The sequence below is a fragment of the Ovis aries genome, chromosome 13 (genome assembly GCF_016772045.2).
Source record: "Ovis aries strain OAR_USU_Benz2616 breed Rambouillet chromosome 13, ARS-UI_Ramb_v3.0, whole genome shotgun sequence".
Taxonomy (NCBI): Eukaryota; Metazoa; Chordata; class Mammalia; order Artiodactyla; family Bovidae; genus Ovis; species Ovis aries.
In genome coordinates, this window is record NC_056066.1 from 52,597,541 (window position 1) to 52,885,898 (window position 288,358).

Consider the following 288,358-nt stretch of genomic DNA (forward strand, 5'->3'; position numbering starts at 1 on the left):
GAACCTCCATACTGTTCCCCACAGTGGCTATGTGAAAGTCATTCAGTCATGTCTGACTCTTTTTGACCCCATGCTCTGTCCATGGAATTCTGTAGGCAAGAATACTGGAGTGGATTGCCATTCCCTTCTCCAGGGGATTTTCCCAACCCAGGCATTGAACCAGGGTCCTCTGCACTGGCAGACAGATTCTTTACCTTCTGAGCTATCAGGGAAGCTGCAAATGTCTGTTTAGGCCTTCTACTCATTTTTTCATTAGGGAAGTAGTTATACCAATTTACATTCCCACTGACAGTGTAGGAGGGTTCCCTATTCTCCACAATCTCTCCAACATTCGTTATCTGTAGATTTTTAAGTAGTGGCCATTCTGATTGGTATGAAGTGGTACATTATTATAGTTTTGACTTGCATTTCTCTAGTAATTATAGACATTGACCATCTTTTCTTCTGCCTGTTGGCCATCTGTGTGTCTTCCTCAGGGAAATGTCTCTTTAGGTCTTCTACTTGTTTTTTAATTAGGTTGTTTGGTTTTTTGTGGTTGAGTTTTATGAACTATTTGTGTATTTTGGAAATTAAGCTCTTGCTGGTTGTATAATCTGCAAATATTTTCTCCCAGTCCATAGGCTGTCTTTTTGTTGGTGGTTTCTTTTGCTATACCAAAGCTTGTAAGATTTATTAGGTTCCTTTTGTTTGTTTTTGCTTTTATATCTATTGTCTTGGGAGACTGACCTAACCTTGGGAGAATGACCTAAGAAGACATTGATATGAATTATGTAAGGGAATGTTTTGCTTATGTTCTCGCCTAGAAGTTTTATGGTGTCTGGTCTTATATTTAAGTATTTAAGGGCTTGAACTCTTGCTTCATCTTTCCTGTGTACCCTTTTCCTGTGGAACCAGGAACACATTTTAGGGACTGAGTCAGGATTAACTCTCAGCCATGCATTCACTTCCCTCCCTTCTCTGGAATGCCTGACTCTTCACAGGGCTGATCTCTTTTCTGTGGATGTCCCTGACCTTCCCACTGGCTTCCTGTGGGTGACACACATCTTGCTGATTTCCCAGCGTCCACAAAGACAGAGAGGCTCTGAATCCTCATTACACACTGATTACTAAAGCGTGTTCAAAGATTCCTCTCTACAGCCCCACTCACAAACTCTGGCTTGATCATTGTGCCATAGGTCTGTGCATGTCCCAACTTATATGGGTCACAGCTGGGACCCCAGTAGAGGAGAACATATTATTTAGAAAGTTTAACTAAATGGTCTCCAGAATGCCTCAAGCTTACAACCTTACATGTTTAAGCACATTCCCTGCTCCGCAGACATGTAGAATCTTGAAAGTCAATGCTGAGAAGGCTGTTGGAGATCAGCCAGCCTGGCCCATTAATTCTTAGATTGGGAAACCAAGGCCCAGAGAAAGTATGTGATGTGGCAGGACCAGAACTTGAACACAGGTTTCCTGACCCAGATTAATGATTCTTTCATGACACTTTGGCTGCCTTTGGGGATAGCAAATAGCTCTCTGCACCAGGGAATTGAGTAGGAAGGTTCTTAACATTTCTTTCAAATGAACTGCAGAAGCTCATGTGTGCTTTGACTAAAGCTGTTCATGACTATTGTCTAGACAGTCCTGAACAGGAAAATTCTGCAATCACTACAGTTAGAAAGTCATCAAACAGAGATGAGATTGAGCCCCAGCTCTACTACTGATAAGATGACTGACTTTGGACTAGTTGCTTCTGTGAACCTCAGTTCTCTGTCGTGGGCAACTGAGTCATCAGTGGCATGTCACATCAGTGCCACCCAACACAAACCCTGTGGGCCATGCTGGAACTCTCTAACAGCACAGCATTCACCAAGTCCTGCTGAGTCCTACACTGATTTCTTTGTCTCTTCCATTTCTCTCTTTCCCCTGATCCTTTTCTAGTTCAGGCTCCTGTTTCTGCTGCTCTGAATTATGTACATAGCTGACCTCACTTGCAGCTCCAGAACCAGGATGTCTCAGCTGCCATCCAACCACTGAAAACCTTCCCACCCATCTCAGGGTAAATTCAAACTCCATGCTAGGCCCTCTAGGGTCTGCTGTCTGCCTACCTCTCTGGCCCCATTCCTCATCTTCCCAACTCCACCTCCATCCTTCTATCCCACACCTGGTCACTCCAGGCCCTTTTAGTTCCTTTAGGAAATCTTGCCTTCCCAGGGTCTGAGTTAACCCATCTAAGTTAACACTCTGAGCCACTTCTATTATGACCACAGGACACACTTTACCTGACTATCCCCCACAGCAAGTCCCACAGGGGGGACCATCTTGATCATGAGTTTCTATCTCCAGAGCCAAGTATTGTGCCAGGAAATATGTCAGACACTTCATTTCTTTTGAAAAAATGTGAATGGATCTGTAAAATGATATGATATGATAAGAATGTCACACAGAGTAAGTGAAATAAGTCTGCACAGTGTCTGACATGCAGAAGTGACTTTTAATCAGTTTTTTCTCATCCCTGTTTCCCTTTTTAATCTGCTTCTAAAAGGGTAAAAACTTGGAAGGGAGACAACACAACAAAGAAAGTAGAAAAAGACTTGAAAAAATTCTTCATAAAAGATGATATCCAAGTGGCAGAAAAGTGCTCAGTTTCATTAGTCATCAGAAAATACAAATTAAAACCTCAATGTAATACTGCCGCCACCCACCAGAATGGCTAAAATGAAAAGGATAGATAATAACAAATGTTAACAAGGCCGTGTAACAACTAAAACTCTCATACATTGCTGTGGGGTGTGTAAAGCAGAACAATTAGTTTGGAATAATGTTTGGGGGCATCAAGTAAAATGGATGTATTCATACTCCATGACTCAGCAATTCCACTCCCAGATGTGTGCCCAACAGAGCTGCATTCATATGTTCACCAAAGATATGTGTTAGAATGTCCATAGCAAGGACTGGAAACAACCCAGATTTCTATCAACATCAGAATGGATAAACAAACTGCTATTTACTTACACAAGAAGAATATTACAGAATACTCAAAATGAACAACCTATGCACGACCTCATGGTTTAATTTCATATATATCATAATAAGCAAAAAAAAGCTGGACACAAAAGCGCACCTGCTATGTAATTCCATTCATATGAAGTTCAAGAACAAATAGAAAAATTATGGCCTTAGAAGTCATGACAGTGTTTACCCTTGGAGAGATGGAGTAATGATTGGAAGGGGCTACAAGTGCGGCTTTGAGGATTCTGGTAATTTTTTTTTTCCCTCTATTTAGATGGTGGTTACCCAGATGTGTTCACCTTGTGGTAATTATTTTATTCACATTATTTTATGACAATAAGTCTAGAACTTAGATTTGGGGAAGATTTCTGTCATTCCTAATGAAAAGAGTGGCTCACTATTGGTAGGAACCATGGGGTTTATGCTTTCCTTCTGGGAATCTGGAATTTAGTACATGCTTGGCAGAAGGTGCCCTATGTGACCTCCCTCTACTTAAAGATCTAGGCCTCTGAGCTCAGGGAAGCTTCCCTGGTAGGCAAGATTATATACCTGCTGTTGCAATTCATTGTTGAAAGAATTAAGTACTTCCTGCTAGACTCCACTGGGAGAGGACTCTTGGAAGTGGGGTCTGGTTTGCCTCTGGGCTTCACTGCATGCACTTTTTCCCTTCACTGATTTTGCTTCGTATCCTTCCACTGTAAGAAACCTTAGCTGTGAGTACAACTATATGCTGAGTCTTAGGACCTGCTAGTGAATGACTGAGGGCTTCCCTGGTGTCTCGGATGGTAAAGCATCCACCTGCAACGCAGGAGACCCGGGTTCAGTCCCTAGGTGGGGAAGATCCCCTGGAGAAGGGAATGGCTATCCATTCCAGTATTCTTGCCTGGAGAATCTTATGGGCAGAGGAGCCTGGCAGACTGCAGTCTGTGGCGTCACAAAGAGCTGGACGTGACTGAGTGACTAACACGTTCACTTCAGTGGATGACTGAGCCTGAGAGCAGATCCTGGCACAGAGTCAGAAGCGGATTTCCCCAGAAGGAACCTGACTCTGAAATACAGGGAAGGGACTGTTGGGAAAGAAGGAAGGACAAAGGGGCAAGAGATGCTGAATACCTGCTGTCAGGATGGCTTTGGAGATAGGGCTGGAACAAAATAACTGCTAGTTCCTGCCTCTTGTGAGAGGGAAAAGTTACCTATAGCATTCAAAAGCGTGAGTTCTGCTCCAGGAGAACTGGCTTGCAGCTCCCCTGGCTACTTGCTGGCCAGAGTGAGAAGGGAATCCAGACTGAGAGATGCCTTTGGTTTCATCCTCTCTTCCAGAGCCCAGCTCTTCCAAAAGGGGAGCTCGAGGGGGCTAAGGAGGTTGACATTCCAACGTCCTCTCCTCTAAGGGGGAGGGCAAAGTGGTTGCCAGGAGTAAAATTTCGGATAAACTAGGGAAAACCAGAGGAGGCAATGCAGCCAATTCTTCAGGCCCACCTCCCCTTGGCATTCCAACCACAATCTCCTGGCAGCTGTAATGTTAGCCGTGTAAATGCTGAATGCATGGGACTTGTGTAAATATGCAATGAGAAAAAAAGAAAGGGATTTTTGTAATGGCTTTGTATTTTGTGGCTCTATAGAGCATCTGGATGTTTGGTAAAAACTGAAGAAAAGTGCTGGCCATGTAATTTCATAAATGCTAGGGAGATCATCCTAAAGAGGGAAACTGAAAAATTAACAACAACAAAAAGTACTCATGAAATACATCCTTACTGACGATTTTCACTTTGAGTTTTGCCTATTGGAGCCTCTGGCGTGACCAAACCAGGTCTGTTTGCCCGGTGCTCAGCCAGCCAAACTCTGATATGCTGTTTGCAGCGGAGGAAGCATTTATTCACAAGGTGGCCAAGCAAAGAAATGGGAGAACAAGTCTCAAATCTGTCTCCTGGAAGGCGAGGGGCTGGGGGTACTTATGGGACAAAGAAGTAGGGTAGTCTGAGGTGTGGGGACAGATGACTGGAGGTAAGAGACAAGTGAAGTAACTGATGTTCTGTGCAAGCATATCCGTCTTACATGCTTCTTTGTGGGACATTGTTCTGAAAACAGCATCATTAACATGATCTGAGAATGGAGTTTTGGGCCTCTGATGACAAAAGGTCATCCACTGGACACTCGCACAGGCCCAGTTGAATGGTCCGTGGTCTCTACTGATTTGAATTGAACAAGACTAGCTCCATGTTCCTGGAAAACAATTTAAGCAACCAATTCTAGAGGGACTCACACATCAGAGGTGTTATTTATAAGGGGCAGTTAAAGGAGTCTTGTGATATATTATCTAAGTTACCTGAAGCTTGGAGGACATGTATTTGTGAGAATAATTAAAGCAAGTTATTCAATGAAGGCAGGTTACAGGATATTATTTACTAAGCAAGTTATGGGCTTCCTAGGTGGTACTAGTGGTAAAGAATCCACCTGCCAATGTAGGAGCCACAAGAGATATGGGTTCGATTCCTGGGTTGGGGAGATCCCCTGGAATAGGAGATGGAAACCCACTTCAGTAATCTTGCCTGGTAAATTCCATGGACAGAGCAGCCTGGTGGGCTATAGCCCATAGGGCCACAAAGAGTCAGAGTCAACTTAGCACATGCACAAACAAGCTGTAGTTTAAGGGATCTAATTAATAGTTGCCCTTGGTTTCATGGGGAAAAGGCCATTGACATGAAAATCCAGCTGAAAACACACTTTGGAGTTTTAAAAAGTAGTTTTTAGTAGCTAATACCCATCTGATAATATCAGATCTTGCAAATGCTGATCCTAACAGGCTTATATTTTTGCCTGCTGTGCATATATTTGAGTGGGTCAATTTGAACTCTAAGAATCCAGACTCTAAGAATCTGGACTCTCAGAAAGTGCTTAGGAAAGACTTGCTTGTCACTGGGCTTGGAACCTGGCCCTTTGGTCCACTAGCATCAGCTATTTCTGCTGCCAGAGAAATGTCATTGGCTTTTTGGGGTCCTAAACTCACTGATCCTAAGGGCCTAAGCCTAACTCTGACCTGAAACCTAATGCTGTCTGCTCTGGGTCTTTATATCCTCAACTGAAGCTGGGCTGAACCAAAAGCAGGACTCAAGCTCTAGGTACTCTGGGACCCATGTAGATAAAAGTCCCAAACGAAGAGAATGTCATGAATTCTGGCTGAACTGTCTGGGTGGCATACAAGTGTACACAGGAAACGGCTTAGGATCAGATGGGACCATCTGAGAAGGAGCTCCTGCAGAAGCTCCTCAGTGCTTCTGACACAGAGACTGATGGCATTCTCACTTGAGTTTCCTGCTGGCAGCTGCACCTCAATGCCTGCAACCTCTCAGCCTCCCCCAGAAAGGTGGGAGTCTCACGCCCACTTCAGAGATGTCTCCCTGCTCTTCCCAGAATACGCACTGATGGCCCCTGCCCTCTCTTCCTGGGCCAACACCTTAGGAGGTAGTTTGCCTGTCAAATGCAGCTGCTCCAGAAATTGCTGCTCATTGGATAAAAGATCAGGGTGAAAGGATGGGAAGTTATGAAAGCCCATTCTGAAAGGTGTTAAAGATTCTGGGTTTCATCCCAACCACTTCTTGAACAGGATTATATTTCTGGTTCAGTTGTATAAGAATGTTTTTCTATAAGAATGTTTTTGATCCTTCCATATACAACCCTTCCGGTGAGAGGTTTGGAGGGATAATTTCAACATGTTAAGTTATGATTCCTAAATGAGACACACTGAGTTTGAGACAGAGAGGAAAATCCAAAAACCCGTACCTAGGGAGCTCAGGGCAATACTAATGCTCTGTTTTTCAGAACTTCCCTGGAAGCTTCCCTGTTTCTGAAGGAAAATTCTCTGAGCACCTTTCCAAATGGCTGAAACCTTTCAATTCTCACGAAGCCTGGAGCACATCTGACAGTGCTGAGCATGGTGCAAACAGCCCCACAGTTCCCATGGAGAATGCCTTCAGATGCTGTCCACTCGAGGCTGGGTGAGCTGCTGTTTCAGACAAGCCCACCGTTTGTAACTGCCAGCCTTGGGTAGCCCCTCTGAATGTGAGGACTGAACTAAACTAACTGGATGGAAGTGGAGGCCTTTGGAGGGAGCCCCATGATTGGGTGGGGGGGCATACTGGGGGCCCTGTGAACCTGTATTGCCTGCCTAGTGGCTGTCCTGTTTGGGGTGCCCTGATGATCACCAGCTCTTGTTTTCCAGGGGTTCCAGGTACGCCCCCTGGGGTGCTCTTCTTGTGTGTTGCACCTCAGCATCATTTCACCCCTTGGAAGCCTTCACATCAGCTTCAACTTTCTATCTGCAGCTGTGCTAAACTTCAGCTGATGCCTTGGACCAGTAAAACTTGAGGAGAAAGCCACCTGCTTTCCTAAAATAGCCCTTTCTGGTTACTGGGCTTTAACTGGCAGAGTCCTGAACCTCTTAAGTACATGACTGAGGTTGATGCTGCAGGCTGGGCTGGCCTCACCCTGTTTCATGGGCTCCTAGTGAGAATAATTTTGCTGCAAAGACATCTTGGCCAATAAGGGAGGAAGTGGACAGTGCAGAAAAGAGTGAGTATAGCAGGCCTGAGACTGCATTTCAGAAAGAAAGGCCCTCAGCTGGCACTGGGCAATGTGAATTTCTGGAGGGTTCCCTCCAGACCTGAAATGATGAATGGTTGTCTGTCTTGACCTGTTTGTACAAATGACATGGTTCACACTGAACATCTGCTTTCCTTCTGGGAACCTGGTGTTCGGGGGCCTGCCAGGCAGAGGGTACCCATGTGACTGACCCCTCAACAAAACCTCGAACCTCTATGCTCTGGTGAGCTACCCTGGTAGATAAAATCTCACATGCATCGTCACAGTTTGTTGCTGGAAGAATTAAGTACATCTTCTGGGAGAGAGTCTATTAACACTCCGGGAAGCCTGAACCTGGTGCCCTCTGGACTCTGCCCCACCTACCTCTTCCCTTCGTTGATCTCACCTCATGTCCTTTCACTGTAAATAAATCATTGTTGAGTCCTCGTAACAGGTCACAGAAACTGGGAGTGGTCTTAGGAATATCCACACAGTATCGGAAAAGGACAAGAAGGATTAAGAGATTTGTAAGAAGGATGAAGAGAGCTCAATGCAAGCTGGGGAAAGGGACAAAGGCAGGAAACGAGGCAAGAATTAATACGGCAGCGGGACTGAACTTGTGGCTCCTGGGGCTGCCACCCACAATGTGAGCTCAAGGGCTCACAGAAGTGTCCAGTGGACAGTCCTCAGATGACCCCGGCGCAGCACAACTGCCCGAGGGGACACCCTAACCCTCAACTCTACTGGAAACATGAGCAGATGGGATAATAATCTATTACCGGCTGTACTGTTGTACAGGATGAGACCTTTTGTCCATTTTTGTTGAGCTTTTGTAACCACTCTGTGAGGAAGACTAGACAGGGATTATTATTGTTCCTAATTCACAGAGCATGTAAAGGCCTCCTGTCCCTAGAGTCACAATTTACTGTCCCAGCTGTTGGTACCTCTTTGATGAAACTCACCGTGATCTACCACAAGTGCTGGTTCACTGTGCATATCTGTCTCTTCTACTAGACTTTGATTTTCTTTTTCCTTTTCTTTTTTTAAGATGGGGAGAGGAAAAGATCTCATGATAAATTAATTGTGGGAAAATACTAAAATAAAATAAAAATCACATGAAATCTCTATTTTAGTCATCTTTGTGTGCCACCTGTTTCCAAGAATAACCTGGCACACAGTAGGTGCTCAATGAACAGTGCATTGATCTGTTGTCAGCTGAAGGGTTGTCAGAGGATTAAATGAGATTAGACCTGGCACTTAATAGGCACTCTTTCAATGCTAGTTGAGTTTCTTTGGTATTTTTATTGCTGTTATAAGTTGAAACAGAAGGAAGAAGATCACCATTTTGGCTTGCAGAACCTTAGTGAAACCGGTCTAGCAGGACACTTGTGAAACCAACCTCAAAAGGTCTTTCCCCCAAGAGACCACACAAGTAAAAAGTTAAAGTCAGCAGCGTCCACCCCTGAGATGAGGCATGGAGTAGAATCAACAGTCTCATCCAGGTGTGAGGCTTCTTTTCAGGATCAGCTTCACTGTGACTCATTCAACATGGAGACAGGGGTAGGAATGGCTGCCTTTGTCATCGCATCTCATGAATAAGTGTCTGGAGTAAGGACAAAGGAGACTATTAGGGTGGGGAAGGGCAATTAAAGACTTCAGTGAGGAAGCAAAAGAATGACCAGAAACAAGCAATGTACAGAGGTGAGACATGTCGACTCAAGATCACATCATGATGGTACCTTGGATATTTTAAAAATGCAACATGTGGGGTCAAACTGCGGTAGATGGAAAATATGAGAGGGAAAAAAAAAGCATAACCATAATCAGAAAAGGCCAAGGTCAACAAGCAGAGAGGGAGATCCAAGGTCACCTGGAAGTTTTCCCTGCAGACACAGGGGTCTTCAGAGATGCTACAGGTACTACCAATCATTAAGTATCTCTTGCCAAGAAGACAGCTTGCTGCTTGCGGAATCCCAAGCTTTTATTCTGTTCCTGTTACAGTGATAAAGATCTAAAAATTAGTGATGTATGTCAGGCCTGTTTCTTATAGCTAGGAATCTAAAGCCTAGAGAAGACAATTAACTTGTTCAGAAAAACTCAAGGGCAGACCTGGGTCTTCACAAGTCTTGCTTCCCTACCCAACATGGGGATAAATTGATGCAACTGATAGATACACGAGTGACTGATTCCAGGTGACGTGCGATGCCAGATGTGGGCCTCTTCCTGCCACAGACCTAAAGAAGGTCTTCATGAGAGCCCTCCTCTTGTCATCAAGAAGTGAGGCTCAGCAGCACTTCAAGTTTTGGGGATCAAAGGGGATTTGAAACACGGCCTCCACAGATTGCTCCTGCCTGCTCACAACAGAACTAACCTCTTAGCCCCAGCTTCTAATCCATGCTGCTCCGGCCCAGCGTCTTCGCCTCTGCTCTCACCTTCTTGCCCCTAGGGGCTCAGGCTGTGTGGTACAGTGCATGATGAGTGAGAGGTCTTGGGTGTCTCAGCTCCCTGTTTTGTCAACTCTCTGAGCCTGGATGGGCTCTACCTCCTTGTAGTGCCCTAGGACAGTTAATCAGTCCCAGTTAGAAGAATCCTTGAGTTCTTACACCTTGAAGAAAACTTCAAGACCTGATTCAATCCTCTGATTTTTCAGATGAGGAAACACAGACAAAATCACACAGTAAAACTAGGATTCATGTTTAGGCTTTAACAGTGAAAAAGCTGGCTTAAAGTTCAACATTCAAAAAGCTAAGATCATGGTTTCCGGTTCCATCACTTCTTGGCAAATAGAAGGGGAAAAATGGAAGCAGTGATATATTTTATTTTCTCACTCTTCAAAATCACTGCAGATGGTGACTGCAGCCATGAAATTAAAAGACTCTTGCTCCTTGGAAGAAAAGCTATGACAAACTTAGACAGCATATTAAAAAACAAAGACATCATTTTGCCGTCAAATGTCCACATAGTGAAAGCTACTATTTTTCCAGTTGTCACATATGGATGTGAGAGTTGGACCATAAGGAAGGCTGAGAGCTGAAGAATTAATGCTTTCGAATGTGGTGCTGGAGATTCCCTTGGACCACAAGGAGATCAAATCAGTCAACCCCAAAGGAAATCAACCCTGACTATTCATTAGAAGGACTATTGCTGAAGCTCAAGCTCAAGCTCCAATACTTTGGCCGCTTGATGTGAAGAGAAACTCACTGGAAAAGACCCTGAAGCTCGGAAAGATGAAAGGCAAAACGAGAAGTGGGCGGCAGACGTTGAGATGGTTAGATAGCATTTACCAGCTCAACAGACAGGAATTGGAGCAATCTCTAGGAGATAGTGGAGGATTGAGGAGCTGGGCATCTTCCAGCTGTGGGATCACAAAGAGTTGAACATGACTTAGCAACTGAAAAACAGCAACAACAATAATCCAACACCCGCATCCAACATCCTTTCAATAACCACGCCAGTATTCTCCCTTTCAATTCTACTCAGTTTAAATCAACACACACTTACAGAATGTCTAACACATGAATTCTAGGAAAGGGAGAGAAGGAGGAAAGACACATGAGAAAGGAGCAGGAATCACAAAATGATCCAGAAGAAGCTGTGAGGGGGGCAAGGGTGTGGAGGATGCACTCATCATCCTTAAGAAGCATGTGGACGAAAAGGAAAGGCAGGGCAAGTATACATATCCCAAGGAAATACATGAGGGCTCTAAAAAGCTTTACCCAGGGTAGATAAGAGCAAAGGGAGTTTAAGATGCTTTGCAAAGTCTTTGGGGGAAAAGGCAATATTTCAAACAGGTTCCACTCCCTTCTAGCTGACACTTAGAGACTAGAAAGTCAGAGACCTTCCCCAACTCCTTTGCAGTTGGGATGGCGAGAAGACTGCTTTCTGGCCAATGAGACTTAAGCAGGTTCCTTCGAGGCCAGCTTCTACCACTTCTGCTTCATTCTTCCAAGAACTTGGGTTATGCTTAGAGTACAGCAGACATCACTAAGGCAGGTACAGTCGGTAAGATGTAAAGAGCCTGGTTCTGGAAGGAATTCAGGACAAAGTTGCCATGCCAGCCCTAGATGGCCTGCCCCTGGGCTTCCTGTTGCACGAGATATTTTGACCCTATTGGTTTGACCTCTACAGCAGAACTTCTCTAATGTGAAGCTGAACCCAAAACTGGTTGCTTCACAGACCTTGGAAAAGTGATGGGATTTCAAACAAGCAGAGGTGGAGGGCAAGATAAGCGAGCACTCCAGAAGGGGGGCATGTGTGGGGCATGTTCTCAGAAAGCAGGGGCAAGTACAGAGGAGAGGTTGAGAGAGGCAGACTGGCCCTGGGACAGAACCTAGAAGCTTGTAGACTTCGTTCAGAAAGCAGAGAGGGATTGCTGGTAGGGGAGCAGTACTCTCTCGGGAAGCTGATGTTCGTTCCTCGGCACCGAACACCAGGCACTTGGTGAACAGGCTTGGCGGCTGGTGAGGAGCCTGGAGCAAGAGTGGGTGGCCTACTGCCTTCTAATCCACAGCATCTGTACTACATTCCTGTTTGCTGAGTGCGTACATGGAATCTTAGGAACCACAGTACCGCAAATTCCCTCCCATCCGGAGGCGCTGCTCCCATCACTTTCCTCCCACCAGCCCTTGCCCAGCTGGAGAAGCACAGCCAGAGCCCTCTGGCTCCGAAATTGCACTCTGCCCTGACTGTGGCCCGTGTCAGGCCACAGGCATCCTCACCAAGCTGTTCAAAGAGGGAAGTCATGAGACATGTACACAGAAATAAACCTGATCTGGGGTCATTGATGGGAAAGTGGAAGTGGGGAAAATATCCAATCTGTGATGGTCCTGAGCAGGCTCCAGACCCCCAGGCAGCAACAAGGAATAAATTCTTCCCAGACGGGACCTTCTGTGTGTATGTGTTTCTCTGATTCAGACACTTGGGCCCAGAGACAGCATGAGACGGTGGAAAATACTGCTTCCAGTTTGCTTCCAAAGTATGTTTGGACTAAATATTTTATTAATTTTGAAAATATTTAAATTTTAAAAATTATCCTTCCCTAGGCTTCAATCTCCTCATATATTCACCTGTACACAGAGAGGTCTGGAGGGAAAAACGAAAGCTTCACCTTCCAAATTCCCAGAGCAACCAGCAGAGGGCCGCACTCTCTCCACATTCACCTCTGGGCCCTGTTCTGAGTCCTCAGTTCCTTGATTAGCAAGAATCTTGTTGTCTCCCCAGTCAGTTACATAGCAGCAACTCAGTGAATCTTTACTGAATGGATAAATGAGCTGCCACAGTTATTCTTTAATAAAAGTTTTAGGAGAAGTACAAACAGTCTACAGGCCTGGGACCATAATAAGTACAACCAAGCCCCAGGCCTGTTGGCTCAAGGAGAGACTGTGGCTAACTTAATGTGGTTTTTCACCACCTACATTCCATAGAACTAGTCCCACTAGATTTTGACAATGTTCTAAGAAAAAGGTCCCCTGTTCAAAAAAAAAGTTTAAAAATTTGCCAATTTTACCTGGCATTCTACCCATCCCCTGGGCATTAATTAGCTTAGGAAAGACTCCAAGAAAGCCTATAGGAAAGAGATCTGGTTAATTGTGTAACCTAGAATTTCCCAAACTTATTTGCCCATGGAAACAGTTTTTGGAGAATACCTATGAGCATTACCATGGTTGGAGGAACGCTGTTTTAATATGAATGGTTTATACAGTGAAGTTTTTACATACAAATCCTACTGAGCAGTAAAAAGCCCCTCTAGGACGAAAACTCATTGACTGCTACATAAACAAATGGACAGGATGAGGAAATGAGGACAGATATAAGAATTCAGAATTATTATCAAAATTACTGTCTCATCCTTCAGTGAACATCTATACAGCATCAGCTGATCATCCACTCTGTTAAATGCAGAGGATATAAAGAGAAATAAGGTAGGGTTCCCTTTCTCCATAAGATCACTGACTGAATAGAAGAGACAATAAGTACAGAATAATGTTCCAGCATCCAGGAAGAAAGACCTGGGAGGATCATGGAAACTCGACCTTGAATAAGATAAATAATGATAGCATTAACAGCAATATGTTTAAATAGTTCTTACCACACTACCAAGTACTATTCTATGCACTTTACATACATTAAGCCATTTAACCTCATAAAAATCTTATCAGGTACCTTTAGTACCTGCATTCTACAAATAAAGTCAGTGAAGCTCAGAAAGGTTAAACAACTTGCCCAAGGTCACACAGGCGGAGATGTGGCATAGCCAGGTGGCCAGGCAGCAGGCTGTAGGGCTTCTCTAGCAATGAGTAACGTGCCAGGTGGAGAACAGAAACTTCCATGTAAAGGGAATCAGGAGCAGAGAGTAGTTCTGTGTATATGAAACAGAGAGTACATGCAGGGAGAAACAGCCCATAGGTAGACAGACAGAGAGATTGAGACCAGAGCTTAAAATCAGAACTCTCAAACCTATGCTGAGAAGTTCTGAATGCCTCCTGTTGACTGGTATCCTCAGACTGTTCCATTAATGCCCTTTAGGCAAGAAAGGAAAACATAAGCCTTTAGGAGAATTGGAAAGTGTAGACTGAAGTGCCTCCATGGATTTTTTTTTTTTTAATTTTATTTACTGGGCTGTGCTGGGTCTTAACTGTGGTACTTGGGATCGTTAATTGTGGAATGTGGGATCAAACTCAGGCCCCCTGCATTGGGAGCATGGAGTCTTAGCCATTGGACCACCAGGGAAGTCTCCTCCATGAATTTCTTTTGAAGTTTGTTGACAAGACCTGAAAACCTGAGAATTCTGTATTTTATACCATAACAGAACTGTGTTGTTCTACTATAAAATATTTTATTCACTTACAAGTTCAATGATTATTTTTCTACATGGAATCCCAGGCAGACTATTTGTCTCCCTAATTCCCTGAGAGAGGCATAGCTGTCAACAATGGAAGTCGTTTAAGATGCCCAAGCCAGGGAGGGGCTCATGGCAGACACCAGTCAGATCTGTGTCTTCACAGATAACTAGTTAGAATTGCAAGATCTGAGAAAAAAACTTAAATATCCATCAAGAGAGAACTGGCTGAATAATTTACACTGATATGATAGAATACTCTGGTATTTAAAGAACATCATAAGATCAGCATGTACAGATAAGGCCAAGTGAAAAGAACAGCGTGGACGTGTTTGCAGTGTCTTCCTACTGATGTGGAGTGAGAAAGCATGTGTGTTGTAAGGGTGTCCCTTGGACAGGCAGAAAGGGTCCGCAGCAAACCATCAACCTCCAGGGAAGGACACTGAGAACACGCAGTGAGAGACCTTAGTTTTCATTCCATCCCCTTTGGTACTATTTGAATTTTTACCATGACGCCTGCATTACTTTCTCAGATAAAAGGAGCAGCTCAGTCAGTCTTAAACTGCTTCAAAACAAAAAGTGCAAGAAAATCGTTTTTAAGAAAAATACACACTGAAAAGAACTCTGGCAGCACCACATTATGGATGGTGGATGGGGAGATGAAAGAGTGGTTATTTTGAAAGATCTAATGAAAAGCCACTGCCTGAGAGCAGGTCTGCAAAGGAAGCAGGGACGAGGGAGACGTTCAAGAAGACATTTGAGAAGTGAAGCTTCTGGACTTGGCAGCTGGTCAGTTATGGAGTGTAGGACAGAGGCAGAAGTTAAGAATAAGCCTGGTGATAGGAGAGATGGGGGGCTGTTCACTAATGGAAGGTAAGCAAGAAAAGGGGGCAGAACTTGGGGAGATAATGAGTCCAGTTTTGACATGCAGGTACAGATGACATGTTAGAAGCTTGAGTCTACTACTCAAGTCACTTAACTTTTAAATTATTTGTGGTCCCATTTCTTCGTCTACCAAATGAAGAGCTTGGCAACAAATTAAATGAAATGGAGATGGAAGGCACAAGGGAAATTCTAATAAAAAAAAAAAAGTTCAGGGATAAGAGAATGGAGCTGCCCATGGAAACAGTTCCATTCTCTTCTCAAACATTTGCTAACTTTCCAGCAGAGAGTTTTTAAAAAGGGGAAATAGATTTTTGCCTGGAGAGCAACTGATACCAGACAAATAAACAAATATTGGTGAGTTGAAAATGCAAAAAAAGAAAAAAAGATGCTTCATGTCAATGTATGGCAAAACCAATACAGTATTGTAAAGCAAAATAAAGTAAAAATTAAAATTAAAAAAAAAAGATGCATGAATCTAGAACATATGATGGCAAACAATCACGTTTACCTTGCTGATGCAGCACTAGGTTCTAACAGAACTTTCCATGCAGAAAAGAGTTAACACAACAAGCCTAAGATAGGTTATCTTTAGAAAGTCCTGCCTGGGGCTTTCCTGGTTGTCCAGTGGTTAAGGCTCTGTGCTTCGCAGTTTGATCCCTGGTCAGGGAAATAAGATGCCACATTCTGTGCAGCGTGGCCAAAAGAAAAAAAAAAAAAAAAAAGGCCTGCTTTGCAAGGTTGACCCTTGGCTGACATCTGGGAACCTGACCTGAATGGCAAACAACTCCCACTGTTTGAGACTGATAAGAGACTCTCTAAATGATAAAGGTGTTCCTAGACTGTTTCTATAAACACTGCGCATGATGAAAACCATTTTCTTTCTGGAAGTCTGGAATTTTGATATGTGTTAGGCAGAGGGTGTCTATGTGCCCAGCCGGGGGTAACAACCTTGGGGATGAGCTCGCTAATGAGTTCCCCAGGTCGACAACATTTGACATGTGTGGTCACTGTGTGTTGCTGAGGAATTAAGCACAGCTGGCATGATTCTACTGGGAAAAGACTCTGGGGATGTTGGGCCTGGTTTCCTTTGGGCTTCACCCCATGAAGCTTTTCTCTTCCCTGATACTGTTTGGATCCTTTCTCTGAAATAAATCTCAGGCACAAGTACAACAACGTGCTGAGTCCTGTGAGTCCTCCTAGTAAATTATCAAACCTGGAGGTGGTTGCAGGACCCCTGCCTGCCTCCCCTCAGGTGGTGGTGGGCTGGGAGGTACACTCTAAACCCACATAGCCTCTCTGTGTCCCTGGCTATCCTCCCATCGCTCTCTGTCACAGTTCTAAGGGGATACAGAACATCACGTATTTCTTTAAAATAAGCCTAGAGCTTCTCAGATAAAGGTAGGGTGCGGGTGACAACTTGTGTCCCTCCAGCCCCACCTGTCCCACGACTGCATCCAGAGCACCAGCCAGATAGCACCCAGGCCTGGTGCTCGTCTCTGGGAGCCTTAGCAACACACATGGACCAACCGCGTGTTCTCTGGGTGCCGGTTCACTCCAGCGGCCTGTGATTGCGTGATTACTCCATACTGGAATGGTCCGGGATTCTCCTGAGACAGATCCCAACAGAGGAGACAAAGGCTGATGGTCACAAAGCTTGTAAAAGGAGGTGCAGGGCGAAACTTCCACGCCCAGTCAGAATCCAAAGTAGCCCCAATTAACATGTGATGAGTGAAGGGTGATGCACCCAGGACCTCTGATCTTTCTTGTCCCCAAGTTCAGGAATCTGTGTGTACTCCCAGCCAGGCCCTGGCTCCAGGGGTCTCAGTCATAAAGGTGTGTTTCAGGGAGGCGCTGTCAGGACAAACCCTGGCTCCTCGCACGGGCTCTGCTCTGAAAATCACTAAGGTCCCCAATAATAAGCCATGCTTGTCTGAGAAATGGGGGTAGGGAGCTGAGGGTGGAGAGCTGGGAGGGGGAGGGTTGGTGGCCTATTTGTGCTGCAAGTCATAGCTTTTGTTGCTGCCACACCTTTTAAGATATGAGCTGGGGTTAAAAAAAAGAAAAATGAGTTTTAGCAAGCTCTTCACTGTCAGTTCCCCATCCCCCAAAGGACTGACTTTCTTCCTAGACCTTCAACATTGGCAATAGAGATGCTCTCTTTTTATTCTTTCCAGAAATACTCCTCATTCCTTCCAGGAAAACAGAACACCACCAGTCTTGAAAGTAGCAACCTATTTAACTGCAGATGGAAGAGTTTACAGGATCGCGAAGGGCACAGAGTGCCTCTCACGCAATTCCATACTGATATGTGAGGGTAGGTACCTGATTTTCCTATACAACCATGAAGACCATCTGAGTCTTTGTAAGACATAGTCCTCTTTTTTTTTTTTTTTTCCAGAGAGTCCTTAGCCTTCATTCTTTGATGTAGTCATCTGAGTCTAGCCTTGCCTAATCTAGATTTTCCTTTTGGCAGTTCACTAAGAAATTTCTATTTTCTTCTTAGTTGCACCCAAATTCTATTTTCCCCAAACTAGAGTATTCCTTCTGTAATCTATTACCTTGCAGAAGCAACCAGAGTTCTGAGTTAAGATCCAAAAGGGCTTGGTTAGAAATGCCACCTGTGGACTTTGGCAGGTTCCATAATCTCTCTGGGCCTCGTTTTTCTCACCTGTAAAATAGGAGCAAATATAATAATCCACATGACACATGCTTAGCCTTGTGCCCTTCACACAGCAAGCCTGGAATAAAAGGCGGCTGTTGTTATATTATTTACTACAGCAAAGACTTTCTCCAAGTCTCCTTAACCTCACATTTTAGAGGACTATCTGCAGACAAAAGTATTGACTTTTTTCCTATTTCTCTCTCATCTTTTTTTAACTCCTGATTTATTTTCTCACCTTTTACTCCTGATGGATTACTTTCTGACATCTGAATCCTGTGGGCTCTTTGACCCCCCGATTTGTTGTTGTTCAGTTGCTCCGTTGGGTCCAATTCTTTGCAACCCCATGGACAGCAGCACACCAGGCTTCCCTCCCCTTCACCATCTCCCAGAGTTTGCTCAAACTCATGTTCATTCAGTCGGTGATGCCATCCAACCATCTCATCCTCTGTTGTCCCCTTTTCCTCCTGCCCTCAATCTTTCCCAGCATCAGGGTCTTTTCCAATGAGTCAGCTCTTCCCATCAGGTGACAAAAGTATTGGAGCTTCAGCATTGTTCCTTCCAATCAAGATTCAGGACTGATTTCCTTTAGGATTGACTGGTTTGATCTCCTTGCCATCCAAGGGACTCTCAAGAGTCTTCGCCAGCATCATAGTTCAAAAGCATCAATTCTTCACTGCTCAGCCTTCTTTATGGTCCAACTCTCATATCCATACATGACTACTGGAAAAACCATAGCTTTGACTAGACCGACCTTTGTTGGCAAAATAATGTCTCTGCTTTTTAATATGCTGTCTAGGCTGGTCATAGCTTTTCCTCCAAGGGGCAAGTGTCTTTTAATTGCATGGCTTCAGTCACCATCTGCAGTGATTTGAGGGTCCAAAAAAATGAAGTCTGTCACTGTTTCCATTGTTTCCCAATCTATTTGCCTTAGAGTGATGGGACTGGATGCCATGATCTTTGTTTTTTGAATGTTGAGTGGAAAACCAACTTTTTCACTCTCCTCTTTGACCTTCATCAAGACACCCTTGAATGCCTCTTCACTTTCTGCCATAAGGGTGGTATCATCTACATATCTGAGATTATTGATATTTCTTCCCCAAATGTTAATATCAGCTTGTGCTTCATCCAGCCTGGCATTTCATATGATGTACTCTGCATATAAGTTAAATAAGCAGGATGACAATATACAGCCTTAATGTACTCCTTTCCCAATTTGGTACCAGTCCCTTCTTCCTTGTCCAGTTCTAACTATTGCTTCTGGACTTGCATATAGGTTTCACAGGAGATAGGTAAGGTGGTCTGGTATTTCCATCTCTTTAAGAATTTTCCCCCTGATTAGCAGTCTTTGTCATAAGTACACTACTGATGCTTCTTCCTCACCACTCTCAACATGCCCATCTTAGTCCATCTTGTTGCTGTTGAGTCGCTCAGTCATGTCCAACTTGGAAACCCCATGGACGACAGCACGCGAGGCTTCCCTGTCCTTCATCATCTCCCGGAGCTTGCTCAGACTCATGTCCATTGAGTGGGTGATACCATCCGACCATCTTGTCCTTGTTGTCCCCTTCTCCTCCTGCCTTCAGTCTTTCCCAGCATTAGAGTCTCAGTCACTTAGCAGGTGTTCACAGAGAACTTTCCAGACTACAGACAACATTTTCATGGCAGATAGGACACATTACATTTTTCTTCAGTCAAGACACTTGGAGTTAATTATTAATAAGAGCTACTGGAAAAAAGTTTGTTTCCTGATTTATCTCTGTTTTGTATTACCTATAACAAAGATTTTATGGTTGATTGAGATATCTAAATAACCAGTTTTCTTTTCTCATGAGTCACATGCATTCTAGATCTTTCTTTACTCCTAAGGGTCTAGCAACGTCCCAACCTTTCTGCCAGAATAACAATGGCCACACAACAATTGTCTAGTTGTGTGGATTTCTGGGATTGGCAGGGAAAAAGTAGGTGTGAAACCCCATCACAAATCCAGCCAGAGTAGCTTCAAGGAGAAGCAAAAGAGGGCATTTAAATATCAGATTCAAGATGCAGAATAGGTTTAGACATCAGTGAAATGTAAATCAAACCCTTGATGAGATATCACCACACCTACCATTATATAATGGCTATAATCAAAAGGACAGATAATTACAAGTGTTGACAAGGAAAGAGAATTTGGAAGCCTTGTACAGTGCTGGTGGGAATGTAAAATGGTGGAATTGCTTTGGAAAACAGTTTGGCAGTTTCTTAAAATGAAAATGTTAAACATAGATTTATCATATATATATATATGTGTGTGTGTGTGTGTGTGTGTGTGTGTGTATTATATATATATATTTATATGATCCAGCAACCTCACTCCTAGGTATATATATCCAAGAGAAATGAAACATATGTGTGCACAAAAATTGTATGAATAGTCATAGCAGCATTATTCAGAATAGCCAGAAACCAGAAATAAGCAGATGTCCATGAGCTCGTGAATGGATAAATAAGATGTGGTGTGTCACAATGGTAGACAATCTGCCTGCCTATGCAGGAGATGCAGGTTCCATCTCTGGGTTGGGAAGATCCCCTGGAGAAGGAAATGGCAACCCACCCCAGTATTCTTGCCTGGGAAATCCCATGGAAAGAGGAGCCTGGCAGGCTAAAGTTCACGGGGTTGTCAGACACGCGCACACACACCCACCCATGTCCAATAGTGGGATGTTATTTGACAATAAAAAGGAATAAATACTGGCAGATGCTAAAATATGGATGAACTTTGACAACAGTGTGCTACATGAAAGAAGCTGGTCACCAAAGATTACATGTTGTGTGATTCCTTTTATATGAAATGTGCAGAATAGGCAAGTCCACAGAAAGTAGATTAGTAGTTGCTTAGGGCTGAGGAGGGTTAGAGGGAATTGGGAGTGACTGCTCATGAGTATAGGATTCCTTATAGCATGATGAATATGTTCTAAAATTGACTGTGGTGATGGTTGCTCAACTCTGTGAAATACTGCAAAACAATTGAACTGTACACTTTAACTGAGTGGATTGTGTAGTGTGTCAACATCTCAGTAAAATACATCTCAATAAAATAGTTATACTATAAATAGATAATCAAGCAAGAATCTTATCTTGATAATAAAGGCTAAAGACTAAAGGTCTTTAACCCTAAGTGAACCTAATCATCAGTGCAAAATGGGAGATCAGTGCAAAAGGCTGTAAGGAAGGCACACTGAGAAAACCAAACCTTCAAAACAAAAGTGGATTATCTAAAAAGAATTTCAATGTCAGCTTCCTTTGGCTCCCTTAAGCCTTGTAAACCAATCTGGATTGCTCAGGATAGTAATTATGAGGCAAAAGCTAAACCTATATGAAATGCTACGTGGCAACCAAACCAAATAAAGATGTTATTGGCCATTGTGTACTCCACACCCTTAGACAACTCCCAGGTTATTCGAGGCCCTGTCTGGGAATTGTTTGCAGTGTCTGACAGCGCTCTGCCTGTTACATGGAAACCAAATCAGCTTTGCCGTCTGCCTCAGAGTCGCAGCTCACCTCTTACCACCAGTAGCAAAAGTAAAAGATGCTGTTCCCATATCTAGTAATAACCAAAAATAAAAGTTATATAAAATATAAAACTAAGTATATTTATTTTGTAATATGATATAAATATAATAAAGATCTGTTGACAATGGCAACAGAGCATACAAAATGCGTGTAACATAGAGAGGAATTATAAAATTTTACTGGAGAATAAAAAAGATCTCAATGAAAGGAACAATAAATATTCACTGTACCAGTATGGGAGGCTTCAGTACTGAAAAGAAACCAATCCCCTCGAAGTTATTCTGGAGGTTCAGGAAAATCCCAGTGAAATTTCTAGTGGAAGCAAGTGTGTGTGAGAATGTGTATGTGTGTGCACCAGTGGGCAAGCGTGTAGTATGTGAAACAAGCACTTTAGCAGGGGCACAGTCTGGACAACTTGATTCTCAACATTTCTTGAGTGAGACTAGAGCCAAGAGTTTTTTAAAAAATAGGAACAATGAGAGTGGGATAAAAGATTAGCCTACAGAATTAGAAGAGCAGAAGAGAGTCCAGAAATAGACCCTCATATTTGTAAGAAATTTGTAGATGGTGTTGGGATGGCTGCCTAGTGTGAGAGGCCATGACTGGCCTGCTCCTGGGACAGCACGAGGCTGGAGAGGTTCTCCAGAGCAGGGAAAGCCCTTGGGTCAGATTGGAAAGTCCTAGGTCTGTGACACAGTTAAGCTAATCTGAGAACAGGAACCCAGACATCAGGACATCTAGACACGGAATCTATGTTGGGAGGGACAGAGTAGTTACATTGCTGCATAAGGCAGGGTTGGGAGCTATTGTATTAATAATATGCCTGCCCACAATACTGGGAATAATAACTCAAGCAGAGGAGATACAGAAGCTCCCCCAAATCCTAATCTCTGCCACCCTAGGTAGCCTCAGAGACAGAAGGTGGGCTGTGAGGAACTATGAGAGATTTCCATCAAGGTACCCTTCACCTGGGTTCAGTAAGCACTTGCCCTCACTGACTATATCCGAATGTCTGATTTTTATGCATCCAGAAACAAACAGGAGCCTTGGCCTCTCACAAGTCTCCATTTGGAAAAGTTGATCTCTCCCTTAATTTGTTGACAAAGATTAATTCCAAATAAATTAAACTTCTGATGTAACAATCCAACTTCTAGGAACCTCACCTATTGCAATGCTCATAAAAAGTATAAGACATACATAAAGGAATATTCATTACAGCAAAGCTTGTATTGGCTCAAAGAGTGGGAAATAGTAGTCCTGGTAATAGCTAACAGATACTGAGGACTTACCATGAGTCTGGCTTTGCTGGAAGTCTTTACCGAGGGCCTCATTTGACCTGTGCCACACCCTGACCCGAGAAGTGGGATGATCGGTTCCATTTTACAGACAGGGAAACGGTGGCACTGAAAGGGGGGGGGGCGGTGTCACATAGCTGCTTTGACTCTAGATATTTGACTGCAAAGTTCATGCTCTTAAGCTGTACTTCTCACTGTGCTTCCATGCCTGCTGTCACTTCAGTCATGTCCAACTCTTTGCAACCCCGTGGACTGTAGCCCACCAGGCTCCTCTGTCCATGGGATTCTCCAGGCAAGAATACTGGAGTGGGTTGCCATGCCCTCCTCCAGGGGATCTTCCTGACCCGGGGATCGAACCGGCGTCTCTCATGTCTCTTGCAGTGGCAGACAGGTTCTTTACCACGAGCACCACCTGGGAAGCCCCAGTCTTCCTCACTGCCTCAGCCCAAATGTCTATGACACATTCACTCATTCATTCATTCAAAAATGTTTCTTGAGCACTACTCTAGGCTAGGCACTGGAGACAGCGAAAAAAGTAAACACGGTCCCTACCTTCACTGAGCTTACAGTCTAATGGCGGGGGGAAAGACACAAAAGCTTAATGTAATGAGTGCAAATAGGTCACACGATGAACCCAGGGTTCTGGGAAGGCTTCCCTGAGGAAGTCACATCAGAGCTGAGATCTGGTGGGGCAGTAGTAGGCTGGGGCAGGTAAGGGTGTGTGTGTGTCTGTGTGTGTGCGCAGAGAACAATATTTGTAATGATCCTGTGACATGAGGGAGTGTGAGGTAAACACTTATACCAGTAACTATAAATGCTATTTTAAGGCCCTGGCTTCTGAGAAACCTACGCATGTCACCCTGTTTTCTCCCAACCCGAGAATACTGGCGCTGGGTAGGGTGGAGGGCGATGGCGGTTTTGCCCAAGTCCGGAATATATGCCTCCAGGGCTTGGCAGGGAAGCAGGTGCAGATACGTCCAGTTCCTGGGCGGGGGCTTGGCATGCTTCGCCTGCAAACGGCACCTTTGGAGATACACATCTGCAGGAGGGAATGAGTCTAATCTGGCCTGGAGGGAGGCCACTCCTCCAGATAAGAGAGACAAATTCAGATGGGTACAGACGACCAGAGACAGACTCATGTTCAAAGGACTATGCCGTGGGCACAGCTGGGAGGTCCTGGCTGCTTTCTGAAGTCAGATACAATCGTGCATCTGCTCTTCGCTGAAAAGCAAGCTTCCATGAGCACTGAGCAGGGGTAAGGCACAGGCTTGCCTGCTGCAGGCAGTTGAAAGAAATACTGTTCTTCCATATCTCATAGGGCTTCAAATCCTTTTTGAAATAAGAAGCAGTAAAAATAAACATAACACTTGGAAAATGCAAGGCATACGCACATAAAAAGATAAAATTCTACACAAAATATATTACAAATATAACCATATGAAACAAACCAACCAAAATACCATAAATAGGACAGGGGAGAAATATTCTTAAAAAAGAGTGTAAATTATGTTTTGCCTTTTAAATGTGAAATTATATAAGGGTTTTCCTACTTTTTGTATTTCCTAAAGTTCTAAAATAAACACAGACTACATTTTTGATGGCAAGAAGAGTAACTTTATTTAAATCCTGTAATTAATGCAGTCAGATTCTCATTGAGTGCCTCTTGTACCAGGCACGGTTCTAGGCTCTGGCATTCAATAGTGTGTGTTTGACATGACATCGCAAGGATCAGGAAGGTCTGCTTGGCAAAGGCAGAGGGAGGAGGGGGGAGGGAGGCGCTTGGGTGAGGGGCCGGGGAAGGTGGCAGGAGGAGGGGCGGAGATTATAGGGTAGTGGGATCCTGTAGGCCCTTTAGAACATGAAAAGATTTGGGACTTTACTCTAAATGGGTTTAAACAAAGCAAGAGTTAAAAGCCCTTGCAGGAGAGAGAGCAAAACGGCATATAACGGTATGGTTCAGATGTCACAGTGAGGAGGGCAAGGGCCCTAGGCAGAAGAGAGAGGAAGGCTTCATAGACACAGTAATCAGCAAGGTGGGCAACAAGGAAGGTGGTATTCACACCGAAGATAAGGAAGGCCATTCTGGAAGGAGGACACCTATTTTGTCGCAGCACTTTCTTTAACAAATTCAAAATCAAAAGCTCAATATTACAAATACATATTTTAAAGGAAGGAAGTTCTGTGTTAATAATGGACAACTAGGCTTTTATTGGAGATTAAAAACACGCCAAAAAGTTTTGGAAATTTGCAAGCTGCTGTCTGATACAATTGTTTCCGTAAGAACTCAGAATATGTTAAGCCTCTTGGCTCTTCACGAAATGTCCACCCCAGGGAGGAGAAAGAAATTCTGCTTAGAGGGCAGCTCAGCACCTTTGCAAACCTGTGAAACAATAAGGAAGAACTTTCCATTCCTTCCGCCACCCCCTGGCATTCTTGGCACCTGCTAAGAGGGACCTGCCCAGCCATCAAACACAGCCTTGTAGTTGAACATGACACAAGCATTAGCCATGTGTTCCGAAAAGACTAGCTGAGCTTTACTCCTAAAGTCATCATACAAGGGTACAATTTCAGAGCACTTCAGACCCAGGTAAAGCGCCAGGCACAATACTGCGTCACTCAACAAGCAATTACTGCATAGGACCAAAGGAAGAAGACAAGTGGGGAGGAGGCCATGGTGCTCTTATGAGAAGTAACAGAAGAGTTCTTGTTTTACGTTCCCCTACCAAATGCAAGGTGACCTAGACCCAGCATTTCTAATCCCCAACCCGGCCACAGAAGGCAGCCAGGTGAGCTCATTCCTTCCCCAGATCTAGCAAGAGTCCCTCCACCAACACCAGGGGAGCCTGGAAGCACTAGCAAGTAGAACAGATTTGGAGCCTTCCTGGGCAAAACGTGCAGCCAGGGAAAGTGCTCTGCTTCTCTGCTGGCCTGGACACTTCCAAGTCCATCAAGGGAATATTGGGATGGTGGGTGGGACTGGCAGGAGGGACTCTGACATCACAAGCAGACTGCCCAGGAAGTATCCTTGTCCCTGTGGACTTCAAACTCCATTCCCCCATCCAAAGATGGGGGTAGGCAGGTGATATCGACAAGAGGGATTCTGCCACAGCAAGAGTATGGCCTAAGAAGCCTTTTTGTCCCTTTGGGCCTTGTCCCTTCCCTAACTGAGAGACACTACGGCCCTTTCCTCACCTATAGGCAGCACCAGCAGGGTCCTATGGGAACAGCATCAGATAAACCAAGCAGAGCCAAATAACATTGCAAAGGCTCTGAAAATTAAACTGCCAATGACACTACAGCCCACCAAAGTAAGCGAGGACCTGTGTGCTAAAGCTGAGCACAATGAACACCTCCTAAAATTTTAAAAAAAAAAAAAATGTAAATAGGACCTCAAGTATCCTAACACAGTAGACAGTATGTCCAGGAAATAATTTTTAAAAAATGTATTGCATCAGACTTCCCTGGTAGTACAGTGGATGGGATCCACCTGCCAATGAAAGGAACAGGGGTTCAACCCCTGGTCCAAGAAGAGTCCATATCTATAAGGGTATATAAGAGCTGAGGAGCAGCTGAAGCCCGTGCACCATGACCAGTGAACTTGTGTGCTACCACTGCTGAAGCCTGTGTGCCTAGAGCCTGCACTCCATGACAAGAGAAGCCAGCACAATGAGAAGCCCGTGCCTGGCGACAAAGAGTCACCCTCGCACACTGCAACAAGCGAAAGCTCTCCTGCAGCAACAGAGGGTCAACACAACCAAAAATGAATGGTTTTTTAATTCATTACATCAAGAACAAAGAAAATCACAACTTGAATGAGAAAAGACAGTCAACTGATACCAATAAAGATGAATTTGATGCTGAGAATTACCTGATAAGGATTTAAAAGCAGTTGTCATAAAAATGCATCAACAGCCAATTATAAATCCTCTTGTAACAAAAGAAAAAAATAGACATTTTCAGCAAGAAAAGAAATTACAAAAAACAACCAATGAAAATGGTACAACTGCAAAAACAAAAATAAAAATCTTGCCAGATCGTCTCAGGTTAGAGAGGAAAAGACAGGATAGAATCAGTGAACTGAAGGAGACCAGTAGAATTTAAACAGTTGAACAACAGAGAAAAATAGAAAAAAAAAAAATGAACAGAGCCTCAGACTCTGGTGGGGTAATAACAAAAAAGCCAACATTCATCACTGGAATCCCAGAAGAAGAAGAGCTAGAAGAGTATTCAAAAAATAATAATAATAAAAAACAAAAGTTTTCCAAGTTTTATAGACACAACCTATAGATTCAAGATTCAAGAAGCTGAGTGAATGCAAAGGGGATAAATCTAGAGAAATCCACCCCAAGACACACGATAATTAAACTTTTGAAAACTAAAGACAAACACAAAATTGTGAATGTAGCCGGGGAGGAATAACACATTACCTATAGGAGAACACCAATTTGAACGACAGATTTCTCATCTGAACCCGGGAAGGCCAGCTGGAAATTGTACATTGTTTCAAGCACTGAAAAGAGAAACTGTCAATGGTAAACTCTACGTCCAGTAACATTATCCTTCTGAATAAAGGAGAGATGAAGTCATCCTCGGACAAAGGAAAAAGAATTCAATGCCAGCGGACCTACTGTAGGATGCTCTTCAAGTGGAAATAAAATTATTTTTTCTTAAATAAAAGGAATCTCAGAGCATCAGGAAAGAAGATAGAAGAATGGATAAAACAGAAATATGAGTACATACAATAGACTATTCATCAGTAAGGGTATATAAGAGCTGACAAACACAATGCTGATTTCAAGATATGATTTCCATCCTCTGGGAGAACTGGTTCTACCTCAAAAGGATTATTCATACTTTGAGAAAAGTCCTTGAGGAAATCACCATATCCCTGCCTCCTGAGAGCACAGACAAGCAGTACATGGACCACACTGCAGAATCAGCAAAGAAACTTAATATGGACAACTGGTCAGAAAGTGATAAGCATCATACATAGATCATTAAATTTGAAAGAAATCTTAAGATAATTTATACCATCTCTATATGCATCTCATGTAGTACTTCTTTCAACATTTCCTCTACCAAGTAATCTAGCTCAGTAATATCCAACTATGGGGCAAGAGAAAGACTCATTCTTTTCAGAAGCTGTTATAATTCATGCTCAGTATTTGGAAAAAAGAGTTGAGACCACAACTTTAGCTTATGTTCCAACAGTCTTCTTGCTAGAGAGCTCATGGCACCCCATTATTTCTTTAACAGCCCTGTTAGAAAGTTCTTCCTCATAAAATAAGCACTCTCCTTCAATGTCATCAGCAGTCCCAGTTAGCACAAAATCTTGAGACAATAATATACATACAGAATCTGCCTGCAATGCAGGAGACCTGGGTTCAATCTCTGGGTTAGGAAGATTCCCTGGAGAAGGGAATGGCAACCCCACTCCAGTATTCTTGCCTGGAGAATCCCATGGACAGAGGAGCCTGGCAGGCTGCATTCCATGGGGTCACAAAGAGATGGACATGACTGAGTGACTAACACTTACTTACTTATACATGTATGAAAGTGAAAGTGAAGGTCACTCAGTTGTGTCCGAATCTTTGCAACCCCATGAACTATACAGTCCATGGAATTCTCCAGGGCAGAATACTGGAGTGGGTAGCCTTTCCTTTCTCCAAGGGATCTTCCCAAGGTGTTATGGCACCTTTTTATTTTTGGCACTTTTGTTTTCCTCATAGCCTGTTGGTCTAAATAAAACGGTTAACTGAGGCAAGCTCAAAATTATCAAAAAGATGAGCTCCTGCAGGAATAGGAGAGGAAATGCAATTCAGGACACAAAATGCAGCAAGCAACAGGTGCTGAGGGTTGGGGGAAGGCTGTATTGATGGGCAGGAAAGCAAAGAAGGGAGAATTCACAGAGTCAGCTAAAATAAAAACAGAGACCAGCGTGAAAATTCCTCGAGCACACAGAAAGAGTTCAGTCATACAAAGTTCAGTTCAGCTTGTTTTTCGAGACCAACCTGACCTGGGTTATTTCTTATTCATGCCTCTGGAAACCATAAGCAAAACTTCCCAAGGCTGATATGAGGCAGCCATGACCAAGTCCCCTACCATTTAAGAAAATGCCAATAATATCAACTTTCTGTAACCAGGCATTTACAAGAAGTCAGTTTCTCAGTCCTTAAGTTTTATTTTCCTGAGAGCAGATGTGTGAGATTGTCAATTTTGCATCCTCTGGCCCCATTTCAGACCGAAATTCTTCAGTTCAGTTCAGTTGCTCAGTTGCGTCCAACTCTTTGTGACCCCATGAATCGCAGCACACCAGGCCTCCCTGTCCATCATCAACTCCCGGAGTTCACTCAGATTCATGTCCATCGAGTCAGTGATGTCATCCAGCCATCTCATCCTGGGTCGTCCTCTTCTTCTCCTGCCCCCAATCCCTCCCAGCATCAAAGTCTTTTCCAATGAGTCAACTCTTTGCATGAGGTGGCCAAAGTACTGGAGTTTCAGCTTTAGCATCATTCCTTCCAAAGAAATCCCAGGGTTGATCTCCTTCAGAATGGACTGGTTGGATCTCCTTGCAGTCCAAGGGACTCTCAAGAGTCTTCTCCAACACCACAGTTCAAAAGCATCAATTCTTCGGCGTTCAGCCTTCTTCACAGTCCAACTCTCACATCTATACATGACTACCGGAAAAACCACAGCTATGACTAGACAGACCTTAGTCGGCAAAGTAATGTCTCTGCTTTTGAAATTCTTTAACAGTTTATAAAATGTTTACTGCTATAATCAGTCCATTCTAAAGGAAATCAGTCCTGAATATTCATTGGAAGGAATGATGCTGAAGCTGAAACTCCAATACTTTGGCCACCTGATGCAAAGAACTGACTCATCTGAAAAGACCTTGATTCTGGGGAAGATTGAAGATGGGAGGAGAAACAGATGACAGAGGATGAGATGGTTGGATGGCATCACCGACTCAGTGGACATGAGTCTGAGTAAACTCTGGGAGTTGGACAGGGAGGCCTGGTATGCTGCAGTCCATGGGGTCGCAAAAGTTGGACACAACGGAGTGACTGAACTGACTGATAATCAGAATATATTCAAGTTAAGTTTTGATTCTGATAAGAGCTTCACCTTTATCATTATGGAAATCTGCCTACCTCTTACTATCCCTTTCCACCCCATCCCTGTGGTTCTCAAAGTTTGACTTGCACCTCCTTCCTTTTGCACTGTGCATGCTGAGTCACTTCAGTTGCCTCCGACTCTTTCAACACCATGGACTGTAGCCCACAGGCTCCTCTGTCCATTGGATTCTCCAGGCAAGAATACTGGAGTGGGTTGCCATGCCCTCCTTCAGTGGATCTTCCTGACCCAGGGATTCAAACCTGCATCTCTCATGTCTCCTGTATTGGCAGGTGGGTTCTGTTCCACTGGTGCCATTTGGGAAGCCCTTTTGCATTATTTTAGTTCTCTAACACAAACCAGAATTCTCTTTTTTCTTTCTCTTCAGCAGGCCATGGCAAGGTGGCATTTTCCAAATTCAATTAAATCAGTAAAAAAGGAAAACAATTATAGAAAAAGCTAGTAGGAACAAAAGATTTATGATGAGACACTGTTGTTCTGCTCACCAGCACGCTGTCCACACCTGCACTACCTGGTCACCTGTACAAGGGTCACTGATCCAAAGCAGATGTGCTAAATAGACACCAGGTTTGGAAGATGTCATACAAAAGAGTCCTAATTATCTCATTAATAATTTGTATACTGATTACATGTTAAAGTGATTTAGGGATCTCCAATATTCTTGCCTGGAGAATTCCATGGACAGAGGACCCTGGTGGGCAGCAGTTCCAAAGAGTCAAACACAGCTGAGTGACTAGCACTTTCACTTTTCCACATTAAATATAACATATTTTAAATATTTATTTCAACTGGGGTTTTTGTAACACCTTTTAAAAAGTGTGCTACTAGATAATTTAAATTACATAATGCCAGGCTTCCCTAGTTGGTCTCATGGTTAAGAATTCACCTGCCAAGGCAGGGAATATGGGTTCAACCGCTGGTCCAGGAAGATCTCACGTGCCATGGAGCAACTACTACTGAGCCGGCACCTAACGCCTGCGAGCCGTTAACTACTGAGCCCACATGCTGCAACTGCTGAAGCCATGCGCCTAGAGCCCACACTCTGCAACGAGGAGCCACTGCTGCGAGAGGCCCATGCACCGCAGCTAGAGAGTAGCCCCTGCTCGCCCCAACTAGAGAAAGGCCATGCACAGCAACAATGGCCCAGTGCAGCCACTAAGTCAGACACGACTGAGCGACTTCACTTTCACTTTCCACTTTCATGCACTGGAGAAGGAAATGGCAACCCACTCCAGTGTTCTTGCCTGGAGAATCCCAGGGACGGGGGAGCCTGGTGGGCTGCCGTCTGTGGTGTCGCACAGAGTTGGACATGACTGAAGCGACTTAGCAGCAGCAGCAGAAGCAATAAAATAAATTACATAATGGCTCAAGTTTGAGATTCACTGGGTAGTGCTGCCCTACCCATGTGCCCCTTGTCTGTATTTACAGGAAAGTCTGCAAAGTGAAACACTTTCCAGCCTCACTTTCACATGGGGGACATCATGGGACATGGTCTTGGCCAAGGCAGACTCGAGGGGTCTGATAAGGATGGCATTCTAAAAGATGATGCTGTTAAAGTGCTGCATTCAATATGCCAGCAAGTGTGGGAAACTTAGCAGTGGCCACAGGACTGGAAAAGGTCGGTTTTCATTCCAATGCCAAAGAATATTCAAACTACCACACAATTGCGCTCATTTCACACGCTAGCAAAGTAATGCTCAAAATTCTCAACATTCAAAACTCAAAACTCAACATTCAAAAAACAAACATCATGGCATCAGGTCCCATCACTTCTTGGCAAATAGATGGGGAAACAATGGAAACAGTGACAGATTTTATTTTCTTGGGCTCCAAAATCACTGCAGATGGTGACTGCAGCCGTGAAATTAAAAGACGCTTGCTCCTTGGAAGAAAAGCTATGAACAACCTAGAGAGCATATTAAAAAGCAGAGACATTACTTTGCCAACAAAGGTCCATCTAGTCAAAGCTATGGTTTTTCCAGTAGTCTTGTAGGGATGTGAGAGTTGGACTACAAAGAAAGCTCAATGCCAAAGGATTGATACTTTTGAACTGTGGTGTTGGAGAAGACCAAGCATTATTAAAGCATTATTCATTAATTAGAGTGTTACCCTTTTGCTCCTGTTGGGTTTGACTGCTTCCTTGGATGGCAAGGAGATCAAACCAGTCAATCCTAAAGGAAATCAGTCCTGAATATTCATTGGAAGGACTGATGCTGAAGCTGAAACTCCAATACTTTGCCCACCTGATGCGAAGAACTGATTCATTGGTAAAGACCCTAATGCTGGGAAAGACTGAAGGCAGGAGGAGAAGGGGACGACAGAGGATGAGATGGTTGGATGATAGCACCAACCTGATGGACACAAGTATGAGCAAGCTTTGGGTGTTGGTGATGGACAGGGAAGCCTAGTGTGCAGCAGTCCATGGAGTCACAAGGAGTCGGACACAACTGAGCTCCTGAACTGAACTGAAGGATGGCATTCTGAGAAAGCTTATGTTTTCCTGATAAAAAGAGACAGGCCCAGCTGGCTCTGCCCCTTTCTCTCCTTTTCCATTTTGGGCTGCCTTGAATGAAGGTTTAATGCCAAGAACAAGCGTGGAAGATTTGGACCTTGATAACAAATGCCAGCCTGCTTGCCAGGAAGAGGTAGCAAGGCCCTGCAGGCCCAAGAGCTGAGATCTGCAATGGAGCCAGTACTGACAACCACCTGATCCATATCTCTGGTCCCCAGATACTGAATTTTACTGTTAAAGACACCTGAGGTGGTCTTCTCTTACTTGCCCATATTCCTAGCTGACAGCGAAGCTTCCAAAGAACAATCCTATGCCCTCGGCCAGCCCATGTGTAGCCTACATGGCCCACCTCAGCCACCAGCCCAATCTTGCTCTCTTCTCCCTCGGCTCTCCTCTGGCTCCGGTGAGGCCCCAACTTATCTCAGGCTCATAAGGGAAAAATCACATCTCCTTCCAGCTTCAGACATCAAAGAACCCAATTCAAAACCTTACGGCCCCCAGGCTGTGCCAATGCTCAGACTGGAGACACATGTGGGTTAGATGTTGGCATAGCTGTGGCGACACAATGCAGCCCTCACCTGCAGCTCACACACCTCCCATCCACGGGGAAGCAGTCAAACCCAACAGGAGCGAAAGGGTAATACTTTAATTAATGAATAATGCTTTAATGAATGAATACTTTCAATAATGAAAACCACAAATTATATATAATCAGAACCAGCAAACACAGTAGCAGGAAGCACGCTCTCAGAGGAAATGCTCAAGTCCCAGTGACTCGTCTCCAGGCAATACCCCAGATCTCTGGGCTGTCCCTGGTCAGGGCATGGTGTTCTGAACATCCTCTCCGAATGTCCCACGGTTTGCCTGATTCTCCTTCAAGTGTGCTCCTGGGAGAAAAGGCAAACCCACTTGTTGGTCCGCATGCCTGAGCTCTTCACAGCCATCAGGCTTACCAGAAGACACTGCGGGCAGCCGGCTGCCCCAGGTCACAGTTGTTGCCCCTGAAGTGAAGCCAACAGAAATGGAAGTATGTTGGCACTAACAGACACCAGGCAGCCTCCACACTGGGGATCAGTTGACCCAGCTTCTAGATCCAGCTCGTGCGCCCTCAGTAAAAACCACGATTATGGGAAAACCTCAGCTAACGCCTGCTTCTGGTGTCAGACCTTATAGCATCACTGCACAGCGTCCTTCCTGCATCATGAGAGCCACTGAACTGGCAAACTGTGACCAATGTCTGTGTCCGTCTTCGCTCCCTCAGTAAACGGCACCTTTCCTCCAGGTGCTCAGCCCCAAACCTTGGAGTCTTCCTTGAATTCCTTTTTCTCTCCCACTGGACACGGAACTATTAACATAACTTTTAAGCTCTACCTTTTCAAATGCATCCAAATCCAGAGCCTCCTACCTTTCCCCCCTACTCTCCCTGTCCAAGCTATCATCACCTCACACCTGGAATCTTTGAAAAGCCTCCTAACTTGTCTCTTCCTCCCGAAATCTCATTACCCAGTCACCAGAACGGTACTGTCAGCCATACGGTTGTTCCACTGCCCTTCGGTCCTATCTCCCCCACCCCCCCCACCCCCTGCCCCTTTAGAAAGAAAACCTCAGGGCCTTTCCATTGTCTCTAGGGTCCTAGTGCAGACTCAAGCCTGCCCTGCTCCCTCCACTGGCTCCATCATTCCCCTCTCTCCAGAAACTCTGATCTGCCACCTCAGCGACTGTGCACAGCCACCCCTCTGCTTGGAACGTTCTCTCACTGTTTATCAGTCTTCACTTCCTTCAGGTCTCTGCTCACATGTCCCCTCCTTGGAGAGGTTATCCATGGCACGTACCTTATTGTCTGTCTCCTACTAGAGTGTAAGCTACTTGATGGCAGAGAGCCACTGCTGGGGTCTCCAGCACCCTTGTACAGAGTCCGGGAATGAGTTTCATGAACAACCAAGTGTGTAAGTAGCTTGCTCAAAGCCTCTGTCTGATGACTGTGCAGACTTGCTACTAAAGTTTCCACTGAATGATGGAAACAGACTTGTTCCTCAATATTTCATAGGTATTACAGAGCTCACTGTGGTTGAACCAGAGGTAGGGTGCCCCAAGCTTTGCCTGTCTGGGAAGTTCTTCTCCCAAAAAAATCCTTGGGGGAAGGGGCCCTCTGAACCCCCAAACCCCTACAGTACTAAAAGCACTGGATTAGGTGATTCCTAAAGGATTCTCTAACACAACAGTGCAATACAGTGAAGGAATCAGGAGCAAAAAGACCTTCCCTAGGACTGCTGCACTGCTCTGAAAGTGACCAAAAAGGGAGAAGGAAGAAGCTTCTCCTCCTTGTGATGCTGTCCTGATAAACAGGGCCTGTGCAAGCTGAAGGGCTATAGTGATAAACTGTCATCAAGCCCTGCTGTCTCAGGAGTATAATGTCAAGCAATCCACTAAGAGATGAGGAAATTGCATCAAGAAAGCCAGCTCATTCTTGGGTAAATGAGAACACAGGGCCTGATGTCAGTATAACACGAGACTCTTATCTTAGCAGAGCCTACGTCACAGAAACGATGCTGCTGTCAACCTCATTATGAAAATAGTACAGAAGTCTACAACAGATGTCACTGTCAGCTTCTGGACTGTGAATCAATGACAGTAATGCTTCAGTCAAATTAGAAGCTACACAAGGTCATTGCACTTGACTATTAGATGAACTAACGGGACATAATACAATTCCTGGAACAAATGCCCAACAAATATTAATTGCTAATAGCGAGCAATGTGAAATCGACTGTTTACTAGAGTTTCCTGTGTGGATTTGCTCATTCATTCCACAAACATTTTCTGGGCCCCTACTATGTGCTAGACAATAAGAGAGAGAAAAAGGCTATAAAAATTGCCTACCTTTTGTAAGCTAACAATATAATAACAATGATGGTGGTGATGAAAAGAGCAGCTAGCATTTTTTGAGCATTTGCTCTGCACCAAGGACTATTGGGTCCTTTCAGTGTGGTATCTCATATGGATATCACCATTCTTGTTTCAAAGATGTGGAAATTGAGGCTCAGAGATGAATCCAAGGTCATAAAGGGGCTCAAATCCCCTTCGACTTTCAAAGTCATTATCTGTTACCTCCATGGAACATGGTTTACCATCTGCCCTAGTGGATTAACATTTAAGAGGAGTTAAGGGAGGGTTTCTGAAAAAGAAGAAAACTACTATTACCAGATGCTCCTGCTCCAGCTGGCAGAGGAGGTCAGCCCAGGAGTCCAAGGCTGCGAATCTGTAGCAGCGGCCAGATTAGATGGTGGGGCAGGAATGCATTTAGCTACATAGTTACCAACAGAGATGGGGGAGGGAGGTCTCATGTCCTAGACATTTTACTGGGTGGCAGGATGAAACCATTCTTATTTTATCCCCAAAGGGCTTGGCATTCCTATTAGAAATACAAAGGATAAATTGAGAAATTTACTCCCCTTTCTCACAATTCCCATGGTATCTCAGCTATAACTTCCTCACAGCACTCACTAATTTCTGTTTTACTATTCCAGAGACTGGCTGACACAGAAGGTGCTAGTTAATTTTTACTGAATATATTACTAAGGACAGAGAAATGTGGATGAATATGCCTGTAATCTGCTTGTTTGTGCTCAGTAGTGTCCAACTCTGTGAGCCCATGGACTGCAGCCCACCAGGATCCTCTGTCCATGGGACTCTCCAGGCAAGAATACTGGAGTTGGTTGCCATTTCCTCCTTCAGGGGAGCTTCCTGACCCAGGGACTGAACCCTGTCTCCTGCATCTCTGGCACTGCAGGCCGATTCTTTACCGCTGAGCCACCAGGGAAGTCGTATCTGTAATCTAGCCAGAAACTAAAAATCCTTGTAGTAGCAGGACAAATAGATCCTTTCCAATTCACAAGCAACAGGGGAACACATGACCCCAGCAATGACAATACTATTCTCATGGTAATAATGGGGAGTGTTTATATAGCACATACTGTGTGCCCATCACTTTTCGAGGAACTTGACAAATATTCACTCTTACAATCCTCACCATTGTGTTAGCTGGGCACTATTACTGACTTCATTTTTTTAGTGAGGTTAGGATAGTTATAGAGAATAACTTGCCCAAGGTCACCGAATAAGTAACTAGTATTTCTTGAACACTTGCCTTGTGCCAGAAACTGAGTCCAAAAACTGTACAAGTTCTATTATCTCGTTTAAAATTCATAGTAAGCCTGAGTAATTACTGTTATTACTACCACTTGGAGATGAAGATCGTGGGAGTGGGGAAGGTAACTAGTCCTGAGCTCAGAGCTCGTGCTTTTAACCACGTGGCTAAGTCGAAGCGTGCAGAGCAGGAGAGCCGACACAGCCCGGGCTTGAGCGGACCAGGCGCTGGGCGAGAGACCTGTTGGCTCCAGGACATGGAACGCCACGATGGAATCCTCAACCTGGGCCGCATGGGGTCAGATCTGAGTGCGAGGAGGACCCTCGGCGTCCTCAGATCTCCACGCCGCAACTCGGAGATTTCCGCACCGGGATGCTGCGAGCGCCGCTAGCCACTAGTGCCCCCTGCCGCCGGCCCGACTCGAAGCTCAGGCAGGCCCCGCCCAACTTGGTCCTCCGGGGAGAAATTGGTCTGGAGCTGACGGCTGAGGCCCGGGTCCCGGCCCGCTCGCAGACGCGACCACCACACCTGGGTTGCCATCCTCTGCCCCCGCCGCTCCTCATACCCAGAGAAAAAAGACCTCGACTGCCCTGCACTTTCCGCACGCTTCTCTCTGCCCTCACTTCCCTTCCCACACCTCCGGTCTGCCACTCCTTCTGTCCCTTTCCCTGGGACACCAGGCCATGCCTGGCTGCCTCGCCTGGAATCCGCGCGAGCCCACAGCATCCCACCCCGAGTTGCCATGGTGATGCGGCGCAGCCGAGAAACGCCGGAAGAGGCGGGGTCCTGGAGCCGTGGGCGAGCGCCTAGGACCTGAAAGTTGGCAGACCGCCCTGGGTTGCCATGGTGATGTGGAGCCCTGGAGAAGAGTAGCTAGGGGCCGGATCCTTTGGCTGACTGAGCTAGCCAGAGATCGCGGAGGCTGAGGTCCTTCCTCCACTCCGGCCCAGGTACTCTTGTCTCCCGGTAATAAGAAGTTCCTTGCGGCTCTCACCACGCAGCTCCAGTCACCCCTCTGCAAGGAGAGCGGGGTCTGGGGTCGCAGACACTCCTTGGATCTCCGGATTGCAGGGGTGGATGGGGCCGAAGTCGCTCAGCTATGGTCCTCCTTTTCCCGCTTAGCCCGCGGTTGCCATGGTAATGCGGGCAGCCGAGGCGCTTCAGGCCACAAGTGACTTAAGGTTCCCTCTCCACTTCCCCTTACTCCTGCTATGGATGGTAGACGGCGACCAGAGCCCCAGCAAGATTCTCAAGATTGTGAGAATCGGAGAGCGGTATTGGGGAATGGACACGCTTCTGGGGGGCCTCTTGGCTTCTCATCGCGGGCTGAGGGTGCAAGAGAGTGGACTGATGCCTGTCGTCGCAGGAGCGCCTGACCTCTTAGAGGCAGCCTAGATTTCGGTGGGGCTTCCCTGGTGGCTCAGTGGTAAAGAATCCGCAGGAGATGCAGGTTCCATCCCTGGGTGGGCAAGATCCCATGGAGAAGGAAATGGCTACCCACTCCAGATTCTTGCGTGGGAAATCCCATGGAGAGAGGAGCCTGCTGGACTACAGTCCATGGGGGTGCAAAGAGTCTGACACAGCTTAGCGACTAAACAACAACAGTTTTGGGTGGCATGAATGTGCCATGAAAGTGTAACCAGTCCCCTTCTGGAAGACATTTATATCCCATCTTTTATTACTGCAAACAGTGCCATAATAATAGCTTCGACTAGCGTGTGAGATGAGTGCAATTTTGCAGTAGTCTGAGCATTCTTTGGCATTGCCTTTCTTTGGGATTGGAATGAAAACTGACCTTTTCCAGTCCTGTGGCCACTGCTGACTTTTCCAAATTTGCTGGCATATTGAGTGCAGCACTTTCACAGCATCATCTTTCAGGATTTGAAATAGCTCAACTGGAATTCCATTACCTCCACTAGCTTTGTTCATAGTGATGCTTTCGAAGGCCCACTTGACTTCACATTCCAGGATGTCTGGCTCTAGGTGAGTGATCACACCATTGTCATTATCTGGGTTGTGAAGATCTTTTTTGTACAGTTCTTCTGTGTATTCTTGCCCCCTCTTCTTAATATCTTCTGCTTGTTAGGTGCATACCATTTCTGTCCTTTATCAAGCCCATCTTTGCATGAAATATTCCCTTGGTATCTCTAATTTTCTTGAAGAGATCTCTAGTCTTTCCCATTCTGTTCTTTTCCTCTATTTCTTTGCATTGATCCCTGAAGAAGGCTTTCTTATCTCTCCTTGCTCTTCTCTGGAACTCTGCATTCAGATGCTTATATCTTTCCTTTTCTCCTTTGCTTTTCACTTCTCTTTTCACAGCTATTTGTAAGGCCTCCACAGACAGCCATTTTGCTTTTTTGCATTTCTTTTCCATGGGGATGGTCTTGATCCCTGTCTCCTGTACAATGTCACGAACCTCCTTCCATAGTTCATCAGGCACTCTATCTATCAAATCTAGGCCCTTAAATCTATTTCTCACTTCCACTGTATAATCATAAGGGATTTGATTTAGGTCATACCTGAATGGTCTAGTGGTTTTCCCTACTTTCTTCAATTTAAGTCTGAATTTGGCAATAAGGAGTTCATGATTTGAGCCGCAGTCAGCTCCTGGTCTTGTTTTTGCTAACTGTATAGAGCTTCTCCATCTTTGGCTGCAAAGAACAGAATCAATCTGATTTCAGTGTTGACCATCTGGTGATGTCCATATGTAGAGTCTTCTCTTGTGTTGTTGGAAGAGGGTGTTTGCTATGACCAGTGCATTTTCTTGGCAAAACTCTATTAGCCTTTGCCTTGCTTCATTCCGTATTCCAAGGCCAAATTTCCCTGTTACTCAAGGTGTTTCTTGACTTCCTACTTTTACATTCCAGTCCCCTATAATGAAAAGGACATCTTTTTTGGGTGTTAGTTCTAAAAGGTCTTGTAGGTCTTCATAGAACCGTCCAACTACAGCTTCTTCAGCATTACTAGTTGGGGCATAGACTTGGATTACTGTGATATTGAATGGTTTGCCTTGGAAATGAACAGAGATCATTCTGTCATTTTTGAGATTGCATCCAAGTACTGCATTTCAGACTCTTTTGTTGACCATGATGGCTATTCCATTTCTTCTGAGGGATTCCTGCTCACAGTAGTAGATATAATGGTCATCTGAGTTAAATTCACCCATTCCAGTCCATTTTAGTTCGCTGATTCCTAGAATGTCGACATTCACTCTTGCCATCTCCTGTTTGACCACTTCCAATTTGCCTTGATTCATGGACCTGACATTCCAGGTTCCTATGCAATATTGCTCTTGACAGCATTGGACCTTGCTTCTATCACCAGTCACATCCACAGCTGGGTATTGTTTTTGCTTTGGCTCCATCCCTTCATTCTTTCTGGAGTTATTTCTCCACTGATCTCCAGTAGCATATTGGGCACCTAATGACCTGGGGAGTTCCTCTTTCGGTATCCTATCGTTTTGCCTTTTCATACTGTTCATGGCGTTCTCAAGGCAAGAATACTGAAGTGGTTTGCCATTCCCTTCTCCAGTGGACCACATTCTGTCAGACCTCTCCACCATGACCTGTCCGTCTTGGGTGGCCCCATGGGCATGGCTTAGTTTCACTGAGTTAAACAAGGCTGTGGTTCTAGTGTGATTAGAATGACTAGTTTTCTGTGATTATGGTTTCAGTGTGTCTGCCCTCTGATGCCCTCTTGCAACACCTACCGTCTTACTTGGGTTTCTCTTACCTTGGACATGGGGTATCTCTTCACGGCTGCTCCAGCAAAGTGTAGCTGCTCCTCCTTACCTTGGAGCGAGGGGTACGCTAGTAAAGTAATGCTCAAAATTCTCCAAGCCAAGCTTCAGCAATATGTGAACCATGAACTTGCAGATGTTCAAGCTGGTTTTAGAAAAGGCAGAGGGACCAGAGATCAAATTGCCAACATCTGCTGGATCATTGAAAAAGCAAGAGAGTTCCAGAAAAACATCTATTTCTGCTTTATTGACTATGCCAAAGCCTTTGACTGTGTGGATCACAGTAAACTGTGGAAAATTCTAAAAGAGATGGGAATACCAGACCACCTAATCTGCCTCTTGAGAAATCTATATGCAGGTCAGGAAGCAACAGTTAGAACTGGACATGGAACAACAGACTGGTTCCAAATAGGAAAAGGAGTATGTCAAGGCTGTATATTGTCACCCTGCTTATTTAACTTATATGCAGAGTACATCATGAGAAACGCTGGGCTGGAAGAAGCACAAGCTGGAATCAAGATTGCCGGAAGAAATATCAATAACCTCAGATATGCAGATGACACCACCCTTATGGCAGAAAGTGAAGAGGAACTAAAAAGCCTCTTGATGAAAGTGGAAGTGGAGAGTGAAAAAGTTGGCTTAAAGTTCAACATTCAGAAAACGAAGATCATGGCATCTGGTCCCATCACTTCATGGGAAATAGATGGGGAAACAGTGTCAAACTTTATTTTGGGGGCTCCAAAATCACTGCAGATATTGACCGCAGCCATGAAATTAAAAGACGCTTACTCCTTGGAAGAAAAGTTATGACCAACCTAGATAGCTTATTGAAAAGCAGAGACATTATTTTGCCAACAAAGGTCCGTCTAGTCAAGGCTATGGTTTTTCCTGTGGTCATGTATGGATGTGAGAGTTGGACTGTGAAGAAGGCTGAGCGCTGAAGAATCAATGCTTTTGAACTGTGGTGTTGGAGAAGACTCTTGAGAGTCCCTTGGACTGCAAGGAGATCCAACCAGACCATTCTGAAGGAGATCAGCCCTGGGATTTCTTTGGAAGGAATGATGCTGAAGCTGAAACTCCAGTACTTTGGCCACCTCATGCAAAGAGTTGACTCATTGGAAAAGACTCTGATGCTGGGAGGGATTGGGGGCAGGAGGAGAAGGGGACGACCCAGGATGAGATGGCTGGATGGCATCACCTTCTCGATGGACGTGAGTCTCAGTGAACTCCTGGAGATGGTGATGGACAGGGAGGCCTGGCGTGCTGCGATTCATGGGGTTGCAAAGTGTCGGACATGACTGAGCCACTGAACTGAACTGAACTGGATAGCTTCGACTATACCTCTGTGTACATTTGCAGTTTTCTCTGTAGAATAAATTTCCAAAATTAAAATTGCTGTGTCAAAAACCAAATGCAATTTTAATCTTCATGGTTATGGCCAAATTGCCCTCTAAAGACAGTAGCAAATTAACAGCCCCAACAAAACTGGAATCCAATATTTTTAATTGGAATTATATCAATAGTGATAAACTGCTGTGAAAGAATTTTTCCAGAACCAATGCCATTAAGCCAACTTGATTCTTTGATTAGTTGTTTTTTTAATTCAAATATAATCAAATAGTATAAAATCTCATCTTATTTTATGGAAATTATCTCTTACTGCTTCTTTTACATGTAGATTTCACAATAATAAACATTTTGCTTATTTAATAAATTGTGTAAAGCATTTTATTTTAGTTTTTCTCACAGTGATGTTTTTTATGTCAACATCCTTTTACTGAAAACAAAAACAAAAAACCAGTCTTAGACATTCAGAAGCTGACTTGACATAGTTTGGCCATGTTATTCTCCTACTGAACATAAGCAATATTACAGAATACTAATCTCAGACAAGCATCCTCTGGAAGCATGCTAAAATGAGACAGAGCTAGGCTACCACACTATTTTGTCCCAGCACAGACTAAAAGATGGTCACTGTCTCAACCACAAAATACCAAACATCCCCCTCTCTTAGCCAAAATGAGTGACTGCGACTTCTTTACCAAGTGGAGTTTCTACTGAGTGAAGTCAGACAGAGAAAGACAAATATCATATGATACGGTTTATATGTGGAATCTAAAATAGGGTACAGATGAACTTAGCTGAAGCTCCAATAGTTTGGCTACCTGATTTGAAGAGCCAACTCATTGGAAAAGACCCTGATGCTGGGAAAGACTGAAGGCAAAAGGAGAAAGGGGAGGCAGAAGATGCAATTGTTAGATAGCATCACTGACTCAATGAATGAATGTAGAAAATTATGTAGAAAATAAGCTTACAGATGGAAGAGGGAGATTGGAATCTGAGAAAACCCTGGGAGATAGTGAAGGACAGGGGATCCTGGCATGCTGTAGTTCGTGGTCTCAAAGAGTCAGACATGACTTACCTACTGAACAACAACAAAAACAGAAATAGAGTCACAGATGTAGAAAATAAACTTACAGTTCCATGGGGTACAGAGGGGAGAGACAAACTGGAAGACTGGAATTGCATATACACACTACTATATAAAAACTTGATAACTAACAATACTCTGTAAAGGCCTATGTGGGAAAAGAATCTAAAAAGAGTGGATATATGTATGTGTATAACAGATTCACTTTGTATTACACCTGAAACTAACAGCATTGTAAATCAACTGTACTTCAATAAAATATTGTTTAAAAAATTAGCTTTATCCTCCTGTAGTTCACCTTCCCAAGAGATTAGATTTATTGAGATACCTAGTCACAGAATTGCACCTGCTTTCTTAAAGCAGCCAATCTAAAGCAAACCCCACTTTCATAAACCCTCCCCAAATCAACCATCCAAAGTTCAAATCCTATAAGTTTCTTTCTAACCTTTTTTCTGAAATACTCAATATTTTCCCTGTGATGTGTGTTCTCCCTGGCTGCAATAATTAATAAACTCAACTTGGTCAATTACATGTGTGTTTCTGGCGGTCTTTGACCAGAGGGCATCACCACTAGCAAGTTCAATTTTCTTTGGTAGAACTTTCCAGGTCTAAAATTTGTCGATGGCAGTCTTCCATAAATGTTTAATAAGGAACAAGTTTCATGTGGACTGATTTTTCCCAACTTTTGCAATTTTCAATGTTATCCTCAAGATACGAGTCTTCTGAGTTTTTTAAAAATAATTTTGCAGCAGGTGCATCTTAAACTTTATCAGTTTTATTCTATATTGTTTATTTCTACCAATAATTTTCATTGTGAATCAGACTGAAGATTGGTAATTGGTATCTACTTCTTAAGAACTATCAGTAGGGCAATGATGTAGGACTTGGATACACAACAAAATAAACATATTTTGCTTTAATTGGCAAGTTTATCATATGCTACCATGCCCTTATGTGGCACAAACACAGACCTTGGCATGAAGAAATTCAGAGTCTAATCGGAGAGATAGAAGACCTGGCTGGGCTCCATTTGCCAGTTGGATGAGAATGAAAAAGCCCTTCCAGATGGAGGGAACAGCCAAATGTTGTTCAGTCACTCAGTCATGTCCGACTCTTTACGATCCCATGGACTGCAGCACGCCAGGCCTCCCTGTCCTTCACCATCTCCCGGAGCTTGCTCAAACTCACGTCCATTGAGTCAGTGATGCCATCCTACCATCTCATCCTCTGTCATCCTCGTCTCTTCCTGCCTTCAATCTTTCCCAGCATCAGGGTCTTTTCTAATGAGTCAGCTTGTCATATCAGGTGACAAAAGTATTGGAACTTCAGCTTCAGCATCAGTCCTTCCAATGAATATTTAGGACTGATTTTCTTCCGGATTGACTGGTTTGATCTCCTCCCTGTCCAAAGGACTCTCAAGAGTCTTCTCCAACACCACAGTTCAAAAGCATCAATTTGGTGCTCAGCCTTCTTTATGGTCCAACTCTCACATCCATACATGACTAATGGAAAAACTATAGCTTAGACCAGATGGACCTTTGTTGGCAAAAGCAATGTCTCTGCTTTTTAATATGCTGTCTAGGTTGGTTATAGCTTTTCTTTCCAGGAGCAAGCATCTTTTAATTTCATGGCTGCAATCACCATCTGCAGTGATTTTGGAGCCCAGGAAAATAAAATCTGATTGTTTCCCTATTGTTTCCCTGATTGTTTGCCATGGAGTGATGGGACCGGTTGCCATGATCTTCGTTTTTTTGAATGTTGAGTTTTAAACTAGCTTTTTCACTCTCCACTTTTACTTTTATCAAGAGGTTCTTTAGTTCCACTTCATTTTCTGCCATAAGGGTGGTGTCATCTGCATATCTGAGGTTGATGGTATTTCTCCCAGCAGTCTTGATTCCAGCTTGGGATTCATCCAGCCTGGCATTCTGCATGATGTACTCTGCACAGAAATTAAATAAGCAGGGTGACAATATACAGCCTTAGCGTACTCCTTTTTCAATTTGGAACCAGTCCATTATTTCATGTCTGGTTCTAACCGTTGTTTCTTGATCTGCATACAGGTTTCTCAGGAGGCAGGTAAGGTAGTCTAGTATTCCCATCTCTTTAAGAATTTTCCACATTCATTGTAATCCAGTCAAAGGCTTTTAGTATAGTCAATGAAGCAAAAGTAGGTGTTTTTCTGGAATTCCCTTGCTTTTTCTATGATCCAGTGGATTTGTTCAAAAAACATTTATTGAGTAATTCATACTCTGTGTCAGGACCTGGGCTGGGCACTGGGGATGCAGAGATGAACAGTTCCATAGGGTCCCAGCTCTTCCAGAGCTCTCAGTCCAGTACTAGAGATGCATTTAAAATAATCATACCAATGACAACAGTGAGTGATAACTGCTGCAAACAATACTTGGGTTCTGTGGGAGGCAGGGGCAACAGCATCCACCAGCGGGGTTTGGGGAAGTCTTCTTTGAGAGGTTGATTGTTCATCTGAGATGAGAAGGATGAATTGGAAGGATGCTCCTGTCCAAGGAGACAAGTCATGCTCTGAAGTGAGAAAATGCTCAGCTATTTTGAGGACATGGAAGTAGTAAGTGTGGCTGGAATAAAGCAGACTGGGGGACGTTGTTGAGGATGAAGTCAATGGGCAGGTATCTGGTCCCACAAGGCTTTGTCCACTACACTAAGGAGTTTGCATTTTTAACTTATATCAGCAACAAGCCAGGGAAGAGTACTGAGAGGTTACAATATGATTATATTATATATACATTTTGACAACGTTTGTATGGAGAATGGATTGGAGGGAGAGGATTAGAAATGCCATGAAACCAATTAAGAAGAGATTTGCAGTTGACTAAGGAAGTGATAATGGTAACTGGACTGGGTGATACTCAGAGGAAGGAAGGATTCTATGGAGCTTTGAGGATGGATGAGATTTGGAGTGGATTGAGGAGTGCTCCAGGTGAGGGAATATTTAGTAAAAACTGTGGAAATCACCCTGTTATGAACTGAGTTGTGTCCCCCTAAAATTCATATGTCAAGGTCCTAATTTCCAGTCCCTTAGAATGTGCCTGTATTTGGAGATAGGAACTTTGAGGGAGTAATTAAGGTTACATGGTGGGGAGTCCTAACCCAACATAACTTGACTGGCATCCTTATTGGAAGAGGAAGAGATACCAGGGATGCAGAGACAAAGCCAGGTGAGAAAGCTGCTGTCTGCAAGCCCAAGAGGGAGGCCGTAGGAGAAACCAAACCAGCGCATATCCTTGTCTTGAACTTCTACCATCCAGAGTCATGAGAGGATAGATTTCTGTTGTTTCAGTCACCCAGTCTGTGATATGTTGTTATGGCAGCTCTTACAGACTAATGCAAACCCAATTGCCCAGTTAATAGAGGAGTGGGGAAGTAAATTATGGTGCGTCTTATCATGGAAAAGATATGCCCATGCAAGTTCAAGATTTTGACTCATGAGGAGCTTCACTGAACATACTTTCTTTGACTTGGAGGAATTCCAGTGCATTTACAAGGACTAATGCAGAGCTTCAGGAGCAGCCACTGGTCCACAGTGGCCTGGTTGGTACAGGCTGCAGTTAAATTTGCTACTTTATTGCAGTGACAATCTCAGGCATCACTCATATTGCTTCCCTTGTTCTCCTTTGTCTGTTTTTTGGGGAGTTTTTTTTTTTTTCATGGCTCTGAGAATTAAACATATGTTTTGTTTCTGAACTCTTGCAGTAATTACTGTATACCATCAATTTAAATAGTAATTATCTTTTCCATTTATGAAACTTCACCCTATGAATTTTTTTTAGGAACAATTAGTCTTATAATGAAAGGGAGGACTATTCCATGCAAATATTAAAAAGAATAAGGTAGAAAAAAATGAGCTAAAGCTATAAATACTGACATGAAAAGCTGTGGGAAAATGTATGCAGGATTGTGAACCTAGTTTTGCTTTTTTAATAGAACCATTTGTTAGTGAATGCTTAGGGAAAAAATTTGGAACTATATGAGGCAAACTTTAAAAGTATTGTAAAAATTCTGCAACTTAAAGATCTGAGTTCTGTCAAGCAAATCCTGTTGGTGACTTCCTATAGCAGGGAAACTGTGGTCCATGGTAATATGCTGATGGCTAGTAAATGACCAAGAGTCTCAGCTCCTCACGCTGGAACTCCCATGCTTACTGTCCGTGATACGTGACTGAGGGTGGCCTCTGGGGTCAATCACATAGTAAATACTAAATAAAGCTTAATGTTCATCTCATTTTAAAATAAGCACAAGTATAAATCCTAATATTCTCTCCCCTTGCCCCAGTGCACCACCTTGTGTAACCTACATATGCTGCTTAAGAGATAAAGTGAAAGTGTTAGTCACTAAGTCATGTTCAACTCTGTGCAATTCCATGGACCATAGCCTGCCAGACTCCTCTGTCCATGGAATTCTCCAGGCAAGAATACTGAGGTGGGTTGCCATTCCCTTCTCCAGGGTATCTTCCCATCCCAGGGATTGAACCCAGGTTTCCTGCTTTGCAGGCAGATTCTTTACCAGCTGAGACTACAGGGAAACTCTCCATGTTTTTCTAACTATACAGATGGTGATTCTTTAGAACACCATGGTGATGCAGTTAGAACGCAATTTTGTGTATATAGCATCCACTATGTATGATTCAGAGAACACAGCTGTTCTTAGAAAAGAGGCAGTTAGTGGGTATTTATTTTCTTCCTTGAAGAAGATGGACTTCAATGCACTCTCAGAAGGCTTCACACTGGCTTTCTGACATCACTGGCCTTCTCTAAGCCACTGATTAGTATGGTTCCTTGAAGGAAATAGTGTCCAGGAAGGCCATTCAACTGAGTGATATGTGGCAGACTTTGAAATAAAGGTCATTTATTTCACAAAAAGTCATTTTGTGTGATTTAGTATGATTCCTTCTTGAAGATCTGTTTTATAAAACTTGAATTTAATACAAGAATTATATAACTATTCCCTCATAATACATTGAAATATTGGTTTTCAGGCTTTTAACTACTTCTGTTGGAGATGGAGAAAGAAGCTTAAGCTAAATGCTAACTGCTGTTACCAAGTGAAGAGATGAAAGTTGCACATTGCCAAATTGATTGTTTGGATTTTTGAGAAATTGTTTATCAAAATGAAATTCACAGAACTTTAAGCAAAAAGTGTACAAGTAATCAAAATGGCAGTGAACTTGGGAAAGTTAACGAATCAATAGAACAATCTTTATTGAAATTTTCTGTGCTAGGATCGGTGGAGGAAGCACAATAATGCTGGCTGCCTTTTATCATGACATGTATTGTGCTGTGTGACAGGCTGAGCCAGATCAAAGAGTGAATTATTTGCACAGGTGCCCAAAGCACTGATGCGTAAGCATCACTAAAACATCAAGGGGACAAATGGGAGCATGGTGTCAGTTACTTGTGAAATTCACGCAGGATTCTTTCAGAGTTTGAAAGTTGTTAAGTGGTCCCACTCCCACTGATACACACAGCATGAGGTGGACGTGAGGGGGCTTTAGACCAAATTGGAAGGGAACTTTCAAGCCAGGATTACTGAAGGTAAAGAAGGAGCCAGCCATGTGGGAACCGAGAGAAGAGTGTTCCAGGCAGAGGGAAAGTGAAGTAAAAGTGTGAGTTGCTCAGTCTTGTCCAACTCTTTGCAGCCCCACGGACTGTAGACTGTCAGTTTCCTCTGTCCATGGAATTCTCCAGGTAAGAATACTGGAATGACTTGCCATTCCTTTCTACAGGGGATCTTTCTGGCCCATGGATTTTAGCTGGGTCTCCTCGACTATGGGCAGATTCTTTACCATCTGAACCACCAGGCAGGTAGGTCCAAGCAGAGGGACAGTGAGTGAAAACACTCTGGTCCCAGGGTTTCAGGAGGGAGAAAGGAGGCTGCCATGCCTGAAGCACAGAGAGCCTGAGAAGGAGGTGTCAGTGGGGTTGGGAGGTGGTCCGGAACCTTGGGAAAGAATGTTAACATTATTTCAGCTATGATAGAAACACACTGAAATGTTCAACAGGGGTCTGGCATGAGCTGACTTATCTGGAGAAAGGCTCCTGGAAGACAAGAATGGAGAGAAAGTAGATAAGTAGCATTATCCAGTGAAAGATGATGAAGGCAAGAGGTAGGAATGGTGGGATGAAGGGAAATGATGATGTTTCTAGTTAGCACTGATGAGGTTTGCTGAAGAGAAGAGAAAGATTGAATAGGACTCCTAGGATTTGTCCACCTGGGTGACTGCTGGATGGGTGGCCATTTACTGCTCTGTGGCAGAGCTGGGAAGACAGAGCTGTGAGCAGTGTCAAGGGTTCTGTATGGAATGTGTGAAGTATGAGGCATCTATTAAACATCCAGGTGACCAAGTCAAGTAAGCAGTTGGGTATCCAAACCTCCAGGGGCAACTCGGGGAGGAGGCCAGAGCTGAAGACAGGCATCTGTGACTCAGCTTACAGATGCATTAAAAACTACAGGCCAGAACTACCTCCCTGGTGGTGCAGTGGATAAGAATCTGCCTGCCAATGCAGGAGACACAGGTTCTGTCCCTGATCCGGAAAGATTTCACATGCCGTGGATTTCACTAAGCCAGTGTACCACAACCACTGCACCCAAACTCTAGAGCACTCAAGCTGCAACTACTGAGCTCGCATGCCACAAAACTACTTAAGCTTGTGACCGTAGAGCCTGTGCCCCGAAACAAGCGAAGACATCACAATGAGAAGCTTGCCCACTGCAACTAGAGGAAGCCCTCATACAGCAACAAAGACCCAGTTCAGCCAAAAATAAATAAATATTTTTTATAAAGTTAAAAAGCCACAGAGCAGAATGAGATCCTCCAGGGAGAGAGGGAAATGTAGGCAGGGAAAGGGTAGCATATTGGATACCTTCTTACCTGAGGGGCTCATCTTCCAGCATCATATGTTTTTGCCTTTCCATACTGTTCATGGTGTTCTTGCAGTAAAATGCTGGAGTGGTTTGCCATTCTCTCCTTCAGTGGACCATGTTTTGTCAGAACTCTCCACTATGACCCATCCATCTTGGGTGGCCCTGCATGGCATGACTCATAGCTTCATTGGGTTACACAAGCCCCTTCTCCAAGACATGGCTGTGATTCATGAAGGGGCAGTCTCGCCATTCCCCTAATTCCTGGAGCTCAAAGTTGTCCTTGATCCCATTTTATTTACCCCTCATTAAATAGCTCTCCCTAACTGGGCAGTTTCCAGATTGCAGCTTCCACTATCTCTCTTTCTTGAGCCATCCTCCATGCAGCAGGGCTTTGTCTAAAATATAAATCTGAATATTCCTTCCCCTTAAAGCAATCAAGTGAAATATCCTAATGATTATCACTAGGGAACCAGTTAAATAAATACTGGTACACCCACAGAATGGAATACTTGCAGACATACCCAAAAATGATAATGAGAACACTCTATCAGTGCTGATACAAATGATTGCCAGGACGGGAAATGAAGAGAGCACACTGTGGATGTTAAGCCACCATTTGTAAGGGTGAGGGGACAGTATGTATGTATGTGTGTGATTGTACATGCCTGTGATAACTTGCAGAGATATTAAACAAACACAAGAAATCAGCTCCTAAATAGCTTCCATGGAGGTGATCTGGTCAGATGGGGTGTAGGGCTTGGGGAGATAGCTTATCTTTTGGTAACTTCTGCATTTTGAATCAAATGATCATATTACTTGTTCAGCAATAAACCAATTAAGATGTCCACATGAGTTGAATAATTAACTCTCTCATCTAGTCTCACTGAAACCATTGGATATAATTTTGGGGGTCTCTAAAGAGCTCTGGCACTGCAGTCCTTTATGTCTCAGCACAGAAAGGCTCCAGCAAGAGGCAAATTGATAGTGAGAAGTGATTTATTAGAATAGGACCCTTGTGAGATTTACAAGTTGGACAGGTGAAAGGATGCCACACCCCAAGAACTTTTTGGGTTACAGTGGTATAATCAGAGGAAAAGTGGGGAAGGGAGATGTCACGCTTCCATCATCAACTCCTCCTCCAGGCTGGGCAAGAGAGTTTCCTTCTCCTTACATGGTCAAGCTAGGTCCACAAATTATTGTTTTTTATGTGTAAGGAGAGCATGTTCTAGGGATCATTAACTTACTGAGTCACTAAACAGGATATGGGTCATACCATCATTGTTTTATTATTTTGGGGCATGTCCCATGCTTCTGTTGCATAGTTTTGTTGCTTAGCAAGTCTGCTTAGTTTTGTGGTTAAGCAAACCTCTTTTCTTGAGTAATCATTAACTTACAGGGGTCTCCCATTTCAACTTACAATTCCCTAATGGGATTAACCATTTAATCACCTACTTGGTCGCTTTGCTCTGTCCCTCTCATCCTCATCCTTCTCTGCAAAGCCTCATAATGAGACCTGCTCCAACTCTGCTCTTATCTTCCAGCACTTTCTTACCAAGTTCCAGTCACTCTGCCTCTTCTTGAACCTCAGCAGGACAAGACAGTCCTTCCCTGGGTTTTTGCTGTTACTAATTCTGATACCTGGACCTCCCATATCCTGCTTAGTGAGCTCAGTAAGTTAATGATCCCTAGAACATGCTCTCCTTACACATAAAAAACAATAATTTGTGGACCTAGCTTGACCATGTAAGGAGAAGGAAACTCTCTTGCCCAACCTGGAGGAGGAGTTGATGATGGAAGCGTGACATCTCCCTTCCCCACTTTTCCTCTGATTATACCACTGTAACCCAAAAAGTTCTTTCACCTGGCATCCTTTCACCTGTCCAACTTGTAAATCTCACAAGTGTCCCATATAGTGTCCCAATAGTCCCCCACAGCCCACTTCCTGTGGTCTCTATTCAGAAGTCACTTGCTCAGAGATGTCTTCCCTGACCTCAGCTTAAATTTGCTAACCCTCACCTCACATTACTGAAAATCCACCTTCTACTGTCTTCACAGCAATTAGCACCATCCAAATTAATTTATTTACTTGCTATTGTCCATCTCCCCGGCTGTTTTTTTACTGATGTCTGTAACAGCGCCCAGATCATACTGAATAAATATCGGTTAATTAATTAATTAATGCCTTTCTATGTTGGCTACCACCTCCTGACAACCATAACATTTATAATAGCGCTTGTCATGTTTCCTTACAGAGACAGCAGACTAGAGTTCTAATCTCAGCCTCTCTTCTTTGCTCTGAGAACTGGAGCATGTGCCCAGGACACAAGCTCATGAGGTCTGTGAAGATTAAATGACATCTGAGAAGTAAGTCCTAGTTCTGACAGGTATCCCTCAGTGGAGCCTCGGGGCACCCAGGAGCAAATGAAATAGGAGAGACGAAAAGACGCTTACTCCTTGGAAGAAAAGCTATGACCAACCTAGACAGTATATTCAAAAGCAGAGACATTACTTTGCCGACTAAGGTCCATCTAGTCAAGGCTACGGTTTTTCCTGTGGTCATGTATGGATGTGAGAGTTGGACTGTGAAGAAGGCTGAGCGCCGAAGAATTGATGCGTTTGAACTGTGGTGTTGGAGAAGACTCTTGAGGGTCACTTGGACTGCAAGGAGATCCAACCAGTCCATTCTGGAGGAGATCAACCCTGGGATTACTTTGGAGGGAATGATGCTGAAGCTGAAGCTCCAGTACTTTGGACACCTAATGCAAAGAGTTGACTCATTGGAAAAGACTCTGGTGCTGGGAGGGATTGGGGGCAGGAGGAGAAGGGGACGACCCAGGATGAGATGGCTGGATGGCATCACGGACTTGATGGATGTGAGTCTGAGTGAACTCTGGGAGATGGTGATGGACAGGGAGGCCTGGCGTGCTGTGATTCATGGGGTCGCAAAGAGTCAGACATGACTGAGCGACTGAACTGAACTGAACTGAACTGAGACCCCACAGGCTGGGGAGTGACCCGCCCCAGACCAAGTAACCTAGGCAGCAGGAGGTCTCCTGTCCGAGGTCTCTGGATCCAGGCTCAGCTTCTGAGCACCGTCGGCCTTTCTTTGTATTGTTCTGCTGGAGTCCAGGTCCCTCCCCTGGGAATGGAGTCTGTGCTTACAATCAACCGCCACCATAATTTCCCTCTTTTCAGGGAATTGGTCGTTTGTCTTTTGGTTTTCTTCTCATGAATGGTTGATATGTTTTGGCCCAGAAAACAGTACATAGAGTTTCTAAACAACATCATCAAATTAAATGCGGTGACACACTGATTTAGGGCAGCCGTTCATCTCATCGTTTTCTTAAAAGCAATGAAACGGTTGATCAGTTTCATCTCCGCATATTTATTTGTTATAACCAAGAGAAACACCAACATTTAAAGCCAGAGAATCGAGCCTGCCTTCTAATCTAAGTGCTGAAATTCAAAGTCATTTTCCAGACATTGCGTTCATATTTTATTTTCTCAATTTAGACCGCAGGAACAAGGGCTGGATTTGTAATGACCTAGAGGAAGTAGTGAATCTCTGGAATTTGACAACAGATGTCACCCATGTCATGTTGCTCACGGAGCCATTGGCGATACCTAATATTTCAGCCCTCATATATTTTCTTTGGCATAATAAAATTTTTTTGTGAGAATGCAGGGGCTTATATACAAAAATCTCTGCCTCCTTGTGCCATCACATCTCACCTTGTTTACCCCTACTATGATCTTAGAAAGTCACAAACGTCTTATCTTATAGGTGGGAACCCGAAGTTCAGAGGAGCATGGTATTGCCCAAGGTCATGCAGAGAGGGACCCATGCCTGTCTGTCTCCAAAACTGTGGTCTTTCTGCATCATCTTTGGTTGAAGTCCCCAAAGTGTAGCAGCCCTGGAAAGTACCTAACTTGCAGCAGTCCTTCTGGGCCAATTAGTACTACTCAGATTAGAAAAGTCAGACTGAAGCCAATCAATAGAGGCAGAGTGGGCTGAAATGCAGAATTTAAATGAGCAAAATGAAGACCCAGAAGCTCCGGAAGCAGAATCCCAGTAGGCTCTTAGTTTGCAGCTCTCTCTGCTAAGTCACTGACACATGAAAAGCCTTAGAGTGTACGTCCTGTTTTCCTTTTCTGCCTCCTCTCTGTGAAGCAGCAATCAGCTTTGTCATTCATTCTTCAGGAAGCCACTCAGGGTGCGCCAGGGAGAAGGCAATTGAGAACTTAAGATGTTTGTTTCTTGCAAAATTTTGGGGACAAAGAAGCTGTTTGGGGCTCTTTGATTCATGTTCTCCCTTCAATACAGAATGATCTTGCCGCCAAAGCAGCAAGGCTGTAGGGGGCAGAGATGGAGGACGGTGAGCACGGGGGCCATCCTTGGTTTGGGAGTAGGGGACAAGGGGCACAAACATTTCTTAGTCCCTGCTGTGGGCTAAAGCCCTGAACATGTGGTCCTACCTAATCCCAACAACCCTGCTAAGCAGCTATAACCCTCCTCCTCCCACTTTACAGATGGAAACTGTGGCTTGACCGTTACAAGTTTTAGCCAGGAGCCAGATCCTGGACTCAGAACAAGTCCCTTGAAATTCTCGTCTCTTCAAATTCCCATTCTTGGTGTTCCTGGTACCAGGCCTCTCCCCCAGACCCTTCACTACGGTGGATCATCAGAGATGTGACTTCCTCACCTGAGTTCTGGTCTGGGCTGTGGCAGGGTTGGCTGGGCAGGATGGACAGGCCACTTCCTTCCTATGTGCCTCAATTTCTTATGATAAAGCTAGGATGACTCGTCATAACAGTCTCAAATCAGATCATTCAGCACTGCTGCTGGAGTTTGGGCTGGGAGTCAGCGCCGGTGCTGGGTTCTAGGGGTATCTTATACCTGGGCATAGGGATGGCTAGTGGAGGCAGGTTTTGATTTTGGGTGGCCTTGGCCTGCAGTGCCTTAAAGCAGTATTTCAGTTGTCCGGGCCAGGGACCGAAGTCAGGCTGCAGTAGTGAGGCTGATGAATCCTAGCCACTAGACTAAAGGGCCAGTAACAAGACCCTGGCCCGTTGTTGTAGTTGTCCAGTTACTCAAGCATGTCTGACTCTCTGCAACCCCATAGACTGCAGCATGCCAGGCTTTGCTGTCCTTCACCATCTCCTAGAGTTTGCTCAAACTCAAGTCCATTGAGTCGGTGATGCCATCCAACCATCTCGACCTCTGTCATACCCTTCTCCTGCCTTCATCTTCCCAGCATCAGAATCTTTTCCAATGAGTCAGTTCTTCATATCAGGTGGCCAAAGTGTTGGAGCTTCAGCTTCAGGATCAGTCCTTCCAATGAATATTCAGGACTAATTTCCTATACGATTGACTGGTTTGATCTCCTTGCAGTCCAAGGGACACCTAAGAGTCTTCTCCAACACCACAGTTCAAAAGCATCAATTCTTCAGCACTCAGCCTTCTTTATGGTCCAACTCTCACATCCATACATGACTAATGTTAAAACCATAGCTCTGACTAGACAGACCTCTGTTGGCAAGTAATGTCTCTGCTTTTTAATATGCTATCTAGGTTGGTCATAGCTTTTCTTCCAAGTAGTAAGTGTCTTTTAATTTTATGGCTGCAGTCACCATCTGCAGTGATTTTGAAGCCCAAGAAAATAGTCTCTCACTGTTTCCATTGTTTCCCTATCTATTTGCCATGAAGTAATGGGACCAGGTGCCATGATCTTCATTTTTTGAATATTGAGTTTTAAATCAGTTTTTTCACTCTCCCCTTTCACCTTCACCAAGAGGCTCTCTAGTTCCTTTTCACTTTCTGCTGTAGGGCTGGTGTCATCTGCATATCTGAGATTATTGATATTTCTCCCGGCACTCTTGATGCCAGCTTGTGCTTCATCCAGCCCAACATTTCACATGCTGTACTCTGCACAGAAATTAAATAAGCAGGGTGACAATATACAGCCTTGGCGTACTCCTTTCCCAGTTTGGAACCAGTCCTTTGTTCCATGTAAGGTCCTAACTGTTGCTTCTTGACCTGCATACAGGTTTCTCAGGAGGCAGGTGAGGTGGTCTGGTATTCCCGTCTCTTTAAGTATTTTCCGGTTTGTTACGATCCACACAGTCAAAGGCTTTAGCATAGTCAATGAAGCAGAAGTAGATGCTTTTCTGGAATTTTCTAGCTTTTTCTATGATCCAACAGATGTTGGCAATTTGATCTCTGATTCCTCTGACTGTTCTAAACCCAGCTTGAACATTTGGAAGTCCTCAGTTCACATACTGTTGAAGCCTAGGCTGGAGAATTTTAAGCATTACTTTGCTAGCATGTGAGATGAGTGCAATTGTGCAGTACTTTGAACATTCTTTGACATTACCTTTCTTTGGGATTGGAATGAAAACTGACCTTTTCCAGCCCTGTGGCCCCTGCTGAATTTTCCAAATTTGCTGGCATATTGAGTGTCGCACTTTCACAGCATCATCTTTTAGGATTTGAAATAGGTCAGCTGGAATTCCATCACCTCCACTGGCTTTGTTTGAAGTGATTCTTCCTAAGGCCCACTTGACTTCTCACTCCTTGATGTCTGGCTCTAGGTGAGTGATTACACCACTGTGATCACATTGGTGCATTAGCTTTGTAGAAATGAATTTTCACAAAGAGATGGAAAGTGGTGAAACAAGTAAAGTGTTTATTAGGAGGAGAAAAGATCACAAACAGACTCACATGGACAGGTTCAGAGAGTTGTGCCCTCGTGGTAGTTTCAATCACTAATCTTCTAGGTTTCCTCTGGCCAGTCACCTTGCTTTGCCTGGCTCTGAGTCCACATTTGGTTTTTCTCAGGGTCCTCCCCTTAGTCAGATGGATTCCAGCAGTGAGGCCTATGGGGAGGTTGACATCACCTACTATGGGGGTGGCACTCCTCCCTTTTTATGCATGTGTAGTTGGAACGGTCTCTTTGATCTGGAGAATGAGAAATATGTGATCTCTTTGTCTCTTATCTAGGCAGGGCTCCATTCTTCCTCACTCCTGCTACTATCTTCATCTTTGAGTATCTGTCCACAAGGCACAGACCCCAGCTGCTCAGCCTGGGGTCCATCTATTTCTTGCCTCAGTTTAGTGATCTCTAAAGCACCATAGGAGAAAAAGTCAATATTAAGTGACTATTGCTCTTTATTGAAATATGGAGAAGTTTCCTTTTCTTAGAGCAGCCTGAGACTAGGCTGAAAATTTTCAAATAGAGCATCAAGAAAACTAAAGAAACATACACCCTCCAAAAGCATGGGGAAAGAGAGAGATTTCAGGTCTCACGTTCTAAAGCTCTTTGAGCCTGGTGGATGACTAGGTAGAGGAAGAGTCAGTGAAGGCAGGAGGAAGAGCGCTTCTCCCCCCAGTCCCACGTGTGGCTTTCAAGCAGAGCTTTGCTGCCGCCCACTCTCTGCGAGACTGCCTTCCCTCCTGCGGTGAGGACTTCCGCCTGTGTATGGTTTCATTCATTCATTCATTCTCTTATATCCAGCACTTGGCATTAATGGTTTACACTCTCAAACAACTTGAAAAGGATAAGTATAGTTCAAACATGAAAAAACATGCTTTTTCTTAAGAAGGCACTTATAATGGGAGTATTATATGTATAAAATTTCTGTGTAGTCCTGTTTCCTCTATGAAATCAGTTTTGCCCTTACCCATCCCAGCTCCCCACCTGGGTCCTTACAGAAGGATACCTGTAACCCTGGGCTGAAAGAAGGAAGAGAAAGAACAGGGCCATGATGACAGATGGGAACCCAGGGAGGAGCAAACTCGTTGGCATCTGGGTGCGTCCAAGGCCAGTTCTGACTGTGCTGACAAGGGGCCTGGTCTGGTGAAAGCTTGGTCAGAAGTCAGTCTTCTGGAGGAGTCAGCAAAGCCAGGAGTCCCCACAGAAAGTCGCAGAGCACTCCTGGCGTGTCAGGCCCAGGCTGAAGGCTCCATGTGTTGGTCATGGCAGTCTGCTGGCGGCAGCCTTTGTACCACTTTGATATACGAGGTTCCTGGGGTCCCAGGGAAGTGCCTTGCTCAAGGCCACTCCACAACAGATGCCTCAGTTGGATTCAGACCCAGGCTTCACTGATTCAAGCTCTTGTTCTCAAGCCGTGCTGTGCATCAGAATTACCCAGCAGAGAAAAAGTCACCCAGAGGTGCTGGTAAAAACTGCAGAATCCAGAGCCTCACTCACCCCCTCAGATTATGATCCAAGAATTATGAGACAAAGAAGGAATGCTCCTTTAACAAGTACCCAGGTGATTCTGTTAAGAACTGTCCAGAGCACCTTGGATACAAATTAGAAGGGTTTAACTGTTTGAACATTCACCAGAATGGCCCCAGAATAGCTAGTCAGTCGGTCGGTTCGGTCGCTTAGTCGTGTCCGACTCTTTGCTACCCCATGAATTGCAGCATGCCAGGCCTCCCTGTCTATCACCAACTCCCGGAGTTCACTCAGACTCATATCCATTGAGTCAGTGATGCCATCCAGCCATCCCATCCTCTGTCATCCCCTTCTCCTGTCCTTAATTCCTCCCAGCATCAGAGTCTTTTCCAATGAGTCAACTCTTCGCATGAGGTGGCCAAAGTACTGGAGTTTCAGCTTTAGCAAAATTCCTTCCAAAGAAATCCCAGGGCTGATCTCCTTCAGAATGGACTGGTTGGCTAGAGCTAAGATTAACTCAAAATTTACTATGCATCAGGCACTGCTCTGAAGGCAGATTAACTCACTGAATCCTCCTAGCAAATCCATGAAGAGGAAGCTATCTTTATCTCCACATCACATTATATTATATTATAATAATATTGTAAATAAATAATATTAAATTATTCTATTATAAGTGAGGCAAAAGAACAATAGAAACTGAGGCTAGGGAGGACCTCTCTGACAAGTTAAAAATGAGGAAATTGAGGTCAATGCCACAGAACTTTTGATAGGCAAGCCTGAGTCTGGCCATCTGGGACCAGGTCTCTGAATTTCCATGCTAAACAGCCTCCTGAAACACGTACTGAAAAGGCCCACAAGGGAGCTACCAGCAATTCCTCGGATGCTGGCTGGGGAGAGGGCAGTCAGGGAGAATTCTGGGCAGACACACAAGGCAGGACTCCCAAGTGCAGAAGCAGACCCACAGAGAAGTCAGGAGAGGGCGCTGTGGACTGAGATAATATAATTTGCAAAAGACCTGGGCAGGCAGAGGGGTGTCCTCCGCGGGTCATGAACACGTGAATGAGTGTAGAAGGGAGTGACCACCAGTGGGGATGGAGGAAAGCCTGCTGATCTGAAACTCTGGGGGTGGGGCCCGGCCCCCTATGCTTCCGCACATGCTCACTTGACCACAAGGTGTTCTGAGCCAGAGCATCTGGAGAGGCTTCTTCCTCGGGGCCTCATAGTTTCTGGGGATTTCTCTTAGTCTCCTGGCTGGCTTCTCCAGTTCACTCCACACACATAATCACGAGGTTGGCACAGGAAGGTGGAGAAGGAGGAAGGCTGGATTCAGAAAGTGCTTCCATTTTGTAAACAATGATTCTGAAGCCAGAAGCACTTCCGCAGCAAGGTACCCTAAGTGAACGTGGCAGCAGGGACCTGCTTGACTCACCCAAGGGTACTGGCGAGTGGGCACAAGTGGCCTCTTTAGCAGACTCATTTCCCGCTCCGTCGTCTACCAGTGGGGACTTCCAGCAGGTCCTCAAACAGGTTAAGCTCAGTGACAACTGTTTGTAGCTGTCAGCCTCCTCCGCATGATGTACTGGGGTGTGACCCCCAGCACCCTGTGCCATCCTTGCCCAGTCCCCAGACTCACGGCTCCAGCCGTATGGGCCTCCTGCCCCTTGGCGGATGAGGGGAGGCTGCTCCTCACTCAGGATCGTGGCCCCTGCCCTTCCCTCTGCCTAGAATGCGTTTCTCTAGGCTCCGTCACTTTCTACAAGTCTCTGTTTTGGTGCCACCTCATCACAGAGGCCTCCTTAGCCACTCTAGCAAAAGTGGCCATCCATTCCCCACTTGATTCCACTTGCCCTGTTTTGGTTTTCTTCCACTAGACAGTATTTGACTATTTATTTATTATATACCACGCACCTCAACCAGAATATTAGTTCCATGAAAGCAAAGATTTTTTTGTCTACCACTAAAACCCCAGCTGTTAGAACAATACGAAGTACACAAGGACTAAATAAATCTTTGTTGGATGAACAAAAAAAACTGTATGAGGTCTTTGTGATATCCTTGGCTAAGGTAAGCAGCTGCACTGGGCAGTATAGACACGACTCTGGGATTCTTGCCTTTGAGCCAAGGATGAGCCCTGTGCTACAGTCTAGGTCAGGGGCACCTGTTAATTATTCATTCATTTGTTAATATTTCAGAATACATAAGTAAGGCCTTGCTAAGTACAAAGCTCTAAGGTAGATGCTAGCAATACTGATTACCAAATGCAAGCAGTGCCTTTGACATCCTAGAACTTACAATTCAAATACTACGAAATAATCACACAAATAAAATGTAAATGTGCTTCAAGGAGCGGTAACCTGGTACCCCAAATCCCTCTAAGGGAAGGACTTGATCTACTCTAGGTTCCTGGGGAGAGCTTCCCTGGGGAAGCATAGGATGAGCAGAAGTTAGGAGGTAGAGAGGAGGAAAGATGATGGGGAGAACATTCTAGACAGTGGGAGCAGCATGGGCAAAGGCCCTGTGGCAAGAAGGGAAGTCTGGTGAGTGTGAGGGAACAGAAGGAGCCCAGGGTTCCTGGAGCAGAGAGAATGATGAGGAGGTGACCTGGGAGTGCCTGGGGTGGGGTGGGGGTTTAGAGATGCAATAAGGGATTTTGCTTTGATCTTAAGAGTGATGTAGACCCACCAACACATTTTAAACTGGGTAAGAGGGTGTAGATGAGCAGAATAAGCAGATTTCTTGTTTGTTTGTTTGTTTTTTAAAGATCTCTCTGGCAATTCACTTGAATATGTATATTGAACTCAAAATGCTATATGTATATAAGTGGTGGGTAAGAACTGTGGGACTGGGCACTTGGGTTCAGATCCCAGAATTACCACTCATTACCTGTGTATGCTTGGGAAAATTACTCAGTCTCTCTGCCTCAGTTCTGTTATGTGTAAGATGGGGATACTAGTAAGTACTTACTTCATAGGGTTGCTGTGAAGATTAAATTAGCTAAAACATATAACAAGTGTATACTTCACAATATGCATGTATAATACTAGTTACTGGTATCTCCATGGAACAGATTAAAATCTGCTATGTCTCTGTCAGACATCCCAGCAGCCACGGCTTCCCAGGTGGCGCTAGTGGTAAAGAAGCCACCAGCCAATGCAGGAGGCACAGGAGACACTAGTTTGATCCCTGGGTCAGGAAGATCCCCTGGAGTAGGGAAGGGCGACCCACACCAGTATTCTTGCCCAGAAAATTCTACAGACAAAGGAAGCTGGCGGGCTACTGTCCATGGTGTCTGGAACTATAATCCAGGCAACCTCAAAGAGTTGAACAGTACTGAATCACTGAGCACCACACGAAACACAGAAAGAGTGTGTCCTTCATAATACGCATTTATAATACTAGTTATTATTATTGACCCCATCAAACAGATGAAAAACTGCAGCACAAAGAAGTTATACCATACATTCAAGGTTGTTCAGCAAAGTGACAGAAACATAATTCAAACTCTGTCTAACCCCCACATTATCAGACATCCCAGCAGCCAAGATAAATAGGACTGGCTGGATTTTACTGAAATATTCCAGCAAAGTCACTAACCAAATAAACAAGAAAACAAGTCTGGGGAAAGTTAGGGCAATATATCTATAGTTGCTATATTATCTAAAATTGTGGTCACTGCCTCCTGTACAATGTCACAAACCTCTGTCCATAGTTCTTCAGGTATTCTGTCTACCCTCTGAATCTATTCATCCCCTCCACCGTATAATCATAAGGGATTTGATTTAGGTCATACCTGAATGGCCTCGTGGTTTCCCCTACATTCTTTGATTTAGACCCAAATTTTGCGATAAAGAGCTCATGAAATGAGCTCCAGGTCTTATTTTTGCTGACTGTACAGAGCTTCTCCATCTTCAGCGGCAAATGATACCACTCTAATGGCAGAAAGTGAAGAGGAATGAAAGAGCCTCTTGATGTGGGTGCAAGAGGAGAATGAAAAAACTCACTTGAAATTCAACATTCTAAAAACTAAGATCATAGCATCTGGTCCCATCAATTTGTGGCAAATAGAAGGGGAAAAAGTGGAAGCAGTGACAGATTTTGTTTTCTTGGGCTCCAAAATCACTGAGGATGATAACTGCAGTCATGAAATTAAAAGATGCTTGCTCTTTGGAAGGGAAGCTATGACTAACCCATATAGCATATTAAAAAGCTGGCAAAGGTCTGTATAGTCAGAGCTATGATATTTTCCAGTAGTCATGTATGGATGTGAGAAGGGGACCATAAAGAAGGCTGAGCACCAAAGAACTGATGCCTTCAAATTGTGGTGCTGGAGAAGACTCTTGCGAGTCCCTTGGGCTGGAAGGAGATCAAATCAGTCAACCCTAAAGGAAATCAACCCTGAATATTCATTGGAAGGACTGATGCTGAAGCTGAAGCTCCAATACTTTGGCCACCTGATGCAAAGAGCCAACTCATTGGAAAAGACCCGGATGCTGGGAAAGACTGATGGGAAAAGGAGCAACAGAGCATGAGATGGTTAGACAGCAGCACTGACTTAACGGACATGAACTTGAGCAAATTCTGGGAGATAGCGAAGGGCAGGGAAGACTGGCGTGCTGCAGTCGATGAGGTCACAAAGAGTCAGACACAACCTAGCAACTGAAAAACAGCAATAAGTATCTAAAATGTCCAGTTTTCAAAAAAATTAAAACTAATGCAAAGAAGCAAAAAGTATGACCAATCAAGAAGAGAAGTAGGAAACAGAAACTGCATTTGAGAGGATCCAAACAAAGAGTTCATAGCAGCTGTAATAAACATGCTCAAAGAACTAAAGGAGACCATGCTTTCAGAAATGAAGGATTAGGTTAAGGCTCATTGGCAGAAGTTAGAGTAAAAGCTGGGAACCTAACAGAGGAAGAGAAATTCTTAAAACCAGACAAAAGAGCATGAAAATTGTGGGCTGCTGAGAGAATAAGGCAACTGCTCTCAACAACTATCTGCCTTCTTCACATTCACTTCAGTTCAGTCACTCAGATGTGTCCGACTCTTTGCCACCCCGTGGACTGCAGCACGCCAGGTCTTCCTGTCCATCACCAACTCCCAAATCTTGCTCAAACCCATGTCCATCGAGTCGGTGATGCCATCCAACCATCTTGACCTCTGTCGTCCCCTTCTCCTCCTGCCTTCGGTCTTTTCCAATGAGTCAGTTCTCTGCATCAGGTGGCCAAAGAATTGAAGCTTCAGCTTCAGCATCAGTCCTTCCAATGAACATTCAAAACTGATTTCCTTTAGGATTGACTGGTTTGATCTCTTTGCAGTTCAAGGGTCTCTCAAGAGTCTTCTCCAATACCACAGTTCAAATGCATTACATGGCTCTTTTCATAAACAGGTATTCTTTCCAACAGTTATCATTTTTTTAAGTCTAAATATGTTTGGTGTTGTCTCAGAAGACAAGAAAACATAATATATTTTAGATGGATTTCATCACTTAATGTGTAAGACTTAACTAGGAAGTTCACATAGGCAATAGATATCTTTTCTAAGTGCTTCTATCTAAATGAGGAATACTGGTTGTATTTTCCATGCCAGTATTAAAGATGTGTACTATAATAGGAAAATGTGAATTTCCCTAAGTGCATGCCTACTCCTGTTAATCTTACTATTTAATACATTAGATACAATCAACATTAAAAGTACATACATAAATCCATCAAGAACATTTTGCTGTTTCAAATGAAAGCTTTGCTCCCAATTCTCAAGATGTGGAAAGCACTTAATGTGTCCCAATATTTTGATAACCAAGCTCTCTAGGAGTTTCCTCACTTGGCTGCTGGATTTTGAGCAAAAACATCCAAAAAAAAAAAAAGGGTTGTTTAAAAACAAGACAACTTTCTTTCACCACTGCCTGTTTTTACATGCAACAGTCGTAGGAGAAGGGTCTCCTTATAAACAATAAAAAATGAGATCTGAGATATATTTGATATAAAAAATAAACATTGAAGTTGTAATTTAATAACAGCTCTAGATAAATATGTTTTGGTTTTATTTAAAAAAGAAAAAGGAAGGTATAATGATAATGTCTCTTTAAACAGAGCATATCAATTAAGAGATAAAAATTATTTTTAAAAAAGACAAATGGAAATTCTAGAGTTTAAAATACAATAACTGAATTGAAAAAACCTACTAGCGGGACTCAGCAGTATATCTGTGCTTGCAGAAAAAAAATAATTAGTGAATTTGAATATAGATTGATAGAGACTATACAGTGAAGAACAAACAGAAAACAATAAATAAAAATGAAGAGTTGCTCAGAGATATATGAAACACCACCAAGTCTACGAATGTACACATAATGGGAGTTCTAGAAGGATAAGAGAGATAAAAAGGGGACACAAAGCCAAAAGAATATCTAAAGAAAGAGTCGCCAGAAACTTTCCAAATTTGTTTTTTTAAAATGTGTAAAAATATCAGTAAATTCCAAATAAGGTAAACTCAAAAAGATCTACATTAGACACACCATAATCAAACTGTTGGACGATGAAGACAAGGAATCTTGAAAGCAGCAACAAAAAAGCAATTCATCACTTATATGGAAACTTCAATAACATAAATAGTTGATTTTTCATCAGAAACTGTGAAGTTCAGAAAGCAGTGGGATGACATATTTAAAGTGTTGGGGGTTAAAAAGAGAATTCTGTATCAAGTAAAACTATGTTTGTACATGACATAATTTTGTATAAAGAAAATCCTAAGAAACCCATTAAATCAATTACAACGAACGAATGATTTTGGCAACTTTTAAAGATACAAAGTATATAAATCAATTGTATTTCTATATAGGCTAGCAATGAACAATATGAGATAAAATTAATAAAACAATTTCATTTACAATAATATCAAATGGAGAAATACTTAGAAGCAAATTTTACAAGACTTTTGCTTTAAATTCTTAAATAAATGCAAGAATATTTCATGTTGCTGAACTAGAAGACTTAATATCATTAAGAAGGAAACAATCCTCGATTGATCTATAGAATCAGTATGTGTGTGTGCTAAGTAAGCACACACATACAATCCCTATCAAATCCAAGTTATCTGTCTTCCAGAAATTGACAAGGTTATGTTAAAATACATATGGGGTCTCAGAGGATGCCAAAGAGCAAAAAAAAAAAAAAAAAAAAAAAAAACCTTCAAGAAAAACAAAGCTGAGGATTTGTGCTTCCTAAAATCAAAATTTACTTCAAAGCCACAGTGATCTAGACAGGGCAGTACTGGCATAGGATAGACAGGTCAAAATTGAGAAGTCAGAAATAAACTCTGACACTGATTATCAATTGATTTTCAACAGTGGTCCCAAGATAACTTAACAGGGAAAGAAGAGTCTTTTCCACAAATGGTGCTGAGACAAGTGGGTAGCCTCATGCAAAGGAAAGAAATTGGACCTCTACCTTACATCATCTACCAAAATTAATTCGAAAGTAATAATAGACTTAAATGTAAGAGTTAAGAGTATAAAACTCAGAGAAAAAAAACAGGAGTAAATCTTCATGACTTAAAGTTGGGCAACATCTTCTTATACATAACATCAAAAATGTTTGGTAGAGGAAAAAAAAGATAAATAGGATTTCACTAAAATTAACAAATTTTGTGCTATATGACATCATCAAGAAAGTGGAAAAGACAATACAAGGAATGAGAGAAAGTATTTGCAAATCACATATATATAATAAAAAGGACTTGTATCCAGAATATATTATAAAGAACTCTTCCACTCAGAAATAAAAGATAAATAACCCAATTTTAAAATGGGCTAAAGATATGAATGAACAAACATTTCTCTAAAGAAGATAAACAAATAGCCACTATCACATCATTCACATTAGGAAACTAGCAAGGAGGTGGTGAAATTGTTACTCTCATATATTGGCAGTTTGAATGTAAAATGTGCTCTCACACTGCAAAGCAGTCAAGCAGCTCCTCAAAAGATTAAACAAAGTTGCCATATGGCCCATATATATAGTTATATATCCAAGAGAGATTAAAACATGTCCTCACACACACAAAAATTGTGCACAAATGTTCACAGCAGCATTATTCATAGTAGTCAAAAGCCAAATGTCCATCACCTAATAAACGGATTTTTTAAATGTAATACAGCTGTATAATGCGATAAAACTCAGCGATAAAAAGGAGTGAGATATTTATGCAGGTCCTAACATGTATGAGCCTTTAAAACATGCTAACTTAAGCCAGTCACCAAAGACCACATAATCTATGATTCCATTTATACAGTGTCCAGAATAGGCAAATCTATAGAGACAGAAAGTAATTTAATGGTTGGTTAGAGCTGAGGAGGTTGAGAGGAAACGAAGAGTGATATGAAGAAATGAAGAGTGCTAATGGGTAAAGGGTTTATATTTTTGATGGTAAAAGGTCCCAAATTATTTGAGGGGATGGTTGCACAATGCTGTGAATATATTTAAAACCACTGAATTTAAATGAACTAATTGTATGGTACCTGAATTATATCTCAAGCTGTTAAAAAAGAAGTTTCATCTTTGCCATATTTAGAGTCAGCTTGCTTTCAGGTAGCTTCTTAATCATCACAAAATGACTGCCACGGCTCCAGGCATCACATTTTCATGGGACAATATCTAGAAGATAATAAAAATGTGTGTGTATGTCTGTGGGAGTTGGGGGCGGGGGTGGTATTCTTTCTCATGCTTTCTTTCAAGATCTGGGAAACCATTCCCAGAAACACTCCGGCAGACTTCCTCTCACAATCCATTGGCACAAACTGGATCTCAGGTTCACCATTAAAATAAAGAGACTACCACTTCTCCACTCAAAACTCTTTAAGTGTTTCCCCTCAGAGAGTCAAAGTCCTTATGATGGTCCAAAATATTCTGGAGGATATCCTGCTCCTCTCCCAGTCTTTACTGCTCTACTACTGCCTCTCTAGAAATTATGGAATTTTAGCTTACCCACTCAATGCTCAGGCCTGATGAGCGGCCTGCTTAGACCTCAGCCCAATCTTTGCAAGTCCGTCTGTACCCTCTGCTCTGAAACAGGGGTTTGCCTCTGGCAAGCCATGTTTCCTAAGCAGCTAAGAGTCTTTTAACCCCAAGAAGTTTTAGCATTGTTAATAGAAAGAATGATGTAAACTATACTTATAGTTTGAATATATTTTTGTGTGTTTGCTTTAGGAAAATTTATGTATATTTGATATTTTTTAAAATACTTATAATGTTTAAAGTTATTTGGCATATTGGAGTATATGAGATCACTTTATGATTCCAATTAAAAATGTAATTGAGTAATTGATTTAGATTTATGATATTACATTAAATAGTATGTGATTTTATTAAGTTTGTAAACTGATTTGAAATATATAAGAAGACTTAAAAGTCACCATATTGCAAGTGTTACTTAAATATTTCAAAGTTTTTATTTATTAAACAAGCAATTAAAGTACTCAAAAATAAAATCAACTATATTAAATTTAATAGTGCAGCTTGATATATTTCTTAATTGCAAAGGCCCCCTGAAATTGATTATTCTAGATCTAGATGTAGAATAAAGATTTATGAGATTTATGAACTTTACAGTTTAGAGAACTAGGTTTTTAATTGCTAAGCTCAATGTGTTTAATGTTAAATGTAAAGTTAATGTAATCAAAAATAGTCTTTTCTGTTTATAAAAGTCATCCTCAGGGAGCCCACACTGATATTTTTGGGAGCAGGCACATGACCCACCAGAGCCAATGACGTGTAAGAAAATGCTTGCTAGAATTTCTGGAAAGGTGAAGCTGTTTTCCTCTCCTTTCAACAAGGGGTACCAGGATATATCTTCTCTCTTTCTTCAGTTAATAGTGTAGATGATGTGAAATATGGAACAAAGGGACCATAGTGTACACAGAAGAATCTAGACCTATTTTGTGATGGGGCAAATGTGGAGCCAGAGGAAAAAGCTAAGCAACAAAGCACTTTGAGATCAAAAGAAATTAGGCCTTTGGTGAATTCATTTGAACTACTAGATCAACACTTACCTGAATCCACACTAGACTCTTTGGTTACATGGTCCTGTAAATCCCCTTTTCAGTCAAAGACAGATTCAGTTGGATTTCCTGAAGGTGCCCTAACAGTAAAATAAGTCAGTATAATCTTGTGTATTGAGCCTGGATTTGGATTCAAGTGTGCATTCTTTGGAAGGACTGATGCTGAAGCTGAAGCTCCCATACTTTAGCCACCTCATGCGAAGAGCTGACTCATTGGAAAAGACTCTGATGTTGGGAGGGACTGGGGACAGGAGGAGAAGGGGATGACAGAGGATGAGATGGCTGGATGGTATCACCGACTCAATGGACGTGAGTTTGAGTGAACTCCGGGAGTTGGTGATGGATAGGGAGGCCTGGTGTGCTGCAATTCATGGGGTCACAAAGAATCTGACACGACTGAGCAACTGAACTGACTGAACTGAACTGATGCGTGCAAGCTAAGGCGCTTCAGTCGTATCCAACTCTTTGCAACCCTATGGACTGTAGCCCACCAGGCTCCTCTGTCCATGAGATTCTCCAGCAAGAATACTGGAATGGATTGCCATGCCTTCCTCCAGGGGATCTTCCCGATCCAGGGATTGAACCTGGGTCTCCTGCATTGGTGCACGGGTTCTTTACCACTAGCACCACCTGGGAAGCTGACTCAAGTAGATCAAGATCTGGGTTCAAACCCTGACATATCATCCACAGACAATACTTTTCTGAGTTTCAGTCACCTTTTGAAAAGCTGCAGTAACCCCTCTACCTACACACTAAAGGTTTCCAGCATAGTGCCTCTCAAACACTGCAGGTGACTAGGAAGTATGCTCATTTAACACGTTGTATTTGCTGGGGACCAATGCGGAGCCTCTGCATCTTTTCTTCCTTTCCCTTTTGTTTTTGTATGCTCATATCATATGTACCTCCAACAGTAATTGTGCAGTTGGACTGAATCTCTTCCTCCCGCCGGCTGGATACAGTTGCTGCGCTTCCCAGGACTCTAACACATTTCATTCCTTCACCAAAACTCCAGAGATCCCTTTGTTTTATTTTGTAATTATTTGTGTCCTTGCTTTATTAACTCCACTACACTCAAGAGTATCTTGCTGACAAGCAGCCTGGGAGCTGGTATGCAGGAGGTACTTAATAAGTACTTCATGAATAAATCAATTAGTTTATACCCAAACAGAGTCCTTAAAACTCTCATCCTGTCTGCTTTCTCATAAATAAAATAGTGACAATAGCTGCCTATTCTTGGTTGATTTTTCCTGCCCATGAGTGCCTGCTCCTGTTCCTGCAAGCTAAAAGTGACACGCCCTTTCCCAGCTCTTCTGTTTAATCATGTCTTTCTCCAGTGGGATCCTGATGCTGTCGATGATGAAGGGACTAAAACCATAGCAAGTGAACAGCTGATATGGCAGCATCCATCACTGGCTTCATTTTGCTGCCTTGGCTTTGCTTGTGGATGAGTTTGAGATACACTATTAACTTTGATGCTTCACTGGAGGGCTGTTCTGTGCCTTCAGTAATGAGATTTGGCAGTTCTCTTCTGTTCTCACTGGAGCTGGAGCTGTGCCTTTTGGTTCCAGGCATCTGATTAAATTGTCCCCTGAATTTGTCTTTAATTCTCAAACATGAGTAAAAACCAGTCATTTGGGGAACAGTTTCCTTCAGCCACCTCTGTACCTTTAGAAATGTGTTTAGTACAAGAAACAGAAAATCTGACTCCAGAGGCTATAATACAACAGAGGTTTGTTTTTCTAATATAATGAGACCACAGATAGGTGGCTGTCACTTTTGGTTCAGTAGCTCAACTACGTCAGGACACCTGCTTTTGTGATTCTCCTCACCTTCCCCTCATAGTAACAAGATGGCTGCCACTACATCAACCATCATGTCTATGTTTAAGGCAGAAAAAGAAAGCAAAAGCTTTCAGTTAGTTCAGTTCAGTCACTCAGTCGTGTCCAACTCTTTGCAACCCCATGAATCACAGCACGCCAGGCCTCCCTGTCCATCACCAACTCCCGGAGTTCACTCAGACTCACGTCCATCGAGTCAGTGATGCCATGCAGCCATCTCATCCTCTGTCGTCCCCTTCTCCTCCTGCCCCCAATCCCTCCCAGCATCAGAGTCTTTGCCAATGAGTCAACTCTTCGCATGAGGTGGCCAAAGTACTGGAGTTTCAGCTTTAGCATCATTCCTTCCAAAGAAATCCCAGGGCTGATCTTCAGAATGGACTGGTTGGATCTCCTTGCAGTCCAAGGGACTCTCAAGAGTCTTATCCAACACCACAGTTCAAAAGCATCAATTCTTCGGTGCTCAGCTTTCTTCACAGTCCAACTCTCACATCCATACATGACCACAGGAAAAACCATAGCCTTGACTAGATGGACCTTAGTCAGCAAAGTAATGTCTCTGCTTTTGAATATACTATGTAGGTTGGTCATAACTTTTCTTCCAAGGAGTAAGCGTCTTTAAATTTCATGGCTGCAGTCACCATCTGCAGTGATTTTGGAGCCCCCCAAAATAAAGTCTGACACTGTTTCCACTGTTTCCCCATCTATTTCCCATGAAGTGATGGGACCGGATGCCATGATCTTTGTTTTCTGAATGTTGAGCTTTAAGCCAACTTTTTCACTCTCCTCTTTCACTTTCATCAAGAGGCTTTTTAGTTCTTCTTCACTTTCTGCCATAAGGGTGGTGTCATCTGCATATCTGAGGTTATTGATATTTCTCCTGGCAATCTTGATTCCAGCTTGTGCTTCTTCCAGCCCAATGTTTCTCATGATGTACTCTGCATAGAAGTTAAATAAGCAGGGTGACAATATACAGCCTTGACGTACTCCTTTTCCTATTTGGAACCAGTCTGTTGTTTCATGTCCAGTTCTAACTGTTGCTTTCTGACCTGGATACAGATTTCTCAAGAGGCAGGTCAGATGGTCTGGTAGATTAGTGATCACACCATCATGATTATCTGGGTCGTAAAGATCTTTTTTGTACAGTTCTTCTGTGTATGCTTGCCCCCTCTTCTTAATATCTTCTGCTTCTGTTAGGTCCATACCATTTCTGTCCTTTATCAAGCCCATCTTTGCATGAAATGTTCCCTTGGTATCTCTAATTTTCTTGAAGAGATCTCTAGTCTTTCCCATTCTGTTCTTTTCCTCTATTTCTTTGCATTGATCAATGAAGAAGGCTTTCTTACCTCTTCTTGCTATCCTCTGGAACTCTACATTCAGATGCTTATATCTTTCCTTTTCTCCTTTGCTTTTCACTTCTCTTCTTTTCACAGCTATTTGTAAGGCCTCCCCAGACAGCCATTTTGCTTTTTTGCATTTCATTTCCATGGGGATGGTCTTGATCCCTGTTTCCTGTACAGTGTCACGAACCTCATTCCATAGTTCATCAGGCACTCAATCTATCAGATCTAGGCCCTTAAATCTATTTCTCACTTCCACTGTATAATCATAAGGGATTTGATTTAGGTCATAAGAACCCTCAAATCCACACTACACTCAAGTCAGCAGAATTTTGCTTAGGTCTCATTCACCAGCGGAGAAGGCAATGGCACCCCACTCCAGTACTCTTGCCTGGAAAATCCCATGGACAGAGGAGCCTGGTCGGCTGCAGTCCATGGGGTCACTAAGAGTGACTGAGCGACTTTACTTTCACTATTCACTTTCATGCATTGGAGAAGGAAATGGCAACCCACTCCAGTACTCTTGCTTGGAGAATCCTAGGGACAGGGGAGCCTGTTGGGCTGCCATCTATGGGGTCACACAGAATCAGACACGACTGAAGTGACTTAGCAGCAGCAGCAGCATTCACCAGAATTGGGATGTGAAGCCACCCTTAACTGGGAAAGTGGGGAACAGGACTGTTGCAATTGGCTTAGACCATTTGTGATCCAAGCCATGGGTCTGGATACAGTCTTCCTTGGTGTGGTTACCTCAGCCTTCAGATGCTACTGCTGTTGTATTTGGGGGATGGTGCTGGTGGTTGCAATTTTTAATGCTTTTGTCGAAATCCTGTATTAGCTGGGCCTCCCTCCCTCTTGAGATATTAATAAAATCAGCTGCCAACCTTGGCTCTGAGCCCTGTTTCAGATTTCCTTATGGTATCTGTGAATTTCCAGGGTAAGGCAGGAATATGGTTGACGCCCTTAATGTCAATTTCAGCTTTGGATTCTTGCTTCCCGAAGCATTATCTCTGTTTCACTCTGGGTCCCTTCAAATGTTTCCATAACTTCTCCAACCTGTGTACCACCACCACCATCCCTGGCCAAAGAAAAGAAAACCAATCCACACAAAGCCTCTGTCGAAAATAGCAGACCTTAATAAACAGCAGGGGTCATGAGGAGGTGTGCATGGTGCACGGGACACCATTCCATAAGCAACACCCCATCCGTGGTATCCAACATTGTTCTCCAAAGCTACCTGGCCTCCCATCACCAAGAGTTCCTGCAGGTCCTTTGCCCTCTGCAGTCCAGGCCCAAGTATCTCTGTAGGGAATCCCCTCCCCTCCTCTGCTTTCTTTTCTCTCCTTTCCTGCCCCTTCCTGGGGAAAAGTACACATCTCAGGCAGGGCAGTTTGACTTTTCCTCATTGGTGTCCTGACCCTGACAACACCTAAGCCCTCACTTTCTATCCTTGGTGATTTCCTGAGGTATTTTCCACCTTCCTACTCCCCACCAGAGAAATTCTGATGCCAAATATGAATACGATTTTATTTTGTTACATGCTCAGTGTTACATGGGGATCAGGAGAGACCAGATCAGAGCACACTGGTTTGAAGCTCTTTTGTTCTGACCACCTTAAGAAAGGAGTGGCTTACCCTAATCCACATCACTCACTCCTTTCTTTGCTGATATTTATGGCAAAGCTCAGCTAATCGTAAAGGCTTACCATGCCCCTTTTGTCAAAATGTTCCTTATGAATATACCTATTCAGGATGAGATTATAGAGGGTTTTCATCTTCTTTTTGCTTATATGCAATGAGCTTGAATAAATAAGCACACTAATTTGTGTGTATCTACACCCACACACACACATATATTTCAAAATATAGTTCTCCTCTCTCTGCTAATGTCCTCATGCCATTCTATTCTAACCAGCTGAACTAAGGAAGAGGATGAGGGTGGTTTGGGGGCCCACAGGTCTTTGAGTTCCAACCCTCAATCTTAGAGAGTCCAGTGACAGTAGTTAGGACTCTTGGCTGTAAATAACAGCGACCCTGCCCCTCTCCAACATAGCTTAAGGGAAAAGAATTGCAGAGATATAGACCTTTCTCCTGGAGCTCCCAAGGCACAGATTTGGGTTCCAGCCCTTCAAGAAACTTTGTCCCCATGTTACTTAACGTGTCTCTGCTATACGTGTTCTCTGCCATGGCCGTCAAGAACCATAATGTTTTTAGAGCTCCTCCATTCAAGACATCCGTCCAAACTAAACTCTCGGTCCCAAATCTCTATTTCCAAAAAAGAGATTGGTTCATCCAGGATCAAGAGTCTACCCTTGGTCCAATCAGTTATGGGGGTTGGCTGGGTCACACTGCTTAAACATGAGAGCCTGGGTCCTATCCTATGGTTTGGGTGACCAGTTTCCAGAGAAAGTTAGTCAAGGTATTCTCTGAAGTGTCCTCTGTACTTGAGAAACACAAAGCCTCTCGTCTTCCCCATCTCCAGCACATCAGATATTTTAACTTCTATAGTTTTGGATGGACAGAGGTGGGACTTTTCATCTCCACCTAAGGAGCCAACCTGGCCACAGAGATGCTTCTGGTGTGTGCCCTTACCCCTCTCCACCTCATCAACATCTAAGCAGCTGACTTAGCTCCAGCCCAAGCTTGTGAAAACCATCCCCACATCTCCCAGTTCTAAGGAGAGCAAAGTTTATTCATCCGTGGTGGGCACAGGGGATTGGCTTGATTATAATCAAAACTTGCTAACAAATTTAACAATTTGGATGACATGAACAAATCCAGAATGAACAAAAACAGCAAAACTGACACTAGCTAAGCTATGAGTAGCTCCATAGCTGCTACAGACATTGAGTCTGTCACCACAGAGCTTCCCACAAAGAGTACGATGCCTCAAGTAGCTTCTCTGGTGAATTCTAAAAATATTCAGCTGAGCCTGCTTCCAGCGTGATTTTCTCTATTGCAGTGAATGGAAAACGAGGAATGCATTTCTCAGACTCCTGTGCAGCTAGGGGCTTGGGTATAATTTCATCTGACCAATCAGATGCATTTTAAATGTAGAACTGAATGAGGTGGGGAGGGGAGAAGGACACAGGCATTTACTTTGCCCATGTGGATCACAGCAAAGGAAATGTGGTTCTGGAGTCAGGAAGCAGAGTTCCTCACTTCTGTGGGCAGCTTCCTCATTGTGGTAGGGACAGTTACTCGCTTGGTGGCCCAGTTCTGCAGTGTGACTCTAGGAGTCACTTCTGGAGGGTAAGCTTAGAGGTCGATTCTTCAGTCCTTACAACGATTCTGTAAGCCACTCACTGCTCTGGGGTAGATTCCTTTCTATACACGTTGTGCGTGTATTTTAAGTCACTTCAATCGTGTCTGACTCTTTGCTATCCTATGGACTGTAGTCCACCAGGCTCCTCGGTCCATGGGATTCTCCAGGCGAGAATGCTGGAGTGGGTTGCCATTCCCTTTTCCAGGGGATCTTCCTGACCCAGGGACTGAACCTGTGTCTCTTATATCTCCTGCATTGGCAGGCAGGTTTTTTACCACTAGCACCACCTGGTTTAGTAAGAGCAATTCTATACCCTGAAACTGAACAATACATAATCTTTCAGATTCAGACTCTGGAGTTGCCTCCTCCAGGAAGCTTTCCTGGATTACTCATGGAGCCCCTTCTCATCCGAGCTCCTGCAGCCTTGCCCACCTGGGCTTTTCGTCTGTATTTGCTAGCTGCCTTATACTGTGAGCTTACTTTTCTGAGACTGAGCTCCCTGAGGGTGGGACCTGCTGCCACATGGGTGGCAACATTTATCATGGTGCTTGCGTCCCTTTGCAAATGACGAGTGAAATGAATATAAGACCAAGGTCTAATGAGGTGCCTGGGAACCATGGGGGCTTTTAGTAAGATTTTTGTCCTGGGAAAAAAAGAACATGTAGAGAAAATGGTCCTTTTTGGATCCATCCCTTTGCTCCTGCCTTGACTTGGGTTTTACGCAGCTGTTTTGTAACCATGAGAGTAACGACAAACTGAGGACAAAAAACCAACACAGAAACAAAAACAAAAACAAAACCCCTCAAATGTAGTGGCTTGAAACAACGATCATTTGCTTGTGGGTCAAAATGTGGGCTGGGCTCAGCAGGGATGGCTTGTGTGTTGCCTGGGATCATCTTTATGACCAGGGCCTCCACTGGGATTGCTGAGTCTCTCACCATGAAGTGGAGGGTAGTCCAAGCTTGTTCACATGGCAGCAGCATTTTAAGAGGATGAGAAGGAAGGCTCAAGGTCCCCTGGGGCCTAGGCTTAGAACTCTCACACCCTCACTTTCATTGTATTCTATGGATCAAAAACAGGCTGGTCCAGACTTAGGAGCTGCGAAAACCCTCCAACTCTTCACAGGGTCATTTGCAATTGACTGGAACAGACAAGGATGATTGGACAGAAAGACAGAACAGGTCTGGTCAGAGACGATGCCTGTGAGCTGCTCACCAGTGTAGAACTGCCTTCTTCAGACTTGTCTATATGATATAGGGAGATTTCCTTTTTGGGGGGATGGGGGAGGGATTTCCTTTTTTTTAAAAAAAAAGGAGTTTTTTCTTGCAGCCAAAGGAACCTGCAGCTTATATATTAGAGGGAAGAAGAATATATACTCATTGGACCGCTGGGAGATGAAATGAGGTCTGCATGCGTGTAAGGCACTTGGCGGGTAAGCATGCAGTATGAGTTAGAAGGTATTGCAATTAAAAACCATTCTGTGTACATCCTAAACACAAGCCATTCCCATTATGGGCTTTTATTAGCAGCCACGAAAGGGGAAACACATACACTGAGCCTAGGCCCCATAGGCCAGTTACTAGGAGTCAGTATGGCTATCAGCTGCCAGCTACTTGAGAGCTGGTGTCCCATGCTGCTGCTGCTACTAAGTCACTTCAGTCGTGTCCGACTCTGTGTGACCCCATAGATGGCAGCCCACCAGGCTCCCCCATCCCTGGGATTCTCCAGGCAAGAACATTGGAGTGGGTTGCCATTTCCTTCTCCAATGCATGAAAGTGAAAAGTCAAAGTTAAGTCACTCAGTCGTGTCTGACTCTTAGTGACCCCATGGACTGCAGCCTACCAAGCTCCTCTGTCCATGGGATTTTCCAGGCAAGAGTATTGGAGTGGGGTGCCATTGCCTTCTCCGGGTGTCCCAGGGAGAATCTAAAATCAAGGATACTGATAACTTCAGGCTCACAGAAAGGGGTTAGGGTTGGGGGAAATCATTAAATTTTTCAGATGGGGAATCTGAAGTCCAGGGTAAAGAAGTGACACAGCCAAAGCCACAGAACCCAAACCTCCAGACTCCAGCCCAGGGTTCTTACGTCATTAAACTGTCTTCCTGGAAACAGTGCGGTTTTCCCCACCAAGACCGGAAATTTACCCTGAGGGTAAAGTAAAAGTGAAAGTGAAAATCTCTCAGTTGTGTCCAACTCGTTGTGACCCCATATACTGTAGCCAGCCAGGCTCCTCTGTCCATGGGATTCCCCAGGCAAGAATACTGGAGTGGGTTGCCATTCCCTTCTCCAGGGTATCTTCCCAATCTAGGGACTGAACCCAGGTCTCCCACATTGGGGGTGGATTCTTTACCATCTGAGCCACCAGGGAAGTCCCGAGGGTAAAACAGCCACTAAAGCTCCAGCTGCAAGTGAAAGTGTTCCCCAGGAATTCTGACTGGGCAGTGACCCCAAAGCTTGAAGAGCCGGGGAAATGTTCTGTTTCTTGACCTTTTGTGAAATTCACCGAGTTTGAGATGTGCAGGCATGACCCATGTTTATTTGTTTTTAAATCTGTATAAAAATAAAAACCACTTCTCCCAGATCTCATCCTCACCGGAGGCTCAGGGAAAGTGGATAAAACCTGGTATGATGGACAAGGCACTGGGTCATGGCTCAGGCACTGAGGCTCCAGACTAGCTTGTCACTTTGTCTTAACCTGCCTCAGGGTCCACTGCCCTCTTTCTGAAAGAGGGAGAGTCATACTTTTGTTGAATCCATAAGATTGCACTGGGACAAATGAGATCATGGGTGTGAACAAACCTTGAAGACAATGGAATATATGAGTTATGTACTTTCCACGCAAGGCTCACAGCTCTCCTTTCTTGAACTATTGTGAGGAGGGTGGGAGGTGGGGGGACTCTGTGGAGACTGCCCTGCAGGCACACCGGCCTCAGTCTCACTCCCTGCAGCCTATTAGGACGTTGCAACACCGCCAGGGGGTGGGCGGGTGCCTCCTCCCCCTCCTTTCATTGGCAGTTCCTCTCAGAGGGCGGGAGACAGCCAACCAAAGGGCTCTCCAGGCCAGCGGGCAGTGCGGGGATTGTCAGAAGCCGAACTAAAAGTCTTTAGCAATTTAGGGCCTCATCTCTCATGCCATTGGTGCCTATGAAATTGTAATATATGGTCCAAATTAAGGGCTAAAAAGAAAAGCACCATTGCACTGGGGAAGGGAAAGGGAGGAGAGGTCACCAGCTGGAGCTGAGGCTGAGGGCGGGCTGATGGTGTGGAGGGTTCAGTTCAAGATACAGTGGGTTCTGTAGCCCCTCTCCAAATGCACACCCCACCCCCTTACTCTGCTCCACTCACCCATGTCTCACCGATGACGTGTTTACTTATCTCTGTCACTGCTGATTGCGTGTCCAGCCTGCCCATTTCCCTCACTGCTCTCCCAGCCAGCTCCCTGCCAGTGGCTGTAACACCGGAGACTCAGCCTGAAGAACACCTCCAACAGGAGCAGCTCAGCCTGCGCCCAGTCCAGGCCAGGGGATCCTAGTGATGCTCGAGTACGGGAGGTGGAGGACCAGTCCCCCCATTGTCCTCGCCCCTCGGGTGGGAGACTGCTTCCCAGAGTCCTGTTGGAGGTGAGCCCCTGTGCCGCAGTCACCTGCTGTTTTGCTTCCTTGTGTGGCTTCTCTCCCTTTCCTGTTTCATTTGCCTGGTCCCCTCCAGGTGCTTTCTGTCCCTCACAAACATCCCATTAGGACTCAGCTCCTAGCTCAGGGTCTGCTCTTGCCTGGACCGACCTAAGACAGTATGTATCTTAAATGCTAGAATGCAAACTCTACAAGAGCAAGGGTCTCTTTGACTTAGGAATTCAGTTCCCGTACCTAGAATCATGCCTGACACATCAGAGGCTCTGCCAAAATATTTGTTGAACAGATTGTTTATACATTGAATGACATTCAACAGATCTTTAAGGAGTGCCTACTCTGCCAAGCTCGGCACCAGGCATCTGGGACATTCTGGGAGCAAGATAGATGCAAATCCTGCCCCCTGTGCTCACAGTCTAGTGGGAAGAGAAAAAGAGAGTCACTACGAGTGGTCATTACCAAGACGGGACACGCAGAGGGCTGCGGGGTACAGAGGAGACACCAAGTGGAGACATTGGGGTTCCAGCCTGCAGCAGAATGGGCTTCAGGGATCTGCAGTATGTACAATCACACGGGGCCACAAACATGGTTTAATGCTTTGCTGTTGCATCTTGAAATTCTGAATATATGTTGAACAGGAACCCCCATGTTTTCATTTTGCATCAGGCCCAGGACTCATCAGAAAAGACCCTGATGCTGGGAAAGACTTAGGGCAGGAGGGGAAGATGATGACAGAGGATGAGATGGTTGGATGGCACCACCGACTCAATGGACATGGGTTTGAGCAAGCTCTGGGAGAAGGTGAAGGACAGGGGAACCTGCAGTGCTGCAGTCCATGGGGTCATAGTCAACACAACTGAGCAACTGAACGATAGGAAATGACATATGCAGTACTTGCTAGTGCGGGATCCACCCTGAGACCTGAGAGGGTGCACGGAGAGTGGGGGTGAAGGGGGACTGCAAAGGTCATGTTCCAGGCTCAGAGGTGAGAGGGAGCCCAGAACATTCTGGAAACTTTAGTCCAGCTGGTGTATAGAGGGCACAGGGGTGCCAGAGAAGGTGGTGGGAGCCAGATGAGAAAGGCCATGTGGGTGTTCCATGCTCAGGGGCATAGACTTTATCCAGAGGTGTTCACTGTGGGTCAGGAGGGCTTGGGGGCAGGACCAGAGGCAGAGAGCCCAGCTGGAGCTGCTTCCAAGGATCCGGGCCAGAGAGACAAGGAGAACATGGCAGATTTGAATGATGTTAAGGAGGTGGAAGCCAGTTCTCAGTGATGGATTGGATATGGAAGGAGAAACTGTGCCAGTGTGTGTTTACCCAAAACCTTCAAAGTGAGAGTCCCTGGGGAGTGGCTCCCACGGGCCCGGGCAATGCGCCCTTCAGTTGCTGGTTTGTGACACATCACAGCTCAAGCAGGGTAGAGAGCCGGGGGGAGGCCCTGAGTGGGGAGACTTGGCTCCGGCCTCTCCTCCCAGCTCTAACACAGGCTCCAAATGAGCTCTCTGCCTGGAACTTTAATATGTTAAAAATGACTGTGGTGCTGCCTTTGCCTCCCAGCACCTGATGCTGCTGAAGCCACAGACTCCCTGGGGAGAGGAAGAGAGAGGAACTGATGATGTGAGGGGCCTGGCTTGATACCAAGATCAGTGGCTTGAGTCCCTAAGATTAGTGAATTCTGAAACACAGAATATCAAAGCCAGAAGGAAGGTTAGCCATAATCTCATCCAAACTCCTTTCCATTAAATAGATGGGGAAACAGACCCTGCAGAGAAGAAACGAATTGCTCAAGGTCACAAGGGAAGGATGGAGTGTCCCAGGCTCCTGACTGCCCTCTGGTGCTCATACCATCATCTGTGTTGCCTCCCTGACCCATGACCCCTGCCCCACCCAGAGGATCTGAGAGCCACAAAGCTCCAGTCACAGAATGCCTCAAGATACATTTGGTTTCATGGAACAGAAAGCTTAACTCAAAATGCTTTAAAGAGTGGTTCTCAAAGTGTGGTCCTCAGACCAGCTGCCATCAGCATCACTGGGAACTTGTTAGAAATGCAAAGGTTTGGCTTTGCCCACTGAATCAGAAATGCTAGGGGTGGGGTCCAGCCATCTATGATCTAACTGCGATGTTAGTGCTGCTCAAGTGTGAGAACCTAAAGCAGTAAAAATGTTTGTTAACTCAAAGCTGGACACCCAGGGCTGGTTACTTCCGTAGCTTGATGCCCATCACTGCACGGGCCTGTCTTCAGATTTGGCCCCTCCCGGTTGCTTGGTGGCTGCCTCCACTGACAGCTTCATAACGAAAACATCAGGAAGAGCAGAGACCATATTCTCTGGACACACACCCTCCCCGCTTTATTTTTTGCCATGCCATAGGGCTTATGGGATCTCAGTTCCCCAAACAGTGATTGAACTCCAGCCACAGGAATGAAAACTCAGAGTCCTAACCACTACACCACCAGGACACTCCCTGGACATCTGTTTTAATTAATAAGAAAACCTATCCTTACCCCTCCACACATACACACACACACACACACACACACACACACACACACACGCACACACACACTTGCCCCTGCCAGACGTTCTCTCACATCTCATGGGCCAGAAGTGCAGCACGCTCTTCTCACACCGTCACTGATCAAGAAAACAGAACTCTTATGATTGGTTAGGGGTAATCGCCAGCTACAGAAAAGAAATATAATAAAAAGCACAGATTCTCTGGCTCCTCCACCCTCCAAATCCTGGCTCTGCCGTTTACTCATTTTATGACCTTGGTCAAGTTACTTAACCTGTTTCTCAGTTTCCTCATCTGCAAAATGGGTATAACAATAACCCCATCTCATAGAATTCTTAGGAAGACTAAGTGAATTCATAATTTAAAAAGCACATAAGACAATTGGCTATACAAGAGTTTGTTAAATAAATGTACAGATAGTTCTTTATTCTGATTTTTACTTATCATATTTTTAAATAACTATTAAGGCTTAAGAATCATTCAGTAATAGTACAGATGGGACTTATTCATTCTCTTTTTTGTTTGTTTGTTGGCAGGCTATTTCATTATATGCGCGTGCATATAAGGTTATTTTAATTTCATTGCTGTTACAAATAGAGCTGCAATAGATGACTTTGTGAATATGTTGTTTTATGTATGGGTGAGGATACACACTGGACAACATCCTAGGAATAAAATTGCTGGGTTGAAGGATTACTGTATTTGTAATTTTGATGGATCCTGTGACATGACCCTCCTCAGCAGTTATGCCAGTTTACTCTCCCAGCAGCAGCATATGAGGGGCTCCTTCCACCCGGTCTCGCTGCCACAGTTAGCACCTCTCAAGTCCTCCCCCTCTTCACAGCAATCCACATGGCTTGCTGCTCTCACTTGCCCAGAAGAGGTGAGCTGACTCGCCTGCAGGTGCTCAGTGAGCGCGGATGAGAGTGAGATGAGGACCGGTGCAGCCCTTCACGGTTTCCAGAGCACTTCCCTCCTGTGGCAGGTGGTCCCTTGGTGCCAACTCCCAGTGTGACTTCACGCCCAGCAGCCAGCACCATGTCTTTCAGAGGACAGCCCTTAGCCAGCACTTATGGAGAGGGAAGTGCCTGGAGAAGTACGTCCTCCGCCGAGGAACTTACTTCCTCCGATCACTGATGAGTACAGGAGAATAAATACTCCAGCTCCCTTGCTCTCCAAATGCACCAGCTCTGAGATGCCACCAGTAGTATCTCCAGATCTTTGTTGCAGGATCGATCCAAAGTGGACTTTGAGATAACATGCCCTTGTTTGGCTGCTGTCCATCCTCTCTCTTGACTTCCCATCCTCTTTCCTAGGAATGCTCCACGGTCATCATCCTATATCATATCACCTTCTTTTATATGGAGTCTTTACTGTCTCTGGAATCCTTGTCTCAGGGTCACCAGCCATAGTTTCCTTCATGCTTCCTTGTCATTGTACCCATTATACACAGGAGAGAACAGATTGGCGAAGGGACCAGCTGGAAGTTACAGAGCTACCAGGGTGTCCAGGCAGGGACGAGTGCCCAGGACTTCTAACTCCTCATCCACATTCCTTCAAAGGAAGGAGGGAAACTCCAGCCCCAGGTGAGAAATGAAATTTGTCCCTTCCTCTTTTCTTACCTCCCGAGAACAGTGGATCTTCTACAAACACCTGACTGTGTGTGGCTCTCCCCACATGGCGTGTCTGGGTCTCTGAGCTCTGCCTCATCTTGTCTCCCACATGATTCTGCTGCCTGATACTAAAATCAGCTCACCATTTCAGGTCGGTCACATCCTGAATGCTGAGTTTGACTATAATTGCAGCAGGCAGACCATAATACATTTATTTAACATACCTTGAATTAGGACCTCTTGCATATATTTGCATGCTATTTGCATCTATTTGATTGGATTGGAAAAAAATCAACAGATGTAGCTCTTGAGTCAGGTAAGCTGGAAAGGGGCTGCGCCTGGAGCTGCACTAATCAGGGGCTGAGCAGACCCTCACCTCTGCTCTCCCCACAAGGCTACCTTGGCAGGAGCTGGAACTCTATCCTGAGTCTCTTCTCGTCCCAGGACTCACCATGCCTAAGACCAGGGTGATGCCCTTCTGAGCTCAAATCCCCATCCTACACGTCACTCCAGACCATGCTTCATGAAGGCCAACATCACCTCCATCTTGTCGCTGCTGATTCCCACAGACTGTTGGATGAATGCATGAAGGAACAAATGGACACACGTGGTCCGGTCTGTTCTTTAGATCCTGTCCCTTCCTTGCTTGAAATCTTGTGGGGGCTTCATATGAACACAGGATGAAACCCAGTGTTTCATTCTGGCATTCAAAGCCTTTCACAACTGATTCCAAGCGTATGAAGTATAAACACTGCTTACATCCTTACTATGCGAGGCCTGTGACAATGATCCTGGAACTGGGCTTGGAGAGGAGAAGAGGTGAGCTGCCTTGTCTTTTTCCCACTTCTCTCCTCCTTCCTTCTGCACAGCTGGTTAGAACATCTTAAGGTTCAGGCCCAGGGTCAAAAGCCTGGGTAGAGAGGGAAAGTCCAGAATGATAGCGAGATCTCATCTGGAAGAAGGCTGGCAGGAGTCCCAGGGATCTGCATGTGAGCCTCTAGTGGGCGCCGTGAACCTGGCTCCACTTCCCAGATTGGGCCAGGAGGGGGCGGCAGTGTCCCTGGTTACAGGTACAAAAACCACCCCTAGCTTCTGAGTATGATGCAGCTGGGAACATCTGAATATGTGAGCCAGGCGTGGATGAGTGCATGTGTTTGCAAGCGTGGAAGATGGTCCAAGCATGTGACTGAGTGCCCTGACTGAGAATATGTTTCATGAGTGCATTTATTCATTCAACTCTGTCGCTCATGTGTCCACTCCTCCCCAAGCCCTGCTCAGATGTCTAGGACACAGCAGTGAGCACAATGAATGTGGTCCCTGCCCTTATGAAGCCAGAGCTGGGCAGAGAGGAGACAAGGAAAGAAGCAGGCCAACAAATCAATGATGTCACAGGGTGGGAAAGATAACCTCAGGCCAAGTGGGCATAGAGCACCTCTCCAAGGAAGTGACATTGGAGCTGAAACTAGAAGGACCAGAAGGAATCAGCCAAGCAAAGAAGTGGGAGATCGTCCCTGGCAGGAGGAGTGAAGAGGGCAAAGGGTTGACAGTGTCTGTAGAAATCTGAGCTTGAAGAGGTTGAACTTTATTCTAAGGAAAGGCCTCGGACTTTTTAAACTGGGGGTGATGTGATGTTGATTTACAGTTTTAAAAACTCTCTGATTCTTGAGTAGAAAATGGTTGAAAACTGGACAGGTAGACAGTGAGGAACCTCCTGCAAGGATCCAGGCATGAGCGGACAGGGGCTGCACCCTCGTGTGACTGTGGAGCTGGGGGGTCTAACGTGGATCCCACATTGTGGAGGCCACCTGACGGTGGGCGAGAAGAGAAAGCAAGGGCATCCCTGGGCTCTGGGCCTGAACGGCTGGGCTTCTAAGTGGGAGCAGCTGTGCCAGGGGCTGCTTTGCATTTTGCACGCGTGCATGCTTAGTCACTCAGCTGTGTCCAACCCTTTGCAACCCCATGGACTGTGGCCACCAGACTCCTCAGTCCACAAAATTCTCCAGGCAAGAATACTGGAGTAGGTTTCTATTTCCTTCTCCAGGGACTCTTCTGACCTAGGGATCAAACCCGCATCTCCTGCATAGCAGGCACTGAGCTATCGGGGAAGCCCACTTTGTATTTTAAAGGCCTGTTTCTGCCTGCAGCCTCTGTGTCTGGCTCCCTGGCCTGTCTGACCAGCTCAGACCCCCTGGGGCCAGTCCCTCCTGCCTCCTCTGCTCCACCCATCCCTGCCCTCCAGGCTTACCCAGGCTCCGGGACACAGCATTCCACTTGGATCCTGTGTGGAGGGACCTGCCAGCTCCAGGCAGATCCCTCCCCTCCTTGCTATGCTTTATTACCCACACACTCCATCCACTGGGGGCAGGTCGGGGTGGGGCGTCAGCTCAGAATAGGCTTTGGAAACAGAGAGAGTCTCCCAGGAGTCTTGCTCCAAGGCCCCATGGAGAGCCACTCACCTAGTCTCAGCCCACCCCCAGGAGTGAAGACACCTTTTCCGGGACTGGAGCCCAGCCTCCAAGTTACTCATCGAATGCCTACAGGAGAGAGCTGAGTGGTCTCTGCCAGGCCCTGCCAAACTGCACATTCAGGTACACAAGAAGATTGCTGTTTTAAGTCATTGCTTAAAATGTGTAGTTTGTCACACAGCAAACAGGTATTCAGATACCTGAATAAATAACCTGGAATCCCAGCCCTGCCCACTAGCTGTGTGGGCTTGGGCAAAAGCCTAAACTTTCTTGAGTCTCAGTTTTTGACTGAAAATAAGGACACTCATTATGAGGTAGCCCCAGGAGAAATCCTTATAATACCCAGAGGGATCATAACACCTCACGTGATCCTCATCACAGGACACCTCACCTGACCCCCATCACAGGACACCTCACGTGACCCTTGTCACGTGACACCTCACGTGACCCTCAGATACCTCATGTGACCCTCAGATACCTCACATGACCCCCATAGCATGACACCTCACGTGACCCTCATAGCAAGACACCCCACGTGACCCTCATAGCATGACACCCCACGTGACCCTCATAGCATGACACCCCACGTGCCCCTCATCACACAACACCTCACGTGACCCTCATCTGTGGAGGGTCACACAGACAGTAAGCAGAGATGAGGACGCCTGGCCTGAGGCCCGTGCCGCCTGTACTGCTGGGTTTCTGTGCCACACCCTGAAGCAACCCCTAGAGACCCAAGCTGGGCTGGCCACTGAAGGAGTGAGGTGGTGTCTGAAGAAGGGTCAGCACCCAGAGACTCAGCAGCTCTAGGTCTGTGACCTCAGTGTGTCCATGGTGGGGCCTACCTGCTGGGGCCACTGCTCAGGTGCCACATAGGCCCCTCCCACTCCAGGTAGGCTAGGGCCTTGACCCACTTGACCTCAGGAGCCTTCACTTACGCTGCAGTAATGCTGGGCCTTACATCACCAGGGCTTGGGAGGTATGAGGCCCACAGTTCAGTTCAGTTGCTCAGCTGTGTCTGACTCCCTACGACCCCATGGACTGCAGCACGCCAGGCTTTCCTGTCCATCACCAACTCTCAGAACCTATTCAAACTCATGTCCATCGCTTCAGTGATACCATCCAACCATCTCATCCTCTGTCATCCCCTTCTCTTGCCTTCATTCTTTCCCAGCATCAGGGTCTTTTCCAATGAATCTGTTCTTCACATCAGGTGGCCAAAGTATTGTAGTTTCAGCTTCAACATCAGTCCTTCCAATGAATATTCAGGACTGATTTCCTTTAGAATTGACTGGTTGTATCTCCTTGCAATCCAAGGGACTCTCAAGAGTCTTCTGCAACACCACAGTTCAAAAGCATCAATTCTTCGGCGCTCAGCTTTCTTCACAGTCCAAATCCCACATCCATATATGACTACTGGAAAAACCATAGCTTTGACCAGACGGACCTTTGTTGGTAAAGTAATGCCTCTGCTTTTTAATATGCTGTCTAGCTAGGTTGGTCATAGCTTTTCTTCCAAGGAGCAAGCATCTTTTAATTTCATGGCTGTAGTCACCATCTACAGTGATTTTGGAGCCCCCCAAAATAAAGTCTGTCACTGTTTCCATTGTTTCCCCATCTATTTGCCATGAAGTGATGGGACCGGATGACATGATCTTAGTTTTCTGAATGTTGAGTTTTAAGCCAACTTATTCACTCTCCTCTTTCACTTTCATCAGGAGGCTCTTTAGTTCTTCACTTTCTGCCATAAGGGTTGTGTCATCTGTGTATCTGAGGTATTTCTCCCAGCAACCTTGATTCCAGCTTGTTCTTCATCCAGCCTAGCATTTTGCATGTACTCTGCATATAAGTTAAATAAGCAGGGTAACAATATACAGCCTTGATGTACTCCTTTCCCAATTTGGAACCAGTCTGTTGTTCCATGTCCGGTTCTAACTTGCTTCTTGACCTGCATTAGGCCCACAGTCACTCCCCATCTTCCTCCTCTCCCACGAAACCCAGTCTGAAACCTCCCCATGACCTCTGACCCCTCTGTCCTCTGTCTCCTCAGGTCACAGTCATGACGGGGGGACGGGGAGATGCTGCCTGCCGACCCACCACAAGCTCCCAGGTGGCACCCTCGGCCAGCTGTTTGTTTCCTCACCTGTGCGGAGAGGATGACAATCCCCATTTGCTGGTTCTCATCAGGATTTAGGATGATAATAACAACAGGAGCATCTGTGTGCTTCTATGAGGGCCACACGCAAAGGCCCAGCAGCTAGAAGCTTTGCTGCCAAGCCTCCACAGACACTCCACCTGCCCTCTCCAGCGCCCAGCAGGTCTGGTCTGGGCTGGTGATGTGGACCACCACCGGAACCCGTGGCCACCCACGGTGTGTGAAGGTGCCTGTTGCCAGGCAACAGGCCTCAGCTCAGGTTCTGTGTCGCGGGGTCAGCCACCCCTTGACTGACCTGCTATTTCTGGGCTGTGGGGCTGTCAGTGGACTGCTAGATCTCTCCTCTGTTGAGCTTGGGAGGGAGGAGACGGAAAGCTGTACTCTGGGGACTCCTTAAGTTGCCATGCCTCTTGAGAGGCAAACTCAGGTAGGAGTGCTGGAGAATAAGGAATCTCATCACATTTGGGGCCCACCAAAGAGAAGGAGCTCGCCAAGATACAGAGCAAGTCAGTGGTGGAGCATGGGTTCTAGAACCCAGAGCTATCTCCTAACTTCCATCCCCACTGGAGAGATGATGTAGGTGGTTCAGAGAGGTCAAGTGACCAACCCAAGATCACACAGCAAGTAAGGAGCACAGCAAGGATTCCTGCCGCCCTCATCTGTTCCAAGACATCATTTATGTACCTTGTGGTTTGCGGCTTGGACTTCTTGGCACCTCAGGTGTCTGCAGAAGTGTCTTGGGGCCTCAGGGTGAGGGGGAGGTGACAGAGAAGCTGACTCATGTCGAACTCCTCTCCCACTTTCATCTATTTTTTGGGGTGTTGCAAGCAATGCAGGAAGGCTAAAATTTTTTGAAAAATTGCTGACTGATTCAGCACCTTAATCACATCGATGTGAAGACCAAGGCTTACAGAGGGGAAGGGGACTTCATGGAGCACAGCAGGAGCCAGGGTTACTGAGCCCTCAGCCAGGGGCTTCCTAGGGGCCGGGGACAGGAAATGACACGGATGGAGTACAAAGGGTCTTTGTATACACCAAGCAGCAGCTAATAAGGCACTCAATACTCTCTTTACACCAGTACACAAGTATTTTCTTTCACCCCATCACATTACCTAAGCAGCCTTTGTCCATTTCTTTCCCATTCACCTTGGTATTTGGAGTCCTCAGGAGTCATCCTGTTATCAGTCAACTCACTTATTCAGGTACAACCTCTCCACCACCAGAAGGCGGGCCCTGGGGGCAGGGACAAGGCCCACCTCGCTGTGCAGTGCTTGGTTCAGTTACCAGAAATGGTGAAGTCAAGTCCTTGCAACACCTCAAGCGGGACATTTGTCATTTTTGGTCACCCAGTATCCTTCCCAGCAGAACCTCAATTTCCTTTGGAGGAATTACCTTCCCCTGCCCTGTGTAGAGTCCTAGTGATTTGACAAGTCATGGAAGATCACTGCTGAATTCTCCCCTCCCACTGCAGAATACAATTATAAAAATGGCAACTAGCACTTGCTGAGTGCTTTCTGAATGTCCGGTCCTATTCTAATTGGTTTGCACATATCACTTCATTTCATGTTTGCAGTAAACCCAGTACACAGAGGCAGCTCCCAGCATATTTACACAGGGCCAAAGCGAGCTCAAAGAGTAACTTGCTCGGACACAGCAGACTGGGGAATGAACTGAGACAGGCTTGCTCCAGAGGCTTCTTGCTTTCTCGCTTCCCTGTGTGTGTCTTTCCCTCAGGTCCTGCTTCTTACCTGCTTCACGGTACAGCCAAAGTTGGATACATGACCATGTGCAGGGCCTTTAACTCTTTGCGTCCCGGTATGCAAGCATGACGGCTTTGGTGAAACGGTCCCTTCTATAGGCGGGGCCCTGACAGTCTGGTTCCTGCCTGATTCCAAACCCGGCTCTTCAGCCTTCACTTCAACTCTGTGATCCCCAATAATCTCCCAATATGCTCACTTTTAACCCAAGCACCGAAACACTTAACAGATTCAAGACCAAGAGGAGATCTATCAGTTAGCTGTTGCTGTGGAACAAAACAGTCCCCGAATTGAGTAGATTAAACAAGCATTTATTTCTCACAATCCTGTGGGTCTACTGGAGAGTTCTGATCTGAACCAGCTCCTTGGGGCTCATTGGTCTAGAATGGCCTCCATCACCAGTCCAGCCATTGACAGGCTGGTTGGTCTGGGGCTTCGGCTGGTCTGGCCAGGTTCTGTCTCCTCCAGTGGGCTAGCTCAGGCTCTTCACAGGGTGGTCTCAGAGTCTCAAAGAGAGAGAAGCTTCTGCTTGTGTTGTGTTTGCAATTGTTCTGCTGGCCATAGCAAGTCACATGGTGAGCATGGACAGAGGGAGGGGCACCGTGTTTCCATTCTCAGCGTCCACTGCCGGCGAGGATTGTTAGCAGTGGTGATCACCATTGTCCAGAGGAGGAAACCAAGGCACAGAGCAGCAGAGGGACACTCAGCCGCCCTGGGAACCAGCAAAGCAAGGATTTCTCAGCCTCCTGGAATCTCTCCCTTAGATCCTCTGGTTAAAGCAGGGCCTGCTTCTTTCTCTCTGATGTGAAATAAGCTGATACAATAATCCTTCTTGCAATAAAGAAAAGCTACAGTGAGACATTTGTTGTGCAAAATTAGTGAGTCCCATTTCCTGTATGGAGAGCTGACCTGGAATAATTGCCTTTATGCACAGAAAAATAAGAAAGGGACCTGAGATCGCTTTCCAGGGCCCAGAAAGGTCACTTTGCTTAAAAAATCAATTACCTATTCCCACTTCAGAGAAAACACTTCACACATGCATTTTACATTCTAAATAGAACCCAGTGCTCCCGGCTGAAATCTACCTGAAAATTCTTTTCAGGGACTGAGTGGTCAGACAGAGGTCCCCAGTTACCTTGGCTATTGATGTTTCAGGTGGTGGGATGCAGTGGTCCCCTCGACAATTAACTACTTTTTCTATCCAGATGAAAACCCCAAAGTGTAAAATAAGCCTTTGGATTTGGTTCCCCTCTGTCTGCCTGGTTGGCTGCCCCTTCCCTCTCCCCTCCGCACACACTTACTGGTCCTCTGGGTCTGCATGAGCTCTGCTGTCAGACAGATGCAAGTCTGATCCCTGTTCTGCCTCTAATTGTTTGAAATTGGCTAATGACTTAACAGCTCTTGACCATGGTTTTCTCTCCTGTAAAATGGGCACTGCTGCTGCTGCTGCTGCTGCTGCTAAGTCACATCAGTCGTGTCCGACTCTTAGTGACCCCATGGACCGTAGCCCACCAGGCTCCTCCATCCATGGGATTCTCCAGGCAAGATTACTGGAGTGGGTTGCCATTGCCTTCTCCAAAATGGGCACAATAAGAGCAAAACTCAGAGTCAGGGACAACAGCGTCGTAAGGGGTCTTCCAAGTGGCAGTACCCTGTACAGAGGCAAAGAGAAAGGAGCAATATTAGTTAAGCACCCTCTGTTGCCTCAGCCTCCCTGACTGTTGTTGAGGCTAGGTTTAGGCTCTGGAGCAGAACTGCTTGAGTTCAAATCCCTCACCAGCTGGCAGATTTTAGGCAAGTCATTTCAATCTTTGCTTTGATTTTCTTATCTGTACAGTAGTGGTGCCTGCCTTAAACAGCAGATGTGTGGGGCAGCAAGTCAGCTAATACCTGGCAAGTGCTGAGGCAGAGACTGGCTCCTCGCCCTGAGGGTGGGAAGAGGAGGGGCGGGAGAGGGCGTTGGCTCTACTGCAGCACCAGCCTCCCACCTACCCAGACACCCCATTCAGAGCCTGGGCACTTGCTGCTCCCCTCCCCAGCCACTCACCCGGCTCGCCCCTCACTCCAGCCGGGCCTCTGCTCAACGATCACCTCTGCACGGAACCTGTCCTGCTGCCCTGACCCCTCCACCTCATTGTTCTGATTGCTCTCCTTCCCAGCACTCACTCCTGCTGCCTGCTTGTGTTTGTTCATTTATATCTGTCTCCCTGAGCTGGGCTCTAAGAGCCAAGAAGGCAGATGAGGGTGGGATGCACAGATGACTCTGGTCCCCAGCTGCTGACCTTAGCCTGGTTTGGAGTGGCCCCTCCATGATCATGACCCTCACTCGCTGACTCTGAGAGGGAGCCTGGCCCTTGACGTGTGTGCATGGTGCTATGAGGCCAGTCACCACTACCATTCCCTAGTAGCAGAAGAGGATGACAAGGCTAGCCTGGGTCACACTGTGGGCAATAGAAGCCTGTGCTTGGGCTGTGCCTCACCCAGCAGCTCAGGCTGTGAGCCCCAGTGCAGGAAAGGTCAGTGGGCAGACAGGCAGAGTCTCAAGTGAGGCCTGCAGCCCAGAAGTATGTGGGCAGGGGTTATAGGCGACCTCTCAGCATCCCCACTGCCCAGGTTGGGCGAGGCCCTGGACATACCAGTGCCCTAGTTCCTCCCATGCCCCGGGTGTCTGTGCAGCTTCCCTTCAGGGCCAGTGGGCACAGTGAATGGGCGGTGGGGCCTGTCGAGGCGATTAGGGAGCACAAAGCTGAAGGGTTGGCAGCTCGGGATGTAGCTGGGGAAGCTTCTCCAGGCAAATGCATAACAAAGGCCCTGCCTGCCCCTCTCGCTCTGCCTGGTGCCAGATTATGTAATGTGTTGATGCCGCAGTGTTGGCACCCACCCAACCCTCTGAGAATTCTGCCTACACCCAGGAGATGGGTCTCAGGAGGGTACCCAGCTGGCCCAACAGGCATGGACACATTCACACACACACGCCACTGTCCAAAGGGAAGCAGGGACTGGCTTTGGCATCAGTGACTCCAGAAGTCTTTATTGAGCACATGCTCTGTCGCAGGCACCCTTCTAAGTGCTGAGAATACAGCAGTGACGGGACAGACAAACTGACTGCCCTGGGGACGTGGCATTATTGTGGGAGAGATGGGCAAAAACAGGACAGATGGCAGGTGAGGTGGTGAGAAGTGCTCCGGAGAAAGACAAGACAAAGCCAGATGGGAGGGGAGCGGAGGGAGGGCCCTGGGAGCTGGCCCAGAGTGGAGAGGGGAGACATTTCCAGAGAGAAACCGTGCAAAGCCCTGAGGGCGCGTGGCCCTGCTGTGTGTGCTCAAAACCACCCAGAGGCTGGTGGGACTGGAGCAGTGTGAGTGAGGCCAGGAGGCGAAGAGACTGGCAGTGTGGGGATGGTGGTAGACCCAGGGCCTGTGTGCCACGGTAGGACCTGAGCTGGCGTGCAGGGTTTCTGAGGGCGAGCTGGGCTGTAGGCACACGATTTCCCAACTACGAGAACTGGTGGCCTGGCACCTCTTGAGGCCATGGCCGGGGCCGGAGACGACATCCTCAGCCACTGGGCTGCTTCTCCACAGCTGCCCCCTTCCTGAGACCTACCCGTGCTTTATTCTGAGCTCCACAGGGGGTGAGGGGCTCCAGGAGTACAGGGGCAGCAAGAGGAGCTGAGCAGGAAGTGACAAGTACCCTGCCACCAGTGGCCCAGGCCGGACAGGCCAGGTGGGGCTATGGCTGAGAAGAGAAAGAATCGCCAGGGACTCCTGGTGCTCAGAGGTCTGTGCCCTAAGCTGGCTCGCCCAGCTGGAAAGACCCCTCTGGGCCAGCTACCCCTAACCTGCCCATTCTCCTTCAACTTTTAACTCTAGCTTCAACTTTACACTGACGGAAAAGTTAAGAAACATGCTACAAACACCCATATGCCCTTCAGCTAAACTCACCAGTTGTTAGTATTTGCCGCAATGCACACACTCTCTCTCCACCTCCCCTCTTTGCTTCCCTTCCTTCTTCCTTCTCTCCTTGAAGGGGGCTGAGGACAACTAGGATGGAGGTACATAGAAGGAGCTATCATACCATTTCACCTCTAAATACTTCGGCGTATACCCATGTATGGCCCAGAAACAAGGGCATTCTTCTGTACAACCAAAACACCAAACACCAAAATAACCAAAATGTTTCATGTTCTTACAACACATTGACACCATCCATTGTTAACAATAAAATCAGCATGTATAATAACTTCATACAGCCCAATTCTGAATTCCCCAAATGTCTTGATAATATCCTTTATAGCTGTTTTATTTGGACTTTTTTTCAATCCTAGATTCCATCAAGATTAGGAACATCACTTGCTTGTTTAGCTCCTTTAGCGCCTGACCTAGAACGGATCCTGTCCACTTCAACTCCCACGCTGCCTATTTTTTCTTTCATGACGTTGATAGTTTTAAAGAGACAGCCCAGTTGTCACGTTGAATGTCTCTCCATTTGAGTGCATCTGATTGTTTCCTCGTGATTAGATTCGGGTGGAACATTTTGGGCAATAACACTACAGAGGTGAGGTCGTGTCCTCCCCAGCATGTTATGTAAGGATAGAGTCACGCCAGTTGTCCTGTCAACAGTGATGTTAAATGTAGATCTCTGCACTTTAAACTTAATTTTCCACTTTGTAAACAATTAATCTGGGTAATGGATGATGATATTTGATACTGTGAATCTCCTGTGCAAATTTTCCCCAAATTTTCACCCAATGATTTCAGCAGCTATCGATATCTTGCCTGAATAAATTATTGCACTGGTGGCTGCAACATGGGAATTTTCCTATATTGGAGTATAATTGCTTTACAGTGTTAATTTCTGCTGTACAACTAAGTGAATCAGCTAGATACATACATATATCCCCTCTCTCGGACTTCCCTCCACCCTGATCATCCTGTCCATGTAAGTCAGCACAAAGCACTGAGCTGAGCTATTGCTCTTTGTGCATTTTTCTGTAAAGAAAAGTTTTCCTCTCCTTCTTCTCCTCTCCCTCTTTTCAAACAACATTTTGTAGTATTACCCCACATTTATGGATCCTTTTATTATTACTACTGTTCAATGTATTAAAAATCCAATACCATCATTGTTCTTTTCGATGTTCAAATTGTTCCAAGTTTGACCTGCGGGAGTCCCTTCAAGCTGACTCTTATATCCCCCAACTTCTTTAAATAGCAATTTTATTGAGGCATAGTTGACACAGAGTAAATTGTACATATTCAAAATGTGCAATTTAATAATTGCTGATGTATGTACACAGCCATGAAACCATGTTTATAGTCAAGATAGAGAGTGCATACACCACTCCCAAAGCCACCTGCTGCAGCCCCATTTTCATTTCATAGCCGTCCCTCCAGCCCTCCACCATCCCCAGGCAACCACTGATCCTGCTTTCAATTCCTACTGCTGAGTTTGCATTATCTAGAGCTTTATAGATCCTTTGGGTAATAGAAAAAGCAAGAGAGTCCCAGAAAAACATCTACTTCTGCTTTATTGATTAAGCCAAAGCCTTTGACTGTGGATCACAACAAACTGCGGAAAATTCTGAAAGAGATGGGAATACCAGACCACCTTATTTGCCTCCTGGGGAAGCTGTACATAGGTCAAGAAGCAACAGTTAGAACTGGACAAGGAACAATGGACTGGTTCCAAACTGGGGAAGGAGTAAGTCAAGGCTGTATATGGTCATTATGTATATTTAACTTATATGCAGAGTACATCATGTGAAATGCAGGTCTGGATGAAGCACAAGCTGGAGTTAAGATTGCCGGGAGAAACATCAATAACCTCAGATAAGCAGATGACACCATCCTTGTGGCAGAAAGCGAAGAACTAAAGAGCCTCTTGATGAAGGTGAAAGGGGAGATGAAAAAGCTGGCTGAAAGCTCAACATTCAAAAAATGAAGATCATGGCATCCGATCCCATCACTTCATGGGAAATAGATGGGGAAACAGTGGAAACTGTCAAACTTTATATTTTGGGGCTCCAAAATCACTGCAGATGGTGATTGCAGCCATGAAATTAAAGATGCTTACTCCTTGGAAGGAAAGTTATGACCAACCCAGACAGCATTTTAAAAAGCAGAGATAATACTTTGCCAACAAATGTCCATCTAATCAAGGCTATGGTTTTTCCAGTGGTCATGTATGGATGTGAGAGTTGGACTATGAAGAAAGCTGAGCTCCAAAGAATTGATGCTTTTGAACTGTGGTGTTGGAGAAGACTCTTGAGAGTCCCTTGGACTGCAAGGAGATCCCAGTCCATCCTAAAGGAGATCAGTGCTGGGTGTTCATTGGAGGGACTGATGCTGAAGCTGAAACTCTAATACTTTGGCCACTTCATGTGAAGAGTTGACTCATTGGAAAAGACTCTGATGCTGGGAGGGATTGGGGGCAGGAGGAGAAGGGGATGACAGAGGATGAGATGGCTGGATGGCATCACTGACTCGACAGACATGATTTTGAGTGAACTCTGGGAGTTGGTGATGAACAGGGAGGCCTGGCGCGCTGTGATTCATGGGGTCGCAAAGAGTCGGACATGACTGAGTGACTGAACTGAACTGAACTGAAAATCAGTGTAGATGGTGACTGCAGCCATGAAATTAAAAGACTCTTGCTCCTTGGAAGAAAAGCTCTGACAAACCTAGACAGCATATTAAAAAGCAGAGACATTACTTTGCCAACAAATGTCCATCTAGTCAAAGCTTTGGTTTTTCCAGTAGTCATGTACGAATGTGAGACTTGGACCATAAAGAAAGCTGAGGGCTGAAGAACTGATGCTTTTGAACTGTGGTGTTGAGAAGACTGTTGAGAGTCCCTTGGACTGCAAAGAGATCCAACCAGTCCATCCTAAAGGAGATCAGCCCTGGGTGTTCATTGGAAGGACTGATGTTGAAGCTGAAACTCCAAAACTTTGGCCACCTGATGCAAAGAACCGACTCATTGGAAAAGACCCTGATGCTGGGAAAGATTGAAGGCAGGAGGAGAACGGGACAACAGAGGATGAGATGGTTGGCTGCTATCACTGACTCGATGGACATGAGTTTGAGCAAGCTCCGGGAGAAGGTGAAGGACAGGGAAGACTGGCATGCTGCAGTCCGTGGGGCTGCAAAGAGTCAGCCACGATTGAGAGACTGAACTGAACTGAGAGCTTTATATATGCGAAATAAAATACTGCCTCTGTATCAGAAAACAAAGAATGTTGCAGCCATTGAGACATCACATTACAGCTGCCCAAGTGGTGAGCCCTGAGGGAACTCAGAATGGAGACAAACAGGGGCTGCCCACTGCCACGCCAGTCTGGCGTGGCCACCCCTAGTGGTGCACCCAGAGGAAACTCAGGATGACAGCCCCAGACAGCTGAGATGAAAGTGAAAGTCGCTCAGTCATGTCCGACTCTTTGCGACCCCACGGACAATACAGTCCATGGAATTCTCCAGGCCAGAATACTGGAGTAAGTAGCCTTTCCCTTCTCCAGGGGATCTTCTCAACCCGGGGGCTGAACCCAGGTCTCCCACTTTGCAGGCAGATTCTTTACCAGCTAAGCCACGAGGGATACTGGAGTGGGTAGCCTAACCCTTCTCCAGGGGATCTTTCTGACCCAGGAATCAACCCAGGGTCTCCTGAATTGCAGGCGGATTCTTTACCAACTGAGGTGTCAGGGAAGAGCTGAGGTGTGTGTCAGAGGAGTGATTTCAGCGAGCCCAGGCTCTTGTATCTACTCATACATAAAAAAGCACTACATCCCTTAACTTGAGATGTCTGTTTTTCTCTTATTAAACAGTAATTCTTTGATGTTCCTGCTACCTGGTCTTTTGTTGAAAAAACTTCTGTATCTCCCAACTCCTCACCTAGCCTCTCCGGAACAGTTTTCTCACTGTTATCTGAGATGCTGGGTCCTGGGCTTAAGTCTTCAGAAAGTCTGCCAAATAAAATATAACTCTCATCTTTTAGGTTGTGTATTTTTTCAATCCATGTTATATAGAAAATCACTCTTTTGAATGACTTAAAAAAAAAAGTCTGGTTGTTTTTATGTCTAGTTCCTTTTACTCAGCATGGTACTAGGAGATTCATCCATGTTATTGTGTGTATTGAATTCATTCGTTTTTGTTGCTGAGTAGAACCCCATTGCATGGATATATCAAAATTTGCTTATCTGTAAGTTGATAATGTTGATGGGGATTTGGGTTATTTCCAGTTTGTGGCTATTACAAATAAAACGTTTATGAACATTCACTTATGTCTGTCTTCGTACAGACATGTATTTCTTCTTCTCTTGGGTAAATATCCAGGAGTGGAATAGCTTAATCTTATAGGAGGTTTATGTTTAATTCTTAAGTAACTATCAAAAGCATTTCCAAGGAGGTGATACCATTTTCCGTTCCTTTCAGCAGTGTATACGACTTCCAGTTCCTCCGCATACCCACCGAGATGGCTATGGTCAGGCTTTAATTTTAGCCACTGTGTTAGATGTGTAGTGATTATCTCATTGGACTTTTATTAATGACAAGTGATGTTGTGTATCTTTTCATGTGCTATTTGTCACTTATTTTCTCTTGTTAAATGTCTTTTCAAATCTCTGGCCAATTTTTTATTAGACTGTTCGCTTTCTTATTGTTCAGTTTTGAGAGTTCTTGAAATATTCCAGATACCAGTCCTTTATTAAATATATGCTTTGTAAAAATTTTCTCCCCAGTCTGTTTTGTCTTCTTTCTCTTGTGTCTCTTAAAATGCAGAAGTTTTATCTTTTGATATAGTTCAATTCATCCATTTGGTCTTTTATGAATTGCACTTTTGGAGGCATTTTTTTTTTAATTGGAGGATAATTGCTTTACAATATTGTGTTGGCTCTTGCCGTACAATAACCCAAATCAGCCATAAATATACTTATACCCCTCCCTCTTGAGCCTCCCTCCGACCCCTCCATTCCACCCCTCTAGGTCATCGCAGCACGCAGGCTGAGCTCCCTGCGTCATACAGCAACTTTCCACTAGCTTTCTATTTTACACATGGCAGTGTGTAGGTTTCAATGCTACTTTCCCAGTTCATCTCACTCTCTACTTTCCCCTCTGGGTCCGTATGTCCATGGACTTGTAGCAGTCGGCCGCAGCAGCCACCCCCAGTCTCTATTCCTGCCCTGCAAATAGGTTCATCAGTACCATTTTTCTAGATTCTGTATATAGTTGGTGGCATGTCTTTTAAGAGATATTTCCCTAGCCTACCGTAGATCACAAAGATATTCCCGTTTTCTACCAGAATTTTTATCATTTCATATTTCACCTTTAAGGTTATGATTTATTTCGAGTTAAACTTTGTGCATAGTGTGAGGAATACATTGAAGTTTTTTTTAAATTTGTTTTTGGTGTTTATCCAGTTCTTCCAGCACCGTTTGTTTAAAAGGCTATCCTTTCTCCATGGCACTGACTTCATAACTTTGTCAGAAATCAGTTGTTCAAATATGTGTGGGTCTATGTTTGGACTCTATTCTGTTAATGCTTATCTACATGTCTATTTTTTTGCCAGTACCATACTGTTCTGATTACTGCAGCTTCATAATAATTCTTGAAATCACAGTGTTAGCCTTCTAACTTTGTTTTTTGTCAACTCTCTTTAGACCATTTTATGTCTTTCCATATGAATTTTAAAATCAGCTTCTCAGTTTCTATAGAAAATTCTGCTGGGATTTTTATTGGAATTGCCTTGAATCTATAAATCAATGTAGGGCAAATTGCCATCTTAATATTGAGTGCTTGACCCATGTACCAACCAATTCAGTTGAGTCTCTTTATTCCCAGTAGTTATTGTCTATACAATCTCCATGAACACTAAATTGGTGAATCTGAGCCATTGCTCCCAGGGGAAATACAGGGTTAGGTCCTGTGAGTGTCTAATCACATTTTTGTCAACTGATCAATAAGTAAACTTGCTGTATGTGTGTTTCTGTTAAAAGATGTCTTTTGTCATATCTTCTGATGATTTATTAACAATGAATTCACAGCCAGCATTATAACTCAGGCCTGAATGAAGTTTATCTGACATAACAAGTTTTTGCAAAAAGGCACCTCCCAGACTTCTTACACAGAAAAGCACCAGACAGCCTTTCCCCACTACGCTTGGGGGATTATTTTAAAATTACCAACAAAAAGTACAAATGGGAAAACATAGCTTCATATAGGCTGTGAAAAGGACAGTTGCTGAGGGTCTGCAACAAGAAGGCAGAGCGTCACCTTGTTGACCTCAGCTGGGAACATGCGTGTCATGCAGTCCTGGGCAGCCTGCAAATCTGCAGCAGCACTGGCCCCACTGACGTGGAGTCACAAATGAACTTACAGAGCATGCGAATCCGCAAATGTAGAATCTACACATACAGAAAAGCAGCCTATATCTCTCCACTTGTAGATCTTCTTTCATTTCTTTCGGCAATGTTTTCTAGAGTTCACTGTACAAGTCTTTCTTGTCATTCATATTTTTTGATGATGCTGTAGATGGCATACTTTTCTATTTCAATTTTCAATTATTCATTGCTAGTATACAGAAATGCAATTGATTGTTGTATATTGACCTTGTATCCTGGAACTTTGCTAAACTCAATTTTAGATTCCATTGGATTTTCTATATACATGTCACATGCTAATTAAGAGTTTTACTTCTTTCTAATCTTATGCCTTTTTTTTTTTTTTTAAGTCTTAAAGAACCTCTTTGCACTGACTAAAAACTCCAGCACAGTGTTGAATGGTAAGAGTGGATATCTTTTCTTGTTCTGATCTTAGGGGGAAAGCATTCTGTCCTTTACCATTAAGAATGATGTTAGTGGTAGTTTTTTCATAAATTCCCAAGGAAGGACAAATTTGGATGGTGTTTAGACAGTGCTGGAAAAGGTGTAGTTCAGTCACCAGAGAGCAGAGAAGTTTGATGGTTTAGCCAGCTGGAGCTGGTCTGAAATTCCTGGGCAAGTCATAGGCATCGCTCCAGAGTGGATACACGTGGGGGAAGGGAAAAGTCAAGTTGCTGGGTCGGGTCTGACTCTTTGTGACCCCACGGCCTATACAGTCCATGGAATTCTCCAGGCCAGAATACTGGAGTGCGTAGCCTTTCACTCCTCCAGGGGATCGTCCCAACTCAGGAATCGAACCCAGGTCTCTGTATTGCAGGCAGATTCTTTACCAGCTGAGCCACCAGGGAAGCCCAAGAAGACTGGAGTGGGTAAAAGCCTATCCCTTCTCCAGCAGATCTTCCTGACCCAGGATTTGAATGGGGTGGACATCAGGCCTTTAGCCAACAGTATCATGGGCCATGGGAGACTGGGCACCAGCAGGGCAGATGGCCTTCAGACCACCTGGGCTGTACATAGGCTTGTGGAGGGGCCACTACTGGGTCTGTAAAATCCAGGCCAGAGGCAAATGTGCACAGACCATGAAGGGGCCGTGGTTTCAAGAGGGCTCTGGACAGGTTATCGATGGGCCGAGGCTGCAGTCACATGCGGACCACGTTCTGTGCCCTCGGCTGGAGTTGGAATTCACCTCCTGCCCTGAGCTGGGAATGGCAGGAAGATTTTTCCTCCTGCCATGTCCCTGCAGAGTCTTCTACTGAGAGCTTAAATTCATGGTAACCTTAAAAGAGGAGTACTTAAAGGAATTCTGTTGCTTACCATAGAGCACATACTGAAGGAACATTTAGAACCGAGAGGCAATTGATTAATACCTGACAAAGGTGGTCAGAGCTCACTGTTTTAACCACTCCCCGAAGCTGGCTGGGGAGGGTGTGTGATGGTCTCAAGAATAGGGTTGGGTGGAGAGAAATGGTCATAGAAACTGCCCTGGGAATTGAGTCTGGAGTCCTGAGAAAAGGAAACTGGCAAGGCTCTGAGGTGAAGGCAACTAGCTCTGCTCCACAGCGTCCACGGCTGATCACCATTTGTCCTCAGATTACTGCTTATCTGATAACCTAGGAAAACAGAGGATTACTTTTGTGTTGGAATTGGGTGACCTTGTCCCCTGGGTCCTGTCCACAGGCCTGACTGCCTGCCCAGAACTATGAGACACAGACGTGGACAGGCTGCATCCCACCTGGGTCTGGGGCCAACCCTAAGTCTCTTAGCCCCTTGGATCCATCCTGCCTGGACCAAAGTTCTCAGAATATGTGCTCTGTGCACCCCTCCCCTGACCCCACACCTCTGCCGAGCCACCGTCAGGACGGTCAGTGTGGTGCACAGTTGGAGGCACAGGAACATCCCTGTGATGGGGGAATCAGGTTGAGATGGATTTCATCTTTGAATCTGCAGTGCCCAGCAGAGTGGCTGTTCAATGAATGATCTGATCTAGGCAGCAGGAAGAAAGCTAAGCAGGTGTTGAGGCGCTTCACGACCCACTCAAGAGATCCCAGTGCTTCTTATTCAGTGTTCAAAGCGCTTTATTTGTATTAATTCATTGAACTCTCAGAATAATCTTGCAATGGTGTTTATTATATTCTCTAACTTAAAGGTGACGACAATGGAGCTCAGAGAGGTTAAGTAAGTTGCCCAGGATCACACAGGAAGTGGCAGACCTGGGACTCTACCCAGAAAGTGTATTTCAGACCCCATTCTTAATTATCATAAAATACTGCCTCTTCAGCCATTTCTTCTCTATCCTCAGTCGCAGAATAGCAGTGGATACGTAACTATTGACTAAATACCCAGCACTGGTAGTTCCCCTGATTACACCACACAGGTGGCCACTCTCCCAGCTCTGAATAAGGTGCCCTGTATCTCTTCTGGCTGATTTGTTTTTTCTTTTCTTTTTGAGCCCAGATCTGCAGCACTGTTATTAATAATGATAATGTGTGTGTGTGTTTGTGTGTGTGTTAGTCGCTCAGTCGGTCTGACTCTTTGCAACCCCATGGACTGTAACCCACCAGGCTCCCCTGTCTGTGGAATTCTCCAGGTAAGAATACTGGAGTGGGTTGCCATTTCCTTCTCCAGAAGATCTTCCCCATCCTGGGACTGAACCCATGTCTCTTATGTCTCCTGCACTGCAGGTGAATTCTTTACCATCTGAGCCACCAGGGAAGCCCAATAATGATAATACCTTACCTTTATTAGATGAGCCAGAGGCATCCTCAGTACTTGCCTACCCAGGACCCAGTATTCCCTCAACCTTAGTGACAGGTCCACTGCCTGCCTCTTGTCCCAGCCTCCTTGGCAGCAGATGTGGCCCTGTGCTAAGTTGCCAAGTCAGTGAGATGTAAGTCGTGACGTGGGACTTCAGGGAAGCCTCCAGAGAAGGAAGGGCGAGCTCTTTTCCTCCCTCCCTCTTTGCTATCTCTTGGGATGAGGAGACAATGCCTGAAGCTCCAGCCAGCTTCCTGGACTGGAAAGTGACCTTAAAGATGAACCTGACTGGGAAGCTACTTGTGGAAGGTGTTGCAGCAGGAAGTCAATAGGAGATGGGAACCCTAATGACTTCATATCATCAGCACCATAGCCCTGGACTGTACATCCCCCGTTGTTTGTTTCAGCTGCCTGGGGTCTCCTGTTTAGGCAGCCATACTGAAACCTCTGAGACACAGGTGCAGCTGTCACCTCCAGTTACACATGGGGAAATTGAGTCCTTAAGGAGGCAGAGCCAGCTGGTTTGAACTAGCCGGTCTCATGGCAGGGCCTGTGTGCGGCCCCAAGAACTACAGGTGCCTCCCAGCAGAATGCTAAATGCTCATCAAACTGGGTAAACACTAGCTGGAGGGCGGCAGGGCTTTGCCAACATGGGGAGCAGGAATTTGAGGGCTTTGGCAGTGGCTTTGGTCTGCTGGAGGGGGGTGGGGGGAACTGTTCTCTGTGTTCTCACCACATTTGAGTTGTCTGAGCTGGGGGCCTGCAGCATTTTGGCAGGGTACCCAGACCATGGTTATTAAATTCCTCATATTCTGATCTGCCCTCAAGGAACCAGTACACCAAGCAGAAGCAATTATTGGAGTCTTTTGCAAGAGGGAAGTGATTCTGGCCCCATGTGAAACAGGATGGGATGGCTAAAGTCCCTGGACAGGGAATTAGGATCTAAGAGCTGCAAAGATACTCTTGTTTAGCATCTCTCAAAGTGGGCTTCAAAGCATTTTCCCAGAACACTGGTGTCAGGAGATGTTATCGGCATTCGATGTGGAAGCACTGATGATCTGCGAAGCTTGAGAAACAGGACTTCTCAGAGCCTTTACGGTGCATTAGGACATGGAGGGGAGCATTGCTTACTGGCATTTGAACTTTGAGCCCCCTCCCTTTTTTTTGAGAAGTACCTTAGAGGATGTTTCTCCTCTTTAAAAAATATTATCAATATATATTATTTATGGCTAATTTACTGCATGCCAGGCACTATACTACGGAGTATACATGCACTATCATTAATCCTCAGAAAAATCTATGAAGTGGGTAATGATACTATTGCCATTTTACAGATGAGAAAACAGAGGCTCAGAGAATGATACATCATGGTCACAAGACTGTCAGCACTAAAGTGATTATCCTAATGTTTCTGTTTGGCCCCAGAATCCACCATACAATTCAACCCAGAGAGGAGAGAATTGGCCACATCCTGCTGCTGGCAAGAGGCCACGCTGGATGTGGGTGCAGGTTTCTGGACTCCTGTTCCAATTGTATTTCATACTTTTCTAGATTCGAGAACATATGTTCATCGCCCTGCACTCTCCTTTTCTCCTCCACACCCAGAGCTGCAGCCAACAGACCAGCTAGCGATGAAGCAGAGCCTCTGGGCCTGGTTCTCCCCCATCACCCTACATGACCTCTCACTCACCCTTGCGGACATAACACGTGACCCAGGGACACAAGTCTGAGCTGGACCCATCAGTTCCAGGCCATGCAGTCTGCCGCATGTCCAGCTGTAGACTGCTCTGGATATGCGGTTTTACATTTTTAAATAGTTGAAGAAAAATAATATTTTGTGACACTGTAGTGGAAATCATGTGAAATCCAAATTTCAGTGTCCATGACCAAAGTCTGACTGATTCAGAGGCACACTCACCTGATTACATACTGTGTGTGGCTGCTTGTGCAGGAAGATGGTGAAGCTGAGTGGCAGTGATAGGGCCCAGGGCCTGCAAAGCCTAAAGTATTTACCTCTTGGCCTTTGACAGAAAAAGCTTAAGATTAAATTAGTATCATCATCCACAACAGGTGATTCCTTCTCAAATAGCCTTTTTTCCCCCTACTTCTCAGGCCCTGGTGGGAATGGGTAGACTGTGACCAAACCTCAGGAGACAGGAGTTGCAGGCCAAGCCACAAGGGTGGCCAGGCTCAGGAGCCTTGGTTCATGTGCCGGGGCCTGCTGTACCCTGCAGGCCCCTGAGCAGGTTCCTCCCATGGGGCCATGTTCCTGCAGGTACAATGTGCCCTCATCCATCTACTTCACAAACATGTGCATGCTAAGTTGCTTCTGTCATGTCCCACTCTTTCTGACCCCATGGACTGTGTAGCCCACCAGGCTCCTCTGTCTATGGGTTCTCCAGGCAAGAATACTGGAGTGAGTTGCCATGCCCTCCTCCAGGGGATCTTCCTGACCCAGGGTTCGAACTTACGTCTCTTATGTCTCTTGCGTTGGGGTTACCACTAGTGCCACTTGGGAAGCCTAATAAACATGTAGTGAACACCAACTATGGGCCGTGTTGGGTCCTGTTTAATGTATTTATATACATTCACACACACGCTTGTAATATTATACATGTGTGTAACACATAAAACTTTCTGCTAGTGGTTAAGTTCTATAAGGAAAAAGCAAGCAGGTTAAAGGGCTTGAGATAGTGATGGGGTTTTTCTTTAGATAAGGGGACCAGGAGAGCTCTCTCAAGGGCATGAGCAGAGACCTAACTAGAGCAATGAAGCGATGCCTTCCAGGCAGCAGGAATAGCAAGTTAAAGGCCTTGAAATGGAAATGTCCTGTGTGTGCTTCTAGGAGAGCAGTGAGGCTGAGATGGCTAGACAGGAGAGCCTGAGGGGTGCTGGTAGCAAAAGGGTCTAGGGAGGATGATGGAGAAGGGCCTGACAGGCCAAGGAGAGGGTCTGGGTGATCTCATGAGTGCAGTGGGAGCTCAGAGGGTTTATGCCATGGCCTATTTTGATGATTTAAAGGGAAATCTGCCGTGCAAAGGCTGGATCAAGCAGTGGGTCTCAATGCCACAATCTCTCCTTTGGGTCCTCAGGGTGGGATATGATGCACAGACCTCCTGGGTAGCAGGAAGATGCTGCAACTCTCCAAGATGAAAGGCTAACAAAGGCTGGGTGCTCTGCCCGCTGCAGCCTGTCAGGGCACTGCGGGCTGGGGACTGCAGTGTGGCCTGGAGAGACCTGTGGGCTTGGGTCAGACCACAGGTTGGACCAAGTGTGGCATCAGGCCTTACCTCGTCCAGCATGTCTCCACCACAGCCACTCCATAGCCCCAGAATGTCCATCTGTCTCAGGCCAGGCATGCCACGACGCACCTGTCTTTTCTGAGTCCTTCCTCCCCTGGATGTGAGGCTCCTGGCCCACAGGCCCCACTTGGTTCACAAGCAACAAGCTGGTGGCTGGAGCATCTATTTACCGAATGACTGAGCCAGAGGCTGGAGCTGGAGGGACATGTGGAAGCAAGACGGAAGGGGGTGGGCGGCGCGGGCGTGGACGTGCGGCCTCCTTCATGGGTGAAGGGCACCCAGATCCACCCCTCCAGAGACCCCATGTCCTAGCAGTGTGCCCAGGTTCAGCACTCACACCCACACCCGACACAGTGAGCCTCTCAAAGCTCCTCCACTTTGATCCTAGTTCTAATGAACCCACAGTGCCTGGGAGACGGGTGGAGAAAGAAATGCTCTGGAGTGACCACCATGAAAACTTTCAGGCTTGCCAACTCTCACATGAAGGGGATGTTTACTACTTTGCAGATGACAAAGTCAAGTCAGAAAGGTGATCTGCCTCAGGGTCAAGGAGCCAACAAACAGCAGAGCCAGTTAGTGTTCTCTGAACTCTGGCCCCCATGCCTGCTGGAGCAGTGACTGGATAGGAATCTAAAGTAGCTATTCACTATTCTCCCTTGTCCGCCATTAGCGGTATAGGGGTGTAGACATCTCTGAACACCCAAGATGACTGCAAAATAGACAGTAACAAGCGTGGGAAAGGAAGTGGAGAAAGTGAAACCCTCTGATATCACTGGTGGGAATGTAAAATGGGCCACCTTCTTTTTTAAAAAATTGATTTAGTGTTGTGTTAGCATATCCTTTTGGAGACGTTAGGCAGATCCTCAAAAACCATGCTGTTACCATTGGATGCAGTCTACCGCCAGATGTCTATGTGCCCGAGTATTAAAAACACAGGTCCATGTAAAAAACTTGTACACGAATCTTCATTGTATCATTATGTGTAATAGCCAAGATACTGGAAACAATCCAAACGTCAACCAATTGGTGAGTGGATAGATAAAATCTAAAATGTGGTATTTCCATACAATGGAATACTATGGAGCAATAAAGAGGAAGGAAACCCCGGTATATGCAAATAACAGGGATGAGCCTTGAAAACATTATGAAGTGAAACAAGCCAGACACAAGAGGCCACCTAATAGTGATCCCATTTATATGGAATATCCAGAGAGGCAAATCCACGGACACAAAGGCAGATTGGTGGTTGCCTAGGGCTGGAGGGTGTGTGTGTGTGTGGTGGTGGGGGGGGGGGGGGGGGGGGCAGTGTGAGGAGTGTGCTTGTAAAGGATGACAGCAGGTGGGTATGGGTTTCTTCTTATACTAAAAACCACAGCCCATGTACCCTTCAAAAGGGTGAATTATCTCAGTTATTTAAAACAAAAACAAAAACAGAACGCTTGAGGGTTCTTCTTCAAGCTCCAGGGTAAGCACAGAAGTGTCCTTTGCTAGAAGCTTCATCCCCAGCAGCTGCTGGACATCAAGGCTTGGGCCTGGAATGCAGCCCGCTCACTTTCAGATTAGGCGGGGAGCCTGGGTCTTATCTCTTCCTCTAAACCCACATTCCAGAGTCCTGACTCTGTCCTGCAGCTCTGTGACTCCTGGGCTTACCAGATCTCCTCAGGAAAAGTCTCAGTCATGGGTCCCATGTCAAACACCAATTCTTTCCAGATTTTTAAGCTTTACAGACACTGCAGTACCAGGAGTCAGGGTCCGGAGTTCAACAGACTCCCAGAGAATCCCAACTCTGTCTCTTTGGGAAAAGGAAACTATAGAACCATTTTTTGAGAGCCTTCTAAATGCCAGGCCCAGGACTATGTTCTTACGGAGCCCTCAGCTGCTCTGAAGGTAGTTTATCACCACTGTCACTGAAGAGGAAGGGACACGCAGCCCGGCTGACACCTGTCCCAGCCAACACGTGGCATGTGGCTTTTCTTGTTCACCAAGCATTCAGCCCGCAGCCTGGATTTCTCTGGGCTTTAGTTTTCTCAACAGAGGGGCACACACACCATGCTGGTAACCAAGCACCTGACTTTTAATGCCAGTCCTCACTCTTTGTGGAACGGCTCTTTGCGCCAGGCAGAAGGCGATGGGCTGTATGCTCATTCTTCCCTTCCCCAGAACTGCCAAGGCCAACCAATGCTCTCCACATAGGGGTGCTACCCTCACAGGGCTGTTCTGCCCTGCTCCTCCGAGTGGCCAGCTCCCAGGTGAGCTTTCCAAGAAAGTCCTCTTCCCCTTGTAGCCAGGGTTGGGAGACTCCTCTCATTCCTAGGGGCAGAACTTGCGGAATCACAGAGCTGGGGCTCCAAGGAAGGGCCTCTTGATGTCTGGGCAACTGGCAAAGCCTCGGACCCCTGGGGAGAGAACAGCAAGCCTGGTGTGGCTTCTGGGCCCAAGTGTGGAGTGGGAGGAGGACCACTCAAGGCCACCAGGCATTTTCTCACCAAGCAGCCGAGCATCCTTTTCTCTTGCCGCTCACCCACCAGGACCCACACAAGCTCCTCTGCACAGGAGATGACAAAACCACAAAGCACGCCTTTTCAAATCACATATGGCTTCTTTGACCCCATCAAATAACTTTATTCACACAAACGTCCCTTAATTTACAAAGCCTCAGTCATTCATACACATTAGGGGGATCCACAGTGTTCAAGGAACTTAAATATAATGTATCATACCAACCCAAGTAAACCAAGTACAAAAAATATTCATATATAAAGTTGTTCACACGTAGGTCCTAGATTACCAGCTTCTGTGCAAAAAAAAAAAAAAAAAAAAAGAAAACAAAGAAAATAGATTAACTAGTCTTTGAAACTAACCTTGTGCCTGGGTTAAAACCTCCCTTGCACCCAAGCTGGCCCCACATGAATGTAAATCACTCCAACATCCTCCCTGCTCTGATGGAAAGAGGCACCTGGAGAACAAAGGCTTCTTTAAAATATCCCTAAATGGACTCCCTTCCTCCTGAAGGCTCTCAGGGAAAAAGATGCAGGGGTCTCCTTCCTGTTTACCTCCCAACCTTAGGGACTCCGGGAGCCACTGGCAGTGGACTCAGCCCTCGACTATGCGTGCTGACATTAGCCAACCTCATGACACATCCTGTTGCTCCACTTCCAATGCCTTCTCTCCAGATGGCTTGGCCATTGAAGCCTGGCAGGGCAGGATAGGAAATGGCCCACGCTGTCCCTAAGGCTGCGCTTCAGCCCCAAGCCAGGGGTCTGGAGCCTGGAGCCACACAACTCAGCTCTTCTCAGGTCACCAGATCTTGGAGACTCCAGCAGCTGGGCCCCCTGCCCAGGCCCAGGATGGGGAAGGGCAAGAACCTAAAAACCCCACTGAGAGGCACAGCCCAGACAGGCAGGGAGAGGTCGGCACAGAGGAGCAAAGGTGGGCGTGCACTTGGTGGGCAGGTCTGGGAGCCTGGGCAGCAGGAGCAGAGAGTTAGGGGGTGGAGGCCTGATCCTACCTCTCCAAGCTTCCTGAGGATAACCTGAGGCTGAAACCCAGATATCCATCCAAGTTAGAGCTGTCTTCTAAACAGGTAAACAGCAACAGCAGAAAGAGAAAGATTCCCACAATGTCTGCTCTTTTCCTTTTTTTAGAAAAGGACTCAAGCGGAAAAAAAAAAAAAAATCTTATTGCTCCAAACACTGGTTTTCTAGGAGATAACTGATATGTTAAAGAGAGATCTTGGAGGAAGGGAATGAGAGGCGGGGAATGAAGGCTGTGAGGAAGGTGGCAAGTGGTCTTAGCACCGCAGGGTCAGGGGCAGAGGGGTTGTGGGGCCTGTGCCCCGGCCCGGCCCCCTGCCTTCATTCGCTCTGGGGTCACCATGGGCAGTGCCACAAAGGAGGCCAGGAGCCGTACAGAGAGTCAAATCTCCACCCAGCAACGGGCACATTTCTCCTCCAGCTGTAAACAGGTTATTTCTTAAGTAAACATTGAATACACTCCCTCAGAAAAACAACCATGGGGGCACGAATCACAGCGGGTTAGGGGAAAGAATTCCGCTTTTGACCCAGTGCCTCTGGATGAGAGGAGGCTAAGGTCCGTGGCCTTAGTCCCCGTGCCCAGGAGGGGGTCAGATGGAGCTGGCCTTGAAGGCCTAGAAGAAAGAGACACGCATCCTCCTGGCTGGAGGGAAGAGGCGGGGACCCGCTGGGGAGGAGGGCAGGGCGCACACCCGTCTGCAGCACAGCTCTGCCCTTGGCGAAGCTGCTAGTGGTGCCCTGTGGTGGGTGGGGGACACATGGCTGGCTACAGCTTTGAGGAAGGGACGGGGAGGTCGCGGGGAAGCCATCCTCCCATGTGGCTATCTGTGTGTGGGAGTGAGTTTAAGGGACAGATGGACACGGATAGGGAGACAGAAGCCATGTACTAAGCCAGACGGCCTGGCGGAGAGGGCAATGGAATAAGGCACTATGATCTGTCTTGTCGATTCCTCTCACTGAGGGAGAATGACGCTCAGATCCTCCCTCCAAAGACTCTCCTTTCCACCAATCCCAGGAGAATAACTGACTGTTATTTTAAGGACTGGAGATTTCTACAACTTGCACAGGACTAATAAATTGGTGGTGCTGAGATGATGTGCCCCAGGGCAGCTGCCAAACCCGAGACCCAGGTGAAAAGGCAGGAAGAGACACGTGGCTGACCCCAGTGAAAAGAGATGCAGAGTGGCGGAGGGACGGGCAGCTACCCAGGGAGAGCCAGCCTTGACTTCGGGCTGCCTTCCACTGGCTGCTGGGTGCCCGAGGCAGATGAAGTGGAGAGCGGGGGAGGGGGAAAGACAGGCACTTGGGGCTAACAAGCTGGGCCTCAGGAGCTAGGGAAGGAGGTCCTGCCACCAAGCGAGGATGGGCTGGGAGTCCTGCAAGACAAAGGTACGTGGACACTGCTACCTGACCGAGGCCACCCACCTCACCCAAAAGGAATGGCCACCTGGGACCTTACTCAGAGCTAAGACACCTGGGGAGGGCAGAAGGGAAAGATAAGCAAAAGGTAAATATCCGGTTAGACTTGAACCCTCACTAGGATTTCAGAGTGTGGGCTATGGCCAGGGAGAGGTGGGGGTGCCGAGTCTAGGGACTGCTTCCCCATGTGCTCGTGGACAGACAGCTGCCCCCAAGGGAGGGCAGGGAGGTGGGGCGGAGAAGGGGCACTGACTGCAATTAGGGGATGCGCTCTTCCAGCTGCAGCTCAGCATATCCCCAGGGGAGTGAGGGGCCTGGTCACCACCTGCCTCCTTGCCGGATCCTGCGAACCACAGCCAGCCAGCCATCTGCCCAGGAGGAGGAAGCAGCCTTGAGAAAAGGCGGAAAGAATGTGAGCAAACATACTGCTGAGTTTGCAGATCTGGGCTGATGCTGTGCTGGTCTCTTCCAAACGCCCAGGGTGGAAGGACTGTGGCTCTGGGGGGAAGCCCCCCTTGGTCACATACCAACTTAAAACGCCCTCCAACATCTCCACCTATCCATTCTACGCTGGTTTAGAGAAAACAACAACAAAGATAAACACAAAAGAAGAATTCCTTTTCCCTTCCTCGCCTTGCTGTTCTGGGGTGAGAAGCCTGTGGAGCAGCTGAAGGGGCTTCTGGGTACGGGGCAAGAGGAACAGCTCTCCTCCTGGCAAGGGGAGAGGACACGCCTCTTCAAAAGACATGCCTCTTCCAAAGCCTCTTCAAGAGGGAGGCTGCGAGAGCGTCGACGGAGAGCAGAAGATAGGCTAGAGACAGACACTGGAGGTGGGGTTGGAAGTCACGGCCACCAAGCCCACAGACACCTGATGGCTGTGGTCCACCCACTCAGCCAGGTCCATCCTTTCCCATCAGACACATTTACACGGAGGGCGGGCACCTAACAGGAAGTCTCTGCGGGGAGGGAGACGACGCTCGGTATTGTCACCATATACGACAGCATGGGCCTGGCTCACAGGGCACCCGCTGCACTGTGAGGAGGTAACAGCCAGTTTAGGACACCCTGTTCTTACGGCAATGCTCACAACTGGGTCGCAGGGGGCTCTGACACCCTGGGCATCTGGCGGCCACATCAGGGTAGATGATGATCCTGGAGGCAGGAGGTGGTAGGTGCTGACTTCAGAGGAGTGACAGATGCCCGCTGAAGACCCTGCTGTATCCTAGGCAGAGGTTTGGCACGACATTTTTTCCCAGGGAATCATCGTCTGGGAGGAAGATCACTGACAGAAAGGTAGGCTTGTAGAGCTGGGGTGGGCTGGCAGCTCAGTTACCGGGGAGTAAGCAATGGTCACCTTCTGGCCCTCCCCCGTCAGAACCCCCTGGTTATGAAGGGCAGTAGTAAGTCCTGGTGTGACTCTGGATTTCCAACCGCTTAAAGAAGACAAACTCCAAAGAGGGATCTTCTTTCTTGAGTTCTCCTGGCCAAGCTCGGGTCTTCCCCTCCTAGGTGGTTCTTAGCCTCTGATCATCTCCAAGGCCCAAGGGCCAACCAGGAGCAGCCCACCAGGGGGTCCAGCAGTTCCTGGACCTGGTGGGGAGGCGGCACAGAGGCCTCCTTCTGTCCTTATGCCCCCTGATCCAGGAGAGGTCCCCAAATTCTCCACGGAGGGGTAGGCCTTCTCTGGGGAAGTGAGGTGTTATAAGCAGAACTAAGAGATGGGTAAAAGAAATAAGACAGGGAAAATAAAGGACAAAAACAAAATACCTCCCTAACCCCTTATAAAAATTAAAAGTGAAATTTATACATATGCTTTGTCCATATTGAGTTTCTTTAAAGAAAGTGGTGCCTGTCCACAGCATAACTTCCTGCTCTTCTGAAGTCTTAATCGTTTAAATTAAAAAAAAAAGGGGGGGGGGACAAAAAAATAAAGCAAAAGTAAGAGGAGGGGGAAAACCCAAATGAAAGCTTCACATTGCTGGAGACCCGGCTGTCAGGAGATCACCAACCGGCCAAGCCACCACCTGTGCCCTCTGCTGAATTCTGTGCGAGACACGATGAGACTGTGGGTCCCGAGGGTCAACCTGAAAGACAGAAGGCAGGGAGAGTGGACGTGGGTCAGTAGGTGTGGGTGCCCTCCAAGCTCCAGATGCCTCCCTAGGTGCCAACACCCAACCCAGATGAATTCAGGAGCTGTGCAGGGGCGGGGTGCAGGAGTTGGTTTCACTCTCGGGAGTGAATCCAGCCGCACTACAGCCACCAGGTCCCGGACACACTACCCCCACCTTTCCAGATCAGCTGTGATGCAGGCTAAGCATCACACGTCGGGTCGCCTCACTGCCTGAGGGGCAGGCTCCGGCTGGAAATCCACATGTGAGGCCCTGGCTACAAATTTGAGTCCCTCTCTCCTGGCTTCCACACCCTGTCCAGAGAAGATGAACAGCATCCTAGTCATCTGTCCCCGAACCGTGGCAGCCAAGATCCCTCATCCCCCCCACCCCCTCCTTCCCTCTGTGACTAATCAGGCTGCCCTGAACATTCACAGCAACCCTCTCATCCCATTTCAGAGACAAGAAAAGTGAGGCTCAGGGCTCTGAGAACCTGCACTAGGCTACCCGCCTGGGTCATAAGGAAGGCCAGAGTCCCACAGGCAGCGGCAGTGTTCGTCTCCCAGCCACCCGCTAGGCCCTATGCTCAGGACACTGCAGTGCTTAGGAAGGAGGCTGGAGCCAGAACTGCAGCCCAGTCCACAGGCTCTGCCACTTGACTGTGAGCAAATCTGAGTCGTCTGGTTCTTTGGTCTGGTCACTGTACCACATCACAGGTTATTACAAGATCCAAATAAACTAATACATGGAAAGCTTACAACAGTGCCTAGCCGTACTATTACTAGCTAGCTGGGAATGGCAAGACCAGTGGCCTATGCTTCAGGAACCTGTTCTAGGGGAGGCCTAGAATACAACAACCTGCAGAGACTATCTCTGGGCGATCCCCACCCTGCCCAGTGCTACTTTCCCAGTCTGAGCCTGAAAAGAGCTAAGCATAGCCTAAGCCTGGCAGGCGGGCCACCCAGGTCAGTAGCGTTCCGTGGCAACCCATGGTCTCATCAGTTTTAAGTGCCCATTTGAACGACCGAATCAGACCAGCCTTACCCAGGGTGCTTGACTCCTCCACTGGCTTCAAGGCTCCATGAGCTGCTGCAGTCTGACAACACGACGTGCCATCCCAGCCCCACCACCTCCCCCCATTACCTGACATCTGTACACTCAGAGCACACTGTAATCCTCAGGTCCCGGGGAGATGCCTGGCTAGTCCTCACTGGAGGCGGCAGGATATGGTGATATTGGACAATTTACTTCTCCAGGTCGGCCTTCCTTTCCTCTTCTGTGAAATGGGGGCTCTTTTTGAGGTTTGAGTGGAGTAACGACTGTGAAGTACCTGGCCTATGGCAGGACCCGACTCCTTGACGAGCCCATCCTCTCCCGGCCATTTGCCCCCAACCAGAAATTACGAATGTGTCAGGCTTAAGAGGCCATGGCCCTCGGCCACTGAACCATCCTTACTGCCTCCAGCCAGGCGAACCACGGCAAGGACACGCATGCCACTGGAAGAGTATGACAAAGCCTTCTAGAAAGCAATTTGGCGACGTTTTCAGAGCTTCAAATGTATTTAGACCCTATAATTCCACTTCTGGAAATCAAGTTTAACTGAATATACTAAATATGAAAAAGCCTTTATGAATAAAGATGTCCACAGAAGCAGTATTTAAATTGAAGCAATAACCGCAAATCCAAAAATGAGAGATTGAAGCAAACGATCCATCTATGCAATGACACATTACAGAGGAAATGAGAAAACTGTGTGGCATTCTAAACAAAGCGTGGCAGAAGCATTTCCATGGGTTAAGTGGGAAGAAAAAGGCTATGAAGTTCTATAATGCACAGTGTGATCACAGCTACGTAAAAGACAAAAACCTCCAAGGATAAGAAATCTGGCAAGAAAACACATCAAAATACACCGAAACGCACTTGTCATGGGTGGATTTTCCTCTTCCTCCTCTCTCCCTCTGTATTTTTGGTACTGAGTACACATCACACTGTCACACTGTACTTTTTAGTGGGAAAAAACCATGTCCTTGGATGAATAAGAAAGATCCCTGGGAAAGGTCCCTAGAGTAGTGAGGGATCCCAGAGCCCAGACCCAGGCTCTTCTCTGAGCTCCTCCACACACCGTGGATGGTGGAGAACCTTCCACACCTGCAGATGAGAGACCAGACTGTGGGACACAGGGGAGGCGTGACCTGGGGTCCCTGTGTGGAGTCAAGTGAGAATGGATGATAAAGGCGCTGGAGAAGTATCTGATCTCGGAAGGAGACGCTGGGACCTCTCCGCCCCAGCCTTCTTTTCTGCTGCTTCTGTTGCTTTGCCTATTAATCCCCCTCAACAAACCTCCACTGGTGGGTCTTGTACGCCAGTTTTTGACTTGGAAAAACACAGTCATCGCGAGCACATCCTGGGATGGTCCTGCAGCCATCCCCAGTTCTAGCTCCACTCAGCAGGCCGAGTGCCTTCTCCCTGCTGCTGCCAGTAGGTGAAGCAGAGCAACCAGAGATGGGGGAGGGAAGGCTTGGGGGGACCTTCACCATCTAAGACATTGAGCCCTTGTGAGATACAAGAAAGGCCTGCGAAGCGGTATGGTCATGCTGACATAATCTTTGGAATCAATGATGTCCTTTTCAACACTGCTTTCCTCCCTCCCCTGGCTGGACCCAAGCTGAGGACAACCTCAAACGGATGACCGTCAGTCACAACAGGAAGGTAGCCTACAGCAGCTGAAAAGCAGTGCCGGCAGGGAAATTCAGAAGCCAGAAGTCTCTTTTACATAAGAAACTAGCAGAACACAGTGTGCCTGAAGAAGGTCAAACCATGTGCCCAGCACTTTGTGAGAGTGCTGGAGACACCGGCATGACTGCTGTAACCACTGGGTCCCTTGCCAGGACACGGCTGACATTTCCACAGGCTCCTCCATGCTCCCTCCAGCTTTGGCACTGGCCCTCCTGGTAGGACACCTCAGGACAATCCACAGGTCCGCCTGCTTCTGCCCAGTGGGCAGGGACAAGAAAAATACGACCCTTTCTTCCAGAGAGAATGCTGGCTTTGCATTCTTCTCCATCTCCCATGAGAGAAGGTGTACCTTCCCCAGGGAGCCCATGGCTGCAACCTCCCTGGAAGAGAGCAGGGGTCGGGTTCCCTACAGCCTGGAGTGGGAAGGGCTCAGACCACATGGGTTGAGGTAAAGCAGCAGCAGGCCCTCCCAGAACAGGAATGGTTTGGCCCCAGCCAGGAGCAGCCCAGAGGTGGGCCCTCGGCATTCCTCCTAGCAGGTGCCACACCTCCGCTCCGAGTGCCTGGTTCTCGGCATCAGTCACGGCTTGCCTTGGCCGTTTCAGCTGGAACACTGACTTCTGACCATAGTAGAGCCCTCCAAGTAGGCGAAGCCATCCCTCTGAGCACAGTGGAAACTGGTGACGTGGCTGGCCTGCAGGTGAGGTGCCAATGGCAGTGCACTCCTGTCTCCCACCTGCCTGATGAGCTCACCTGTGAGGAGTTAACAAGGCTACAGACCCAGAGATGGAGCCACCTGCCCCACAGCAGAGCAGCAGGACCAGCCCTCAGCCCCTCTTCTCCAGCCTCATAGCCCAGAGCCTTTCTGCTACGAGCCTCCTTTTAGCGCTTCCCAAGCTGGCTCCATCAGTGGCTCTAACAGTCTATATTTGAGATGTCTCCTGGGGGTAAGGGGCCCAGGAAGGTGATGGCAAATTCTTCCCTTTTTTATGTTAGCTCTAGAACTAAGTTCCCCCAGCACATCCGACTTCCTTATTTCTCTATAATGATCGTAACAGCAATCACTTGGTCAGCACTGATTATGTACCAGGCATGTTCTATGACATATAAATGTAGGCCACTTTCATAGGTAACAACTTAGTAAGGCTGTCAACCCTCTTACACTGCTTCCCACTCACTGGACACACATGTTTTACATCTATTGCCTCTTCTCACTCAACCACCATACTACGTGGGAGCTGTTGTGGCCCCAGTTTCAGAGACAGGGAAATGAAAGTTCAGAGAGAAGACCTGCATGGCTAATAAGTGGCGGAGAAAAGGGTTGAACCTAGGTCTGTCTCACTCCAAAGCTCCTGCTTTTTATTACATGTGGAATCCCTCCCTAGAGAGACAAGAAGAGCTTAAGTAGAGTTTAAAAGCCATTTAATCCCTTCACCTATAAACAGATTCACTCAGAAAAGGCTTGTGGAAGGCTTGGCTGAAGTACCTCTGCATGGGTCTGAGGTCCAGAGCACAAAGGGGATGTGGTGCCAGCCAGGCAGCGAGCAGCCTTCTGGCAGGCTTCTCTGCCAGCCAAGCAGTTGTCTGGTCTGTCCAAGGAAGCTGAGGAACCAAACTGCTCCCATTAAGGCCATCAGCAGGCTGGAGAACAAAAGCTGGGTAAAGAAGAGATGGGAGCAGGCAGCCATGGGGCTGGGGACAGAACGGGCTCACACAGCCAATGCCCGCCCCTAGTCCTCAGCTCACAGACTGGGAACAGCCGGGTAAACAGACGATTACCCTTTATCCTAAAAGGTATGGCCTTCCTACTTTGGTCAAAATGTCACTTCTTTGATGAAACGATAATGAAAAGTAAGTGGGAGTGGTTAAAAAAGTTGTCTTCCATCTCCTACCTCCACTTCTCAGCTTTTAAACTCTACTCTCCTTCAGAACATCTAAGTCTGGCAATCAGAGGATTGAAAACTATCTGGGAGCCACAGCTACACTTTCACTCGGCACTTTCACCTTAGTCACTTACATTATCCAAATCTTTTTTTCCCTCCTAACAAACGGGGAAGCTATTTGCCCTCTGGGGTCAGCTGTGAGGGGTGAGTGGGGCATGCCCCCAGCAGTGGGGCATGGAGGAAGCTCTCTACCTTATATCTTTCTCTCTATAACTCATCTGGAGTCAAAGCTTAATTTGGGAACTTTCTATGTTTTCAAAACGGAGATTTAAGAATAAGGGCAGGCAGGGTGGTGGTTGAGGGGGTGGGGGCTAGCTTTCCATGGCCACGCCTTTGCCCCAAGGGCAGCCAGATGGTGGCAAAGGTATCCTCAGCACCCTTCAACCTGCTCACGCCTAAAGGTGGATTTTTGAAGTCCAGGGACCTAGAAATCTGAAACACAAAAGTCCTTGCTCTGGGCTGCTAAGGTGAGCAGGGAACACTGAGCCACAGTCCTCACAATACTCTACAGACACATCTATCCATGAAAAAGGCTCTCCCTACAGATTTTAGTCTCAAGAGGTTACATACCAAGTTGTAAAAGGTGAAATGGTTGGTGAAGGGTGGTTGTTGTTCAGTTGCTCAGTTGTGTCCAACTCTTTGCGACCCCATGGACAGCAGCACGCCAGGCTTCCCTGTCCTCCGCCATTCCCAGAGTTTGATCAAACTCATGTCCATCGAGTCGGTGAGGCCACCCAACCATCTCATCCTCTGTCATCCCCTTCTCCTCCTGCCTTTAATCTTCCCCAGCATCAGGGTCTTTTCCAATGTGTTAGCTCTTCCATTAGGTAGCCAAAGTGTTGGAGCTTCAGCTTCAGCATCAGTCCTTGCAATGAATATTGAGTTGATTTCCTCTAGGGTTGACTGGTTTGATCTTCTTTCTGGCTAAGGGACTCTCAAGAGTATTCTCCAGCACCAAGGTTCGAAGGCATCAATTCTTCGGTGCTCAGTCTTTATTAATGGCCAGCTCTCACACCCGTACATGACTCCTGGAAAACCGCAGCTTTGACTATATGGACCTTCGTAGGGAAAGTAATGGCTCTGCTTTTTAATATGCTGTCTAGGTTTGTCATTGCATTTCTTTCAAGGAACAAGCATCTTTTAATTTCATGGCTACAGTCACTGTCCACAGTGATTCTGGAGCCCAAGAAAATAAAGTCTGTCACTGCTTCCATTTTCTCCCCATCTATTTGCCATGAAGTGATGGGACCGGATGCCATGATCTTCATTTTTTGAACACTGAGTTTTAAGCCAGCCTTTTCACTCTCCTCTTTCACTTTCATCAAGAGGCTCTTTAGTTCCTCTTCGCTTTCTGCCAGATGGGTGGTGTCATCTGTGTATCTAAGGTTATTGATATTTCTTCTGGCAATCTTGATTCCAGCTTGTGCTTCATCCAGCCCAGCATTTCGCATGATGTACTCTGCATATAAGTTAATAAGCAGGGTGACAATATACAGCCTTGACATACTCCTTTCCCATTTTTGAACCAGTGTGTTGTTCCATGTCCAGTCCTAATTGTTTTTTCTTGACCTGCACACAGGCTTCGCAGGAGGCAGGTAAGGTGGTCTGGTATTCCCATCTTTTTAAGAATTTTTCACAGTTGGTTGTGGTCTACATAGTCAAAGGCTTTAATGTAGTCAATGAAGCAGAAGTAGATGTTTTTCTGGAATTCTCTAGCTTTTTCTATGATCCAATAGATGCTGGCAATTTGATCTCTGGTTCCTCTGCCTTTTCTAAATCCATCTGCAAGTTCTCAGTTCACGTACTATTGAAGCCTAGCCTGAAGGATTGTGAGCACTTTGCTAGTGTGTGAGGTGAGTGCAACTGTGCCGTAGTTTGAGCATTCTTTGGCATTGCCCTTCTTTGGGACTGGAGAGAAAACTTACCTTTTCCAGCCCTGTGACCAATGCTGAGTTTTCCAAAACTTGCTGGCATATTGAGTGCAGCACTTTAACAGAATCACCTTTTAGGATTTGAAATAAAATCCAAAAAGATGTAAAGGGTTGACTGGGATTCAAACAGAAACTCTGGTTCTCTCTATTCCTCTCTGCCTCTCATGTATTTATCAGAAAATAGTCACCTGACTGGCATACTCAAATCGTGGTGTCATTGGGTGGGAAGCCAAGAATTCACCCTTACCTAAGCTCTCCCAACGTCCTAGCTGGTGGTCTTAGCACTGCACTTACTGATGTTTGTGAAAAAACTAGACATCGTGCAAGGCCCGATATGCAAAGCTTCCTTTTGTTCAGGCAAAGGACCATATAGGAATTTTCTCCATTTTATGGATAAGCGCATCGAGGCTCAGGTTATTCATTTCCAGCATATCATTCTGGGGAAGCTCAGAGGCAGGGTAATCTCAGGGTCACAGAGGGCTAGCCTCTCGTTCTAAGCAGGATTAGCTTCGAAATGAGTCATTTTCATTTGTTTTACATACTAGACAGCTGGCTTTTCATTAAAGATATCAACATGCCAGCCCTGGCAGGGGTGGGGGGGCAGGTGGGTGGAATGGGGAGGGGGAAGATGGGGGGCTGTCAGTGGCTCTAGGACTACTGTCTAATCTGTCAGAGGGACTGAGGCCAGGGAGCCAAGCTTTCTGGCGTATCACTTCTCTAAGGCTCGGCTAAGCCAACAGTGGTGCTCAGCACAGAGCAAAACCAGGGACGACTACTGTGGACACCTCACTGCACAGCATATGAGGTCCTATTGTCAGGGTAAAAGAAAAGGAAGCAGACACTACAAATGGGATAACAATGTCTCCACGTACCCAGAAAGGGCACGGTGTCAAGGAAAGGGAGAGTTCAGAGAGCACCGAAGCCTACCCAGCAGGAGCTTCACAGCAGGTTTAGACAACCTGGAAGGCCTTGGTGCTGGGCTCTGTGGTCTCTGAGTCCTGACCAGGGGACCAAAACAAGGCAGAAGCCCAGCAGCGGGTCCCCAGTGTGGCAGGAGCACCGTTCACAGACCACAGGTTACAGAATGGCACAGTTAGCGCTCTGTCAAGGGCCTGGGGTTTAGAGTAGAAAGATCTAAAGTTTACACCGCAGCTCAGTCAAGTCTCAGTTTTCTCAGCTGACAATGTGGAAACGTCTATTTTGCAGGCGTGAAGCCCCATGATGGGCTCGGTGAGACACACAAGATACCTAATCAAGCCTCAGAGACATCCCCCAAACCAACACCTCTCATCCACTCAGGCAAAAACTCCAGACAAGACGGACCGGCCTCGTGTCAGTCTTCTCTGGAGGCGACAGCGTCCGTCCTGCTCTGACGGTCCATCTTCCTTTGGGCCTCAAGAACGGCAGGTCTCGTTGCGCTGCTCCCTGCCCTGCCCCTTGCTGTCAGCTCAGATGGCGCCTGCCTCCTCCGGGAAGCAGTCCCAGGGGCCCAGCCACCTCAGGGACTCTTCTCTGTTCCCTGGTGAGCAGGCACAGGATGACCAGAGAGACCCCCCCCCCACTAACCACACTCCGCATCTTCTCATCACCGCTAACAACAAGCTTCCTGGGGGACAGGGACAGTCCCGTGCTTCCCTGGAGCCTCTCAGGTTGCCAAGTGCAAAAGGAGCTGGAATACTGCGTGACTGATAGGAACTGGGAGTTAGCACATGGCAATAAAAAATTAATTTACGAGCTTCATGGAACCATTCATTCAACACGACAGGAGTTTAACATAAAAATATGGCTTTGAAACCCCTGCCTTTGGTTGAGTTCTGACTGAACATCCAGCAAGCCAGGTGCAGACAGACGCTCACCCCACCCCAGGAGGCTGGCCACCTCTCCATACTTCAGTGGCTGCAAGGGGACAAGCTGGGGTTTGGCTGGTGCTGTTTTTCTCCCATGCTACACTGTGCTCCCCCAGTCTGGTACCCCCACACCCTCAGAACCAAGTGAGAGAAATGGGCACAAGGGGAGGAAGGGCTTTCCTGACATAACAACAGCCTATCAGTGACAGAACCAGGAGGCTCCTCCGTGACTACCCCTCTTACTGACTTCGCCACAGAACACCGGCTCTCATGGGGAAGAAGACAGCCCAGTCTGCAAACAAGTCTGCTTCAACTGAGAGGGAGCCTGAAACCTGGCTGTGGCTAGCTGGAGCAGCCTGGCTTCAGAGAATGTCCCCAGTCTCAGTCAGTCACGGTAAAGGGTTAATGAGAAGGACCAGAAGACTTGGATTTGGCCTCAACTCTGCAGATTTCCCAGATCTTAAAGTTCCACTGTAGCCTTCTTCCAGGTCCAGCCATCTGCCAAAAAATGTCCATAAGTCCCCTTAGCTGACGCGGCTCCAGGGGCTGGAGGTTCATCCCTAGCGCTCCCATTCTCCACACTGGGAGGACATGGACGGTGGACACAGGCGGCGGGACAGGGCAGCCCCGTGAGGAACTAAGCAGCAGCCCCTGTGCAGCCAGAGGTCTTCACTTTGCCTGAGAAACCATCCCTCCCATTTTCACATCCTCCTCACCTACTGACGCACATCCAGTGCAAGTGCCCCGTGAGTTCTCGAAAGGCAGACTGTCACCCAGGCTGCGACAGCACAAACGCAACCGGAGGCGTGTACCCCCATGTGGCGGTCTATGGAGACACTGACCTGCCTGGTGGCCAGAGTACAGGGGGAACCTGGCTCCCAGGCTCATCAAACACCCCCTACTCTTTTCTCGGGACACAGTTTCTCCATGTGCTGAGGGGCTTGGGACCAAGGGTCCTTCTAACCTCAAGAATGGGCAGAAATCCTCCTGAAGGCACAGGACACATCTCAATGCATGTGCTGCTGCTAAGTCGCTTCAGTCGTGTCCAACTCTGTGACCCCATAGACGGCAGCCCACCAGGCAACCCCGTCCCTGGGATTCTCCAGGCAAGAACACTGGCGTGGGTTGCCATTTCCTTCTCCAATGCGTGAAAGTGAAGTTGCTCAGTCGTGTCCGACTCTCAGCAACCTCATGGACTGTAGCCTTCTAGGCTGCTCTATCCATGGGATTTTCCAGGCAAGAGTACTGGAGTGGGGTGCCATTGCCTTCTCCACAATGTATGTGAGTCATGTCAATTTTTCTGGGGAAATATCCTCAACATGCAGAGTCTGAGGAATCCAGGACCCAAGGAGTACTGAGCTTTGTAGGCTCCGTCTCCACTGAGGAAACCCTCTAGCTAGAAGGCAGCATGGGGTCATCTCAGGCAAAGGAGGACTGGGCACTGTGCGCTGGCAGTCAGGGTAGGGGGGCCCCCTCCACACAGAGCGGTGGGATGGCGAGGCCCGTCTCCTACAGGCTTTCAAGTGGAACCCAAGATGCCCTTAAAGGGGACAAATGTCACTAACAGGAGGTGGGCTCTATGCATGCCAGCTGAGCTCAAGCAGTGCCCCACGCAGCACAACAAGGGCCCATGCTCTCATGGCAGCAGTGGCAGGCCCAGTATACAGAAGGGCATGGCTACAGGGAGACAGGAGTGAGCAGAGCTTAAAGCCAGGATGGTGTGTGGATGCAACACAAGGCGTCTTTATCTCCAGAACATCCCAAATTCAGTCAGGGCAGCCAACAGTACCGTGCAACTGCAGCACGGAGACTCGTTCCTGTTACAGCAGTGTCTGTGGTGTGGCCACTGCTGACCGGCTCAATACTGTCTTAAACCTTCTCATTCCCTGAAGCATGCTGATAGTATTTATAAGTTTGCCAAATGTACGAAAAGAAGAACCATGGGGCAAGACCTAAGAGTCTGCGATTTGGAGGTCTCTAGGGATTTGCATGTAGTCATTCACCTGGGTCTGAGGACGCAGATCCAATTAAACCCAGTCTTTTTGGCCTGGAGAAGTCACTGGGCTGTCAGGGTCTGGGGGTTGGGGATTTCCCTAAACCAGCTCAGGTGGTGAACAGGTCCAGGTGGAACTCATTCCAGACAAACTAAGGGGGAACTTTTTTGTCTCCAGAAACAGGCCTGGTAATTGGCAGTCAGCTAGGGAGATACCCCAATTCCGCCCCCCTCAACTTATTAAATAAGTGAGAGGATGAAATGAAAGCTGCCGACAGCCTCAATTGGCCCCTAAAGAGACTGGGGTTCAGCTGTGGCTGCTGTGATTAGCAGAGAAAGGGCTCAGGGGAGAGGGTGGGCTCCCGGGAGAGTTCTCACCTCTTGGGCCCTTAGCCAGGAGGAAGATGTCTAAAGAGCTGTCAGAGCTACAGGAGAGAGGAGGCTCACCATATGGGGATGGAACAATTTGTGGTTGTTAAAATCACAGCTCAAACAAGGTCGTACCCAGAGTGGTCTGGGCCAAAGGAGACCATATGGACTCTGGTTACAGCAAGAAGTCTGAAGCCCAGTGTGTCGAGAGGAACTCACGAGGGGCACTTGCTAAAGGCTTGGCACTTTCTTAGGGAAAAGAAGGGCACTGCAAATTGTTAGTGAGAAATGAAGCAAAAACGAATGATTAGCCTAAGAGATTTGGCAAAAACAAACAGAACGAGGAACTATACAGAGGCAGCCACCACTTACCGAACTCCTGCTGTGAGCGAGGAACTGCACTGGGCCCTTTGTTTCTTGTGCATTTAGTCCTCCCAACAGTATACAGTAAGCATCAGTGTTAAACAGGCATCATTTAATGGGTAAGGAAATAGGGGCCTAGAGAAGTTAGGTGACTTGCCCAAAGCACTTCACTGGTAAGAGACAGAGCTGTGATTCAAACCTAGGTGTATCAGCATATCAGATTCAAAAGCAAAAACGGGAGCACAGGGTCTCTGCTCGCAGGGCAGGCCTCGTACCTTGTGAAGACAGGCCTTTTGGGTGCAGCATCCCATCGCCCTCTCTATCTCTGAGACAGACTCATCTGTCAAAACCCGAGCAGTGCACACCACTGCCACCTTCTCTGCAGGATGAGGTTCACTCTCCTTAGACTGACATTCAAGGCTCCTGGCAAACTGGTGTTACTTCCCTCTCCAACTTGAGCCTCTGCATGGACCGACCCAAAGGTCTGCTCCTTCCGCAGATCCCCAGTGGTCTGTCTTTGCTCACACTCCTGCTCAGAAGACCTTGCCTGCTCTCCTTTCTCCAAGGGCCACCTGAAGTCACACATCCTGCTGTTGCCACTACTTCAACAAAAAGCCAGCACATGGTCCTCTGAGTTCCTGGGAGCTATGAGACACCACTGTGTTGCCATATCTTTGGAAACCCGATGGAAAAGAGCATGGATGCCCAAGCTGTAGCCTGGAGCTGGCGGGCACTAGCCATGTGCCCTGTGGGAGCACGGTGGACACAGCACCTAGGAAGCCACCCATGTGAGGATTTAACAAGACAGTAAATGGGGAGGGGATGAATCCGGCAAACAGCCTGTGCTCAGTAAGTTTAGGTGAGAGGAGGCGCTCCCTGGCACCTCCCCCACCATGCCTGACAGATGACAAAGGCTCCAGGCTGCAGCAGGCCTGACGCTATACAGAAACAAACACAGTGCATGTAAGAACCACCACCAAGCTGCAAAAGCTCTTCTTAAGCATTTGCTAAACAAGTGCAAAAAAGGACTCAGGCTCTCTTGGGTTCCAGAAAGGAGATCTGTGGAAGGCAGGTGGGGCCATTCTCCACCCCAAGGCCTATAAAGAGTTCAAACCAAGGTGTGACAGGACAGCTGAAGGGCTGAACTTAAGTGCCACCCCTCTGCTTCTGGTATTTGCACTTAGAAGCCTGAAGGCAACAGACTACAGACCTTCTCTCTTCACCTCCTTCCTCAGTATTCCGTTCCTTAACTCCCAATACAAAGCATTGCCCAGTTTACAAATCGGGTGGCTCCCAAAATCAACTTCATAGCCAACAATCATGCTTCTGATGTACAACTATCAAAAAAAGGAAAAAAGTGATGCCAGAGCTAGAAAGATGCTCTTTGTCAGGACAACCAGCCTACCCATGTGACAGGACACTGCACAAGTTTTCAGCTCTAAAAAGCAAAAGTCAATACAAAAACAAAATGCTGTCTTCTTGAGACATAATTACAGCAGGGTGAAAATGCAAATAAGGACCCAGAAGAGCCAGACCCATCAGTCAACTAATCAGAAGCTGATTACAAAGAGGAAGAATGCAATACAGCAAGACTCAGTCATCAAATAAAGGCTGTGAAGGGGGCCCTGGGGCTATGGAGGTCACCTTGAGCCCAAGAAGGTGTTTCATTTTCAGTGTTTTTTTGGGCAGGGGGCGGAGAGGGGGACAAGAACCTGCACACATTCTGAGATACTTCTCTGTTACTGTATTATGCATGCCAAGAGCTGGTATGAAAGAACAGCAGGACTCGACAGCTGTGGAGTACCTACTGCATGCCCAGCACCCCTAGGCTAGTTTTACATGAATTTTTCAATTTACTCCTCCTGAAAAACCTATGGGCAAGTGCTGGCAACCTCACTTTATAAGTGAGGACTTCCAGACTCAGATGTCTCAGGTTTAGATGGACTGAGGCCAGGAGAAATTTTCATCTCCACGGCCCATGCCAGGCACACAGCAGGTGCTTAATACATGCCTGTGGAACAAGCAAGTGCAATTTCCTAGTCTGGTTCAAAGCTATGTCTAAGATTCCACTCAAGAGACAGAAGCCTGTCTCCAACCCCATCACTTCTCCCTGTCCCGCGCCTGCTGGCCCTCAACTTCCCCTTCCTCTTCTAAGAGCAACCTCCTGTCTCACAGTGGCCTCACATGATCTGTTGTTCCCCCGAAGGACTCTCGCTCACTGTTACTACGGCGTAGAAGCCCATTTCCCCAGGGTCTGGGAAGCCTGAGGACAAGTTCAATTGCTTTCCTCCCCCCTCTCTGACAGAAGGCCACAGGGCCTCACCTCAGTCCCAAGACACACGCACAAGAAAGAAACTGTGCCAGAATCTGGAGTCCCCCTCCTAGGACTTCACCCACTGTGGAGCTCTGAACATCCCGGGGCTGGGGCAGGAGGGGAAAGGGGGCTGGGCTGAGTGGTCCTTTCATACTACTGGTTTTCTGGATGAGGCATCCAGGACCTACTGTGTGTGACCTGTCCAAAGTCCCACGCTAGGTAAGTATATTAGACAGAGCCCGACTGGAACCCAGCAGCCCCTCCTAGTTCTCAGGCCTCGATCCAAGCTTCCTGTGGGGCCATGGCGGGGGGTGGGGAGGAGGAGCAGGCAGGTGTCACAGGACAGATTCTGGGTCTGTTAAGCAGAAAACTTCTTAGCCCCAACACTCTCAGTTCCTGCCACTGAACTCTACCTGGGCTGTGCAGAATGAGGCTGTGGATTCTGAAGATGCACCTGGGTCTGCCTATGCTGTTACTACTGTAACAGCATTTCATTTCATCTCAGTGAAATTCTAAAGAGTAGTTGGGAAACTGGAGTTCTGGGGACTGCTGTCCTCCTGCTATAGGGCTTCCTAAACATCAGGCTGGAGTGATGTACTTCCGAAGGCTCTCTGGGATACGCCTGGTAGGTGCCCGTGCCCCGAGATGCTCAGGGTGGGGGGACGGAGGATGATCCCTGGATCACCTCAGTGGTGACATCTGGATTTCAGGTTAGGCAACTGGCCTAAACTCCCAAGCAACTTTTTTTTTTTTTGCAGGGGGAAGGTAAAAGTCACCCTGTTGTTTGGTCTTGGGTGTGGTATATTCACACTCATTTCTGCTGTCCCATACAAACCAACGATTCCATCCAAACATTCATCACATCCAAGCCTGCAATCTGGTTACTAACAACAAATAAGTCTTTGGCTGTGACTTCCAGCTCTCCTTACGTCTGGTACAAGGCTGGGCTGGGCTGGAAAGGCCATGCATTCTGCCAAGATCTGACAGCCCTCCCCTCTTTCTGTCCATGCCTTAGCTCTGCCCTAGACTGGAACTCTCCGGGAAGACATGTCTAAGACATGTCTGAAAAAAGCAGAAAGGAAAAACACAAAAGGGTGCTGTACACGATATTTAAGAGCTTCCTTTTTGCAAAAGGATGGAAGTAAACACAGACTGAGTCAACTGGCTCACATCATCTGTGACTCTTCCACTGGAATAGAAGTTTAATACCAAAATCCAACATGATATACCATATACCCCGCCTGCTTTCCACTACTTCTCCACGGCCAGGTCTCAGAATGACAAAAAGCCAAGGTTATCTACCATTCATAAGATTACCTGCCCAGGTCCCACATCTGGCTCCTCTATGCAGTCTGGGGAAATAGAAGCATTTTCATCTTCCTCGTCATGCCCTAAGGGGTGCCTGGGTGGCTCTAATCCATTCCTCCCGAGTCCCCAGACATCACTTTCTTTTACAAAGAAACAAAATACAGAATTCTGACCTGTGTATGATGCAGGCTGAGTTATAGCTTTCCCCTGGCACCTCTAACTGAAAGTGAAATTCCTTTAAAGTTAGGAAATTCATTGCAGTATTTTATGGTATTGATTTATTTTAAACTCAGCTGGCAGTTTTAAGGCCTGCCATGCCTCTGAATCCTAGAAATGCTGGAGGAGGTCTCCATTTCCTTTGATTCTGTAAAATCACAGAAGACTCACTAGCGGAAATGAAAAGAGGGGCTGAGAGCTTAAATGCTACTGCCCTAGTTTATCAAGACAGACCTTGGGCATTCTCTCCAGGCCCTGGTCTCGAATGCCCCTCCAGTTGGGGATTTCACTACAACAGTCCTCTCTCCCCTCACCAGCCAAGTTCCTATACTCAACAAGGCCACCGTGTGCCAGGGCGAGTTTCAGACAAACCCTGAGATGTGATCATCTCACTTACCACCTGGCTTACAAAGTGTCCCTAAACCTGCCTTCAAGAACCAGCCCAAGGCACCACCTTCTCCAGCAAGCTTTCCCTTCACTCTCTGCAGGCTTCCTATATTTCTCCCCAGCCACGCCTACTACAATTAAGTTGTTCTCAAGTCCGTGGAGAACTTGGGAGTCGTAGAGGACAACAGTGGGGTCTATGCTATCAAGACCACTGCTAGGCAAGTGTCTGCAGTAAGAGGGCTCTTGCTCACCAATCTGACTTGGCCTCAGAATCACTCAACACAGGGCTGCAGACAGCTGGATCAACAACAGGGATGAAATTCATGAAAGCCCTCCACTCTGGTCAGTAAATGAGCTGGAAGATGGGTCAGGAAGAAACCCAGCAACCCCTGCCATTTTGCTTTAGATCCTCATCAACCTTTACTTAAGCTCACTCAGAATGGGCTTCTTCCAGGCCCCGGGGATCAGAGACAGCAGGATGCCTGTGTCACGTCAGAGCCCTTCCCTGTCCTGGTGTGTGGACTGTCCTGTCCCCGTGGTGCCTGTGCTCTCCTGCTGCCCCCCTGGGGTGTGCTTTGGGCCCCCTGCTTTCCAATTTTAACCTCTGTCTGCTTGTGTGGCTTCTGCCTACCCTTGCCTGGCCCCTGGTTATACGGGCGCCTCACCATCCCAGTCTTGCCTCGCCTACCTATGTTTGAGGCTGTGTCATGGTGATGGAAGAGGAATCAACACACAGGTGACCTCACCTGAAGGAGAAGGTGGCCCTGCTGCAGTGCACTGTGCCAAGACCGTCGGACTATGAAGGATGCCCACGGGCAGCGCTGACACTAATACCTGGGGGCCTCTCGTGTGGAGCTGACAGGACAGGGACCCAGCATCTGCCTCAAAATAGAAACACACCAAAGATGCTTTGAAAGAGACTCTAGGAGGCAGGATGGAACAGTGGAATTTCCAGTCAGGTACCTGGTTTCAAATCCTGACTCTCAGAACTGTAGTGAATTCTCAGCTTCCTCATCTGCAGAATGATGGCAGAGAACAGAATAGTTGCCCAGATGATGTGATAAATAAGATACTGTAGGTGAAGTGCTTAATTCAGGGCTGGCGATAAAAGGACGGGGCCTCTGCCCTGTACAAGTCAGAGGGCCCCTGGAAAAGAAGTTTTTACAACCAGGAGCTGCTATTGCTGGGGGAGTATCTGTGTCCCTGGGCTAAGAGGAAATGGGAGTTGAAAGGACCTCAACCATCAGGAGCTTGGCTCACAGCTGGAGGATTATAAGATTTATTTTGATTTGCCCAAAGGGATGCTGCCTAGCCTAGGAGGAGCCAAGGATGCCGGGGAGGAGGAAAAAGTGAGCAACAACAGCCCTGGGGCAGGCCTGTCCCCTCATGGATGCTATGATATCCTGCAGAGCTTCAAGGGACAGATTATCCTTGGGGGCAACCAATCCTGTTACATAACAGACAGCTCAGCTTCCTCATGTTGATACAGCAGGAGCAACAGACAGAGAGGGCAACAGTAGGGGCAAAAGCTGGCACCCAGGGAGCGGCCTGGCCTTACTACCACCAGCCTTCCCCAACTGAAACTCCCAGAAAACACCAGCAGACAGACCCAGAGCAAGGGACAGCCTGCACACTGCATACTGGCAGTACCTGGAGCTACCAGGTCCTTCAGTGAACACCGAGCTTGAAGTTCCCGAGAAAAAGAGAAACAAACCACACCCATCTGCTCTCACAGCTATGTAAAGGCTAGTGAGACAGGGCAGAACAAGGCTGGGGCCCCCACTGATAGACAGGGACTCAAAAGAGGCTCAGCAACTCCAGCTCTGCTTGGGTCTAAGATTAACAGTCACTGTCTAAATACCCTTGCCTCCATCTCTCTACTTTAAAGCTTCCATTCTTTCCAAGGGCCTAATCATCTACTTCAACTTCCCTGGTGGCTCAGATGGTAAAGCATCTGCCTACAACGTGGGAGAGAGCCGGGTTCGATCCCTGGGTTGGGAAGGTCCCCTGGAGAAGGCAATGGCAACCCACTCCAGTATTCTTGCCTGGAGAAACCCATGGACAGAGGAGCCTGGCGGACTACAGTCCATGGGGTTACAAAGAGCAGGACATGACTGAAGAGACTTAGCACACGCACACATCACTTCAAGAAATTAGGCTCAATTTCTTTCTGATGTGGAGCAGCCACCAAGATAGCATATGGTACAAAGAACATTTTCTATGACCCCTCAGATCTACCAACATCTGAGCTCCTTCTTCAGGCCTGAACTGCCCACTCCACACAACGTCATTCAAGGCCCTGGCTTCAAAAGGCCCTAGTAACTGAGGTCTGTGTAACAGACAGCAAACTTGGCCGTGAATGCAGAATCTCTTATCCCTCAACACCCTCCCTGGTAACATGTGGGCAGTGGCACCTGGAACATTAGTTTGGCTGGCTTCCTGCTTTCGGTAAGGCTTCTGGCTGGCTGGTAGGCACCATTAGGAATTATTAAATATTTTCAAAAAGTGACAAATAAGGGAGTAGTAGGGCCCATCATTGAATAACCTTTAAAAAAATAGATTTTTTTCTGGAACAAGCTGTTAAACCGAGTTGCCTTGATTATAGTTTTGCTTCAAAAAAGGAAGCTATTCATTTGGTAATCCTCAGAAGCAAGGCAACTGAAGGCCACTGTCTTCAGAGAAAAGACAATGCTTCCACCTCAAGCCCAAGTGGGTATCTAAAACTTTACCGTTTAAAATTTCATTTAGACAGTTTACACAAGGCACTTTCACAGCCTCTTGCAATTCCCCCAACAGCCTCACTCAGATAAATATGATCTACTCCATTTCACAGATGATAAAACCCAGAGAGGTAAATAACTTGCCTGAGGTCACACAGCCTAAAAAGCACAGATGGGACTCAATTCTAGACAGTCCACAAGGCAACACTCCTTTAAGAGGAATCCCGTGTTTCCAATCCAAAGTGCATTTCCATTCAAAGTTTGCAAAACACCGAAACCATTTAGCCCCAATTTAAACACTACTCTGAAATCTACAGTCCTAGATTGCTGAGGCATGCTTTCATCACGCGGATACTCAGGACAACTGGGTTTCCTTTATGCAGCTAGAATGTGATCCATGACCACAGGTATGGTACGAAAGCTGGCCAGGAATCAGGTCACACAAGTTCTGCCCATTCATTTGGAACTCTGAATAATTTCTTCTAAGTCTCTCCTACTTCTCAGCTCCCCATCATGGTAACAGGAAGAGGCATCAAAATGTGGTCTGCTGCTTGGCAATACATGGAAACAAAACTTTTCAGTTATCTGTCTTTTTCACTTTCATTCTAAGTGTATGGTGAAGTTTTCCCGAAGTTACACGATGAGTGATGTAGCACCAGGGTACACAGCGGAAGCAAATGAGAATTCAGCTGACTATCAAAGCAGATGCTGATTTGCAAAAATATAAAACAATGCCACCCTACTGACTCAACATGGGCTTTCCCCAGTGGCTCAGCGATAAAGAATCTGCCTGCGATACAGGAGATGCAGGTTCTATCCCTGGGTTGGGAAGATCCTCTGAAGAAAAGGCAACCCACTCCAGTATTCTCAACTGGGAAAATCCCATGCACAGAGGAGCCTGGTGGGCTACCGTCCATGGGGTCACCAAAGTTGGACAGAATTTAGCAACTGAACAACTCACTAAATGTTTTTGGAAAGTTGTTTTTCATAAATTATGTGCGATAGCATGGAACTAAATTATTCATTTGAAAGAAACATTTAAAACATCCTTGGCCATCTCCACACTTGTACTTCTAGACCATTCTCTCCCTTGAACTTCAGACTCCTCCACCTGCCTACTCAACTTCTGTACTTGGATTGTGAACAGGCATTCTAAACTTTGGCGACCAAGACCTAAATTCCTCCAGCCAAACCTGTTCTTCCCCATCTCATTTGATCCTCTCTATGCTTCCAATGGTTTACAAAGCCAAGAACTTAGAGTCATCCTTAATTCCTTTCTCTCACATCTTATGTTCAATCTAGCATGAAATCCTATCAGTTGACTTCAAAATTCACCCCAAATCCAATCATTATCTTCCCTCCACTGTTCAAAGCCATCTTTATCTCTCACCTGTGTTATCAGAGTAACCTCCCATCCTATCCCCTCACTTGCCCCCTCCAGTTTACTTTTAGCACAGTAGTTACAGTGATCCTTTCAAAAGATCAGATATCACACAGCTGAAAACACATCAATGACCTTTCATCTTACTGAAGATTGAAAGCCAAAATCCTTACAGTGGCCTACAATGTCTCTTCTGTCGTTCAGTCTGAGTCTTTGTGACCCCACTGCTGCTGCTAACTCGCTTCAGTGGTGTCCAACTCTGTGCAACCCCATAGGTGGACTCCCGCCAGGCTTCCCCCGTCCCTGGGATTCTCCAGGTAAGAACACTGTGACCCCACAGACTGCAACAAACCAGGCTTCCCTGTCCTGGAGCGTGCTCAAACTCATGCCCATTGAGTCGGTGATGCCATCCAATCATCTCATCCTCTGTTGTCCCCTTCTCTTCTTGCCTTCAATCTTTTCCAGCATCAGGGTCTTTTCTAAAGAGTCGCCACTTCACTTCAGGTGGCCAAGGAGTTGGAGCTTCAGCTTCAATCCTTCCAGTGAATATTCAGGGTTGATTTCTTTAGGATTGACTGGTTTGATCTCCTTGTAGTCCAAGCACTCTCAGTTGACTCCTAATTACCTCTCTAGCTTCTTTTCCTATACTCACCTCCCTGATCACTCTGTCTAGCCTTCAAGCTGTTATAATGGTTACTGCCTCTGAGATTTTCTTCCTCCAGAAATCCTAGTACCTCACTCCCTCAACTTCTTCTAACCTTTGATCAAAAGACACTGTCTTTAAGGAGATCCACCCCGATCTCTTCCACTTAGAAGTACACCCCCATCCCTCACCTCTCTGCATTCTAATTTCACTTCTCTTGGTCCACCACCATCCCCCACCCTGCCCTGCCAACCCATAGCTAACAGTTATGTTTGTTCATCTCTCCAGGAAATATAAGTTCTACAGTTGCAAGAATTTGTTGGTTTTGTTTACAAATTATCTTCTGTGTCTGAAATAGTCCCTGGCAAATAGTTTCTCAATAAATATGTTGAATGAATATACAGAACTAGTTTCTCCATCTATATATAAAGCTTGATTGGCAGAAAGGGGAGTTTAGACTCCACAGATCCTCCCAGCCCAAGCCTCTGATTCTCTAACCAGCCAGATACTCATTTATACCACAAGTGATTTGAACCTTTGGCACAAGGTTCAGCTCCCGGTCACAAAGACTTGGGCCCTGAATCCGGGCCAAACTCTAAGTGTTCAGCTAGAACAGAGCAGGACAGGCGCCACTGACCAACCCCTGTCCTCATTAGCTGTCAGAGTGTGGGACACTTGGCCATACCAGGTTCCTGATCTTTTCTCAAGGTCACTTATTTCTCCTACCTGAAACAGTACTCCTATTTAGCTTTAACTTTGCCCTGCAACACAGCACAGATCCCAAGGGTGGGTGTCCAAATGGGAGCCACAATTTCAACTAGGTAGGACAACCCCATAACCCTAACCCAAATTCAGGTCCCTTTTCCATATGATGACCTTCTTTGTACCCCAGGGCAAACTTGAATTCTAAGAAGTTTTTTAAAAGTGGAAAAGATGAGATGGGAATTGTCAGCATGAAATACAATTAAAATACTGTCCAGCCAACTCTTTTTAGGCTTGAACATGGTACTACCCCAAACCTAGCTTTAAGAATGCTGTTCTCTTACTGGGCAGTAGGACAAAGTAGCCTGGCACCTGGAAGATAATAAATGTTTGTGGAATGGAAGAATTAAACCTGCAGTGACTCATTTGAGAAGTTCACTGACTCAGCATTAACCAACTCCAACCAGAAATCTAAGGGTGACCAAGGGAAAGCAGAGACTAAGAACCCACCCAGGTAAGGGAGAGTTCTGAGCCCCAGGTGCTGAAGCTCCTTGCTCATGACCACAGGGATCGGCTTCTACTACCTATCACCTCCTCTCAAGGCTTCAGCAAAATCTAAGACTAGCTTATTTTCAGCTTGCCATCTTGATACTAAGAAAAAAAGGGGCTGGGGAGGAGGGGGCATGAGGAAGACATCGCTGTTGCTGTTTAGTTGCTAAATAGTGTCTGACGCTTTTTGCAGCCGCCCATGGACTATAGCCCACCAGGCTCTTCTCTGACCATGGGCTTTCCCAGGCAGGAATACTGGAGTGGGCTGCCATTTCCTTCTCCAAGGGGATCTTCCCGACCCAGGGTTCGCACCTGCATCTCCTGCATCGGCAGGTGGGCTCTGTACCACTGAGTCACCAAGGAAGCCCCAATTTTTAAATTAGTAGGATCTTGGGTAAATGACTTAACCTTCTGCAGGGCTGCAAATATGAAACAAAACAGTACATGTGAAAATACCTAGCATTCGAGGTGATCAATGTCCTTTTCTTTTCCCTTTAAGGAAAATAAATCAAATCTGACCAATACACTAGCCAGCAAGTGTATCAATCCCCCAGTATTTATTATTTCCACACTGGCCAGCTGCCTTGCTAATTCTGCCCCAAAGATCCAGGGCATTTCTCTACCCTCAGTGCTATCCATTTAGGTTCAACATCTTCTTACTAGTATGAATCAAACAATTGGTCCAACTGGTCCTCTAAACTCCAGTTCAAACCAGCATGCACAGGCTGAAGTTGTTAATGCACTGTTCTGCTCCAGCTTATAGATGGCTCCCAAATGCCTACTAAATCAAGGTCAGATTCCAGGGTCCCATATTTCACCTTATTTCTAACCTTTTTTTCCTTTGCTCACATCTCAGACTCTGGTCCAGCTGAACTACCACTGCTGTTCCTGGTATACACCTTCGTATGCTTTTACCTCAGCTCTATTCACGCTCTTGCAGGTCCTCCTCAACTACTACCTGTCTTCATCTTTCACTACCCCAAACTGCTAGGCTGCTGCTGGCTTCAGCTCCCTTGCAGAGACTAGGCCTTCTACCCGAACACTCCTCTCTGCTTCCAGTTCCCTACTCTTGTTTCTGGGCACCATTCTCTGGAAGGTCAATTTCCTTACATTGTAAAGCAACTATGATAAATAATGATTTAATGATTCTCTCCTTGACTAAGCTGCAGAAGTCCCAAGGATGGGGCATGTTTCTGATTTTGCTTACTATCATTTTTCCAAAGCCTAGCATAGTACTTGACAAATTAAAGTCCACCACCAATCTGTTAAATAAGCAAAGATTTCTCTATAAGAATTCACTCACCCACTGTTTATAGTATCTAAAATGGAGAAACCATTTGCTATCTGAAGGGGGAGAATAATTAATTATGGCACCTATAATGGAACATCAATTATTTTCCAGTAGTCATGTATGGATGTGAGAGTTGGACTATAAAGAAAGCTGAGTGCTGAAGGATTGATGCTTTCGAACTGTGGTATTGGAGAAGGCTCTTGAGAGTCCCTTGGACTGCAAGGATATCAAACCAGTCAATCCTAAAGGAAATCAATCCTGAATATTCATTGGAAGGACTGAAGCTGAAGCTTTAATACTCTGGGCACCTGACATGAAGAACTGACTCACTGGAAAAGACCCTGATGCTGGGAAAGATTGATGGCAGGAGGATAAGAGGATGAGATGGTTGGACGGCATAACCAACTAGATGGACATGAGTCTGAGCAGGCTCTGGGATTTGGTGATGGGTAGGGAAGCCTGGTGTGCTGCAGTCCATGGGGTTGCAAAGAGTCGGACACGACTGACTGAACTGAACTGATGCTTTCAAGGAATGACCTGGGGAAATGTGCAGGTTAGAACTGAATGGAAGAACAGGGAACTAAACCTAAAACAGCATGGTCTAAACTACACAGACCTGGATGTGCACCTAGAAGGATACAAATTGGGGACAGTGTTTATTCTGGAAAAAATTGTCTGTACTTTCGCACATTTTCTACAGTAAGCATTTATTGAGAAAAAGTGTTTCTAAAAATCTTAAGAGACTCAGTTCAAATGCAGTGTCCACTCAAAACTTCTCTAGACTTTCTAATTTGTACCCAAATAATCCCATGCCTCCTCATCGAGACTTGGGAGGAACATGTGGTAACGAGCACTTCGTTTCTCTTCTACCCTGCATTTCCCCCAACTCCATCCCCATGTCCCCTCCCATCCCGGGGCCAAGTCTGAGGAATCCAGCAGTCCAGGAAGTGCACATGCAGAGCAAACAGAGGGACACTCACCTAGTTGAAAAACACCCAAGATGCTTTGCCCTGAATTTTAAGCAGCACATGTGACCTGGTCCATTCTGGTTTCAAGTTCAAAGGCATCAGGCCGGTCCTGTGGGTTAGCAGCTAACATATCTTTCAAGAGCTGCTTGATCCCCTCAGACATGGAAGTCCTGCGTTTCTGGGGGATGTGCAACTCCATCTTTGGGTTTTCTAGCAGCGCCTCACCAACAGGGACGATCTCAGTCCCCTGTTTGATATAGGTCCCCAGGAGCTCCTTCTTGGTCTCAGAGTCAATGAAAGTGATTCTTTCTATCATTGCCCAGATGATAATGCCCAGGGCAAAGATGTCAGCCTTGGCTGTGTAGTGTCCCTCCCAGACTTCAGGGGCCATGTAGAAGTCTGAGCCACAGGCTGAGGACAGCCAGTATTTATTCACATTCACATTTTTGTTGTCTGGATTGCCCTCTTTACCTCGGGGGGCCAGACCAGCACAGACCTTGCTTAGTCCAAAGTCTGCCACCTTGAGGATGGGCGTGCCAGACCGCTCTGTGATGAGGATGTTGTCTGGCTTTAGGTCCCTGTGCACGATGTGGTTTTTGTGTAGGAAGGCAATGGCGCTTGTGAGCTGCAGCATGAAGCTCTTGTTGGTGGCTGGGTCCGGCCTCCGGGATAGGACATACTGATTCAGGTCTCCACCTTCACAGAACTCCATGACAAACCAGAGATAGCAGGGTTCCTCAGCATAACCCAGGATCCTTTCTCCTAAATCAAGGGAAGACCAGAAAGAGCCTGAGTGAGATGGACGCAGTCACACCACTTACGGACTACAGAGATGCGGCACGTTGAGAGGAGGAATGACGGTGCTGACGACTGCTTCGATCCAGGAGGACCGGCAAAACTGGTGCGGAGCTAACTGCACGAGAAGACCCACCTCCACTCACTCAGGGGAGTCAAGGGACAGCATGAGAAGGGAGCCCGGGCTCACCGCTCTTCAGCCAGGAGGAGCGCGCCCTGCCCAGTTTCCGCTTCTGCTTCTTTACCTGCCAATGGCCGTGTGTGAGACACAGTACCAATGCAGGCACCTGACATTCCATTTAAAATTTACCAGCACCGCAGAAGGAAAACAATAGCCCCATCTAATGAAATGAACCCAAGGCTCACGGAGACTTAAGGGTTCACGGACTCAAATCTATGACTGCAGAGCCATTGTGTTTCATTATACTGTGTCCAGATAGGTAGCACACTTCCCAGGGCTGCTGCTGCGATGAGTGAAAACATGTGAGAAGACCGTCAAATGTCTGTTACCCCGTGAGAGGCCGAAGACCTTGCCTCCATCCCTCCCTGCTTTGTACAGGATTCTCGTTGTCGATGTATCTAGAATGGCACTACAATTTTATTTCAGCCATCTTTCACTCAGTGTGTTCTGGTAGCCCCCCCAACACCAGTTAGATACGTGATAGGCCCATCTCTATGAAGTTTAGTTTGAAGAGAACAGATCTTTACAACAGCAAGCATCCTAAGTTGTGCATCGGCATCAAGGTCAAGTTTTATGAACAATGAAGAATGGGCAGGAGTCACCAGATCTAAAAAAGTCCAAAGTGGCAGGACTTGAGTGACCCTAAGAGACAGGCAGTGAATCAGCAGGGGACAGCCAGATGGGAACTCTAGGCTGAGATGGGATGGATAATGAAGCCCAGGAACAAAAGGACCAGAGAGGTGTATGTAAAGAGGAAGTCTGAAGTGGGTATAAGATACAATCAAGTTGTGTGGGCTTGAAACTCTAGCTCTGCCTTCTCCAGAAAGTCTTTCCTTTTGAAGCACAGAAACTGCAGGAAAGCTGGTGACTGGCACCCAAACAAATCCCAATATCCTTTATAAAGCAATTAACAGTTCACGGAAACCTTAGCAGGAAGCTATCTGATGACTGCAAGAGCCCAAATAGCTTGAGCCTAAGGAGGCAGGTGTCTCATCCTGTTGATGAGGAGGCTGGGCCTGCCCTAGGTGGTCACACGGATCTTTCATGACAAGTCCTCTGACCCCTAACATGGTGTCTTCATTCTACCAAAAATGAAGGCTGCACCCCATCACACAAGTCTCTGCCAGAAGGTTCCTTTTACCATTTACTTTATTACAAGGAGAACAGGTGATTCAGATGAGACCCCACTAAGCCCCCAAATCACCAAGGCACAGACAACAAAAAGCCAGTGGTTTGGGAATTTCAGGTTGATGCAAGAAGGTGACTAGATGCACAAGGCAAATGCTTTAGGTTTTTGACCATCCTCTGACAACCACATTGCCCCTGTAATTATATAATTTGTTTATATTGCTCACAATCAAAAGCAATACAGGTAGAACCAGTTTAGGGCAGATGGTTTTTAAAAAAAAAAACAAAAAACAAAAAAACCAGTTGTTTCCCATCTCCTAATCCTCTTTCTAGGTCATCAGCTCTATCGGGTTGAGGCTCTATCTAAAAAGACTGCAAAATAAAGCAATGATTTGAGCCCTGATCAATCTAGACTTCAGAGTAAAGATCCATAAAAAGGAGACCACGAAATGTTTGCTGATGGTAGAGCCAGAAAGGAAACTATTAAAAAGCCATCAGATTCCTTCTGCAAAGGCCACATCAGAAAACAGTGAGACTTCTGGTGGGGTAACAGAGGGCGGGGATGATTATTTTATATACAAAGTTGGTAACTATGGCAACTGAAGTAAAAAGAAAACAACTCTACAAAAATGACTACATAACTGTTAAGTTCAGGTTATGAGAATCCAGGCAAAGAAAAAAAAAAAGGTGAAAAAGTGCCCTCAGTCAGTGAGTGGGTGGGTGGGTGGAGACACCCAAGACTGGGGGACTTGCTCTGGAGAATAAGCTAAGGTCAGGAAACACCTGAGGAGGGGGCTCTGTGCTAAGATGCCAGTGCTGGACAGGAAGCAGACACATCAGTGAGCGTGACGGAATGGAAGGTGGGGGGACATGGCAACATGTCCCAGGGACAAAAAGCACTTCTCTGCATAGGCAAGGGCCTTGGGCTTATTTTATGAGAAGCTGCAGCCTATGTTTTCATGCAGGAATCCTGGCTGCCCACAAAAACTGGGAGAGGCATGTCAGAATTCTGGTCCCTTCCTTCAGGCAGATTGCCTCCCTGGACCTCTTTTCAGTGACCTCGCATCACAGCAAGGTGGAGGGAGGGCACTGGACGCACTGGGTGCATTTCTGTCGAGAAGCCGGCAGCAGAACAGTGAGAGAGGGCCGGAAGTCAGGTCCAGGTTTAGGCCCCAATTCTGCTGCGTGGTTTACTGGGTGACTTCGAGACTGAGTATGATGGGAAGTTGGCTAGAATGTGGGGTGAGTCCCTAAACCTCTCAGCCTCCATCTTCTCATCCATTTCACGAGAATGACACACCACATATTCCTGAGGGAAGCCACAGTCAGCAGAGCTTACGGTGCTTTGGGGGAATCCCATCCTTGCCATCTCCTACACCATCATTCCCAGCGGACCTCAGCCAAGGCCCAGCAAGTCACTGATTTCAGTACTCCCAAGTGCGGCAGGCCAGAGAACTCACCTCTCACACGTTAGGCAAAGATGAAACAGAGACCAGAAAATGAAAGTGGGTGATCACACCACATTTCTCAGGCTGTAACAGCTAAAACTCATATGCTACCTAGAGCAGGCCACTTTCACAGGCATTTTATTACCTTCTCCAAGTCCAGTAGCCAGAAGACCACAAGATAAACTCTGTACTTCAAAACATAACCTGTGCCACCGCTCACAGAGGTATAATTAACAACAACAAAATTAAGCAGGTGTCTCACACCTCATTACTCATGGGCATAAGTAGTGTTGAAACCGTCCGACAAAATGGGCTCTATCGAGAAACTTGAGGCCAGCAGACTCGGCATAGGGATGAATCAATATGAGCTATGGAAAGGCTGGCACTTCCTGGAAAGGGATACAAAATACCCAGAATTTTATAAGCCTGTTTCCAAGCAGCCTCCAGAACTTAGGCTTTTTAAAAAAAATTGAAATATAGTTGATTTACAATGTATGCCAATCTCTGCTATATAGCAAAGTGACTCAGTTATACACATACATTCTTTTAGTATTCTTTTCCATTATAGTTTATCATAGGATACTGAATATAATTCCCTGTTCTATACAGTAGGAACTTGTTTATCCATCCTACATATAATAATTTATTTACATCTGCTATGCTCTAGTATAAGTACATGGTCATACTAGAGTACCTACTGCTTCTCTGACACTAGAGATGTGGTAAGTGGCAGTCTCTGCCCTTATGAAGGCTTCCAGTCCCTAGAAGCAGAATGACTGCAGCTATGTGAATAAAGAACAGGAGGCAGTCCTGCCTGAGGAGTAGGGAAAGGTGGTTAGGATAAGAGAAAGGCAGGCTGACAGTATAAGTGGCTCACGTATTGTGTCTCCCAGGATGAAGAGAGTGAGCGCACACAGCTCAGGGGGCTGCATACTTGCAGCGAGGGACCCACGTTACTGGGGTAATCACAAAAGAAATGTGGTAGGAGACGGGGAGAAGTGAGGCTGGAGATGTCCTGGAGTCAGGTCAGAAGAAACGGCGTCTGGCAGACAAAGAATGTGAACTCTAAGAAACGGCAAGTGACTAAAAGTCCTTGAAGTACTTTAGAAAAATAAGCTGCTTACTGAAATTAAGAAGTCACTAATGTTAAGTAAGACGTACCATTTAGGCAAGACATCCAAGCTGACAACACTCTGGCTTGCCACTTAGTGCTGATTTCAGAGATGTCAACACGTGGAAGAACACATCCGAGAACCAGGTTCCCTCTGGAGGCAGGAGTTAGAAATGGAAGACAGACTCGCGGCCAAGAGACGCGTCAGAAGACTCGAGAGCAAGGGAGGAGGCAAGAAGGGGATGGGAAAGGTCTTGGAGATGTAGAATCAACAAAACTTAGCAATGTATCACGTGTCTGTCCCATGTGGCAGGAAGGAAGAAGGCAATCCTCTCCTCACTCCAAACTCACTCTACTCACACGACCCTTCCACAAGTGAGGAAACAGAGGCTACGGCCTCCCTGCAGTCTCACAGAGGCAGACCTGAGAGCCTCCACAGCCCGGGGTTCTAACTGTGATGCTTTCCTGCCACCTCTTGCTGCCAGCAGCAGAAGTTAACACCTGGATGTTCCATTTCCCACTTGGACGCAGCTCCTTAAGTACTCTTACGTATGCCCCCAAGGAGTTTAATATTCATCAAGGCCAATCACACAACATGCGGATGCATTTTTCATAAAGGATTAATTATGATTTTGATAAGTGTGCTGAGATAATTCAGCAATATTCATCACAAGTCTTCAAAATGCTCAGTCAACGTGACATAAAAATCCCATTCCCGGAATTTAAGAGAACCAAAAAGACAAAACAAAAATCTACCAGCATCAAAAAAGCAGCACACCAAGCACTAAAACATGCAGCGCTGATCTCCACCCAGCACAGTAAAGTGGGGAGGCAGAACGGCCGTCCACGAGTACGCAACGATTAGTAATGGCATTGCCAGCTTAGCTGAATGCTCACAGGGTCATGCTTTACTCAACAAAATTTACTTAGCCAAAAGAGAAAGGTCACGTAACACATCATAAGCATAGTTAATGTGAAATAGGAAATAAGGTACAAATTTTTTAAGTCACGTTCAAAAAACATTATAAAGGAAGCCAGAATTGAGGTTTGAAAATTTGTTATAACCATAGCCATCCCTATTTTGTATTAAATAAAAAATTTAATATATAACTTTTAACTGAAGAAGTGGTTGAGAAGATCAGTCCCAAGAAGATGCCAAAGACGAGGACCACCCAGCACGTTCTCCCAAGATGAGCTCATAGACCAAGCCCTGGTCCCGGCCTCAATGACCTTGACCTGTGTCACTATAAAGAGGCTGGGTCCAGTGTCAACACCACAGGCTGTGTTCAATTCAAAGTACTTCATTAATCAAATGTCACTGTGCACTAGAAAACAGACCCCCTCCGAGTGGCTGCCAGAGCAAGATACAGTGTCCAACAGAGGCCATGAGGCCAATGTTGAAGTCTCTGGCCCGGTGGCCCTCCTGAGGCCAAAATCACCCACTCTGACACTTTCATGGCTATGTCACCCTAGGCCAACTTCTAAAAAAGACCCCATGAATGGTTTATTTCTCATAAACTTGGAAGAGACACGTACCCCAATAGGCTGGAATAAGGCTTAACTGTGACACAGAAGGCATCTTGCAAGGTGCCTGGACACCAGAGCAGATAACTATCCAATGTTAATCATGGTAACGTGTCATAAAGAAGGATAGTCATAAAGCAGCAGGTCAAGAACTGGGAAGAACATCTGGATATAAACCTAGACCCTGACCCTACACCGCTACAAGTTACTACTAGTATAACAAGTTACTCAAGTAACGCTACAACACTGTAAGTTACTCAGCTTGATGGATCTTGATTTTCTTGTGTGTAAAACTAGGTAACAGAAACTCTAACCTAAAGAGGAAAGGATTAAATGAGAGGATGAACTATGAAAATCTAAGGTTAGTTATTAGGACTTGGAACATTCCAGGGATCTTGTTAAAAATGCAGATCCCACTGGCCAGCCAGATGGGCCAGGGCAGTCCTGGTTGTTTCTCTCTCCATGCGCAACGGGCCTTGCCAGGCCGACTTCTGATTTGCCCTTTAATAACTCATCCTTCCCTCCGCTCAACTTAGTCCACATTCCTGCCAGCTGTCCCCCCTAGAGCGCCTCTCACAGGCTGCAGTCAAGTATCACCAGCTGTGCTGTGCCTGTCTGATTCCTCCCTTAGACTGTGCACCACCGTGAAACAAGGCCAAGTCTCTGAGCTCCCATGATGTACCTCACACACACTGAGTAGGTGATCAATAACTGGGTGAAATAAATCAAGATGAGAGCTGTTAGATGAGAAGGCGTAAAACAGAAATAACAAAACGTTCTAGTATAGGGCCTGCAGAACATGTAGATTAAGACAACTAAGCAAGCATCCAGAATTTGTGAGCCCATGAGGAGGGCCACTGGTTAACTACCACTGAAAGCCAAGTTCAAGTTGAAAATAAACTGATGTTCTATTGGGACCCTAAGCTCTCCTTGACAGTTTATTTATGCCATAAAAGGCCCTACCCAACACGATCCCAATTAATCAAAGCTCTCAAGTAAGGGCTGCTTCTATCTCCTGGGGCTGGCATCTAAAACCCCCACTGCACACAGAAGGAAGGCAGTCTGCCAGTAGCAAGAGAAAATAAAAGTCTGTGTGGCTGTCCCAAGACAATCAAGAGAACAGAAAGGAAGTAGAGGGTCCCTGGCAGCTGAGACATAGGGGAGGCACCAGCAGAAATAAGCAGTGCCACGAGTACTGGTTAATACAGAATCTAAAATATATAGTAGTCATTAGTTTTTGAGTAAAATATCATTACACCCATTTAACCACCAAGAGAAATAGGAGAGCTCAGACATAAGCCACCTGTCTCAAAGTGCAGCACAGCTTTGCGAAGGAATCAGGCTTGATCCAAAACGCCAGGGCTTTGAGCCTGACTTGGCTATCTGCTTAGCTGCTTTATATCGGGCAATTTCACTAACCTCAGTGCCTCAACTGTCCTACCTGTAAAATAGGGATAATCACAGTATACACTTCAAAAGGTACTTGTGAGGACTAAATCAGTTAACTGGTAAGCCTTCAGAACAGCTCTGGGCACACAGCAATCAGTGAGGTTTAGCATTTTGTTGAACAGGGTGAAAAACTGGGACTAACAACCTCTGACAATGCCAATGTTCTACTGTATCCCATTTATTTCCAGGGCCCCTAATGCCGCCTTTTTATCTCTGTCAGGGTAGCCAAAGATTACCAGTCAGCTCTCAGCCTCTACCTGGGGGACTCTCTATACTGAGGCCCCAAAGCTGCAGTAGAGAATTCAGAGTTGCTTTCTAGGGGCCTGGAAGGGGGGCAACCCAGCTCTGAATCCAAGGTTTCCCTGGGTTCTCAACGCCTGAGAAGAGTCTGCAGGCCGACAACATATCCACTAAGATCCTGGGCCCTCCCCACACTGGCTCCCCCTCAGCTTACTGAGGTCCACCTCCTTCCCTTGCTTCCTCAGGCCTCTCTGCTCCCAGAGGGAACCTCTACTGTTTTCCAGGAAACCCACCACTTGTGACCTTTCACCTTTCACCCTTAAGAGTAAGATCTTATAGGGAAGTCTTCTGCATGCCTCATGGAGGAAACTGCATAGCTTTCTCTAGAATAATATGTGGCTCACAGTCATCACTAGGCATCAGTGTGCAGACAAGACTACCTCCCAGGAGGCCAAGATTCTCACCCACCTGAAGACCCTCAAGGTATCTCGAAACATCAAATAATCAGTCAAACGGAACAAGTTTTACCAAGCTGGGATAAGCTAGGTTCCTAGCTTTTCCAAACTTCTAATTATTCAGTTTTATGAATCTTTTTGAGGGTTTGTCCTGGATTTTCTTTTTGGTCCTTTTTGTTGTTATTTCTTAGAAGGATCAGTGTGTACCTTAGAGCATCAGAATTTCTGAGTTTGACAGCTCAGGTTTGGTTGACATCTTTTAAGTGGCAGTAACCTTAAATTTAGTTTTAGGTGCAAAAGACAGGGTGCTTTGGCAATGAAAACAAGGGGATAAAAAGCAAACTGTAAACTCCTTTTTAATGAAAAGTTCTTAAAAGCTAAACAAAGCCACCAACCCATCAACCAAATAATTTACGAGACTGTTAATTTGGTTTTTTTTTTAAAGAAAAAGCCTGACAGACTGGTTTGAATACTACCACTCACTCACTTGGGGTAAGTCCTGTCCCTTTTCTGGGCTTCAGTTTCCTCCCCTGTGAAACAGAAGGCCAGATGAGACATCTAAGATGGCTCACTACTGACTGTCAAACTTCTGTTCTCTATATAATGCTCTGGGTAGGACCTTTTGGTCTATATTCAGAGAGAAAAGAAGGACATAAAACACAGAAGCCTGCCAAAGTTGGATAAGATTAAGAACTGTATTAAGAAGTCCTCTACCCCTTTTCTGACACTGGTTTATTCATACATAACTTTTAAAAACTATAGAAATGTCTTCGGGTAGAGTTGACACTGAAGTAGGGCTCGGGGACAGGGACGAACCAGTCTCTATTCAGCTGAATTATGAAATAAAATTCACTTTCTCTCTACCTATCCATGTGTTCTCAGGCTGGCTCCCTTCTTTCAAAGCCCACCTTCCCTGCTACCTCCTGGTTCTCATTCTTGCTAATTTGCACAACACAGTACAAAGCTGTTGTTAATGAGCCAACCTGCCTTTTCCTCCTGTGACCCTGATTAGCATTTGAGTTTTCTACAGCTTCTCAAACTTTTCAAATTAAGTTCCCTTGGGGCTAAGAGTTGTGCTTTTTTTTTTTTTTTTTCCCTCTGCAAATACCACTATACGGACCTCAGTAAGTTTGTGGGTTTGGGTCATTGAGACTTTAAGGGAGATTAACACTTTTTAGTCTGTTATTTATTCTAAATTACAGGAGACTGGTCAAGAGGCGACCGCAAAGGACATTCTGTTTACAGACAGAGCTGAACCAGATTATCTGCAAACTGAAGCAATCTGCCCCAGGGTATATCAGGACTGCTAAATTTTGGAAGCTGAAGTCAGGGAGACTTAATTTGGGGTAATCTGGATACTTACTGTTCTCCACTTTAATTCTGACAGTAAAAAACATGCATATTAACTGCTTGTTAAATTAACACTCTGAGCATCAGCCTATAAGCAGAGGCAATATACACTGCCTTTACTGTTCTTTCCCTGGGCCCAGAACATTAACTGACCCGTAGCAGAGGCTCATATATTTAAGACTTCAAATAACTGAAAGAGATGCATTAAGTGTGTGGCCTAAAGCAAAATATTTCATTTCTTTTAGGTCTCAGTTTTAGTTACAAAGGGAGGAAGAAACTATCACTGTTTCTGTCAACTTGGCGCCGCAGACAACACAGGAAAGAGAACGTGTTCCACAGTCCAGTTTGGGAAACTTGTACAGAAACTTTGTGAATCTTGAAGGGGATGACACTGGAAGGTTCACAATGTAGCCTGAACTTCCTGAAGCAGCGACTCTGGAGCACTTGTGGACATTGCCAGGCTGCACGGCAACCCTATGACAGAGGAACCCTCACCCTATGAATAAAGGACTGCTCCCCACAGATTCGAAACAACTTGTCCCATGTTTCATACAGTCAGCTTAGACAAGAGATGTCTAAAAGCAAATCTAAACCCCAAAGCCCATGCTAGGCTGCCACTGTTTACTGTGGAGTTGACAAATTCTACAAGTGAGGGAAAAAACAGTACTTGTAGGGAGACAAAGCCAAGACTTCCAACCCATGTTGAAGTTTCAAGACTGACATAGGGGACCCTTTGGCAATGCAAATTGCTACATCCCAAGGAGTGGTGTAAGATGAAGTCCAGACCATTCATTAACCACAGAGAAGACAATTTAAGAGTGAACTGAAGAGCTTGTAGAATACAGGGAAACTGGAAGAATCTCCTGGAAAGTCTTTTCAAAACAAATAGATTCACCATGGAAAGAGGGTGGGCTTTTCAGGACAGATGGGGCAGAGATGGGCATAAAAAGTGGAAGCCTATTTTGAAAAAGGACCCCAGGTGATATTGAGCATGTTCTCAATCCACTATCAAACTGATCTGAAGTGGGCCAAGAAGTTCTCTTGAGACGGGCCTTGCAGAATCTTGAGATCAGGCAAAAGCTCCAAACAAAATGCACTAGCTGACTCCACCCTACCCCAGACCCTATCCATCCTTACTAAGGTCAGATCTAGTGCATCTTCAGGGGAGAAGAGGAAATTGTTACCCCTCTTAAAACGATTTAGACCTTGAAATCAAGACAAATCTGGGATCACATCCCTTAAGCTATGAAAAATTGTAAAGAAAACAGGAGGACAACCCTACATCCCTTACAAGCTGATTAACCTTCATCAACTTACCTTCAAGTTCATCTCTAATCCTTAGTTTCTCTGTTTATAGAAAGAGGAGAGGATTTACTTTTAAAGTTATTACCTCCAGTCACTGTAAGAGATATAGGGCAGAGCTGGGGCTCAGATTAGCAACCTCTCCCCTGAGAACACTCCTCAGGCCTTCCTAGCCCACTGGCTAGGAAGAGACCCCCAGCTACTTGTAGTCTGAACAAGACACGTGACCACTCAGGATGCACACACCCACTGACTGCAGTTAAAACCCCCAAACGAGGATTTGCCCTCCCCAGAACTGCAAAACCCCTTTGCCTCACTAAGCCCTACCTTTTCTAGAAATAAAACCACTTACAAGTCAGCCTCAGAAAGTTAAGAACGTGTAAAACAAGAGGAAAAAGATATTCGATGTTGTTGTGTGACAGTTCTGGCCCACCTGTGGGGTTATTATGCTGCGGGTCCCAAGAGGACCTAGCCTAAAAACTATCAGTCAGCTTGAGTGCCCTGGGAAGAAGAGCTGGGGGGGTCTCAGAGGAAAAAGACGAACCAGAGTCTGCAGGGTGGAGCCCGATGGTTCGGGGATTTTTGGAACCAGACAAGGAGTGGGTGTGGGTGGGTCCGGCTGAGTTTTTTCCTTTCTGTTTGCTTTGGGAGGGAAAGAGAAGGGCCCAAGCCTGTGAGGGGGCTCGGGAGTTCTTCCACTAACTCTGAGCCCAACCCCCTCCACTTCCAAATCCGACCTTCAAAGTGCTAGACGTTTCATACTAATGGCTCACTTAAGGAGCACTAGTATCACAATGGTTAGCACTTAATGAGCCCTTGTTATGAAAAAACCAGCTAACATTAGGGCTGGGAACTGATTCCGGATCTGGAGAGGGGAGGGCGGACTTTTTGCCTGGCGCAGAAAGGAGGGTGTGTCGGGTCCAGGGTTGACAGGACTGGGACCAGATTCTAGGGGTCCAGGGGTCAGTTCGGGTCTGGCCACCAGACTCTTGGGCCCAGGCCCGGCGTGGCCAGGGCGGCCCTCGGCGCTCCTACCTTTAAGCGAGGTCTCCACCAGGCGCAGGTAAAGCTGCGAGCTCTTGTTGCCGTGGCTCATGCGCTGGGCGAGCCCGTTGCGCTGCAGGACGCACTCTTCAAACTGCACGACATTCTGGTGGCGCCGCTTGAGGCTGGTCAGGGCCCAGAATTCGGCCAGCGCCAGCTCCACGTTCTCGGGGGCGTCGCAGCGGATCTTCTTGACCGCCACCCGGGCCCCGCTGCGCCCGGCCACTGCCTCGTACACCACGCCGTAGCTGCCGCGCCCGATCTCCGCCAACAGGCTGTAGCGCGGCCGCGCCGACCCGCCGCCGCCCTCCGGCCGCCGCCGCGCCAGGTAGGCCTCGCCTGGGGCCTGGGCCGCCACCGGATCCATGGCCTGGGCCGCCGCCGCCGGCCTCAGCTTCGCGCTGAGCGCCCGCGGCACTGGGCTTCGCCTTTTCCGCTCGGGGCTTTGTGTACCTCTGCGAGCGCCGTCCTCCTCCCCCGTTTCCATGGCTGCGGGCGGCGGGGGGAGCAGCAACGGCGCTGCCCGGGACCCCCCTGCCTCATCCCTCCGTCCGGCCCCGGGACGCGGAAGAGCGGGACCTTGGATTGTGACCTGCGGGCGAAAAAGTCGGTTAAACGACTAGGCCGAGGCGGGGAGGCCTGGAGCGTAAGCCTCAGGGCGTCCCACCTCCTCCTCCGGCCGTTGCGGCCCCTTTAAGACGGAAGCCACGGCTGCAGAGCGAACGGGGGAGGGGAGGGGAAAGCGGGAAAGACGAAACCACGGGGCACTGGCTTAGAGGGGGGAGCCGGAGAAAAGAGCAAAAAGTCCCCGCCTTTTCAGTTAATTTATCGTGTAGCAGTACGAAAAACAAGGACCCGCTGTTTCCATGACTGATGAAAACCGCCTTCAGAAGCAATTCAGACTGTAGAAATCTTTTTCCGCTGCTTGGCTCCCTCTGGGATGCCCCTCCCCGCGTCCCGCCCTGAGTTCTCCCGGGTGTAAACAGTCCATTGAATTAAGCCCGAGCAGAGCCCTGCGGACCGACCCAAGTCCCGCCGGACTGCGGGTGTAAGGGGTTGGCTTAAAAGTTCGGCGTCCCTGAGCGCGCCCAACCTGGGGCCCAACTGCCCTCACAGACGCCCGAGGCGGCAGCCGTAGTTCCAGCTTCGGTGCTAGCTTTTACGCCGCGGACAGCGCGCTTACCTGGCCGGCGCCCTTCCACTTCCGGGCAGCGCGTTTCCCTCCTAAGGCCCCCGGCTGGGGATGGTCCGCCCCGGGACGGGGCTGCCTCGGGTACGGAGCCGCGCGGGAGGCCGCGGCCCGAGTCGGGCGGGCGACGGCGCCTGCTACTGCACGAGTGACGGCAGCAGTGCTCTCGGGGGACAGCTGGGCGTCCGGGCTCCCGCGGCTCTCCACGTGTTCGCGCCAGCTGAGCCCTTTACGTAACCTTTTTATATAAGCCGCACGTCCGGCCCTCAGTCGGGCCAGCGGAGGCTCCTGGTGGCCCATCCCCCGGAAGGCCGGCTGAGTGCTGCGCCGCCGGCGTCTTGCCAGGGTCGGCCGACGAGCCGCAGCCCGGCGCACCCACGCGGGGCGGGGGCCCAATCACAGGCGAGAACACCCAACCAACAAAAAATAGGCGCCAAATTCCCGCGATTCGGCTATGGCCTCTAGTCTTCGCAGCCGCCTGTGCACCGCAACCTCCTCTCTTCGCCCGCGCTGCGAGAAGAGCTGCACGCAGTAGGCGCTAATAAATACTGATTGGTCGATTGGATTGGTCGGTTTAATTGATTCATAGGTCTTGCCTGGGAACCGCCCGGACTGGGTTGGACTCCATACCCTGTCTCCCTACTAAACCTGTTGATCTTGGGCAAACCATTGCCTCCACTTGGAGCCTCAGTTTTTTCTTCTGCAAAATGGGTAGACTGGCCCTTACCTCCCAGGATTGATAGTCCCAAATTAAATAAGTATATTTTATATAAAATGTTAATATGTAAATATTTAGATGTAAATAGAAAGTGGCTAATTGGGTGCAGGGCTGAGAGCGCTGAATGTAAGCTCCGTTTAGGCAGGAATTTTAAAATATCTTGTTCACTGCTGCTGCTGCTGCTACTGCTGCTAAGTCACTTCAGTCGTGTCCGACCCTGTGTGACCCCATAGACGGCAGCCCACCAGGCTCCCGCATCCCTAGAATTCTCCAGGCAAGAACACTGGAGTGGGCTGCCATTTCCTTCTCCAATGCATGAAAGTGAAAAGTCAAAGGGAAGTCGCTCAGTCGTGTCCCACTCTGTGCGACCCCATAGATGGCAGCCCACCAGGCTCCCCCGTCCCTGGGATTCTCCAGACCAGAACACTGGAGTGGGTATCAAATCATATGGGTGTCTGCAAATTAGTTAACACACTTTCTTGTGTCTCTCCTCCTTATCTGTAAAATGGGAAGAGCAGTATGTGAGAATTCACTGAGTTTAGAAGGTTAAAGCACTTAGGACAGGGCCTTCACACACATTAAATGTTAGATATTATTAAGTAAATTAATACGCAGAATCATTTTTACAATGTAAGTGTGATCGATGAAAAGAATGAGCTAAAGAGTGCCAGGGGGCTGGGGACAGGCCACTTTTGTTGGTATGATCACGAAAATAAATTTTGGGGGTAAAATTTCAAATTTATATATAAATTGCAAGCATGGTAAAGATTCTCACAACTTTTTTAACCAGGATAATAGTTTGCTATATTTTACTACATTTGCACTGTCGTATTCTCTTGTGTATTTGTGTATGTATTATATATAGACGTGGGTGTACTTTTCCCCCCACACCACTTTATGTTTCAGACATCGTGCCTCTTTAATCCCGAATACGTCTGTGTGTATTTCCTAAGAACATGAATATTGTCTTGCAAAACCTTGGTACAACTATCAAAATGAAGAATTTTGACAATAACACAATTTTTAATACATCTTCCATACTAAATGTAGCCACTTGTCCCAATAATGTAGCTATTCCCATGATCCAATCAGGATCACATATTTACATTTAGTTGTCATGCCTCTTTGGTGGTGGTGGTTTAGTTGCTAAGTCATATTAGACTGTTTGTAACCTGCATGGACTGTAGCCTGCTGGGCTCTTCTGACCATGGGGATTCTCCAGGCAAAAACTGGAGTGGGTTCGGATTTCCTCCTCCTGTGGATTTTCCCAACCCAGGGATCGAACCTGAGTCTCCTACATTGTTGGCAGATTACCACTGAGCCACCAGGGATTCCCCATGCCTCTTCAGTTTCTTCAGAAAAGCAGTTAATTACTCAGATTTTCTTTGTCTTTGTGACCTTAACGTTTTTGAAGAGTACTGGTGAGTTATTTTCTAGACGTCCTTTAAATTCAGATATGTCTGATCTTTTCTCATGATCAGAATCAGGTTATGCATTTTTGGTAGGAATGGCACCAAAAGAGGTCGAGTCCTCCGTGGACCACATTAGGAGGCACATGACATCGTTTTATCCCAGAACTGATGATGTCCACTTTGATCACTTGGTCAGGTGACGTCGTTTTATCCCAGTACTGGTGACGTCCACTTTGATCACTTGGTCAGGTGACGTCCTTTTATCCCAGTACTGGTGACGTCCACTTTGATCACTTGGTCAGGTGACGTCGTTTTATCCCAGTACTGGTGACGTCCACTTTGATCACTTGGTCAGGTGACGTCGTTTTATCCCAGTACTGGTGATGTCCACTTTGATCACTTGGTCAGGTGACGTCATTTTATCCCAGTACTGGTGATGTCCAGTTTGATCACTTGGTCAGGTGACGTCGTTTTATCCCAGTACTGGTGACGTCCACTTTGATCCGTTGGTGTCTGCCAAGGTCCTCCACTGGAAAGTTGCTGTTTCCCCTTCTTGGTTATTAAGTATCTCATGGGAAGATACCCTGAGACTCTCCTGCTCTGCCTCAGACCCTCACCCAGCTTTTTACATTCATTGAGGATTCTTGCCCCGGTCAGTTTTTCCAGTGATCGCAAATTGGTGGTGGGAGAGCCTCTGGTTTAGTTTGCTGGGGCTGCCATAACAAAATACCACTGACTGGGTGGCTTAATAAATTTATTTTCTCACAGTTGTGGATACTGGAAGTCCAAGATCAAAGTGTTGGCATTTTGGCTTCTCCTGAAACCTCTGTCCTTAGTTTGTAGCTGCTGCCTTCTGGCTGTAAGGCCTAAGACCATCCCTCTGTGTTGGTTATCTTTCCCTCCGCTAGAAAGGACACAGTCACACTGCGTTCAGGCCTACCCTAACTAGCTCATTTAGCTTAATCACCCCATTAAAGACTTTATCTCCGAATATTCTAAGGTACTGGGGGATTGTGAATTCCATGGTGAAGTACAGGGAAACCTGGCATGCTGCAGTCCATGGGGTCGCAAAGAGCTGGACACGACTGAATGACTGAACAACAAAGGTACTGGGAGACTGTAAATTCCACACGTGAGTTTGGCAAGGGTGTGGAGGGAGAGTGACACAATTAAGTCTTCGACAGTGACATGAACTGGAACCTCAAGGTAGCTGTGCTGGTGGAAAGGCATTTCAGGAAGAGGGAATAAGTACAGAAGCTGTGAGACAGGAACATGATTGATGTCAAATGTAAGTCAGTGGGTGAGAATGTAAAATGGTACAACCACTTTGGAGATAAAAGTTTAGCAGTTTCTTATATTTACACTATAGCCCAGTAAGAATTCATTATTACACTTACATAAGAGTGTTTATAGTGGCTTTTTCTTTAAGAGTCCCAAATTGGAAAACACTCCAATGTTCAACAATATTTGAATGAATAACCAGATTGTTGTATTCTTGTACCAAGAAATGCTGTTCATTGGGTGCAAAAAAGGAATGAAATATTGATACAACAACATGGCTGAACCAAAATAATTATGCCAAGTGAAAGAAGTCAGGTACAAAAGTGTATATACTGGATACTTCTATATATAATTCTTGAAAATGCAAACTAATTTATGGTGACTAAGAAAGCAGACTAGTAGTTGGGGTAGGGAGGAGGAGATGGAATATAAAGGGACCTGATAAACTTTTTGAGGGGGTGGATATGTTCGTGACCATGAAATTATCTTACTATACTTTCAAGAGGGGAATATGTAAAAAAAAAACAAAAACTGTCCGCTTTAAATAAGTGCAGTTTTTGTACATCAAGTTTACACCTTTACCTAAATAAAGCTACTTTATAAATGGGGGCGGAGGGGAAGAGTACATACTGTGTAATTCCATTAATGTAAACACAAGCCGCACTGACCTATGGTAGCAGAAATCATGTCAGTAGTCATCTTTGGGTGGGAATTGACTGCTTAGGGAGGGGCACAAGGGGATTTTCTGGGTGATGGAGTTTTACTGTATGTAAATTACATTGCAGTAAAGTTGATTTAAAAGATGAGAAAACAAACCATACTGTGCCACCATGAACACCCATATCTTTACTTAGAGCTTCTTTTTCATTAAATAATTTATTATTATTTTAAAAATTATTTTATTTTTGGCTGCACTGGTTCCTTGTTGCTCCCGGCAGGCTTTCTCTGGCTGCGGCACACAGGCGTCTCACTGCACTGGCTTCTCTTGTTGCGGAGTGTGGGCTCTAGGGCGTGCTGGCTTCAGGAGTTGCAATATGTGGGCTCAGTAGTTGTGTTGCCCAGGCTAGGTTGCCCCGCAGCATGTGGAATCTTCCTGGGCCAGGGACCGAACCTGAGTTCCCTGCATTGGCTGGCAAATTCTTAGCCACTGGACCGCCAGAAAAGTCCTACCTAGAGTTTCTAAGGGCAGACGGCGGCATCGCGCTCAGGCACAGCTCTGGCTCCACTCCTGTCCTCACTGGCCTCGTGTTGAACAAGCCCTGTGGAGTCGCCCTTCCTGTAGTTTTCCTACCTGAGCTTTAGGAGAGATCAGACCTGAAGCTCTGGGAGAACCATAATGAGTGTGTAAACTCTTTTTCATGCTGTGAGAAGGGCCAGGCTACTTGAAAAATTGTTGATGGCTTGATGTTTTTTCCCTGCACTTTGGTTTAAGTTACAGAAATAACCTATTCTTATTATTATGACCAATAGCCAATATGTATTAAAGTTTTCTGTCCAGCACAGAAATTAACAGAGAATTCTCATGCCCATCCTGTGAGGTAGTTACTGTCATTAGCCCCATTTTACAGGTGAAGAGACAGAGAGGAGTTTGATTAACTGGGATTTGAACTGACACCTCAGGCTCTCTACACCACCTTACCCTGCTCGGCCTCCCCACAGTAAGCATTTACTTGAACAATTATGGCAAACCTTCTTTCACGCCTTTCTCTGTCGACAAACAGCCCTACCTCCAGTTCCCTGGAGCCTCGCACAGTGCCAGATATGACTAGAGCTCAATATTTAGTGACAGAAGAGATGAAAGAAAAGGGAGGCGAAGCAGGGAGGCTTTAGGTCCTTCCAGTAGAACCCTGCCTTTGAGGGTTTGACATAGAAAGTAAGACATAGTGGGATTATGTGATTCCAAATAACATTAGCCTTACAAAGGACAATAAAGCCGGTGAAGGAAGAGCAAAGGGTGGTGTAGGTTCCATGTTAGAATGGAGGGTTCAGGAAAGGAGTTGACGATTGAGCAGAGCCTAGTAGAAGCGAAAGAATCAGCCAAATGCATGCTGACTAGAAGAACGTTCTGTGTCAGGGGGAAGAGCAGGTGGAAAGGCCCTGAGACTGTAGCAGGTGAAGAGGCTGGTGTGACTGGAGCACGGGGAATAGAGAAGAGTAGCGGGAAACAGGATGATGGTGCTCCCTTCTCATCACTGGTACTTCAGGGGGTGAGAATACCCAAGGGGCGGCTGACCCTGAGTTGGTGGGGAGTGATTCTGTGAGAAGAGCATGAGGCTCTGGCCTGAGAGGGAAAGGTTGGTGAGTGGAGAAGTGTAGAAGGGATGGAAGCTGACAGAAGGCTGAGGCTGCTCCAGTGGGCTGTGTGAGAGGGTAGTGAGAATGAGGAGAAAGCTTGGGGGTTGAGGGTTGGGGGCAGGAGGTGGCAGGGGGCCATGGTGGAGAATTATCTGAAATAACAATTATAACAGGGCAGCTCAGGGGGGTTCCTAAGGGGGGAGAAGCTGATACAGGGTATGGGAGGGGACCGTGGAGGTGCTGAAGGACAGACGCTTGAGGTGGATGCCTCAGGTAGACGGTGTACTCTGAGCCAGGGACACTGGGAAGAGCTGGGGGGAAGGCTATGCTGTTGGCTTGAATTCCCCTCCCTTGACAGAACTGTATTTCTGAGGCTCCAGGAGCGCTGTCTCCAAGAAAAACTGGAGCCTGTCATGCTTTCTAACTAGTCTCTCGAAACTACAGGGAGAGACAGTTGACTCCGTTTTATGAATGGGAAGACAGAGCCTCAGAAGCTGTCACATCACAAACAAGCTGAATGGCTGAAATCTGATACCCAGCAGCCTTGTGTTTTGGTATCCAAACTCTTAGTTAGTTAGTTCAGTTGCTCAGTCCTGTCCAACTCTTTGCCACCCCATGGACTGTAGCATACCAGGCTTCCCTGTCCATCACCAACTCCTGGAACTTACTCAAACTCATGTCTATCGAGTTGCTGATGCCATCCAACCATCTCATCCTCTATCATCCCCTTCTCCTCCTGCCTTCAATCTTTCTCAGCATCAGGGTCTTTTCTAATGAGTCGGCTTTTCGCATCAGGTAGCCCAGGTATTGGAGCTTCAGCTTTAGCGTCAGTCCTTCCAGTGAATATTCAGGGTTGATTTCCTTTAGGATTGACTGGTTTGATCTGCTTGCAGTCCAGGGGACTCTCAAGAGTCCTTTCTCTAACACCACACTTCAAAAGCATTAATTCTTTGGCACTCAGCTTTCCTTATAGTCCAACTCTCACATCCATATATGAATACTGGAAAAACCATGGCTTTGACTAAACAGACCTTTGTAGGCAGAGTAACGTCTCTGGTTTTTAATATGCTGTCTAGGTTGGTCAAAGCTTTTCTTCTAAAGAGCAAGAGTCTTTTAATTTCATGGCTGCAGTCACCATCTGCAGTGATTTTGGAGCCCAAGAAAATAAAGGCTGTCACTGTTTCCATCTAAACTCTTAACTGTTATACAAACCAAGGTTCTCCAGCTTGAGTGCACCTCAGTATCACCTAGATTGTTGGGCCCCACCCCCAGAGCCGCTAACCAGTGAGTCCTAGATTGGGCTTGATTATTTACATCTCACTGGTCCCAGGTGATGCTGATGTTGATGTTGCTGGCCCAGGAGCCACACTTTGAAAACTAATGCACAAGCTAGAATGCCCCTGGACTGAGCACAACAATGATACAGTTGTAGAGGACCGGAGTTCTGGCAGAGAATCGGGATGGATTGGGGCTATTACATTGAAAACTTAAGCAAATAAGTCACGAGGTGATTATTGAAGCCAAGAAAATAAAAACAATTTTTAAGGAAAACATTGTAATCATCATAAACTATAACACTCAGCTGGAAATAATATTACATTGTCATTATAGTGTAAAAACAGTACATTGATTTAACCAGAAATTATGATATAATTATTTGGGGAAAATTGGAGTGGGAGCATGTGTATGTGCGAGAGCGTGTGTGTGTGTGTGTGTGTGTGTGGAGAGAAAGAGAAAAACTGTATCCTTATTCTTTATAGCTGTAAGAAATAGGAAAAGTCTAAAATTTTAAAATCTTAGCGTGACACCATAATCAGGTATAAAGAAGTAAGTGGGCATTTCCCAGGTGGCAGGTGGATACCCTGCAATGCAGGGGACTTGCGTTTGATCCCTGGTCAGGCAACTAAGATTCCACATGCCACGGGGCAACTAAGCCGAGCACCGAAACTATTGAGCCCACGCACCTTGACTCGAGAGTGTGTGCACCTCAACAAAAGATACTACCCCCAAGCACCACAACTAAGACCTAGCGCAGCTCCTCGCCTCCAGAAAGTAACCACAGAATGAGTTGTTGCTTCATAGAATGGATCTCAGTGGCGAGAAAGGGATTTTTGTTTTGAGCCTTGTAGTACTATCTAGGAGAAGGCGATGGCACCCCACTCCAGTACTCTTGCCTGGAAAATCCCATGGATGGAGGAGCCTGGTAGGCTGCAGTCCATGGGGTCGCTAAGAGTCGGACACGACTGAGCAACTTCCCTTTGACTTTTCACTTTCATGCATTGGAGAAGGAAATGGCAGCCCACTCCAGTGTTCTTGCCTGGAGAATCCCAGGGATGGGGGAGCCTGGTGGGCTGTGGTCTACGGGGTTGCACAGACTCAGATACGACTGAAGCAACTTAGCAGCAGCAGCAGTACTATCTAACTTGTAGCGGTAACTGACTCTTAAACATTATATATATATATATATTTATTACCAAGATTAAAATTGAAATTAAAAATAAAAGAGGATTTAGCCATCACTGAAACAGCCTGTCAGCTTGGTGGCGCTGTTCAGCTGCTGGCCACAATACCCACCTCTTGTCCTTGAATTGCCTAGAAGCATCTGGAGGGCTACAAGCAGTAAGTATCCAAATCACACCCTGGGGACACTACACTGGAGATTTTACATCCAGTGAGACTCAACAGAGGAGGCCTCTTGTCTATTTATTGAGGACCTGAGTCAGAAAACTAAGATGGAAGCAGATACAGCCACTCTGTTTCCCAAACTTAATGGATTGTTCTCATTTCAAATGTTCTTCCTATCAGCTCAGTGCTCAGATTTTCCACTTCTGTCTTTTGGGAATGGCATAGAAATTCTTTGTTCAGCTCTCATCTGAGTATTTGCTGCAGAAAATTTGCTGTTAATTTCTCAGGAGTTGTTTTTGATTCTTTGAAAGGTAAAGGAATGCAATGAGCTAGCAGGGCAAAGTCCTTGATTCTATAACTACTATGGGACATTCAAAATAAACTATTGAGGAGTCTAGTTGAAATGTACATGACTGGAAGGCAGCAAAGTACACAAAATGATCAAAGTGTGAAGCATACGTCCTTTTAGGAAGGGAATTTGAAAATTCATTGTTTATTAATATATTTAAAAATTCATACACTTTGAACCAGGGATTTCATTTCTAGGATTTATCCTATAGAAATACATGCCCACGCATGGAAGAGTATGTATGCTACAAGGATTTTTATTCTGGTCATTTGTAATAGTAAACTATTAGAAATATTCAAGGGCCAGAGACAGGGGATTAGTTACATATAGCCACACATTTGAATATAATGTAGCCCAAAATGAAGGAGTTATCTCCTGTATGCTACCACAGAATAAGAATTCACAACAAATAGCTGAGTAATTTCAGATCCTAAAAGATAATGCTGTGGAAGTGCTGCACTCAACATGCCAGCAAATTTGGAAAACATAGCAGTGGCCACAGGACTGGAAAAGGTCAGTTTCCATTCCAATCCCAAAGAAAGGAGATGCCAAGGAATATTCAAACTATTGCACAATTGCACTCATCTCACACACTAGCAAAGTAATGCTTAAAATTCTCCAAGCCAGGCTTCAATAGTACATGAACTGAGAACTTCCAGATGTTCAAGCTGGGTTTTGAAAAGGCAGAAGAACCAGAGATCAAATTGCCAACATCCAATGGATCATAGCAAAAGCAAGAGAGTTCCAGAAAACCATCTCAGTTCAGTTCAGTTCAGTCGCTCAGTTGTGTCCGACTCTTTGCGACCCCCATGAATCGCAGCACGCCAGGCCTCCCTGTCCATCACCATCTCCTGGAGTTCACTCAGACTCACGTCCATCGAGTCCGTGATGCCATCCAGCCATCTCATCCTTGGTCGTCCCCTTTTCCTCCTGCCCCCAATCCCTCCCAGCATCAGAGTCTTTTCCAATGAGTCAACTCTTCGTATGAGGTGGCCAGAGTACTGGAGCTTCAGCTTTAGCATCATTCCTTCCAAAGAAATCCCAGGGCTGATCTCCTTCAGAATGGCCTGGTTGGATCTCCTTGCAGTCCAAGGGACTCTCAAGAGTCTTCTCCAACACCACAGTTCAAAAGCATCAATTCTTCGGCACTCAGCCTTCTTCACAGTCCAACTCTCACATCCATACATGACCACAGGAAAAACCATAGCCTTGACTAGACAGACCTTAGTTGGCAAAGTAATGTCTCTGCTTTTGAATATACTATCTAGGTTGGTCATAACTTTTCCTCCAAAGAGTAAGTATCTTTTAATTTCATGGCTGCAGTCACCATCTGCAGTGATTTTGGAGCCCCCAAAAATAAAGTCTGACACTGTTTCCACTGTTTCCCCATCTATTTCCCATGGAGTGATGGGACTGGATGCCATGATCTTCATTTTCTGAATGTTGAGCTTTAAGCCAACTTTTTCGCTCTCCTCTTTCACTTTCATCAGGAAGCTTTTTAGCTCCTCTTCACTTTCTGCCATAAGGGTGGTGTCATCTGCATATCTGAGGTTATTGATATTTCTCCCGGCAATCTTGATTCCAGCTTGTGTTTCTTCCAGTCCATCTACTTCTGCTTTTATTGACTATGTCAAAGCCTTTGACTGTGTGGATCACAGCAAACTGTGAAACATTCTTCAAGAGGTGGAAATACCAGACCACCTTCCCTGCCTCCTGAGAAACCTGTATGCAGGTCAAGAAGCAACAGTTAGAACAGGAAGTGAAACAACAGACTGGTTCCAAATTGGGAAAGGAGTATGTCAAGGCTGTGTATTGTCACTCTGCTTATTTAACTTATATGCAGAGTACATCATGCAAAACGCTGGGCTGGGTAAAGCATGAGTTGGAATCAATACTGCTAGGAGAAATATCAATAACCTCAGATATGCAGATGACACCACCCTTATGGCAGAAAGTGAAGAGGAACTAAAGAGCCTCTTGATGAAAGTGAAAGAAGAGTGAAAAAGCTGACTTAAAACTCAACATTCAGAAAACAAAGATCATGGCATCTGGTTCCATCACTTCATGCTAAATAAATGGGGGAATAATGGAAACAGTAAGAGACTGTTTTCTTGGGCTGCAAAATCACTGCAGATGGTGACTGCAGCCATGAAATTAAAAGACACTTGCTCCTTGGGAGAATAGCTATGACCAACCTAGACAATATATTAAAAACCAGACACATTACTTTGCCTATGAAGGTCCATCTAATCAAAGCTATGGTTTTTCCAGTAGTCATGTATGGATGTTGGACGATAAAGAAAGTTGAGTGCTAAAGAATTGATGCTTTTGAAATGTGGAATTGGAGGAGACTCTTGAGAGTCCCTTGGACTGCAAGGAGATCCAAGCAGTCAATCCTAAAGGAAATCAACCCTGAATATTCACTGGACGGACTGATGCTGAAGCTGAAGCTCCAGTATTTGGGCCACCTGATGTGAAGAACTGACTCACCTGATGATGGGAAAGATTGAAGGCAGGAGGAGAAGGGGGCGACAGAGGATGAGATGGTTAGATGGCATCACCAACTCGATGGACATGAGTTTGAGTAAGCTCTGGGAGTTGGTGATGGACAGGGAGGCCTGGTGTGCTGCAGTCCATGGGGTGGCAAAGAGTTGGACAGGACTGAGTGGCTGAACTGAACATAGAAAGAAGAAAAGTCGATCAGTCATGTCTGACTCTTTGCGACCTCTTGCACTATACAGTCCATGGAATTCTCCAGGCCAGAATACTTGAGTGGGTAGACTTTCCCTTCTCCAGGGGATCTTCCCATCCCAGGGATAGAACCCAGGTCTCCTGCGTTGCAGGCAGATTCTTTACCAACTGAGCTATCAGGAAACTGAACATATTGTTACATAAAATGCAAATATAAACTGGAGACTAACATAACCTCAAATTTTGTGAAATATATATACATAGCTGCTAGCCTTCACTGAGTTGTTTCTCTGTATTTGGGACTGTCCTAGGTGCTATAAATAAATACTAAATAAATAAATACTAATTTATTCCAATACACCTATAGGTTTTTTCATTATTATCTCCATTTTCCATAGAAACTGAGGCTCAGAGAGGTTAGGTTACTTTCTCAAAGCCATAGCACTAAGAAGTGATGGAGCTTGGTTTCAAACTGAGGTATGTCTGGTTCCAAAGCTGGTGGTACTTATATGTACTCATGTTAGTTTCTACCTACATAAAGGAAACATTTGGATAAATAATACTCTACGTGCCAAAAAGAATTCTCTCTAGGTGATTCTTTCAACATTTCTGTATTGTTTGAAGTTTTTATGTATTTAATCTTTGGTATTAGTTTTTAAGTACTTTTTGGTAGATATAAAAAGAAATAAAATTCAGTTTATAAGAATGTGCAATAATGTAGACTGCACTTCCTTGCCCACTTACTTAGTGAATATTGATTAAGCTCCTACTGTCTGCTGGATTAGGGACTGAGATGAATGAAACCCAGTTCCTGTCATAGAGGAACATAGGATCTCGGGAGGACCAGGAAGAAGCACTGGGTCCTCAGTCTTTTCCGGCTGTATTGCACTGTGACTTTCCTGGAGACTTTGGTTGGCCAGAGAGAGATGAGGTTGCGGCGTTGGTATCAACATTCAAAATGTTGCCTCTTTCAACTTACGGTACCAGGTACTGTGCAGAGACCTGAGCATAATACACTTTCAAGATCTCGTTATGAATAAGGCACACTTTCTGCTGGCAGAATCTGGTATTGTGAGGAAAACTGCTATTTTTCTAAATAGTTACAGTTCCCCACTGGTGAAAATAATAATAACTAACACTTAAGAAGTACTCACTAGACACTGGTTCATATACATTTTTAGGTGGTTTTTTTTTAAAATTGTAGAAGTATAGTTGATTTACAATGTTGTGCTAATTTCTGTTGCGTAGCCCAGTGACTCAGTTATATCTGCATTCTGTTTTGTAGTCTTTTCCACTATGGTTTGTCCCATGACACTGAATATAGTTCTCTGTAAGACCTATAGTTCCTAGCAGGACCTTGTTGTCCATCCATTTTATATGTAATAACTTGCACCTCTACTCCATACTCCCCATACATTTCTTGCATATACTAATTTGTTGAATTCTTAACCCTCTGAGATACTGTCTTTATCTCTATTTTATGGATGAGGAAACTAAGGCAGAAAGAGTTTAGGCAACTTGCCCAAGATCACACAACTAAGAAATTCCACTGAAGACCAGGAAATTCCAATTCAGGTAGGTGCTTAGAAGAGCACAACTAAAGAACCCAATGTGTGGGAGAATAATCATGATAAAAAAAAATTGTATTAACAACCCTAACAGTACCTGTCACAACCACACAGAGCTTTGTGAGTTTTAAGTGCTTGTGAATACATGTCTCCATGATAGGTGATCCCCAATATAAAATGACCCTCCCATTTTTCACAATGAGAAGTTTGCAAAAAAGAAAATATTTGGAGGCCCATCTTGAATGTATAAATTCTTAAGACTGTTGATGAAATTATCAAATGTCTATGTATAATATTTATTATTTTAGGTACATGTTTTAAATGTTGTTAATATATTTAAATGTTATTTAAATATATTATATATTAATGACTAATATATTAATTTAGAGATACTGTTTTTTCCCCCTAATCTGACACTTTACAAAACATCTTTATTGCATCTCATCCTGTACATCTTTGACCTCATATCTTTCTTACCCCTGGAATAGGAAATAGCAACCCACTCCAGTATTCTTACCTGGAAAATTTCATGGGCAGATGGTTTCTGAATCACCCAACTCACTTTCTAGATGACATACATTTCACTCCTATATAATTTGTTATCCAGAACTTTCTGAGCTTTACATGATGTTGTCACTGAGATATTTTATACTTAAAGTCCCAGTTCACTTAATCTTAGGACAGTATTTTTTTGTGTGTGTCTCATTGGTTTATAATTGTGCTCACAACATCCTTTTTAAAGTCCTCTTTATGAGGCTTGCATCTTTGCTAAGTCATTTCAGTCGTGTCCGACTCTGTGCGACCCCATAGATGGCAGCCCACTAGGGTTATCCCCGTCCCTGGGATTCTCCAGGCAAGAACGCTGGAGTGGGTTGCCATTTCCTTCTCCAGTGCATGAAAGGGAAAAGTGAAAGTGAAGTCACTCAGTTGTGTCCGACTCTTAGTGACCCCATGGACTGCAGCCCACCAGGCTCCTCCATCCATGGGATTTTCCAAGCAAGAGTACCAGAGTGGGTTGCCATTGCCTTCTCCAGTATAATGACTACATCTGTGTCAAAAACTTCTTTAAACCCCTTTGTCAGGTGACTTCTGTAAATTGGTCTTTTGCAAACAACACTTTGTTGTTTAAAGTAATTGAAGATGCACTTCCTTGATGGTCCAATGGCTGAGACTCGCTGGTCAGGGAAATAGATCCCACCTGCCACAGCTAAGAGTTCGCATGATGCAGCCAAAGATTCTGCATGCCACAACTAAGGCCTGGTGAAGCTGAACAAACAAATACATAGGAAATAACTTAAAAAAATAGTAATTGAGATAGTCTAGGTAATACAAAAGGCTCTGTGAGGCTTTTTAAAAACTGAAATACAAAACAATTCACACTTTTGTCTGAAGGATAATTTATGGGGAAAACCACCTGCCTTATATCCAGGTGTAGGCCACACATTAACCTTATCTCTTAAACTTGGCACACTTGCCTGTACAAATCTGTACAGTGGACCCTATCCTCACATAACACATGGGTAATCTGAGACTCAGAGGTGAGGTGACTTGCCCGAGACACCTCACAAATGGCAGAACTGGAACACAACTGAAACCAGAGTCTGTCTGATCCTCTCACTCACCCTCTCCCATTAAAGCCACTGGGGGGAAAAAAAAATAAAGCCACCGGGAGAGTTTCTAAACCAACTTCCTAATTTAGATGGCTGGCCCTGGTAAGAATGTGGGGCTGTTTTGACAGAATACTAACACTGATTTATTTATTGTTCTCTTATTGCCTTATGTTTGTATAGCTGTGTGCAGTATTTCATAAAGAGAATGGCAAAGCAATTTGCGAATATAAAACCCAGATGCTTAATTTTAATTTCTGGGTTTCTGTTTCAAATTTAGTGCAAGGCAGGTTGTTTATACTGTAAGTAAATGCCCTAGTGTCTATAAAGATCCCTGGAAGCTGCTCTTAGGTCCTGAAATGGTTTATTTGCTTACATTTGTTTTGTTGTTGTAAACTAATCACTTCAGGTATAAAGTGGGAAGAGTCAATGGTGCCTGGCTTGGGGGTGCAAGTTCCCCTACAAGGCTGTGCTGGAGCTGTTTCCTCAAGGCTCATGAGAGCTGTTCGTGCACATCTCTCCCAAGCTCTGCTCAGTGACATCAGGGTGGCAGCTGGAAATCAGCCAGGGGGAGTATTTACACCGTGGAAATTAGTAAAACTTACAAAAAGTCCTTCCATTCCCCCTCTGCCCCTTCCCCAAATGATTTAACCTCCCTGTACATGTGAATAGTAAGAGTACTTTCTTTCCAGGTTTTCTGAAGATTTAGTGAAATAAAACATGGCAATGCTTCTATGTTTATTTATTTAGATAAATAATGCATATGCAGGGTTGAAATAATCAAACAAAAAAGGTTACAGTGAAAAGTGAGTTTCCTTCCCAACCTGGACTTCCATTCCAATTCCTATCCTGAGAGGCAGACTGTTTCTTGAAATCCTTTCAGAAATGTACTCTGCATTTATAAGCATATAGTGAAAAAGGAAAGTGAAGTCGCTCAGTTGTGTTCAGCTCTTTGCAACCCCATGGACTGTAGCCTACCAGGTTCCCCCGTCCATGGAATTTTCCAGGCAAGAGTACTGGAGTGGGTTGCCATTTCCTTCTCCAGGGGATCTTCCCAACCCAGGGATCGAACCCAGGTCTCCTGCATTGCAGGCAGATGCTTTACCATCTGAGCCACGAGGGAAGTCCATAAGCATATAGGTATACAAATGTAGCTCTGCAAGCCAGTTTAGAAAATCACAGATAGACAGAGACAAAATATATGTCTCAGTGTGTGTGTTCTGCCCCTTGACACTCACACTGAGACATATATTTTATCTCTGTCTATCTGTGATTATTCTAAACTGGCTTCTAAGATCTGTGTTTTTCTTTAATTATTTTTTTATTTGGGGCTTCATTGCTGCTCTGGCTTTTCTATAGTTTCGTTGAGGAGGGGAGACGACTCTAATTGCAGTGTGTGAGCTTCTAGTTGTGGTGGCTTCTCTTGTTTCAGCTCACGGGCTCTAGACCACAGGATCAGTAGTTATGGCACACAGGCTTAGATGCCGCATGGCTTATGGGGTCTTCCCAGAGCAGGGATTGAACCCATGTCTCCTGCATTAATAGGCGGATTCTTTATCACTGAGCCACCAGGGAAGCCCTAACTTGTTATTTTTAAGGGTTGCCATTATTCCGTTTTTAGATGCACCATGGGTTATTTAACCAACCTTCTGTGGGTGATATTCAGATTGTTTCCCATCTCTTGCCAGTACGATGAGCATTAAATAGCCTGTCTTTTGAACATAAACATGAGTGTATCTATATGCTCAATTCCTGGAAATGGAACCACTGGGTCAAGGAACATAGACTTTTAGAATTCTGGTTGATTGTCAACTGCCTTTCAAGAGCTATACCGATTTTCTCTCCGACCTTTGGGATAGGTGAGTGTGAATCCCTACACCCTCGGGACATTGTCCAACTATTTAATCTGTCTCATCTGGCAACCTGGGTACATAAATGGTCCTCATTATTATTATTGATGAAAAAACTTAGGTGTGGGATTGGCACTTGGGCACTGGAGTTCCATGAACTCTGCTTTGCAGGCTCTTTATCATCTCCATTTTTCTTAAATGAAATTTCTCAGGAACATTAAGGGTCAAGAGGGTGAGAAGCTCTAGTGCGCTGGTAAGTTCTGGTTCAGTTTGTTCCCTGTCACTGTAACAGAATCAGCTTTTTGAAATACAGACTTGCTCTTCTTGCTCTTCTCTCTAAACTTACCGTGGCTCCACATTTACCAAAGTTCTTGAACCAGCAGTGCCAGCATCCCCTTGAACTGGTTGGAAATGTACATTTTCAGACACCTCTGCAGATCTACTAAATCAGACACTCTGGAAGAGGGGCTAAGCTCCAACAAGGGTGATGCTGCTGTGAGCTCAAGTTTGAAACCCCTGACTTACAGAATGAAGTGGCCCCTTCCAACTTGTGACTCAAACCTACCTTTCCTACTGTGTTTCCCTCTCTGTCCTACAACTTCTAAACACACCTAGTTATTGGCTTCTCAAACCTCCTTCCACTTTCTCACCTCTGTGCTTGCAGCAGGAACCTCTAGTTGTCTCCCAATTTCTTATGGAGTAATAGATGCTTGCATTTTAAAATTGCATTTCCCAGCCTCCCTTGCAACTATGCTTTGGCAAATGGGAAGTAAAGTGTGCAACTTTTGAATTGTGCCTTCAGAAGGAAGGAGCATGCCTAGCCTTCGGCTTGTGCACTCCCACTGGCTGACTTGATGGTTCTGAACCACAAAACAGATGAGGGCCAGGCCTCAGGTGTTGGGGGCATCAGGAGGGATAGGCCTGGGTCCCTGATTCTGTGGGGTCACTATTGGGGCCAGAGGACCACGTAAGCCTAGACTGTGATGACAGAAAGAGATAGACTTTCATTTTACTTACAACACTGTTCCCTGAGGTTGGCTTGATCACTGTTGATCATCTTCCCTAATACAATGCTTTCTGGTGTGCCGTTCCTCCACCTGCCTGGCAACAGTCTTCTTTTTCCTTTCAAGGACACAATCCACCTCTCTCCTGGATCCTATGAGAGGTGATTTCTCCTCACCAGGAACTCGTTTCACTTCAGAGTCCCTGTTCCCAGCCAGTGTGGAGTCAAGTCATTTCCCTACTAGAGCAGGGGCTTCTTGAAGTGGGGGCAAGTGTCATCATCCAAAACTATCCCACCATCTAACTGAGTGTCTGGCACAAAGCAGATACCAAAAAACATTTTTTAGAGGCAGTTTTAAGCCAGCCTCTGCCTTTTCTACGTTCCCTGATAAACGGTGCTTTGGTGAATACCTTGGATGAAACTGAGAATAATTGGCAGCCTGGTGACTAGAAGCTGTCTTCCTCTCTCCAGAGCAGCTGTGTGCCGAGTGGACCGAGACGGGTCCCTGAGGATGCTGGGGGGCGGGGGCGGGGATGGTGACCTAGGGAGTCAGGGGCACGAGGGGAAGAAAGAAGTCAAGAGAGAAGTGTTTACTGTGTCTCTGCATGGCCCATTTAGCCATTTCCTCACCATGCTTGGGCTAAGCGGCGTGGAGAGACCTCAAGTTCAAGACTGTGACAAACTGACACTGCGAGACCTTTCTCAAAAGGCCAATCAGTCATTGCAGACCCAGGCTTCATGCTCCAGGAGCCAACTGATTTCTCGGAGAAATGTTTGTTCCTTGGGGGCAAGCTACACCAGAACATGCTGACCTTTACTCTGACTCAGCTGAACGTCTGAAGTAGTACACCGTCAACCAGATTGGTGATATCTGTCCCCTGCCCCCTCCTCTCTCCTTCCCCGCCTGTCTTCCCCACCCCCTCATCCCCCGCCCTGCAGGGTTAACAAATTGTTACCATTCCACTGGTTCATCAAACAGTCATTCAGTGTCAGCCTTGTGCCAGTCGCCATTGGATTCATCAAACAGTCGTTCGGTGTCAGCCTTGTGCCGGTCACCGTGCAAGGCGCTTAGACACAGAGATGAAGATGTTCTCTGACCCTCACTCCGTGCAGGAACACATGTGTCACACAAGGGCAGGGGTTTCTCAGCTGTGGTCCCTGAGACCCTTTTAGGGGATCTGTATTATTTTCATAAGGACACTGACTCTGTTTGCCCCTTTTACTCTCAATTTTCCATGTGTGTACAGTGGAATTTTCCAGAAGCTGCATGATGTGCAATATCACAGCATATAGAAATGGACATGAGAATCCAGTTGTCTCTGAAGTCAGACTTTTAAGTGGTTTGTCAACTTGTAAAATATGGTCATTCTTCTCAATATTTTTGAAAATAGACTTGTTTTTTACAAGAATGTTTTGCTATGTATTTATACATTTTAAATTTATGCATATTATTGTTACAAAGATAAGTCACTAAATAAGTACTGTTAAATATCCCCATTTTAATTTCAAATTTGGTAATATAGCCTAAATAGTGCTTCCCTGGTGGCTCAGACGGTAAAGAATCTGCCTGTAATGTAGGAGACCTAGGTTGGATCCCCGGGTTGGGAAAATCCCCTGGAGGAGGAAATGGCAACCCACTCCAGTATTCTTGCCTGGAGAATCCCCATGGACAGAGAAACCTGGCGGGCTACAGTCCACGGGGTCACACAAAGTCAGACACAATTAAGCACAGCAGAGCAGAGCCTAAATAAACAAAAGTCTCTTATGGCCTTCAGTTCTTTTTTTAAACTTTTCATTTTGAGATCATTGTAGGTTCACATGCAATCATAAGGAATAATATGGCGAGATCTGAGTACCCTTCCTCCAGTTTCCCTGAATGGTAATGTCTTGCATAACTTTAATACAATATCACAAACGGGAAACTGGCCCCTGCACTGACCTTTTCCAGATTTCACCCATTTTCCTTGTATTTGAGAGTGTGTTCAGTATTGTGCGGCTCTATCATGTGTGTAGGTTTGTGTGACCACCCCCAGAGGCAAGATACAGAACAGTTCCGTGACAGGATGCCTCAGTGCCCTTTTGCAGACACAGCCACCTCCTTCCCTCTCCTCCCTAACCCCTATTCTCCCACTCTATAATTTTGTCAGTTCAAGAATATTATACAAGTGGAATAATTCATTTACATTATGTAACATTTCGAGGTTGGGCTTCTCGGTATAATTCCTTTGCAACCTATTCATGTTGTTGCAAGTGTTAATAGTGTGTTTCCTGCTACAGCTTAGGACTGTTCCAGGCACAGATGTGCCACTGTTTGTTTAATTGTTCTACATTAGGGTTCTTTCTGATTTCTGGCTAGTATGAATGAAGTTGCTTTGTGAATAAAGTCACTTTATTATGAATAAAGTCACTTTATTATGAATAAAGTCACTTTATTATGAATAAAGTAACTGAATGTTCATAATTCATGTACAGACTTTTGTATGAACATAAGTTCTCTTCTCTGCGATAAATGCCCCAGAGTACAGTTACTGGGTGGTATGGTAAGCACATGCTTAATTTTGTAACAAGTCACCTTAACTTTTCCTGAGTGGCTGTACCATTTGCACTCCTACCAGGAATTTATGAGTGATCTGATTTCTCTGCATCCTTACCAGCATATAGTGTCATCAGTATTTTTTATTTTAGCCATTCTGATAGTCATGTAGGGATATTTCATTGTGGTATCAATTTGTATTTCCTGATGGTAATAATGTTGAAAATACTTTCACATGTTTTTCCTTCCCTAAGTTATGTCCGGCTCCTTGCCACCCCATAGATTGCAGCACACCAGGCTTTCCTGTCCTTCACTATCTTCCAAAGTTTGCTTGAACTCATGTCCATTGAGTCAGTGATGCTATCCAAGCATCTCTTTCTCTGCCACCCCCTTCTCCTTTTGCCTTCAGTCTTTCTCAGCATTGATGTAGGAGATAGATGGGCCCCTGGGCCAGGCAGCTGATGTTTGTCAAATGGAGCAAAACTGAAGTTTTTGTCTGCAGCCAGACAAGAACAATGCCTGTTTCCTTTCTTCCATTGATACAGAGGCAATAACTAATGGGGAGAATTTGTTGCAGCCAAACAGAAATGAGTGAACAATCTTTGGCACATACAAGTCAAACAGGCCTACGAGAGTTAAACAATCTTGGGTATTCTTTAACTGTTACTACAAACAAATACTTGTAGTTGGACTTGTCCTTCACAAAGCTAATTACTCTCTGACTCCATATAGATTATACTCTGCCCCTGGCATACTTTCCCCCCTACACTCTCTTGTAGCATTCTGCATTTTGGAAAGGTCATGGGCCAATAACTTCAGGGACACAAGAACCAGTTGCTGAGTTGCCTGATGCCAGCTGCAGCCGTTCAGAAATTTTGCAGGAGAGAAAATTAAGCAAGACCTTCAAGAGGATATAAAACCTCTTCCTTTTCCTGAGAAAGGAGGGCACAGTTCTTGAGGTGTTAGCCTGCTATGTTTCCCTTTTGCCTGATAAAAATAATAAAGCTATTCTTTTCTATTTCCTCCAAACTCTGTCTCCATATTTCAATTTGGCTTTGGTGGACAGGGAGCCAAGATTTTGGCAACAGCATCAGGGTCTTTTCCAGTGAGGCTGCTCTTCGCATCAGGTGGCCAAAGTATTGGAGCTTCAGCTTTAGCGTCACTCCTTCCAATGAATATTCAGGATTAATTTCCTTTAGGATTGACTGATTTGATCTCCTTGCTGTCCAAAAGACTCCTAAGAGTCTTCCCCAGGACCACAATTTGAAAACATCAGTTCTTTAGTGCTCAGCCTTTACATTCAGTTCTTACATCCATATGTGACTACTGGAAAAATCATAGCTTTGACTATTAGGGACCTTTGTCAGCAAAGTGATGTCTCTGCTTTTTAATATTCTGTCTAGGTTGGTCATTGCTTTTCTTCCAAGGAGCAAGAGTTGTTTTTCATGCCTGCAATCCCTGTCTGCAGTGATTTTGGAGCCCAATAAAATGTCACTGCTTCCACTTTTTCCCCTTCTATTTGCCATGAAACGATGGGACTGGATGCCATGATCTTAGATTTTTGAATGTTGAGTTTTAAGCCAGCTTTTCCTCTCCTCTTTCACCTTCATCAAGAGGCTCTAGTTCCTCTTCACTTTCTGCCATTAGAGTGGTATCATCTGCATATCTGAGGTTGTTGATATTTCTCCTGGCAATCCTGATTCCAGTTTGTGATTCATCCAGTCCAGCATTTCAAGTGATGTACTCTACATATGAGTTAAATAATTAGGATGACAATATATACCCTTCTCGTGCTTCTTTCTCAATTTTGAACTAGTCTGTTGTTCCGTATCCGGTTCTAACTGTTGCTTCTTGTCCTGCATATAGGTTTCTCAGGACACAGGTAAGGTGGTCTGGTATTGTCTTGGGTGGGCCTGCATGGCATGGCTCATAGCTTCATTGAGTTATGCAAGCCCCTTTGCCACAAGGCTATGATCCAGGAAGGAGTTTATTTGCCAACTGTATATCCTTTTCATTGCTATATCTGTTCATGTGTTTTGCCCATTTTCTAATTGGTTGGATTATTTGTTTTCACTCTTGAGTTTTGAGAGTTCTTTATGTATTCTAGATACCAGGCCTTTTCAGTTATGTGATCAGCAAATATTTTCTCCTAGTGTTTTTATCCCCTTCACAGTCTCTTTCTCAGAACAAAAGGTTTTCATTTTGAATGATCCAATTTATCTTTTTTTTTTTCTTTATGGATCATGCTTTTGGTGTTAAATCTAAGAACTCTTTACTCAGCCCTAGGTCTTCAAGATTTTCTCTTTTTTTCTCTAAAAGTTTTGTAGTATAACATTTTACATCCAATCTTTCATACATTTTGAGTTAATTTTTGCATAAGTTGTGGGGTTTTGGTAAAGGTTCATTTGCTATGAATGTCAATAATTCATAAGGGATCCTGGGACCAAAGATTTGAGAACTCCTACAATAAGGTTCATAAGACTCTGAAACAGGTAAGTGCAAAGAGCTATGGGAAGGTTAACTTTGAGCAAGGTAGTATTGGAAAACTTCCCAAAAGAGGTGACATTTGAGTTTTACTTTGAAGGATGGATACGGTTATTGCTTTTCTCTGTCTCCCATATCCAGAGATATTCTCAGTGTTAGGGTTAATTTTAAAAGAGGGAGATGTGGAAAATAAAGAGAAGGACCTTCAAATCAGGCAGATCTTCATTGAAATCCTTCTTAAGTAGCTGAGTTACCTTCTCTAAGCCTCAGTTTTCTTATCTGCAAAATGGAGGAATAATTCTTTTCAAGGAAGCTGAAGATTAAATAAGCGTGTAAATGGGCAAGCATGGTACCTGACACATGGTTGCCACTCTATGAATTACCTGCTACCCCACTTTCATGATTTCCTTTATGTTTTCTCCATGTGATGGAGTTAGATCCTCCCTTTGATGTTCAACCTATGCTTAATTTCATTCTTTCCTCCCATATTGCTCTAAAGGAGTCATTCTCACAATTTAACTATGTATCAGCAGTCACAAATCCGACACTCAATATTTAGTTGTGAAGAGGCTTTTACAACACAGATTGTAGAATTTCTGATTTAGTAGGTCAATGGTAGAACCAGAGAATTTGCATTTCAACAAATTTCTAGGTGATGCTGATATAGCTGGTCTGAAGATCACACTTTGAGAACCACAGCTTTAGATATTCCCTGTAATTATCTCAATAAATTGTATAGAAGGAATAAAAATATCCACACTCTACATGTAAGTAGATGTTCAAGGAAATGGCTTGTTTTTGTTTTTCAAAATTCATAGAAAACTGAACAGGGAGACTTCTGTTTTTAAGATGGCTGAGTTTTGTTTTGTTTTTAATTTTGGCAAAAGAACACAGAACATTAAATTTAGCATCTTCACCATTCTTCAGTGTGCAGTTCAGTATTGTTAAGCATATTTAAGAGTAGCTGAGTCTTATGTCTATGCTGTTCTCTTTTTATAAAATATAAAATATAAAAGCCACTCCAGACCACAGGGAGAACATGCAAGCACCCTCTCTATCTTTGATGAACCCAGGAGACAGCTCCAACCCTGAGACAGCAAATGGAGACAGTAACTTGGCTGGGGAGTGGCAAACGATTTGGCAAAATGGAGGAGAGTCAACCGTCCCACCTAAGGAGGGGCGTGTATCCAGGAACAGCCCATCACCCCGGAACTCCGGAAAGCTCAGGCGCTGGGAGAACCAGGTTGTGGAGGAAGTGAAGAGGAGGCAGAAGATTGACCCCAAGTCTCTGTGGTATTTTGACCCATTGCAGTCAGGCACTCACCCCTCAGAGGATACCCGGGATTGAATACTCTACAGAAACTGTATCTGCGAGGGCCCAGATTTAGTGGCCACGGTATAGGGGAAAGGTGAGGCATGGTAGAGGCTGGACTGGGACTTAGGGATTGACTGGAAATCTGCACCCTGAATGATGACACCCTGAGTTCATTCCCAGACAAGCTCCAGAATATTTACTCCTAAGCTTATTCAGCAACATGCCCTGCCCACCCCCACCCCCACCCCCTTGCCACAAGGAGGGGATTTGAGCTTCCCTATATGAAGAAAACCAACTGCCTCAGAGAAAAGACTGGCTATTGTGGTGTTTGGGGCTTCTCAGAAAAATCTGACTTGGCACTTAATTACCCTGCAGTGAAGCACATCAGTTGTCAAGCTGTCTCCATGCTTGCCAAGCTTGCAGTCAGCTTTCACCTGCTTCGCTTTGAAGTAAAGATCATTAGTCACTTAAGGTGAGTTTCTAGTCTGAATAAGAGAGACCAAAGAAAATACAGCTGCAGAGGCAATGCTTTGCTGAGACTGCCACCTTGACATTCTCTTGGCCTGTTTGGGCATCTGTGAATGAAGAATTGACTTACATAAAGAATTCTTAACTGGAGATCCTTGGACAGTGGATGTCAGTTTCTGTGTGTGTGCATATGAGCTCAAATCTAAGGTAGCACTCTCCAGATCCCCAGGGTGTCTGAGGTGCACTAAGAAGTGATAAGCCACTTATTGACTGTATTTCTGAGCTCTCTCCCAGCACTTATTCCTTGAGTATATTTTTCCCTCTCACACCTGGGAAACTCTGCACACATGGGTACTTTGATTGGCGTTCCTTTTCCTTCACAATGGAGTTAATTCCTCCTCTTTTTTTTTTTTTTTTTTTTTTAGTTTTTATTTTTAAATTTTAAAATCTTTAATTCTTACATGCATTCCCAAACATGAACCCCCCTCCCACCTCCCTCCCCATAACATCTTTCTGGGTCCTAGACTTATCAGAAATACTGGGTTTTCTAGGAAGTCTTCCTTGACCTCAGCCTCCCTTCTGGGTTGGGTGACCTACCCCTTGGGTTTCCTCAGATCTCTGTACACCCTCCTCATCTCCCTTAGAGAGATGTGTCAGCTGCCTCTGGATGCAAAGGCTGCTCTTCTCTCAAGAGCCTGGCTGGAGAGCTGAGTAATAATATCCTAGCAGCACCCGCCTGCCCAGTCCCAGGGCAAAGCACTTGTTAATTGGGTTGAGAGCTGGACAGGATGGATGCTCAGGAGTAAATCAGCTCTGGCCTTTGTGATACACTTCAAAGCTCGGCAGAAGGCAGAGTGAGCTGACTGGAAAAAGGAACAGGGAAAGATAGGGCAATTATTAAAACTCTTTTTGCGTCTGTCCTTAGGTTACCTACTAGGCTGGGCTTACTGAGCCTCTTCTGAATACTGTGAACATGAACTTAAACTTGGTGAAGGAAACTCAAGGTCAAGGCAATACCTCCATCCTCTGATTCAGCCCTTCTAGCATCTGTCAGGAGAAGGGTGAGACGTGTCTGAGTTGGTCCATCCTGAACCCACATGATATGTGGAACAGGCATTTTATTTGGGGGTTGCCCTCTATCTGAACCCTTTTGCTGTATTTGGAGAGTTTCTCATGTTATGAGTCTTCATGGAGGGCAGAGACCACTTCATTTCTGTTACAGACTTTTTAATCTCTAACATTTCTATTTCGTTCGTTCTTAGAATTTCCATCTCTTTGCTTACATTGCCCATCTATTCTTGCGGGTTGTCTACTTTTCCTATTAGAATCCTTAGCATACGAATCAAAGTTATTTTGTGTTTCCAGTCTGGTCATTCCAACATCCCTGCTCTTTCTGAGTCTGGTTCTGATGTTTTGCTGTCTCATCAAACTGTGTTTTTGCCTTTTTAGTATGCCTTGTGTTTTTTTTGGTTGAAAGCCAAGCTGCATAAAAGGAACTCTGGTAAACAGGTTTTTAGTGAAGTGGTGATAAGGTATAGGGTGAGGGGAAGCATTCCACAGTCTTATGAATGGGTCTCAGTCTTCTAGTGAGCCTGTGTCTCTGGGCCGTGAGCTTCATAAGCATGTCTCAGTTTATCCCTCCCTTAGATGGGGCAGAATGGGTAGAGAGGACTGGAGTTGGGTATTTTCCTTTCCCCAGGCCAATTAGACTCTGATAAAACCCCAATAGGTTAGGCTCTGGTAAAATAGTTTCTCTTGAAGGCAGATCTTTTTAAGAAGAACAGAATGCTCTAGCATATTTAAAAATACCATATATTTCCTCTTCCCCTCTCAGAGGCATTAAGGGATTTCTCTCTCACATTCACAGAAATTCCAGTATTCATTGTAAGAGCTTGGTCAAGCTCCCAGAGGTGAAGTTTACAAAAGTGAGGGGTCTCCTGATGACTAGATTCCACTGGAGTTTGTATCTCTCAGTCTTACCCCCGTGGAGTCTCCAGCTATCTGTCGATTACAGTTCAGGTTTTCCTACCCAAGGTTTCTGCGGAGGTTTCTGCTCCGGTAAGTCTAAACTCTCTGTATCTGCCTGTCTCTTCAATTCTAGGGGCTGAAAATTTCCCTGTGACCTCATTTCTCTTACAGACCTAAGAAGACATGTTGATTTTTTGGCTTTTTACTTTCTGTTAGGACAGTGACAACTTCTGAGTCTCTTGCGTGCTATACTGGGAACTGGAAGTCAGTGGTTTTTTCTTTTTTTTTACATTATTGTCATTGCGGTAAAAAACACATAGCATAAAACTTATCATTTGAACTGTTCTCAAGTGAACCATTCAGAGGCATTCAGTACATTCACAGGGTTGTGCAACCATCATCACCATTCATCCTCAGAACTTTCTCATCACCCCAAACTGAAACCCTGTTTTCATTAAGCAATAACTCCCTGTTATATAAAGTGCTAGCTTTTATATTACTCTTGATGCTATCGTTGTTATTATGTAGTGTTGTTGTTCAGTTGCTCAGTCGTGTCTGAACGTGACCTTTGTGACCCCGTGGACTGCAGCATGCCAGGCTTCCCTGTCCATCACCATCTCCTGGAGCTTGCTCAAACTCATGTTCTTCGAGTCGGTAATGCCACGCAACCATCTCATCCTCTGTTGTCCCCTTCTCCTCCTGCCCTCAATCTTTCCCAGCATCAGGGTCTTTTCCAATGAGTCAGCTCTTTGCATCAGGTGGCCAAAGTATTGGAGCTTCAGCTTCAGCATCAGTGCTTCCAAGAATATTTAGGGTTGATTTCCTTTAGGATTGACTGGTTTGATCTGCTTGCAGTCCAAGGGACTCTCAGGAGTCTTCTCTAACACCACAGTTCAAAAGCATCAATTTTTCAGCGCTCAGCCTTTTTTAGGGTCCAATTCTCACATCCATACATACTGGAAAATCCATAGCTTTAACTATATGGACCTTTGTCAGCAATGTCTCTGCTTTTTAATATGCTGTCTAGGTTTGTCATAGCTTTTCTTCCAAGGAGCGAGTGTCTTCTAATTTCATAGCTGCAGTCACCATCTGCAGTGATTTTGGAGCCCAGAGAATAAAGTCTGTCACTTTACAATGTTTCCATTGTTTCCCCACCTATTTTCCATAAAGCAATGGGACCGGATGCCATGATCTTGGTTTTTTGAATGTCGAGCTCTAAGCCAGCTTTTTCACTCTCCTCTTTCACCTTCATCAGATTATGTAGTGAAACAGCAATTGTTCTATTAGGTTGCTAGGCATCGTTCTCAAGAACATTTGGAGTGGGGCATCATAACTTAAAGAAATGGGAATACCAAACCACCTTACCTGCCTCCTGAGAAATCTGTATGCAGGTCAAGAAGCAACATTTAGAACCGGACTGTTGGTGGGAATGCAAACTAGTACAGCCACTATGGAGAACAGTGTGGAGATTCCTTAAAAAATTGCAGATAGAACTACCTTATGACCCTTGGGCATACACACCAAGGAAACCAGAATGGAAAGAGACACATGTACCCCAATGTTCATCGCAGCACTGTTTATAATAGCCAGGACATGGAAACAACCTAGATGTCCATCAGCAGATGAATGGATAAGAAAGCTGTGGTACATATACACAATGGAGTATTACTCAGCCGTTAAAAAGAATTCATTTGAATCAGTTCTGATGAGATGGATGAAACTGGAGCCGATTATACAGAGTGAAGTAAGCCAGAAAGAAAAACACCAATACAGTATACTAACACATATATATGGAATTTAGGAAGATGGCAATGACGACCCTGTATGCAAGACAGGAAAAAAGACACAGATGTGTATAACGGACTTTTGGACTCAGAGGGAGAGGGAGAGGGTGGGATGATTTGGGAGAATGGCATTCTAACATGTATACTATCATGTAAGAATTGAATCGCCAGTCTATGTCTGACGCAGGATACAGCATGCTTGCGGCTGGTGCATGGGGATGACCCAGAGAGATGTTATGGGGAGGGAGGTGGGAGGGGGGTTCATGTTTGGGAACGCATGTAAGAATTAAAGATTTTAAAATTTAAAAAATAACAAATAAAAAAAATTAAATAATAATAAAAAAAAGAACTTGACATGGAACAACAGACTGGTTCCAAATAGAGAAAGGAGTATGTCAAGGCTGTATATTGTCACCCTGCTTATTTAACTTATATGCAGAGTACATATGCAAAATGCTGGGCTAGATGAAGCACAAGCTGGACTCAAGTTTGCAGAGAGAAATATCAATAATCTCAGATATGCAGATGACACCACTCTTATGGCAGAAAGCAAAGAGGAACTAAAGAGCCTCTTGATGAAGGTGAAAGAGGAGAGTGAGAAAGCTGGCTTTTGACTCAACATTCAGAAAACTAAGATCATGGCATCCAGTCCCATCACTTTATGGAAAAGCTTGAAAGAAAAGCTATGACAAAGCTAGACAGCATATTAGAAAGCTGAGACATGACATTACCGACAAAGGTCCATCTAGTATGGATGTGAGAGTTGGACCATAAAGAAAGCTGAGCACCAAAGAATAGATCACTTCTGAACTATGGTGTTGAAGAAGACTCTTGAGATTTCCTTGGACTGCAAGCAGATCAAACCAGTCAATCCTAAAGGAAATCAACCCTGAATATTCATTGGAAGCACTGATGCTGAAGCTGAAGCTCCGATTCCTTGGCCACCTGATGTGAAGATCTGACTCACTGGAAAAGACTGATGCTGGGGAAGATTGAGGGCAGGAGGAGAAGGGGACGGCAGAGGATGAGATGGTTGGGTGGCATCACCAACTCAATGGACATGAGTTTGAGCAAGCTCCAGGAGATGGTGATGGACAGGGAAGCCTGGCATGCTGCAGTCCATGGGGTCAACAAGAGTGGGACATGACTGAGACTCTGAACTGAACTGAACTGATCATAACATATTTTTTGAAGGGAGCAGATGGGATCAACATGTTTTAAGAAGGAAGGGTCAGTGATGAAAACCTGGGGACTGTGATGTTGATGCTTCTTCAAGTCAGAGCTGAGGAAGCTGCCCTGAAAGTCTGTCCTAAATGGAAACATTTATCAGTGTAAATGTGGTAGGTTCACATTAACTTCATTCCAGCAGTTTTGTTTTATTGTTTCATCTGCCCAGGAATGGAACCTTGAAACTCCAGAGAGATGAGTGGGAAGATTCCATGTACTAATCTCATTTCCAAATGTAATTGACAAGTAACTAGGAAGCTCTCTGCTTCCAAATGCTGTGTTAACAGAGCCATCCCTCCTCTTGCCCATCTAGGTGGGCCAGCCTGCCACTGTGATGCTCGTTCATTGCTCCAGCAGTGGAGATGTAGTGGAGTTGGTACAACCTGTCTGGAGGACAGTTTGGCAATATGGATCAAAAATATTAATTTGCAGAAACTTCAGCCCAGCCACTTCATTTCAAGGATTTAATTTATCTCAAAGAAGTAACTGGATAAATGGGTAAGGATGTTTGCACAAAGATGTTCAAATGAGGTTGTGTTTATAATTGTAAAAAATTGGAAACATTCTAAATGTCCAGCAATAGAGAACAGTTTATATCCATTATGGCATAAACAATGACATATTTACTCTGGAACTGTTGCCAAAGATGAGGAAAGCCTTGACATACTGGAAAGATGTATGTAAGGGGAAACCTCCACAGTATTAAGGCTTTTCCTGCAGAACATTTTTTCTGGTTAATGTTTGCCCAGTAGAATGACTGTTCATTTATAGCACACAAACTTAGTGTTTATGTGTCTCTTCATAGCAACTTTTTTTGGCAAATGCTTTTATAGGAAAGCATATCTATTGACATCCCTCTAACTCAATAGAGCATTTTAAACCAAATTACTTGGGAGAAAAATGTCTCGTGTTTTATCCCAAATAAAATTGATAGCTCAGAATTACATGTAGAAGTATTGAAAACTTAAACAAGTGACCCAGAACCTCTAGTACTGATAGATTCTGGTTGATGAGTGCAAAGGTCACTGGGTGAGACTCCCAGGAAGGCCTTTGAAGAGGGATAGACCCCACTTTCTTGAGCCCTTTGGCCATTCTTCCTGCCTGGAACACTGACATGATGCCTAGAGGTACAGCAAACATCGAATAATTCTGAGGCTACAATGCTGAAGATGAAAGTCTTTGCACTCTGACAGAGGGGAAAGAAGGAAAGAGGAGGCATGCCCAGGGCTCCCTGTTACATGAGACATACAAGCCTGCAGTCGCTCATTCCTCTTTTTTCCTTTTTTAAAACTCTTCACCTTTATTTATTTACTTTCTAATATTTATTTATTTGGTTGAGCTGGGTCTTAGCTGTGGCATGTGGGATCTAGTTCCCTGACCAAGGATTGAACTCCAGCCCCCTGCATTGGGAGCCAAGAGTCTTAGCCACTGCACCACCGAGGAAATCCCAGTTCCTCTTTTTTCTTATCTTCTGTCATATACTTCCAAACACAATCCCAAAATGGTTGTTTTCAGTTCCCTCTTTCTCTTTCTAACAACAGATGATAAAAATCATGTACCAATAAATATATCTGGCTAAAGAAATAAAAGAAGATATTATTTAAAACGTCAGCGGAGTCATTTTTTGCACGTTGGCTATCATTAGCAGAGAGAGAGGCCGTGTTACCGTACCCTTAGCAAATGTCTAACAGCAAGTTTGTTGATGATCTGGAAGTAATGCTAAGCATCTTACAACCTAATGTGTATAGTTTTTAAGAAACATGTGTCACTGTTCACCTGAAACCATCACGTTTGGTTAATCGGCTGTACCCAATACGAAATAAAAGTTTCAAAAAAATGTATGTGTGGTGTCTGCGTGTGTGTGTGTGTGTATGTGTATACATTTTACTGAGTTTTAGTAAAATTTCATGCAATTGGTTGAGGATTTTAAGCTAATATGTGTACAATTTTTCCTATTCAATGTAATGGGAATAGGTTTCCCTTCAGCATTTTCATTAAGAATACCTTTTTTTTAGGACCTGATTGCTGATACTAAGTGAGACATGCCAGGTCTGGAGGGGACCCTGCTGCCCTGAAGCCAGTTCCTATCTGCATAGGCTCTCTTGTCCCCAGTTCCAGTTTCACCCTTTCCCTCCCTCAGGGCCCTGAATCTGCCTACCTGCTGGCCTTTGCAGGTGCTCTCTAGACCCTGACCTCATCTGGCACTTGCTCCTGCAGCTGTGCAGGGCCTTGCCCTTTCTAGGATCTCTCCCTTCTGCCCTCCAGTGGACGTAATCTGGGGAGAGTAGCTACTTTCCAGATTCCCTGCTGGAGCCCGGCAACTGCCTGACCAGTTTTTTCTTTTTAATTAATTAGTTTATTTGGCTGTGCCAGGCCTTAGTTATACGACGCAGGATCTTTAGTCGCACCATGTGACATCTAGTTCCCTGACCGGGGAAGGAACCGAGGCTCCCTGCATTGGGAGTGTGGAGTTTTAGTCACTGGAAACTAGGGAAGTCCCTACCTGACCAGTTATTAATCCTCCCTTCTAATGGATGATCCCCAGAATGGGGAGCTGGGAGCAAACGAGCAAGAAATGCAAAACTGCAATAACAGTTTTTTAAAAACTAAGCTAAAAAGCAGGTTATAAACAACTTTTATGCTGTACTAGTCAGGAAGCTTTTGGCTGTTCAGTTCAGTTTAGTTCAGCCTCTCAGTCGAGTCTGACTTTGCGACCCCATGAATCACAGCACATGAGGCCTCCCTGTCCATCACCATCTCCTGGAGTTTACCCAAACTCATGTCCATTGAGTCGGTGATGCCATCCAACCATCTCATCCTCTCTCGTCTCCTTCTCCTCCCGCCCTCAATCTTTCCCAGCATCAGGGTCTTTTCAAATGAGTCAGTTTTTCATATCAGGTGGCCAAAATGTTGGAGTTTAAGCTTCAACATCAATCCTTTCAATGAATATTCAGGACCGATTTCCTGTAGGATGCACTGGTGGATCTCCTTGCAGTCCAAGGAACTCTCAAGAGTCTTCTCCAATACCACAGTTCAAAAGCATCAGTTCTACGGAACTCAGCTTTCTTTATAGTCCAACTCTCACATCCATACATGACTACTGGAAAAACCATAGCCTTGACTAGACGGACCTTTGTTGGCAAAGTAATGTCTCTGCTTTTTAATATGCTATCTAGGTTGGTCATAACTTTCCTTCCAAGGAGTAAGCATCTTTTCATTTCATGGTTGCAATCACCATCTGCAGTGATTTTGGAGTCCCCCAAAACAAGGTCTCCCACTGTTTCCCCATCTATTTGCTGTGAAGTGATGGGACCGGATGCCATTATCTTTGTTTTCTGAATGTTGAGCTTTAAGCCAACTTTTTCACTCTCCTCTTTCACTTTCGTCAAGAGGCTGTTTAGTTCCTCTTCACTTTCTGCTATAAGGGTGGTGTCATCTGCACATCTGAGGTTATTGATATTTCTCCCAGCAATCTTGATCCCAGCTTGTGCTTCCTCCAGCCCAGCGTTTCTCATGATGTACTCTGCATAGAAGTTAAATAAGCAGGGTGACAATATACAGCCTTGACGTACTCCTTTTCCTATTTGGAACCAGTCTGCTGTTCCATGTCCAGTTCTAACTGTTGCTTCCTGACCTGCATACAGATTTCTCAAGAGGCACGTCAGGTGGTCTGGTATTCCCATCTCTTTCAGAATTTTCCACAGTTTATTGTGATCCACACAGTCAAAGGCTTTGGCATAATGAATAAAGCAGAAATAGATGTTTTTCTGGTATTCTCTTGCTTTTTCAATGATCCAGTGGCTGTATGGCTATATGGAATTTTGGCTGTATGTAGTTTAAAATGGTAGGAATATTAATGAAATCTTATTATCTCACTTCATAGCAGAGGCGTGGGTCAGTGGTGACCTGTTGCAGGGTTGGGGCACTGAGTGTAGCAGTACATGCATAGGATCTTTTGAAGGAGGTTCTCTTCATTACCTCCATCATAGGTTGGCCCCAGGTAGATGGCAGGGAGGGAACACAGTTCCACTGATCAACAGGAAATTGGATTAAAGATTTACTGAGCATGGCTCCACCCATCAGAACAAGACCCAGTTACCCCCTCAGTCAGCCTCACCCATCTGGAAGCTTCCATAAGCCTCTTATCCTTCTCCATCAGAGGGCAGACAGACTGAAAACCACCATCACAGAAAACTAACCAATCTGATCACATGGCCCACAGCCTTATCTAGCTCAATGAAACTATGAGCCATGCCATGTAGGGCCCCCCAAGGTGGACAGGTCATGGTGGAGAGTTCTAACAAAATGTGGTCCACAGGATAAGGGAATGGCAAACCACTTCAGTATTCTTACCTTGAGAACCCCATGAATAGTATGAAAAGGCAAAAGGATAAGACACTGAAAGATGAACTGCCCAAGTCAGTAGGTGCCCAATATGCTACTGAAGATCAGTGGAGAAATAACTCCAGAAAGAATGAAGAGGCAGAGTCAAAGCAAAAACAACACCCAGCCATGGATGTGACTGGTGATGGAAGTAAATTCTGATGCTGTAAAGAACAATATTGCATAGGAACCTGTTAGGTCCATGAATCAAGGCAAATTGGAAGTGGTCAAACAGGAGATGGCAAGAGTGAACGTCGACATTTTAGGAATCAGCAAACTAAAATGGAGTGGAATGGGTGAATTTAACTCAGATGACCATTATATCTACTACTGTGGACAAGAATCCCTCAAAAGAAATGGAGTAGCCATAACAAAAGAGTCTGAAGTGCAGTACTTGGATGCAGTCTCAAAAACGACAATGATCTCTGTTCATTTCCAAGGCAAACTGTTCAATATCATGGTAATCCCAGCATATGTCCTGACCAGTAATGCTGAAGAAGCTGAAGTTGAACAGTTCTATGAAGACGTGCAAGACCCTCTAGAACTAACACCCAAAAAATGTCCTTTTCACTATAGGGGACTGGAATGCAAAAGTAGGAAGTCAAGAAACACCTGGAGTAACAGGCAAATTTGGCCTTGGAATGCAGAATGAAGCAGGGCAAAGACTAATAGTGTTTTGCCAAGAGAACACATTGGTCATAGTAAACACCCTCTTCCAACAACATAAGAGAAGACTCTACATATGGACATCACCAGAAGGTCAACACTGAAATCAGATTGATTATATTCTTTGCAGCCAAAGATGGAGGAGCTCTATACAGTCAGCAAAAATAAGACCGGGAGCTGACTGTGGCTCAGATCATGAACTTATAGTCAAATTCAGACTTAAATCGAAGAAAGTAGGGAAGGCCACTAGACCATTCAGGTTTGACCTAAATCAAATCCCTTACGATTATACCATGGAAGTGAGAAATAGATTTATGGGATTAGATCTAATAGAGTGCCTGGAGAAGGCAATGGCACTCCACTCCAGTACTCTTGCCTGGAAAATCCCATGGATGGAGGAGCCTGGAAGGATGCAGTCCATGGGGTCGCTGAGGGTCAGACACAACTGAGCGACTTTGCTTTCACTTTTCACTTTCATGCATTGGAGAAGGAAATGGCAACCCACTCCAGTGTTCTTGCCTGGAGAATCCCAGGGCAGGGGAGCCTGGTGGGCTGCCGTCTATGGGGTTGCACAGAGTTGGACATGACTGAAGGGACTTAGCAACAGCAGCAGCAGCAGCAGACAGATTGCCTGATGAACTATGGAATAAGGTTCGTGACACTGTACAGGAGACAGGGATCAAGATCATCCTCAAGAAAAAGAAATGCAAAAAAGAAAAATGGCTGTCGGAGGAGGCCTTACAAATAGCTGTGAAGAGAAGAGAAGTGAAAAGCAAAGGAGAAAAAGAAAGATATACCCATTTGAATAAAGAGTTCCAAAGAATAGCAAGGAGAGGTAAGCAAGCCTTCCTCAGTGATCAGTGCAAAGAAATAGAGGAAAACAACAGAATGTGAAAGACCAGAGATCTCTTCAAGAAAATTAGAGATACCAAGGGAACATTTCCTGCAAAGATGGGCTCAATAAAGGACAGAAATTGTATGGACCTAAAAAGTGGAGAGTGAAAAAGTTGGCTTAAAGCTCAACATTCAGAAAACGAAGATCACGGCATCTGGTCCCATCACTTCATGGCAAATAGATGGGGAAACAGTGGAAACGGTGTCAGATTTTATTTTTTGGGACTCCAAAATCACTGCAGATGGTGATTGCAGCCATGATATTAAAAGACACTTACTCCTTGGAAGGAAAGTTATGACCAACCTAGATAGCATATTCAAAAGCAGAGACATTACTTTGCCAACTAAGGTCCATCTAGTCAAGGCTATGGTTTTTTCTGTGGTCATGTATGGATGTGAGAGTTGGACTGTGAGGAAGGCTGAGCACCAAAGAATTGATGCTTTTGAACTGTGGTGTTGGAGAAGACTCTTGAGAGTCCCTTGGACTGCCAGGAGATTCAACCAGTCCATTCTGAAGGACATCAGCCCTGGGATTTCTTTGGAAGGAATGATGCTAAAGCTGAAACTCCAGTACTTTGGCCACCTCATGCAAAGAGTTGACTCATTGGAAAAGACCCTGATGCTGGGAGGGATTGGGGGTAGGAGGAGAAGAGAACGACAGAGGATGAGATGGCTGGATGGCGTCACTGACTCGATGGACGTGAGTCTGAGAGAACTCTGGAAGTTGGTGATGGACAGGGAGGTCCATGGGGTCGCAAAGAGTCGGACACAACTGAGCAACTGAACTGAACTGACTGAACAGAAGGAGAGGATATTAAGATAGCTGGCAAGAATAGACAAAAGAACTATACAAAAAAGATCTTCATGACCCCAATAATCATGATGGTGTGATCACTCACCTAGAGCCAGACATCCTGGAATGTGATCAAGTGGGCCTTAGAAAGCATCACTACGAACAAAGCTAATGGCAGTGATGGAATTCCAGTTGAGCTATTTCAAATCTTAGACGATGATGCTGTGAAAGTGCTGCACTTGATATGCCAGAAAATTTGGAAAATGCAGCAGTGGCCTCAGGACTGGAAAAGGTCAGTTTTCATTCCAATCCCAAAGAAAGGCAATGCCAAAGAATGCTCAAACTACTGCACAATTGCACTCATCTCACACACTAGCAAAGTAATGCTCAAAATTCTCCAAACCAGGCTTCAACAGTACATGAACCATGAACTTCCAGATGTTCAAGCTGGTTTTTGAAAAGGCAAAGGAACCAGAGATCAAATTGCAAATATCTGTTGGATCATCAAAAAAGAAAGAGAGTTCTAGGAAAAACATCTATTTCTGCTTTATTGACTATGCCAAAGCCTTTGACTGTGTTGATCATGACAAACTGGAAAATTCTGAAAGAGATGGGAATACCAGACCACCTAACCTGCCTCTTGAGAAATCTGTATGCAGGTCAGGAAGCAACAGTTAGAATTGGACATGGAACAACAGACTGGTTCCAAATAGGGAAAGGAGTATGTCAAGGCTGTATATTGTCACCCTGCTTATTTAACTTATATGCAGAGTACATTATGAGAAACGCTGGGCTGGAAGAAGCACAAGCTGGAATCAAGATTGCCAGGAGAAATATTAATAACCTCAGATATGCAGATGACACCACCCTTATGGCAGAAAGTGAAGAGGAACTAAAAAGCCTCTTGATGAAAGTGAAAGAGGAGAGTGAAAAAGTTGGCTTAAAGCTCAACGTTCAGAAAACGAAGATCATGGCATCCGGTCCCATCACTTCACAGCAAATAGATGGGGAAACAGTGGAAACAGTGGGAGACCTTGTTTTGGGGGACTCCAAAATCACTGTAGATGGTGATTGCAGCCATGAAATGAAAAGATGCTTACTCTTTGGAAGGAAAGTTATGACCAACCTAGATAGCATATTAAAAAGCAGACACATTACTTTGCCAACAAAGGTCCGTCTAGTCAAGGCTATGGTTTTTCCAGTAATCATGTATGGATGTTAGAGTTGGACTATAAAGAGAGCTGAGTTCCGTAGAACTGATGCTTTTGAACTGTGGTGTTGGAGAAGACTCTTGAGAGTTCCTTGGACTGCAAGGAGATCCAACCAATCCATCCTACAGGAAATCGGTCCTGAATATTCATTGGAAGGACTGATGTTGAAGCTGAAACTCCAATACTATGGCCACCTGATATGAAAAACTGACTCATTTGAAAAGACCCTGATGCTGGGAAAAATTGAAGGTAGGAGGGGAAGGAGACGAGAGAGGATGAGATGGTTGGATGGCATCACCAACTCAATGGACATGAGTTTGAGTAAGCTCTGGGAGTTGGTGATGGACAGGGACGCCTGGCATGCTGCAGTCCATGGGGTCTCAGGGAGTCTGACATAACTGAGTTTCTGAACTGAACTGACTGAACTGATTATCTCACTTAAGATGTTGAGAAGTAGAGTATTTCCGCAGTTGGCTGAGCTGGCACCACAAAATGACATCATAAGAACTAAAATCCTTTCCATAGTCCTGCTCTGCCATCTCCGGGTCATTGCCTCATCCTCTTAGTTTCATTCCCCTCATGATCTCAGGATGACTGTCATTGTACAGGGATTGTCATTCTGCTGTTAGTGTGTAGAGGCAACGAAAACCTTAAGCATGTCCTTCTCTGAGATTGAGGAAAACTTCCCCAGAGCCTCCATCAGCTTTCCCGTCATTGCTCATGGCAAGAACTGGGTCGTGTGTCCCACTCAAGCCAATCAGTGGCAAGGGGAATGAGTCCAGCAGTTCTCAATGCCTGGGGCATATCAGCAGTACCCTGAGCTACTAGCAGCCCAGTTTTGAGTAGTATCTCTGACGACTGGACCTGGGGCTTTGTATATATTAGTATTTTTAATTCCCTAGGTATTTTTGATGGGCAGCAGGGGTCAGAACTACCCTTTTACACTAAACATAATTCACCTTCTGGAGCTAGGGAAGGGGCTATTTTCCCTAAAGCACGTGCCCATTAGACACCTGGAGAATAGTAAGGTTGTTAGCAAGGAAAATGATGGAAAGTGTTTGTTGTGTAGGTAATTGATAGTGTTTTACATTTAGGGTGTGCTCCTATTTCATGTATAATATGACATATATGCCAAGGAAAAATTGTGGAAGACCATGGATCAAACTTTTAATAGTTACTATCATGGTGTGATGAAGGAGAGAATTAATTATAGCTGATTTCCATTTAGTTGAACTTTTATCATGAACATTAATCACACTCAGGAAAACAATGAAGATACGTGCATTTGGGGAAAAAAAATTTTTTTAAGGAAAAAAGAAAAAGCGATTGTAAGGAATGAAATGCTGATTTTTCCTCTGTAGGGTAACCACTATGGAGCAAGCCCTGTTTCTTGTTCAGCAACTTGTTGCTAGGAGCTTAGAATTTATTACTGACCCAGTAAGGATGCTTCTCTTTTCCACCTGACCAGGAGAAAAATAAACTCTCATCTGGACAGTCTAATTTCCCTTGTCAGTGATTGGGTTAAGCCAGGACCAGTGATGCAGTTGTAGCCAGTAAAATGTTAGGAGGCATCAGCTGGGGGTATGGTGTGTGTTTCTAGGAAATATTTCTTTACTTTTCAAAAAGACTCAGGAGAAAAGGATCTCTTTTTTCCCCCAAACATATTCTTGACTATATATGATGCCTGGGTATTGCAGCCATCATCTTATGATTATGTGGGGACAAAGTCCACATGCTAGGGGTGACAGGGTGAAAATCCTTGGTAACGTTTTTAAACCTTAAATGTAATTTCATACAATAAGTTACAAAAATCTTAAGTGTACAGCTTGGTGAAATTTTGTTTGTACACATCCATGTAACCACTACAAGATTAAGATTCAGAACATTTCTAGCACTCCAGAGAGCTCTCTCCTGCCCCTTCCCAGACAATAGTAAATAGCCAACACCTACTGTACTGATTGCTATCTTCATACATTATTTAACTGTTCTTGAACTTCACATGAATGGATTCATACAGTGCATATTATTCTGTACAGGGCTTCTTTGCTCAATGTTTTCCTTGAGCTTCATTCATGTTTTTAAAATGTATGTCAATAGCTTATCAAACCACTGTGTGATATTCCATTGGTACCACAATTTACCCAATTCCTGTGGATGGGCATTTATTTCCAGGTTTTGGCTGTTATTTTTTTCTTAAAGGTGCTATGAACATCTATGAGAAGGCAATGGCACCCCAATCCAGTACTCTTGCCTGGAGAATTCCAGGGATGGGGGAGCCTGGTAGGCTGCCGTCTATGGGGTTGCACAGAGTCGGACACAACTGAAGCGATTTAGCAGCAGCAGCAGCATGAACATCTATGCTCCTGTCTTTGAGTGAATATATGTCCTTGTTTCTCTTGTGCATATACCTAGCAGTGAAATTGCTAGGACTTGGGGTAAACAGCTATTTATTTAGCTTTAGTTAGCCAAATAGTTTTCCAGAGTTGTTTAACCAATTTACGTTTCCACCAGTTGTGTGAGATTTTCCATTGTTCTACTATCTCAGCAACACTTGGTATAGTCAGTCTTTGATTTTGTCCATTCTGGTGGATGAGTAGTAGTATCTGATTGTAGTTTTAGTTTGCATTTCTCTGAAGATCTTTTCAAGTGCCTTTTGGTCATTTCCTCTCCTAAGAGGTGCCTGTTTAAGTCTTTTCCTCTTCTTAAAATTGGGTTGTTTTGTCTTCTGCTATCAATTTGTAGGAGTTTGTTTACATTCTGCATATAAGTCTTTGGTCATATATATGAAATGCAAGTATCTTCTCTCAGTCTGTAGATTGCTTCTTCAGTTGCTTAGTAATGTGTTCTGATGAGTATAAGTTCTTATATTTAATGAAGTTCAAATGATCAGTGTTTTTAGTATGGTATTTTTTGTGCTTTGTTTTGGAGGTATTTGCTTACTCTTAAGATAATCAAGATAGTTTCCTCTTTTCCTCTGCAAGCCTGATACGTTTTAACATTTATATTTAGGTTGGTGATCCATACCACATTAATTTTTAGGTACAGTGTTGGGTAAAGATTAATTTTTCTAATACATATTATTTTCTGTGTGGGTACCCAGTTTCTCTAGCACCACTAATTGCAGTGGCACCCTTGCTGTAAATCAAATGAACATGCATGTTTTGCTCTATTCCTGGGCTCCCAATTCTGTTCCATTGGTCTATTTATCTATCCTTGTATCAATACCACCCTGGTTTAATTATAGCTTGATATTAAGCATTCATATCTGGTGACGTATGTTCTTCTTCAAGATTGTATAGGTTGCTCTAGGTCCTTTGTATTCCCAAAAAGTTTTAGAATTGACTTGATAATTTCTAACATAAACTTAGGAAATTTGATTGTGATTGTAATAAATCTGTAAGTCAATGTAAGGAGGATTGATCTAACAATATTGTCTTCCGATCCATTTATTTAGATCTTCTTGATGGCTTTGTTGAACATCTGATTTTATTTACTCAACCATGGAGTTACCTTACCTTTTTCTTGTTATTATAAACAAGATTATATAAATGTAATGTATATCTATTTTCATTACTGCTTAAGGCATTTTTTCTGGTTACTTGCAGCTAAAACCATCCCAAGTGATATAACATTCTTGCTCCGTGGTGTGATGGATTGATTAAGTAGAAGGCTTGAATCAGTGCTACTGCCTGTGTGGCCATGGTAAGTCACCTAACCTCTCTAGGCCTATTTCCTTATCCATGGAAATCTCATAGGGTTGGAAAGTTCTTCTTTTTTTCACACACTAGTGAACTCTGACTCATATTTTTTGTCTCAACTTAAGTATCATTTTCTTTGGGATGTCTCTTTTGATTCTTCCAGTAAAACTTCCTAGATATTTTTTTCTATGCATGCCTTTCCAAGCAATCAGTACACTGTAATATCATTGTTTGTATACTTGTCTCCATCAGTACCTTACTAATCAGGGAACAGAGGGTGCGCTTAAAGGGAGCTTAATGAAGGGACAATTATAGAGGAATAGACAGGATTAAGGAAATCCGCACGGGATGATGAGGAACCCCAGGGACTAGCCACAGAGGCAAGTCATTACCATTCTTGGGTCTGAAGGATTGAGATAAAGGAAGTATTATTGGAACACAGTGAGACCTGTAGCTATGGGGGAGGGGCTGTCTGACAGATGCTATGAGCTATAGGGGAACATAGCCATTGGGAGAACCATGGGCAGTTAGGGAGGGGAGAATAAATACCCCATTCCCTCTGTCATCCTCCGATTTCCTTCAGCTCTCGTTTGGTCAACCCAACCAGAGAGAGAAGGCAAAAGAGTCCAAGTGATAGTTGTAGAGATCAGCCTCCTGGGGCTCAAAGTAAAGCAGCAAGAGGCAGAGAATGGATATAGGAGAAGAAATAATGATTAGTATACTCATCTTCAGCATAAGCTTCTTGAGAAAGGACTGAAAAATAATGTTGCATAGTTTTTCATACACCTGTTAACAAAAATCTGAACATATAGAAAGTAAAAGGCCCTTACTTCCCGCGTAGCTCAGTTGGTAAAGTATCTGCCTGCAATGCTAGAGACCTGGGTTTAATTCCTGGGTCAGGAAGTTCCCCTGGAGAAGGAAATAGCAACCCACTCCAGTGTTCTTGCCTGGAGAATCCCATGGACAGAGGGGCCTGGCAGACTAGAGTCCATAGGGTCACAAAGACTCAGGCATGACTTAGTGCCCTTTCTTTCTTTATAATGCTGAGAAATAACAATAGCTACCTATTTGTTATATAACATTTCAGACTTAATGTACATACACACTTCCCAGGTGGCCCTAGTAAAGAACCTGCCTGCCAGTGCAGGAGACATAAGAGACGTGGGTTCAATCCCTGGGTTGGGAAAATCCCCTGGCGAAGGGAATGGCAACCCATTCCAGTATTCTTGCCTGGAGAATCCCATGGACAGAGAAGACTGGCGGGCTACAGTCCATGGGGTCTCAAAGGGTTGGACTTCACTGAAGTGACTTAGCATGCACACTGAATATGTGGGTCTGTGGAAGATTGTATTTCCAACAATTACCACAGCAATATTTCTGATCTTATGTGGTCTTTCTGATACTGGCACTCCCCATCACGAAGTCAATGTGTATGCTGTCTCTTTGAGCCTGGGGAGGGCCTTGTGATGGACTTGACAGATGGGATGAGGCAGAAATGATGCTGCATGGCTTCCAAGGCCAGGTCATAGAAGGCAAAATGGATCCGCCTGGAAATCTCTTTCTCTCAGGCTGCTTACCACGTGAACACACCACCACATTGTGAGGAAGCCCAGGGCACATGAAATGCCACGTGCAAGTATTCTGGCTGGTTGCCAGCTGAGGCCCCAGCTGACATTCAGCATTAACTGCTGAATGAGCGAAAGGATAGGCCTCAAGATGACCCCAGCTTCCAGGCTTTGAGCCACTTCAGCTGATGCTGCATGGAGCCAAGGCATGTATCCCCATCAAGCCCAGCTCAGATGGAAGGTTTGTGAGCACAGTAAATGTTGTGTGTGTTTTCTAAGCCACTGAGATTTTGAGTGCGTTGTTACATAGTAATAATAACTAGAATCAAGGCAATATTAGAAAGTTCTGGTCTCAGGCTGTGACACTAGACTTCTCGGTTTCAATGTGACCTCTGTCACTTATTCCCTGGGTAATATTTGGCAAGTTGCTCAAATTCAAATCCTCGGTTTCTTCATCTGTAAAATGGGAATAATATTAAAAGTCTTACAGAGTTGGATTGGTCTACAAAACAATCAGCTTAGTTCTCAGCACATACTAAATTATTATAATTATTGATCACCAATTCCCTCAAAGACCACTGGAAAAACTTGATGATCGAACAAAACTAAGTATATTAAACTTCCCACAGAAAGGGAAATTAACATCTTGAAAACAGTCTCAGTAGTATCTCCAAGTGAATATGTTAAAGAATGATACTTACAGGGTTTTGAAGGCTGCACTGGATGGTTTTAAGGCGGGTCATACAAGGCAAGTAACTGGTTGGGATTGGGCAGAATGTGTGACATAAGAGCTTCAGATTGGTGAACACAGAAGGGCAAGGGCCTTAAAGTGAGTCTAGATGAGCACGTTTTCTGTTTTGATAAGTAAAGCGTTTAATTTTTCTCTGTCTTATCTTCAAAGAATGGGTACTTCTTGGAGCAAACCCCTAACCTATTACTTGGTCTTAGTATTATTTAACAGTGGAACAGAAAAGTGTGTTGCTTTCAGTTCTCATTAATATAATTACTTTTTTTCATGGAAAAGGGCTCATAGTCTTCCCAACTCATTACATTGAAACGTTCCTTTTCATTGAACAACATATCTTGGATATCTTTCCTTGTTGCTGCTGCTGCTGCTAAATCGCTTCCGTTGTGTCTAACTCTGTGCAACCCCATAGACGGCAGCCCACCAGGCACCCCCGTCCCTGGGATTCTCCAGGCAAGAACACTGGAGTGGGTTGCCATTTCCTTCTCCAATGCATGAAAGTGAAAAGTGAAAGTGAAGTCGCTCAGTCGTGTCCGACTCTTAGCGACCCCATGGACTGCAGGCTACCAGGCTCCTCCGCGCATGGGATTTTCCAGGCAAGAGAACTGGAGTGGGTTGCCATTGCCTTCTCCGTATCTTTCCTTAGAACATATCAATCAATTTCGTTCTTTTAAACATCTGCTTGATATTCACTGGTACAGCTGCATTGTGACTTGTTTGCCCTTTCATATATCAACAGATACTTGGTGTGTATGTGTAGTAGGGTGGGGGAGTCCCAGACCCTCAGAACAGTGTCTGGCATAGAGTACGCATCAGAAAGAGTTTGGTATTGAAAGGAGAGTGTACCTGAAGTCTGTAAAACGCCATATAAATGCAAGGTAAGGATGGACGGTTGGACTCCCCCGTTATTGCATCTTATCCCATCCCACTTTTGTCACCGTGTTAAGGATCATCTCAGGTTGCACACAGCATGAAAGAGGTCTGGAAGTCCTTATATGCTCATAGTGAGGAATGAGGGAGATTGCTGAGAGGCATAAGCAACAGTGAGTGTGAAGAGCTACTGTATGGTAGCCAGCCAAGGCAGAGCTGGATGGAGGATGCACCTGAGACTCAGAGGTGCTCAGGTGCCCAGGAGAGAGGCGGTGGCATTGAGTCAAGGTCAGTGAGAACAGATCACGAGTTTTAGTGGCTGTGGGCTTTAACAACTCATGACAAGCAGGCAGGGCAAGGGGTACCTCATGAAACCAGCAAGGACTCAAAAGCAATAGGAGGGCCACCTCTCCCCATTGCCATGAGGACATTTCCCTACATCCAGATGTTGTCTTCAGGAGAAGGAAGCCAAAGAGGAAACAATTTGAAGAAAAAATAGCCCCATAGCAGTTTAAAATTAAAAACCAGACACAACAACATTTATGAAAATGAAGCTGATTCAAAATAAAAATATAGGTTTTCAACCAGAGGTGTTAACACACCAATAAGGGACATTTGGAAATAGGTGGGGCATTCCCACCCCCCACAACTTTTTCTCCTGAAAATTTTCAAACAGAAATGTAAAAAGAATAATTGAGCAAGTACACATACATCCATCACTTAGATCTCTCAATTGTTATGGGGGGTTTGGGGGCCATAATTGTTTTATCTATTTTCTCTGCAGTAGTTTACAGTAAATTACAAACAGTCTGACATTTCACCCCAAATACATCTCTGAAAAATAAGGACATTTTTCTGCATAATGCGGGGGTATTCTTGGATGACGGTGGGGAGTGCTCCTGGAGGCAATATGGGCAAGGGGCAGTGCTGGGCTCACCTCAGCTCAGGGAAGAATTGCCTACCCAAAACTCTGACAGCATCACCTTGTGGAAAGCCTGCTCCACAGAAAGACACACTTGTGTCTCAGTGTGTGTGGGAGGGGGCAGCGCAGGGAGGACAGGTGCTATCCTATATTTATTCATAAAAGTCGCCACAAACTGATAAAATATCAGGTGTGTGTGTGTATGTTTGTGTGTGTGTGTGTGTGTTAGTTGCTCAGTAATGCCTGACTCTTTGTGACCCCATGGACCATAGCGCCATGGACCAGGAGCCCTCCAAGCTCCTCTCTCCATGGAATTCTCCAGGCAAGAACACTGGAGTGGGTTGTCATTCCCTTCTCCAGGGGACCCTCCCAACCCAGGGATCGAACCCAGGTCTCCTGCATTGCAGACAGATTCTTTACCAAGAAGAGCCACCAAGGAAGGTGCTCTAAGATATGAGGACATACATTCAACAAGATTATAAAGAAACAGCAGGAAAAACATCACCTATAATCCTACCCTCCAGGATCAACCACTGCGAACACTTTGCATTATTTCCTTCTAGCCTCTATCTTTTTACATAGTTGAGATTTTGATGAGATCATACATATTCAGTTTCTATCTTAGACTTTTATCAAAAGTCTCTTGACTCCTGTCCACTCACACCACCTAGTAGGTTGAGGGCCTGGAGAGTAAGAGATCTGTTTCTGAAATGAACAATATGCCACATTTTAAATAATGAGCCTGCCTGATTGTGCTTAGTCGCTCAGTCATGTCCTACTTTTTGTGACCCCAGGGACCATAGCCTGCCAGGCTCTTCTGACCATGGGGATTCTCCAGGCAAAAATACAGGAGTGGGTTGCCATTTCCTCCTCCAGGAGGTCTTTCAAACCCAGGGATCAAACCCAGGTCTTCTGCATTGCAGGCAGATTCTTTACCACCTGAGCTACCAGGCAAGCCCCGATGAGCCTGATTGGTGGCTTGTTAATTTACCCTACTGTAACTGTTTGTGACCTCAGTTAATCCTCAGGGAGACTTTATGATGTAGAGTTTATCATGCTCATTTTCCAGGTGAGACATCTAAGGCTGAGGAAGTGCAGGAAGCTAGCTAGAGGTTCCATAAACTATGAGCTTCTCTACTCTGATGTACAGCCCCTAATACAATGATCAGCTCCCTGACCAGCTCTGAGGAGGGGGATACAGGGATACTGGGGATGCAGAGCAGACTCCTCACCCAGGGTTCTTAGAAAATGAGAGACTCACAGACTCTCTTCTGGGGAATCCTAAAGAGCAAGTAGGGCTCACCCAGTTTTTTGGGGGGTGTGTGTGTGTGTCTCTCTCCTTTCCCTTTTGGTCACTACATCTCTGTTGGAGCATGGTTTAGGGAAGAAGAGTTCACCCGTTTATGTCTGTGTACGTGTGCCTGGGGCCAGTACTGGAGAGAAAACACAAACTATTTCTAATAAATTAAAGATGGCTGCAAATTCTTTGACATTCTTTCCATTCAAGAGGAGGGAACTGTGTGCCTCCCCTTGAGTCTGGCAGGTTCAATGATTGCTTGACTAACAGAATGCAGTAGAAGTGAAATGGTGCCTGTTTGTGGGACGAGACCACAAGAGACTGGAAGCTCCATATTTGTTTGCACTTGCTCTTAGAACGCAGCTGCCATGCTGTGAGGAAGCCCAAGCAGTTGTGTAGAGAGACCCAGGTAGAGATAATGTGGGCCACTGGTCTGTAGCCCCAGCTGAACTCCTAACCATCAGCCAGCACCAACCTGCTACCCACAGGAGTGAGGCCTCTTGGAAGTCAGTCCTTCAGTTCTATTCTCACCACTCCAACTCATGCTTCATGGAGCAGAGATGAGCCAACTCTGCTAATCCCTGCCCAAATCACAGATTTGCGGGCAAAGTAATTGACTATTGTTATTTTAAGCCACTACATTTGAAATGGTTTATTATGCAGTATTAGATAACCAGAATACCATTGTTTTCTGAGCTGATCTAATAAGCCAAATTATATGTGAAACTTTTACACATGCTGCCTCCTTTAATCCTCACACTTCCCTCCAAGGTAAGAAAGACAATAGCTAACATTTACTGAGTGCATGCTATATGCCTACTGCAATTCAAAATCCTTTTGCAATTCACTTAATTTCATTGTTCTAATAACGCTTTTTTTTATAGGTATTCTTATCCTCCTTTTACAGAAACAGGAATAGAGAAATGGAAGAACTTGCCCCAAACCGTGCAGAAGGTGGCAGAGCCAACGACTCAATAACCTGATTTGAAAGCCAGCAATCCAATCACTGTAATCGTTTGCCTCTGACAGAAGGTTGATGAGAAGACCCCTCATAGAGATGAAGTGACTTCCCCAAGGTTGCACAGCTAGTGGTAGATTTTGAACCTCTTATTCTCTGGGTTCCTCCACTGAAGCTACAATGGCCCCGGCAGCACTGCCTGCCCTTTTGGGCTTATGTCTGTGTGAGACACGGCTGTCTCTCAATCTTTGTTGGCATCCCTCAGCTTGATCTGCGTCCTTGTTCTGCAGCTGTGGTCCCCAGTGACCTTTGGCTGTTCCCACACATTTAATTCCATCCTGAAAGCACAGGATTCTTCCAATCAAGAAAATTCTTTAGAAGAATGTGCCTCAGGCTCAGAAGGACTTTCCAGTAGAACTTTCCAACATTCCAAAGATACTCTGGGCTTTGAGCACAGCCTGGCTCTAGACCTCTCGCCCTTCCTGCTGGTCCCTTGCCTTTCCTGCACCTTCCTCCGTCTGCTTTGCAAATGAGGAATGGGGGCGGGCTGGGCAGAATGTCAGGGATAATAGAAAGTGACCATGAGCTCTACTGTCACACAGGCATGTGCCCTAGGGCAACTACTTAACCTCTCCGAACCCCTACTTACTTACCTGTAAAATGGGGTTTTGAATAACCTTTTCTTCGTCTGGTTGCTGTGAGGATTAAATGAGGCAGTGTATGTGTTTCTTGGGACTCCCTTCAGTGTAAGCCTTGTTGCCTGTTTGCCTGTCGCTCCACAGCTGCCCATAGCTCCCACACTTGTGAGAGAAAGTCTGGAGGCTGCTGCAGGCCCCTGTGAGGCCATCACTGGGGCCCACGTGTCTGTCCACTAGTGCAGAGGAGCACGTGCCTTCTGCTTCTCTTCCGCCTCCCAGCGCTGCTGTGAGTGCCTTTTGTTGGCACATCCAACCTACAAACCTGCTGGCCAGGGAGTCCTGGGAATGTCCCTTCCACGCGTCTAGTCCCTGCCACAGGGGAGAGCGTGGAAGCGGGGGAGCGGTGCTGAGTTGCCAACAGGAAATCTAGCATATTTTCATTTCTAAAGAACCAACAGGCAAGGGCAGTGCTTAACCCAGATGGGAACCAACAGTCCTCATTGAATGAAGATACGCGAGGCACTGTAGAGTGGAAGAGAGCAAAGGGCAGCAGGGCTTACCTTGTGAATAGCCTACGAAGCCAGAAAGCCTGGTATCTGGGTCTCAGGCACTTTGGAGCTCAGTTTGAACATGTGCACTGGCTCAGAAATAAGATGTGTGCTACGCTTTGAATCAGGGGCTAGGAGCACAGACATGAGGGAGGGGTGGAGGACTTGCTGAGGGGCAGAAGCAGCAATGACTACAATGCCATGTTTCTGGGGAAAAGCGGAGCATTCCAAGACTGCAGTGTGTCCTGTGAGCAGTTCCGTCAGGTGCAGTGGAGTGCAGGACAGGGAACCACATGGAAGCAGTGTTCTCATTTGACTGGTTCTATGGCACAATTTTTGGCTGCAGAGTTTCCAAGCCTCATTCTCTAGGCTTCCTCTTCCCACTGACTTCACTGAGTTAATCAGTATCTTTTTAGTAAGTTCATTTTCTGCTTAAATTAGTCAAAGTTGGTTCTTGTGCTTGCCACCAAGTCCTGGACTATAGTGAACTCAGGCCATTGTGAAGATTAAAGGCAAAGACTTAGCACAGGTGGGGTATATCACAAGCACCTAGTGTTAGTCAGATTCTGTTGCAGATAACTCAGGCTAGGTTAAGCTGAAAGAGACTTAATACAGGGGATTAGGTGCTTGCAGGATTGTTGGACGAACAAGTTCTAGGAAGAACTTTCAGAAATGTCTCCCAGAATACATCAACAAGATTGGTGCACCAAGGGAGCTTCTAAATCTTCTATGATGAGGAGGATGGATTTCAAGAAGTCCCTGTCCCCATTGCTGGCTCTATGACCACGTCACCTCAGCTGAGAGGCACAGATCAGGATATTGTGTTACTGCTATTGTTTCCAGGGCCACACTGCCTCTGCCTTGGTTGATAGCAAGATAGCATATGTCCATGACCTTCCTCTCAATAATACGAAATATCCACCGCTGGACCTCTGCTATCACCACTACAGGAAAAAGCAAATGCTCACAGCATATGCTTCCCAAAGCAGAGAATGGAAATACATTCTCTACTGCACTTCTGGCTTTCCAACAGTGCATCCATTTTGGAAGCGAGATGTATCAAGCACCCAGTATGTAGACTTGAACTTGCCAGGGTTTTGGTCTGCAGTAAAGCATGTACTCTGTCCAAGGAGCGGCGGCTGCAGGGGTGCAGGAGGGCTGAGAGGAGCTACTCCACGTTCAAGGTCAGGAGGGGTGACCTCGTCCAAGGTAAGGAGCAGTGGCTGCGCTTTGCTGGAGCAGCTGTGAAGAGATACCCCACGTCCAAGGTAAGAGAAACCCAAGTAAGACAGTAGGTGTTGTGAGAAGGCATCAGACGGCAGACACACTGAAACCATAATCACAGAAAACTAGCCAATCTGATCACATGGACCACAGCCTTGTCTATCAGAGTGAAACTAAGCCATGCTGTGTGGGGCCACCCAAGATGGACAGGTCATGGTGGAGAGGTCTGACAGAATGTGGTCCACTGGATCAACAAAAGAGTCTGAAATGCAGTACTTGGATGCAATCTCAAAAATGACAGAATGATCTCTGTTCGTTTCCAAGGCAAACCATTCAGTATTACAGTCATCCAAGCCTATGCCCCAACCAGTAACACTGAAAAAGCTGAAGTTGAACGGTTCTATGAAGACCTACAAGACCTTTTAGAACTAACACCCAAAAAAGATGTCCTTTTCATTATAGGGGACTGGAATGCAAAAGTAGGAAGTCAAGAAACACCTGGAGTAACCGGCAAATTTGGCCATGGACTACGGAATGAAGCAGGGCAAAGGCAAATAGACTTCTGCCAAGAGAACACACTCGTCATAGCAAACACCCTCTTCCAACAACACAAGAGAAGACTCTACACATGGACATCACCAGATGGTCAACACCGAAATCAGATTGATTATATTCTTTGCAGCCAGTGATGGAGAAGCTCTATACAGTCAGCAAAAACAAGACTGGAAGTAGACTGTGGCTCAGATCATGAACTCCTTATTGTAAAATTCAGACTTAAATTGAAGAAAGCAGAGAAAACCATTAGACCATTCAGGTTTGACCTAAATCAAATCCCTTATGATTATACAGTGGAAGTGAGAAATAGATTTAAGGGGCTAGATCTGATAGAGTACCTGATGAACTCTGGATGGAGGTTTGTGACATTGTACAGGAGACAGGGATCAAAACCATCCCCATGGAAAAGAAATGCAAAATAGCAAAATGGCTGTCCGAGGAGGCCTTACAAATAGCTGTGAAAAGAAGAGAAGCAAAAAGCAAAGGAGAAAAGGAAAGATATTCCCATTTGAATGCAGAGTTCCAAAAGAATAGCAAGGAGAGATAAGAAAGCCTTCCTCAGCTATCAATGCAAAGAAATAGAGGGAAACAACAGAATGGGAAAGACTAGAGATCTCTTCAAGAAAATTAGAGATACCAAGGGAACGTATCATGCAAAGATGGGCTCGATAAAGGACAGAAATGGTATGGACCTAACAGAAGCAGAAGATATTAAGAAGAGGTGGCAAGAATACACAGAACTGTACAAAAAAGATCTTCATGACCCAGATAATCATGATGATGTGATCACTCACCTAGAGCCAGACATCATGGAATGTGAAGTCAAGTGAGCCTTAGAAAGCATCACTATGAACAAAGCTAGTGGAGGAGATGGAATTCCAGTAGAGCTATTTCAAATCCTGAAAGATGATGCGGTGAAAGTGCTGCACTCAATATGCCAGCAAATTTGGAAAACTCAGCAGTGGCCACAGGACTGGAAAAGGTCAGTTTTCATTCCAATCTCAAAGAAAGGCAATGCCAAAGAATGCTCAAACTACTGCACAATTGCACTCATCTCACACGCTGCTGCTAAGTCACTTCAGTCGTGTCCGACTCTGTGCGACCCCATAGTTTGCAGCCCACCAGGCTCCCCCATCCCTGGGATTCTCCAGGCAAGAACACTGGAGTGGGTTGCCATTTCCTTCTGCAATGCATGAAAGTGAAAAGTGAAAGTGAAGTCACTCAGTCATATCCGACTCTTAGTGACCCCATGGACTACAGCCTACCAGGCTCCTCCGTCCATAGGATTTTTCAGGCAAGAGTACTGAAGTGGGGTGCCATTGCCTTCTCCGTCTCACACGCTAGTCATGCTCAAAATTCTCCATGCCAGGCTTCAGTAATATGTGAATCATGAACTTCCAGATGTTCAAGCTGGTTTTAGAAAAGGCAGAGGAACCAGAGATCAAATTGCCAACATCTGCTGGATCATTGAAAAAGCAAAAGAGTTCCAGAAAAACATCTATTTCTGCTTTATTCACTATGCCAAAGCCTTTGACTATGTGGATCATAATAAACTGTGGAAAATTCTTGAAAGAGATGAGAATACCAGACGCCTGACCTGCCTCTTGAGAAACCTGTATGCAGGTCAGGAAGCAACAGTTAGAACCAGACATGGAACAACAGACTGGTTCCAAACAGGAAAAGGAGTACGTCAAGGCTGTATATTGTCACCCTGCTTATTTAACTTATATGCAGAGTACATCATGAGAAACGCTGGGCTGGAGGAAGCACAAGTTGGAATCAAGATTGCCGGAAGAAATATCAATAACCTCAGATATGCAGATGACACCACCGTTATGGCAGAAAGTGAAGAGGAACTAAAGAGCCTCTTGATGAAAGTGAAAGAAGAGAGTGAAAAAAATTGGCTTAAAGCTCAACATTCAGAAAACTAAGACCATGGCATCTGGTCCCATCACTTCATGGGAAATAGATGGGAAACAGTGGAAACAGTGTCAGACGTTTTTGGGGGGGACTCCAAAATCACTGCAGATGGTGATTGCAGCCATGAAATTAAAAGACGCTTACTCCTTGGAAGGAAAGCTATGACCAACCTAGATAGCATATTCAAAAGCAGAGATATTACTTTGCCAACAAAGGTCCATCTAGTCAAGGCTATGGTTTTTCCAATAGTCATGTATGGATGTGAGAGTTGGACTGTGAAGAAAGCTGAGCGCTGAAGAATTGATGCTTTTGAACTGTGGTGTTGGAGAAGACTCTTGAGAGTCCCTTGGACTGCAAGGAGATCCAACCAGTCCATCCTAAAGGAGATCAGTCCTGAGTGTTCACTGGAAGGACTGATGCTGAGGCTGAAACTCCAATACTTTGGCCACCTCATGCGAAGAGTTGACTCATTGGAAAAGACCGTGATACTAGGAGGGATTGGGGGCAGGAGGAGAAGGGGATGACAGAGGATGAGATGGCTGGATAGCATCACTGACTCGATGGACATGAGTTTGAGTGAACTCCGGGAGTTGGTGATGGACAGGGAGGCCTGGTGTGCTGCGATTCATGGGGTCGCAAAGAGTCAGACACAACTGAGCAACTGAACTGAACTGAAAGCATGTACCAGTGGAGATGAGTGAGCCAGACTGTTATGTCAGAAACACACCAAATATAGGAATCACTTTTCCTGCTTAGTGCCCTTGCTTTGCACCTATTTACTGTCTTTTTGGTGCCCTGCTTTGCTGGTACCCTAAGCATGTCTGCTCCTGCTAGACCAAGAACCCAAAGAGGAGAAGATGAGCAGCCACGGGTTGGGTCTTCCAAGGCAGAGAGACAGAAAGTGGGCAGGATATCCATTCCTTCTGTGTTTGGATGAACTAATTTGACAGAACAAAGAGCCTTGGCATGTCGCTTGTCTCTGCAAGCCTTGAGGCCTAGATTCAAAATTCATTCCCCAAAGGACGTGCTTTGAGATGCCCCTGCCTCTGGGACATGTGTGGGCCAAAGAGGCAAAGCCTGAGGCAGAAGGGAGGAAGACTTTCTCCCACCCACTTGAGCTATCTTGGTGGGACACCAATTAAGAAGGCAGAGCAGCAGCAGACATGCCAGTTTCTGGCAGCCGCTTCTCCCGAAGCTAATCTGGGTCATGTCTGACAAGGGAGGGTGCTGACTGAGACATCTGGCATCCATGTTCTGAAATAAGTGCAACTGAGCAGCGTGTCAGAATCAGCCCTTGGCAGCGTGGGGCAAGGTAGAGCTTAAGAGCAGGGGCCCTGGAGTCAGACAGACACGGTGCTTATGTGCTCAGGGAGGGGACAAAGTGACTTAAGCTCTCTGAGCCTTAGTTTCTCTTCTGTATTCGGTGGTTAATACTGCATCGTGGGTGTGGGTTGCATTGATATAGTGCATGGCACCAAGTAAGTCCTCCATAGGGTAAAAGTGAAAGTCATGTCTGATTCTTTGTGGCCCCATGGACTGTAGCCCAAGGCTCCTCTGTCCATGGAGTTCTCTAGGCAAGAATACTGGAGTGGGTTGCCATTCCCTTCTTCAGGGGATGTTTCCCACCCAGGGGAACTTTGCAGCAGATTCTTTACCATCTGAGCCACCAGATATGCTGAAACAATTATTCAATGGAGAAGGGGAAGGAGTGGACTCATACTGAGGGCCTACTCTGTGTCAGCTATTTGTTTGTCCTACACCATCTCCTTTATCCTTCACAGCAACTCAGGGCCTCCAAGTCATCAACAGTAACCCCTGGAGTTTGCAGTTCAGCAGCACAGAGGCAACTCTGTGAAGTAGAAATTCTCCTCACCTTTTATAGAGAGGGAAACTTCGGTGTAGTGGACAATTTCAGGGCCTCACCTGTATCCTTTTGCTCTCACTACCTCACTGACTTCTGATGGTTGGCACCTGCAGTTCTTTGCCCAAGGATTTCCTGTTGCTGTCAGGCTGATTGTCTGGGAGGACGAGGATATTAACAACCCCCTTCCCAGCAGCTTTCAACCACTGACTGATGGGAATTTGTGCAGAAATACCCTGAGGCATGAGGGCTGCACTGTCTCCCAAAAATTCCCAATAGGATTACGCTTTTCATCTAATCAGATATAGTTATCCTTGTTACAAGTGAAGAAGTTCGCAGCTTCTCCCTAAGGTGAGGAGAAGCACCAGCCTTGTGCTCATGGTATCCATTGTTAGTTTGGTTTTTTAAATTTTTATTTTGGAGTGTAGTTGATTAACAGTCTTGTGTTAGTTTCAGGTGTACAGCAAGACAATTCAGTTATACATATACATGTATCAATTCTTTTCCCATTTTCATTATTATAGAATACTGAACAGAGTTCCACGTCCATTGCTAGTTACATTAATTGTTCTTCACAGTCCCACTGAAAAGTCTGTTACCCAAAGACCAAAGGTAAAATTAAAGTTAAATTTTTGTACATAGGAATAAAAATAAGAAAGCAGCACATAAAAACAAGCACAGGCATGTAATAAGCAAAGAGAATACATGCAGAGTTGCATATATTACAACCTTTCACTCTGTATTTGGCCGGGGGCTCATGGTTGATGTCTGTGGCTTCCTTCTTTGCTACACATTCAGTGTTTTCCTTACTCTCCGACAGAGACTGAGCTAATTAAAGTTCTTTTATTTAATGGAGTGACCCACACCATCCCTCTCAAAGGGTCTGGGTCCCCAATTATACTACTTTTTGTTTGTTCATTTGCTATAGCTTTTTCTTAGCATTGACCATTGGGCATGGACACAGTAAGTGATGATCTAGAAAATCCGCTGCATTGCAGACATAGCTCTTCTTGTCCCCATTTTTTAGCTGCAATCTACTTTCCTCTTGGTAATCGAGATCAATCATTCCATCCTGTAAATAACCTCCTTTCTGTTGACTGCTTCAGTGCCGTAAGGAGCTCAAAACTGCCGAGTTGACAGTCTCATCTTCCAATTCAGTGGAGCTGTTCTTGTGTCCTCTGGTTGAAGTATTCCCACCTGGAGACTGAGACCTCCAACCCAGCAGAGTTCAAGTTTCCTCAGATGGGAAGTGGGTTGTTGGATATAATAGTGAGAGGAGACACTTCTGTGTCTATCCCTTTATTATTATGGTTCTTCATAACCAGGATCAGTGGTCTCTGATTCAAAGCACATACAGTGTCCTGTAAGACAGAACCCAGACCTTTCAGGATGTTGACTCACAATGGGTGCGGTAAGTGAGCCCTCAGCAAGTTATTCCACCTTCTGATTAGTCCAGCCATTTGCAGGAGATAGGATGTGTGGCAAGAACAATTAATTCCATGGGTATGAATCCATTTCTGCACTTTCTTTGCTGTGAAATGAGTTCCTTGATCAGAATTAATATTACAAGGAATGCCAAAATGGTAGCTAAAGCCCTTGGTGAGTCCACAGATGATGATTCTAGCAGATGCAGTATGGCTAGAGAAGGCACACGTGTCTTCAGAAAATGTGCCTTTTCCAAGGAGGCTGGATCTCTGCTCCCTCCGAGATCAAAGAGACTCAATGTAGTCAACCTGCTACCAGCTGTTTGGCTGGTTTCCCCGGGGGTGATGCTTGTTGGGAACGCAGTGTGGATCTCTTCTCTTGATAGATCAGGCACTCAGCAGGAGCTTTAGCCAAGTTGACCTTGTGGGGAAATTCAAGTTGTTGATCCCATGTATAGCCTCTGTTTCTGTTTCCATGGTAATGTTGTTAATGGACTCGTTAAACATGCACAGGATGCTTTGGGAAAGGGAATGACTGACATTCACTGAGTGCATCGTTTGGTCTCCCGGATTATTAAGAACCTCCTCTGCAGTGGATCCTCTTTGTGGAGGGATTCCTATGGGCATGAATATCCTTATAGTGTGTGCCCATTCTGAGGGGGTCTATTCATATGTTCTTCCTCAGACTTCTTTGTCACCAATCTTCCAATCATGTTCCTTCCAAGTTCATGACCATATGGCCAAACCATATGGTCTGCCTTCTCTCACTCTAGACATAATAGACAACCAGATGTACTACTGGAAATTTTGCCCATTGGGAAGATTTTTCTTTATTATTGCTGTTCAGGATCACTCATGAGTAGGGCTGTAGTGCTGTGATTGTCTACATTCAGGTAGTACCGGAATTTTGTTCATACTCTCTGTAAAACAGATTTGGGTTTTTCTTCCTTAGTCAACTGATTATAAAAAAACAAAACACCCAAGAAGCCAAAGGCGTTGATTAAGAGAGGAGAGATGATGCAATAAAAGTTTATGTCAAAGGAGTCTGAGCCGTCTGCTCATCCACCTTACTTGTACCTTCTGGACATGTGTGAGTTTGGCCTCATATATGCCATTTCCATTTTATGATGGATTTATATTGCATATGCACAATTTTATGTTTACATGGGTTAGGCAACACCCAGTTCATGATGAGAAGCTCAGCTTCTCACGTCCTGCAATTAAATGTTCAGTCTCTACTAAGGCTCAGTGGCAAGTCAGAAGCTATTTCTAAAAGGAGAATAGTTATCTGTGGAAAAGGTCATAGATTTGCTCCATGATCCTAGGGGTCTGGACTGTGATTCTCCTGTTGGTACTTTCCAGAGGCTCCACAGAGCATCCCTATTTGCGCTTCAGATATTACTGGATATGCTAGATCACAAGGCCAAAGTGGGTGAGTGGCTTGTACTGCAGCCCAGACTTGTGGTAGAGCCTTGTGCTCTGGCTTTCACTTGAAGCTGATTTACAGCCAACTCTTAGGGGGGTCTAATCTCATACTTAAATGTGATATATTCTGTGCTGTGCTTAGTCGCTCAGTCATGTCTGACCCTGAAATATGATATATATCACCTCCAAAATCCAAAAAAGGCCTACTAAGTATTGTATCTATTTTCATTGTAAGTGGTAAGGTAGTGTAACCCGTTTTTCACTTTAGAGGAGATAATCTTCTTGACTCCTTGATAATCTATTGAGTCCTCAACACTTTATCTCCCACTCTTTATTCGTATGTCTTTCTAAGGCATCTAAAGTACCTGCTACTTTCTGCTCGTGAGATCCAGTGAGCAAAATGGAGTAGCCCAGTGTAAAGTTTCATAGAATGTCAAGACAAATAAAGATCTCTATAGTTGGTTATGTGATCATGGCAGAGAACAGGAGAACTGATGCATTTTTGAAGCTTGACTGAGAAGGCAGACTGTTTTCCCTACTAGGTAAAAGCAAGCTGCTTCTGATTGTCCTTGTACTTTGGTATGGGGGGTAAGGAGGCATTAGGCAATTCAGTAGCTGCTTATTGAGTGCCAGGGCCATGTTGGTTTGTTCCAGTAAAGATACTACATCTGAAATAGCAACTTCAATGGGGATCACCACCTGATTAGGTTTATAATAGTTCACACTCATTTTTTTCCAGATCCATATGACTTCTGCATAGGAGAAACTGGAGAGCTAAATGGGAGACAAAATAAGTAACAGTATTCCTACTTTTTCAAAGGCATTCATCTTTGCAGTTTCCTCAGTGATGGGATACTGCTTCAGGTTCACCACAGTAATAAAAGGGAAAGTTGCAAGAACTCCTTTGTAGTCTTCCCTTTTATAATGATCCTCACCCCATTACTCAGAGAGCCAATATGCGGGTTCTGTGAGTTTTCAAGTGTGTCAACTTAAACGATAAATTTAGAAACCGAGAACATAACTCAGGGTGGAGATGTGAACAAGCTGGGTCTCCTGCGAGTCTGACTTGAGCTGAATGGCTATCACTTGACACTACAGCCCCCATTTGAGGCCACAGGAACATTTTGGAACCCCAGGAATTAGCATCAGTTCAGAGCTCATGTAATCTCTGAAGATTTCTTTTTCCTCCCAACATAGTCACTCTAGCAAATGGCTGCAGGTCCTTTTGGGGAATGCTTAGAGGAAGATTTACTGTGTGCACTTGAGAGAATGGCGCAGAACAATTCTTCAATAATACCATGCCTCCCTTACAATTAAAGCACCGTTGGTGTGTAAAATGATGTAGGTTTCAAAACTGAGTGAAAGCCATGATTCTTTGTGTTGGAGACTGTCAGATTTTTGGCTACTGGATCTAGAATTTTTCCAGTTACAGAAATCAAATAGTTTTCTAGTAGGGTACCCATCTGTTTCATTCCTAGGACTCTATGATCAATTAAACATTATCAAAGCCCTCTGTGGACCAAGACATTCTAATAACTGGGACAGTCCCTACTTCCCTTTAAGATAGATGTGTCCACCTGGTCCTCATTAAGTCCTACCATTTGTCTTCTTCTACTTTAGGATTCCATCATTTTGACTGAAATCAAGGAGGCTGTATCAATAGTGACATTCCCCATGATTCAACCTATTGAAATCAATTGCAGAGCTTTCAGGGTCTCAGGTGCTCCCATCTCAAGGCCTTAGTCAAGGCAGTGTCTCCTAGGCCTTCTCATGGACACAGTTGGTGGGTGGGTGTGGTAGCTGCACATGGGAAATCCAGTCAAACTTCCCGAGTCCCTATGCCTTTGAATTTCCTCCTCCATGTAATTCAGGCATATGAACCCAGCTCTGGCATCCCAGTCTCATTCAATGACACTCACTGGTGGTTCAACTGTTAGTCATTCACCAAGTAAGCAGAGACATGTCCAGGGGCATGAGATGACACATTATATCTGGAGTCTCTATTAAGATCAACTATGTCAATGAATTTGCTCACTATGGCATTATATTTCACCATTCTTGGGGTCCTTACTCATGGACAGGGGCTGGTTGTCCCTCTCTAGCTATTACTCAGGACCCTGTTCAAACCCTAGGTATGTCTCTTAAAAAATAGTTATTTTATTGAGGTATAATTGACAACAACATATATTGTGTATAACTGACATACAACATATAATTGACATGTAACATATATTGTGTGCAATATACTCACTATTTATATATATTGTGAAATGATTACCATTCCAATTCCACATACAAGTGAGATCATATGTAAATTTCTGTTCCACTGGGTTCCCAATGATGCCTCTGCCCACTCACCAGACTGGCCCTGTCTCCTTCCCCTTGTGAACCTATCAGGCCTTCAGTTCAGTTCAGTTTAGTCATTCAGTTGTTTCTGACTCTTTGCGACCCAATGAACCGCAGCACGCCAGGCCTCCCTGTCCATCACCAACTCCCGGAGTTCACTCAGACTCAAGTCCATCGAGTCGGTGATGCCATGCAGCCATCTCATCCTCTGTTGTCCCCTTCTCCTCCTGCCCCCAATCCCTCCCAGCATCAGAGTCTTTTCCAATGAGTCAACTCTTTGCATGAGGTGGCCAAAGTACTGGAGTTTCAGCTTCAGCATCAGTCCTTCCAAAGAACACCCAGGACTAATCTCCTTCAGAATGGACTGGTTGGATCTCCTTGCAGTTCAAGTGACTCTCAAGAGTCTTCTCCAACACCACAATTCAAAAGCATCATTTCTTTGGTGCTCAGCTTTCTTCACAGTCCAGCTCTCACATCCATACATGACCACTGGAAAAACCATAGCCTTGACTAGATGGACCTTTGTTGGCAAGGTAATGTCTCTGCTTTTTAATATGCTGTCTAGGTTGGTCATAACTTTTCTTCCAAGGAGTAAGCGTCTTTTAATTTCATGGCTGCAGTCACCATCTGTGGTGATTTTGGAGCCCCCAAAAAATAAAGTCTGACACTGTTTCCACTGTTCCCCCATCTATTTCCCATGAAGTGATGGGACCGGATGCCATGATCTTCGTTTTCTGAATGTTGAGCTTTAACCCAACTTTTTCACTCTCCTCTTTCACTTTCATCAAGAGGCTTTTTAGTTCCTCTTCACTTTCTGCCATAAGGGTTGTATTATCTGCATATCTGAGGTTATTAATATTTCTCCTGGCAATCTTGATTCCAGCTTGTGCTTCTTCCAGCCCAGCATTTCTCATGATATACTCTGCATATAAGTTAAATAAGCAGGGTGACAATATACAGCCTTGACGTACTCCTTTTCCTATTTGGAACCAGTCTGTTTTTCCATGTCCAGTTCTAACTGTTCCTGACCTGCATACAGATTTCTCAAGAGGCAGGTCAGGTGGTCTGTATTCCCATCTCTTTCAAGAATTTTCCACAGTTTATTGTGATCCACACAGTCAAAGGCTTTGGCATAGTCAATAAAGCAGAAGTAGATGTTTTTCTGGAACTCTCTTGCTTTTTTGATGATCCAACAGATGTTGGCAATTTGATCTCTGGTTCCTCTGCCTTTTCTAAAACCAGCTTGAACATCTGGAAGTTCACAGTTCACGTATTGCTGAAGCCTGGCTTGGAGAATTTTTAGCGTTACTTTACTAGTGTGTGAGATGAGTGCAATTGTGTGGTAGTTTGAGCATTTTTTGGCATTGCCCTTCTTTGGGATTGGAATGAAAACTGACCTTTTCCAGTCTTGTGGCCACTGCTGAGTTTTCCAAGTTTGCTGGCATATTGAGTGCAGCACTTTCACAGCATCATCTTTCAGGATTTGAAATAGCATGAGGCCTTCAGTTCAGTTCAGTTCAGTCGCTCAGTTGTGTCCGACTCTTTGTGACCCCATGAATCGCAGCACGCCAGGCCTCCCTGTCTATCACCAACTCCTGGAGTTCACTCAGATTCACGTCCATCGAGAAGGTGATGCCATCCAGCCATCTCATCCTCGGTCGTCCCCTTCTCCTCCTGCCCGCAATCCCTCCCAGCATCAGAGTCTTTTCCAATGAGTCAATTCTTTGCATGAGGTGGCCAAAGTACTGGACTTTCAGCTTTAGCATCATTCCTTCCAAAGAAATCCCAGGGTTGATATCCTTCAGAGTGGCCTGGTTGGATCTCCTTGCAGTCCAAGGGACTCTCAAGAGTCTTCTCCAACACCACAGTTCAAAAGCATCAATTCTTTGGCACTCAGCCTTCTTCATAGTCCAACTCTCACATCCATACATGACTACTGGAAAAACCATAGCCTTGACTAGCCGGACCTTAGTCGGCAAAGTAATATCTCTGCTTTTGAATATGCTGTCTAGGTTGGTCATAACTTTTCTTCCAAGGAGTATGCGTCTTTTAATTTCATGGCTGCAGTCACCATCTGCAGTGATTTTGGAGCCCCAAAAAATAAAGTCTGACACTGTTTTCACTGTTTCCCCATCTATTTCCCATGAAGTGATGGGACCGGATGCCTTAGCATGCTCTAAATTGCAGGAATTGTAAGTATACATTTGGAAGTTGCCTTTGTTTACTTATGGGCTCCCTGGTGGCTCAGTGGTAATGAATTCACCTGCCAAGCAGGAGATGCAGGTTTGATCCCTGGGTCATAAAGATCTGGAGAAGGAAAAGGCAATCCACTCCAGTATTCTTGCCTGGGAAATCCCATGGACAGAGGAGACTGGCAGGGCTAGAGTCTATGGGGTCAAAAAGAGTCAGACGTGACTTAGCAACTAAACAACAACTCTGTATGCATATGGCTCATATAAATGATACAAAGAGGGCAACAAAAATGAGCCTGCAAGATGCCAGCCTTCAGCTGCCTCCCCTTCTCTCTTTTTTTTAATTAACATTAGTATGGTACATCCATTATAGTCAATGAACCAATACTGATATGTTATTATCATCAAGTCAGTTTATTTCTCTCCCTCAGTTCTTGCCTCATTGTAACAAAGATTTGGAATGATGGACTAATTACAGCTCAGGCAGGATTCCTAGGCTCCTGTGTTATCATAGCGAGGATTCAAAACAACATACTAGTTACAGCTCAGTTACAGCTCAAGCAGACAGACCTTTTATTAAAAAGAGCAGAGTACACTCCTGTGACATGGAAGTGGGCTGACCTGGAAGGAGCGACCTAAACTGGCTCTTAAATCTGCCTAGTTCTCTATCCTCACCACCACATGCCAAAATAGGCACCATCATCTCTTATCTTTTACCTCTAAAGGCCTTCTAATTGTCCTCCAACCCAAACTATTCCTTCTCAGTAGCAAATGTGTTATTTTGAAAAGGTATTATTCATTAAAATATCGGGTTTCCCTTGTGACTAAGCGGTAAAGACTCTGCCTACCAATGCAGGAGACGCAGGTTTGATCCCTGGGTCGGAAAGATCCCCTGGAGAAGGAAATGGCAACCCACTCCAGTATTCTTGCCTGGAGAATCCGATGGACAGAGGAGCCTGGCGGGCTACAGTCCACAGGGTTGCAGGGTCAGACACAACTGAATGACTGAGCACACACACATCCACAGAAAATAAAACTCACTGAACAGTAAATAGTGTGCAGTTCTGTGAATCTTCACAAACACACAGGGTCAGGTAACTGCCACTATAGTCAAGATATAAAACAGTTCTGTCAAGCCAATATGTCCCCCCATGATCCTTTTCAGTCAACCCCACCCTCTTCCCTTACTCCCTGGCAGCCACTGATCCTTTTTCTATCCGATAGTTATGGCTTTTCTGAAGTATCCTATAAATAGGATAATATGGTAGGTATTCTTCTGAGTCTGTTTCATTCAGTATAATTCTTATGAGATTCATCCATGTTGTTGTGTGTATTTTTGCTGCTGAGGAGCATGCCATTGAAAGGCTGGCTGTGGTTAGTTAATCCCTTGATCAGTAAATGGGCATCTGGATTGCGTCCAGTGTTTGGTGATTATGTATATATAAAACCACTGCAAACATTCCTCTCTTTTGTTTTTTTTTGGTGTGTGTAAACATGTGTTTAATTTCACCTGGTAAATACCTAGAGGGATTTCTGGGCTACATAGTAAGAGTATTTTTATCTTCATATAAAACTGTCAAACTGCTTTTCTTATTTTTTGTTTATTTAATTATATTGAAGTATAATTTACATACACCATTATATTAATTTCAAGTATACAGTTTAATGATTTTCAAAGTATTAATAGTTGTGATCATTTGCACAGAGTTGTACAAGAGTTCAGTTGCTCCATATCTTTACCAGCTCTTGGAATGGTCTATTTTTTCTTTTATTAAGAGGATTCTTTCAAAAATTCTGATTTGATCACTTCACGCTCCTGCTGAAATCTTTTATTGCTTATCACTCAAAATTCTCAAAGAGGCCTTAAATATTGGAATACTTTTGCTGTAGAATATTTTTGCTAACTAAAGCCAGGCTTGTTCTCAGACCAAACATTACTTCCTCATCTGCTGTTAACCCCATATATCAGACTGCTGCTGCTAAGTCGCTTCAGTCGTGTCTGACTCTGGTGACCCCATAGACGGCAGCCCACCAGGCTCCTCCGTCCATGGGATTTTCCAGGCAAGAACACTGGAGCGGGTTGCCATTGCCTTCTCCAGTATATCAGATTAGGTCCCTTTATGCCATCATTTATGGATCACAATTATAATAAGATAATTAACTTTGTAACTAGACATGGAATATTCATCTTCTTCTTTAAAACATTAGCTCCATGAGGGCAGGTCATGATCACCGTCATTACTGTATCTGAAGGGCTAGAACAGAGCCTACGCATAGTAGGTTCTTAATAAGAGTCTCTTGGGCAAGAGATCTCAGTTAGTTGTCTCCACAACCTTGAATGGGGAAGCTGATGATAATCACTTTACAGAAAAGCTCAGAGAGGTGTGGTAAAGCTCCCAAGTCACTCACCTGGAGCCAAGATTTGAGTTCTGGTTTTGTGGAAGCCATTCCTCTCCCCTCAGTCATCTGGTTTGGAGGTCCTCTGCTCCCAGGTTTATAAATTGCTGGGAGGAACCGGAGCTGAGAGAGGAGGAAGCCACCTGCAGGAGTCACTCAGAGCCTTTCCTCTCTGGTGGAGTTCCCTTTACTATAAAGATATGCATGTTTCCAAAGCCAGTGAACTAAACTGTTAAACTAGCAGGGGACGGCCTTACATCCCCAGGGACGTTTTCCTAAGGACTTCCAGGAAGACAGAGCAGGTAGAATGGGCCAACAAGCTTGTCATTTCCCTAACTTCAGTGGCTCTGCACAGCAACCCTGTATTTTCACCCATGTCATCCATTTTACACTTTACAATGGCTCAGGCAAGAGAAAGACCCACCTGAGTCATCGCCACCGCTACTATGTTTGTCTGTCCTAGAGGAGTCACCATGAAGGGTGTTTTAGGAGGCATGCTTACAGCTCTCAGATTTTACCGTGTATCAGTGTCACCCAGAGGGTCTGTTAGAGCTCAAATCTGTGCCCCCCACCCCCAGAGCATCTAATTAGTGGGTCTGGGTAGGGCCTGAGAATCTGCATTTCTAACAAGCTGCCTTGTTAGAAACAAGTTTGGTAAAGCTGGGATTGGAACACACTTTGAGGATCACAGTCTTATGGTATACTGATTTCTTTAGGCTAGTGGGGGCTCTCATGGCCCCTGGAACCCCAGTAATAATAATAATCCAACATTTTATTTAGCAGTTATTATGTTGTTCAGTTGCTCAGTTGTGTCTGACTCTTTACAACCGCATGGACTGTAGCACACCAGACTTCCCTGTCTTTTATCATCTCTCAGAGCTTGCCCAAACTCATGTCCACTGAGTTGGTGATGATACCCAGCCATCTTATCCTCCTCTTGCCTTCAATCTTTCCCAGCATCAGGGTCTTTTCCAATGAGACAGCTCTTTGCATCAGGTGGCCAAAGCATTGGAGCTTCAGCTTCAGCATCAGTGCTTTAGAGAATATTTAGGGTTGACTTCCTTTAGGATGGACTGGTTTGATCTGCTTGCAGTCCAAGGGACTCTCAAGAGTCTTCTCTAACACCACAGTTCAAAAGCATCAATTTTTCAGTGCTCAGCCTTTTTTATGGTCCAACTCTCACATTTATACATGACTACTGGAAAATCCATAGCTTTTTTTTTTTTTTTTTTACTTTATTTTACTTTACAATACTGTATTAGTTTTGCCATACATTGACATGAATCCACCACAGGTGTACTTGCGTTCCCAAACATAAACCCCCCTCCCACCTCCCCTCCCCATAACATCTCTCTGGGTCATCCCCATGCACCAGCCCCAAGCATCCTGTATCCTGCATCGGGCATAGACTGGCGATTCATTTCTTACATGATAGTATACATGTTTCAGTGCCATTCTCCCAAATCATCCTATCCTCTCCCTCTCCCTCCCAGCTTTTATTATATGGACCTTTGTCAGCAACGTCTCTGCTTTTTAATATGCTGTCTAGGTTGGTCATAGCTTTTCTTCCAAGGAGGAAGCATCTTTTAATTTCATAGCTGCAGTCACCATCTGCAGTGATTTTGGAGCCCAAGAGAATAGAATCTGTCATTGCTTCCATTGTTTCCTTATGTATTTGTCATGAAGTGATGGGACCAGATGCCATGATCTTAGGTTTTTGAATGTTGAATTTTAATTACTATATACTGTTACTATTGTACTGTACTATGTACAATACTATGTACTATGTACTAAGTACTGTTCTTATGACCTCACACACAATGACTCACTCAAACACACCACATCCATATGGGGAAACCAAGGCACAGCTATGTTAGGTGACTTGCGCAAGGTTGTATCACCTGTAAGAACTGGAAGCAAGCTTGGGATACAGGCAGTCTGACTCCAAAGTCCACATCCATGAGGCCCACACTCTAGTCCCACACTCATTGGCACCTGTCTTTCCACTAAGACTGAGGGGTTAGTCCTACTCAAATACTCTTCAGGGCACAAACCAGAGGCCATGTTCATTATTTGGTTTACAGATATCCCCCCACCCTGCTTAGTTCCTGCTGCTGCTGCTAAGTCGCTTCAGTCGTGTCTGACTCTGTGTGACCCCATAGAGCCCACCAGGCTCCCCCGTCCCTGGGATTCTCCAGGCAAGAACACTGAAGTGCGGTGCCATTTCCTTCTCCAATGCATGAAAGTGAAAAGTGAAAATGAAGTCACTCAGTCATGTCCGACCCTTAGCGATCCCGTGGACTGCAGCCTACCAGGCTCCTCTGTCCGTGGGAGTTTCCAGGCAGGAGTACTGGAGTGGGTCGCCAGTGCCTTCTCCGGCTTAGTTCCTAGACTGCGTTTAAATGGAGTATGACTGTTGACACTCTGGGGGCATTTGGGTAGCCAATCTCTGGTCTAATGCTACTTGTTGACAGCTCCTCAGCTAGATGCAGTTAGCAATTATACCCTGTCAGAAGTTTATAAATGGCTTCTTCCTTGGAGTTAGCGGGTCTGGAAGGCCAAGGTGTCTTGAAGAGGATTGTGTGGAGACAAGCTGGCAATGACACCAGAGGGCCAGGAGAACAAAGCTTTATATTGAGCAGTGACCAAAAATAACTCTTCTATGCTTTGGGACTTCAAGATAGTGCAGAAAAAAATTGCAGATGTCAGCTTTCCTGAGGTTGTTATGAGTGGCAAAATGTGGCACATTTAGTCACATAATCCCAGAGCACAGAGGCAAGTGCAATGTCAGAGCTAGAGAGAGCCCTAAGAATCTATGAGCCAGCCACTTCCTATCCTGTGAGAAATCTGAGGCCCAGTGAGGTCAGGTGCTATCTAAGGTCACACAGCAAGTTAGTTGTCTTGGCTTTCCATCCAGTCAGTAAACAGACTCAGGGACCTGGGAGGTAAAATGCAGGTCTAGGCAAAGGCAGGCATGCAGAAAGGGTGGACTTACAGAAGAGACCAGTTTTGTCTTACTCTGTCCAACCTGCATAGTCATCAGAGGGGATATTCCTAATGTATACATTATCCAGGTTGTTTCCTGTTTAAAAGCTTTCAATGGCTTCCCATTGGACAGGATGAAAATCAAATTCTTATGGAATGGATAAAGTTCAAGTTCACACAGGGCAGTATAGCACGGTGGTTAAAAGCATGAACTCTATAGTTAGAGAGACCTGGGTTCAAGTCTTGACTTTGCCATTTTAGCTATGTAACCTTTAGTAAGTTATTAAATCACATGCTCAGCTTTCTCAGCTGCAAATTAGGGTAAAAGTAGCAATTAGTCTCACATATTTGAGAGGTTAAGATGAGAGGATACAAGTAAAAGCAGCTAGCAAAGAGCTTGACTCATAGCATTCATTGCTACTAATAGCACCATTAATCATTCTGGCTATGGCATTCAAAGACCCTCCATGACTTGGTCCTAGCCTACCTTTTCTGTCTTGTCTTTTTTCCTGCTTCCTTCTCACCTGTAGGAAGGAACTGATACACCTCCTCAGCACTAGGCTCTCTGTTCTGTCTTGAAAGCCCTTCATTCTCCTGGCCTTTAAGACTCAGCTCAAGTGTCTCCTTCCCTGGTAGGTATTTCCTGACTCCTAGACAGTGTTATGAGCTTCTTCTATGAAGAAAAAGCCTATCACAGAAACTGACCACACAGGTTAAGAACAGGAGCTTGGAGTTTTTAGCAGCCTGAGTCTGAGTCCTGATTCTGCCAGCTACTTGCTGTGTATCTTGGAGCAGCTCTGTAAGCTCTAGTTCCTTTTTGAATAAAATTAATGACCTCAGGACGTTTGTGAAATGATCTCTGTAAAGGGCTTAACACTGGCTTTGGGACATAGCAAGTACTGAACTATAGTATTTATCAACTACCATTAAGTAGATGATATTTTAACAAGGAGCAACAGAGCTGTTAAGTACCTGGCTGCACTTTGTTGCACTTCACCCTGGGCTACTGTCATGAGCTTTTAAGTACAAAGCAAGTCTGTGCCTCTGTCCACTTGTCTTCCATCCATCCATCTCCTCACCATCAATGTATCTTTCAACTACCCTTCTATTCATCCCCCTACCATTCTCCCAGCCCCTATCCACCCATCCATCTACTCTACATCTATCTAGCCACCATCCATCCATTCATCTACCATCCCTCCGTCTCTCTTCTACATCCTATTCATGTTCCATCCATCTCTTCACAATATACCCACCACACACCATCTATCCATCCTTCCATCATCTCCACCCATATAGGATGGGCAGCTATTATGCTTCAGAACTCGTGAGTTTGTAGAGAGAAACCACTGAAGACAACGGGGTGTCATAGAAAGATTAGGAGCTTTGGCATCAGGTAGATCTGAATTCTAGACCAGGCCAGTTTCATGATCTCTAACATTACTTTCCTGCGAGAGTTCAGCAGGACACATCTCAAAACACGATGTCTGTAACAGATGTCTTTGTGTTCACCTGAGCATCAGCATGAGCTTGCTTCTAGGCTGATTCCCAGTTAGAGATGAACTAGTTTCCATTCTTACTCTGTGGCGCTCACTCCAATGCCTACTATTTGCATGAGCATCAGTGCTACCTCAAAACGTCTTTTATAAGGGACTCCTTTTTAATTGCTTGCATTATTGTTTTGTTTTCCACTGCATTTTGCCCTAATTTGCATTTGCCCTTCCCTTAATCTGAAGGTGAGATCCTTAAGAGCAGGACAGTTTTCTTGCCCCTTTGTGTCTGTCTCCATGTCTAACACCACATGCAGATCACCCCGATTGCTTGTCTACATCTGTCACCCCAGAACTGCCTATAATAACAATAATAGTAATAGCTGTTGTTTATTGAGCCCTTGCTGTGTGCCAGGTTTTGCTATTCATTCCATTCATTATTTCATTTGAGTGTAGGACAACACTATGAAGAATGTACTTTTCACCTGATTTGATACTTCAGGGAACTGAGGCTCAAAGAAAGAGTCCCTGGCCCAAGATTACAAAGCTGCTACCTGTCAGCACCAAGAGTGATTGCAGGCAGCCTGACGCCAGAGCCCACGCTTCCCTCTGTGACACTGCACTATCCTCCCTGCTTTCAGAGGAACGGATATGACTATATTTGTTCCACTTGCGTCAAACGATGACCTGAACACAATAAAATGAAGAGTGCATTAAAAAAAGAAGAAGTAAGGAGTTCAAAAGAAAAGCATTGCCATTAAACCTTGGGAATTTTCAGAAGTTATTTAATAGTGCGTGTTCTCTGACATTATCACCTGGTACCATCTCCCCTTTAGTAATGCCTCCCAAGGGAATGGTGTTGATGAGAAACTCATGGTAATTGGGAGGAAATTACCTTCAAGGTCTTCTGGAGGGAACCTTAAATCTCTGCCTTGCCGATAAAGCCCGTTTCTGAGAAGTTCAAAATTCAGGTGCCTCATTTGAAGAAATGACAGAGAAGTGAAAGCCATTGATCTTTCAGGGATTTGGGATTCTGGAGAGCTGGATCTGCAGCTCGTCAGTCTCCACTTCTAGACTCGAGGGGCTCCTGGGGCCAGGGCTGGGATATATCCACTTCTGTATTTCTGGATCACTGTAGGTGTTTTCCAGATCATGGTGGCAAAGGTTTCCCAGGAAGAACCCTGGGTAAGATGTTTCTTATCCTTAAAGTAAGCACTGTGGCTTGGAGGAAGGAGCTTTATGTGAACCTGGGTGGGTGGCTGCTCTGGTAGCAGTAGAGGAAGCAGGGTTAACCAACTCAAATCACATTGAGTTGATTCCCAGCTATAAACGGGTTTTTATTAATCAAAGCAGGTGGAGGAAGGGGCCCTAAACCACAGGTGTCCACCAGTCAGACACCCAGATTCAGCAGTCGGAGTGAGACCTCCTTCTGCTCCACCCCACAGCACAAACTGTGACCACCTTATCTTGTGCTGACAAGAAAGCAGCACTCTTTAGCTGGGTGATGACTTTCTTGCTAAATCAAGAGAAACTCAAGACAATGGAATTATGTATCCATTAAAAAGAAGGAGGCAGATGATAATGACAGTTAACATTTACTATGTCAGGAACTCTGAAAAACACTTTGCAGGCATCATCTCATTTAACTCAACAGGCTCATGAGGTAGGTTTTATTATTATCACCCTGTGACAGAGAAGCTCTTGGAAAAGTTGAGTCACTTTCCCAAATGGATCATGTAGATCAGACTCCAGAGTCAACTCCCTTATCTACCAGCTTTTTATTTTGAAAATTGTCAAGCCTACTAAAGACTTGAAAGAAAAGTATAATGAATGCCCATTCATCTTTTACCTAGTTTCACCGGTTGCTAATGTTTTGCCATGTTTCTGCTACACTCAGAAAATTCGGCATTAATACATTCTATATTCAACTTTACATCCCATATTCAAATTTCTCCAGTTGTCCCTCAGAGTTCCTTTTTAGCTAGTTTCTCCCCAGTCTAAAATTCCCCTACATTTAGTTGTCAAATCTCTTTAGTTGCCTTCAATTGGCAGCAGCTAAAGAGATTTCCAACTCCCCCCCTCCCCCGCCGCGCCCTGCTCCCATAATATTGACTTTTTTGAAGTGTCAAGGAGACTTTCTCACATTCTGGATTTATCTGTTTCCTCTGGGTTAGGTTCAGGATGTGTGTTTTCAGCAGGAAAGACTTGGGAGTAATATTATGTCCTTGGCAGTGCAACACATTAAAAGATACGTGGTATCAGTGATGCCAAAATTGACCCTTTGGTTAAAGCAGTGTTCATCAGATTTCTTATTGGAAAAGATTCCCCCCACCAACTTTGTAAATAAGGAACCTGTGCAGTGAGATTTGGAGACTGCACGACTATCCTGTTCTTCATACATACAAGTCTATCGCACATAAATGCTTAGGTGTACATACATAGGCTGTGTCCAAAGTATATAATTAGATTAAGAAAACAAGTGACAGAACAATGTGGATAATTACAACCTTCCCCACTTTGTAAGTATTATATATGTAAATAAGTGCATAGGAGAAAGGTGATGATTGGGAAAATCCTGATTGGCTGGGCTGTTTATTTGGGGGAAGCCTCAGCTCTGAGTACTTGGAGGCCTTTTCTCTTGGATTGCTCTTTTTTCCCATATTAGAAACCTTCCAGTTACCTGCTTGGTGGAGTAAATGCCTGATTCTCAGAGAAGAGAGGATAATGAGGCTTCTGCCTTCAGATTATACCTCTCTCTTAACTCAGCCTTTCCCTGATTTCCAGATGGAAATCCCAAGGCCAGAGTCTCTTGCTTCAAGCCAGAAAGACACCATCTGATCTGCTTGACTGCGGGGTCCTCACCCATAGGCCTAATCACTTCTTTTATGGACTTTGAACAAACCTGCCATTTCCTTCCCTATCTGTTCCCTATTTTAAAAGGCACATGACATCTCCAATTCCTTAGCCTTTGGGAGGATCCAGAGCAAAAATCTGATGGGTTTTCTGCTTCTCTGCGGCCTTGTACAGGGTTCAACTTTCTTAGAATGGCTGAGTTAGTCGCTATTTGCCCACTGCTACATAGCGTCTAAGTTTTATCGCTGTCATCTTCATTCTCATTCTCCCCACCCTGTGGGCCACATCTTTTACCTCTTTAATTGTAGTGGGAATTTAGGAGGGTCAGAGGAAGCCCATGTGCTTCACTGGTTATGTGCATATAACCATAGAGTTGCTTAACCCCAACTCTATACCTTAAATAGTTCTGTATGATTTCAGTTTTTTAAATGAGCAATTTGTAAAACAAGAACTAAAATGTTATATATATAACATTTAGTGTATATATATATATATATATATATATATATATATATATATGTATGTTGTTGTTTAGTTGCTCAGTCATGTCTGATTCTTTTCGACCCCATGAATTGTAGCCTGCCAGGCTCCTCTGTCCACAGGATATCCCAGGCAAGAATACTGCAGTGGGTTACAATTTCCTTCTCCAGGGGATCTTCCTGACCCAGGGATCAAACCCGTGTCTCCTGGTTGGCAGGCAAATTCTTTACCACTGAGTCATCTGGGAAGCCTTTTTTCTTATTTTTAAAGACACCATATACAAGGGGCATAATAATCAGAAGACTTGTGATTTCAAGTGAGAGAAATTCAACTCAAGCTGGTTCAAGTAAAGGGGAGGATTTATTGAGTTACATATCTGAAATGCCCAAGGTGAAGTCCTGGGAACTCTCCAGTCACTGATAATGTCATTAGCCTGCTCTCTTTCCATCTTTGAATTTCTCTTCCATTTTTGGTTTCTTGTTACAGCCTTTCTCTACTGCTCTCCATCTGCATCTTTTCCCACCTGCAAAATGGAGCTGTCAGGAAGCATGAGTGAAGGAAAGGGCTGCAAATTAATGCATTCAGCAAACAGAGAAGGTTTCTGAAATCCTAACCAGTAATAAGCATAATTGCTTTTCAGAAATCTACCCAAAGCCCCCGCCCTCAAGAACAGGCACACAATGAGGTAGCGGAGAATTTTCAGCTCTGCATCAGAAACTGCCTGCCTTGAGAAAATGGGAAAGATCTGGGTGGATGAGTCAGTTGTCAGCCTTGGTACAGACTGCTCCTTGGCCCCAGGGAGCTGTGCCCCACTCAAAGGTGCTCAAGCCTCCTTGTTCTCAGGGCTGAGCTCTGGGAGGGCTGGAGAAACAGGTCTCAAGGTCACGTTTTCCTACCTTTCAAGCTGACGTGGGTGTGTGTCTGTGCTGGAGCTCTCCAACCCTTACAGGCTGTGCACTGTTCTGCCGGTTGGAGGGTGTGATAGGGTCTATTTGTGCAGCAGATACTGGGGGAATGAGAGAATGTTGTACATACAGTCAGTGAGAAGCACAGAAAACAGCAGGAGGGAAGGCATGGGGTCAGGAAGATGTGCTGCAAGTTCAGGGTCAGTGGGTAGTTCCCGTTGCTGGGCAGCATCTTTTAGAGTCTCTGAGATGGTGAAAGGGTAGGACTGGAAACAAATTATTGCGGTTCTTCTACCCTCAGTTTTTTTTCACCTATAAAATGAAGCAGCACCAGCCCTCTACGTTATAGACGTTAAAAGCCTGGGAGAAAATTTTATTTTCCATTTCCCCCCTGTTATTTGTATGGAAATAAATACTTTGATAAGTCTATGGAGGATGATGGATACATACTCACCCTCACCAGGGCATATTTGAACCACTAAGGTGCTTCTATGCTGCTGTACAGACAGAGAGAGGAATGTATTCTGCTCCTCAGAGGGACAGAGAAAATAAGAACCAATGAGGTTGCCCAGACAGCATGCAGTAAGCCTCTTGACTGCTTCCTGTGGCTCCTGTCTTTATTCATGTTGACAAAACTTAAAAAGTGCTCTGTGTGAGTAGAGATCTTGGACAAATAAGTAAAAAAGCAGAGTAGATAGAGGATGAAACCTAGACTTTTCTGCAGAGGGCACACTAAAGAAAATCCCTTTGCAGAAGTTTTGAGGGAGATTTGATAACCATGAAATTGGGGTCTCTGAGCAAAGCTCTGGGTCTTCAAGACCCTAATGGATGTGGTAATCAACAATCAACATGGAGGCTAACCATGATGGTGCCTGGAGAGTGTTGGGCGCAAAGCTTGATCCTAGTAAATTGTCTCTGACAGTGGTTATGATTATTTCAATTATCATTACAATTAGTGGTCTTGTTACTCCCCACTGCCTCTCAGGGGTTGGGGGCTCTGAGACCGGCCACTGTGACGGGCATTTTGCTTCTCTACCAGGAAATGCAATTTGTACAGGAGGAATTGAAATTCACTGAGCCTCACTAGCAATGAAAGAAATGCAAATTAAAACCACAAAATATCATTTTGTCTGTTTGGCAAAGATTTTGTTGCTAAAGTGTTAGTACCCAGTATTGGTGGGGGAAATCAGCGATCTTAACTCATGTAGGTAGGAGTATAAGTTGTTACATTTTGTGAAGATGATTTGATGAAAAAGCATCAAGAACATTAACAACAGGCATGTCTTTTGACTTAGCAATTCCACATCTAGAAATAATATTTAGTGGATGTTTGCACAGATTTAGTTAAAAGGCATACTGTACTGATGGTTGCAGTGAAAAATTGGAACTATCAGAATGCTCAACAGCAGGGAACTAAATTAAATAATGGTGCATCCCCCTCATAGGGCTACAAAGCAGTTATTCTAAATGATGTTATTGGAAGCATATTCATAGGCATGAATATAAAGTTAATCAGGAAAAAAGCAGAGAACAAAGCTGCCTGTGGTGGACATGAGCTTTTCATCTCAGGATGCTCTTGGACAGGCTACTCTTTAAAGGATGCCCTCGGCTCATACCTCAAGCTGGGCCAAATGAAGGTCATCCCTAGAATGATGATAAATCTCTCAGGAGAGAAGCAACTCTATTTCTACAAGCATGAAGACTAAGGACCATGCATGCCAAGAGCTGCAGTGTCCCTTTTGGCACCATGTGGGCAAGTTTGCCTGAGATGAAACCAGCTAAGAGAAAGAAGAACCAGGAGGTGCAGTAAGATAGATCCTGGTGACACTCATGAAGCCTCAGGATCCCCCATCTCTTGAAGTCAGCTCTGTGGGATTTTCACCTCTAGGAGCCAATACATTTCTTCTGTTGCTTTGTTGTTGTTCAGTTGCTCAGTCGTGTCCAACTCTTCACAGCCCCATGGACTGCAGCACACTAGGCTTCCCTGTCCTTCACCATCTCCCAGAGCTTGCTCAAACTCATGTCCATTGAGTCAGTGATGCCATCCAATCGTCTCATCCTCTGTCACCCCTTCTCATCCTCTTCAATCTTTCCCAGGATCAGGGTCTTTTCCAGTGAGTAAGGTCTTCGCATCAGGTAGCCAAATTATTGGAGCTTCAGCTTCAGCATCAGTCCTTCCAATGAATTCTCAGGGTTGATTTCCTTTTGGATTGACTGGTTTGATCTTCTTGCAGTCCAAGGGACTCTCAAGAGTCTTCTCCAGCACCATAGTTCAAAAGCATCAATTCTTTATTGCTTACATTAGGTTTAAATTGGATTTCTTCCACCTTTAAGGCAAAGAGTATTGACTTAAAACTAAACCAGTGTTATAAAATCAATAACAGAAAAGTATCCATAAAGGTAGCCACCAAGATGTTGATTGTGATTTTCCCTGAGTGGGCACGGTTGAGTTGCCATGGTCTTTTTACATGAATATTATGGTAGTTTTAAATATGTCTGCAAATTCTCTGATTCCCTTGCTGGCGAAAGATGGGGTCTGTGGCCCCTCCCACTGAATCTGAAGTGACCCTAGTGACTGAATGTCCATTGGAAGGTGGTAGAAGTGATGCTATGTGACTTCCAAAGATGAATCAGAAAAGGCCATAAAGTTTTGGTCTAGTTGTTTTAGGACATAAGCTTTGAGCTTCCATGGAAGAATTCTGAGGCAGCCATGCTACAAAGAAGTCCAGGCCACACAGACAGTCCATATGTATGTATTCCAGCCCCAGCTGAGGTCCCAGCTCACAGCTGCATCAAAGGAAACATGTAAGTCTAGTTACCTCTAGATACACTTCTGCCTAGGGCTTCCCAGGTGGTGCTAGTGGTAAGAACCTGCCTGCCAATGCAGGAGATGTAAGAGATGCAGGTTCAATCCAGGGTCAGGAATATCCCCTGGGGGAGGGCATGGCAACCCACTCCAGTATTTTTGCCTGGAGAATCCCATAGACCAAGGAGCCTGGTGGGCTACAGTCCATGGGGTCTTGAACAGTCAGACATGACTGAAGTGACTTAGCACGCACGCATGCATACTTCTGCCCGAACAATCAAGTCAGTCCCAACATCTGGTCTTTCCAGTTGAATAAATACATGGTGGAGCAAATATATGCCATCCCCACTGTGCCTTTTCCAGATTCTTGACCCACAAAATGTGGTAGCTTAAAAAAATTATTATTTTAAGCTGCTCAGTTTTGGAATGGTTCCTTACAAAGCAATAGATAGTTGCAATATAGTGTTTTCTGATTTTTCTGTAATGAGCAAGTATTGTTTTATGTTAAAAAAAAAACAGAAAAGGTTATTCTTAAAATTTTTAGGCATTAAAAAAAAATTCACAGCATCATCTGGGAACAAAATTTGTCTTTCATCTACTTGTTCCTCCAGGTTAGGGGTGACAGACATCACTTGACTTTATACTCTACTGCTCACTGGGGTGGAGGAAGGGGGTGGCAGTGTGATTGAATCACTCCTAGAGTCTTTGTGACCCCTGATATCCTGAATTATTGAATTCTTAGAAGCAACTGTCTTATCTAATAAGATAAAGACAATTTCAGCCTAGTTGCCAATGTTGACAACTCTTTGAAAAACAGTTTGGCAGTGGTGTAGTACATGAGTTAAGATGCTTTTGAAAGTAAATTTGAAAATAAGTACAAACAACAAAAAATCCATTTTAAAGTGTCTTAGACAAGAAAGGAAATTTATTGACTCACATAACTCAAAACCTGAGATGTAAGTTTCAGGTGAGTCTTAATCCAGCAGCAATGTGATCACAGCAGTTTCTTTTTCTGAATTTTTCTTCTCTGCTTCTTTGTAGGAGGCAGGGATATATGCTAATCCTTAGGTTTCCCTTTTAGCCACAGGATTGGAGTCACCAACACCAGGGTTATTATATGCTTTTTGGCTCCTGTCATAAGAGTACATTTTCCTAATAGTGGGGGAAAAATAATTGGATCTGGTGATGATCCCTACATCCATCACTGTGTGTGGCAGTGCATGGGTGTAGGGAGTGGTAGGTTATCCTGATTGGGCTAAACCACAGATTTACTGAGGGATTAGGCTTGGGTCAATCCCATCTAAACTCTATGAGTGACACACTCTGGGTATTGTTGGTGAGACACACATGCCTACAGAAATAGACACAAGAATCTTTATGCCCTTATTCCAGCAGCCCTACTTTAAGGGAAATATTCTAAAACACAATAATGAACATATTTATGGATATATTCACTATTATTTTTAAGAGCAGAAAGCCAGAAGCATCCTCACTGTTCCATCACTCATTTATTCCACAGTTACTGCAGCTTTTTTTACAATGGGGTAGACCTTTGTACTAGGCCCGGGAAATGTCTGGGGAGATGCCCACAATAAGATACAATATGGACGTTACCCTCAAGGTTCAGGGTGGAAGAGAAAGTAAGTGCACAGCTTCACCAAGATCATGAGTTTGAACGTGGTAGACACAGAATGTGCTTTGGGAGTTCAGAGGAGATGTACCCAATTAGGAGTTGTGGGATAATAGCAGGGAGGCTTCCTAGAGGAAGTGAGACTGAAAAGGCCAGTGAGAGTGAACCACTCAAGGGGCGTGGAGATGGTTATGGGTAGTGATGGTTGTGGTGGTGGGATTAAGAAAAATGCCAACACCTGGGTCCTACCCCTACAGGTTTGGTTTGTATTGGACTGTGTGGGGCCTGGAGAGCCCTGTAATTGTTTAAAAGACTACGTTGATAAGCTCCTTAGGATAGGTGGATAGAACATGGGACCCTTCAGACCAAGGCCTAAGGTCAGGAGGTGAGTGCTAAGGTGTGGACACTGAGGCTAAGGGGAGAGTACATTCTGGTTCTGAAGTAAATTAGGAAAAGTGATGAGGTTGACCATCAGTGTTGATGGCCCTCTCTCCCTCCCTGCAAGAGTGCCTGCAGGAGCAGGCAGTTCCCAGCTACCATCCAGCCCTCAGGACCCCTCCCTTCCCCATGAACTCAAGTTAGATTGTTCATCTGGTTACTATTGTTACGAATCTTTTCTTCTACATAGGAGAAGAGCATGGATTCAGTCCATAACCACTGTACAGCGCTATACCTTCTACATAAAGAAAGCTTGGCACTCAACATAATTGATGATCAAAGAAGCAGTTTCCCTCCATCCTCAAGGTTGGGCCAGGGGGATCATTGCAGTTAAGAAAAGGGTACCAGAAGGGTGCTAAAGGAATCCTGGGGGTGGATCCATAACCCTCTGGATCTGGGGTTGTATTCTGAGTTTGAGTCCTGATTCCACCAGTTAGTAGAAGTGTGACCTTGGACAAATCACTTTACCTCTTTATGTCACACATTTTTTCATCTGAAAAATGGGGAGGCGTGTGGGGAGGGGAATAATAATCTCTCTCTTCTAGGGCCTGTGGGAGGATTAAGTGAGTTACTACACATAAATACCTCTTGTCCCTGGCACATACTGAAAACTGAAAAGGTGTTAGTTATGATGCTAACAATGATGATGATTCTTGAGTGTTTACTCTGTGCCAGGCTTTACAGTCATTGTCTTGTTCCAGACTCATGCAAACTCCAGAAGACAGGAAAAAAAAAAAATATATATATATATATATATATATGTGAAAGAAAGTGAAAGTGTTAGCCACTCAGTCATGGCCAACTCTTTGTGAGTCCATGGACTAAATATATATATATATATATATATATATATATATATATATACCCATAGAAGTGAGAGCTTGGGCTCAGAAACTTTAAATAACTTGCCAAGGTCATGCAGCAAGTACATGATGAAGCTGGCATTTGAATCTCCATCTATTTGATTTCAGAGTCTAAATTCTTAACCACCTACCATCCTTCCTCCTGTCAGTCAGCAGCCCCACCAGACTTTGAATAACATGGGGGCGAAAAGCACATCGTATTAACTTTCATACCTTCCAACACCCCACTCTCATTCCCAAGTGCTCCTCCCAGAGTCAGAATCAGGAAACATTCGCTGAATGAATCCTTGATCTCTCCTCCCACTCCTGGCACTCCCAGTCCTTCAAGGGCCTTCATCTCCACATCCTTGAACCAGCTTTGTCTAAACACAAAAGGAGGAGAAATGAAAAAAGTCTTTCTCACCAAGGATACAATTAATCAGAACACTTCAGTTGCGCACATACCTCTGTATAGATACATATACTTGTATCTATATAAATAGTAGCGCTCACAAAGGTTGCTGGCTTAGTGATGCAGTTGAATGGGAGACTGACAGCGTGATTCATGGCTCAGGTCAAATTTAACTCTAACCTGTTTGTGCAAGACAGATTTACTTTGAGAGCTCTTTCTGTTGCATAATTGCCTCGGGCCCACCTTCTCCCCAGGGAGAGGATATTTTCACACCAGCCCACAATGTCTTATCAGATCAAGTCAGATCTGGAGTCTCTTGGCTACTTGCCAAGCAGTGTGGGCCCAGGTAAGATCCAACCAGGAAGTTTTTGCCAGCAAAGGAAGGAGGAGTCATCAAAAGCTGTAGCAGGAGGCAGCCTGCCAAGAAACATGGGAATATGAGATGAGAAGCATCAGAAATAGTGGTCTAGAGAAAGGCTCTCGTCTGTCCACCCATCCATCTATCCATCCATCCATAGCATCTGGCTGCTCATCTATAACATCCATCCGTCTGTTTACTCATCCATCCATCATATTCATCCATTCATTTAATTACCTATCCATCACATTCACTTATCTATCCTTTCAAGCATAAAATATGTCCTGAGCATCTACTATGTGCCAGACACTGTGTTGAAGATTGGGGATTTATAGAGTGAAAGAGTCAGATACTTGCCCTTCATGGAGCTTACATTCTAGCTTGAGTTTAGACAGGTAATCATGCTAATATCCTTTTAGTCATAGGCTCAGAGAAGTGCTATAGAAAGGGATAGGTGGTGTTAAGATACCCTAGGGCATCTGGGGAACTTGATCTAGTCTTACAATTGGGGGAAGCCTCTGAGAGCTGATGGATGAGAAAGAGTCATCCATCCACTTGGGAACCACTGAATGGAGCAAAGTGACCTGAGGGCAGCAAGATGGGGAGAGTGACAGGACACTGGATTGGGAGGTAGAGAGAAACCAGCTCACGCAGTGTGTGTGAGGCTATGGAAGGAGTTGGCCTCCTGGAAAGGTTCCAGTTTTTCCAGTGGTTCCATTTTTTTCTGACGAAATGGGAGTTTCATAGCTTTATTTAACAGAAAGATGATAGACCATGGTAGAAAAGCACAAAGCTGAGCTGAATTCTTGAGTCTACCATTCTACAAATGTATGACTTCAGGTTTTAGGCAAGCCATTTAACTTCTCTGAACCTCAGATTTTTCACCTATAAGATAATAATAATCCTGCTTTTCTTTTTTCTTTTGTTCAATATTTTTAGAGCACCTACTATGTGTCATGTGCTTTTCTGGACACTGGTGAAATTCCAATGACTAAAACATACTAAACTCATTGATTGTTATAAAGATTAAATGAGATAATGCATATAAAACATTTGGTAATATGCCTAGTCCATTGTTTTGCTTATTGATTTTTTTTTACATCAATTAAGGAACACTTTCTTAGTGTTCAATATATTGGGAGCCCCAATTAAATAGCAGGTAGCATTTCCCCCTGCAGTCCCGGCATCCCTATCCTCCTGTTCCACCAGCTCAGAAACCTGAGAGGCTTCCTTCATTCCTGTTTCTTTCTCATACCTGATAGCCAGTCAGTCACCAGGGTCTGACCTTTCAGTCTTCTATGTAGCTCAGATGTATCTGCTCACTTTCAGTCCCCATTCACTGACATAATTTGGGGCTATTAAACTCATACCTATCTGATAGATATTGTTAATTGCTTACCCAACATATACTTCCCTCCATCTTCCATTCTAAAAACATCATGATTTTGTTTACATCTATAATGTGCTTAATCTCAGATTAAGTACTCACTTTCTGAGCCTCTTTTGCACTTAAAAGTGACAGTTCTGACCAAGGAGAATGAAAGCAAACATCTCCTGGATTAAAAGAAATAGATGTAGAGCCTTATATATATTTTGAATTTTTCTTTTTTTGAATATAGATGTGATGTTTGGAGCTGTGGCAGCCAACTTGGACTATGAAGTGACAACTGTGAAGATGACCTGTCTATGTAATAAAACAAAAAGACAAATAAGAAACAAAAACCACCTGGATCCGTGGTGAAATAGTTAACACCAGTAACTGCTATCCCTTGATTTTCTTGTGAGAAGAATAAACCTCTCTTTTGCATAAGCCACCATTATTTGGATTTTCTGTTACTTAGAGCCAAATGGATTCCTAAATAGTTTACCTATTTTTATTATAACAGCCTCACAACTTGCTTCCTCCAGACTTAGCCCTCTAATTCATCCTCTATACAGCAGCCACAGGTATATTGTGAATGATACAAATTCAGTAACTCCTCTGCTGAAAACTTTTCAAAGTTTTCCCATCACCTACAATTGTCCCTGGGCACTGTGTGGCTAGTAAAGATTAGATTTTCAGAAAACATCTCATCACCTTGATCAATTTTTTTCCTAATGAATATTGATATATTAATCCTTCAACTCATGTGACACTGGTGTTATTACAATAGAGTTACTTGGTGTTTTAGATGAAAATATAATTTAGCTTTACCTGAATTTAAAGAAAAAAGAAACTGAAATGAAATGGAAGTAATTGCTAATTTTCAAGTAATTTTTCTTCACCTGAGGGTTACTGTTTCTTAATGATTATGAGAATTATTTGGGAGATATAAGAGCAGTTAAATACGAGGTGGGATCCTGGATTGGATTCTGAACTGAAAGTTTTCCCACATTAGTGGGCAAGTTGGTGATATTTAATAAAGCCTGTAGTTCCATTAGTAGGGTTGTATCAGTGTTGACTTCCTGGTTTTGATCATTGTACTGTGGTCATGTACATTAATGAAGAGCATATCACATTCTCTGTATGATTGTTTTCAACCTTTCTGTAATTCTAAAATCGTTTCAAAATAAAAGACTTTAAAAATCAGTTTAAGGTTAAAAAAATTATAAAATACAAGAGATTAGTTTTTAGTTACTATTTTCCTAGACAGTATGGAATTACTCCCTGTTATGAAATATGATAGCTGTAGCAACCTTAAAACTCTTTTCATTTTCTTTTCTCAAACTTGCAAATTTTTTTAATTTTTATATTGTTAAGATTTAGAATGTTGATATCTTGGCAATCATAATTATTACTGGAGCTGTTCAATTTTAATTACATATTTAAATAATTCTGTGCTCACCACTAGTCCTTTTGTTTCCTGAATTTTTTATTTTGATTTATCTATGTTGGCTGGATTTAATAAATAAATTTTTTTTCAACAACATCTTATTGCTCCTACATTGCTTGGATTCACACTTGAAAATGTCTGTGTGTTGCCATTTCATTCGTACAAGTTAAAACAGCTGGGTATAAAAGTGTAGGGTTATAGTTCAGAACTTCGTGATATTACTCTACAGTTTTCTGTCATTGAGACTTTAACAAATTTAGATACAATGGCACTGACTTTTTTGATATACTGTTTTTATAACATGTAATGTAATACGTGTAATTTTTATATAACCACGACTAAAATCAGGCTAGATGCCAGGCTGGATGAATCAAAGCTGGAATCAAGATTGCTAGGAGAAACATCAACAACCTCAGATATGCAGATGATACTACTCTAATGGCAGAAAGTGAAGAGGAAATAGAGCATCTTGATGCTGAAAGAGGAGAATGCAAATGCTAACCTGAAACTCAACATTAAAAAAACTAAGATCACGACATCTTGTCCCATCACTTCAAGGTAAATAGAAGGGGGAAAAGTGGAAGCAGTGACAGATTTTATTTTTTTGGGCTCCAAAGTCACTGTGGAAGGTGATTGCAGCCATGAAGTTAAAAGACGCTTGCTCCTTGGAAGAAAAGCTATGTTCAACCTAGACAGCATATTTAAAAGCAGAGACATTACTCTGCCAACAAAGGTCCATCTAGTCAAAGCTATGTTTTTTCCAGTAGTCATGTATGGATGTGAGATTTGGACTATAAAGAAAGCTGAGAGTTGAAGAATTGATACTTTTGAACTGCAGTGTTGGAGAAGAATCTTGAGAGTCCCTTGGACTGCAAGGAGATCAAACCAGTCAGTCCTAAAGGAAATCAGTCCTGAATATTCATTGGAAGAACTGATGCTGAAGCTGAAACTCCAATACTTTGGCCACCTGATGTGAACAACTAACTCATTGGTAAAGATCCTGATGCTGAGAAAGATTGAAGGCAGGAGGAGAAGGGGATGACAGAGGATGAGATGGTTGGAAGGCATCACTGACTCAATGGACATGAGTTTAAGTAATCTTCAGGCGCTGGTGATGGACAGGGAGGCCTGGCATGCTGCAGTCCATGGGGCTGCAAAGAGACACGACTGAGTGACTGAACTGAGCTGAACAGTTTCTTGGAAAGAAAGCTATGACACACCTAGATAGCACATTAAAAAACAGAGACATCACTTTGCCAACCAGGGTATGTATAGTCAGAGCTATGGTTTTTCCAGTAGTCATGTACAAATGTGAGATTTGGACCATAAAGAAGGCCGAAGGCTGAAAAATTGAAGCTTTTGAATTGTGGTGCTGGAGAAGACTCTTGAGAGTCCCCTGAACTGCAAGTTCAAGTCAGTCAATCCTAAAGGAAATCAACCCTGAAAATTCATTGGAAGGACTGATGCCGAAGCTGAAGTTCCAGTACTTTGCCCACCTGATATGAAGAGCTGACCCGTTGGAAAAGACCCTGATGCTGGGAGAGATTGTAGCCTCACTGACTCAATTGATGTGAATTTGAGTAAACTCTGGGAGATGGTGGAGGACAGAGGAGCCTGGTGTGCTGCAGTCCATGGGGTCACAGAGAGCCAGGCGTGACTGAGCAACTAAACAACGATAACAAAAAATCAGAATACAGAACAGTTCCATCATACCCTCAAGTTTCCACAAACCTTCCCTCAACCAGTAATCCCTGAAAACTGTGCATCTCTTGTTTGTTTCTATAATTTTGTCACATAGATGTCATATAAATGAGAGTATAAAGTATGTACCCTTTGGATCCTGACTTTTTTCAGTCAGCATAATTCTTCTGAAGTGCATCTGTATTATGATGTGTATCAACAGTTCATTCTTTTTTATTGTTTAGCAGTAGTATATTTTGTTGATGATCCACTGTTGCTTATCAGTTGTTGAGGAACCGAATGGCTGTACCATTTTGTCCCACCATCAATGTATGAGAGTTCCAGTTCTGAATCCTAATCAGTAGTTGGTATTGTTGGGTGTTTCTTTCCTTCATTGTAGCTATTCTAATAGGTATATAATGGTATCTCTATATAATTTTAATTTGCATTTCCATAAGGGCTAATGATGTTGAGCATCATTTCATATGCTTTATTTACTATTCATAGATCTTTTCTGGTAAAGTAGCTGTTCGATTATTTGGCTTATTTTTTTGTCTTATTGTTGAATTTTGAGGGTTCTTTGTACATTTTGAATACAAGCCCTTTACAAAATATATGTTTTTCCAAATATTTTCTCACCATATGTATCTTGCTTCTTCATTGTCTTGGCACAGCAAACATTTAAAATTGCATGAAGTCCAACTTATCAGTAATTTTTAATAGATCATGATTTTGGGATCATATAAATGAACACTTTACTTAACCAAAGATCATGAAAATTTCTCCTATGGTTTCTTTGAAATGTTTTATATGTTTTGCATTCTTCTGTGGTTATTTTGAGTTAATTTTTGTGTAAGATGTGAGGTACAAGTTGAGGTTTATTATTATTATTTTTTGCAGGTGAATATCTGATTGTTCCAATTCTATTTGTTGAAAAGACTATCTTTTCTCCATTGAATTGCTTTTATGACTTCATTGAAAAGCAGTTGACCATGTTTATTTGGCTCCCTTTTCTGCACCCTCTGTTCTGTTCTATTGATATTGTCTGGGCTTTTGTTGGTACCACAATGTCTTTGTTAGTGTAGCTTTATAATAAATGTTAAAACTGGGTAGTGTGAGCCCTCCAACATTTTCTCTATCAAGACAGTTTTGGCTATACTAGTTCTTTTGCATGCTCAAATAAATTTTAGAATCATCTTGTGTCCATCTGCAGAAAAATTCCTACTGCAATTAATTTGGGGATAATTGATATCTTAACCATGTTGTTTTAAAATCAGTAAACATGATATATCTTTTCATTTATTCAAGTCTTCAATGTTTTGGAATTTACATCTTATACATATTTTGCTAGGTTTATACCTAAATAGTTTACCTTTTGAGGACTTGTATACGGTACTATTTTTAAAACTTCAGTTTCTGATTGTTTATTGACAGTATCCAGAAGTATGATTAATAATAATAATAATAATAGTATTGACCTTATACATTGTGACTTTGCAAAGCTCACCCATTAGTTCTAGAGACTTTTCTTTTTGTAGATGCTTTGGAATTTCCTATATAGACAATTCTATTGTCTGTGAACAGTGATAGTTTTATTCCTTCCTTTAAAATTTACATGCCTTTTCTTTCTTTCACTTGCCTTTTTGCAGTGGCTAGGACTTACAGTACAATGTTGAATAGGAATAGTGAAAATGAACCCACTTGTTTTGTTCCCAGTCTTAGGGAAAGCATTTAATCTTTCACCATTAAGTATGACGTTAGCTGTAGGGTTTTGTAGATGCCTTTTATCAGGTTAAGAAAGCTCCCTTCTAATCTTAATTTGTTGAGAGCCTTAAAAAAGTCAAATGGGTGTTGGGTGTGTCTTAACTGTTTTTTCTGCATTTGTTAATATGATCATGCGGTATTCTTCTTTTCTATGTTAATATGGTAGATTATGTTGATTTTCAAATGTTGAAGGAGCATTGCACTCCCAAAATAAATCCCACTTGATGAAAATCAGTTACGTGGTTGTGTGCCTCTGTGTGTGTATGTATATATTATATATAGATGCATATATGTGATTTGCTAATATTTTTTGAAACCGTATGAGCCTGGAGTCATATTGTTCAGGATGTTTTTAACTACTTATTTGATTTCTTAGACATAAGGATATTAAGGTAATCTCTCTCTTCTTGGGTGAGTTTTGATATTTTGTGGCTTTTAAGAAATTGGCCTATTTCAACTAAGTTGTAGAATGTAAGTTATAGAGTTGTTACAGTATTTTCTTATTATTCATTTATGCCTGTGGGGTCTATAGTGATATTCTCTGCTTCACTTTGAATTTTGTTAATTTATGTCTCCTCCCTTTTATTCGTTGTTAGTTTGGCTATTTTGGAGATTTGTCAATTTTATTGACATTTTTATAGAAGCAGCTTTTGGCTTGATCAATTTTCTCTATTATTCTTATTTTCAATTTCATTGATTTCTGGCCTTCTTTATTATCTCCATCTTTATTTTTGATTATTCTTTATTTTTATAGATATCTTTATTATTTCCTTCCCTCTTGTTGCTTTGTGTTTATTTTTTGCTCCTTTTCTAGTTCTTAGATTGTTGGTTTGACACCTTTCTTCTTTTCACATATATGCCTTTAATGATTCATATATGCATTGAATTTAGTTCAATTTCCCTCAAACACTGATTTAGCTATATCCCACAAATTTTGAGATACTATTTTCATTTTCCTGCATTTCAAAACTTTCTAATTTTCACTGAGACTGCCTCTTTGACCCATGGCTACTTACAATTTGAGGCTTTGTTTGTTTGATTTTGGTTTTGGCCGTGCCACGTGGCTTGTGATTGAACCTGGACCCTCAGCAGTGAGAGAGCAGAGTCCTAACCATTGGATCACCAGGAAATTCCCTATTTACAAATTAAAATTAAAAGTTTTTCTAAGTATTTGGGGGGTTTTCCAGATAACTTTTTGTTACTAATTTTTAATTTAGGTTCATTATGCTCAGAGATATTGTTTGGATGGTTTCAGTTCCTTAAGTTTGTTAAGGTTTATCTCATGATGCAAAATATGGTCTATTCTGGTGAATGTTTCTTGAATATTTGCAATGAATGTATATCCTGCTGTTCTCAGATGGAGTGTACTGCAAATGTCAATTCAATCCAGTTCCTTGGTGGTGGTGTTCATCTCTTCTCTATCCTTGTTGATTCTCTTTTGCTTGTTCTAGACATCACCTAGAGAATAGTGTTTACATCTCCAAATATGATATGGATTTGTTCATTTCTCCCTCCAGGTCTAGCCATTTTTACCTTGTGTAGTTTGAAGCTGTGTTGTTAGATGCATACGCATTTAGAAATTTTTTTTTTTTTTTTTTTGGTGAATAGCCCCTTTTATCTTTATTTAGTTCCCCTCTAAAATTATCTCTGGTAATTTTCTTTTCTCTAAGGTGTACTTTGTCTGAAATTAATAGAACCACTTCAGCTTTCTTTTTATTAGTATTTGCATGCTGTATCATTTTCATCCTTTTGCTTTTAACCTTCTTATGTCATTAATTTAAAATGGGATTCTTGTAGACAGCTTATTATAGTTGAGTCTTTTTTAATCCAAATCTTATAATTTCTGTCTTTTAACTGATATGTGTAGATTATTTTTATTTAATGTAATTATTAATAAGCTTGAATTTAGTTCTCTTATTTAAAATTTTTTCTATCTTTAACTTCTGTTTTTTTGTTTTGTTTTTTTTTTTTTTTTTTGCTCAGTTTTCCTTTTCCTGACTTCTTTTGAAGGTTTTCTTTTGAAGGGCTTCCCTGGTAGCTCGGTTGGTAAAGAATCCGCCTGTAATGCAGGAGACCCCAGTTCGATTCCTGGGTCAGGAAGATCCTCTGGAGAAGGGATAGGCTACCCACTCCAGTATTCTTGGGCTTCCCTTGTGACTCAGCTGGTAAAGAATCCATCTACAATGAGGGAGACCTGGGTTTGATTCCTGAGTTGGGAAGACCTCCTGGAGAAGGGAAAGGCTACCCGCTTCAATATTCTGGCCTAGAGAATTCCATGGACTGTATAGTCCACGGGACCACAAAGAATTGGACACGACTAAATGACTTTCACTTCACTTTCACTTTGAAGGTTTAAATACTTTTTAGTGTTCCATTTTCCTTTTAACTTTACTATATCTCTTTGTATAGAGATTTTAGTGGTTGTTCTAAGGATTACGATATTTATACATGCTTTTTAAAACACAATTTTGTTGATTTTTATTTATGTTCATTGGTTTGCTGTGCTGGGTCTTCATTACCGTTCATGGGATTTTCTCAAGTGTGGCAAGTGGGGGCTCCTCTCTAGCTGTGGTACACAGATTCTCACTGCAGTGGCTTTTCTTGCAGAGCACAGGCTCCAGGGCACTCGGGCTTCAGTGGTTTCAGCACGTGGGCTCAGTAATTTTGGCTCTTGGGCGCTAGAGCACAGCCTCAGTAGCTGTGGCATATGGGCTTAGTTGCTCAGAGGCATGTGGGATCTTCCCGGACCAGGGATCGAACCTGTGTCTCCTCCATTGGCAAGCAGGTTCTCTACCACTGAGCCACTAGGGAAGCCCCTGTACATACTTTTAACAGTTTGCTAGAATCAAGATGATGTGGGAGTGGGGAAATAAAGGAGTTAAGAATGACACTGAAGTTTCTGGATCAGGAAGATGGGTATAAGGTGATGTTATTCATTACCAAGGTCTTCCTTGGTGGCTCAGAGGTTAAAGCGTCTGCCTGCAATGCGAGAGACCTGGGTTTGATTCCTGGGTCCAGAAGATATTCTGGAGAAGGAAATGGTAACCCACTCCAGTATTCTTGCCTGGAGAATCCCATGGACAGAGGAGCCTGGTGGGCTGCAGTCCATGGGGTCACAAAGAGTCGGACACAACTGAGCGACTTCACTTCACTTATCTAAGAGAAGAGAGTTTTGTTTGGAACACATAATTTGGGATATTTGTGAAACATTCAAGTGGTGGTGTCAGATGGCAATTTATCACATGGGTCGTAAGTTAACAGAGGTGTTTTGGGCTTAAGGATAGATTTAGATGTTTTCAGTTGTAGTTGGCATCTGTTGGTTTTGCCACTCAATGTTTTGTTTACTTCTGGTAACCTATCTCTGACTCTTGACCACAGGAGAGGCACTAAAACCACTTTTAAGTGGGTTTAACCCACTCTACAAGTGGATCTTAGGTAAACTCAGCTAATTACTATCTCATTCCTCCTGGCCACAGGGATTGGTTCAGGGTTAGATTTCTAATCGAATTTAGCCAATGATAATGAGATCCAGTACTCCTGTCCCCTTATCTTGGAGAGACACACTTTCTTTCTAATTGGAGTTAATCCAATAAGAAGTAAGATCTGAAGATGCTTGCTTCCCTGAAGGAAGAGCCACCTGAAAACGCACCAGCAAGGGAGGTAGCAGAACTGAGGGATGCTGGGAATGAGTAGGTCCAAGGGAAATTGAGCCCCTGGTCAATCTGTGCTCAGCCTCTGGACTTTGCAATCATTGAGCCAGTTATGTTCCATATTTCATAGATTATGTTCAGTCAAATGAGAGTTCTAATCGATATATAAGCATCTAGTGGGTATGGAAGCGATAGTGGTAAGTGAGAGCATGTCGAGAGACAGAGGAAAAGAAGGGGCCCATTTAAGGAAAAGGGGCCCATGAAAGAGCATGAGAGGAGTGCTCAGAGAGACAGAGGAGAGTTCTTTGTCTCGGGAGCTCCAGAAAGTGAGTCAAGAGATAGAGAGTAATTAGCAGTGTAAAATACTTAAAAGGTATCAGTAAAGGTAAGGACTGAAAAGGGCCCTTTGGAACTATCAACGAGGAGGCTGTTGACAAAACATTTGGAGTTACCAAGCTAGAAGGATCCTCTGAAATCATACATTATACGCTCTTCTGAGGATGAGGAAATTGAGGCAATGAGATACTTAGATTTTTTTTTTTTTTTTTTGGTGGCAGATACAAGATTACAAGTAGATAGTAGGGCTTTAAGGGTCCTTGAAGATCACATGATCCAATTACTTATCCAATACTAAACCTCTTATATAACATCTCTCTGAAGCCTGAACTGAAATACAACCACTGAGAAAGAACTCATTACTTCTCAAGTCTAATGAGAACCCTTGATTTCTGAGTTCTTATATCATGATCTCTTTACACCACAGAGTAGGTAGACACATGAAAGGAGAGTATATGCATCCCAAGTTGATCCCTGGAAAAGCTGGTTGTGTTTGAGGAATTCAACAGGTTAAGCCAGATTTTTGTGTTTTTAGGAGGTTTTTGCCTCCACCCCAGTGAATATTCCAGTTTCAGATGAGCCTAGTCTTTGAGCCACCTCAGCCCAGAACTTTGTGAGTGAATGATAACTTCCAGATTATTCCAGCTGCCAGTCTTTTAGATTTCCCCATTTGAGGACCCAGATTTCATGCAGCAGGAACAAGCCATACCCGTTATGTCCTATCTGAATTCTTGACCTAAGAATCTGTGAGCATAATAAAATGGTTGTTTTGTTATGCCACAATGTGTTAACATGTTATTTTCTTTATACAGGAATAGATAACTGGAAGGGTAAGTATTATTTTCCCATTTTACAGATGAGGCTAACCGAGTTTCATAAAGATCAAACAATCCAGGTAGTATAGGTAACCAATTGCAGGGCCAATATCTGAACCCAGGTGTGGCTAACTGCATAGCTTGCTTTCTTCCAGTTATCCTAGATACCTCCTGCTGAGTTAGACCCCTTAACAAAATCTCCCCAGCCTACCATTTCTGTTCTTCGATCGGAAGACCATCCTTGACCAATCTAGAGTTCAATGACTAAGAAGTGGTTAGAAAAACAGCCTTTTTTAAACAGCTGATTCATATTCTTTTCAAATAATTGAAAGATATTCACTGTGCAATCAGTTCTTTCCTGATTTTATTTTCTCCTCCACACCCCCAGGCGGGAGCCAGATACTTCTGCCAAGCCTGACGAATCTACTCCTTTCCCCACACCACCCAGTGTACAAATACCCATTGGCCTCCATTAAATCCCAATCAGGCTTGGAGTTAGCTGATTCAGCCCCCTCTCCTGCCTCCCGGGAAGAGTTAGGGATGAGCAAATCACTTATTGGAGTAATTCTGGGAGCTGAAGCAGAGCCGTGGCTGGAAGCCACCCACTAACTAGAAACCCAGGACATCAATCAACCAAACTGATTTTTCCGCTGCCGCAGCCATTTAAACAGTTATCTTTGCTTGGGGCTTTGTCCAAAGTTACTCAACCAGTGGGTTCCTGGGTGATAAGTCACCGCAGCCTCATTCCACTGTCTCTGTATCCTGGGGCTGCCTCTTTACTCACTTCTCAAGAGGGGTTGAAGTTCATTTGTTGCACTCTAAAAAGAATAGATCCTGCACGGCTGGCGCACAAGTTCTGGTTATAGCAGGAAGATGAAAAAGGAGCCCGAAGTCTGTGGGGATATCAATACAGTACTTCTCATTTGACGCCCTGCTGAGGCAGGGGGAGGACGTTTCAAATTCATTTTATAACGCCCCCTGCTGGTATCCTTTCCCAACTGCTGCAGGTATCTGATCGAGTTTGGGAGAGGACAGCGGGCAGAGTCGGGGGTTGGTGACAGCCGCTTACAAACCAGGTACGGGGAGAGGGGAGCCCTTAGCCTGTACCAACCTCCTTTCCTCGTTTTACATATGGGGAAACTGATGACAGGAAGAAAAACGGTTTTTACTCAAGGTTGTGATTTACTCAAAGTCTATATTAAGGCTAGAACTAGTCTCTCTGTGGCTAGAATTTTTTTTTTCTAGAATCCAGTAGTAATTTTCTCTGATTGGCAGCCTTGTGTGAAATCCGGGGACCCTGGTTTCAAATCCAAGCTCTGACACTGAATAGTTGTCATGAGAAGGTAGTTCTCTGAGCCTCAGATTTCTCATCTGCAAAATAAGGGTTAAAAGACAAGCCATGAAATAGGGTTTTGTAAGAAGTTCTTCATACATTCATTCAAGAACTGTTGGGTATCTGCCACGTGCCAAGCACCGTGCTGGGCACTTGGAATATAACAGTGCATAGGACATTGTGGCACCTGTTCTTTTAAGGATGTAATCTATCATAAAATCAGATGACATATGTGGATGCACGGCAGAAATTCAACAACTGTTGGGAAAGAATTTCCCCTTTGATTTTCCCCACTTTTCAAGTATCAGAAGGCTTGGGGCCTTGCCCCAGCTGTGTCAGTCTAAGAATGCTGAGGACTTGAAGAGATTAAGTTATTTAAAGGTCAGGACCACATAAATTTTCGTATTCTCCAGTATGCCTGGCCCCAGGATGTGCTCCAGTCAATATTTGTTTGGCTTCATGGATGATCCCTCTGCCTTCTGGCTGTCTGCAGATTGCTGTCCGTGGTGCTGAAAAGCAATTCCTGCTTCTCAGTATGAGGCAGCGCAGGTGCTGAGGCAGAAAATGGAGCCCAGGGGAAGTGAGTAGAGAGGGGAAGAATGAGCCAACTTTTCACTGGCTAATAGTGACATCTTCATTTTATCATATCTTGGAATTCAAAGCTGATGCTTCTTTTTCCAGCTATCTTCATTTGGCATTTTTTGCTAGCTGGAAACCCTGCAGAGATAGGTGTTCTTAATAACTACACAGGGTGATAATCTCTACAATGGGAGAGGTATTGGAAGCCCATACCTTATAAGCCCTATTTGCAAGTGTTGTTAGAAATTGGTAGCTCCTTCTTCTAGCTTATTACTGGACTAGGAAAAAGTATCAGTCATAGATGCCTCCCCTAGCTGATTTCCTCTATGTCTACCACCCAAGACGGTGGGCAGCTCTGAGTCAGAACTGACTATAGGGGAACCAGAGAGGTAGGGCCTGAGATTCATAGCCTGGAGTTGGGTGCATATTCAAAGAATTCATTTTGACCAGTATTTCACATAATATGTTTGTTCATTCATTCACTCTATAAATATTTATTGAGTGCCTAGAGTACATCATGAGAAACGCTGGACTGGAAGAAACACAAGCTGGAATCAAGACTGCCAGGAGAGATATCAATAACCTCAGATATGCAGATGACACCACCCTTATGGCAGAAAGTGAAGAGGAACTAAAACGCCTCTTGATGAAAGTGAAAGAGAAGAGTCAAAAAGTTGTCTTAAAGCTCAGCATTCAGAAAATGAAGATCATGGCATCTGGTCCCATCACTTCATGGCAAATAGATGGGGAAACAGTGGAAACAGTGTCAGACTTTATTTTGGGGGGCTCCAAAATCACTGCAGATGGTGACTGCAGCCATGAAAGTAAAAGACACTTACTCCTTGGAAGAAAAGTTATGACCAACCTAGATAGCATATTCAAAAGCAGAGACATTACTTTGCCGACTAAGGTCCATCTAGTCAAGGCTATGGTTTTTCCTGTGGTCATGTATGGATGTGAGAGTTGGACTGTGAAGAAGGCTGAGAGCCGAAGAATTGATGCTTTTGAACTGTGGTGTTGGAGAAGACCCTTGAGAGTCCCTTGGACTGCAAGGAGATCCAACCAGTCCATTCTAAAGGAGATCAGCCCTGGAATTTCTTTGAAAGGAATGATGCTAAAGCTGAAACTCCAGTACTTTGGCCATCTGATGCAAAGAGTTGACTCATTGGAAAAGACTCTGATGCTGGGAGGGATTAGGGGCAGAAGGAGAAGGGGACAACAGAGGATGAGATGGCTGGATGGCATTACTGACTCGATGGATGTCAGTCTGAGTGAACTCTGGGAGTTGGTGATGGACAGGGAGGCCTGGTGTGCTGCAATTCATGGGGTTGCAAAGAGTCGGACATGACTGAGCGACTGAACTGAACTGAACTGAGCCATGGTCTGGAAGAAGCACAAGCTGGAATCAAGATTGCCGGGAGAAATATCAATAACCTCGGATATGCAGATGACACCACCCTTATGGCAGAAAATGAAGAGGAACTAAAAAGCCTCTTGATGAAAGTGAAGAGAGTGAAAAGTTGGCTTAAAGCTCAACTTTCAGAAAATGAAGATCATGGCATCTGGCCCCATCACTTCATGGGAAATAGATGGGGAAACAGTGGAAACAGTGTCAGACTTTATTTTGAGTGGCTCCAAAACCACTGCAGATGGTGATGCAGCCATGAAATTAAAAGACGCTTACTCCTTGGAAGAAGAGTTATGACCAACCTAGATAGCATATTCAAAAGCACAATTACTTTGCCAACAAAGGTCCGTCTAGTCAAGGCTATGGTTTTTCCTGTGGTCATATATGGATGTGAGAGTTGGACTGTGAAGGAAGCTGAGCGCTGAAGAATTGATGCTTTTGAACTGTGGTGTTGGAGAAGACTCTTGAGAGTCCCTTGGACTGCAAGGAGATCCAACCAGTGCATTCTAAAGGAGATCAGTCCTGGGTGTTCTTTGGAAGGAATGATGCTAAAGCTGAAAGTCCAGTACTTTGGCTACCTCATGCAAAGAGTTGACTCATTGGAAAAGACTCTGATGCTGGGAGGGATTGGGGGTAGGAGGAGAAGGGGACAACAGAGGATGAGATGGCTGGATGGCATAACCGACTTGATGGACGTGAGTTTGAGTGAATTCCGGGAGACGGTGATGGACAGGGAGGCCTGGCGTGCTGCGATTCATGGAGTCACAAAGAGTTGGACACTACTGAGTGACTGACCTGAACTGAACCATGGTCTGGCACTGTTATAGGAGCTCCACATACAGTCAAATACAAGAAAGACAAGGTCTCTGACTCCATAGAACTTACATTCCAGTAGGGGAGACATAAACTAAGCAAATATACAAATGAATGTGTAGCGTAATTCCAGGCAAGAAAATAGATAATAGTAGGAAATTCTCTCTTAGATAAGATTATCACAGGAGATCTCTTTGAGGAATGACATTTGGGCATAAATGTAAACTAATTGAGATAATAAGACATATAAATATTGAAGAAAGGAAGTGTTCCAGGCAGAAGGCACAAGAGGACCAAACACAAACAGAGGGAATAAGATAGCATGTCCAAGGAACAAAGTGGCCAGTGCAGATGGAGCAGGCTTATCAAAGAGGACATTAGAAAAGACTGGCTAAATACACAAAGACCAGCGCTGTATCTTGAGAACAAAACAAGATGCTCAGAATAGAAGAGACACTTACAGAATGACAGTTACTGCCACCCCTGCTGTGGATAAACCACAACAGTCTGGATGCCACCAGGGCCACAAGGATAATTAGAGCTCCTGTCTATAGATCTCATTATGTTTAAAGATATAACTAACGAAGGCTAGTGGGAGTTAGTGATGTACTGTTTATTCAGGCAACATTTTCTGAGTACCTACTATGTACCCAAAGATCATAGTCTAGGAGCTGTCTAGAAGTACTAGTCTAGGAGCTGAGAGGAGAGAATGAGTCACTTGATGAAACCAGACTGTTTAAAGGCAAGTAGGAAGCTCCAAATGGCACCAACTCAGGCAAAGCCACTTGCCTCTGATTTCTCTTTCTCTCCAATAGGGCCTCTTGAGAGACAAGAACAACACTGGTCTAGAGTAGGCTGCACCTTATAAACAAGTGCTTTGGAAGCATGCCCACCACTGAGGCTCAGTAACCAGAGTAAAGCAGTATGGACTGCTTTCTGCCAGACAGCATAGGTAAAGAAATGTGCATGCTAGGCATCTTTGCTGAGAATTTCATGCAGTCTTCAAATCAGCTCCATAAGGTGATTGGAACTTCCTTATCTTCCCCATAAGGAGACTCCTAAGACCCAACAGAATCCTATCAAACAGGAGGAGTTCCCCCCTCACTGGTCCTAGGTTGCAAAGGAATTTTATACCTTTGGCCTTGTTGCTGCAGGATCATCAATATCTTTGAGATTTGGGCAGAATGTTTATCTATCTGACAAATGAGAAACTAAAGCTTGGAAAGTTTAACCAATTTACCCAGGGTCACAGAGTGCTCAAGAGATAAAATAGGACTCAATACAAAGTCTGTCTGATCCCAAGCCATTGGCAGTAATTTTTTCTTGGATCTCAAATGTGGAGTTCATGTTTGACTTTTTTTTTTAATGGCCAATCCAGCACAGAGCTATTTTTGATCATAGTAGCACCTGACATCTCTGCTTCTTCCATGGCACAGTCTTGTTCTTAATCTCCCTTAATCCTCCCAACAATGTTGGAAGTAATAAGAATAAGAATATTCTTAATATGAAGTGAAGTGAAGTCGCTCAGCCGTGTCTGACTCTTTGCGACCCCATGGACTGTAGCCTATCAGGTTCCTCTGTCCATGGGATTTTCCAGGCAAGAGTGCTACAGTGGATTGCCATTTCCTTCTCCAGGGGATCATCCCGACCCAGGAATCGAGCCCAGGTCTTCTGCATTGCAGGCAGACGCTTTACCATATGAGCCACCAGGGAAGATCTTATTAAGTAATAAGAATATTAGCTAGCACTTATTGAACACTGAGTATTTGCATTAATTTATACTTGCAACAACCCTGTGAGATAAGTATCATTCCTATTTCAAAGGTAAGAAAATTAAAGTCCAGAGAGATTAAGTAGTTTGCCAGAGATCACATAGCTAGTCAGGGGCAGAGCCAGGCAGTCTGATTCTGGAGCTCTTACCTTTAATCACTGTACTCTGTTGACAAAGCAGCTGTTACTTAGAGAGGTAAGTTACATAGCCCAGAAATGATGATCAGACTTGAGCCCAAGATCAAACTCCAGAATATTTCCACTGCTCCACACTGCTTTTCTCACTGGTAAGCAGAAGAAAGGAGAGACGCTGTTTAGAGACACCTCCATAGAGGCACAGAGTGATTTAAAGCTGCCAAGGAGCCCCCAGGGGATTTAATTTAAATGATGATCTGCCCTGCACAGTTGTGTGATATTCCCTCCCACTTACTTTCCTCAAATGTGGAAACTACATTGCTCCATGCACCCTCCCTAGCACGTAAATGCTTCACTAAGGAAGCTGAACTTTTCTGTACTGATCTGTGGTGTTCAGAAAGCTTCTTCCTTAAATGCTCTTATTCCAGGGACTTGTAAGGATGACTCAGAGAGGGAGAGGCTATAATAGAAAATTAATTATTTTATCTGAGATGGATCCTAGACCGAAGATCCAGAATTAGACTGGTAAAGGCCCTTCTACAAGGGCTATGGGGGCCCTTGAGCTGTTGCCAACCGGTCACTTAAAGGGAAGTCAGGAACTGGGCTTCCCAGCTGCCCTTCCTGTGACTTTCAGTATTCCTGGATGTGCCGCAGCACTGGGGGTGTGAGGTGTGCATCGGAGGGCTTATTTGCATGTATGCTGCTGTGGTTACTCTGTATGCGGCGGTGGGGGGAGCTGTGAGTGTGTGTGAAAGAGAGAGAGAAAGAAAGCGGGAGTCTGGGGGATGTGATCATGTTAATTTGTGTGTCACTATGTCTGTTCCTATCCAAATGTGTGTATATTTGGTGTGACTGTGTGTGTAGGGGCCTGAGGGTACTTGTGGATCTCTGGGTGTGATTTCTGAGTACCGTTAATCGGGAGAGGAATCTAGATATTTGGTTAGAAAATGATAAATGTCAGTTGGTTAGGATGATGGAAGCTGTTCCAGGGCAGGTGTTTTGATCCCGCTGTGATGTAGGAGAAGAAAAGGAAATGCAGGTTAAATCACTATCAAAACTTAAAATTTTTTCATCTTGAAATGGGGAAGATTATCTACTAGTAATAATAATGATGAAAGCAGTTAAAAAATGAACAATATTGTAGAACTAGTCATACTAGGTCCATTTAGAGAGTGCTTAGCTCTGTGCCCTCTTATATGTTTTAGCTGTGTTCTCAACACAGCTCTGTACTACCCTCACACCCATTTCATAGAAGAGGGAGCTGGGCTCAAGTAACTTGCCCAGGGCCGTGCTGTTGGAGGAGCAGAGCCAGGAAGAGAACGCTGGTCTGTCTGACTCCAGAGACTGAACTTTTCCTATCTGCACCAACGGCCACCCCCCAGCTCCAGCCAAGCCTCAGACCTGGCAGGGTGAGCCCCAGAATGTGAAGTGGAGGTAGGCTGAGCTGGCAGGCAGAACAGAGTGATACAGTGGGAGCAACTGAGTTCTAGGTTCAGCTGACTGTGCAACCTTAAGACAGTAGCTCTTCCTCCCTGGACCTCTGGATTCCCACCACTAAAATGACAGTTCGGATTCGTTGGTCTGATAGGTTCTTCTACTGTGTATGGGCCACAGGGCAGGGCTTGGGGGCGGCCCCCACCCCACCTGGGGAGTGTTGACCTGGACGAAGGCTCGAGGCAGGGGATGTGGGGCAGGGAAAGTGGGGGTGGGAGGCAGGAGAAGAAAGAAGATGTGTGTCTGCCTGGCCTATGACACTCTTCTTTCTTTCCCATATGCAGTGTGTGTGCCTGCTTGGCCCTCAGCTCCCAATCCCCCTCCTTCTGCTTCTTTGTCATGTACCTTCCTGGACTGCAGAGCTGAAAACTGTTTTCCTCAGAGGTTAAAGCGTCTGCCTGCAATGCAGGAGACCTGGGTTCAATCCCTGGGTCAGGAAGATCCCCTGGAGAAGGAAATGGCAACCCACTCCAGTATTCTTGCCTGGAGAATCCCATGGACGGAAGAGCCTGGTGGGCTATAGTCCATGGGGTCTCAAAGAGTCGGACACGACTGAGCGACCTCACTTTCGCTTTCAGACGCCTGTGAAGCTAGGGTTCCGGTGCAGATTATACTCTGCCAATAGCTAGACTTGTGTGAGGGCAACATGACAGAATGAAATGGAGGCCGTCTTCCCACTGCTCTGGTCGCTTCCTCCAGCCAGAGCAGACATGGAGTGTGGGGTCTGCAGCAGCATCTCAGAGCCCAGTGTCCACACCAGGGGTGCTGGGAGGCTGTAGTGGTGGCTCCCTGGCCCCAGCTTCGGGACGCCTGGATCATAAGGTCATGTGGTTCTTCAGCTCACACAGTGTGGGGACAGCATCCTGTTGGCTTGCTTTCCGTCGTGTGGCTGGAGGCCTTGCAGTGCTCTGGGAGACGCAGTCTACTCTTCCAGCAGTCCCGCTCTACCCATCCCCCACCCCCAGTCCCTGTCAACACCTTTTAAAATTCCCCAGTTCCCTATGTTGAATCTGTTTGTGCTTATAAAAGCCTGGATGCTTCCTTCTTCACGGAACCTGACCAGTCACCATGGTGCACTCCCACTCAGCCTCCAGAATCCGGCTCTTAGTCTCCACCCTAGGATGACTGACCTCCGCTGCCGGATTGACGCGGGCACCTCTCCTCTCGGCCAGAGCCACCCAACTCCTGCACAGTCACCCCTATCTTAGACTTTCCCACACGACAGTGAAATTTCCTGTTTCCTTTCTGTCATCCCCACTGGACTGTGACCCCCAGAGGTGGGGACTGGGTCTTCTCAGCCATGCATCTGAGTGTTTAGCAGAGAACCTGGCCTCTGGCAGGTACCCTGGGAGAATTTTATGGAATGAATGCAGAGAAGGTAGCAACTTGTCAGTTCAAAAGGATTTAGGAGAAACTGTAAGATTCATAGATTGAGAAAAAAAGCAATTTAACCTTCCCCTTTGGCAAATAGAAATTCACTTCTTATTAAGAGCTGTTATTAAGAGCAATGTACCTGGGGGAGCTCATGGCTGATGAGGGGCAGCTCTCAGATCAAGGGTCTCATTTCAGGTCTAATATCTGGGATCCCTTCATGGACCTGTCCTCCTGCTGGTGCCCAGGCTGCTCTGGAAGAATTTCGGAACTGATGGCCAGATTGATGAGGGAAAACAGCTCTGGCTTTTGAGGCAGAAAGTCCTGACTCTGCCACTCACTAGTACTGTGACCTTGGGCAAGTGACTGCACTGCCCGAGCTCAGTCCCCATCTGCAGAGTGGTGCTGATGACATCTACATGATAGGGTTGTTGTGAGGGGAAATGTGGTTTAGAAGAAGCACCTGTGACTGAGCCATCACCTGATACATGGTGGCTGGGATAAGATTTCAATGACTTGAGATTTCAGGCTTTTCCCTTTCTCATTGGGCAAACACGGTTCCCACCACTGACCTCTTGTTGGACTGTGGCTGAGGTCAAGGGGTCCCCGCATGTGGGTATGAGTGTGAGGCCTACAGTTCCGGATTCAGAACACAGGAAAAGGGTGGTCTGTTCATCGTAAGCGCTGACTGGATTCTGGTTCAGGACCTGTTCCCAGGTGGTTGGGAGTGACAGAGGAGCATCATGGGAAATGGCGCAGCAGGGAGGGTCATGCTTTGGAGGGGTGCCAACCTCAGTGTGAGTCCTGGCTCCCCACCTGACCCGCTCCCTGAAGTATTACCTGTGCTACCTCACCTCTCTGGACCTCATTTTCTTTATTTGCAAAGTGGAACTTACAGTGCTTCCCCCATAGTGCTGCTGGGAGCTCATTACAGATAGTTTATACCTGATCCTGGCATCTTGCCTGGCACAGTGAATAATGGCATCTATGCACCTGCTGCTTATGGGCATCAGTGAAGAAGGAGTTCACAGCATGGGCTTTGGCGTCAGATTAACTTGAGCTCAGTTCTCATCCATCTGAGAGCTGTGTGCCCTTAGCTGAGTCACTGCCTCTCTGAGTGCTGCTTCCTCTGACGGAGGAAGACAGTAATGGCACCCACCCTGGGGGTTTGCTATGAGGATAAGATGATGTCACACATGGAGACGACTCACTGGGGTGTTGGGCATCAGCAGATGCATGACAACTCTTAGCTGGAATGATAAACTTCCACGCCCAGCTGAGGCGAGGCAGGAGGGAATGAGAGGTTTGGCCCACTGGGAAAGGGACATTCTCTCCAGTTCCAGTTCATCTCAGCTGCTGGCATCTGTCTGCACTCTTGGCTGAGGGAAGACAACACAGCTTTCCCTCTGCCTTCTCATTGCTACTGCAGAGCTTTCCTCCCCAGAAAAGCAGGCACCTGCTTCCCCAGCCCTTTCCTGCTCCCTCCATTTTAAGTGTCTTTAAGTGTACAACTTATAAGTATATTCATAGGGTAGCCATCATCACTATCCATTTCCAGAACTTTTTCATCCAAACAAAAACTCTGTTGATGTTTAAGCACTATTTACACCTCCTCCCAGCCCTTAGTAACTTCTATTCTATTTTCTATCATTATGAGTTTGCCTATTCTAAATATAGACATAGAATTATACAGTATTTGTCTTTTTTGTTACAGGCTTATTTTACTTACCATAACATTTCAATGTTCATCCATGTTGCAGCAAGTATCAGAACTTCCATCCTTTTTATGGCTGAAAAATAGTCTACGACACTTAGAGACTACTCCATTCATCTGTTAACTGACGCTGGTTTGGCTCTTGTGAACAATGCTGCTGTGAACATTGGTGTACCAGTATTTGTTCGCATCCCTGTTTTCCGTTCTTTCTGGTATACACCTAGGTGCAGAATTGTGAGGCCATATGGTGGTTCTATATTTCATATTTTGAGGAACCACCAACACTTTTTCCACAGCAGCTGTACTGTTTTACACCCCCCCCCCCACCACAATATGTCTGCCTTCATAGTCTACACTCCACCAGCATGTGCACAGCTAACAGTCAGACAAACTGACATCGCTTATCAGCCAGGGACAAACGCTGCGAAGAGAAATGGAGCTGGGCAAAGGATCAGGATTGATGGGGCAAAGGGTGGGCAAGGGGCCTCTTTGAGGGAGTGAAGTTTAAGCCAAAACCTAGATGAAGTGATTGGAGAAGGAAATGGCAACCCACTCCAGTATTCTTGCCTGGAGAATCCCAGGGATGGGGGAGCCTAGTGGGCTGCCGTCTATGGGGTTGCACAGAGTCGGACACAGCTGAAGCGACTTAGCAGCAGCAGAGGAAGTGATGGAGTGAACAGGAAAGCAAGAAGTGTTCCAGATGGAAGGCACAGTACAAGCGAAGTCTCCGCAGCAGGAACATGTTCGGTGTGTCTGAGGAGCAGCCAGGAGCCGGGGTGACTGCTAAGCAGTGAGAGGGCAGGAAGCGGGAGGTCGGCAGAGGGAAGGCCCTGCAGGTGAGGAGTGTGGAGTGTATTCCAAATGAGATGAAAACCACTGGAGTTTTTTAAACAGGAGTATAGCATAATCCCAGGGACAGGGGAGCCTGGTGGGCTTTCGTCTATGGGGTCGCACAGAGTCGGACACAACTGAAGCGACTTAGCAGCAGCAGCAACAGCATAGTATAATCTGAGTTACATTTGTGAAAGTATCTCTCAGGTTGCTGAAGACCCAAGTAATAAGTAGTGGCTAAAGCTGGAAGGAGGGGCCAGTGGTGCTGGGGCTGTCATCCATGACAGAAGTGATGGGGACCAGACCAGGACGACAGACCCACAAACAGTGAAGACATCCAGTGACTTGGATGTGGGGCCAGAGAAAGGGCAGTCAAGGATGGCTTCTCAACTCTCCTTGCTTCCAGGCCTCTGCCCACAATGCCCTTCCCTCCCTTTGCTGGACAATTCCTACTCCCGCATCAGCTCACATGGCTCTCACCCCCCAGACTCGGCTCCCCTCCCCCCACCAGGCTGGGATGGGAGCCCCTCTTCTGTCTTCCCACAGTGATCCTGGTCTTCCAGCCCTGTACTCATCATACCTCTAAGAATGGCCTGTTCCTACATCCAGCCCCCAGTCTGGATCACGAGCACAGAGAGGGCAGAATTGCACGCTGTGCATTGCACTTCTAGGGCCAAGCACACTGTTCCATTTCAATATGAGAGTGTGAGAGAGAGAGCATTGCTCCACCTCAAGCATAGGCCTGGACTTTGTCTGAGCCATGCACAGACATGGCTCCCACAGCCAGCAGCTGGTGTGGGTCCTCCGAGAGCCGTGCCAGGCACACTGTGAAGACTGGAAGCCAAGCAGAGGGCGGGGACTCAATTCCCTGGAATCCTCCTGAGTGACCCATGGTCAGCGGCTCCCAGCTTCCAGGGAAACAGGTGGATGAAGGAAAGACACAGATCTTCGTGAGACGGAACCAGGGTGGGGAACGGCTGGGAAGTAGTTCAGCTTGGGTCAGGGCACAGGCCTGAAGTTCACGGCTTGGCTCGAGGCCATGCAGGCGGTGCTCTGCTATGTTCTATCTGCACGACTTTGAACCTTCACACAGCCTCTGTCCCCTAAAGCAGGGTAGGGATAGCATTCTAATTGTAGAGCTGTTGGGAAAAATCAAGTGTGTTAATAACTGTGAACAGCTGACAACAGGGTCTGGCATGTAGGGTGGCCTTAAGAAGCTGCCTTTATATTTTCACTTTTCTATCTCCTGCCAAGTTCTTCCTTATTCCTCCCTAACAGAATAGTTTGAGGGCTGGTAGTTACAAATGCCTCCTTCTCTTCCGCCTTTGATTTTGGTTCATGCCAAGATCTGAACCAGAGACGTGTGCCCTGAAGACACGGCAGAGATCGGGGTACTCCTGACCCTGCACAAGGTGAGTGCTGTCCCTGGTCTCCAGAAGGCTTGGGGGCTCAAGGAGACCAGGTATCCACCAGTCACCACCAGAGTAAGCGGGGGCGTCAGGATTCGAGTCCAAGTTAGTTTGTTCCAGTTCTATGGTTTCCCATCCCACGTGCTGCTGCCATGGGGTCTGTGATGTGATGGAGCATCGCTGAGCCCAGAGCGGGGGAGTTTTGTGACAAGCTCTTCTAGGATAGGGGAGAAGGCTGTTCCTGGCCTTGTCCTGTATGTACATAAAGGAAGGAAAAGAAAAGCAAGTGAATGAACTGTTTGCTCTCGAGGCTGACAATAGACTCTGGGGGTGAAGGATATGAAACATTACTGACTTAAAGCAGGACTATTCTCAGCATCTCCGTGCCTGCTGTTCTTACTTCTCTTGATGATGAACAAAAATCAAGAGAGGCCCTATGCCTCTATTCTTCCAGTGCCTGCTGACTTTCAGAAAGGGGTATCCCATGTCTTAGGGCCTTTGTCTATTCAAGGTTGTTACCAAGAGCTTCTAGAGTTAGAGCCAAGGGGGAGGAGGCGATGGTGAGCAGTAAGAGGACAGAGAGCCACTGGGGTGAGGACTTGGCCTTATGGGTAAAGAAGCTACTGCAGGTCCCAGATACTCAGGTGGCAGTGAACAGCTTCTTAGCCAATCCCTCTGGGTTGCCAGGCTGGGAAGCGGCCTGAGGTGCGGTCACTCACTCACTCAACTGGGGTACCCCTGGTCTTTGTGTTTGCTGTCAGCTCCAAGACACTGTTTGGGAAAAGGGACAAAGACAGAAAGGAGGACAAGATCAGATCCCAAAGAGTCCTCTCTGGAAGGGAGGAGGGAAACCTTCTCTCAAGGCTGGAGAGGGATGTGAGGGAGCTGAGCTTGGGGGCCGAGGGACTGGGTTCAATTCCTCCCCACTCCCTCTGTGTCCGGGGCCTCCCTGAACTTCAGCTGCCTAAGGAGTTCAAGGATGCACTGTGGTATCCACACCACCTATTTGCTTGTTGTGAGGATACAATGAGCCATGCAGAAATGTCTGAAACATCGTCGGTGCCCAGAGAACAGCCCCTTGCATCTTCCAGCTTGTAATGAACCAGGTGCCGAGAGAAGATGATACCCTGGAGAACCGTGGGGGTGTCAGAACAGGAATGACGTTATTGATCAACAGGACCCACGGTCATGCGCACTGCGGCACATCCCTTGTTTCAGCCTCACGATATCTAGATGCTGCTATCTCCATTTTATAGATGAGCAAACTGAAGGAGAGGCTGGAAACTTGTCTAGGGTCTCTCCCCTGGGAGTGCAATCCACAACCTAAATAGTATTAGGCGCAGCCCCTGCTACATTGTGCAGATGGAGGGACAGTCCCAGGGAAGGCAGCTCCTGTCCCCAGCCCTCCAGGGCAGGCAGAGTCAAGGCTTCACGTCCAAGGAAGGGGTCAGATGAACCTGAGTTTGGATCCTTGCTTGGTGACTTGCTTACTGTATGTCTCTGAGCAAGTTTCTCAGCGCTTAAGCTTCCTTTTCCTCGCCTGCAAAATGGAAATAATATTCACCACCTGGCCAGGTCATGGAGATTAAACCGAGCAACACGGGCTAACTGCCCAATACAGCATAGGTTCTTGTGAAATGGGCAGCCCCCTCCTGACCTCTGAAACAACTGTGCTGCCCACCATAAACTGCTGATCTGCTGCTGACTGAGGGGAGAAGTGTGTTCTCTTCCAAACTCGGAGACCCCCCTACATGCTGGAAGGTATCTGGAGCCACAAAACTGCAGTCTTCAAACTGCTCCCCGCACAGGCTGAGGGTGCACACCAGGTGGGTTTGCTCCCCACCGTACATGCAAAGGCACATTGTAGCCCAGATTTTGAGGAGGATTTCATGATATTCATTCTGTGTTGCCGCCAGAGAGAAATAAACCACGGCTCCTGGCTGCTGGGGAAGGGCTGTGCTTCTGCCAGGGGCTGGCTGTGCCTGGCACCAGCTCAGGCATGTACCAGAGTCGACTGTCAGTCGCAGGCAAATGTACACAAAAAAGCATTCCAGCACACACAGGCGCCAGCCATGCACGGAGCCGCCACAGCACGCAGCGCAGGGCCACTCACGCCCCTGCTGGCTTCCTCTGCCTCTTCCCTTTCTTCTCGCAGGACTCCCAGAGCCTCTGTCCCTGCATCTGTTTGTCGTGTGGCTTCCGAGTGTGTCTTCTGTCCTGGCTTCTTCAGCTCTCTTCCTCTGACTGTCTCTCTGTTTCGACCTGTCTCTCCGGGTTTCCTCTCTCTGACAGTCGACCCTCTCCTTGCATCTCTGTGTTTGACTCTTTCTTCCCTGCTTTGTCTGTATCGCTCCCTGTCTCCTGACACGGTCTCTCTCTGTTGCTGATTCTCTCTGAATCTTTGTTTTGCTCTCTGTTTCTTTGACTCTCTCTCTCCCTCTGTCTCCTTCTGTCTCTATGTCTGTCTGGATCTCTCTGTCTCTGTCTGTCTGTCTGACTCTGTCCATCCGTCTCTTTATCTCTCTGTCTCTTGTCTCTTTCTGTCTTTATATCCGTTTGTCTGTCTCTCGGTCTCTGTCTGTCTCCCTATCTCTGTCTGACTCTCTCTATGTCCATCTGTCTCTTTATCTCTCTGTCTCTCTCTGACTCTGGTTCCTGTCTCTTTCTGTCTCCATATCCGTCCATCTGTCTCTCTCTCTTGGTCTCCATCTGTCTCTATGTCTCTGTCTCCCTCTCTCTCTCTGGGTCTCTCTCTGTCTCTAACTCTTCCTGGCTCTGTCCTTCCCCACCTCTCTTTTTTTCTGTGACACTCTCCTGGAAATGCATCAAAGACTGAAGTGGCCGGATTTCAAGTGACAAACAGCACTACACACAGGATCCACCCCCCTCCCAACGCGGCTGCCTTCCTCCCCCACATCCCCCGTCACGAAGAGAAGCCTATTGTGTGGGGCCCAGGGAGTTCGAGTTGAAGGGCCCGGGGGTCTGCGCCTCTGACTGCTCTGAGCTACGTCCCCATTGGCTCTGAGCAGCCTGTGCTGAGCAAGGGCTGAGCGACAGGGGGAGGCTCTAGTCCATAAAAGGGGGGCCGAGGCACCAGAACTGCCATTCTGAGGGGCTTTGGCTGTGCTCTCAGCTGCCTCTTTGACACCTCCTTCTGAGCCGGAGTCAGGACAATCCCTGAGTCTTGGACCAGCCACCTGCTGCCACCACCCTCCGACCTGCTGGGCCTGAAGCTGCCCAGGGACAAAGAGGAACACAGGTAATATCCAGAGGGTGCTGCAACCCTCTCTTGGTTTTATTTATTTTTTTCTGATTCTCTGAACCTGGAGAAGGTGGGAGCTTGGGCTGGGGAATTTCAGATTTGGGTCTGACTGTCCGGCAGAGGTAGTAAGAGTTATGCAGTTAGTTTACAAAAGCCAGATCAGTTCGAGACAGACTGCTCTTTGGAATTTCCTTCTCTGTACAGCCCTGTCTTGAACAGGTGGGTTGCTCCCTCCCAAGAGGACCACCCCTAGGTTTTGTCTGCGGGATGCTTCTTCCTCTGGCAGGCTGCCTCCCCACAGTGCTGTCCATGTGAGAGCAGGATGCCCTGGGTGAGAGAAAAGAAAGGTTTAGCTCATCAGGGTAATTTTAAAGGTCAGTGATTCTCGCTGGACTTACAGAACAAGAGCTTGGGGACATTAATGAGATGTCAGAGCTCTAGCATTTACCATGTATCACGTACATCAATGTACAACCAAGTTCAGCCTTTTCATTCTCTTTGGATCGTGTTTAATTGCTGACAGGGTGCTGGCTTGAGTGGCTTCCTATGATGTGATTTTACACAGAAGTGAAGTTTGGGGTTGTTTTGCTGGAAGGGAACAGGCAGAGAGAAGGACAGCATGCCAGGAGACATAGGCTTAGCAGGATACTTCTTGTCAGTCTTACTTTGAGAGGACTTGTTGCTTTCTTGTAAATTATAGGCAGAGGAGTCAAGGCTAGGTGGGGAGGAAACTCGGATGGGAAAGACATTTGCTCTGGTAAAATACATCTGCATTGAAAGAAAGTATTATTGAATCTCAAAGTTTGACTCGCAAAAAAGGCTGGTGAGCTTTGGGGATGGGGCGGGGGTCGGGGGAACCTGCTGATGACTCCCAGATTGAATAGTAAATTCTGTGACCTCAGACTTTTTACTGGGTGTCCTTTTTGTAGAATCCCTCCAAGCTTTACAAACATTCCTTAATTAAACCTCCACGCTTCCCAAGAGAAACAACTTCTTCAGGTTATTGGATCTGATTTCAGTTCCCTTCCCACAGACCAAAAGTCTTCATTACCATTTTTTTTTTTCCCAAGGGTTGGGAAAATATACAAGTCTTGTCTTTCTAATTTGACAGGCTTTCCAGTGAAGATCTGTTGCCAAACGTTACAGAATGTCAATGCTCTTCTCTGCATCTTCTCCCCCGGTACCCCTGTGGCGCCGCTGCACCTTCCATCTCTTTTCCCTCACCTTCTCCCCCCCTAGTCCCACCCCACCTTGTCTTTTGTTCTATTTTTACAGGTCATTTATCTCCAGGCTTTGAGATCTGCGTGGGGGAGCTGTTGCAGCAGCCCTAGCCGGGTGAGCTGTGCTGCCTGGGGGAGGTTGCTGAAGGGATCTCAAGCCCACTGCTTTGCCCCAGAGGAGCTAGAGGTGTGATGGGTGGCAGGTGAATCCCATGTTTCCACTACAGCTGGAAGGGGATACCACAGAGACTTCTTAGCAGAATCTAGCACGTTTTTCAGTAGAGCGGGCAAAGGGACCAGCTCTGAGGCTTGTCCCCGTAAGCATATGGAGAGGAATTAGGGTCTTGAGGAGCCAGGAATTTTTCATTTGACATCTAAATGAGCATCTCACAACACCCGAGACAGTGTTGGGTTCAAGTCCCAGATCCACCACTCATGACTGGGCACAGTAGCGCTCCCTACTGAGCAACTGTCCCTCTGAGCAATATGGATAGTAATTCTACCTCCTGAGGTTATTGTGAGATTCTCATGGGATAGAGACAGTAAGATGCCTGGCATTTAGTAGGTACTCAGTAAATGGTAGTGTGACTCCTCAAGCTTTCACTATGCAAAGTGTCAGAAATGGAGCTATCCCCTCCCCCCAGCCTATCATCCCACTTCATCAGGCTGTGCACTGCAGCCAGGAAATACGATGTAGTGTCTAATACTTCTGTCTGTGCGGCTGGCACTCCTCTCCCTGCCCCCTCCCTTCTCTCCACACCAACAGAAGACTTTTTGTCTTCAGCTCCTGCCTCAGGCTTGAAGTGTCTTCTTGATTGATCCTCTCTCCCGCCCCACCCACTGCCCACCTCTTGGGTCATTCTTGCACAATTATTGTATTTATTAGATGTCTTCCATCTTCTAAGCGGGATCAATAGTTGGTGATTTGATTCCATCGCATGTCTGAGAAAGTGCAGTCAGCTAGCTGATATCTTTCACCGTTTTCCCTCATCCCAGCCCATAAATGTTGGCTAATCTCACTGGATCTGACAAAGGGCTAAAACGATTTCACTGCGACAGAGTTGGCCTTTGTGACAGACAGTAAACATCGGTGGAGACACTCAGGTAAGCCCAGGATCAGGCCCTGGAGATGGAGAAGTGTCCCTGGCTACTATGAAGTTAGATGTCATTAATCCCTCCAGCCTGGGTCCAGATGGATGCTCCTGGGGGCAGGGCAATGGCCCAGGGCCATGAAGCACATCTCTTGGCTCAGGAGGCCTCTTCCTGGATCTTTTCAGCCATCCCCCTGGCCGGAGTGGTTACGGCAGGCCACAGGCTTGCTCACCAGCGGCAATGTGTTCATCAGCATTGGGTCCCATGGCCTATTACTGGACAGTTTGATTTAACCTGACAAGAGCTTGCAGAGCAATCATTGTGTGATTGGACCTTTGGTCCACTGGCCACTGGAAATACGGGGCAGAACAGAGGGTTGAGGGAGAAGGGAATTGGTGTTTGTGATTCACATAGGAGGTTAACCTCCTGATCAAGGTCCACTTGCTCTCTACTTTCTCTCCATCCCACCTCTGGTCCCCTCTCCTCCGCCTTTCTCTTCTTTGTACCTTCTCCCTCTCATTCCTGTTCACCCTCTCCCCATCTCTGCGTCTCCTCGGTATTTTCTTTTCCCTCGTGGCCTGTCATCTTACTCTCTGCTTTTCTAGACTCTTCATCTCTTTCTCTCCATATGCAACCCTTGGCCACTCACCTTACTTCTCATCCTCTCTTCCCTCTGTCTGTCTTTTCACCTCCATCTCTCTGTCCACCCTCCACTGCTTTTCTCCCCATCTCTTAATTGCATCCGCTAACAAAGGGTCGGAATTCCATAGGAATCCTGCTCTCAAAAAGCATTCTTTCAAAACTGTACTTAATGATCCAGTCATGACCGTGGTTTTCAGGGTGGTCCCCCTGTCCAGTCTCTAGGTTGATGATCCATTCTTTGTTAATGACTCTAAGGGCCTAACAAAAGTGCTGTTTTCCAGTGTGGGGTGAGGGGTGTGATTCCATTAGCCAGCCCACTGGAGACTCACAAAGGTGAGCTTTATGTATTTTCGAGTGGGGTCAAACTCCTGAAACAGTCTGGTCTTCAGGTCATGATCATGCCTAGAGTTCAGGTAGTTTGTGGAGCAGAGTCTCAGGCTGGTGCTAAGCGAGCCTGCGCCCTGTGGCCTGGCCTCTTGGCCCAGTCATTTTGCTTCTCCAAGCCTCTGTTTTCCCACCGAGTAGATGGGCTAATAGTGCCCAGGCTACCAGATCCTGCTACAGGATGTTGTTGTTGAGATACAGGCCCTTGCTGGGCCTTCAGAAGGGCATGAGGAGGACTCAGAGTCCTATCTCAGCTACACACCTGCTTGGGCCTTGGGGTGGGGGGTGAGGGGACTCTGTCACATGGTCCTCCCTCTTCCACCAGGAACCTGAGCCTATAACACTAGCACCGCCCTGGAGGGTCCATGGGAGTCTGGGGTCTAGCCCACACTGGCAGCACACCGCTTGCTAGAGTCGGGGCCTGGGTGTGGGAGGCTCCAATTCTGTCTCCATTTCCCTGCTGACTCATGATGTGACCTTAAACAAGTGACTTCATTTCTACCTTTTCCCATTTCCTCTTCTATCAAATAGGGATAATCATATGCGATAAAGTGCTCAGAGAGATAATTGTGATGTTAAATCAAGCCATTATTATTCCTTGCTGGCTTTTTAAATGAAAATGCTCGCTGCTCCTCAGAGCCCTCTAACTATAAGGTAGAAATATTGAGAGGGGAGAAGAGGGCAAGCGGTCCCTTCCCTTTGAAGGAACTCTGGGCCCTTGGTGAGGAAAGATCTATGGTGCGCTGGCCTTTACTGGGACCGTCCAGGGGTCCGAATGGAGCCATGACGGGCAGCAATACACAACCCACTGATGGATGAGAAGACAGGGGCTTGGAGAAGGGGGTGATTCGTCTCTGATTTCCCCAAGAAAATCAGCTTCAAAACTATTAGAATAATTAGAATTATAAAAGGGCTATAAAATAATGAAAGCAGGGGCCTGCAAGCTTTTTCTGTCTGGTGCCTGCTTCAGTGCTCAGACGTGCTTTTGTGACAAGACACTAAACAAACGGGATGGTGTATGCTCAGGGTTCTCCAGAGAAATAGAAATGGTGCGATGTGTACATATAGAGAGATTCATTAGGAGTGGATCATGCGATTATGGAGGCTGACGAGCCCAAAATGTCCTTTTCCCCTAGGAGAGAGTCTCCCTTCTCCCCCGCCAGCCCCTGCATTCCTGGCTGGGCTGCCACAATATGCCTCGAGCTGGTGGCTGAGGAAATGCTTCCTAAACTAGCCAGTGCAGAGGTTTTCCATTGGGAAGCCCGTCGGAGGCTCCTTCAGCACAGACTCCGCAAGCCCCCCACCTCGGCCCCCTCCCCGGGGTCTGTGCGCTGACTCGCTGCCCTTCAAGCTCATTCAGCAGACTCACTTCTGCGTCTCACACAGAGTTGAACAGCAAAGTTCCTTTTCTCCTGACTCCTCCCAAGTCAGGGATGAGCCAGCAGGGCTATCTCTGATGTATGACTTCCAAGCTAATCCTCACAGCAAAGGCGAAAAGGCTCCCCGGGGGACTCAACTGACGTTACTCAATAATTTGTTTATCCAACACAAGGAAGGAGGCAGGATTGTTTAGGAAAACCTCAGGGCTGATGTGTTGCTGTTAGACACCAGAGAGATCCATTCGGAGGGCTAACTCTTCCCCCTTACAAGCCAAGGAAACCTGGGTATGGAACTTCTCTCCCAGCCTCAGTCTTGCCCCACATACAGTGGGTATGCCAGCATGAGTGTTGCGGGGGTGAGATTAACACGTGTAAAGTGGTAACACACAGCCTGGCACTGAGCAGGCTCTGTTATTGGATTGATGTGACATGAACACAGAGCTCTCAACCCATCAGTACATAGTAAGGTCTCTACACATGGCAGTTAATGCGTTCAGCACCTTTTTTTGGTTTGTTTCTCCCTTGTTCTAGGTCCTATGGTATTACCCCTTTTTGCCTTTTTCGTTTCCATCTCCTGTAGCCCAGGTGAAGCTGGAATGGATCGTTCATACTCCCCGTTTGCTCCTCTGCCCCCATCCGCTCTTTCTGTGTCTTCCCCTCGACAGCCTCTCTCTCTCTCCTCTGCTTCTCTGTGTCTCTGCTTTAGTTGCTTCCCTCTCTCTCTCCCTGTTCTGTCTTCGACTGGTTTTCACTTCCTCCCTGTCCCCTCCTTCCCTTACTTCACTCCCTTGGTCTGATTCCCCTACTTTCTCTCTCCCCTTTCCTCTCTGCCTCTTCTCTTCCCTGGGCCTGCCCCCACCTCTCCCCATGGTTTCATTAACAGCTGCTGAATTTCTTTAGCAGGTATTGGCTTCAGCCGTCCTGTGGACCCAGGGGGTTTCTCTGGGGGCACAGAAGAGTGAGTCAGAAAAATTCAAACTGGGTTTCTGAGAGATCCAGGGTTGCCCGTTATTCATTCTACACATGTGCTCGTGTTCCTATTCTAGCTCTGCATTCGGCGCAGGGGACATCATCCGTTCGTTCATTCATTTAACGATCTAACTTCCTTAGTTTTCCCATCACATTAGAATGAAATGCAAGCTGCACCTTGGCCTGCAAGGGCTGACGCCATGTGGCCTCTGCCCGCATCTCCTCTCTCCTCCCTTATGCTGTTCCTTGTCATCCTCACACACAGCCTCTCTCACCTGAGGGGCTCTGCACTTACAGAGGCCGCCCTGGCAGGGAACTCAGAAGGAGGCAGTTGCGTGATACATGGAGTACTGTGAGCAGTCAGAGAGGCCTCATCTAGACAGACTTCCTGAAGGAGGTAACTAAGATTGAGTTTTAAAGAACAATGAGAGGCAGGCAGGTCAGAGGGAGATGGGAGGGCAGAGGTGGTGATGAAGGTGCTCCATGTGCAAAAGCTTGGGGCACAGGGCACAGAGGGCATTTCTTGTAGAACTGCAGGTGATATGGTCAGGCCCAGGTCAGACGGAGCTCACGCCCAGCCTGCCTGCGTGTCCTTGCTGGGGTTCCTTGCTTAGACAATGTGACCTCTCTGTGCTTCTACTTCCTCACTGTAGAATGGGGAGAATATCAGTCCCAGCCTTAGAGGGTTGTTATGAGCACCCCTTATACTGAGACACATACAGGACTCAGCAGAGGGCCCAGTACATGCTAAGCCGGTCAACGGCAGCTCTCCTGGGCAGGAAAGCCCTGGACAGCCTGGCTAAGGGGCAGGTCCTCTCAAAGGTGATGGAGAAGCCAAACGCAGGGCAGGGTGCAGTCAGACTGGATTCAGAATTGTCCTCTGGTTGCTTGTGCAGGGTTCTTGGGGGGCAAGATTAGAGGCAGTTCTGGAAGCAGGAGGAAGGAGCTGGAGGCTGGGGTGCCTTGAAGGAGCTGGGGCCATAGCTGGTGGTTAGGAAGGTGGGCTCTGGGGCCAAGACTGCCTGGGTGCAAATTCCAGCTTTTCTGCTAACTAGCTCTAAAGTCTTTGCGGGCATCTTAATTCAGTTTTCTCATCTGTGAAGTGGGCATGACAATAGTACCCACCCCGCACAGTTGCTGTGAGTATAAATGAGTTCATTCATGAAAGTTACTCATAACATCATGAGTGCTCACCAACCATCAGATTGGCTAGAATGATCATTGCTACATATAAAGGAAATGGATGAAAGGAAGGGATACTGTCACTGAATTTGCGTGGGATGGTGAGATCTCAAATCCAGTTTCCTACTGTAGCCACTGAGCAGGAAGCTTCCAGCAAGGAGTGAGAGGGTGGTGCTGCTGCCCGTCCCCAGTGGATGAGCAAGACCTTGCTAATCTTGTACCAGGCCAGCCCAGCCATCGCTGATAGGAGGAAAACATGAGCTGCTGCTTTATATCTGCACATAAATAGCACAGCTCACTGACCTGGAACCCAAATCCGCTCAGCAGTTGATAGAGCATGAGGAAAACTCAAGGAAGGAGAGAGAGGCATGGGGTGGACACAGGCCCACCTATGTGAGGTTTATTCTCTGAGCTTATGTACCTGGGAGAACAGAACTAGCCCAGCCTCAAGAGAGGCAGATGAGCCTGAGTTCTCACCTTTGATCGCTGGTGGCCTCGGGAGATTTGCTAAGCCTCTCTGAGCACCAACTTTCTCATTTACAAAGTGGGGATAAGAAGGCCCACCTCTTACACTTGGCAGGTGGGTTAGTAATAATACACAAGTAAAAGCCTTATGCATGGGGCCCTCTGGACCTCGTGGAGGGTTCAGCTGTTAATAAATCAAAATGATTCCAGAAACTGTAGTCATTACAAGCACACATGTGGTGAGTCAAAGAGAATGGGCCTTCACCCCACTTTCACCACTCACTGGAGGGCACGGGGAACTCACAGAACTGGAAGTGTCCTTCTCCCTGGGCATGGACAGATGAGACAACAGACGTAGCGGCTCAGTCAAGGCCTGAAGCACAGGAGGGGCTCCATCGATGGTGGCCCAGCTCCTTGTCAGGCATGCTTTAGAGGGAAACCTCCTATGTGCTCTGAGACCAGCTCTGGGCTATGACATGGAGCCCTGGAGCTACAGGTAGAATCTTATAACTCCCCCTCATCACCTGAGCAAACAGGGCAATGTGCAGGAGGATCTGGGGGATGGAGCAGGGAGGGAGGAGATAGCTGTCTCTGAGAGCAGTGATGGAGGCAGCAGATTACAGGGACCAGGCTGGAGGGAGTGTTGCAGCCCTGCCCATGTCCAGCTCTGTGCTCCTACTTGGCAGCTTTGCATCTTGATATTTGGTTTATAAGGAGTTAACTATGAAAGGAACAGCCTTTAATAGACTCTTTGTGAAGCATTAATTCGTCTGCTTAGGATTTATTGAGGGCCTGCTCTCTGCTGGTCAGAGATGTGCACGCTGGGTTATAGTGGGGAACATGCCAGTTAAGGTCTGTGCCTGCAGGGAGCTAATATTCTAGGGGAGAGACGTAATAAACAATGACAAGCATCGAACAGTAGGATAGTCTGAGATGGTGAATGTTCCGATGAAAACAAAAGCACAGGAATGCAAGAGAAACCAGGAAGCCGTGCTAACCCCTGGGGTCAGCAAACACCTCCCAGGTGGTGTGACACTGAATTCATCTAGTTACAAGGAGTGAGCCAGGTGAAAATCTGAGGCCACAGTACCACAGATGGAGAAACAGGGAGTTCAAAGGCCCTGAGGTAGGGGCAAGCCTGGCATACTTGGGGAACACAGAGAAAGTACTTTGGAGATGAAAACAAGTCACAGCTCGTGCCTTCATGGAACCAAATTTTAAAGACTCACATGGGTAGTTACCGAGAAGTGGACTAGTTTAGAGGAGGAGGCACAAATCTCTGGAAAAACACAAGGAGGAACATCCCTTCCACCTAAGAGATCAGAGAAAGCTGCCCGGAGGAGGTGACATCTACTCTAGGACCAAAATGACAGAAAACAGAAGAGGAGAGGAGGGTTTTCTAGGAAGAGGATTTTCTAGGAGGATTCTCTGGCCCCAGCATGTGCAAAGGGCCAGAGGTGGGACAGGTGCCACTCCATTCATTAGGGGGTTTGCTAGTAGCTGAATATGGTCAGAATACAGAGTTGAAGAGCTGGCTACAGGGTTAGAATTGAGGGTGTCTCTGAAAATGAGTACTTCCCTGGTGGCTCAGACGGTAAAGCGTCTGCCTACAATGTGGGAGACCTGGGTTCAACCCCTGGGTTGGGAAGATCTCCTGGAGAAGGAAATGGCAATCCATTCCAGTATTCCCTGGAAAATCCCATGGATGGAGGAGACTGGTAGGCTACAGTCCTTGGGGTCACAAAGAGTCAGACACGACTAAATGACTTCACTTTTCTGACATTTAGGAGAAGGGCCCAGCCTGACCCAATCCAATGGTTCTGATCCCAGACCTGATATACCGAGAAGGGCATTTCAAGGTGGGCAGGAGGGATCAGCAAAGGAGTGGAGGCAGGGGGGGCCAGCACGATCGGTGAAGGTGGAGCCATGGCTGGGGCAAGGAGGAGTGCTGGCATGGGGAATGTCCACAGCAGAAAGGACTGGGCTGGGGCCAGCCTGGGGAACAGGGGACACAGGCAGGGGGTAGAAGCTTCAGAGAATGCAGAGAAACAGATAACCACATCTTCTGGCTTGGTGAGTGGTCAGAGTGGGTTTGATTTTTGTCCGCTTCCTAGCTGTGTAAGCAATCACTTGCCCTCTCTGAGCCTCCACTTTCCTATCTAACGGTACAATCCACATTAGGAACTATTGGGCAGATTGAATGTGAGCATATAGGAAAGCTCCCAGTACACTGCTGGCGTTCAGCATGTTAGTTCCCTTCCTTGACCGCTGGCCTTGGGCACCCACTGCTCCTCCATAGGCCTGTTTTCTTGGCTGTAGAATGGGAACAAGAACGGTTGCCTTGCAGTGCAGTGCTGCCAGCAAGAGTTGGCTTTGCAGGCTAAGGACACACTGCACAGAGTAGGCGATCACAGATTTCCTTTCCTCTTTCTCCCTCTCCAGCAGGAAGAGCCAAGACAGAATGGCGTGGCAAGGGCTGGTCCTGGCTGCTTGTCTGCTCGCACTCCCCTCCGTCACAGCGGACTGCCTGGCCCAGTGCTCCTTGTGTGCTGTGAAGACCCAGGATGGGCCCCAACCCATCAACCCCCTGGTGAGTTTCAGGCAAGGCTCCTCAGTGCCAGAGTGCATGGAAGGGGCAGTCTGTGTGTGGAGCCCAGAGAGGGAAGGTAGCAGGCCTGGGCAGCTGTGAGCCTGTTCTGTAGACTCCTCCCAGACTGTGCAGAGCACGTCCTGCCCTGTGGTAGGTCTGGGCAGCTAGGGATGGCTGTTTTCCAGACTCCTGTTCCCTCCCCAGACCTTACCGCCATAGGCTCACTCAGGTCTGGGACGAAAGCTCAGATTTCCAGGGAGCCTGTTGCCTGATAGCAAGGAATGTCATTTATGAGGTGGTGTTGACTTTGGGTATTGGCAACCCAAGATGAACTTTTCAGGGCTTCTTACAACCAGGCTGATGGGCACTCCCAAATATAGTCAATTTCATGGAAGGAGCTCTTTGCACCACCACTTGGCTGGCCTTGCTGGCTATACTTTGAATCAAGCTCCTCCCTGTGCCTCTCCCACGACAGCAGACAGCTGTAATAAAGGTTCAAGGGTGTGGTGGACAGAACATGGGCTTTGGTTCTGCCAATTTCTAGTTCCGTGACCCTGGAACCCCCTCTCTGATCCTCAGTTTCCTTGCATGCAAAATGGGAGTGATTCCATGAGCTGATGATGCAAAGTATTAACGCTGGCCACTCTCCGCTGAGAGGCACACAGCACACCACGTGCTGCCCATGTATTGGTTTGATCTCAGAAGTGCCCAGTGCTTAGGTATGATGACTCATGGCATTAGAACGTGGGTGCAAGTTCTAGTACTGTCTAGTATTGTCATTGTTGTCACTGTCATTATCAACACCATCGTCATCATGTTTGACTCCTCCCTGCTTTTATGAAGTATATACTGTCATCCCAGGGTTAGTGAACCCTTAACTCCTCACACGTGTTCTTTCCACCATTCTGCATTGCTTCTTTTCTCTGTGTAAAGTGTGTGCAGCATTCTTTATACCCAGGAAAGGTTGGGGGAGCCAACTAGTCCCTCTGGAGTCAGAAGCAGAAGATTATGGGTGAGCCCAGGAGAGCACTATGGCAAGATTTTCCTTCCAACTTTGACAGTGTCATCTGTAGCCATGGGCCCTTGAAAAAGCTGTTTCATCTTTCCTCGTCCTCCACATGGGCATAAAGTCACTTACCTTTAGGCACCATTGGGAGCATGAAAGTGGGTAGCCTGGGACTTAGTAATGGTTTTTTAATTTTCTCAGACACTGGACTGGGGACTGTCTGGGGCAGGAGGTTGTGGCTTGACAGTTTGATGGAGGTGGCATTACCACTGTGGTCTTCTGGGGTCTCTTGCAGGTTTGCTCCCTGGAATGCCAGGCCGCCCTGCAGCCTGCTCAGGAGTGGGAGAGGTGCCAGGGCCTTCTGTCTTTCCTCACTCCCTTCACCGTTGGGCTCAATGGCAAGGAAGACTTGAAGAGCAAGGCAGTTTTGGAAGAGTCTAGCAGTGAGCCGGCCAAGCACATCAGGCCCTACTTGAAGGAACTAGAGAAAAACAGATTCCTTCTCAGCACCCCAGCAGAGGAGAACACTCTGAGCAGCAGCCTGGCGGAGAAGCTCAGGGGTCTCTCTGGCAGGTTGGGGGAGGATGCAGAGTATGAGTTGATGGGGGATGCTCAGCTGAACGATGGTGCCCTGGAGGCTGAAGCGAGGGATTCCAATGAGGAGGAACCCAAGGAGCAGGTCAAACGTTATGGGGGCTTTTTGCGCAAATACCCCAAGAGGAGCTCAGAGGTGACTGGGAAGGGGGCTGGGGAAGGGGAGGGGGGTGAGATGGGCCATGAGGACCTGTACAAGCGCTACGGGGGATTCTTACGGCGCATCCGTCCCAAGCTCAAGTGGGACAACCAGAAGCGCTATGGTGGCTTCCTCCGGCGTCAGTTCAAGGTGGTCACTCGGTCTCAGGAAGACCCCAGTGCCTATTACGAAGAGCTTTTTGATGTGTAAACACCTCCCCATCATGGAGTTGAGTCAGGAGCTTCCCATAATGCCCTGGAGATTGGAGTGAACTCATTCATCCGCCCTTGTGGTCCCCATCCCCATGCTCAGTTAAGCATTGTCTACAAGACTTCTAAACCTAGTCTGCCTCTCTTCTGCCCAGATACAGTGTTTGTCCAGGTCAGTGAGGAAGGAGGAGAAAGGTTTCCCTCTCCAGTAGGCTTAGTGCTTGGCTTCAGCCCTACGTCTCTAAAACTACCACCACCAGCAGCTTTGCTATCAATTCCCTTTATATGACTCCCCAATCCCAGGAATCCAGACTGACCTCTTGATCCCTCTGGATCTATGATCAAGTATTCTGATCAATGCCCTTCAAAAGAAAAATGAACATTCCCCTCCCATGCAGATAAATAGATATATCAATATCTATCTATACAGATAGATAGCATAAAACATATAAAAGGTAGAAATTTATAAATTTTTTTAAAAGGTAGAAATTTAAAACAAAATAGATATATAAAAATCCTAACAGTTTATTCTCAAACCTCAAAAACTCTCCCCACTATGGAGACCACGCTTTAGGCAAAAAGCTCAAACGCTGCTTTTTATTGGAGCAGGAATTCCTACGCTACAGAGTTCGGTCTCCCAGTGGGTTAAATGTTCTGTCAGCGTACTCTGAGTTTGCGTTGTTTAGAAACACACCTTTTGAAGAACCTGGTTCCTGGACTCCAGTCCGTGTTGATACCCTGGACAGCACCCAACTTCTCATAGGAGAGGACGGGAGGGAAAAATTTCTTTCCAAAATGGTTAATGAGAGCCGCTCGCCTGCTGAATGCTGAAACAATCAAGCAGGAGTGAGACAAACCAATTTGTTCTGTGCAACAGATTCAAAATGTGGACCAGTTCCCTCAGCCCTCATTAAACTAATTAAACTGATTGGTATCACACTCCAACCCCAGGATGAACTGACGCTGAGTCAAGTTGATGAGGTTAAGCACAGCCATGTTCTTGAGCAGCTGAATCCGCCGCCAAGAGTCCAAGCCATCTGGCCAAACATATGCATTGGGCCTTGGGTAAGGGAATCCAGAGCAACAGCTAGAAAGAGGAAAAGGCCCTCTTTAGCTCCCATGGCGATTCTTTCCTCTTAATGTCTCAAAATAAAACTAGAAAGAGGAATGAAATGATTAAGTGCTTGAGGCCAAATGAGTTGATTCAAATAACCCAGAAGCAGAGGAAGCGAACTTAACCTAAGTCCTCTCCTCTCCTCTCCTCTCTCTCTCCCTGTCTCTCTGCCTTTCTCTGTCTCTGTCTGTCTCTCAAACCTCTCTCTCTCTCTTCACTGTCCTTAGGCATTGTGGTTTGGTTTGTGGATCCAGGAGGCTGGTCTAGATGGGGAGGAAATGAACTTGACTTTGGTTATTTTGTATAAGATGCTACTGAGCACACTTCTTCATGCACAACCCTCAGGCCTCTCATGATGTTCTGAAATGTATAGATTGTTTTAGAATTATTTTGCGTGCTTTTCAACATCCCATTTTTTCAACTTACTTGGAATTTCCTTAGTTCTTAACAGGCTTGTGTTATTTCCAACTCCTCCAGTACAATAAATTAAAAAAAGATGCTGATAACTTGGGCTCCGTGTGTGTGTGTACCTTAGTCCTCAAGAGTGATAAGATCCTTTTCAGAAAAGACTGCTGGGGAAAGGGGGAAAAAAAAAAAAAAATATATATATATATATATATATATATATATATATACACACACATATACATATTCAAGTTGAAGAACTAAATGTAGGAGAACAGAAAGAGCACAAACTTCAGACTATCCTAGTCCTAGTTTTGAAATCTGTTTGAACTTAGGTAAGTCACATTACCTCTCTGAGCCTTTGTCCCCTCCTCCGTAGAATAAAGATGAATAATCCCAGTTTTGTAAGGTGGCTGTGAGGGTCAGGTGTGATCAAATATGCAAAGCTACTAGAACATAGTATGCACTCAGTAAATGAAGGTTTTCTTTCTTATATTGCCTTAAGGAATAGTGATAAAGCTCAAAGATCTGGCAACACAGTGGGCAGAGACGAGAGGGGTGCCGTCTCCTGTGCTGCATGACCAGGCAGGAGGGCAAATGTCCTAGGGATGAAGACTACTCTAGGAAATGTAGGCACAGCATCCTTTACTAAAGATACTAAAATGGTATCTTTCATTAAACAACATAGATGAGATGTCTTTAATTAAGACTGGAAGATTCAGTGGCTACCAACCTATGGGTTCTGCTTGGACACTGGTTTTCTGAGTAAATTCATAGAAAATGCAGAGTCAGGGAGATCTCACTCATTTCCTCAATTATTCAACAAAGTAGTAACTGAAGGCATTTTGCCAGGTGCTAGAGGTACAAGAGAAGGCAATGGCACCCCACTCCAGTCCTCTTGCCTGGAAAATCCCATGGACAGAGGAGCCTGGTGGGCTGCAGTCCATGGGGTCGCTAAGAGTAGGACGCGACTGAGCGACTTCACTTTCACATTTCACTTTCATGCATTGGAGAGGGAAATGGCAACCCACTCCAGCGGTGTTCTTGCCTGGAGAATCCCAGGGACGGGGAAGCATGGTGGGCCTCTGTCTGTGAGGTCGCACAGAGTCGAACACGACTGAAGCGCCTTAGCAGCAGCAGCAGAGGAATAGGAAAACAAGATGGATAAGGTCTCAGCTGTTATGGAATTTATAGCCTAGTGGGGAGACAGAAATAAACAAGTAGGCAATTATTAGTGTAAAGCTAAAATTTAAAATAAATTTAAATATAAATAAAATTTAAAACATTCGTAATTGCTGTGAAGGAGACAACTGGGGCTTGGTGATAATGGAAAACTGTGGTAGGAAAAGAATCTCCCTAAGGAATACAGGAAATCCTTCTCAAGGAATATTCCATTCTTGATATTCATAGGATTAGCAAATTGGAAAGAACATAAGGTTGGGATTATCTCCTCCAACCACCTCCTCTCTGCCCAAATTGACAGACTAAGAAATTTTGATTTGCCTGAACAACTTACATTGACTTAGATTTCACAACATATTGCTACTGCTTAATAATTCCATACTGGAAGTTTCCATTTTTATGTTGGGTTAAAATTTAGATTTCTGTTATTTTTACCCCTTGGGTCCTGATCCTGCTGTCTGCTAGCCTAGGAAGTTCTCTAAAGGAGACTTTTCTGTTACATGCAAACAAATGATGCCTGAAAAGTGAAAGTGTTAGTTGCTCAGTGGTGTCCAACTCTTTGGGATCCCATGGACTGTAGCCCACCAGGCTTCTCTGTCCATGAAATTCTCCAGGCAAGAATCCTGGAGTGGATTGCCATTTCCTTCTTCAGGGGATCTTCCCAACCCAGGGATTGAACCCAAGTCTCTTGCATTGCAGGCAGATTCTTTACTGTCTAAACAACCAGGCAAGCCATTCAGACTTTTCTGTTACTTGCAAGCAAATGGTGCCTAACCCTCTCAAATAGATTATAAAAACAAAGAAAAAAAGGGTGATTTGTTGACTCACACAAAAGAAAGAGCCAGGATATTTAGCTTCAGGTGGAGCTTGATCCGAGGGTTCAGTAGGGACACTAGCCCCTCTCTATCACTCGGCTCTTTTCTCCTCTGTCTTGGACTCAGTTCTGAGACTGAACATGCTTCTAAGATGGGTGACAGCAGCTCCAGACTATCCAGGCAAGGTTCAAATCTAGCATGCTGTTTTCACAGAAAATCACAACCAAAGTTTCATTGCACCCATAGGCTGTGAATGGGTCAAATGTCCAATTTTCAGCTAATGCCAGTCATTATGGATATGATGCCTTGATTGGCCAGAACTGAATCACATGATCACCACCAAAGACACAGAGTCCGATTCAACCCAATTCAAAGCAGCTGGACCAGGAGGAAGAAAGGGGTGGTTCTTAAGAGGAAAACTGGAGCATGATTTCCAGTAGGACAGTGGATGAATGCCAGCCCACCAAGTAGGATGGTCATCACCCGACTGAATGAGGGTGGCTGGGTGGGGGCTAGACAAACTGGAGAGTGCATGCCAGGGGTACATGGGCCTGGAGTAGTCAGATTTTATTTTTAAGACTAGAAATACAGGTTGTGAGTTTTTCAATGTAGTCAAGTAACATTTTTTAAAGGTACTGAGCAGAGCAAGCAATAATATGTTCATTACTCTCACCACTATTTTGTAATTCTTTTTTAAAGAATGAGAACATTGCTTTTTTTGGTTTTAAGATTTTCTCCATATGCTATGGATCCTAGAACACTATTGTTCTGAATTCCCTTTTTTGGACGGATTTCTTTTGGTCAAGGAGGGTTTCCCAAATAAGGTGGAAAGAGTGTGGCTAGGAAGGGGTCAGAGACCTGGGCTCAGATCCCTATTCACTCTGGGAAAGCCACTGTGCTTTACCGAGCCTCAGTTTCCAATCTGTCAAATGGGGAGAAAAATCCCAACTTCTCTGGACAGAGGTGAGGGGTTAGTAACAGCTGACTTACCCTACGCCCCAGGGTATGTGACACTGGTTGCTGCCTCCTCTTGAGGAGCAGTGCCTCTGATTATGGTATTTCAGATCTCACCTGAGCAAGGCACACACCCGTTGAAAGGACAAAATTCTCCTGGTAGTAAGAAAAGAATATTAAAAAAAATTTTTTTTTTAAATCAAGCCTACTTGCTGTAAAGTGTCCTTAATCTTAAGTGTTCGGCTCAGTGGATTCTCACATATGTACACTCCTGTGTGACCACCACTCAGATCACAATGTAGAACATTTCTCACATCCCAGGGGGGTGATCTTTTTTCATGAGCTATTTGCGGCAATAGAGAGCAAGCCAGAGGAAGAACTGGAATAAAGACATCACAGGCCTTGTGGAGTTCTGGTTCTTTGTCCACGTCACCAAGGCCACACTGGGCAGTGATCACAGAGCAGGCATTGGTTAAGGGATGCCAACATCCCAGTGGCCTTTAAAAGAGTGTGTTCGTAATAAGCTTGGGGTTTCCACGACAACGCCATACACCAACGCCAGGGAGGAAAGTCTTGTCATAATGATCACGACAATCCTAATGATCACTTGTGTTTGGATCGCCCCTCCCTCACTCAACTCCAGACCCTTCACAATAAGAGCCCAGCAATGGGGCTTGTCTATTAATTAAAGGCCCCAAAGCTGAAGACAACAAAATCCCCATGACAGTGTCAGGAACAATGGTGCCCTAATAGATGTCATTTCAGCATTTCTGATTCATGTGCTGAGTCCCTGTCGCCTCCCGTTATAGAAGTAAGAGATTTATAACGACCACTTATAATTACTCTTCTAATATGTAAATTGACATGAGTTGCACTCCCACCCTATTTGTCTTATCTCTGTCTAACTTAAGCTGAACCCCATTATTCTTTGTCTTCAGGGCTCCCCTCATCCTTAATCACCTTTGAGCTTTGCCATCTGAAAATGCCCTCCTGTCTCACTCTTAACCCCCATTGCACCAACCAGCATAGCTCCTGAGCAGCCTGCCGTGGTGCTGAGCGAGGCAGGAGCAGTTTCCTGTTCCCGGTGAGATCCATGTAGCGATTGGACTTGGAGAAGAAGCCCTGGGCTGAGAGTCTGGGGACCTGGGGTCTGAGAGTGGTCCTGGCTGTGCTAACTTACTGTGGGAGGTGGGTTTTGAATCCTGCAGGACACAGGTTTCTCATCTGTGAAACCACACGGATGATTTCATAAGGACTTCTGCCTTTTTGAGAACTGACACGCAATACCTGCTCTGCTTCAGGCACTAGGTGAGCAACTGATGAACAAAGCAAAGGACCCTCAACTTCCTTGTCTGAAAATGGGGGTCATGAGTCCGACCCTGGCAGGTAGTGCAGAAGTTGTATGAGAAGACTCAGGGACTGTGGCCCAAAGTTGTTGTGTAATTAGTACTAACGCCTTTCCCATTCAAATTCATCCCAGAACCTGATGAATGTTTATTGAGCACCTGTGGTACATCCTGCCCTGGGGTATTGGCCGGGGATTCCATAGTGATTAAGCAGAGTCCCTACTTCATGCGGCTAACTTTCTACCGGGGAAACCAATTGCCTATAAACGAAGGAATGGGTCAATATCTCCAGGGGGCATGAGGGCTGTGCAGGAAAATAAAAGGGGAGGAAGATGCCGGTGATGACTCAGAGGGGTCACAGAGGCCTGTCTGAACTCCTATGGGGAGAAGTTGATCAGAGATGTGTGGGAGGTTGGGGAGACTTGTGGGTATCAGTGGGTGGGCAGCATTCCAGGCAGGGGAACAGCAAGTGCAAAGACCCAAGGGTGGGTCTGTGGTTGTATAAAGAAGTTAGGAAGCAAAGGGGACTGGTGAAAGCAGAGGGGAGGAAACAGCTTGTAGAGCAGACAGGCACCAATCTTTAAGGGCTTCCCAGATCCCGGCACAGCATCCTGGTTTACACTGTTATCTCGTGGGATTAACAGAGCCCTGTCTGTTCTCAGTGTGCCCTGGTCTGAGCAATCTATTATATTCTTGCCCAACTCATGGGCCATGGAAAGAACCCTGAGTTTTTGCCTTAGATGAGAGGGAAAGCTGAAAGGTTTGAAAATGACCGACAGACATTATCTGATGTGGATTTAGGGGGATCAGGCTGACTTCTGGGTGGACAGCAGGTTGCATGGAGCATGAGGGAATGTCCTGTTGGCAAATGGTACCCTCGAAAGTGAACTCGAGGGACACAGGATACCAGGAATGACTTAGGAGCTTTCCTGTCTTGGGAACAAGGCTCTAGGCACAGCATTCTCTCCTTAACAGACAGTGATGGGCATCAGGCCCATCATCAGTGGAAGTGGTGGTGGGCTGCACTTAGGAAATCAGTCTGCAGAAGTCAGCTTCCATTGAATACTCCCCACCCCCTGACCATCTCAACCATGAAAAATAAAAGCTCAGTGGTTTGAGCTTTGAACTTTGGGGGAGGAAAAGTCCTTGAATTGAGACTTGCTTTATATAAAAGATGGCTCTTGGAAAGTAAATAAATTAAAATTTTGCAATCAAATTTTAATACACTAGGAAGTATTGCCACTTAACTTTCTTATTCACTTTATAGATTACAACAGGGTTCCTTGCCCACTCAGGGACATTTGTAAAACTCAGAAAAGCATCAGGGTTTGGATCTCAAGTGTTTACTCAGCCATGGGGGTCAAGGCCCAGTGGGGACTGAAATGTGAATAATCTTTGCCCTCAAGGAGTTTGTGTGTGGGTGGCATAAGCCCTCTTGGAGGAGGTCGTCATTAGCCCCTCCATAGAGCCAATGGGTGTGTGATCCACATACTGGAGAACCATTAAACGAGGGAAGTTCTCCCACTGTTGTGAAAGTTTTAGGGCCCACGTAGACTTCCCAACCTGGGGAATCTAGCATAGGGACTGGGAGTCCCCAGGGAATCTGACCTTGAAGTTCAGCAGGATTTGATTGCAGAACTTCCACAGGACTGGGGAAACAGAGACTTTTGGACAGCACAAAATCTTGTTTCCAGAAGGACCCAGGAGAAAGGAGCAGTGACCCTACAAGAGACTAAGCCAGACTGCCTGTGAGTGTTTGGGAGTCGCTGGCAGAGGCGTGGGTTGAGAGTGACCTACCGCGGGGTTAGGGGCACTGGCAACAGCAGTCCTGGGAAGTCCAGCATGCTAAAGTAAGTCCTCTTAGAGGAGGTCACCATTACCTCTACCCTAGAGGTTACAGCCCTATCATAGTGACTGCAGACTCTAGATCTGGGCCACCTCAGGCCAGATTCTAGGAATGGAGCACAGCCTCACCCATCAACAGAAAATTGGATTAAAGATGTACTGAGCAAGCCCCTGCCCACCAGAGCAAGACCCAGTTTTTCCCACTGCCAGTCCTTCCCATCAGGAAGCTTGCACAAGCTGCTTATACTCCTCCATCAGAGGGCAGACAGAATGAAAACCATAATCACAGAAAACTAACCAAAATGATCACATGGATCACAACCTGGTGTAACTCAATGAAACTATGAGCCATGCCTTGTAGGGCCACCCAAGATGGACAGGTCATGGTGGAGAGTTCTGACAAAACATGGTCCATTGGAGAAGGGAATGGCAAACCACTTCAACATTCTTGCCTTGAGAACCCCATGAACAGTATGAAAAGGCAAAAAGATAGGACACTAAAAGATGAACCACCCTCCCCCACTGGTTGAGAGGTATCCAATATGCTACTGGAGAAGAATGGAGAACTAGCTCCAGAAAGAATGAAGAGGCTGAACCAAAGAGGAAACGATGCCCAGTTGTGGATGTAGCTGGTGATGAAAGTAAAGAACTATACTGCATAGGAAACTGGAATGTTAGATCCATGAATCAAGATACATTGGAATTGGTCAAATAGGAGATGACAAGAGGAACATCAACATCTTAGGAATCAGTGAACTAAAATGGACTGGAATGAGTGAATTTAATTCAGATGACCATTATATCTACTACTGTGGGCAAGTATCCCTTAGAAGAAATGGAGTAGCCTTCACAGTCAACAAAATAGTCTGAAATGTAGTACTTCGGTGCAGTCCCAAAATTGACAGAATGGTCTAGGTTCATTTCCAAGGCAATCCATTGAGATTACATGAGAGTAATCCAAGTCTATGCCCAAATCACTAATGCCGAAAAAGCTGAAGTCAAATGGTTCTATGAAGACCTACAAGACCTTCTAGAACTAACACCAAAAAAAGACGTCCTTTTTATCATAGGGTACTGGAATGCAAAAGTAGGAAGTCAAGAGATACCTGGAGTAACAGACAAGTTTGGCCTTGGAGTACAAAATGAAGCAAGGTAAAGGCTAACAGAGTTTTGCCAAGAGAAAGCATTGGTCATAGCAAACATCCTTTTCCAACAACACAAGAGATGACCCTACACATGGATTTCATCAGATGATCAATACCATAATCAGACTGATTATATTCTTTGCAGCTGAAGATGGAGAAGCTCTATACAGTCAGCAAAAACAAGACCTGGAGCTGACTTGGCTCAGATTATGATCTCCTTATTGCAAAATTCAGACTTAAATTGAAAAAAGTAGGGAAAACCACTAGACCATTCGAGTATGACCTAAATCAAATCCCTTATGATTATACAGTGGAAGTGACAAATAGATTCAAGGGATTAGATCTGATAGACAGAGTGCCTGAAGAACTATGGGCAGAGGTTTGTAACATGGTACAGCAGGTGGTGACCAAAACCATCCCCAAGAAAAAGAAATGCACAAAGGCAAAATGGTTGTCTCAGGTGGCCTTACAAATAGCTGAGAAAAGAAGAGAAGTGAAAGGCAAAGAAGAAAAGGAAAGCTATACCCATCTGAATGCAGAGTTCCAAAGAATAACAAGGGGAGATAAGAAAGCCTTCCTAAGTGAACAATGCATAGAAATAGAGGAAAGCAATAGAATGGGAAAGACTAGTGATCTCTTCAAAAAAATTAGAGATACCAAGGAACATTTCATGCAAAGATGGGCACAATAAATGGCAGAACTGGTATGCACCCAACAGAAGCAGAAGATATCAAGAAGAGGTGGCAAGGATATACAGAACTGCATTAAAAAGACCTTAATGACCTTGATAACCATGATGGTATGATTACTCATCCAGAGCCAGACATCCTGGAGTGCAAAGTCAAGTGGGCCTTAGGAAGCATTACTGTGAGCAAAGCTAGTGGAGGTGATGGCATTCCAGCTGAGGTATTTCAAATCCCCAAAGATAATGCTGTGAAAGTGCTGCATTCAATATGCCAGAAATTTGGAAAACTCAGCAGTGGTCACAGGACTGGAAAATGTCAGTGTTCATTCCAATCCCAAAGAAAGGCAATGCCAAACAATATTCAAACTACTGCATAATTGCATTCCTTTCACATGCTAGCAAGGTAATGCTCAAAATCCTTCAAGCTAGGCTTCAACAGTATACGAACCGAGAACTTCCAGATTTGCAAGCTGGTTTTAGAAAGGGCAGAGGAACCGAGATCAAATTGCCATTTGGTGGATCATAGGAAAAGGATGAGAATTCCAGAAAAACCTCTATTTCTGCTTCAGGGACTATAGTAAAGCCTTTGACTGTGTGGATCACAACAAATTGGAAATGCTTAAAGAGATGGGAATACTAGACCACCTTACCTGCCTCCTGCAAAACCTGTATGCTGGTCAAGAAGTAACAGAACCAGACATGGAGCAACGGTTAGGTTCAAAATTGGGAAAGGAGTATGTCAAGGCTGTACATTGTCACCCTGTTTATCTAACTTACATGCACAGTACATCATGTGAAATGCCTGGCTAGGTGAATCACAAGCTGGAATCAAGATTGCTGGGAGAAATATCAACAACCTCAGGTATGTAGCTGATACTACCCTAATGACAGAAAGTGAAGAGGAACTTAACAGCCTCTTAACGAAGGTGATCGGGGAGAGTGAATAAGCTGGGTTAAAACGCAAGATTAAAAAAACTAATGTTGGCATCTGGTCCCATCATTTCACAGCAAACAGATGGGGGAAAAGTGGAAACAGAGGCAGATTTTATTTTCTTGGGCTCCAAAATCACTGCAGATGGCAACTGCAGACATGAAATGAAAAGACGCTTGCTCCTTAGAAGAAAAGCTATGACAAAAGCATATTAAAGAGCAGAGACATCACTTTGCTGACAAAGGTCTGTCTAGTGAAAGCTATGGTTTTCCAGTAGTCATGTATGGATGTGAGAGTTGGACCTTAAAGAAGGCTGAGTGCCAAAGAATTGATGGCCTTGAACTGTGGTGTTAGAGAAGACTCTTGAGAGTCTCTTGGACTGCAAGGAAATAAAACCAGTCATTTCTATAGAAAAACAGTCCTGAATATTCATTGGAAGGACTGATGCTGAAGCTTCAATCTTTTGGCCACATAATGTGAAGAGCCAACTCATTGGAAAAGGCCTTGATGCTGGGAAAGATAGAAGGCAGGAGGAGAAGGGGACGACAGGGGATGAGATGGTTGGATGGCATCACTGGCTCAATGGACACGAGTTTGAGCAAGCTTTGGGAGACAGCGAAGGACAGGGAAGCCTGGTGTGCTGCAGTCCGTGGGATCGCAAAGAGTCGGATATGACTGAGCGACTGAACAACAGCAAGGAGTGCACATTTCAGCAGGGAAGAACTTGTAAAGCCAGCAATTATGAAAAATAAATGAAGAGTTTCTCCAGGGATGAGTGTATAGTAAAGGAAGCAGCAGGAGTGGAGGACAGGGGCCTGAAGATACCACTTTGAAGCTGAGATCTGAGAGAGGAGCAGAGGTTGGCCAGGTGGGTGTGTGCGTGGGGACTGGGAGGGTTTTCAGTGGAAAGAGTGGCTTGGGCAGAGGTGAACGCAGCACTGTGCACAGGAGAGTCTAGAGGAAAGCCAGGGTGCTGAGCAAGGACACGGAAAGGAAGCTTGATCCTGCCAGATCTGTAGGCCATGCTGTGATGGGCGGGCTTTATTTTAAGAACAAGGGAGTAAGTAGGGGATTTTAAGCAAAGAAGTGACATGGTTAAATGTGCTCAATCAGAGTTTTCTGGAACAAGATGATCAGGCATACATATTTCTACATAAACCTCCAACAAAGAAAAAAATACCACCTTTGATCCCGTCTCTTAGTAATAGTTGCAATTGTTTGTAGCATGTCTCCTCCCAGGCTGGGTTCTCTGCTTGTCTCTGAACACCGAATGATACGCTTTTCTCCATTAGCATTATATGTCTTAAGCATTTTTTACATATTCTTCATAAGTGTCATTTATAAATCTACATAATCATAATAGTTCACAAATTGGATCTGCTATAATTTACTCATGTATTTCCTGATAATAAAGGGACTGAACATCACGTCTGATCTTCCTGAGATACCTTTGCTCTGTTGTCAGTAATAGCACTTCTTTCATTTTTCAGAGAGCCTTGGATGAACAATTATATGGCCACCCTTCCTATGGGATGAACATTTGAGTTGCTTACATTATTATTAATAGTGATGTTACTGCTGTTGTGAATAACCAAGTGATGGATCTATTTCAGCCAATCAGCTTCAACAAACCATATAATCACAAACGATCCTTGTTAAAAGGATGCTCAGAATTTCTCTGGTTGTGTTTCTCAAACTTCAAACATTCACATGCCGTCTGCTCAGCCACCTACTGCCAACACTGGCCTGTACTTCATGTTTTCCTTCAATTCAACTTAGGTTTTAAAAACTTCTGTGAATGAATTGATTAAAGAAGGGAATGTTATGTTACCAGCATGAGTGGAAAGCCAGTATTGTATTCTATCAATAGAAACAGAATGGTATAACAATCGCTCAAAGAACAATATTGTGAAGGACCAGCTCTGGGCCAAGCCTGCAGTGAGAAGGCAGCTTTGCAAACACTGAGGGATGTTAATGATTCCAACATCTGACAGAACCTTTCACTTTAACAGAATCAGAAGGTTTCAAAGAAACCTTTTCCTTCCAGTTTCTGATGGCAAAGCTCGGCCCATCGTAACCTGAAGGAGTGGTTTTCACTGAGGTCTGGGGTGGCCTGAGATGATGGCTTCGTGCACTTGGCAATGAGTTTGGAATTTCCTCCAAGGGTTTGAAGTGTGAAAGCGGCATGGTTAGGCCCTTTCCATGGGATGGATGCTGCCCTGAGCTGTCAATCAGTTCACTTGATCATTGCTCATCCTTCCTGTGGCTCAAGGCCAGCTCTTTGTTCTTCTGGGGTTCATGCTCTAGAGGATGAGACAGTGACAATAAAACCCCATTTTAACTGCACACATTTATGTGCAGTTAAAATATATTTAAAAGTGCAGTTTAAAAATATATTAAAAATTAATTTTTTTTAGTTTTAAGTTTACAGAGAAAAATGAACAAAAGTATAGAGTTCCCATCACCTCTCCAAATACACACAGTTTCCCATTATTAATGTCTTACAGTAGTGTGATGCATTTGTTACAATTAATGAGCTAATACTGATACATTATTGTTTGGGCTCACTGCGCTGTATTTGGGTTTTTACAAATGTGTAATAATGTGTGTCCACCACTACAGTATTGTATGGAATGATAGTTTCACTCCCCCAGATCTCCTGTTCACCTTTCCATCTCTCTCTTTTCTAGCTTGTACAACCATTGATCTTTCATTGTCTCCATAGTTTTCCATTTTCCAGAATGTTATGTAGTTGGACTTACACAGTGGGTAGTCTCTTCAGACTGGCTTTTTTCACTTAGTCATAGGCATTTAAGAGCCCTTCATGTCTTTTCATGGCTTAATAGTTCATTTCCTTTTAGTGCTGGGTAATATTCCATTGTCAGATGTACCACAGTTTATTCATTCATTCACCTACCAAAGCACATCTTAGTTTTACCAATTATGAATAAAGCTGTAAATATCTGTGTGCAGGTTTTTGTGTGGACATGTTTTCAACTAAGAGCTTTACTTTTTATTAAAGTTATAATTTAATTGTTAAGGTTATTTTCTTAGGCTGGGGTAAGATGGGACAGGCTGGACCCTTTGACAATATGATCAGGGAAGGCCTCTCTGGGGAACCGACTCTCAAAATAAGGCCTGAAGGGTGGGGAAGGAGCCAGGCACAGAAGAGCCAAGGGGAGAACATCCCTGGCAGAAGGGACAGCAAGGGCCAAGGCCCGGAGGTGGGAACACACAGGGGCTTGAGGAAGTGCATGAGGCCAGTGCAGGGGTGGGGTGAGGGGGTGGGGGGTGGGGGTGAGAGCCACCCAGGCCTCCAGGCCTTGGCGAGCCCTGAGATGTGCCAGTGCCCTGGGGTGTCATTCAGGGACACAGAGAGAGGGACTGAGGGCTGCAAGCTGTTTGTAGATGTTTTCTCAGGGATCTCCCAGCAACTGCATAAGGTCTGATCCAGTCTCTGCCTACAGATCAGGACACCGAGGCTCAGTGCAGGAGAAGGTGCACTGTCCCTGTCTAACTCAGCTTCAGGGATGATGTAGCAGAGAGCACAGGAAGAGATACAGAATCCAAGAGGGAGCCTCTGAGTATCTATCAGAGTTAAGCCTGGGCAGACAGTGAGGGTAAGAATTCAATTAGGTTGTAAAGAGATTAGCAGAGGAAGTCAGCTTTGACCTCCAGGGCAAGGCGCAGAGTGTGAGGGGGGTTTGTAGTTTCAGATCAGTCAGAAGAATTAGGTAATGGGTATGACCAGAATCGAATTGTCTACGAGACCAACCTCTTTAGAGGAAATGGAGTCCCTTGTTGTCATGGCAACCAATTCAAAAAGGGCTCAGCCTGTCATTCAGCGGCCATAGAGCATCACCCTGGCCTCTGCAGTGTTGCATCCCAGCCTACACCTCTGGTCCACGGGTGCATCAGGACCTGGCTCACCTGAGACCAGCAACGAGAACAAGGTTTCTTTCTCATGAAAAGGTCAGAGGTGGGCGGCCTAGGGCTCTTTTATCCAGCCTTTTCTGCATAAACAAATTGTCTTAAAATTTAGTGGCTGAAAACAATGACAGTTTATTTCTCCCATTCTGGGTGGTGTTGGAACTCCTCCCCCATGGGCTTCTCCAGGGCTCAGCTGGAGGGCAGCCTCACTCTCGTCCCTGCAGCTGGAGCTCCCGGCTGAGACCCTCATATCCTCTCTTGGGGTCTCGGGTCAGCCCTTTAAGATGACAAATGTGGAAGCTGTGCAGCCCCTGTAGTCACTCAATGCCAATTCTGCAACATGTTACTGATCAAATCACAGGACCAGTCCAGATTCAGGGCAGGGAAATGACTTTGTTTCTTGACAGAAAGAAGGCAAAGTCACATGGCCCAGAGGTACTGGGACAGCAGGGGTCTTCCTAACAATCTACCACAGGCTGAAATGGACCTTCTGCTCCATGAAGTCCTCCAGTCCCAGGAGATCCTTCCAGCTAACCCCTCCACCATTCCCAGGGGCCCCTGGTCCTCTGGGTCCAAAAGTAGCTAGATTCTAACCATCACACCCACAGTCCAGGTGGCAAGATGGAGGAATGGACAAAAGAGAGAAAGGACACACACACCATTTGTCCTTTCAGAAAGGCTTCATAAAGTTGCCACTTCACATTTCTGCTTCTCTCTCACCAGCCAGATCTTTGTTGCATGGTCACACTGAGCTACAGGGGAGGCTGGGAAATACTTTCTTTATTTCAGGTGGCCAAATGCCAGTTCAGAAACTGAAGTTCTATTTCTAAAGAGGAAGGAGAGTATGGATATGGGGGCCCAGCAGTTTCTGCCACAACGTGAAACTTTTCCCCTGAGATGGCCTAGCACACTGAAGGAAGTCACCTGCAATTCATTGAGGAAGGAGGCCGTCCCTTCACTATGCAAGTACCTGCAACCCAGCAAAGGTTATAAGTCAAACCCATATCATTATGTATTTGGTATTTAAAGTATTCATAACATCGAAGAGACTTTTTTTCTTGCATATTAGAGTATGAACAAATTAGCCTTGTGACTCCAATTTTAAAATGTGTAATTGATTTTAGACTCGTGATTCTTCTGCAGAAAAGCATACAAATCTTCTTATACTAAATTTATAAATGATACCAGAATGTATACACGATCTTGAGATTAACTGTATGTATAAGTTTTTAAATTAGATTCTCCAAAGTAGTTTAAGTACTTTGGAAAGTTATGCTTGTCAGGTCAGGCAATGAAAGTGTTTAAAAAAGGAAATTGAATGTGTTAAATTAGTAAGTCCTATGAAAAATGTTGAAGATAATTTAATTAACCAAGTTTGCAAATGGGATGGATCATTTAACTGACTATGAGTGGATTGGTCATTAATCAAAAGCCCCTTAAAAGTGACTGCATAAAAATAGAATAATGGTTTGTAAATTGAACTTCAAACTTAAGAATGACTAGTTTTTTATTTAAGCTATTGTAATACAATGAATATTAATTAAATAATAGGCACTCATAGGCAAACTTTTCTATATACAAAAAAAGAATCTGACACTGAAATTCCCAGGCTTACTTAGGAGCTAAGCCGAGGTTTTTGTGGGTGATCTCAAAGTCCCTGTTGGCTACCTGATGCCAGCTGGCTGAGGAGCATGAAAAGGATGGAATGGGCAGGACATGGCAACTGACTGGATGAGGGGAGGCAAGAGAAACGGCATCAAGAATGAATTGCTTTCAGGTCAGCACAGGTGTGTGAGCTCAGGGAGCCCACGCAGGTCCCCACTGCCCCATCTCACTGATCTCAACTTCCCGAGGTCGCACACTGATCTTCCTGGAAAGCTTTCCTTTGGAGCAAGGAAAAAGGTCATGGGAGACGCTTGTGCAAGTGTTGGGCTGCCAGCGAGGTCCTCAGAGGAGCTCTGAAAGAGAGGCTTCTCTGAGAGCCATCTCCGCACTCTGTGTCTGAGAAGGGATGAATCCAGGACGTGATAATAACCTGAGAGCGATCACGCTGATTTCGTAAGTCAGTGCTGTGTGCGCCACACCCAACCCCCCGCTTCAGGCTGCCTCACCTCTCTTTCAGTGCTTCGCGTCCACTGCTCACCACTGCGCCCTCTTCTCCATAAAACTGCCCTCTCCCCGGCAAGTCTACCCTTCCTTTTTCTGGCCTGGGGTGAAAAAGCCCAGCCCCTCACCTTGTGTGGTGCACTTCGCGCTCCAGAGCTCACCTGGAACTAGGCTGAGGCTAGTCGGCAGCCGAGACCGCTTTCTTGCTTAGTAACTTACGTGGAGAGTGGTACTGGCTGCCAATGAAACTCAACCGAGGGTCAAGTTTCCGCCTCGACCCTCAGCTTCCTCCTATACGCCCTCAGTGTTTGTGGAGTGAATAACTTGAGGTATGTAAAGCCCTGGCACATAGTAGGGCCTCAGTTTAGTTCCCATCGCCTCCTCTTGAGGCCCGGTATGTTTCACAGTGATCCAGAGAAGCCTCAAGGAACATCTGGTTTCTCTGTAGTGACTTCCGGTCTTCAAAGCTGCATCTGGTCTTCACGGTCATCTTCAGAAGGCAGTTCTCCGGTCCACCTCTTCTGGGTAAGTCTGCAAAGATGCTACATCCACAGAAGGTGGCAGCAGAGAGGCAGGTGGCCAGCATCCACCTGTGTCTGATCTGGGAGCGCCCCCTGGTGGTGAGACTCAGCAATACATGTTGAGGCAGTTGGGTTTTTTTCCCCACCATCCTGGTGGTCTTGTGGTTCAAACTCCAGGAGACAAGAAGAAAATGAGGATTTAAGATCAGAACTCAGAGGCCTATTTAATATAAATGGGCAGTCATTAGCATTAAGATGAGAGGTCTCTGTGCTCCCTATTAAAATAGGCTGTTCTTCAGTGCCGTCTTTTCTCTTTGGCTCTAAATAATTAAGCAATTTCCTTACTGCAAAGTAAAGGATATAAGGCTTGCCAGAGCTCCCATCTGCAAGGATAAAGAGTGAGCTTGGGCAACTGGCTTCAGAAATTTAAGCCTCACTCGAGAACAAAGCATTTTTCTTTCTCCACCTGTTCCATTTTTTCCTCCACTCAAAGTTTAAAATAAGATGAAAACAGACCCAATTAATTTTGTCCATCTATCCTTACCTAAAGCTCTGGGGGAAATTTTTAGATAATAACGATGATGATAAAAGCAACAATAATAAACTGTAAATGCTGAGGACTCTCAACTGAGATTTAAATGCTTGAGTGGATGAGCATTCATGAGTATGGGTTGGTATCCTGGAAGGTGCTAGGGGTTAAATTCAGCTGCTCAGATGTATAAATTAGAAAGTGTGTTTCTGTGAGAGCGGAGACATGTTGGGGCCTTTGTAATATTAAAAGAATCCAGTAGATATTTAAAGCAGTACAAAAAGAGTCGGGGTACTGGAGTAGCTTTTGTTAAACCCTTATCATTGCCAGATGGCTTTTATTATTACATGTTTATAACAGCCTTGACAAATAAAATGATCACCCCATTCTACAGATGGGGAAACAGAAGCTTAGAGAAGGAATATGATAAATTCAAAATAACATAATTGAAGAGTAAAAAATTGGAATTAGAGTCCAAATCTTTTAAGTTAACTTCAGTGTTTGCCACGGCACTTAGTCAACTGGTCTACCAACATTCTTTTGTTCATTCAACAGATGCTTAATTAAGTTCGTACTATGCACCTGACACAGTCCTAAGGTACATTGCTTGGGTGGCCCAGATAGCCAGGGCATTTCCTCATTCACCACTTTCGTGCATCAACTCATTCACCCACTTCCTTGTTTTTTTATTTTATTCAGGCAAAGAGTTTATTCATTCATTCATTTTTTTACTTATTTCCCCATTTACTTATTCATTCACCCACCCATCAACTTATCCACTCATTTATTTTTATGATTATCCACTTACTTACTTACTCGTTATTTGCTCTTTCTCTAACTCTATTGTTCACTCACTCATTGACTAATCTTTTAGCTGATTCATACATTCACTTAATTATATAGCTCTCCGTCTATCCATTCATTGCTTTGCCTTTCCCATAGGTATCCATTCACCCCTTCCTCCATCTGTTATCTCCATTTATCCATCCATTCATCCGTCCAGCTACTTTTTTAATCTACTGATTCCTCCAACCATTCTCCCATCGCTTCCTCCTTCTGTTCATCCATGCCTCCATTAACCTCCATCCTTTCAGGCCTCATGTTGACTCTGAAAATTGAGAAATAGACAAAATCCAGTTTCATCCAGTGAATAAAAGAAAGGCCACCACTTCACTGTGATTAGAACTATGACAAGGGGATGGTAGAGCATAGAAGGAATCCTGTCATCTGGAGTGGGGTTTAAGAAATCCAAGAGGCAGTAGAAACTTCAGGCAGAGGGAATAGCATGTACGCAGGCTTGGAGGCAGAGCAGGCATTGTGAAAGGGGACCTGTAGGTGTGGCTGGGAATTAGAAATAAACCTAGAGAAAGATAGGGAGGCAGTGAAGAGTGGGTCCCACCGCCTGGCATCACTCCCGTCTCTCCCAGGTGACTTTTGGCCTTTAAGATTGTGAGGATGGCCGCTTTTGGAGCTCTGTCCACTCCCAGCAGCCCCTGGTCTCCATCAGCTCTTATCAACCCTGCAGGACTGTGAGAAACTCAGGCTCCTGCAGTGTCCTCAGTGACAGAGCCCACCTCTCCCGATCAGTGTCAGAGTCAGTGGTTAAGAGTCGTGTTTAGCTGTTCTGTCTGCCTGTGGTCACACTCTGGGCAGTGTTGCCTCTGCAGAAATATCTTTTGCATCAACCGCAGAACAGACTTCCACCCCTGCCAGCTTCCGCTTTTCTCCCTGAGTCTGATAAGCCTCTAGGGCCTGCCTGTTCCACCCCTTCACTCCATTCACACCCTCCTTAGCTGGACTGACATTTACTGGATTCAGGCCCATGTTGTCTCTTGCGAACATCTCCTTACCAGCCTCCTCTCCTCTCTCTGCCTCCAGTGCCTTCCCTCAGCCCCTGCATGGCCATTCCTCTGCCTCCAGAGTGGCCTCTCTGAACTGCCAAAAGCCTCATGTCACTCATTTGCTGAAACCCTTCAAGGCATCTTGTTCCAGACCAGGAGGGCAAGTCGAGACTCCCTGGCCAGGCTTTCAGAGTCCTTTCTCACCTGGCGCCTTCCATTTCTCCGGCTTGCCTGGCTGCACCTCCTCACTTGCACCCTCCATGCCCACAGAAGCCTCAGAAGCGCCCCACCTTGTCCCACTCCTATGCCTCTGCTTCTTCACCTGCCAGCCCTCTGCCTATGACAGCTTTCCCCGCCCTGAATCCCCAAAAGACTCCTGCTCACAGCTTCAAACGTGACTGGGTGTGTTCATTGTGCCTTGTCATGATGGCTATTTCATCAGTCATCATGCTTTATTGCCAATATTTGTTTTCCATCTGTCTTTCTCCCTCCACTAGACTGTGAGGCCCTGGCAGGCAAGTCCTTTTCATAGTTCTCACTGTGTCCTTGAGCCAAGAACAGTGCCTGGAACATAGAAGGTCCTCAGTAAATTATTCACCAAACAAAGAATGAACAAAATAACCTTATATTATCCCTGGGTCCTTTGAGGACCGTCTCTTCTGCCACTGGAGCAGTTCTGCAGACCTTTGATAAAGACCCACTCTGAATACCCTAGGGTTGCTAGGACAATCTGGTTGCTTGTAGCATTTGGAAATGGTTTCCAAGGACTTGTCTTCCCAGAGAGATCCTGTCTCTAGTACTGACTGGCAGAATAACCACCTGAGGGTGGGACAGGCCACCGAGAGATTACCCAAGTATTGGGTGGTCAGTCAGTTGAACTCTGGAATCAGAACCAAGGCCTTGTGGGAAGAAGATGGAGGCAATGAAGATTCATTCGGGTGTGCCGCAGCTGCTTCTCAAGGCTAACTCATTGCTATTCTACACTGACATTCCTGTAGCACATGCTGGGAAGTCTTCTCCCTTCCCAGCCTTGCACAGATGGTCCTGCCTTCTGCTTTGGCCCCACAGGGAAGGGCCCATACATCCAACAGGTGGCACAGTGTGGTGTTAGAACAGCTGCTGGGGCTGCCTGGGTCCACCTCGGATTAGGATTCACTTCTTTAAGCCTCAGTTTATAACCTCAGCCATAATGCAGGGATGACATTAGTACCTGCCTCGTGGGGCTCTTGTGAGGCTTAGATGAGATAATACATCTCAAGTCCTTAAAAGCTACAAGGCACACACTAGAGATGTTCAGGAAGGGTTAGCTTTTATCATTTCCTGAGTCTCTGCTACAAGGAGAGAAAAACTCAGTGCCCTAAGGGGCCAAGCATATTATGGGGTCTTGATTTTTAATCTAACGATTTCTTTCCTTATTTGGGGCATTTAGACCATTTACATTTAATGTGATAAGTAATATGATTGGATTTAAATACACCATCTTGCTATTTGTTTTCTACTTGCCATATTTGTTGTTTGTTTCCTTTCTCCTTTTTTCGCTGTTTTCTTTTGGATGGGATGTTTCTTATTATTCCATTTTTATCTATTTTGTTGTCTTTTTAGCTACAACTTTATTTTTTCATATTTAAAATCTTAATTTTTTAGAGCCGTTTTAGATTGACAACAAAATTGAGAGGAAAGTAGAGATTTCCCACAGACCTCCGCTCTCACACATACATAGCCTCCCCCGCTACTAACGTGTCCCACTAGAGCAATGCATCTGTTTCAACTGATGAACCTACACTGACATATTGTTATCGCCCCCAATCCATAGCATGTAGTAACCCGGAATCCGTTTAATCTTTGTTTTCAAGCTTTGGAAAATAGGACCAGAGCGATGTTTAGTTTAGAGCTAATTTTATCCCACTACTGAGACATAGGTCTTCCCTGCTGGCTCAGTTGGTAGAGTCAGCCTGCAATGCGGGAGACTCGGATTCAGTCCCTGGGTGGGGAAGATCCCCTGGAGAAGGAAATGGCAACCCACTCCAGTATTCTTCCCTGGAGAATTCCATGGACAGAGGAGCCTGGCGGGCTGCAGTCCCTGGGGTCACAAAGAGTTGGACACAACTGAGTGGCAAACACTTTCTTTCGCTGGACATAAGCCTTGTAAGCACTCTGCTTATTGCCCTGTGAATTATGAGATTTTTCACCCAGCCTCCTGGGAACAGAAATCAGTCCC

The 288,358-nt window shown here is 45.3% G+C and overlaps 2 protein-coding genes and 1 long non-coding RNA gene across 6 annotated transcripts; 2 read left to right on the plus strand and 1 right to left on the minus strand.

The window, feature by feature from the left end:
• Positions 1–112,002: 112,002 nt before the first annotated feature.
• STK35 (serine/threonine kinase 35) lies at positions 112,003–149,187 on the minus strand. Its single transcript, XM_042229825.2, has 4 exons — positions 148,829–149,187; positions 147,637–148,237; positions 135,631–136,380; positions 112,003–113,233 (listed from the first exon to the last, which is right to left on the minus strand). The coding sequence occupies exons 1-3, from the start codon at positions 149,132–149,134 to the stop codon at positions 135,668–135,670; spliced, it is 1,620 nt and encodes a 539-aa protein (XP_042085759.1). The 5' UTR covers positions 149,135–149,187; the 3' UTR covers positions 112,003–113,233; positions 135,631–135,667.
• Positions 147,483–234,234, plus strand: LOC114117597 (uncharacterized). Its single transcript, XR_003591236.3, has 3 exons — positions 147,483–147,973; positions 189,565–189,661; positions 229,363–234,234. It is a non-coding gene; the product is annotated as an uncharacterized LOC114117597 (long non-coding RNA).
• Positions 234,235–254,736: 20,502 nt separating this feature from the next.
• On the plus strand, positions 254,737–268,408 carry PDYN (prodynorphin). Of its 4 annotated transcripts, XM_060396830.1 has the most exons (5): positions 254,737–254,917; positions 256,196–256,255; positions 257,137–257,244; positions 264,696–264,843; positions 266,145–268,408. In XM_060396830.1, exons 4-5 carry the CDS (start codon positions 264,715–264,717, stop codon positions 266,790–266,792), a joined length of 777 nt encoding a protein of 258 aa, XP_060252813.1. In that variant the 5' UTR covers positions 254,737–254,917; positions 256,196–256,255; positions 257,137–257,244; positions 264,696–264,714; the 3' UTR covers positions 266,793–268,408. The 4 variants fall into 4 exon arrangements, with proteins under 4 accessions (XP_060252813.1, XP_042085536.1, XP_060252814.1 ...); XM_042229602.2 differs by lacking the exons at positions 256,196–256,255; positions 257,137–257,244; XM_060396831.1 differs by lacking the exons at positions 256,196–256,255; positions 257,137–257,244 and having other exon boundaries at positions 264,699–264,843.
• Positions 268,409–288,358: the final 19,950 nt, after the last annotated feature.

Bases quoted from the DNA above. Each gene is read 5' to 3' on its own strand.
- PDYN (XM_060396830.1), top strand. From the start codon at position 264,715: ATGGCGTGGCAAGGGCTGGTCCTGGCTGCTTGTCTGCTCGCACTCCCC. The intron at 264,844-266,144 runs GTGAGTTTCAGG...GGTCTCTTGCAG, and splicing joins CCCAACCCATCAACCCCCTG to GTTTGCTCCCTGGAATGCCA.
- STK35 (XM_042229825.2), bottom strand. From the start codon at position 149,134: ATGGGCCACCAGGAGCCTCCGCTGGCCCGACTGAGGGCCGGACGTGCG. The intron at 148,238-148,828 runs GTAAGCGCGCTG...TTTCGCCCGCAG, and splicing joins AGTGGAAGGGCGCCGGCCAG to GTCACAATCCAAGGTCCCGC. The intron at 136,381-147,636 runs GTAGGAGCGCCG...CCCTTGATTTAG, and splicing joins GGTGGAGACCTCGCTTAAAG to GAGAAAGGATCCTGGGTTAT.